At 45.5% G+C, this 288,358-nt stretch overlaps 1 protein-coding gene and 5 long non-coding RNA genes across 8 annotated transcripts; 3 read left to right on the plus strand and 3 right to left on the minus strand.

Annotated features, from left to right (window-relative positions):
• Nucleotides 1-18,022: 18,022 nt before the first annotated feature.
• On the minus strand, nucleotides 18,023-240,657 carry ETV6 (ETS variant transcription factor 6). Of its 3 annotated transcripts, XM_032473182.1 has the most exons (9): nucleotides 240,405-240,657; nucleotides 153,472-153,640; nucleotides 146,380-146,509; nucleotides 66,175-66,339; nucleotides 53,670-53,804; nucleotides 39,067-39,612; nucleotides 27,824-27,966; nucleotides 25,715-25,815; nucleotides 18,023-22,022 (listed from the first exon to the last, which is right to left on the minus strand). In XM_032473182.1, exons 3-9 carry the CDS (start codon nucleotides 146,414-146,416, stop codon nucleotides 21,917-21,919), a joined length of 1,233 nt encoding a protein of 410 aa, XP_032329073.1. In that variant the 5' UTR covers nucleotides 146,417-146,509; nucleotides 153,472-153,640; nucleotides 240,405-240,657; the 3' UTR covers nucleotides 18,023-21,916. The 3 variants fall into 3 exon arrangements, with proteins under 3 accessions (XP_032329073.1, XP_032329072.1, XP_032329070.1); XM_032473181.1 differs by lacking the exon at nucleotides 153,472-153,640 and having other exon boundaries at nucleotides 146,380-146,506; XM_032473179.1 differs by lacking the exon at nucleotides 153,472-153,640 and having other exon boundaries at nucleotides 18,031-22,022.
• Nucleotides 27,986-33,484, plus strand: LOC116661323. The gene is made up of 3 exons (XR_004317200.1): nucleotides 27,986-28,204; nucleotides 30,818-30,948; nucleotides 33,151-33,484. It is a non-coding gene; the product is annotated as an uncharacterized LOC116661323 (long non-coding RNA).
• On the plus strand, nucleotides 66,469-69,678 carry LOC116661324. Its single transcript, XR_004317201.1, has 3 exons — nucleotides 66,469-66,903; nucleotides 68,905-69,054; nucleotides 69,328-69,678. It is a non-coding gene; the product is annotated as an uncharacterized LOC116661324 (long non-coding RNA).
• LOC116661328 lies at nucleotides 123,793-132,352 on the minus strand. Its single transcript, XR_004317205.1, has 2 exons — nucleotides 132,342-132,352; nucleotides 123,793-124,527 (listed from the first exon to the last, which is right to left on the minus strand). It is a non-coding gene; the product is annotated as an uncharacterized LOC116661328 (long non-coding RNA).
• LOC116661327 lies at nucleotides 175,031-190,355 on the minus strand. Its single transcript, XR_004317204.1, has 4 exons — nucleotides 189,788-190,355; nucleotides 187,584-187,593; nucleotides 184,715-184,720; nucleotides 175,031-175,041 (listed from the first exon to the last, which is right to left on the minus strand). It is a non-coding gene; the product is annotated as an uncharacterized LOC116661327 (long non-coding RNA).
• Nucleotides 183,644-187,298, plus strand: LOC116661326. The gene is made up of 3 exons (XR_004317203.1): nucleotides 183,644-184,858; nucleotides 185,731-185,940; nucleotides 186,144-187,298. It is a non-coding gene; the product is annotated as an uncharacterized LOC116661326 (long non-coding RNA).
• Nucleotides 240,658-288,358: the final 47,701 nt, after the last annotated feature.

Here is a 288,358-nt window from a genome sequence, read left to right on the forward strand (position 1 = left end):
AGTGATTCATTGGTTCTTCAGTCCCATATTTAACCTCCATGTGTTTGGTTTTTTTCAGGGTTTTTTTCCTTGTAATTGATTTCTAGCCTCATAGTTTTATAATCAGGAAAGATGCTTGATATGACTTCAGTTTTCTTAAATTTACTGAGGCTTCTTTTATGGCCTAGCATGTCATCTATCCTGGAGAATGTTCCAAGTGAACTTGAAAAGAATGTATTTTGCTGCTTTTGGATGGAATGTTCTATATATATTAAGTCCATCTAGTCTAATGTGTCATTTAAGACCAGTGTTTCCTTACTGATTTTCTTTCTGGATGACCTAAGGGTGCCTCTTATGTGGGCTGCATGAGTCTTTCTGATGTGATGAGGTGACAACCCCATGGGCAGTCTGGTGGGCATGGGTTGCCCCCAGTCTAGTTGGTTGCCAGGCCCTGCCTTGTACAGAAGCCACTGGTTGGTGGGGCTGGGTCACGAGGTGGCTAGCTGTGGATCCCAGGGAAGTCCTGGGGCTAGTACTGCCCTGCTGGTGGGCAGAGCCAGGTTCTGGGGTGGATGGTTCATGATATGGCTGGCTGTGGGGTTCAAGATATCCTAAAGCTGATGCTGGCCTGCTGGTGAATGGGGCTGGATCCTAGGATGACTGGCTGGAGGGTTCTAAGGTGTCTAGGAGCTACTCTTGGCCTGCTTGTTGGCGGGGCCAGGGTCGTGGGGTTGCTGGTAGCCTGCCCATGGGCTGGGTCAGGGCATAGGTCCTCCCAGGGGTACTGCTTACTCACTGGTGGGCAGAGCTGTGTCCTGGCTGCAAGGCTCTGGGGGCCTTGGGACTGGTATCAGCCCTCTGGTGTGTAGGGCTTGTTTCTGACATGGCTAGATGTGGGATCTAGAGTGTCCTGAAGCTGGTGTTGGCCTGCTGATGGATAGGGCTTGGGCCCAGGAGATCCTGGGGCTGGTGCCAGTCTGCTGGTGGGTGGGGTGTGTCCTGACAAGGTAAGCTGTGGGACTATGGTGACCTGGGGCTGGTGCTTGCCCACTGCTGGGTGAAGCCAGGTTCTGGGGCCAGTGCTGGCCTACTAATGGGTAGAATCAGGTCTTGGGGGTCTCTGGCTGAAGAGCCTAAAGCTATGGGCTCAGGGAATCTCTAAGTAGCTGGCCTCCTGGTGGGTGTGGCTGTGTCTCCACTTGGCTAGTTTCTTGGCCTGAGGTGTTCCAGTACAGGTGCTAATGGGCTTTTGGCCAGGGCTAGGTCCAGCAGGACTCCAAATGGCGCTTGATGGAACCAGTGTCCCTGTGGTAGAATGAGCTCCCAGAAATGGTTGCTGCCAGCGTCTTTGTCCCCAAGGAGAGTTTCAGTTGCCTTCTGCCTCTCCAAGAGGCTCTCCAAGATCCGCATGTGTGTCTGACCCAGGCCTCTTTCAAATTGCTGCTTCTGCTCTGGGTTCCAGAGCATGTCAGATTTTTTGTGCACCCTCTAAGAGTTGAGTTTCTATTTCCTTCAGCCCTCTGGCTCTTATGAAAGTAAGCCTTGCTGGCCTTAAAGCCAAATATTCTGAGGTTCATCTTCCCCTTGTAGGATCCCAGGGCTAGGGAGCCAGATGTGGGGCGAGGACCCCTCCATCCTTGGAGAGAACCTCTGTAACTATCCTACTGTTTGTGGGTCGCCCACCCAGGGGTATGGGACTTGACTATCCCGTGGCTCCACCCCTTCTACCAGTCTCATTGCTGTTCCTTCTTTACATGTGTAGCTGTGGAAGAGCTTTCTGCCAGTCTTCCAGTCTTTCTCATCAACAGTTGATCTTTAAATAGTTGTAATTTTGTTGTGCCTGCAGCAGGAGGTGAGCTCAGGGCCTTCCTACTCCGCCATCTTGGCCATCTCCCTCTCAACTGCGGAGCTGGAAGACCCATGTCCGTAAGGCTGGCTGACAGTCTGGAAACTCACTCAGGACAGAATTCTTTTCCTATTATTAAATGTCTATTATATTATTATGATTGCAGTTGAAGATCTTTTCATATGATTAAGACCATCTGACCATCTGTATTCCTTTTTTTTTTTGATGAACACTGTTTCTGTCTCTTCTGCATTTTCTCACTGGATAAAGATCTTATTTTTTATTTGTTGACCTCTTGATACAGTAAATGTATTAACCCTTTGACTGTAATGTAAAGTTAAAATATCTCATCAGAATTTTTCCCTATTTTTTTTTGCAAAGAATTTTAAAATGTTAAATTGCTCAGACGTTTATGTTTCTGAGTTTCATGGACTTCTTAGCATGTCAGTTATGATTGCAAGTGTCACACAACTGCAAGGAACCAAAGTCTAAACAAAGTGGCTCTAGTAAGTAGGGTGTGTGTGTGTGTGTGTGTGTGTGTGTGTGTGTGTGTTTGTGTGAGATAGTGAGAAATCTAGGGATAGGTGCTTGCCAGCATTGGTTCAGCCATTCAACCATTTCAGGGCCAATGTCTTATTTTACTCTCTCCGTCTTTCCCTTCTGGTCCCACGATGATTTCTTCAGGGACATAGTTACCTGCATATTTGTCCATTTTTATTGTGAAAGTAAGAAATTTTCCCAACAGATTTCCACTTAAGGCTCGTTGACCAAAACCAAGTCACAACTACCATAGTTGTGAGGGAGGCTGGGAGAGTGGAGAACAAGACTGCCATCATGATCCATCTTTGGCGGTTGAGCCTATTACCACCCTGAAGAGAACTGGGGTTTTATTTACCTGGGAAGAAGTGGGGATGTGGGTAATGGAGTTGATGGATTGATGACTCACAGTGTTTGGCGCATTAGAAAAGGCTTTGCTTCAAGATTGTAAAATCAGTTTCCCTATGTTTTTCCCTAATACTTTTATGGCTTAATATTTTACATTTCAATCTTTGATTCACTTGGTTTTTATTTTATTAATTTTGGAATACAGATATAAATTTTTCCTGAGATTACAACTAAGTTGTCATAATGCATTTGAATGATCCATCCTGTTCTCACTGATTTACTATTCCCCCTTTATCTTATACAGAATTCCTGTGTGAATCTGAATCAGTGTCTTGATTTTCTAGTCTATTCTGCTGATGTATTTAGGAACCAGTTCCATAATACATTACTTAGCTAAAATTTGGTAGAATAGATTTCTTTCACTGTTTTTTTTCCCCTCAGTTATCCTGGTAATTTTTGCATTTATTCTCCAAACAAACTTTAGAATCACTCGTCTAGTTTAAAAAAAAATTGTTAGTATTTTATGAGAATGACATACATTTCAGACTAAATTAGAAAGAATTGACAACTTTATAATGTTAAGGTTTCCTGTTTAAGAACACATATTATTTTTACTTCTTTAAGATCTTGGGGGATTCCCTCAGTAGCATTTTTTATAATTTTCTAGCTGATTTTCCTGTTATTCCCAAGTGTTTTATCTTGTGCTCCTTTTGTATGTGGGCTCTTTTCTTTCATTATCAATTCTAAACAGATGTTGTTTATGTACATGAAGACGTTTTAAATTTTAATTTTGTATGAAGACAACTTTAATTTCTTATTTATAATAATTTTTAGTGACTTTTTGTGGGTTCTTCCAGAAAGTATCTTAGTATCACTGAAGGTTATGCGTGCCATTTTTTCTTCTTGTCTAGTTGATTTGAGTAACACTTACAGAGTGATGTTATACAGCAGTGGTGGTAGTTGACAGCCTTGTCTTATTGATGAATTTATCATAATATATATATGTAAAAACGTGTCTACGTGTAATATGTTTACACTTGTTCTATGTATATGTAATGTATGTGCATATATCTTCATATGGAACGTTGTCAGGGAAGGATCCATCTATTTCTGTGATAAGAGCTTTCCATAGATGCCTTTTTAGAAACCTTATTTTAGAAAATTAAGATACAAGTCCCTGAATTTTAGATTTATTGATCAGATAGGAGCTATCTAAGCAGCATGGGGGAAGGTTAGAAAAAAAAAATCTTATCCAGACAGTAGTATGATTATTAAGTTTCTAAGAGGGTCAGGGGAATGTTTTCAGACTGGAGCATGCTGCAGTAAAACATGTTTTATTTACTGGCAGACGGGACCCGTTTCTGTATCTCTCGGGTACTTAATCGTCAGACTGAACTGCTGCTCATAATTGAAGGTTAAACCCAACACGGTGTATTTTGAAATAGCTTGATATTCTTCCATGTACCTGCACTGTTCAGATCCTCCTGGAAAAGGATACGTACTGTTTTAAAAAAAAAAGTAGTGTTTGCATTCATGCTTGCTTTTTGTTGTTGTTGTTGTTAACATCCTTAAAATCTGTAGAAATTTTTGTAAAGCCCTCCTTTTTTTTCCCCGTTTTTGTTTTTGTTTTTTTTAAATGAGGGGGAGGTAATTTACTTATATTTGGAGGTGGTACCGGGAATTGAACCCAAGACCTCCTGCATGCTAAGCAGGCACTCTACTGCTTGAGCTATACCCTCCCCACTGTAAAGCCCCTTTTAGATGTAAAAAAAATAATAAAACTCCTGATTTGAGGTTAATGAAGGAAAAGAATGCAGAGAATCTGGAGGAAAAAAGCTAGTGTTTTCCTTCGGGGGAAGGTTAACATAGGCACAGTGATGCTGCCTGAAGACTGAGGCCTCTTGCTGGTGTTACGTTTGCAGAATCAATGTGTACTGTCGTTACTCTAGCATTTGCAAAGAGACTGAATTCAGGCTAACCACCCCCCGCCAGGCTGTGCTTTGACACTTGGGAGGCTGACACAGGTTTTTATGTGATTTTCCTACTTCCTGGAATGAGCTTTTAAATGGACTGAAACAAACAGTAGCAGCAAAGAATGAATGACTGAGCCACGTTAAGTGACTGTGCCCAAGTGACAAAGACGGGAGAGGAGGACCCAAGAGAGTGTTGATAAGGATCCCACGTGCTTTACTGTGGCTTCAGCTCTCCAGGGAGTTCAAAGGATGTTCCAGTGTGGTCTGATTACCTCTCCCAGAAACTCTGGGCCATAGGTAATAGGTAGAAAGGAAGCTCTCATCTTGGGTAGTTGAATGCTGGAAGTGGAACAATGAAAGTCCTGTTCCTCCTAGCATTCCCCAAACACTGCACAATGGAAACCCCAGTCTCCTCTGGATTCCCTCTCCAGGTGAGGCGGCCAGGACTCCTCTTGCCCGCCTCTTAGTTGAGTCAGCTTTGGTTTCCCTCTTGTGTTAGAGAAAGTGAATCCCACACTTCTTCTAATCACAATCAACAATACTGGCTTTGTGGACTCAGCTGTCCCCAGTGCAGACTCTTGATGAAGGGTGAAAAGTGATAACCTAGAAACTGGATGCAGTGAGCTGGCCTGGCTGCAGCTCAATGACCCCAGGCAAACAAGTCTTATCCCCTTTCATTAGATCAAGTCTAATCCCTGAACTGTGCAATTCTTCCCAAGCTGCAGTCCTTCCCGTATCTCTAGATGCAAAGAAACATTGAAAAGTAACCTGCGGGTGTCTGGATGGGGGATTTGGGGAGGGATGTATCACTGACACAGGTTTTGGTGACTGTTAACAGTGGCATCTATTATGTAGTTTTAAAGTTTCTGAGAGAGCTCAAGTTGCTTATTTTTGTAAAAGTGAAGTGAGGGAAAGGCGAAAGGATAAGGAAAAATTCCCAGAATTGAGTTTTTGAAAAAGAAAGATAAAGTTAGTATTTACCTGCTAATTCTAGTTGTCATTATTACAGTTGTACCAGAATAGTGCCTCACATCTTGAGACAAGGACTTTGGATGCTGTGACAGCCCAGATCAGTCTTCTGAATCTACAGCTTCTGCAGGTGAATAATTCACTCCACAGAAGACACACAAGTTCCTCTCAGCACCTCTTAGACCATTTGTCTTAAAATTGAGCGCAAAATGTAGTTCCTATGGAAACTTCCATTTGTTCCCGCATAATTAGATGGTATTGGATATGAAGGAGAAAGGCCAGATGGAAACTGAATGGATGAGAAAGAGAGTAGAGGTTATAGAAATAGCAGAATCATCAAAATATAATGTAATCTGGAGTCATCTTGTGTGTGGGCAAACAGTAACACACATGTTCCTGAGTCAGCAAAAAATTAAAATATATGAATGTTTCATAAGCCAAGGAACTATAATAATCGTAAAGCCTCTGTCCAAAAAAGATTTTAATAAATTTTAAAGTCGCTCAGCCAACACAATGTTGAAGAAGAAAGCTAGAGAGTTAGAAGACTGACATTACCCAACTTCCAGACTTACTATAAAGCAACAGTAATCAAGACAATGTAGTGCTGGCAAAAGAACAAAGAAACAGATCAATGGAACAGAACAGAGTGCCCCAAAATAGACCCACATTGTATAGTCAACTGTCTTTGCAAAGGAGCAAAGGCAATACAGTGGAGCAAAGATTGTCTTTCCAACAAATGGTGCTGAAACAACTGGACATCCACATGCAAAAAAAAAAAAAGCATTTAGACATAGACCTTACATGCTTTAAAAAATTAACTTAAAATGGGTCATAGGCGTAAATGTAGAATGCAAAACTGTAAAACTTGTAGAAGATGACCCAGGAGCAAATCTAACACGGGATGACCTTGGATTTGGTGAAGACTTTTTCAACACAACACCAAAAGGCATAATCTGTGAAGGAACTGACAAACTGGACTTCTTATAATTAAAAAATTCTGTTCTGTGAAAGACACTGTAAGCAGAACAAAAAGGCAATCCATAGACTAGGAGAAAATATTTGCAAAAGATATGACTGATAGAGGACTGTTCTCCAAAATATACAAAGAACTCAATTAAAAAATGAGCCATAGACTAAGAGACACCTCATGAAAGAAGATGCACAGATGACAAATCAGCACATAAAAAAGATGCTCCACAGCATATGAGGTTAGGGAAATGCAAGTTAAAGCACTAATGAAATATCACTACACATGCATTAGAATGGCCAAAATCTAGACCACTAACAGCACAAAATGCTGATGAGGATACGGAGCAATAGGAACTCTCATTCATTGCGGAGGCACGTGGGTATGCAAAACGGTGCAGTTACTTTGCATGACAGATTGGCAGTTTCTTACAAAACTAAAAGTAGACTTACAGGAGAAAAAAAGGACTTGCCAAAGGCAACTCAGACTGTTTGGAAATAAATAAAATTAGCCCTTAATTGATACATTCTCCTCAAGATATGCTTCATAATCTGGTTGACTTACTGCTCTATGTGTAACTCACTGAGATTTTATGTTAAGGGCAGTATTTCCCATCATTGTTCTCTGTGCTTCTGAAAGATCAGCATTCTACATTCTACATTCTACAAAAAGGAAAAAAAAAAAAAAAGAATTCCTGCGACTTTCCAAGTGCTATAGTAGACATCTACCATGCATTATTTCATCTAGCCACATCATAATAACTGAATGAACTGGCTATTACCGCTGTTTTATAGAGAGGTTACACAGCTGGTGGGTAGCCGACCCCAACCCCAAAGCCTTTCCCCAGAGGAAAAGGTAGGAGAACCATTCAAGGTGGGGTTGTGGGCTGAGGGGAAGGGAAAGGAGCAGACTAGTTTCCAAAGGAAAATTTACCAATTTACAAAGTTGCATAGGGCCAGTTCTCTCCTGCAGAGAGCTGGATGTCTCTAGGACCGTAAGTGCTGACCATTATAAATTTGCTCGCATCTGTCATGGACAGATTTTTCAGTATTACGAAAAGCAACAATGATTTGTTTTGGGTTATTTCATAATACCTCCTGGGGCCTATATAAGTGTTGTTATTATTACTCTTTGCAGGATTTGGGATTTTTAAAAATCTATTTGAATGAGGTTGTTCCATAATTTTCATTTTTTGCATCATCCTTATATGGTTTGGGTGTCAAGGTTTATACTAGTCTTTTGAGTTAGGAAGGTATTACTGCTTTTTCTGCTCTAAGGGCAATTTTATATAAGATTGCCCTTAAATGCCTGGTGGAACTCTCCCATGAGATTTAGTCCCTGTCTCCCTTATTCTGGGCTCCAGCCACTCTGACACGGTTTCTTAAAAACTCGGGAGCTCTTTCCTCCCTGAGTGCCTTTGCACATACTGTTCTCCGGGCCCCCCACCCCGCTATGCAGACTTTTCCTAAATGTCACCTCCTCTGAAGCCCTTCTGTGTTCATCCTGTTTCAGGAAGATTTCTGCTTTCACCTGTTACTCTCTAGATCAGCACCATGAGGACTTTCTTGACACCTGTCACAACTTACAGCTGGTTTAATGACTTGTTTGTTTATTTGTTTTATCAACATGAGGGCACGGACTGTGTTAACACGAGTCACCCGATGCTTAGCCCAGTGCCTGGCACATGGTGAGAACTTAATATGTATTTGTTAAACAAATGATTGGCTGGTTACCCCCCATTCATTTAAATTATACATAAAGCTGAGATTCTACTCAGCTCAGTGTTCCCAAGTTTCTCTTCTAGTTGAAGAGCCTTTTACTTTTCCTAATGAGAACTCAGGAAGTTCAGTGTGCTTGAACCAAATTGTCTTAAATTATTTTCAAGATAAACTAGAGGGAATTTGGGGAAATGTACATACTCTATCTTGTCCTCCCATTGACATTTTCTGACTCTTTAGGTTCTATAGTCAGCAAACTAATGACTATTTCCAGAGGTTTCCATTTTGCTTATCTCCAGTTATATCTTAGCCTTGAAGTCTACTTTGTCTAATATAAACATAGCCACTTCAGCCTGCTTATGCTTGCTGTTTCCATAGCAGAGTTTTCTATCCATTTATTTTTAACCTGTGTCCCTATATTTAAAGTCTGTTTTTTATAGACAGCATATACTTGGGTCTTGCTTTTTTATCCATTCTGACAATCTCTGTCTTTTATTTGGAGTGTTTAGTCCTTTTACACTTAGTGTGATTATCAATTTGATTGCCTTAAGGCCTACATTCTGTTCCTTGTTTTCTATTCTGTTCCTCCTTTCCTGGTTTCTTTTGGGTTAAATGAGTATTTTTAACAAGTCTATTTAAATTCATCTATTAGCCTATTTGCATTTTTAAAGTGATTGCTTAGACATTACATTATTTCTAACTTTTTAGAGTTTTAGAGTTAATATTGTATTGCTTCATGTAAAATGTAAGAACTTAGTAACCAGATAGATTTGTTTTCTACTTTCTCTGATGTCATTCATGCCTTAGTTGTCATATGTATTACATTTCTGTACGTCCTAAACCCTATGTGACGATGCTGTAACTTTTGCTCTTTTCTCAATTCATTCAAAGTTTTGTGATTTTAGACACTAGTCTGCCTAATAGTTTCTGGGACAAGAGTGAAAACCAAGGCCTAGTTCATAGCCTCAGTGGACTCCTTGTTCCTAAAACTGTCCATGTGTATTTATAAATCGCTGAGAAGCCTACAGGAAGCCACTTTATTGGAACACCCAGTTGCAAGCTTTCACCTAGTAAACTAGGTTTATTCGTCCTCTTTTTAAGTTTAAATTGCAGTGAGTTTCCAAGCCTCTTTCCTCCCACACAAACCAGTTCCTTGTATTTCTTCATGCAAAATCAAATATTTATGGCATGCACTTTATTATAACACTTTGGCATCAAGCAGTCCTTAAAATCAATATTTTTTGGTCTTTTTCTTTTGCATTTCTTTCTGAAACAATACATTATGCCTTTTCTACTTTCAGGAGCTTATTTTCCTGTGATTAAATTGTATTTTTCAAGTGTGGTACTTTTCATATCTGAATTTGTGCTTTCCAGAGCATACTCCTCTCTTGCTTTTGCCTTCATGTTTCTGCTGTAGGTTGGTAGCTTTTGAGGACTGTTTTTTTCATTCTTTGCCTCTGATTCCTTGCTGAGGTGTTTTCCTGACTTTTTGTGCCAAAGCCAGTGAACCATACAGAAGCATGCTAGCTATGCCGCGGAGTATCTGTGTGAGTTCAGGTTAGTCACCAATTCCTTGGAGCTCCATTTTATGTGAAATGATGTGAGATTCCTTCTGGCTCTAATATTCTATGTTCCTATGTCCCCAATTGTACTTTTAGTGACACACAAACACTGCCCAGCCGGGGGGGGGGGCATGGGGGGGCAGGGTTGGAGCTGCTACAGCGGTATTCTCACTTGTTTACACACACACACACACAAACTCTTCTCTCATTATCCTCTGGCATGTCTGGTTTTGATCGTCCTCACTTTTAGAACCTACTTCTGAGCATCTCCTGGTTCTCACCCCATATTCGGCTGCCTCTCCCTTGCTCTTCAAATACCCTCCGTGCTTATATTCTTGAATTGGACTTCTACCCCTTTCGCCTACCTGGTAATCCACACAGCTCTGCTCCCGGCCTTGCACTCCACCCCTGCCTGCTGAGTTCACCAGCATTTTTCTCCCTAATCCCTTCACTACACCCTTTCCTTCCTGAGAAAAGGCCATGGAAAAAATTGGAGAAGCTTGTGAAGTCAGTATAGTGCAAAAGAGACATGGGACTGGCTCAAGGTGAAATGCTGACTTAAGAGGAAGTTTACTTTTGTCATTTTCCCGTATCTCTTCTTCAGATACATTTCTTCTCTTGGTGCCCCACTCCCAGGGCTCTCATACTATTCTCATACTCTACTTACGGGACACCAGAGGCACCTTCACCTAGTTCTCAGGACTCCAAATTCTAGATCACAGCCACATCCAACCCTTTCCTCCAGCTAAACTTATGCATCCTGTCTGTGTTTGCTCCTTAAGAGCCCTGTTCTCTAGTAGCCAAATCAAGAAGGAGCCAAAGGCTAACAGTGGTTTAAAGGGTTTCCTTTCCTAGATAACATGATAGAACGTGGGAAAAAAAAAGGAATCGGTAGGTCTTGGTTTGAAACCAAGCTCTCTTGCTTCGATCTATGTGAATTTCACCAAGTAACTCACTCTCTTGAGTCACAGTTTCCTTTTCGTTAACGTGAGAGAGAAAAATACCTTTCATGGGGTTGCAGTAAGAATCTATACGTGTGTGCAAGCATTCCTTGTAAGTACTGTGTAATATAAAGATTTTTACTCGGGAATCAAAAATGCTTCTCAGCCTTGCCATATGCATTATTAATTGGGAAAGAGGGCAGTTCGTTTGGAAAATGATAGATCTAGAACAGCCTCTATACCGAAGTTGGTTCTTAAAATTTTTTCCTTGATTAATGCATAGAAAAAAGAATAAAAGATGAAGAGAGAAGCCAGGTAAGATTTGATGAGTGGAAGATAAGATTTTTGGACAGAAGATAGCATACCCATCTATCCATCCAGTTTCTGGAGAGAGGACCCACCCAGTTGAGTAATAATGTGTGTCATTTAGTGAACATATACAATGTGCCAGTCAAACTCTTCAGAACTGTAAAAAAGGAAATGGCTACTCAAAGCTAGTAAGTAAGTTTTATAATGTCACACTGCTGCAGGGGGTGGAGCCAGCTTCCAAACTCAGCTCTGTCTGATCCCAAAGCCTGTGCTCTTTTCAGCAGACCTCTCTGATCCTACTTTTTGGAAGATGCTTACTGATCCATCTCAGAAGCTACATACCACCTGGGGCACCCGAGCTACTTCAAAAAACAAAGAGCAGGAATGTTTCAAAATAATTTGGTGTTGACTGGCCTGAGGCCCTTGGGATGGACCTGTTAGAACTGTGCTCTGGCCCGAGCAGTCTCCTCAGAACAGAGTCCTCTCTGGAGCACCCAGCAGGGAATGTGCTTCTGCAAGTCCCAGCCCATCCAGAGGTTGGCACCCAAAATTATAAAGGGAGGGAGACTAAAGGAGCCATTACATCATGACACTATGTAATTATTTCACATTGGTGTAATTCCTGCTGGACTGCTGGTTAAGCCACCTTTCGTGTCTGGAATGGAAGAAGGCTTTGTGGGTCAGTGTAGAACTGGGTATTCTTCATGGCAAATGTCTCAGCCAAGTGGCTGGACAAGGTGCAGGGGTCCCTGAAGTCGCACCTCTTCCTACACTCATGGTGGCTGAGTCCGAGTCCAGCCCCACCGTGGGAGAGGACTCCGCGGTCCTCAAGGGTGGCTTTCCCTGGCACGTTGTCAGGTACCACGCCCTCATCGCGTTATCAAAGAGCAGGTTCTCGTTGCAGAAAGAATTCAGAAATGAGACATGGAGGTCAAGAAAGCAAAGCAAGGATTTATTAAGGGATAGAAAGTACACTCTCAAGCAAAGAGTGGGCAGACCCAGGTGGGTAGCTGCCCTGAGTTTCTCTGGTAAGCTGGTGATGTGGGGTGTAAAAATGAATGGGCAGAATATTCATTGGCAGGGAGGGGTCTGGGGTCGTCTTTCCTGGTCTTCATCCCAGCTCCACCTTCCCGAGGGAAGGAGGTTTTTTTTGCCTTTACTTAGTCTTGATTTGGAAGTTGGATAAGGGCATAGTGAGTGAAAGGTTACATCTGGATGGTGGAGATTCCTGTCTTGTCCCACCATTCTTTGTCAGCCTCCAGGACACTTGTCAACCCAAAATGTGTGGTTTCTTATCAGTCAGAGGTTCCTGCTTTTCTTGGTTTGCCCAAGGACCCCTGTTATTCATAGATATATGGTTTCCTGCCATTTGGCCCATGTCCCTCTTACTCTGCTCACATCGAGCCGCCTGCCTGCTCTAACAGTCGGCACTGGGACAATATTTGAAGATGACCATGGTGGTGATCGCTCGGAGCCAAGGGAGAGAATGAAGGAAGCTTTATCTGAGTGTCTAAAACCTTGATTACATCCAAGTAGGCTCAACCAAAGCCCAAACTTCCCCTTTCAATAGAAAGTCCTTCTATTTGTGAGGGATGGATTTGGGGAAGGCCATCACTGGAGTTTTCCGTGTTCTCTTCGGTTTTCCTCAGGCAGGGAACTGGATTGGGGATGGTAAGAGGAAGGAAAGGAAAGAGCTCCAATCCAAAGCAGATTTCAAATTCCTTGGAGAGTTTGCATTCATTTACTGATTTGACTAACCAGCTCCAAGCTGATGCAAATGGCCTATGCAGGCTTTTACTGGGTGAGGGGAGGAGCTTGCAGACTTCTGATCCAGGGGGAGGCTCCTCCTTTGGGAGGCTGGCAGAGGAAAGATGTCTGACTTCTCAGGTTGTGTTGCAAGGTACTCTACCTCATTTTGGTCAAGATCTTGACGAAGGGCCTTGCACATCTTGAGGAGGCAACTTGGCAATTCAGTTGATTAGAAATGAAAGGTCTAACATCCCTCAGCAGTTGTCATTGGGTGATTTTTTTCCCATTTGGAATTCTGTAGGATCAGAATTACATTTAGCGCTGGAAGGGACAGTGTGTATATGGATTGGCGGGGAGGGCTTGGCAGGCAGGAGAGAAGGAAGGGAGCTAACATGGATGTGCTAGGATCGTTAACACGTTTTCTTCGTTGAAATCAATTCAGTGGTGCTTTGAGGAAAATAATTCTCCAGGAAACCTGGGCCTTCAGTGAGATGCTGGCTGGAGCCCTGTGCAGCTGCTGCTTCTCTGTTCTGTACGTTTCTGGAGAGAGGAGATTCTCAGCTGGCCGTGTGCACGGTTCCCTTTCCTAACAGAAGAGCAGGAGTGCAGCCGTGAGCAAGGTGGTCAGGACGGCCTCACGGCCGGGCTTCCTGGTTCCCGACTGCTCGGACCCCCAGGGCTTTGTAACGTGGCTTCCTCCTGTTCGGGGCTCTCCTCGAGTATTGTTCAAATTTCCCAGTCCTCAGACTGAACCCAAATAGCGTTGTTTTGTGCCCATGTGGGCTGAGCCGGGACTTCCTTAACGAGAAAGAGAAAACAAAATCAAGCAACCTCACAAAGCCATTTTAAATAGAACAGAACCTACACATTTCCTCAAGGGACTGAGCTGGAACAAAACCAGATCAAAATCCTCTGAGTAAGCCTGGATGGAGTCAGAATTTCCCTGAAGTCGTGCCCATCGCCGCAGGTAAATGTCACCGAGGGCTCAGGTGCTCGGGAGGCTGAGAACGTGGTCCGCGGAGGGCGCGGGGCCGGGGCCCTGGCTCGGGGGGCCCCTCAGCTGGCTGGGCGCTGACCCCTCACCTGTGAAGTGATGGGGTTGTACTTACTTCACAGTGTCCAAACTAAACAAAATAAAACGGAAGCAGTGGGAACTTTCCCCAGAAGGTATCTTTTAGAGGAATCTCGATGAGTAGAGCTGATACAGGCAGAGCCGCTCCGGGTGAAGCAGCGGGGGGCAGGTAGCTCAGGAGACCCAGAGTAAAGCATAAAAATGATACCAGGTACTGTGTAACACGCCATGGGCTTTTCTAAGGCCTTTCCGTGGTAACTCATGGACCCCTCACAGCCATCCTTCTGAGGGAGGTGCTACTCTCATCATCAGCGTCCCCATTTTACAGTTGAGGACACTGAGGCATGGAGAGGTTAAGTCGATTGCCTGAGGTCAGACAGCTAGTGAGAGGAAGTGTAGGACTGGATGCAGGCGTTGTGACTTGGCCGTGTCGCCCTCTCCAGCCAGCTCTGTTGGGGACCACTCTGCGTAAGGGATGCAGAATCAGGATGGACTGCGTCAGAAACTTGGAACCCACGAACCCAGGTCTCTGATGTGACTGCCAAAATGAAGGCTGGATGTTGAAGCTCAAGTAGGCAGGACCCGCAGGTGGACAAAAACCAACATCCTGTCTCTGATGGGAGTTTTGCTCCTGAAACAGCAGATCGCTCTTTGATAGAGGAGGCTGTTCCTCCAGCCCCAAGGCCCACTGCCTAAAAATATTGCCCTGCCTAGAGTTGGAGTTGTTCTGAGACCCAGTGATTCAGTGTGTGATGCCGTTTTCCAGGAATGAAGGGTTTATTTTATTAACTTACTTAAAACCCTTTAATGTGCCTCCCAGGAGGCTGCCTACTTCAGAGATTCACGGAAGGCAAAAGGAACAGGGAATATGAACCTCAGAATTAGTGAAAAGTGTTTTGCCAACATGATGGAAGAAATAATTTTAAGACACATTTTGAAGATGGTTTCATTTCAGTAGACTTGTAATCTAGCTCTGTCTTGTATGTGTGAGTGACTAACACGATGCAGTTATGAATGGGAAGATAACTGTCTTTCAAGGTAGCTTTAGATAAAGTAAAAATGTCGATATGTTCAGTGCATGCATTGAGTTTCTTATTCTGTACATAAAAGAGTCACATTGCCTCCCCGTCTGTAGCTTGGTTTTTCATTTTCTTTTCATTGAAGTGTCTTTTGAAGAGCAAGTGTTAGTTGATGAAGTCCAATTTGTCCGAAATTTTTATCTTTTATGAATTGTGTTTTTGGTGTCATATCTAAGATATCTGTGTCGAACTCAAGTGAACTCTCATTTCACACTGTCGTTCGAAATGCTTATTCAGATACACGTGTGCCAGTCACCACGCGAGGGGCTGGACGTGTGAAAGTGCGTAGAATGCCCTTTAGCAGGGACGGGGCGATGAGTAGTCCGTGGCAGACGGGCATCTGGTTGCATTTACAGGAGGACCTGCAGCTGAGACCCCAGGGAGGGAGTGGGTGTGCTCCCAGGCTGTGGGGGGAAGCCAAGGTCAACTCAGGTGATCTGATGTGAGGTCTCAGGACCAGAATTCTGGTCTAGGGGAAAGGCGCTGGGATCCTTGGAGGACTCCAGAAGAGTGCAGCTTAGAGGGTTTGGGGAAAGACAGAATAGTCTTCTCTGCCTTGAAAAAGATTAGGCAGAATTTACAGTGGTTTTTACTCGCAGAGATCTACCATTTCAATCTAGCAGAAATGAGGTCCTTAAAAAAAAAAAAAAAAAAAAAAAAAGAGAGAGAGTGAATCTGTGAGTCCTGACAGTGAGGACACTGCCCCAGGTTGTATGTGCTTAAAGCCAACATCTTGGGCAGCTTGGCTGGAAGATCCGCTCATTGTCCTGTGGTCTTTTGGAACAAGAATGGCATTGGCAGCTGTCTGCTCACACTAATCAAGAGTGGTCTTTCTAGAGGCTCAAAGAGGGGCAGTGATGCCAGGAACTCCCCTCCCAGAAGGATGGTGACCATGAGGCATCTGGTTCCGAGCACCCGTGTTAAGGTCCAGTACCTGAATAGTTGTTCTTCCACTGGGCAAAGGGACTTTAGCTTGTGGTGTTTACCCTTGCAACTGCCCTAAAAGGAGGAGAAGTGGACTTCTTGCTGGGCGGGACTGGCCCTGGAGACTCTTCTAGTGGAGGAACTGGCAAAGGATTCACTAAAGAGAGAGGCTACCTCGGTGTTGCATTAGGGTCTGAATCTCGGGTCTTGAAGGGAGATCACTGGTCTCTTGCTACTCAAAGTGTGACCAGAGGACGGAGCATCAGCATCACTGGGGACCTTGGGTTAAAGACACCGTGTCTCCAGCCTTGCCCAGAGACTATGGTGGAAGAGCAGATATTCTGCCCCTGCTTCCCAAGATGGCGGTAATACTGGCAAAATCTGCTTTGTACCCAGGTCCCTAGTTGCTCTGAAGCATTTTCAGGTTTGAGAAGCACTGGTCTGGTTCAGGGGTTCTGGAATCTCTTGCAAAAACCTTGGCTAAGTGGTCATCTGGGCTCTGCTTGGAAGTCCAGGGACATGAGAATGACCCTTGTGTGTGTGTGTATGTGTGTGTTTTTTTTTTCTTCGATGAGGCTAGCCAGCCAGGTCAGTGGACAGAAGTGAATAAACCGCTGCGCTCTAGTTTGCAAGAGCAGGTCAGCTGTTAGAGTTCTCTTCTAAAAAGCTCATCTTCATTGCAAACAGATGGCTTAAAAGGTTTGGAGGGAGCAAGAGGAGGACTTTGGTATGTGATTCTCTGTGCATCCAGCCTCATTCCACGGTGTATCTAGTATCGGGGGAAATGCAGCATTATTGTGAGTATTATTAACGCAAATGGGTTGCCCTCAGTTACTCTGTATGCTTACTTTAAATGGCTTCACGCTGTTTTTCAGGTAAGATGAACAAACTGATGCTAGCAGTGGCTCCCAGACTCTTGCGGGCATCGGAATCACCCAGAGAGCTTGGTAGAAGAGATGACTAAGCCCCACTCCCAGAGGCTTTGGTTCTGTTTATGGGGTGGGAACTGATCACTTACATTTCCGGCAATTCCCAGAGGATGCTGATTCTGGCTGTAGAAACAGTAGCTTTGAGAAGCATGATTGGCAACTTAGGAAATACCTAGACCTTTACTATCTGGCATTGTGCTCTGACGATGCAGAATATAGGGCCAGATTTCAGCATTTCAGGGTCATGGGAGACAGAGTACCTGGGAGAACTTAAATACAGAGGTCATCTACAGCACTCTCTTGAGACCATTGATGCCAGACTACTGCTTCCCAAACCTGCATCCGAGTTGCTAACAAGCAATATAAAAGCTGCTTCATTTTCCATTCTTAGTTTCTACTCACCGCGGATGGCAGACAGATAGTTCTGGCCGTTCTGGTCGCCTGCCTGCAGGGTGGTTGATGTTGGTCTCCCAAGTGCCTCCTGGGGGGCAGGCAGGTGGCTCCCACCAGCCAGCATGGCTGAGACATTGTGAGCATGGGGCCCAGCTCTGAGCTGAGTGGTGGATGGCCTCCCAGGCCATCATAGTTCTGAGCGTAGTCACAGGCTCCACCCCACGTTTATGGTCTCAACCACGCACATCTGTGATTTCAGTAGAATTAAGGAGCAGTTCTACTGTGGGAGGACCTAGGGTCCTTTCACACTGGGAATCGCGTCAGTCCTCAGCCAACTGATGAATCTTTGGGACAGCACAGGACCCAAGCATCTCTGCTTGGGATTCCTTCTGGCACATTTCTCCACCTGTGGCAGCTGCTCAGCTTTGAATGATTTGCTCTGACCTTTCTGGTGCCACTCGTCTCAAGATTGCCTGCAGACTGCTCTGTGACAGGCTTCCTGCCAGTGACAAACCATGACTGTACTAGATCCCGTAATTGAGTGGAGACAGGATTTACCTCATTGGACCACCTTGCCTGGCTGACTCTATTTTGTATTATTAAAAACAGAGACTTGGACTTTTTTTTTGTATAAAAAATTTATTGAGATGATGCAATTATAGGCTTTTCTTTAAAAATTATTTGCAACTCACTGGCCCTGAGAAAAGGCATTTTTTTTGTTTTTTTTTTTTTTTCTTTTTTGTTACATTCATTTGATTCAGTCCCTTATAAACCCCACACCTCATAAACAACAAGAGATTAGAAATTAAAAAAAAGGAAATTCTAGATTCGTTCTGGTTTGCAGGTGGTTGCAGTCACAAAGAGAAATCTTCAAGAATGTTCACTTGGCATGTGTGAAAGATTCAGGGAGCTTGTGGTGGTTTAGTGTTGATGCAGATGGAGCCAAAAGAGTATCAGGTTAGGCTTCTGTGGTTTTCAGGCAGGCAGGGACTATTGTCACCCCCCCCTCCCCCCCTCCACGGCTTCTTGGATCACATCCTCCATTCTGGGTTTCAGCTCAGAAGGGGAACAGGTTGAGTGGGTGAAAACGAACTAGCACCGAATGCTTGGGCAAAAAAACTGCCCTTTGTTCTTTGTGTATTTCCCCAATCTTTTCAGCTTCCCGGGTGGGAATGGGTCAAATGTGGGTATGGCCAGGCTGGACCCCAATCCTAATTCTGTCCTTGGCATGCCGTCTGCTCCTGGGACAAGCCACATGATCTCTCTGATACTCAGGTTTCCCTACTGCAAAAGGGAGTTAATGTTTCAAAATTGTATTCAGAACTGGATCCTAGGCAGTCAGAGGTGATGATGGTTACTTACGCATTTTAGGTACATCTTGTCATAGCCATTTAAGTTTCAGCTAAATCTATATTCTCATTTGGATAAAGTATCAGTGTAAGAAGACAGTGGATCAGAGGGTTCCAGACATACTGTTGACAGGGGAAAATCCATCAGTCTGTTACTCTTTTCCTGTGGGGACCCCCCCCCCCCCATAAAAAAGGATTTGGGACATTGGTGCTGCTACCTTAGGCAAGACAGAGTTGCCTTGGTACAAAAACATCTTAGAGATCATGTTACTTCCACGGCCAATAAGCGGCCAATCACTTTCTTCAGATAGAGAGGAGGCATCCTGGCTATGTCAAGGTGCGGGGCAAAGAAGACGCTAGAGAATTTCAAGATACAATGAGAGTGTCCACCCCGGCCACAGCTGGAGGAAACTGCTCCCCCTGCCATGGCTTTCTGCGTTTTTGTTTCCCGACTCCTGCTTTTGTGGGTCAAGAACTCCCACGGTGGCAGCAGGGAAAGGCCAGCTACTCAGATCCTGGATGACCTTTTAATTTGGTCCCAGGTGAACTTTTCATCACCTCCAGTGCTTAGTGTTGCAGTGAGAAGTTTCATGCTGGGTAGATCCTCCAGGTAGAAGATAAGCTCTCGGAGGGCAAGGATGGCTCCTGATGCTTCTGAATTCCTCGGGGAGTCTAGCAGGTGATCCACCAAACTTTGCTAAACTGAATCTGAAATCTTGTGGGTCTGCAGTGTGTAAGCACTGGATCCCTGGGTCAGCATTGCCCAGGTATTCTCTCAAAGAACCAATGAGAAGAACTTTGGCCATTAAGGGAATCACCAGAAAACCAAAAGCGGTAACATCTAGTTGGGCGATAAAGACTGCGTTTGGAATTAGCACCTTCTGTTTCTTCTTCAAGTGGCTGAAGGTGTCATCTTAAGTCTTTTATAGTCTTACAGGATATTGCTTTAAATATAGAAATCCTGGGGAAAAAGGAGAATTTCTCCTTTATGGTTCAACTGTAAGATTCTTTGAACAATCAGAGCCCGAAGTCCGTAATACCTGGGTGGATGGAATGAGAAGTTCTAATCTCAGGGAGGAGCCCCATTATGCCTGGGTCTCTGATTTCATAGTCACACAAAGAGCCTCAGTAAAGACCCACTCTCTCTCTCCAGCCCTTGAACTCAATGGCTTTCACAACACATCAGGTATGTGGCTTAACCTCTGCATTGGAGAGCCAGTATCTGTCATCTTAGAGGCTGGAAAACTATCACCATGTGCTCTTGAAAGACATCTGGAGCGTGCTGGGACCCAGCTGGATTTCATCCCCATTCAAGTAGCTTGAGCCCAGACTCTTCCTAATGGGACCCTCCAGCCTCACAGCCAGTCCCCGAGCTCACCGCAAGCCCAACATTCTGGAAGGCAGAGTGAGGGGAGTGTGTGATAGTGGGCGGGGGGAGGGGGCTCCTTCCACACGTCTATCCATCTAAGAGGCAGGAAGCTTCCGGAGTCCTCGAATGGACAGCCAATCTGTTTGTCCCTCTCCCCCCACAGGCTGGTTTCCTTGCCAGTAAGGGAGGGGGGGATCCCTCCTGCCCGTGTGCCTGTAACCCCTGCCTGCCTGATTTAAATCAGAAACGGCCCGAGGGTGTGGCAGCTTCCTCTGGAAGTGCCGCTGACCATGTACCCACGGACCCTGGGGGACCACAAGATGCTCACTCAGCTGAGAAGAACCGGAGAGAAACGAGGAGGGGGTGCTTTGTAAGGCAGGTCTCATCTTTTCGAGTAAAAAAAGTCTGTACTCCTAATGCTGGACTCCGAGCCTGTGTTAGAAGAGTCAATTTAGGTGGCTAGAAAAGGGAAAAAAAACTACACTAGCTTTATGAAAATATGTTATCAAAAGTACTAAGAGGTGTCACTTTCCTGATTTTATAAGATATCATTGACCTTATTTTGAGGTGAAAAAGAGCCACAGACGGGTCCATTGTGAAACACAGCTATGAGAGAAGGAAAATGCAATGTATCTGAGGAATTTCCTGTCTGCCCAGGCTCGGCAAACACCTGATCCAACTAGGACTGCACACTCGAGGATCCTCCCCTCTCAAAGGCCCTGTGTCCTACGGGGACCAGGACACTTTGAAACAGGCTAGGAATTGAAATAAAAATTAGACGAGGGCATGAACCTGACGGCCAGGTGGCCTCGGGGATGGAGCAGAGAAGACCCCTCCTGGTGCCTGCTTTGGAATAGTAATACATCCCCACCGCAGGAGATTTTTCACCCAGTTTCCGGACCGCCAGGTCTGTGTGGTCTTTCTATATTTTCCACTTTGGAGCACTTTGCAAACTAATTTCTCCAAATAACCTGGACAGCCTTCCACACTTATCTTCTGCTCCGTGGAACCACCAAGCCCCGTGGTCCTCACAGCCATGTCAGGGGTGGCCTGCTGGACTAGCACTGCTCTTTCCAGAGGGCGGCGGCCTCTGTGATGGTTTTGGCTTCCCCGCGGTGGGTAGCCCAAGGCTGGGTTGTGGTTTTGATTTTCGTGGTGCCGGCTCTAAAGCACCCTGACCACTGATTCCGTTTAGGGGCCACCAATTCCCAAGACTCTCCAAGAGGCTGAACTCTTGCTGAAAGAACCTCTGAAGTTCAACAGCAGACGGGGAGGGATGGCAAAGGGGAGGCAGGGAAGGAAAGAGAGCCAGAGAGAGAAGAGAGAGCTCTCCTTTTCACTTTATCTTTTTTTAAAAGCATCTTTTTTTTTTTTTTTCCTTTTCCCCCCCCCAGCCAAGACCCAACAGCAACAGGAACAAAGCTGATCCATGTGGCAGGATCAAGAGGAACCTGAGTGCTTTAGCACATGTTCTCTCTCGTGACCAGCTGGGCTTCTGCACTTGGTGAGATTTGCAAAAAATATATATATATAATAGATACATATTTCCATAGGAAAACAACCTGGGGTGTCTTCCCCTGTATGAATGATGAAAAGTCAAACCGCATGGTCTTAAAAAACAAAAACACCATGAAACTAACAATGGGGGAGGGGGGAGGGAGAGGAATTACAGACAGAGATTCCAAACGAGAAAGAACCAGGACTCGAGTCCCAGGCTGGTGCCCTTGGCCAGAATTCCAGCGCCGCCTTTGCTGAGTGGTTTGTCTAAGGTGCTCCGGGGTCCCTCCTGGTGGGCGAGAGGAGTGTCACTGCTGTTTCCGGGTCTCTTCCCTTCCTCTCCTCAGTCATCCTGGCGGGCAGGGCGCCCTTGGCTGCCGGCCCGCTGAGACAGGGGCTGGCTCCTTCAGCACTCATCTTCTTGGTATATTTGTTCATCCAGCTCCTGGGACTCAAGGTGCTCCAGACGGTCTGTCCGGCCGCTCATGATTTCATCCGGGGTCTTCATAAACCTTTGGAAGAGGAAATGGGGGAGTAAAGAAAGAGGTTACCATTTGCTAAAGTTGTCTTTGCCTTGAACTTGAAACTAACAAGAGAAGCCCCATTACTCTCACGCAGCTGGACAGCTCCTGAACCTGGTCGGTAATGCTGACTTGGCACAGATCAATGATACTCCTTCCTCTGACTACCTGAAAAATCGTGAAATAACTATGAAAGGGTCTAGGATGACTGTGAGGAGGCAGCACTGTGGGAGCTGCGTCGTGCATTCCCGCGTGACCACACGGGGAACCCTAGGACGGCTCACTTCTCTGCGTTTCTGCTTTTCAGAGGGTTCCGTTTTACAAAGACCCATGAGAGCTGTGTATCCATTTCCATCCCACACTGTAAACCCAAGGGATGGTATTCAAAACTTGAATTTAACTCGAAGGATACAATTAAACACTGAATGGAACATCTGGCAAGACAGTGGTGCTTCTGGAAATTGGAAAGGCCAGGATAGGATCTTTCTCGAGGTTATCCCTGATCCACCCCAAATGCTAGCACTTCATGTCCTTTTCTCTGTCTTCCGTTGCAGCTTGGTGTGCACAGCAAGCCTCATTGTTGTCTTTGGGTTTATTTGGAAATGATGTCAGTGCCGTGTTTTGACGTGATTTACGTGGTTCAGGAAGGTACTCTGGGTGCAAACGTTCTATCCTTGTGGTGGGGAGGCCCTTCCCACAGCCTGCACACCGTCCCCTTCCTGTATACTATGCCTTCAACCTGATGACCTGTCTTAGAACATACATTTCCTCTCGTCCCTCCATGTTCAAAAGCCCACAATGACCACTTACGAAGTCAAGGATCCACTCTGTGGCCTGCCCATCAGGCCATCTCAACCCAGGAAATGCTTATTTTCCACTATTTACTAGCACGAACCCTCCACTCCAGTCTGGCCAGTCTTTTTTCTTACATACATCACAGCTCACGCCATCCTCCAAACCTTTAGCTTTGCCCTTATCTGGAACCCTCTTTATACTCTTTTCACCAGGTGAGCCCTACTCATCCTTTGAGCTCAGTCTCATCACTGAAGGGCCGAGGAACCGCACCTGTCCTCCCCCAATGCCTGTGTTATCTCGTCGAGTGTCCCTCCCATCAAACACGTCACTTGATGACACACTGGGTTTTACATCAAGAAGCCTTCATTTTGTGGCAAGCCTGACTTTCAACATTCATTTCCTCAAAAGTGACTAATCTTTCCTCAGGAATAGCACTATTCTTGCCTTTTATCTTGTTGAAAATCACTCTTGGAAGCCTAGGAACCTTCTGTCGACGGCTGCTTTTCTTTTCTGCCCGTTCCTGCCGGCCTTTCTGAGCAGTAGACGCCGCAGCATCCGCAGCTGGCCTTCTGCTTTTATCCTGTAGCTGGAACTTCGCCCTCAATATCTGAAGTCACTCACAGTTCGCTCTAGGCCGGGTCCATAGATGTGCTCTATTTGGCCCTCCAAACTAGCCGTCTCTTCTTTTGACTACTTTTCCATATTAAGCTGTTATTCCGTACCAGGCTTGTCAAGAAACAGGCACTGAAACCCCCTGAGATTTAACACAGAGTTACATAAAACACAATCCTCTACCTTCTAGGAGCTTGTGACCCACTTGTGGGGAGGATTTCGCATGTACAACTGTTGAAAATTAGTAAATCATGATGTGTTTTAGGGCCATGGGAACCCAAGAGAGGGTGGAAGAAGGTGTCCATGTGTGTTTGGGCAGTTGAAGAAGGCCTCATAAAGGACAGTAGACTTGAGTTAGACCTGGAGTGTGTATCTTAATAAAGCAAAGGGTAACGAGATACACCTTTCTGGCCTAGGGAATCACATTGGTGCTGCAGGGCAGCTGGAAGTGTGTGCTATGAATATGGGAGGCAGGAGAGGGGACCAGAGGCAGGGATTGCTGAACGCATCTAGGTGTCAACCATGAGGTCTAGACATCAGCCTCCCTTGCCGGGGAAGCGATAATAATTATGTTTCTGCGTTTCTTGCATCTTGCAAGTCTCACGAGAGTGCTTGCCATTGGTAGATTCCAACCTGGAAGCTGCTGGTAAGAAATCTTGGGAAATGTGGTTCCCCGGCTTCTAGCCCCTGCGATATAGAATGGTGCGAGAATGGTGCTGAGGAACCAGTGGACAGTCCAGCACAGTGATGACTTGGCTACAAGAAGAGCCAAACTGTGAGTGTCTAGGTTGGTTGCTTAAAACAAAGGTGACACCACTGACGAGGAACAGGAATTCTGGGGGTGGATATTTCTAGATGGGGAGAAGGCCTGTCTTGAACGTTTCATGTCTGAGATACTCATGTGATCTTTAAGTGGGTATGTCCTATAAGGAGTTCTTGGAAATGAAGATTTGGAGTTTCAGGGGGATTTCAGAGATGCATATAGAGATTTAAGAGCCCAACCATTGAGGGGGTAACTGAAGCCTTGTAATGGGATCAATTCATCCAGGGGAAAGGTGTAGCGTGGAAACAGTAGGAGCCCAGGACTGAGTTCAGGGTGAAGGATGAAGAGGAGGCATCAGCAGAGCAGCCAGAGAAAGGAGGGTCCCCCCACGTTTTTTTTTTTTTTTAACCTTATTCCATTCTGTCTCCATCTCTTGAACATTGTGTCTGTTTCTTTTGAAGATCTCAGTGGTTTTTACTGCTTCCTAAGTTACCTGACCTGAATGCTAAAGCCCAGTTCCCTGCTCTTTCCAATAATTACTTATTCCATGAGCTCATCTGCTCACACAATGACGTTTTGTCATTTTCAACCCAAATCCACATCTCCAGCCCCATGTGTAACTTTTCTGTCCCACCTGCCAAAACCCAGAACCTGAGGCTGGATTTGAAGGTTGGATTTGTCGATCCCACCTTCTCCCAAGCTTCACTTGGTCTCACCACATCAGTCACCACCAGCGTCAGAGGTCTAGGTCAACCTCTCCTGATCGTCCTTGAGCTCCCTTCTCCTTCCTCTTCTGTTTCTCCTCCCTTTCACAGAACTGGGAGCCACCGTCTATGTGGTGGGTTAAATGGCTGGAACTCATTAGCTGGGAGGAACTCTGGAAAGAGGAATGTCTAGTGCAGCAGCTTTCGGACTTACAACGCACTGTCATAAATATATTTTACATCATGACTCATCACACACGCAGACACACACACAGCCCTGAAACACAATTTGCATGAATCGACAGTCTTAATTCATGTGGTACAGTCTGATATTTTCAACTCTATCCTTTCCTATTCAATTCTGTTCTATTTCATTAAAAAAAAAAAACGCGACTCATTAAATCGATTTCATGATTCACTAACAGGTCCTGACTGCATCTGACAAACACTGGTCCAGGGTTGGCGACCTGGAAGTCTAGGCTGAGTTCCCTGCTTTGCCATTAGTTATTCTGACTGGTCCTTTAACTGCAGTGGATGTAAATGCCAGGTACTACTATTTGATCGTTGCATTATTTTAAAGGCGAGTCGGACAGTGTGTCGGCTTTGCTATAGGACAGACATAAGCGGGGAAGTATTATTTTTGTTTTACTTGAATTCTAACACACCAGCACCTGGTATCCAACGTGTAGCCATGATGGCTTTGGCAGTCGGATAGGCAGGTAGAGATCTCAGCAGTCCCCCTCCTCCCTCTTACTTAAAGGAAACAGTATCCTCTCAGAAGAAGGAAAGGAGAAAAAAGGAAGTGCTACCTGAACAGAAGCCTTTGTCCCGGCTCCTTCCTGATAATGTTTAGTTTGTAGTAGTGGCGCAGGGCTCTGGACATTTTCTCATAGGTCATGTTTGTTCTGTTCTGTTTGTTCAAAGGAGGAAGGGAGAGAGAAAAAAAAAAAAAAAGCACAAAGACACAATGAAATGAACCTTAGAAAAGGCGCTGGAGGAGCTATTTGAATACAGCAATCCAGCTGCCCCCGTGGCCCCTGGGGAGAGCTACCTGCTGGTCTGCTCCCTTCCAGGGCCACCCCTGTGCTTTGTGACACATGCTGTTGCCGAGATTTCTCCCAAGGGGAGTCCCCCCGGGTCAGAAATGCCGAGCTCCAGCTCACCCAGCTCGCCCCGCACCAGCCTCCCTCTCCCTGACTTCCTCTCCTGAGGCTGCGCCCTGCGGTGCCTGAGGGGTTTCCTGCAGCCCCCCACGCCCTGTCTGTCCACCCTACCCCTCCTGACCTGCAGAGAATGTCTTTTTCTTTACTTTTTTTTTTTCAGTGACCTTTCTCAAACTTGTGTTTCTGGTTTGTCATTTTAAGGAAGAGATTTTTTTTGTTTGTTTAAATTCCTGTTGTGGAAGCAAGGATCCAGTGGTTCCGAGCCCCGGGGGCAAGGGCACGCTGTGGGAGTCGCAGGGCGATTTTTCTCCGTGACTCACACGTCGGAGTGTCTGTCAGTGGGGCCTTGGCCATATTTGGTCATGGCCTCTGTTCGGTCCTCTGAGGCTGCAGCCAGGACAGGGCTCAGCCCCACCCTCCCATTCGGATCATCTGGGCCTTCAAGGTGCCTTCCCTGCTTTGCCCCACATCTACCTGTCTGCGGACAGGCCTGGATCCTGGTTACTCACTTTTTTCAGAAGGAGAAATACAGATTTATCTATTCAAAATTTTTTTTTGGCAGGGGAACTCTTTGCTCTATTTTATTTTACTGTGGTAGGAACACTGAACATGAGATCTACCCTCTTTAAAAAAAATTATTTAATTTTTTTTTGGGGGATGGAGATAATTAGGTTTATCTCTTTATTAATTTTTAGAGGAGGTCCTGGGGATTGAACCCAGGACCTTATGCATACTAAGCATGCATTCTACCACTTGAGCTATACCCTCCCCCTGAGATCTACTCTCGTAAACAAATTTTAAGTGCATAAAACAGCAGCATTAAGTACAGGGACAGGGCTGGACAGTAGATCTCCAGAACTTCCTCATCTTGTTTAATGGAAACTTCATGCCTGTTGAGTAGGAACTCCCCATTCCCCCTTCCCCAACCCCTGGCAACACCAGTCTACTCCTGGATTCAAGGAATTTGCCTGTTTTAGATCTAACCTCATGTAAGTGCAATCAGGCAGTGCTGGTCTTTTTGTGATGGGCCCATTTCACTTAGCATAACGTCCTCAAGGTTCATCCATGTGCCCGCGTATTGCAGAATCCCCTTCTTTTTCAAGGCTGAATAATATTCCATGGGTTGTGTGCAGCATGGTTTCTTTATCCATGCACCCACCAGTGGATGTTTAGGTTATTTTACCCACTTTTTACGTCTATGCACTTTAACAGTTTCCCTAACTATAAAAGGCTTTCTCTTTTAAAATCGATTCCCTCCTCCCAGTGTGGAAAATTGTGAGACAATCATACTTCTTTGCACTGTTTGCTTTTAAAGGAGATGTTTTAAAGTAACAAGTATTTTCTGTATAGAACGGGGCTGTTGCGACCATGGGAGGGTCTAACCGAGCAGAACAGAAGCGACACTTCGCAAGGCCCCCTTGTGGGTCAGAGGCCCACAGTGCTTCCCTCATACCCAGTTCTCGGCGTGGGCGGCAGGGCCAGGCCAAGGGTCCGGGACTGATGGTTGCTCATGATGAGGCCTAGCAGACGGGGCTGTTCTGAGCTAACTGGCACCTGGCACACAGAACAGATGGAAAGGGGCATCTTTACTTACTTCCTCCCCTTTGCAACTGTAATTGTTTGCCCAGCAAGGAATACACTAGATAATTATGGGCAGACTTAGGAAGCAGAAGACAAGACAATTATCCTCCAACCCAGGGAGGAAGACTGGACCCTGGCCCTAGTTTACAGAACAAACATCTGATGCCCTTTTACCTTATGGTTTCCCCACAGTCGAGCCAGTCCGTTGGGATCCACTATCCGGAATATTTTGGATTCTTTGTCCTCCCATCGGATGAAGTTTTCGTACCGGCTGTCAGAAAGCAACTGATAGACGTAATCCCACAGCAGCCTACAGTCTACAGGGGAAGAGGGGAGGAGAACACCGTTGACAAGGTTTCTTGTTCAGGCAGTAAGAGCAAGAATCGGGAAATAACCGAGTGGCTGCTTTGGCCTACTTAGGATCAACTCTTCAACTTCCTCGTTCCACAGCGAGGAGACCGAGGCCCAGAGGGGCCTGGGAGACGGTGCCGGAGGCGGCCGACCTCTCACTGTGGAGCCTTCGAGACCAGCCAGGCCCAGCACCTCCCTCCACAGGTGAGCACACAGCAAGCTGGAGGTGGGGAAGTGACTGGCCCATGGTCATGACCGTGACTTGAGCTTGAGCAGAGCCCACGTGGGGGGGCAGAGAGCAAGCTCTCACTGCCAATGAAGACGTTCTGAAAGAGGGCTGAGGACAGGTTGGCAGGCACGAGGGCAGAGAGAGTGTCCCTGTGTTCCAGAGAGAGCAGTGGAGTGTCAGTGGTGGGGCTAACAGTGACTTTGGTGCTGGAGTGAGACTGAAAGGTGTGAAGACTGGGTTCAGCTAAAAAATGGCAGAAAAAAGAAGTACGATGCATGAGAAGTTATGGGAAGAGACAAGCCCGTGTGGTTTGGTGATGAGGACCGCGGGCACTGTGGCTAACGTGGTTTTTAACAAGAATACAGATATGCTCATTGTAGCTACTTTGGAGGTTTTAAAAACTGCTTTATTGTAATGAAATTTGGGTAGAGAGGAGCTCAGGGCAAAAAACCCCTCCCCATTTGCAGAACTGATGGGGGATCCTTCGGTTGGGCAACACCTCTTTCTTGGTACAGGCCAGGCACCGTGTTGGGCCTTGGGCCTTGGCTCTTGGCTGTGGGTTGGCAAATTCAAAGAGAAGAGACATCCTGCACACCTTGCCCTGTTCTAGTGCTTTCTGGATTCATGCCAGAGCGGGATGTGGCTGGCCCTTCAGCATAGCCTTGACAGGTGGATGGGGACAGACGTGAACTTTCCAGGTCTGCTTGACGCACAACTGGCCTCCAGATTAGAGTAAGGGATGCCAGTTCCCAGGTATTCACGGTTGATCCTGGGAGATTAATGACTGAACACCGTGTGTGTGTTCTGTGCTTCACAAGCATTACCTCTAATCCTCACCTAACCCGCCGCATCCTTTCTAATTTTCTGATGCCCTGAGTTCACTGGGATTTGAACTCTGGGGCTCTCGCACCACAATATGCCACCATTCCTTCCTTCCTTAGGTTGGGTGAGGCCTGGCACACCTGGGAGGGGAATGTCCAGTCCCCATGTGGAATATCAGAGCCAAGACCTTCACCTCCCAGGCAGTGAAACACACCCTCCTTGGGCGTAGATTTATGGGGGAACTGAGTCAGGTCACCCTGGACAAGTTTCTTAAATCTCCTTGAGGTTCCGTTTCCTTGTTGATGAAAGGGGAATAACAACACTTATTCTTCACGGGATTATTGTGCGAGTGATGATGTGCGTGAAGAGAGTGATAAAAGTTTCTCGCGTGCGGTTTGTCTTCTCCCAGCCCAGCTGCATCTGCCCCACACGACACCCGAGGGGGCGGGTGCTGCTGTAATTCCTGTTTTATGGACGAGGAAGCTGCGGCTTGGAGGGTTGGGCCATTTACTCCAAGGGCACGGCTCCCGAGTGACATGTGTTGGACACCGAAGCCCGTGCTCTGCCACCCTTCCTGGTGACATTTCTAGTCTCAGGCAAGCTAGTTAACAGGTCCATACTTGTAAAAGTTTAGGACTTTCTAGAGCAAAGTTTAACCCTGTTTTGTGTGTCCTTTGTGAAATCCAGCTTTCTCTCTGAACAGCAGCAGGAACTGGTATAAAGTGTGTTTTCCAGGAGGCTCATTAGTCTTACAAGGAACTCCCATGAAACTAAACATGACCGTAAATCTTCAGCATCCCTTACTGTGTCTGTTCTCCCCACTCCATTATCTATATCTATAAATTAATGTGATGTATGATTTCTTGTATTTTGGAAAAGGACAAGTGGAATTCTCCCTAAACTGTCCTCCTGGGGTTTGAACCCCACTAATAGAAGCTGGCCGGCCACTTGTGTTACTGTCCCTACCTGGCCCTGCCAGAGGGGGCGCCGAGGAGCAGCGAGAGCCAGGGGACCAGTCCTCGAGCAGGGAAATACCTTGGGCAGTCAGGGCCACACTACTGCAGATGGAGAATCATCGAGCTTGGTTTTAAGGCACTTGTTAAAAGGATGACTCTGGGCAAAGCCATGGAGTAGGCGGTGTCTTTCTCCCTCTCCGCTGCCCAACTTCTGACATCGTTTTTACCACCAACGGAGAACAGAGAACTGAGCTGTGGTTGAATTGTCCGGTTTTGGTCCTACCATCAACTGTCCTTTGTGAAATCCAGCTTTCTCTCTGAACAGCAGCAGGAACTGGTATAAAGTGTGACGCATTTTAATTTCCCACAACCTCTTCCAAGTAGAGAACATCGGACAAAACCAAACAGTATCGACACAGAATGCCAGTCACCCAGGAGGAACAAAAGTGGCCCGTGAACAGCATCTCTGTGTTTCCCGACAGGGTGAGAATCATTCTTTCTGCAAAGAGGTCTGATGACACCTTTGGATGCGTCTGGACTCGGAATGAGATTCTCTAGAGGGTTCATTTTAACACAGTTTGATGACTGGAAAAAAAAAAACCTTACCTGGCTGTCTTTTGCAGTTTGATAGGAAGAAGTTTTGCCCAATGAAGGCGCGCACTCTAGGGTAGTTCTCGCACCTCTAGGACTTACTGGAGCTAAAACATAAAATGAACCTTCTCCCGTCCCCCTCTGCTCAAAGATGTTCACTTCCATGGTTTCTGTTGCATCTCTTTTACTGTCTCATATATTCTGTTTCTCCCAAAACAGCGAAACGCAAACCAGACCATTTCTCCAAGTAAGGCTTAACCAGCGCTGGGGTACCTACCAGGACTGGCTCTTCCAAGGCATCAAACTGAGACCTTGACATCATAAACCATTCACTGAAAAAGACCTAGAAGGTGAGCTGCTGTGTGCTGGTAAATGAAGGGCAGGGCGTGCCAGAGAACAGCCTTTACCTGTGAGTTGCAAGAACCTTTGTATCTTGCAGACTTTTCCCTTTCATTAAATGTGAAAATAACCCCCAATGAGCTGCAACTGATGATTTTAAATGACATTTCATCCAGCAAAGCCAACTGTAGCTGAGTAATAAAAATGGGTTGACGTTCACGACACACTGAATTACTCAGTCCCCAACAGAGGTAGCACCAGGAATTCTGTGGCAGAAAGCAGTTGTTTCAAGCTCAGAGGATAAGTGGCTTTTCTAACACTACTGATTGTTTTGTTTCTTTAGTTAAAAATTATGCCAGATGATAAAATAACTGCCTGACCACACAACTTTTTTTTTTTTAAAAAACAACTGAAGTTCAAGCCACGTGAGTTATTTTTTGTTTTTATGATTTTCGTTAAATAAAAGGCAGATCCTTTTTAGTTCCCCCAGATCTTCTGGAGGCTGTTCCCAGGGTCCACCAGCAGTTTTTAGCTTTGTCAGAATCCAGCCATCTCTGCATAGATATCATGTTCTTTGATCAAAAATAAAAATGCTTAATACTGTATAATAAAAACCACCAAACTCTGTAAACAAAAGTTCATCCCATTACAAAACACCTGGACATGCATGTGAAAAAAAATCTCTATCACAGTGTCTTCATTACTTTTAGGTGCATTTCTCTTACCCTAAAGGGTCTTCTCTATCAAGGCATGTGGGAATTTTAAACAAATGACCATGATTTGGATTGTCTCTTCCATGAGAGGAAGCTTATCAAAGGGTTTAGCCTGAGCGAAGTGCCATTTTCCAGTTGCACAAAGAAAGTTCTCTCTCTTTCCTGCTGTGTGAGGTACCTTGGGTATCCACAAGTAAAAGGCATTGTGAAAAATCCCTTCCTGTGGTTAGGGATAAATCTTCCCCCTCCCACGCCTGTCTCTTACCAGAGACTCATTGTACAAGCTTATTGAGCAGAGATTATAAAAAATGGGCAATTCACACATAACCAACATGGTTTCTAATGGGGAAAAAAAAACCATGCTAGACAAAACTACTGTTAAAAAAAAAACATGTGGGCAGGTCAGGTTATTGACATGGGAATGTTTAATGATGGTGGTTAATTTAAATTTCGGGAAAGCATGTCTAAGAAAGTAATTTTATGTTGTTTTAACTGCCCAAGTGGAATTTTAAATGAAGGTCTGTAAAACTGGAGTTCTGTGGATAGAATCACCAGCAAGGAGAGGGCTAGTGTCCCTGTTTCAGGGCTTTAAATTTATCTTGAAAAACTAGTAAGTTTATTTTAGGTTCAGCAACTAAACAGGTAAGTAATACACAAAGTAAGAAGTCGCTACTCTGCTTTATAGCAATGGTGCTACACTAGGGGCAGTCCTGCCCCCCAGAGGGTATCTGACACTGTTTGGAGACAGTTTTGATGGACACAACTCAGGTAGAGGATGCTATGAGCATCTTGTGGGTAAAGACCAGGGAGGTTGCTAAATACCTTACGAGGCAGAAAAGAACCCCCTACAACCAAGAATTACTGGCTTCAAATATCAAGAGCACCAAGCTTGAGAAACCCTGCTTATGGAAAAGCCCGAGGTTTACAACATGCAGGGGCCACCTACAGCTCAGTTTTCCTCCTCAATTCTGGACCAGCCGTAACCTAGAAGCAGGAAGCTGATAAACCTGTGTTGAGGCACAGAGGTGTGTTTACCGAGGGCAAGTGCCTGTGCTTGGCTGTGGCTCAGGGAACCAGGAGCCAGGTGTGCCCGGCAAGCTGGGAGATGGAGAAGCTAAGGCAGAGGAAATGGATCCATGCTTCCCGGCTTCACCGGGGCTGAGGGACCTGAGCTCCAAACACAGCTGGACCTTTTCACCTTGGGTGGCATGAAGTGTGGAGTGAGGCCAGGAGACACTGCAGTCACGCCTTCCAGCTGAGACCAAGCCCCCAGCTGAAACCCAGGAAGGCCCAGCCCCTTCCTGCTCAGGTGTGGAGGCTGCCTGGGAATTTGCTCCGGGGGCTGCTGGGAGGTAAGGATGCTGTAACCAAAATGCACATCCTTAAACAAACTGGAATTTCCAGCCTCCTCAAGCCCCTTCTGTTATTTTTCCACCAGCTACTGTGCTGGTACTGTTTTAGCTGTTAGAAAGTCTGTCCTGAAACTTCCTTCTCTTTCAGGGTCCTCTGATGTCTTGGCAGTTCACAGGGACTCGGCCAGAGTGCGAGAGGCCTGAGCTCCAGGGGACGCTCCGGCCGGTGTGAAGGACGCTGCCCTCGCCAAGGCTCCCGCCCACCTCCTCCGAGTGCTGACAGTGGCACAGCCTCCGAGGAGGTGAGAGAGGGTGAAGAAGTTCATCTCCAAGGAGATGAGGAAACTAGGGTACCTTGAGGGCAGGCCAACGTCACTTGAAACAAACACCCAGACACAGGCCTTCTGGGGCAACGCCCGCCCCAGCTCCGGTGCAGAGTGCTGCTAGCCCCGCCAAGACCCCCCCCCCCCGAGGGTAGCAGAGGAGGGGGAGTAACCCTTAGAGATTAACCTGCTTGTGCTGTTTACATATTTGCCCTTTCATGCTCAAAAGTGCCCAGAAGTAGGTACTAGCGTCCTCATTATTACAGACGAGGAAACCAGGGACACGAAGAACCTCTGGCTGGGAGACACGGGCTGGATTCCAGTCCTGGTGACCCCAGACTCCACGCTTTTCCCCAGGAACACTCCCCACCTGACTGCTGTTTAAGACCCAAGGCCGGGAGCTGTAGAGGGTTCTGGGCTCAGGGTCTGCAGAAGGTTATCTGCCTTAGGTCCTGCAGGAGGACACAGCCTTCCCACTGGTCCTAAAATCCCGAGCCCCCTGGCTTACGGAGACATCCCAAACCCTGTTCTTTTCTCCAAACAGTATTCACACAAAGGCGCGCACACGCGTGCACACCTCCACCCCTTACCGCCAAGGCCTAGCCCTGGTCACGTTCGTACAAGCCACTTAGCCTTCTCTTTTGTGATGCCTTGTTGCCTTCTGGGTGGCTCCTGAGGCTCATCTGTAAAAGGCAAGTCCACATGCCTCAATCTCGCCACCAAATACCACCGGGGGGGGGGGGGGAGGAGGGACGGCGGCGAGAGGGAAGGGGGCAGTGCGACGTCGCCTGGTCCTTGAAAGCCCTGAGGGTGCGCCTCCACCTGCTGGCCCCGGAGTCTCAGGCCTGTGTCCCGTCATCTGCGGTAAGATTAGAGGCTCCCAGGATGGAATTTCTGCACACACAGAACTCATCCGGACAAGTCAGTAAAACCAAGACAGCTCGCTGCTCTAGCCAGGTGAGGGGACTCAGTCTCCGTGATGAGAATCTTTTTGTTTCTGCTAAACGCGTCACCTTGGGAGATAATGCACATATTTAAAAAAGTCCCTTTAAGGCTCTGAAAGACTGCCAGGACCATCAGGGGGCTGGAAGGGCAGAACATGGAAGGGGGACGATGCTACGTCTTCTCTCCCAAGGGGTCAACTAACCGACAAGAGCCTCCCGCACCACGAAGAAGTTTGTGTTTGCAAAGAAAATCGAGACTTGAGCAGAAGTGGTGAGGTATGCAACAAGAAAAGAAATACTCTTTCTTTGGATGGATGGGTTTGAACAACCAAATCCGTACAGACCTCTAAAGTCCCCACTTTTGTGAGGCAGATAATGCAGGGGTTGCATGGATTCAAGCCACTTTGCCAATGAATCTTGCTTCTTTTGCAGATCTTTGGATTCAGGCCAAGAAAGGGACAGGCAAACAGGAAGTCTGGTAACTCAGGTTTTCATGGAATTGAAGAACTTTAAGAGAAAGCCGAAACAACAACAGTTTTTTTTCCTTTAAAACTTAGCTGTCAATAGCTGAAAACCGAAGCAAGGAGCTTAGTGTGTGCGGCGGCGTACACAAGAGGGCTACTGCCTTATGCCAGCAAAGACACACAATTTGACACTGAGAGATGCTGTACCCTGTCACCCAGAAAAATGCCCAGCACACAGAGATACGTGATAATTTTTGCATAAACGAGTGAATGATTTACCTACATAATTCAAGTCGGCAGAGCTACACTTTCTTTTCCTTAGCTGTATTTCATTTATGTTAATGATGCTAGTGTAACGCCTCTGGACTCGTCTGCAGACAGCCTGCAGCCTAGGACTTAGCTCCCTTACGTCACTTGCCATCGTCCATTCCACCGGCCCTAGGCATGCCTCATTCTCTCAAGTGCAAGCAATCCCTTGAGAGCGGGTACAGTGTTTTCTGCCTCTGCATCCTCCGTTATCGCCTATAAGTCTGAGCATCCGGCACATCCAAGGAGGCAGCGCTTGGGGAACAGTTTGCCGGAGACGGTTTTCTGTAAAAGGCCAAGCAGTAGGTATTTTAGGCTTTGCTGGCTGTCTGGTCTGTGCCGCAACTCCTCAGCTCCACCAGCACTGCGCCAAAGCAGCCACAGACAGTCCTAAGTGAACAGGGCAGGGGCCGCGCGCCTCCAACACTTGACTTACAAAAACAGGCGGTGGCTGATTTGGTTCACAGGCCAGCGTTTCCAGTCCCCAGTCAGGAGGAAACAAGTGTGTTGGAAAGAACCCTGGATGGATGCTTGAGACTGGACTCTTAATGTGTCTGAAGCTCAATTTCTTTGTCTGTCTTGAAATCACCGAGCTCGAAGGATGATTTTCAATATAGACAGAAAACACAGCATCACCCCCGCTACCCTTCTTCAAATTAGGGTGCCCAGTGCCAGTTAACACTCTTTGGCTGTGAAACACTGGCGACACAGGCCAGTGAAACTTTTACGGGCTGAGAAAATGTTAGAAAGTGAGAGATGCTGGGCACTGCCCACCCGGCAGCCAAGCACTAGAGGATAATGAATAGGAAAAAAGCACAGAAAGAAGCAACTTGCTCACTATTACACATACCATTAAAAAAAACCAAACAACAGAACCCAGGGATCTGGTCTCACTCTGTCCTATGTTAAACTCCCTCCCCAAAAAGCCAGCCACTCCAACTTGTTAAACTCAACATTCTTTCTTATTCTTTGGAAAATAAGCAACATGTTCTCTTTAAACAGATCTAATGTGTGGTTTGTATTTAAACTGTCACCTACCTCCTGAATTTCTTTTACTGACTACTTTTGTTTTTCCTAAGTAAACTATCAGAACTTTGCACGTAATTTGTTAATTGTATGATGCGCCCCAATTTCAGAGAGATTGAAAAAGTGAAGAAAAAAAAGAATTGATGAAATGTGATGGGTTTTTAAGGGACCCGGGTTCTTGAATTTACATTCCATCTGAAACAGAAGCAGCATACTGGCCCTTATCTTGCTCTGGAGTCTTCACCCTCTGGAATGACCGACCACTTTTTCTCTCGTCTCCACTTGTCTGTATTCTAAGCATTCGTCTAAGCCCAGCTAAAAGCCAGTGCCTCCATGAAGCCTTCCTGACACCCCTACTCCGACCTCCTGCAGGGCTTAACAGGAGTCCTTTGAAGACACCACAAAGTGCACTTGGAGCTAACTGTGTTCAGCTCTTCCAGGACACTGATGCTCTTACAAGTCCTCAAACAGTCCACCCCCAGGAGTGCAGGCTCGTGCTGGAAACGCAGGTGTCCAAATGCACAGGTCCAGGAGGACCTGAGCAGATTCTATCTGAATGGGTAAGAATCTGGCTTTACTTTTTGATCCACATTCATAAGTAACGTATTTATCCACATCCTCCGTCTGCGTGACACGCAGAGGCACCTTCAAGTACTTACTGTGCTGTGCTCATCTGAACAGCTTACAGAAGTACATTTTCCCATCTAAAAGCTGCTTTACAGAGACTGGAAGTACTCTTATGGCTGTTCAGTAATGAAAGAACTTTACATTTGTACATAAGAATCACCCAATGAATCCGACCTCCAAGAAATGAAGACTCAGTTCTCCAAGGATCCAAGTAGTCCAAAAAGGCACCGAAAGGAGACAGGACTCCCCAAAATGAAACAAACAAGCCTGGAGTCGTGCTGAGCTCTGTTCAGCGGGACACAGGATCATGTTCGATCCTGTTCCCACCCTCTCTCATTTCACCTTTGAGAAAACCAGTGCCTTTCGGTTACATTAGCTAATCCTGGATTTGGTTAAATTACTGAATACAGACGTATGATGATTATTAAAAGTTTAGAATATATCAGTAGGGTAGCACAATTTTTAAGAGACTCATATTAAAAAGTTTATAGACCTACTAAACAAGGGAAGAAAACAGCTCTAAGTCTAAACAACTTAACTTGATACCTGGGGCTTCTCTTCTCCTAAAAAGCCCGTGGCAAAGACAGCGTCATGAAGGAGGTGGACAAGACAAATCGTGCTGAGCAAGGTGGGGACTGTGTTGCAGTCCCACCACCCAGCCTCTGGGCGACCCTCTGCTTCTCCAGAGCTCAGCTTCCTCTGCGGTTTCCCCTGTAAGCGACCATCCCGTAACAAATGAAGACAGCAATGACAAGCTACCCGCAGGGCCGCCCTGAGAATTATAAACAAGTAGGAAGTATCTGCCAAATGTCCAGTTACTGCGTTGCAGACCGCGCACAGAACACGACAAGAAGGGCAAACGCGGACAAGAAAGCCCACGACGGGTCCTTGATGTTACTCACAGGGACCTACTGACCCCATCCTTTCTCAACTAGCTGGGGAAGCGCACATGTTCTGCCTCACAGGCTCTTTGAAAAGAAAGAACAGGGAATAAAGAAGCATAGTATCTTTTTCCTCATTATTTAAAAACTTGCATGTATGTGAAGGTAAAAACAATCATGTGAACCCCTGTGCTTTGGCTCATGGCTAACCTTATTTTAGGTGTACCCCACCCCTTCGGGATCATTTTGAATCCAACTGCAAACAGAACACTTCATAGTTTTTTTAAACACCTAAGTCACAGTTCTTTGTCCTGACGTCAATGATTTATAAAATGGAGGCAACACTGGAGGTGCCCTTGGGGCAAAAGGAAACTCTAGAAACAAGTGCCTTAAATAAAAAAGGGACCATGAGTCAAGGCAGAGGTAGTTAAGGCGGCTGGGAGGACCCATGTTGTCACGCTGTTATGAGCACTGCTCCGTCCTGGGGCATCGGCTCAAGGAGGAAGGGGTACTTCTCACCTGCCCCTGAACAGGTCTGACCTCTCTCCTGCCTCCGTGTATTGGACACATAATCACCTTCAGCACTGACCTGCCCCCTTCTTTAACGTAGTCTCTCTACGTTGCTTCTAGAGCACTGAAGCATCCTAGCACACAGGAAGTAATCAATAAATGCTCTTGCAATTGAATGATGGGACAGAGGACTTAGTTCCTTCTGTCTTCTATCTCAGTTAGTGGTTTTCACATCTGCCTCTCCCAGTAAATTCCTGGAGGAAATAACTGTGTTCAGTCAGCTCTGTGTCCCCTACCTCCTAATGCATTTATCTATGCACAGTAGGTGCTCAAAAAGTGTCTCGTGAATGGGGGGAGAAACTCTAGGAAAAGCACTAACTTGGCCATGAGGTTAGGGGATTAAGCTTCCGGAGCAGGACTTGATGTAAATGATGGGCAGACTAGTAAAAATGCACTGTGGTGATTTTTTCACTGGTTTCTTATCTTCGGGAAGCAAATTTGGGCTTGTCATCATGAAAGTAAAAATTCGGGAGTGGTTTCCTCCGTCTGGATGACCCAGCCACACCTGCCTCCGCTACCAGAATCCTGCTTTTCTCTCCTCCCCGCTCCCCAGGTGAAGGCTGCGTGGAGTTGCTGCCCACAGGATGGAGTTACAGGCCTGACTCCGACACAACGGTACTTTATGCTGTGCCTGCTCGTTAATTAGCTACTGGAAACTTCAGGACAGGGCCATTAACATGCCCATAAACCTATTTTAAATGTTTTCGCTTCGCCATGATTCTGCTGTGACTCTCCTTGTAAGCTGGACGTAGGACATTTGTTTCATAACATTTCTGAGGCTCATTAACAACTCCATCCCAGCGGCTCATTAACCAGCCCCCTAGGGATTTTGCCTCCTGCAGGCGCAAGCCTCCGTGGCCCTCGCAGAGCCTCGGAGGGCACCTAGTTGGGACCCACGCGGGGTGAGGGGCGCGCTCATGTACCTGCTATCCTCCCGATGGGCATGGCGTGCTCCTCGGGTGGGGAGACGGAGACCATGATGTGGTTCATGTAGGCCAGGTCTTCCCGATGGGAGAGGTTGATGGGTTTCCCTTCCCGGTGCAGCCCGTCCTCGGAGAGCCGGGACTGCTTGAAATCCACGGAGTGCCGGGGGTTCAGGATCAAAGGGTGCATGATGGGGCTGGGCATGAGCTGGATCACCCGCGTGCTCTCCTGCCGGGGGCTGGATGGCTTCTGGTGGGGCTCGGAGGACGGCGGACAGTGGTTATTCTCCATGGGAGACACGGACAGGGGGTAGGGCTCCTGGTGGTTGTTCTCCTGGTGGAGCCTCGGCCCCTGGGCCCTCTCGGCTGGGGAGAGGCGGCGGATCATGTTGTCCATGGGGGACCGGAGGGGCCGCTGCTCGGGGTCAGGAGAGGGCCGGTGATTTGTCGTGATGGGCGATCTGGAACGGTGCAACAGTTCAATGGTGGGTGGGTTGTGGTGGACGTTCTCCACCGACGGCCTCGGGGTCCTCTGGACACAGTTATCTGTGGAGCAGAGGGAAGGACAGTCAGAGACCCTGATGGCCTGGCAGAAGTGGGACCTCACTGTGGTCCTGAAGGTGCTCCCCGTGGAGCACGTGTGGGTGCAGGAGCACCCTTCCTGCCAGGCTGTAGAATGTCTTTTTCATCGTTTAAAAAAAAAAAAAACTGGAGTGCACATACTTGAAATTCTTTTCCTGCCGATGGACAAGCTAAGAATGTCTACAAACATTCCATTCATCACCTACTAGTGGCTTATAAATACAGGGAAGCCAAACGTTCACTCTGTCCTTTTGTTACTTGACTTTTCGATGTGGCTTTCAGGGTCCGTAAGGGTTTCTCTCTAGATGCTTCTGCTGCTTGACATTTTCATAACCAAATTTTTATATTCTTTACCTCCAGGAATTGTTGGTATTAATGATGATGATAATAAAGCAATGACTATATCCTACAGACTGGATTATATTATACAAAATTTACAACATTCCTATGTAGGAGATACTACCTACCATTACTCCCATTTTACAGGAGAGAAAATGGAGGCATAAAGAAGTTAAGCAAGTTACTCAAGGTCACCCAGCTACTCAGAGATTAGAACCAGACTCCACAGATTCTAGAACGTTCTGTACCAATTACAGTATCTGCTACTTTGCTGTGTAGAGACCGGGGCTGGGTTGGGGGAGGGAAGTCACAGCAAAACCTGCTCTAAGCAAGAACACTGGGTCGAATTTACAGAATGACCATCTTGTTGTACTTGAAAGGACATTTAGGATCATCTTGTTTCTGAGTGCACAGTCCCTACACATGGTCAGACAGGTAGAGTTAAGTAAGGAGAAAGACGGATGGACACCCCTACTAATGCCTCCACCCCAGCCCACTGAACTTTCAAGCTGGGGGCATTTGAACAAGGCTGACATCCGAAGTGGACACAGCTCGGCAGCAGAAGTAGCTCCACGGGCTGGTCTGAGGGAGGGACCAGCACACATGTGGTTGTGGGAGTCCTGCTAAGGGTCAGAAGGACAGAAATCTCCCTCCAGAAATGGAGATTTCTGCAGACCTCACACTCATCTTAATGAAGTGTCACTGGCCACATCTGTTCCCAGAGTTTCTCCCCAAAAGGATGTGCACGCTTGCAGGTGTCTGTTCTGGTCAAAGACTTGTCCATGATTCTAAATAAATTAAGTCAAAGATATCTCCTTTGTCCATTACAATACCTACATAAAGAACATACAAAAGGGATGTGGGAATCTGATAGGGCTGGTACACAGAGACAGAGGTGGTGGCTTCCTAAAGTTTCACACAGGGTTAACAGGAAAATGAGGACTCCACTAGATCTTACCATCATGAGACAGTGAACAAAAGAAATATTGTTCATGATCATTAAAACATCATCTGCTTCAAGGCAAAGGGTTTATTTTGTAACCACTGTGTAACATGCTGCCATGAATTTAAAAGTGCTTAATCATTGGAATAGCTATCACAGGAGACTGGTTTAATAAATTACAGTGTATCTCTAACCGATGGAGGACTACGCAGCTATAAAATGGAATGAGGATCTCAATATTCTGTTAAGGCCCGGGCTCCAGGCTCTGTGGTTAGATGAGCAAAGAAGGGTGAAGTATTTATGGACTTGCAACCACTTTTCTCATAAAGGGGAAGGGGATTCCAGTTTCAGTAATTGCAGAGTGGCCTGTATCAGACCAACTTTCCTACATACAGAAATTATAGAATCTGGATAAAATACATTTATAAAAGTTATTTGAGGGTCCCGGAGAAAACTGAAGGGGATTTGACTTGAAAGAAGGGAACTTCCCAGAGTGAGATCCAAATTTATACAGCTTCCACCTCGAGGGCCCTCCCCAGTCCATGTAGCGTAAGGCGGCTAGAAATGAACAGAAAGTTGCTTGAGATGTCAAGGAGTAGAGCGTGAAGCTGCCAGAGGTGGGGGGGGGGGGGAGAGAGAGAGATATTCTACAAAAGAGGGAGCCTCAGAGGAAGTAGTCACTAATCAGCACATAAAGTTCCCTCAAATCCTTAACATGTGCTCCTGAACAGCACACATGCAGAGGGAACTCCAAGGAGCTCAGTGAAAGGCAGCAGCTGGATGGTTCAAAGATACGAGCAGAAAGCTCAGCTGCTGGCTGTTGTATTGGAGACAGAGTTGACTTTGAATTCTATTAAGGAAGGCTCTGTAAACACTTTAGGCTATTTATTACCCTAGAACGGCCACACCTTAGGAGTAAGGACTATGCTCTGCGACAGAGCCTGAGGACTAGAAGCAAAACTGAAACAGATCTCCCCTAACCAAATATAAGACGAAGCCTCCAAAATTCAAAGTAACTAGTTAGTCATTTAACTGCCTCCTAGCATGAAAAGCAACACTCTTCAGAGGAATATAACATAATCCAGAGTCTCTACAATGTGTCATCCACAATATTCAGTGTCCAATAAAGATTTTCAAGACTTGTGAACAAACAGATAATGTGACCCATATTCAAGAGGTCAGTCAACAGAAATAGACTCAGAGATAATCTAGATGTTGGAATGAGCAAAACTTTAAAGTAGCTATTATAAATACATTCAAGCACTTAAAGAAAATAATGGTCATAATGAGTGATAACAGATGAAGACTATCAGGAGAGAAATGGAAACTATAAAAAAGACAGCACATGAAATAAAATATTGGACTGAATGGACTTAACAGCAGATTGGAGATAGAAGAAACAGTAAATTCAAAGATCAATGAAAATAATATAGTAAACAATAAAATAAAACAATAATAAAAACACACAAATCTTCAGTGACAACATTAAATGGTCTAAAAGAAGTGTAATTGGAGCTCAAGAAGGAGAAAACAGAATGGGGCAAAAAAAAAATTGAAGTAATAATAGCCCCATTGCTCCCAAATTTGTTAACAACAACAACAACAACAACAATAAACAAAAACTTAAAGACCCAAGAAGCTCAGCAAATCCCAAGCAGGATAAGGACAATGAAAGCCACATCCAGGCACATAGTCAAACTGCTGAAAACCAACGATAAAATCTTGAAAGCAATTGGAGGGGGAAAAAATTACACCATATACAGGGGAAAAGTTATACTAACTATATAGCTAACTTCCTTTTTCAACGCCTGGAAACAGTGTACAAGCATGTGCACTAGAAAGAGATGAATGGAGACCTCTAGACTGAAAGAGACTGAAGAGACACGTCAACCTTGCAATATACAGAGACCCTTGCTTAGACTGTGAGTCACACAAACTGTAAAAATACTAATGAGATATTTGGAAAAATGTGAACATTAACAGACAATCGGATGATACTGAGGAACTATTAGTTTTCAAGTGATGTGATGGCTCTGTGATTATGACTTTATAAAGGGACGTAAAGTGCTTAATCAGCCTTGCAAGGGTACAAGTTGGGATGACAATGACTAACTTCCTCAGTTTAACCCGAATGCAAATAAATGCTTACAGGGTACTGATTAGGTCCACAGAGTTAACGTTAATGGCTGAGATTATTAGTTTGATAGAAATGATCTGCAATCTTTTGGGAATGAGTTTTCTTTACATAGCTAATTTGGATCTCAATTCCGCCAGCCACAAAAATGAATTTATCTTTTGTCCACGGTTCACTTTTCATTTGTCACAGAATATGATCGTCATAAGCAATATTTAAGACAGTTGCATTTTGAAGTTTCATATATTTTCTTCTAAATGCCATTTACAGAATGTCTCCCTTTCCTTAAAAGCTTATTAAGGTTTAAAAATACTTAAGGATGATGAAGTCCGTGTACTGAGAAATCCTATTTCCTGAATCCATTTCCCGTTTTACAGATTTCAAAACGGACACAGGCGTTGGCCAGCAGTCTGGTTACCTGCGGGCTTTTTTTGATGTCCTGGGCGTCGAGGCTTAGGGGATGGGTGTGCACTCAGGGCAAGCCTTAGGAAGTCTGGGAGGACTATGAAAGGAAGAACTTTCATGCCAAGGGTAAAAGAGGAACTGATGTAATGTCCTGGAGAGATTTCACTCTCTGTTCCTGCCCGGATTTGGGGAACAATGAAGGAGGGAGACAGTGCTCTGGATAATCCAACTCAGATTTTACTTTTAACTCAGGATCTGGGCAGAAACAGGACTTGGAGGCGCTTGATTTATTTACTTCTCTGCAGACACCACTGAAAGAGGAAGTACTTGATGAAGCTGATAACATTAATGCTGGAGAACTGGATCCGAGGGCATTTAATTCCAGGCTCCTGGTGGTCTGGGCATAACCACTGTCAAGGCTGAAAGGCCTGCAACGAGCCCTTCCAAGCTTTGTTTCAGTTCGCAAAAGCACGCGCCCACGTATGGAATGGGCTCTGACGCTGCTACCCTGTTGCCTGCTGCCTCTGTTATTGTAAGTTGGCAGCAGGGTATGGAAACTTATGAGACCAGAGCCGGCAGGCAGAGAAGCTCCGGACACAGGAAATGCACTGAGCGGACAGTGGGTGCATTAAATCCCCCAGATGTAGGAGTCTTCTGTCTAAAACAAGAAGATTTTTTTTTAGTCTGGCCTTGATGTCTGGGTTTGTTCTTGGTGAATTGCCCAGCTGGAAAACTGGGAAATTATCCACATCGCCCTTGGTCTGAAGGTCTTGATAGCGGAGGGGAACACACAGGGAAGAGAGGACGAGCCACATGTAATTGGTCAGTGTGGGCCTGGAAGGAGGGGTGGGGAAGACGCTGGACCAGTAGGGACCTCATTCTGATTGAAAGTGTTTTCTGATCCCACACCTTTCTCTTGGTAGACCTCTTTTAAGACACAAATAATCCCTTCTAGCTACCAAACAGCCCCAAATAAATCACTATTTTAAATGTGATGATTACAAAGAAAGGTCTGATTTCTTTTCTCATCCTCTTCCCTTTCACTTATTAGAAAAGTCTCTCCACTTAAAATTCATCAAAATTTGATCCAATTTGATCATGTTATAAATAGTGGACAACTGATAAACCTAAAAAACAAAAACAAAATGCTGCCTTTGGTTAATTAAAGCCATGGGTTTTGACTAGGAAATTTCCAGGGTAGAGCAAAGGCTAAACATCGAGTTTCTGTCTCTCACACCAGGATCCCGTTTCCCCATCACATTTTCCCTGCGGTCATGGATGATGGTAAGGGAAGCTAGTCAGGGAGACGCAGAGCAACAGGTAACTCTCACTCATCACCCTCAGTGAACTGTGTTCCACACTTGTCCGGAAAAAGCCATTTCCCAGCACAATTCTGTAAAAGATTACTAGGAACCATGAATGATATAAAGACAAAAATGAAAGGTTCTAGGTCTTGAGACAGGAATCCAAAATAGATTCCATATACAAACTCAGGTTTTGTGACTCCTGGTTGTGAGCTGACTTGTGCCTCCCCACCTCACCCTAGCCTAAAATTCATAGTTTGAAGTCCTGACCCGAGCACCTCAGAATGTGACATTACTTGGAAAAAGGGTCACTGCAGATGTAATTAGGTCAGATGAGGTCATACTGGAGTAGCGCGGGCCCCCCCTCCCGTGTGGCTGGTGCCCTGATGAAAAGGGGAATTTGGACACACAGATGTGCACATGCTGCATGTCTGGAAGGGCGATGTTCTGCCACACAGTCATCGCAATGTGAATGGAAGCAAAGAACTTTCAGCGATGCCAACCATCTCTGAGGCAGTGTCTCAGATGCAGAATATGCAAAGAGTAAGGAAATATGGGCCGTGCTCTCAGGGACCTCATAGTCTCCTGGAGAAGACAGATACATCAAAAAGCAACAAAAGGCTACAGGTGCTGAATTGAGAGTCGGTGCACACGGTGGGTAAGCCACACAAAGATGAAAGCACAGCTCTCAAAGCCAAAGATCACCAAAGACTGGTGATCAAACCACAGGAAGCTGGCAGAGAGACACACGACAGATTTTCCCTTGCAGCCCTCAGAAGGAACCGGTCCTCCCATACCTTGATCTTGGACTTCCAGCCTCCAGAACTGTGAGATAATAAGTATCTGTTAAGCCCGGGGTCTGTGGCGGCCCTAGCAAAGCAACATGCCTCCTACCGCCTTTTCCAGAGGTTCAACCGAGACTTTCCACTGACCCTCTGCCCGCCCATCTCAGGGTTTCTGTTCTCACTGAATTCCCTCATCACACTCGGCTGTCGCTGAATTCCCTTGTAGGGTCTGAGAAGAACACTGCCCTAATCTGGAGTGTATGATTCACAGAAGTCCGAGGTCCTAAACAATAAATCCTCCGGAAGCTCCCAGAATTTTATAAACATTTGGTGAAAGAGGCTGAAAGAAACAAAACAGGTGACTCGCAGGACCCGGCGGCTTAACCTGCATCAAGGCGGGTGGGACGGGCTCCACGCGGGCCACCTCTGCCGGAGCTCAGAGCAGACGGCGTGGGCATGTCTACACCGGCTGCAGAGGAGGCTTCGTGCTCCTGGCTGGAAGCTGGCTCTGCTCTTTGTAGGCGGTCTAGAGGAGCCTCCCTCGGCCTCAAGAAAGGCCCTTCTAAGAAGTGAATGAAGAAATCAAGGGGTCAGGTTTCAGATGAGCCCTGGGGAGGTAAACCCTGTGAGCTGTTTCTAGGGAGGGGGCACAAAGATAAGGCCGAGGGATGTCAGGGAGGGGACAGAGCGGGATAAAGTCAGCTGAGAGCTTCCTTCTCTGGAGCTGAACCCTAACTGCCCTGCCCCCCTTATCTCAAAGGAATCAGATGGCATTTCCTGGGGGGTAAGAGGAAGTTTCTTGAAGGCTTCCTGGTTATCCTGGGAGAATTATTCCTGTGGATTAGGGATCTCTTGCCTCTAACACTTTTGACGCAACAGAGCAGGCTAGCCCCGGGGTAAGAGCTGCCCTGTACCCCTGGAGGAGGTCAGAGGAGGTGGGGAGCTGAACGGGTCCTCCTGGAAGTAGGTTCATGGTCCAGATGGATGGAAAGTGGCTCTATACACCATCAGTGCCCACCATGGCCCCCTCACAACCAAACGCTGCATGGGAATAGGGTCAGAGAGTAAAAGGTCATGACATCCAGGGGGCAAAGCAGGAAGAAGAGGCCTTGGAGAGGAGGATAAAGAAGAGGGAAATGAGGTCTAGTGTGGGGGCAGGGTTACCAGGCTCTGCCACCAGGGACAACAGGAAGTTCTGGTGGGACCTCATTACCTCCTGCCAGCGTCGAGAGTCACAGAGATGAAAGGGCCACCAAAAAGTTAATCTCAGAGTTGCTGAGTGTGAGAGGAGACAGTCAGGTTAACAGAAAGGTTCCAAAGGGTCACAGAGGACCTGCCCTGTGCCAGGCACCGCGGGTAACACAAAGTACAGGCACCACTCATTTTCAAAACAGGCTGCATCCTGCATTAAGGCTGGCACTTCAAATATATTCTCCCTTAGAAACAATGCCAGAGATTAACCACGTGCCCAATTAACCACGAAGAAGTCCTAGGACAATGGTGCGAGTAGGCAGGAGGCCTTCCCTATGTCCAGATATGCATAAGTCTGGTGTTTGCACAAAGTATGTGCCTTTGCAATAATGCGAATGGTTAAGAAAACTGAGTTGGAGGTAAGGAAAACAACTATTGCACAATGATGTGACTATACCTAACACTACTGAATCATGTACCTAAACATGGTTAAGATGGCAAATGTTATGTGTATTTTATCACAATTAAATTTTTTTTAAGTTTAAAGAAAAGAAGAAAAACTCCAATTAAATAGAGGTAAGAAATAGCAAATAATAATAACAGACAGCATTTATCGACAGATGCTGTCCTAAGGGCATTTCCCGTATTAACTTGATCCTTCCTTACATCGATCGTATTCGATAGGTCCTGCTATTTCCTTCTTGTACAGATGAAAACGGAGACACAAGGAAGTTAAGGAACTTGCCCAAAGTCACACGGCTGCTGAACTGGGGAGCTGGGATTTGAAGCCGGTGGTCTGGATCCAGAGTGCACACACGCCATTATGGTCTCCGGCTCCCGAGCATCACACCGTGTAACAAAGATGTCAAACCCGGGCCAATGGCCTTCTTGACGCTTCAGTCATCAACGTGATTCCAGCAAGACTAGAAAATCGGGGTGGTTTTTACAACCAGTAATAGGATGTGGCCTGAGCAGATGACAACCTCAACTACCCTGGTGTCTGCTTAGTCACTGTCCTGGGGGGTTGGCTCTCAAGGAGGGACCCACACAAGGAGCAGGTCCAGGGGCACGAAGCCAGCGCTTCTGCTCTCAGAAGCCAGTGCCTGACTCGGACCCACGTGTCTCAAAGGCTGGGAGACTGCTGTCCTGTTAAGTCCATTCATCCTGGGGCAGTCAAGGACCTACACGGGTTAACTCAGTCCAATTTAGTATGAGTTTTTAAATCATTAACTGAAGACACACCTTGAAGTCTCGAAAGTTATCTCTGACTTTTCTTTTTGGTTTAAACTTGGCAGTTTCCAGTACAGGTGGCCCCCAACTTATGATGGTTCGACTTGATTATCTTTCGACTTTACAATGGTGGGAAAGTAATATGCATTCGATAGAAACCACAGCTCAGATTTTGAATTTTGATCTTTTCCCAGGGTTAGCGATACACAGGACGACATGCCCTCGTGATGCTGGGCAGCGGGCAGAGCTGGCGGGCGGCCAGGCGATCACAGCCGTGAACAGTGGGTACTGTTCTGTACCCAGACAGCCATTCCGTTTTCCACTTTCAGTACAGTATGCCATAAATGGCACGAACTGCTCAACACTTTATTATAAAATAGGCTTCTTGTTAGATGACTGTGCCCAACCGTAGGCTAATGTAAGTGTTCTGTGCATGTTTAAGGCAGGCTAGGCTAAGCCATGCCATTCGGTAGGTTAGGGGTATTAAATGCATTTTTAATGTAGGATATTTTCAACTTATGATGGGTTTGCCGGGCATATCCCCATCGTAAGTCTAAGAAGATCTGTGCTATGAAGCAGAGAAATTATAAGCAGGAGTGCTGAGACCTACCCCAGTCAGGGGACCTGGTCTTGGCATCCTAATCTCCATAATTTCTCTGTCATTCTTCTACTCATCGTTTGCCCTATTTGCAGGGTGCCTGCACACACACAGAATTAAAAACCTTATTTTGTCCGGCTTGTTCATGGTGCAGTGGAGTGGACACAGGCAATGGAGCCAAGCAGACCTGGGGTTCAGTCTTAGCCTTGCTCTTTCGTAGCTGTGTGATTTAGAGGCGTGCTACTTTGCCACTAAAAGCCTCCATTCCCTCATCTACAAAGTGGAAATAATATTACCTGGTTTATAGAGTGGTTGTGAAGATTAAATGATTTAAACATGCAAAAGCTTAGAACAGGGCCTGGCACCCAGTGAGGACCCAATAAATGCTAGCTATTATTTTGTTATTAGGGAGGGGATTCATACACCTCATCTCCATTAATTATCTCATTAAAATTGCATACGATTTCCTTCCTCCAAAGCAGTCTTCGGGCGCTTGTATTTGGTGGGCGGTGGGGAGGACATGGGAGGGGGTGGATATTTCCCTCAAAAAAGCAATCATATAAATAAAAATTTTGTGGGCCATCCCAGAATACAGGCCACCCTCCCCACCCTCCACGAAGAAATGATTTCTCTCTGCTACCTGGGCCGTGACCTTGGGCTAGCTGTAAGGAGAACTGAGAACAGCAGTATTTCGACACTTGAAATCTCTCATCATTACTTCCAACGTCCATGTCCACCCAGTGACGAAGAGCTGCCCCAGAACAGAACTTTCACTGGGAACTGTGGGGTGAATGCCTTCAAATTCAAGTGATTAAAGATCACCTCCTAGTCTCTCGGATGGGGCACGGGAGAGGGTGGCACCGGAGAGCTGAAGCTACGGGAGGGTCCCCCCAAGAGGTCGTGAGATGAGAACATTTGAGAAATACAGATCTCGACTCTCTTCCCTAGAGATGTGTGCGGGTCCAGTCCGGCAGGGGTAATTGATCCCAGTCAGAGACCAGCCTGGACTGGAAACACATTTTAAGGAATCACTATTCAAGTAGTTCTAACACCAAAGGGCCAATGGCAACCGAATATATACTTTGGGACAAAAGCTTCTCTTTTAATTGTCCCATGGGAGCCAAAAGTAACTGATTTTGGAATCAAAAGACGTTGATATCACAACTGTGTGTGATCAAATCAGTTCATTTTTTTTTTTTTTCAAATCAGTTCATTTTATAACCATTGGCTGGTATGAAACTTCTCAAGCTCTTTTGTCTCCTGGTTTTGGTGAAAGCCAGCGGTCTCCTTCCTACCCAGCTATCTAACTAATGCATATCATGCAGATAAAATGGGTCCCCCACAATCCAAGAAGAAGAATCTATTTAAAGTGAGGTCTTCATTGTGAAACAAGTGAATGAACGACTCTAGGTTTGACTACTAAGAGGGGTAACATCATCAGCAGTTCCTGACAAGAGGAGATAAATGAGAAGAGATTTTCTGAGCATCACCAGACAGGACACTATGTTACGCTTTTCTGGATTTTAGCTGCCCACAACCCTAAAAGTAGAGAATGTGTCTCATTCATCTTCGTATCACCCAGGGAGACTCAGCTTTTGGACAGAATGTTAGGATTTGAGAGCGCTAAGATCTGAGACCATTTGGTCGAATCTTGTCTTATAACTTGGGAGTCTAAGGGCCAGAAAAATGAGAAACTGAGCCCTTATGACTCTTCTGGCAGAAGGGAAGGACAGACCTGGTTTCCTGACGTCTCGAGCTCAGTCTTTAAAAAAATTGATCTAAGCTGACCAGGTGTCCCAGTTTGTCATGGACGGTCCTGGTTTATGTCTATTGTCCTAATTCATTTACTGATCTCACTGTCATAAGTGTCTTGGTATGGATGAAAAAGTACAAGGTTATTGTTATTATATAATATTGCCTCCCCTTCCCATAACTAGGTAAGGGGAAAGAGTGGAAATGCTGATTTCCCCAGGACCGAGGTGGGAATCTGAGTATCACTTTGCTCAAGGCATGACTCAACTTCAGAACAGTGTACATCATAGAGATAATGAATGTTTACAAAATAAAGGGTTCGAATTAGTATAATAAAGGGTCATACGTCCCTCCTGCCAGAGCCCAGAAGGGAGCCTCTGACCTAACACCAACCTCCTAGCCGCTGACACTGCCACGTGGCTGCTAGTCTGAAAGGCGAGATTTCAGTGTAGCGTACTCATACAGGATATCTGCGGGGAGCGGTTGCTAGATTAAACAAGGTATGTTTGTACTGTGATATAAATCCCATTGTGAAATTATGAATGTCTGAACTGGTTAAGTCAGTGGCAGTGACGAGGTGAGGTCACAGGGCGGCTGAATGCAGCTTTGTGTGCACTCGCCTCCCCGTGCCAGCCTGCTGAGGGGCTGAGTGGGTCCTCTGGAACGTTCTCCTTCCACTCTGGGAGACTGGTCTCTGTGCCAAGTCAGCAGCAACATACTTTTCATACTGTATCCCCAATTATGTAAAATAAACCACTGGGGATGTAGTATTGGATGCTTATAATTTCCATTATAAACTGTTCTCCCTGCCTCCTTCCCAGGTCAGATCTTCCTGTACGTTAACACATGCCTGTATCAATGTTATATATCGACGATATAACAGGATCGATTCCAGAGACAATTTATGTGGAGCTGGGTCTTTTCTTTTTGATGGAGAAGACGGGAAAGAGGTGGGAGGTGGCCGAAGGTGGGGAACTCGTACTGACCCATTCGTCTCTCTCGTTGGTCCCTTGGTCACCAACGGCACCCATATATCTGGAGGTCTGGGGGCCGCCAGCCCCTTCCTGTCACCTCCTGGCCTGGTATAGCTCTTCTCACCTGATACCACCTGACAAAGAGCCACGCTTCCTTTCTGTGTCCACCTGCTCATGTGAGAGCAGGCGGAGGAGCAGCGGAGCCGGGCACGTACCGGAATCACGTTTCCTGGCTGACAGCTTCACAGAATGGTCTCTGAGAACACACTACTTTTAAGAGCAGGTCTGATGTGTATGTATATGCATGACTGGGACATTGTGCTGTACACCAGAAAGGGACACATTATAACTGATGGTACTTCAGCTAAAAAAAAAAAAGAGAAAGAGCAGGTCTGAAGCAGAGCTAACTGGTCCACAGGGCGATGCAGCCCTTGACCTTGCGCTCAATTGGCTCCGTCCTTTTACCTCCTGATCTCACCACCGCCAATGACAGAGCACTGGAGAGCACGGCTCATTAGGGCGCTGGCGGTGGCACGTCGTTATTTACTCAGTTGGCGAGGAGCTCTGAGAGGAGCCAGCGTTCTCTACTGACCAGCTCCTGCCAGTGAGAACCATAACAGACACACCTGCTCAGGAGTCAGATCAGGCCGAGGGGAGCGCAGGAAGGGCTTGTCCTGACCACAAGCCTCCAATCACATCAGAGAATCAAACGGGGAATAGAATTCCAAATGGGATTTTTTTTAACAATGAAGAGAGAGAGAGAGAGAGAGAGAGAGACCTGAGAGAGAGAAAACCCAACCCGTCACACACCTTTTGTACCTAAACATCTTCAGGCTGGGTAATCTGATTCCTGCCTTCATGTCCGGCTTCAGTAAACCCACTCCTCTCCTCGGGGGCAGCTGGTGGCTATTACGCAAGCTGGAAGTGCACAAGCCAGAAAGAGTAAAAGAACGGAGAGTGGAACTCGGGGAGGGAGGCGGCTGCTAAATTTAGAAAGGGTAAAGCTAGAGGAAGACAGGACAGAGGAGCAGGCGGGGAGCCTGCAAGGGACGCTCACTTCTTCTCCATCATGGAAGCGAGGGGGCCTGCTGAGAAACACAGGGCACACGGAACCCTAGGTCAGGTGGCCCGGAGTCATGCTCTGTTTTGTGAAGTGTTAATTAAGAAAACAAATAACTTCTCCCTTTTTAATTTGCTGATGGCAAAACAAAAAAGAGTCCTGCTCTGCGGGATGATCAATCAATTTATGGAAATATCCCTAAAAAACCCAGGTTTTAAGACCTCTTGTAATCTGGTCCTCAGAAAAAAGTACAAGTTTAAAAGAATTACTTCGGGTCCCTAGTCCGGGCAAGAAGATGTGGTCCAAATGCCCCTCAGAGGCACGACGCATCACTGTTCGGCAGAATAGGGAGTAAAAGAAGATTTTTATGCCCTATTTCTGTACCCAAACACCTGCTGTGGAACTCTGTCCAGGGCCACCATTCCATTCTGGTCTTTTGTTCTGTTTTCTACCAGATTTGATGCTGACCACTGTAACTCACAGGAAAAGAGCAGCGCCTGGCACGCCTGAACTAAGCACTCATAGTGGGTCCACTGCAGGTCACCACCTTTGGGGCATGAAGAGGAGACTTCTGGTCCACTGCAGAGTTCACAGGGTTGGGGTCTCTTTTCTCCCTCCAGCTTATGTTACCCCCTCTGCTCAAAAACCTTCAATGACTCCCTATTACTTTCCTCCATAGCCCACAAATCAGAATCCTCCCCATTCTGGTTCTAATCTTACCTCCTCAGACCCGTTCTGCAACAGCAAAATCTCGATCACTGTTGAAGTAGGGCGATGGTACACAGGGTTTTTTTTAGTTAATTCTCTCTATTTGGGGTCTGTTTGAAATTTTTCATAATCAAAGGTAGGGGGGAAAGAAAGAATCTCTACAACCCAAGTCAGCTGACAGATCTCTGTTCCAAGGACTTATTCCATCCTGGAATGTTCTCCACTTCATCCCAGCTTATCAGAATCTTTCAAGGAACTGGATCTTCAAGAAACCCTCCAGAGCCACCTCCTTCATGAAGCTGTACCTGGATATAACCCCACTTCCACCATCTCTTTATGGTGCCTTTACTCTTTGATACTTATGTGAATATCTAACCCTTTCCTTTCCCGAGGTTGTGAGTTGCAGAGAGCCAAGAACAGATCTGATTCATCTTGGCATTTCCCCCAGGGTCTCAAACATAGTCAGCCCTCAACAAATGTTTGTTGACTGAAAAATGAATCACATGAATAAGAACAACTTATCAAAGGAACAGCTGAACCTCTGGGATTTGTCTACAACTCAGGCAATGAGAGAGAAGCCTCCTCGGTACCTTCTTACCTTCTTCGTGGTTCTGGTGCAGGATGACTTCCGGCTGCGTGTGTATCGAGTTTCCGGGGTGGAAGAACGGTGAGAAAAGAATCCGAGGTTTCCTCTGCTTCAGAATATGCTGAAGGAGTTCATAGAGCACATCGCCTGGAAAGAGAAAGGAAAGAGGAATCAAGAAATGGGAACAGTTTGTTCAACAACCATCTGAACTTTGACACTGTGCCAGGGCACGGGGCACAATGGTGAGGAAGACAAGTCTGCCCCCTGCCCACGTGATCTTACAGGGGACAGCAGGTGGCACTGAGACTCAGAAGGTCAGAGCCATGCGGCTTCTTCTTTTGAACTTTTTTGATTATGAAAGTCATATCGAAGAAAAAGTATAAAAAAATGCAGGAAGCCACAAAGAAAACAAAAATCACCTATAATCCTACCGCTAAGAGACACAAGCCCTGCTTGTGTACTGTACAGTACTGCAGAGTTACATAGTCAAAACCAGGCTCATCATGCTTTATTATCTCTCCTTTTCCCTCCGCACGATGTAACTGTTTTAGTAGATGCATAATAACAACCCGTCACTGGGACGAGCCAGACTTTATTGCAAACTGCAACTGTCCCAATTTATTGCCACTATTTTTATAAAAAACATCCTTTGTTTGCATTTCAGATTATTCAAAGAAGAATTATAAAGTCAAGAAGGATGAAAAGTTTTACTGTTTCAATGACAACTCATGGAATCTTCACAGAAATCTCCTCAACAGAGAACAACGTGACTTTCTAATCCACATTAATCCCAGACAGGAAAAGAGTAAATAAGAGAAGTATTCACGAGTCCGAGGTACTCGCTACTGAGGATACCCTATAAGGAACTGGCATATTCTGGGATGCTTCCCACTAAAAATACACACAGGCAATGCTCCAAGGTCCCACGATCTCTAGAAAATCGTCTTTAGACGTCAGCTCCTCGCAGAGGATTGTAAGGGTTGGTCTGAACTGGGGGGCTTCTGTTCTGGTGTATTTGTATCTGAAGTGTCCGCTGAGTAGTTAATTAGCCAAAAAACCTGTCGTGGTCTTCTCCCTCCCCTTTGACTTAGCTCCAAGTTCAAAAATGCAGGTGGGCGCCTCAAAACCCCTTTGGGGGTGGGTGATTAATCTTTAAAATGCCACAGACTTTTCTGACTGTCCCCCCACGCCCTTCCACATACAGATATGCCATCAACAATTGTACCAAACAATGGGCTTTTGTCTCTAATTTTAGCCACTTTTAACAGATACTTTAATTAACAACTTAATTTAACTGCGTATTTTGGGCTACTGCTATATATATTTTTTTCTTTTCAGTTCAGCCTGAACCTGAGAAACACTCCACAGTAATTCCTTTCTCTCTGCAAACCTCTTGCGCTCTTCCCATTTGTACCAAATAAAGTTCCATGATACCCTGTCCAACCCATTCCTGAGGTACCTGGTGCTTCGCTTTGATTTTGGTCCTTTGGACCTTTGAATTTTGGGTGTTATTAATATAATTACTGCCACTATTTACTATGGGGATCAAATAAAGCCGAAGACCCCATGTCACTGAGGAATCTCCTAGTGAAACGGCGAGAAGCCGCAGGGGAGTCCTGAACCAGACTTCAGAACGTCCTGTGTGAGGCGCAGCCGTGGCTCGCGGCTGCGTTCCGGAGCCAGGACGGCCTCGGAGCTCAGCTAATTCAAACCCAGTAGTCATGGTGACGCTGTCTCTGATGAGGATATGGAGCCTGAAATACAGTCCTATTTTAATGATTCATATTTTAATCGCTTACAAAAATAAGTCCCTAATCAAAGCGTTGTTTCTTTTGGTTTAGTGTAACGTCTTCCTGAACTTCTCCGAATTTACACGGCCTCACGACGCTGGGTTCCACCCTGTGAGGTTGAGCAAAATTTGAACAACGTTATTTTGGTAGTAGCCGAAGAGAAAACGAAAACACTGAAAAAAGGTGTCCCTGATGATTACTAACAAAAACGGTCGGTAATTAGTGCGTGCATTTTGGAAAGGGAGGCCAGAAAGTATAGATTTAGTGGCTGTGAGGGTGCTGGACTGTTAATTTTGAGGGTGCTGGACTGTTAATTTTGAGGCACGCTGGGTGCGGGGAAGGCACGGGCTGCTGGGCTGGAGGGCTGGCTCCTCCACACCTGGTGACCTTGAGCAAGGCCCTGAACGTCTCTGCAAAATGCCAGCATCTCCTGCAGAGGTTTGCCGTGGGCACTGAATGAGGGGATGTCGAGAAGCAGGGTCTGGGCATATGTCACACCTGGCCCCTCCCTGGAGGTCACCCTCGCAGCTGGAGGAGATCTGGGTGTGGTGGCCAGAGAGCGGGACAAAGTGAGGTAACAAACAAATGCCCTTTAACTTCTCTAGGCCTCAGTTCCTTGTCCTGTAAAACGGCAATGTCAGTGGCATCCACCTCCCAGGATGACGGCGAGGACCCGGTGAGGTCATCACGTAACGGGCGCATCACAGCAGTGGGCAAACGGCGAGAACTCAGCAGACACCAGCTGTGCTGTGACCACCGCTGTCACCACTATTATGATCATTAACGTGATTTAGGACAGACCCGTAGACCCCCAAGGAGGTCTCAGAAGGAGAACAAGGGAGTGTCTTGGTCATGGTCAGTGTTCCCGCTTCACAAAGGGCAAAGGTTAACTGAGGCCATGCACCCATCCTGGCCTCTCTGGAAGCCACACCCTGGCCTGGTGGGCTGAGCCCTCCATGGGGCTGACATGGACTCTGTCCCATACGTTCCTTGGCCTCTGTGCTGCCTCTGCTTAGCCTCTCATCCCAGAGCTGGCCAAGGGAGCCTGGCAGAGCTTTGCCAACTCCTGACCTGAACCGGGAAGATCACAGTCATAAGTGCCACGTGTGACAGCTGGCTCATGGCTGGGAGCCCGGGCCCCAGGTCCCAGGCCAGGAAAAAGCTTGAATTCTATGGCTGTAATGCTAAGACTTAATTCTAAGAGCATGGTCATGGTTGCATCAGTCCATTCACAGACGTGTTTCCTCAGCAACCAGGAGCTCAGTTGGGGAACGAGGCTGGCTTAGCACAAACGCATCACTACTCTGGGGGGAAAATCAACCCACTGTGCATACTGTGTGTGTGTGTGTGTGTGTGTGTGTGTGGTGTGTGTGTGTGTGGTGTGTGTGTGATTGGCAGTCACAGTGTGTGCCTGGGAATCTTAGAGAGGATTCTATAGGTTTCTTACATGGACTCCAACTTGTGTTCAGTAAAAGCCCCCTGCCTCCCCTTCCCCTGCCAAGAAGTAGCTTCGGCTGAGTCCTACTGTGGTGGGCAGCCGGACACAAGATAAGCAAACCGTTTTTGGACAGCGCTAGTGGGTAGAAAGTTCTTCTGTGGAGTTGGAGTCTGGCTGCCTCTGCAATCTTGCGTACCTCGGTTCCTGGTTTTGGCTTTTGGGGCAGCACGGAGCGTGTGTCCCGTCTACAGCAGATTCCTAAATAAATAAAGATGCCCTCCCATCCTCTCCCGTCTCCACTGTCCCCCAACGCCTCCGACACCCGGTCTGTTCTATTGCTACATTCTGAAAACCTTCACATGCGCACTAGATCACGTCTCAAAAGTGATAGTAACAAAAAGACCTCTGGAATAAAGAAGATATTTAAAAATAAGTTGTATGTATTTGCCTGCTGTATAAAGAGCATGAGCAACAGCACTGGGCACCGAACTTGGCTCATGAACGACCACTGGCTTGAATTCAAAGGCACTGTTCAAAAAAAACCCAAAAACCTCTTGGCCTATTCGATTCCTGATAAATCTTCTCTGTCTTCCCAGAAAAGAAATAACCAGTACTAACCATAAAAGATGGTTCTATTGTGCTAAGCAGTGGAACCAAGGCTACTGTTTAAGGGACAACAGCTTCTGTTGGTTCCTGCTATATTTTCACGCACACATATGAGGTTCATGTACCCACAGGCCTGCATAGACATGGATCTGCCACAAAGCTAGTAAGTTTAGGGGGCCTTCATCTGCATAGTCCCATGGGAGGAACCTAGAACTATGAGTCCTCAAATGATAAACTTCAGATCTCATAAAACCTAGACCTACGCCTCGGCGCGTGCGCGCACACACACAGAAACCCACATACGGTTTTGTATCGGTGATGTGAAAAGCCAGGCATTGACTTCAAGAATCCTAAATTCTATTCTTTAATTTGCAGTTTGTTTCCAACCAACAGTCGAAAGAGTGACCAAAACTGCTACCAGTTGCCTTAGCAATCTTACTGCTGTCTGAAGAACGAGAACATAGATGCTCTTTAGGGGTTTAAACTTGTCTAAGTGTCTTTACTTTCAGAGGAAGGAGCTTGGGCTCTGGAGCACGGAAGTCCCAGGTTCGAATCCCGGTTCCTCTCTTCATCAGCTGCAGGCCCTGGGGCAAAGTATTATTTCTCTTGGAGACTTAGTTCAAGGCTGAGTTAAAGATTGTTTTGTCTCAAATGAGAATGATGCCCAGGCTTGGCAGGGCTGTTGTGAGGATTAAGTGAGATGATCTGAACACGCACCACCAGCCCCATGCCAGCTATCACACACGCTCAGTAGACGGCACCTCTTGTGGTCAGGATCATCATAAACCATCATTATAAACAGAAGTGTCTCCAAAAAAACCCTGGGAACCGTTTGCTTTGCTTTGATATTTTTGTATTTAAAGCACATGCGTAAGTTTCATAAAGTCACATTCATACGAATGGGATATATATTTTCCTGGCTGACATCATTTCAGACAGACATTTCTAGCTCATAGTCTCTCTCTCCTAATTCACAGCTGTACTTTCAATCTCTTTCTACGGGTTTCTTCCTTTTAGCATTGACACAGCTTCAAATTTTTCCCGTCTTACACACACACACACACACACACACCCCTTTGTCCTCATCTTCCCCTCCAGGTGCTGCCCTGTTTCTCTCCTCCCCTCGCAGCCACACCTCCGGGAAGAGCTGTCCAGCCCTGGGGCCACCCCTCCCCTCCTTCCTCTCCTCCGGGCCCTGCACTCTGCTCTCTGCTCCAGCCCTTCTCAAAGGTGCTCCTGCTGAAGTCACCTCTGCATTGTCAAACCCAAAGGGCACCGGTACCTGGGACCTGCCCACTTCTTAGCAACATCATCACCTGTGGCCACTGCCTCCCCCGGAGAGCAGCCCTGCGGCTTCAGGCATTCCCGTGTCCCCGGGTTTTCTTCCTGCCTCTCTGCTCTCTCTCCTTCTCCAACCACCAAGGCGCCCAGGCCTCTCACTGTCTCTCCTCCTGGTAATCTCATCCCTCCCAGGGCTGCAGTCAGCTCGTCAACGCTCAGTCTCCTCCAGCCAAGCCTTTCTCCTCAACTCCAGAAACTTCTGTACCTCCTACATCTCCCTCTTGCACGTCGCTCAGGACCCGCGCGGCTCATGTGTTTGACATAGAAGCCTTTACAACCCACGTGGTATTTTCTAGTTCAGGAGATGTGGTCAGAAATCTGGGACTCATCCTGAGCTTCTCTTGGCCAACATCTAATCCGTCACCAAGACTCACAGACTCTGCCTTCTAAACACTCCTTGAATCACCCCCACTTCCTGCTAGCCCATCCTGGTTCAAGTCACCGCCATCGCTCCTACGTGCCAGCCACACACCCTACTTCTGCCCCACACCCTACTTCTCACCTCTGTGCCTTGTCAGGCCCTCTCCGCTTCAGACCCTGAATGGCTTCTACCTGTCTTTAAAATAAAATTTTAAAGTCCTGAACTCTGTCCATCGACAGATGACTGGATAAAGCAGCTGTAGTACATTTATACAATGGAATACTACTCAGCCATAAAAAAGAATAAAAATGCCATTTGCAGCAACATGGATGGACCTGGAGATTGTCATTCTAAGTGAAGTAAGCCAGAAAGAAAGAAAAATATTATATGATATCACTTATATGTGGAATCTAAATAAAGGGAAAAAAAAGGTCAAATGAATTTATTTATAAAACAGAAACAGACTCAAGACAGAAAACAAACTTACAGTTACTGGGAGGGGGGAAGGGGATGGGAAAGGATAAATTGGGAGTTTGAGATTTGCAGATACTAACTAATGTGTATATAAAATAGATAAACAACAAGTTTATACTGTATAGTACAAACAATTATATTCAATATCTTACAGTAATTTATGGTGAAAAAGAATATGAAACAAATATATGTATGTTCATGTATGACTGAAGCATAGTGCTGTACACCAGAAATTAACACAACATTGTAAACTGACTGTACTTCAATCAAAATACACACACACACACACACACACACACACACACACACACACACACAGTCCTGAACGTGGTCTGCGAGCCCCTGTATGATCTGTTGATGAAATGGTAAGTGACTCAGTGAACAGCCACAAGGCGACAGGGTGTTTTCCTCTATATTTACGTTCTCCAGGTTTGCTTAGCAAGTCCCATAACGGGGGTGGCTGGGGCATTTCCAGTTTTTACAATTATAAACAGAATTGCTAAGAGCATCTCTGCTGTCCCCCATTGGATTGTTTCCTTGGGATGTTTTCCTAAAAAGTGATGTCATCAGTGAAAAGGCATGATTAGTTTTAAAGTTCTTACTAGACACTGCATGCTCTCAAGCAGGTTAGGACCAACGCTTAGCGTCATCCACAATGCTACCCAGAGTCTTTCCCCCGGGGTTTCACAGCATTTCAGTTCTTGAGTTCAGTGGGTTTAAAGCAGAATCTTATCATCATTAAAATTTGCATTTTTCAGGTGGTGATTTACTATGTACACATCCTCCTCTGAAGCTTATCTAAAGTAACACATTCTTAAATTTGCAAACTGTTCTCTCTTCTCTTTCTCTCTCCTCTGTTTTTATTCAGAGATTCTGGTTTCCTTCTGACCAATTCTTTAAAAAAAAAAAAAAAGCATGCATGGTGTGGGAAGGCTAATTTTCAGATTTTTCAGAAGACTCTCTCTGTTGGTCGTTCCTGCCCGTGATGGGTTCAAAATGAACTCTGAGGTCTCGGTCCTTCAGTTTCATCATAAATTCAACGGTGAAAACACCAATGCAGACCCAGGCCTGGGGGAGCCTGTCATGCGACTGCTTGGCTTCCTAACTCTGCTCCATCTTATTTTCCAAGCATTCCATTCAATTCATTTTTGTAGGATGATTGAATTACAAACCTTTTTATTTAACGCGAAATGCCGTCTGCGACCATAAAAATAAACTACTCTTTTACTTAGGAACAAATACTTGAAATTTAGTTGATATCTATGTCTTAGACACAGAGATCCCGAGAAGAAAGAGAGCAGGTTATGGGAACATTTGAATATTAGATTTCAGATGAGAAGGAATCAGTCAGAAAAGACAGTTAGGGTGACAACAGCCTTCAGCCGGATGCAGAGCACAAGGTCAGATCAGCCAAAGAACAAGCTTGTGAGAGAATAAAAATATCGTGACCTAAGAATGCACTTTGAATTAAGAGGAGTGCTGTGTGTTTTACGTGTTATAATGTCACTCTGCAGTTACTTCACCAATGGGACAAGTGAAGGGCTAAGAAATTCAGTGACTCTCTTGTAACTGACTTATCTAAGCACCTCTCTGATGTGTGACACACATATTTTTTGGTTTGTTTTTCTCAAAGACACAGCAAGAGGAGAAAGTGCCAACTCCAGGTATCTTCGGTCAAGGGTCATGTCTGCCAGAACTCCCACACTTCAGGGTTAAAATTCCCCTTCTGTGAACGGTACCTTCAGACCCTGTGACTTCATTGTAAAACAGCCGGTTGACACAGTCACTCAATCCAGCAAACCACCTACCATTGCTTAATAGAGATTAATAGGCAAGTTGGTTTCCAAGGAACTATGTATAGATAAAGACCAGTATTTTCAGTTTAACCTTCAAAGGAAATTTTACTGTATTTGAAAGTTACAGGCAAAACATATTTCTAAAGACATACGATCTGGTGGACTGAAGGAAGAAACATTTTGTTACATCGCTCTCTGATACACTAAAAACTGATTTACTTAGTAAAACCCCAATACCTTTTTTGCTGAATTGAATTGAAGGAACTTTGAAAATATGTTTTTTTTCTTTTTATTAGCATGGATAGAAAGTCTAACATGAATTAAATTAATAACATGGGGTTTTTTTTTGTTCATTCAAATAATGGATACATAAATACACTCCACCTGAATGTCTTGCAATGGACAACTCTAAATTGTAAGAGTTAATATCAACTCTAACTTGTCTGTTCCTTCTTAATGAAACTTCTCAGAGCCTTGAAGTGGTCATGTTATGCATTAGAGTTATCCATTGCAAGACATTCACTGAACTCATGAGATTCAATGAAATTCCTTCGAATTTAAATCATCCCGGACCATTTAATGTAATTATCCAGGAGCAAAAGGACTAGGTAAAATCATCCTGTCCAGGTGAGGTTTTATAAAATTGAGATTCCTCTCCATTTATCCATTAACTTTGCAAATGTTATGAATTTGTCATCTGGTTGTATCCTCTGATTGGGAGAATATTCCCAAGAAAATATCCCATTTATCTTCAAACTTGAACTCTTCTGTGTGGAGAGGATATTTGAAGCACATTCTGAATGTTCCTGCTTTATTCTAGGGGTTGAAAATGAAGGACCTGTGTCCTGGAAGTGGACAGGGTAAGTGTAATTTGTTAAATTGGTTGAAGAAGATACCTTAATCGTTCAAGTGCTTATAACTCATTGTGCCCCCGTTCTCTCCTCTCTACATTTGGGATGAGCTGTGTTAAGGGGTGTCGTTTCCACATACAGAGAGTGTAACTCTGGGTGAGGCCATGTAGGGAACTCGGCCAGGAGGAAACTTTAAATACCCACTCATGGTGACCGGCTACCAGGTACTTCATTTCATTCCCAGGACTAGCGAGAAGCTGCTGTTGATATTAATTAGCAAAAAAGATTCAAGGAAAAGACAAGAAAAAAATTGGGGGAAGTCTAGGTTTTACAAGGTATACAGGTCAAAGGAGATCAAAGTATTTCTTCCCTGCCTATAGGGTGGGAAGCTGTAATGTTTACTTGAAACTTAACATTTTCAGTGGCTGAAGTCGGGTTGAACTGTTAAGAGCTGAAGGGAGCTTAGGATCTACAGGTGGAAAATCCCATTTTATGGATGAGGAAGATAAAGGCAAATGAAGTAATGTGATCAGCCACAGGTGGAAGGAGGGCCTCTGGACATCTGCTGTACCAAATGCAAAAAAAAAAAAAAAAAAAGAAAAGAAAAGAAAGCCCATCACAGAAGAAGCAGGGCCAAGGTTACATCTGAGAGAGAAACAAGGTTTTCTATTTTGACCTTGTCTCCACCTAAGGTGAACGCGAGCAGGCCTAGCATGCCTTCGTCACCCTGCTAAGTGGCTACTTCATGAGAAGGGTCTTCTTAACTCCTTCTCGGTTCTGTCTTCCAATCGCTCTGACAACACTCCTCTGTCCCGTGGTCAGTTTTCTTATAGCCCCCACTGGCAGGTATCACTGTGAGACTCCGTCCCTAGCTTTCCGGTAGATGCCTTAATGAAATTACCTACAGCATAAATGTATCTTTATCCTCAGCTCAGTGTAATGGAGATAATACCCAAATCTATCATTCCCAGCTCTGGCCTGGCTCCTGTCTCAGATTTCTGCAGATCAGGACACATCTTCCCGGATGTCCTGCCATCGCTTGGCCAAAATGCCAAGCTAACCCTTTTGTGCCTGAAGTACTATTATTTTGGTGTCAGTGGTCCAGTTCTGGACTTGGATGTCTTGAACAGAGGACAGGAGCTGCAGCATTCTGCCTGCTTTGAGTGACCCAAAGGACCCACCCTATGCACGGATACCAAATGTCTCTTCCAAAGGGAGAGCTCCAATCATGCCATTCTTCTGATCAAAACCTCTCAGTGGTTTCCCGTTAACTGCGAAATAACAGCCAAACTTCTTAACCTCGGCTTTAAGGCACGCTCACGCTGGGTCATAATTCCACCAATATATATTGAGTGCCGACTGGATGGCATGCCCTGTGCTAGAGGCTTGAGACGTGGCAGCTTAACACGGCACAGTCCTGCCCAAAGTGAGCTTTCTAGTCTGGGAGAGGCTAGAAGAGAATTGCATACAACACAGAGAGTGTGTGTGTGTGTGTGTGTGTGTGTGTGTGTGTGTGTGTGTGTGTGTGTGTGTGTGTGTGTGTGTGTGTGTGTGTGTGTGTGTGTGTGTGTGTGTGTGTGTGTGTGTGTGTGTGTGTGTGTGTGTGTGTGTGTGTGTGTGTGTGTGTGTGTGTGTGTGTGTGTGTGTGTGTGTGTGTCCCCGCATGGAGCCTCACCTGACAATCCAGCTGGAGCTCACCTCTCCTCACCTCTCCTACGTCCCTCAACGCCCCTGGCCCGCACTCCTGTCCCTCTGGTGTGGAGCTGCTGGGGGACACGCACAGGATGAATCTCCACTGCCCTCTCCCACCCGTGGCTACGGCACCTCATGTCCGGACTAGCACACCAGCCTCAGCTGGCCTTCCTGCCTCCAGCCTCTGCCTCCCCAGGTGGGCTTCCTCACCGCCACCCAAACACACTCCGTTAATGCTGCCCCCATTACCCGGCATGTTCAACTCTCCCCTCCACCTACTCAGTTCCAGCCTTCCTGTCCCAGACCGACCCCACCCTTCTTCCCCGACACGCACCGACCGGGCGGACTGGGCTCTCCCTTCCCCAGCTCCCTCTGCCTTTACATTCAGGGCAGCCCTGCCTCCAACTGCACAGCACACGCCTGCCCATCTCCACCCGGCCAAGACTCCACCAAGTGGCAAGGCAGTGCTGACAGGTTTTGTGTATCTTTGCTCCCAGCTTTGAGCAGAGAGAACCTAGTTTCATAAGTAAAGCTGCGAGGTCGCGGGAGAGAAAAATAAATCAGCAACAAAAAGGAGCACCTGAGATGCGGGGAGCAGGGTGTGAATTTACAAAGTCTCTGGGAGGAAACCTTGCCCAAGGTCTACGTCAAATTGAGCTAAAACACACCACTGTGCTTTCCTTTGTTTGCTTTACATGAATAATCTTTCTGGAAAAAAAAAAAAGAGTTCTTTCCCTCCGGATGGGTAACTCTGCCTCTGTGAGTATAATCTTTGAGTTTCTACTGGGACAGAAACGGGAAGTATTTTTGCATTACATTAAAAGGAACTCGTTAGTTTCCTTTTAGGTGAGTTTTATTTATCCATATCATTGCCTTTACAATTTTCTTATTCTGAGACTACAGAAAGAATCAAAGATGGGAGATGAAATGTTTCAGGTCTGTTTGTGGCCCTTATGAAACCTTAACCAGGATCAGTTTTTTGGCAATGTTAAGTTTTGAAGTTTCAGTACCATCTGTACTTCTGGGGGAAACTTCCCCTTTATCATTTCCTCATATAAACGGTTCTGGTGCAATTGGGAAAAGCTGGGGAGATACTGTTCCATATTCTTATCTCACCCTCTGTGATGGGGATGTTTCCTCGTGACGGTTAGTGAGTTTATTAACTCCTGGCAGGGCTCCAGGAGCAAATAAGGGTGAACATAGTTGGGGACTCTGCCAAGGCCTTCTGTGGGATCTTTGCTCTTAGTCAAGGAAAAAAGGTCTCTGCCAGACAAGATCACAGCACAGTGAGGGGCCGCAATGAGGCCTGACAGGAAGGGTCCACTGGTATTCAAATAACTGGCCCCCAGGAGGCATAAACACGAGACCTTTGACAAGTGGAGTTCCCAACTCTCAGCTTCTAAACAGCCATACAGTTTGAGAAATGAAATTGGACAGCTATATTTGAACAGCATCAGCAATCCACTCTGCAGCTCCTTCCTGAAGGAAACCTGCCCAGGGGGTCTTAGGAGCCCTTACACCTCTCTCCAGTTAGACGAGCCTGCAGAAATTGCCACTTGTCTTTTCCAGGCTTTCTACAAGCTACAAGATGCGTTACATCACAAAATTCAGTACTTCCAAAAGGAATCACCCAAAGCCCTATGAATTTGTTTCTACACCTGCCGGGACCCCCAGGGTCCCCACCTTTCCCAGCCCTTCCCTCCTGCTCCCCCGTTTCTTCTTTCCTTCCTGCTCCTACCTCGGCAGGGCTCATTCCCTGTCCTCCCTGTCTTTGCTTTTCGCTGAGGCATTCATGACCCACACACACTCTCAAGCACCTCTCTGAAAAGTCTTCAGAATGAGAAACAAGGCAGAGAGAAAGGGCCAGGATGCATTTTCTTCCTTAGCTGGTGGTTCAGCTAGATACCTCAAGTTCCTGTGTCTATAGATCCAAACTGGCTACTTCTCTTAACCTTAAACGTTTCCCCTGGATCTGGAAATTCTTCCTCTTCTCCCCTCAAACTGGCCTATGTCAGCAGGACCTCCCCTCGACTGAGCTAGGTCATTGTCCTTGCATTCCTGGCGATCTGCTTGGGTGACCTCTCAGGCGGGAGGGGTGGTGCCTAAGGCCAGTGCGGGCCACCGGACTTGCCAGGCTGAGCACGTGCGTCCACAGTCCAGATTCTCACCTGAATGAGGAGACCGGTAGCGGAAGTCCTCTTTGGTCAGGAGCAGGAGGGCTTTGCCATTCATCTCGAACGTGTTGCTGTCGATCGGTCTTAAAGAAAACTCGCTTTCAGCCCACTTGAGCCACTGGGCTACGTCGTCCCTGCTCCAGTACATTGGCTGCAGGCCTGTCGGGGAGAGAGCGAGGCAGAGAGGAGAGAGAGAGAAAGGCCTTTTGAGTTAGGCAGTCAGAATAAAGGGAAAAGGTTTCTGAAGCGTTGACAAAACTGGGTCTCCATGTCTGAAGAGCCCTTTTGTCAACTCTGAATCCCAGTTACAACTCAGGCTTCACAAGCGCCAAAGGTGTGACATCCAATGAACTTTTTACTTAGAAGCAAAATGGGGGGAAATACACTTTTTCATGTCTGTAAGGAACTGTAGGTCTTACAGCTCTGTCCTTCAGGGCATCTGGAGTCCCGGTTTGCCCTGAAGGTGCAGCTCAGTGGTGGCCCGAGGTACCCTGGGGGGGCTCAGAGTCATGACCAATGTCAGTGTGCTTGGGAGGGGGCTTGAGAGTGAGAGCTGATCTGAGTAAAGCCCTGTGTCCTTTCGAAGGGAGAATGTTTCAGAGCTGAGCTCGACCTTCCAGAGTTGCCAAATAACGAAGTGTTCCCTGAACCTTCTTCCAGGAAGAGCGACTCACTCTGGCTCTGGGAAACTGTCAGGCTGGCCTCTGGGAATGAGAGGGCAAGGTGAGGATAAAAGGTCTTTTGCTCTTTTGTTGTACTTGCTGATGTTAGAGAACTTCCAGGTGGGGGTGGTACTTGAACTCTGAGTAGGACCGGAGGTGGGTTCGAGGGAGGGAGGCCACCGAGGCTGAGAGGGTGGCTCAGGCTGGGTCTCTGTCGAAGCTGACTGTGAGTCTATATTTTTATTTTGTTTTGTTCTTGTGGGAAACCTTTCACGTATCATTCAAGTGGTTTAGAACAGTGGTTCTCAAAGTGTGATCCAGGGACACCTCAGGGTTCCCAAGACCTTTCCAGGGTATCTGTGAAGTCAAAAGGTCATTTGCCTTTTCCTAGTCTCATTCTTTGGTGAGTATAGAGCAGAATTTTCTAGAGGCTTCACAGCATGTGAGATTGCAACAGTTATGAGAATTCAACCATATTCTATGAAGCCAGACATTAAAGAGCTGGGCAAAGATGTAAAACAATGCCACTCTTGTTACTAATTTTTTTTTTGAAAATACATTCGTAAATATTTATCTGTTAACATAGGTTTGGCTTATTTTTCAGTAAGTCAAATGTTTAGAAAATTTTCAGTTTTGTGGGGTAGAGCGCATGCTTAGCATTCATGAGGTCCTGGGTTCAATCCCCAGTACCTCCATTACAAAAACAAATAAATAAATCTAATTACACCCCCCAAATAAAAATTTTCAGATTTAATTTCCAATACGGTAAACAGAGAGAGATAAAAACCATATGAGTGAAGATCTTTGGGGTTTTCAACAATTTTAAAGAATCAAAAGAAATCCTAAAACCAAACTGTTTGAGAACAGATGTGTTAGAGGGAACTAGGCGCTCCGTGCTAAATAGTGCTTTAGTCTCTAAAATCATATTGTAGGAATTAATAGCTCAGGTGCAACAGAAGCAGTGTTTGCTAGGAGGAGCTTCAGTCTATTTGATTAAACTTGGGCAAGGAGACTCCACGAGTGTGCTCTAAAAGTGCCCTGCACTTTGACCCTGGACAGAAGCACCTTTCACCCTCACATCAGGCATGACAAAGAACTGCCTGGTCTACTGGGATGGGCTGCCCACCCCCATCCCCCCACACCAGGTGGACCAGGGAGTGGAAGGGCTCAGACGCCCTGGGGAAGGTCTGGGGCCTCTGGGGCATGACCGTTGGCTCTGTCTCCCAAGTAGCTCTTTTGCAAAGTCTAGTTTTAAAGAAAGGTGGCTGGCTTCCTTGAACCCCGTGGAAGTCCTTCTGAAATGGGTCCGTCACGTACAGCACAGGATAAAGACTATGGGCACTGCAATGATTAGAGATGGGCATTTAGAGATTTTTTTTCTTGACATTTTATGACTTTTTTCCCACATGGAGCATTGTAAAGTCATAATGTGGAGTATGTCACTGCTCTATGATCTTTAGAATAAACACGAGACCTTGTTTCGGACTCCTGACTGGGTCAAAGAAGCAATGCTTATTAAAGATGGGCCTTGGACGTGGATGGACTTGGAGGGCAGTATGCTAAGTGAAATAGTCAGACAGAGAAAGACAAGTCCTGTATGATATCACTTATATGTGGGATCTAAAAAATATAACAAACTAGTGAACATACTATAAAAGCAGCAGACTCACAGATACAGAGAACAAACTAGCGGTTGAGGAGGGGCGATGTGGGGTGGGTAGGGGAGTGGGAGGTACAAACTGCTGGGTGTAAGACAGGCTCAAGGATGTACCGTACAACGTGGGGAGTATGTTCTAGAATAACTGTAAATGGAAAGTAACCTTTAAAAAATTGCATAAAAGTTAAAAAAAATTTTAATTAAAAAAAAGGTCCTTAATTCTTTCCAACAACCTTGAAAATGCTGCAACAGGGGATCAAAGTGGGCGTGAAAATGGCTCAGCAAAATCTCAACCCTTGAACTGATGAAAAACCTTAAAGCTGACTCCCTGTTCTCAGAGGTGTCACTTCTGAATAGGAACGTCAGATAATTAGTTATTAGGGACTTTTCCCTTCTTCTCCTTAGCATGAGACGCAGAGAGCATCTCCAGCCAGGAGGGGACAAACAGGAGGCTCGGGCACACGTGGCCGAAGGAGGCGCCCGGCGGTGAGAGGGCCGGGGAGCAACGGTGCTCGGTCAGAAACAGGAAAAAGGACGGGGCGGCTTATCGGAAGTGTGAGTGCCAAAGCAAATGCAGAACCGAATCCCGCTCAGGAGGGGAAACGAGAGTCAAATGCTGAAGTTTCTGCAAAGGAGACACTGAAACGAGGGAGGCGGGTGAGAAGGGGGTGGGGGACGAGTAGTAATTTGAGGTTCTTTATATTCTATGGAAGAAAATACTCATGAGTAATCTTTTCCCTAAATACAAGAAGAGTCACACACTCGCAACAGCCCTGCTGGTTAAGAGCAACTGTTTCTCTTTTCACTTCCCATTAATCTCTCCCACAGTCCAGCCCCTGAAGCCGGCAGAGCCGCCCTGCGGAAACCCCCTCGCCGGGGATGGGGCTTTGTGCTCTGCGCTCATGTGCGGAGGGCACCGGCCAGTGACTGACAGCCCAGGGAGGACCACGGTGACCCTAGCAGCTTTACGAAAGTGACACTGACAGACCGGGCTACCTGTTGGAGGCCGTGCAAGATAGTGACCAGGAGAGAGAGTGTGGACACGTGCACTGAGCTGGAAAGAGGCCTCACAAACTCTGGTGTTCCGAGTCCAGCCCCACTGCTACTTCCTTTTGAATTCAACGGAATAAAAAGCTCTTGGTGTAGGATGTGCTCTGCAATTCTGATTGAGGAAAAAGAAGCCCCCTTTCCTCAAACCTAAGGGCCCTAGGGCCGGGGTGGTTCAGCTTGGACCCACTCTTGTCTAATCAGAACCATTTAATTCACTTAGTAGTCACTTGTTAAACACTTCTATCACCCAGAGCACTTTATGAATATTTATATATATTTATATGATATATAATATATATTATATATAATTTACAAATAGTTATAAATGTAACTATATATATTTTTCGGTTTGTTTTGCGGGGGGGGGGGAGTAGTTAGGTTTATTTATTTATTTGTTTTAATGGAGGTCCTGGGGATTGAACCCAGCACCTCATGCATGCTAAGCATGCACTCTACCACTGAGCTATACCCTCCCCTTGTAAATGTAACAGTAAATAGTTCATTTAATTGCATGCTCACAGCAACCCTGTGAGATAGGGTCGAGGAAACTAAGGCCCAGTGCGCTTAAGGGATTTGCCCGAAGTCACACAGCCGTAGTAACAAGAAGAGCTGAGACTTGAACCCAGGCCGCCTGTTTCAGAGTCCGTGCGCTCACCCACCACATTCTGATGACCCACGTCCTTCCCATCCAGATTCGGAATGCAGACTGATTTTCAACATCTATCAGGGATTCAGAAAAGACAGGGTGAACTGAATTCTCCCCATCTAAGACTTTGATCTTTGGAGGTTTCTCAAGTTATCAACAGATGAAAAATAGAGCAAAAAAAAAAAAAAAAAAAAAGAGATCTGCAGATCCCAGGAGGAATAGATTTATACATGGGAAGAGGAGGGAGGGGTAGGCGGGACTCTGCTTTTAACCCATCCAGGAATAAGGCGCTGCCGTCACAGGCTCCCTGCTCCCAGACACTCGCTGCGTAGACAACGAACCTGGGGCTCCCCGAGGCTCACAGCACGAGTGTAACAGAACACGGTGGGAGGAGGAATGCACAACGTGTAGCTGTTTTAAAGTTACCTCTTGCAGCATTAACTCAACCAAGTTGGAGAATACAGATAATCAATGATCATTAGTAAAAAGAAAAAAAGAGGGAGACCATGATTCCGCACCTATGTCAGGCTACATGCACAGCCTGTGAGAGGCACCCTCAGACCTGCATCTTTAATGCCAATGAATTTCAGAGCAGGGCTGAGAAAAATCCAGTACAGAAGAAATGAACTGCTATGATTAAGAAAATTACCAAGAATTCCAATGTACTTTTTTTCCCCAAGTGGGTCAAGTCAAGTTCACGGGGCTACACCCTTCAATGACATCCCAGGCCCTTAAACTTCCCCCTGCTAGCTCTTCAACCCTATGTTCAAAGGAGCAGCCACATTCACCCGTACACTCTCAGTCTCGTTTCAGACTTTCAAACTGAGTTTTATGTTTAAACAGATGATGATAAGCACGCGGGGAGGCAGGAGCCTGGATTTGACTCCCAGATCTGTCGTTAATTGACACGGGGTTCTGGGCAGGCCACTCACTTTCTCTCTGGTTCAGCATACAGTAGGTGATCTCTCTCCCCTTCTGGGTTTAGTACAGTCAGTATGCTCCCACTGAATTTGAATCCTAAAACCTAAAGAATCCAGGCCGCCAGCCGGGACCTTTTTTTCTCCAGAGCTCCTCCATGCTCACATCGATGACCCTGAGGTTTTGTAACTTCCTGAAGGCTCTTCTGAATCACGGAAAACAGATTAAGTTACTTTAAATAGAGGTTAGTGCTTAACAGTGTTTTGTTATCTTCTAATTCTTGGAAAAGTTAGAACCCGGTGATGACAATAATAAACATAACATTTTAAGTAGGTGCTTTCATGTGTACTACCTCATGTAATTCTCCAAAAAGCCCTGTAAAACCCACTGTCATTTCATTTCAGTTTAACAGATGAGGAAATGGGGGTGGGTGGGGTCAGAGTCATTAGATGATTTTGCTGGTCTGAATAATACTCAAGTCAAGCTCTTTTGCTATAGTATACATTGATCAAAAACACCCTGGAGCCTCAGCGTTCCGTACACACAGGAATTGGCTGTGGGTTCTGGGGCTCAGAGGATAGAATCATGAAACACAGAAGACCACCCCCACCCCATCTTATTCATTAGGAAACTGAAGCTGGGAAAAGTTAAGGGTTTGAACTAGAATCAAGCTGCCCCAGATTCCCTGACTCTTTCCAACCTCCCGTGTTGTCTCATAACTGGATTTGATGACACACAACAATTCCGTAACCCTTGACACAGTAAGGAAAGTTATCACTTCCTTGCTTAGTCATCTTGTCTTCAGATTAAACATCCTTCATTGGCCCAAACATAAGTTCTGTATTGTATTTTTTTTAAACTCTTGCCAGCCTGCCTGCCTCCTCCGGAGATCCTGTTTGGCTCTCGCTTCTAAACCTAGTACAGAAGCAGGACTAGAACTTTCTATCTCTGGACAGCATGTTTCTACTGATAGTAACGGTTAATAATTATTGTGCACTTACATGAGTGTTCACTACGATTATTCTGCTCATTTTGCCGAAGAGAAAACTGTAGCACAAGATAAGTGGAAATGGTCGTGCTGGGATTGAAAACCAGGTGGTCTGCTTACAGAGTCCCAACTCTTAACATCCCCACTGTATGGCTTCTTGAGTAAGCCCTTTGTATGGGGTTTCCACATCCGGGGGATTCAACCAACTCTGGATCAAAAATATTCAGAAAAGAATTCCAGAAAGATCCAAAAAGCAAACTTGAATTTGCTGTATGCTGGCAACTATTTACATAACGTTCACATTGTATTCACAACAAATTATACAGCATTTACATTGTGTTAGGCATTGTAAGTAATCTAGAGATGATATAAAAGTGTATGGGAGAATGTGTATAGGTCATATGCAAATTTTACATAAGGGACTTGAGCATCTGTGGATTTTGGTATCTGAGGGTGTCCTGGAACTGCTCCCCCACGCAGATACCTGGGGATTTCTGTAACAGCAAACACTTAGAAGCATTTACTCAGTGCCAGACACTGTTTGAAATGCTTTCTGAATGTTACTCATTTCATCCCCACAGCAATCCTGTACAATAGAAACATTCACTATCTTTATTTACAGAGGAGAAAACTGGAGCACTGAGAAGTAAGTGACTCGGCCAAAGTCACACACCCAATGGAAGAGCCAACATCTGAACCCAGTTCGTTTAGTACAAAGTCCATATTTATTAACTCGCTGCCTCTCTTTCTAAGCTTATTTGGTGTTTTGGCAGGACATCAAATTAAATTCAGGATTTAAAAAAAAGAGAAAAGTTTCAGCGGTTAAGCATGTAGGCACAGAGCACCAGCACGGAAACTATTTTCCAGCTGTGTGACCGTGGACAAGTTACTTAACCTCTCTGTGTCTCACCTGCCTCAACTGGGGAATGGGGACAACTTTCAACTTGTGAAGCAACTTGTGAATCATAGATGAAACGCTTGTCTAACATGCAGATGACATAAAGCTAGCAGAGAGTAAGATTATACAAATGATGATGTAAAATACAAAGCACAGTATTTGGCTTAGAGTAAGCACTTAATAGTTATTACCATTATCATTTTTACAATCTCCCAACCCTGCATATATATAGCTGCTGTTGGGAACCCAACTGTAAGAATGTATGCTAACTGGTGACAGATTTCATCTTGCTGTTTTGCACCATCGTTCTCGCCTGCTGCCGTCCTTCCAGACTTGCGTCTATCTGCAGTATCATCTCTACTGTGTAGCTTCATGTCATCTGCAGCTTTGATAAGCACCTGTCACCTCAACATGTTACTGACAAAGTGCTGATTCGGTGAGGCCTGAGACGAGAGCGCTATGGTGATGCACCAGCCACCTCCTTTCAGATGGATACTGATCAGGTTATTGGCTCCACTTGGGTACAAGTGTTTAATTATCAATCCATTTAAATACTCTGGTATTTGGACTACATCTTCCCAGCTCAGCCATAAAAAGAACCACCTGAAATTCTAAGGAAAATGCTTTCCTGATGTCCAGAAATATAATCACTACAAAATTTACAGCAACCTTATTGAAGAAGATGAAGAGGAGGCGGCTGGTTCCTAAGGGACAACTTTTTCCTAAGTACTCACAACATGTATGTTTGAAAATCTGCCCTGAATTTCATCTGTATCAGGTTAGTTGTTTTCAGTCTGTACATACCCTCTTTCCCCCTTCTCTGTTCTGAATATCAGGTAAACAATGGCTCATAGTCTTTATTTTAGTACCTCTTCCATTTCCCACAACCCTTAGGGATCACTGTCAGTGGCTTTTCATCCTTGTAAGTTCTCTACTTTGGGATGTCATCTGTCTGGGCCAAGAGTCTTGAATTTATCTAGAACCACTTAGATTCACTTTTACAATCAATTCACCCACCTTGGGCTTCAATTCCCTTATGTCAATGTTTGTACTGCCTGTTTCAGTCTGACAATCACCCTCCTTGATGGAAGAGGGGGAAGAAAGAGAGAAGTTGACCAGTTTTGTTTTTTCTTTGCCACCCAGTCTGCACGCTGACACTAGGCTTATTTTTAGCCTGCCCCCAGACGCACTGTTTCCTTAAGCATCTTCCATGGTTTCCAGCTCACTCAGTTTTAACATCCTAGATCTAAAAATCTCTCTTTTACATTTTTCTTTACGTTTTTTTCTTTCATCCACTATATGTATCTTTAAAAAATTTGAGCTCATTAGACTGGTAGACACAAAACATTGGGAAGATAAATTAGCATGACCTTTCTGGTAGATAACTGGGTGATAGTTTAATGTTAACTTCTGAGAATCTACCTTAAGGAAATAACTTAGGATCCAGAGAAATCGTTCACGCACAGTGGTGTTCACTGCAGTGCTGTTTTTAATAGTGAAAAACTGGGAGCACTGCTAAGGAAATAGTGAACTAAACTGTAAACAGTATCTCTGGTAGAAAATTATGCAGCCAATAACATTAAAAAAAAAAGAGTATTCATATGGAAAATCCACCAAATAGCATGTGTACGTATGTATTATAATCTCAAACAACTTACAGAAAAATATTAGAATGAAACATAATATTAACAGCAACTGTCACTCAACACAATTATAGGTGGTGTTTACTGTCTCTTTTTCGTTTTCTATTTCCCAATTCTCTCCATTAAGTGTGTGTTACTTTTACATTTAAAACCTGAGCTCATTGGATGCTTTAGCGGTCTTCCTCCCTTGGCATCATCCCCTGTGCAGCTGACACGTCAGAATTTCATTTTCGAGAGCACCCTGCTTCTCCTGACTTGTGTTTTAGCCTTTCAGGTCATGGGACCACAGGTACTTTTCCCCTCAATTTAAAACATTTGCCTTCTTCAAGTCAAGAAAACACACCTGCTCAAGCCTTTCCATTCCCTTCCCCAGAGCCAAGATGATGCTTTCAGCCTCACTGAAACTTCCCATCATTTCTACTCTGCCAACCAATTCCTCCTCACTTGTCAGACTTGAGTCCAAATTAGCAGTGCCCCTCATTGCTGCTTCTACATTCTGGGAGATAAAATTGCTAACTGGTGGGTGCATGCGTGAAGAGTTCAAACGCACATGCATGGCGCTGAAGGCACCTGCTCAGCGAGCCTCACGCCTCACCTAGCACATGATGGTCCTCCAGTGATGCCAGACTGTGTGGCCAAAGACCCCCCGACACTAGTAATCCACCTGTGGGCCAGCTCTGCAGCCTGTCACCGCCACCCTCTCCGACCAACACCATGCTTGCCAGGTCGGACACTTCAGATCTGTGCGTCATGCCATTACCAGATGCTTCCACATCCGTGTCATCCCAGCAACTACCCTGTGAAGGAGCGAAGGCTGGCACAACTGTATTTACAGATGGAACTGAGCTCAGAGAGGCTGAAGGTCGCAATGGGCCTCGGACCAGAACTCCAGCTCCTGGTCTGTATCTGCCCAGTGAACTTCTTCTGGGTCAAAGGAAATAAAGGATATAAAAGCCCTTCACACTCTAAAATGCACTGTCAAAGTGCAAGAGAATAAAGAATAATTAACCATAAACTCAACTCCTCATGGCAGGTCTGGTTTAGCTGCAGATCCAAAACTTGGAGCCCCTTTTGACCTCTGCAAAGCAGATGTAGTGGGGAGGGTTTCCACTGGGATAAAAAAACCCTCCAAAATAAAATAAAGTCTCATCAGAGCCCAGTAGGCTGGCTCCCCAGAGCACTTTCCAGGGGTCTTTTCTGACTCCTTCCCTCCCCCACGGGCCAAGGCCTGCTGGTCCCCATCCCTCCTGGCCCTCACCGGGCCCACGATGACCTCTGACAGGCTCTGGTGTCTTGTTCCTCTGGGTCTGCCTCTAACCTGGGATGTGCTGTTTGATCAAAACCGCTCTTGGCACACAAATTCTGTCCCTAGGGGATTAGAAGCTCCAAAACATTTCCTATTTCTGTCCTCAAGGTGACCATGTATCTCAGCCCTCAGTTTCCAAGCTGGGGTTGGAAGGTTACACTCACGCCTTTGGGCCAGACCCCCCAAGAGCAAGCATACTATATGTCATATGTAGATCCAAAGTCCTATTCAGCAACTTGGAGTAATTTTTTTCTTACAAACTTCATTTTGTGGGTTTTTCTGGCTTTCACTCAGTTTTACTGAGTTTTGCATCAGCAAACCTGTCAACAGCAGAACTGGCCCATGGTCTGCTACTCACTCTTACAAACACGACTTAGAAGATTCCTCCTCATTTCTGCCTTGGGGCGGCAAGCCCAATGTGCTGAGAGGCATGTAATAGTTTAGATAAAAACCTGGGTTTTGGAGTCAGATAGTCCTGAGTTCAAATACTGGTCCTGCCACCTGCTCCGCAGCCTCGGGTACGTTACATCTCTGAACCTCAGTTTCCCCAGCAGGAAGATGCGGCCATGAACAGTACTCACCTCCCAGGGCAAATTAAAGTACGGACTGAGATGACCGGTGTCAAGACTCTGCCCAGTGCATTTTGGGGGGTTGGGCAGGGCAGAGACTGGATGGTAGATCTGCTGTCCTTTGTCACATGTCCCTAGGAGACTGAAACAGTTCCTGCGGCTCACTGGAGCCTCAGAGGCTGGAGCAAGCGTTCTTGTAAGCCGTGTGAGGTCTCTGGCAGGAGCCACGAGACCAGCACAGGGCCGTAAGGAGGGTGCTGGCATCGTCAGTGTGCAGTCTGGGAAAATGGCTCAGGCTGGGATGTGGAGAAAGGCCCGGAGCAGGCGAGAGGCCGGAGGAAGGCAGGCCAGGTTAGATGCCCACTCAGGTCCAAGACCAGGGCGCGGCCAGTGCAGCACTCATCTCGGGTGTGACCCCAAACTCAGTAATCACAAAAAACAGTGACAGTTTAATGCATTATTTTAAAATCAAAATAAATGCAAAAACTCATGGTGACCAAAATACCCACATTTTAACTAAAGTCACACTAAAAAGAGAGATGACGGGAGGGTGCAGTGATAACAGAGGGGGACACATTAGAGCGGTACTCTTAAGCTCGGGAGGTGAAGGACCCCTCTGAAAATTCAGTGAGAGCTCCTGACCCTCTCTGAAAATGCACAGGAAACACGCACCAGTATCCACCTGCAATTTCAAAGCTTATGGACTAGCCCCAGTTTACCTACGGATGCTTGGAGAATCGGTTTAGAACTTTTTAGCCTTGGGTATGCACCTAGGTCTGACGATCTGTATTAGCAATACAATGCAAAAACCAAATTAGGTTTGAGAAGGGAAACACTCAGCTCTCCTGGTATTTTGGGGAGGAGAAGAGAGGAGAGAAGCAGGCAGGGTGCCCACCCCTCATTCCCAAATTGGGAACGGCAGGCGATGAAATGATGAAAGCCAACTTGGGTGTCGTTTCCTGGCACAGATGTGACCTTAAATACGGAATGTCCCTTCCTCAGGTATTTTAGAACTCATTGCTAATGTATTGCAAGTTTTTATTCGTACTGGTGAAGGTTAATCACTGCAAATGATCTTAATTTATGAACAGAGAGGCAACGGGGCTGCGCAAGGAGAGATACGAACGAAAGACGAATTTCTAAAGGAAGGAGGCAGTTAGGGCAGAATTCCTTATACCACGGGGCAGAAAGATATGTTTTATTTTCAACTTTACTGATATTTATGCACACAAAGAAGCCCAATTTTAAGAAGGAAAAAAAATGTAGGGAAATAGGTATGAAGAGAGAGGTGAAACGGTCTTCAAATCGATTTAGCAAGCAAATTGGAACTGCTTACGGAAAGCAAGAAGGTTTTTAATCCCAAGTGGAAATGGATGGGGTACAAGAACAGAGATCGTGCTGGATTTGCATGATCCACAGAACACAGATGATGGACAGCAGGTGTCTGAATAAAGACTGAATACCCTATCCTTCCCCTTTCGCTCTTGTAAACCACACAGGATCACCTCCTGCGCCCGCCGCGGTCAGCAGAACACTCCTTTGCAAAGTGTAGCAAGAGGACTCATTCTCATTCCCGATGGAGCTGCCCTGCCCAGTCACCGGCAGGGCAGACATTCTCCTGTGTGTGGTTCAGCTGCGCCTGGTCCCTTCCCTCCCAGGTCTTCTTTATTCCAAGGAAACGTAAGAGCAGGCTGCCTTTGCTCAGGCTGGAGCGGCCCTGTTATCACTGAGTCCTGTAAGGCGAGTAGGAGGCTGGGGAGTGCAGGGTGCATGTGTGGAGCGGAGACCCTAGGAAGCATTTAACTTCCACAGCACACACGCCACAGACCTCAGCAAACACGTCCAGGACCCAAAAGGCAGACTGGACCAGGGGTTCAAGCCGCCTAACACATTTGTAAAGCAATGCTTTTCTGGAAGAAGCTCTCTCTGAAGGAGAGTTCCATACCACCGCCCCCTTCCTTCTCCTCTTCCCTGACTCTTTGATGGGGGGAGGGGAGGGGGACTCCAGTGTTTTCAAAGGTCCCCACAGTGGCCTTTCGGTACTGAATCAACACTGCTTTGTGATGCTGCGTGAGGAGGGGTAGACTGTCAACGCAGGGCGAGTTGAACTCACTCTCACGGAGTTGCTGACGCCTCGTGAAACGAAAAACGTCAAACCTGGAGAAGGAACCTCTATGTAAAGACAACTGCGTTGCGTGTGTGTGCGTGTGTCCACGTGTGTGCACATGTATATGTGTGTGTCAAGATCTCCCTCTGTTCCTCATCCCCTGTTCCCCCTTTACCAAGGATATTCACAAGGAAATGGCTTTTGTAGATTCATCCACTTTAAAATAGTTGTAGTCTTTTTTTTTTTTCTCACCAGTCGTATTCCCCAGCATCAGAGCTGTGAAGGTTACTTATTCCCTGATTTCCGGGCTTAAGATGGTCACTTGGAACATCTAAAACAAAGCGAGACCGAGCCTGTGCCCCATAACGGAGCAGCAGACAGGCAGCACGCGTCTTCTGTTTCACTGCGGCCCTGGGCTGAATGCAACTCCAGATGCTGGGAGGCAGCTGCTGGCTGGTGGCTGGACCAGCTCAGGGGCCAAAGGGGCACTGAGGGACCCTCCTTGGCCGCAAAATATCTGTCTTTGGTTCTGTCATCCCATCTTTTTTTTTTTTTAACCACTTTGTTTTTTTAATGTGGGAGTTTTAAATTTTTAAAAACCTTTGCTCATTTTGTTTATTCATTTATTTTAACAGAGGTACTAGGGATTGAACCCAGGACCTTGTGCATGCTAAGCATGTGCTCTACTGCTGACTATACCCTCCCCTCTTCTGTCATGCCACCTTAAGTTGTCTATTACTCACTCCTTTGGATGAAGGCACGGAGACCCCTGTGGGAAGGGACGCTGGTAAAAAGAACACATAGAATTGGTAGGATCATTCACGCCTTAGCTTGGTCAGCCCTCAAGTGTTAAGGCTGACAGGGGTCCGCTGCAGCCCAGGGTGGGGGGAGCAGGATGGGAGAGGCACCGAAAGGTAGGAGACCTGCTCATTTTTGCCTGTGACTGGTTATGGCTCATGACCCTTCAAAGGAGCTTTTAGTTCTGCACTAGACGAGGTATGAGTGCTACGATACAGATGTGATGTGGATGTTCTGAGCTCCGGAGACAAGCCCCTGCCTCTCCTGTGAACAGCATGAGTGGCCCCTCACCCCTGGCACCAGGAACGCTCACTCGCAAGGTGCACACACACGCTGCCCGAGGCTGGGCACAGCGGGAGACAGGGCGCGGTCTCCGGGTGCTCCCAGGCTGACCTCCTCCTGTCCTGCTCTGTATCGAGCATGCTGTCCACTTTTTCGTTTCTTGGCAGGAACTGCTAATTTGCTGGGAATATTAAAACTTTCCTTTTGCTACCTTCTTGTAAAATAAGATTCCAATCCTGTTTCTGTCCCTGGCTAGCTCAGCCACTACAGAGGGTTGAAAGGTGGCCCCCAAAAGATGTGTATTGGTCTTAACCCCTGTGAGTGTGGTCTTGTTTGAAAAAAAAAAAAAAAAAGGATCTTTGCAGATGTAATTAAGGATCTCAAGATGAGATCATCCTGGATTTGGGGGGGCCCCAACCTAATGACAAGTGTCTTCATGAGAGAACCCGGAGGAGAGACACCAGAGAAGCCGCATGAGGACAGAGGCAGAGCCCAGGGTGCTGAGGACCTGGGCCTGTCTCGTTTCCACCCTCCCAGATTCCTGCCATCCTCATACTGAAACCCTTTCACCTCTCTTCAATCTTTGTCACTTTCTCTTGAATTTTTTAATCTCTTTTTTTTAAATTCTTAAAATGTCCCAGTGATTCACCTTTTGTTTCTCTTGCAAATTACATTTTGTATGTATTCATCTTCTATGTTTACTTGTCATAATCCTTATTTTTTTCATTTTTAATTCTTTCCTGAATTCTCTCATCTCATTTCTAAGTCTTCCCAATTCTGTTTTATTTGATATCCCCTCCCGATTTGTTATATCATTTTCTTAATGTCTTTCAGCTCAGCTGGACGTAGGTCACAGTTCTGAATTGTTCCATGCCACGTCTTTTGGGCACACTTTCTTTAGAAAAAGGCTATTCTGCTCCTTACCGTCTTTCATCTTACAGAAACCTTGGATGGGATTTGACCTTACTGCTTTTCTGTTGCTCGCTTCCACGTGAAATCAGTTTTCCTGAACTTTTAGAACGTGGTGTCGGTACGTTCATGTCGTGTTCAAATACATGGCAGCTTGATTTTTGAAATTTCCTTGTTCTGTTTCCTTTTGGGGAACCTTTTTTCCCTAAGTCTCTGTTGTTCCTACCCTGTTCATTTTGATTCCATTCCGAGCAGCTTCTCAGAGTCGGGTCACCGTGGAGGAGGACCTGGCTGGTGAGTCCCAGAGCCCAAAGCGGTGAGAAAGCTCTCAGTGCTTTGGATCTCCCTGCAGGCTGTGTGTACTCATCACCCTTGGAATGAATAAAAGGGCCCCTGCTTTCAGCTGTTCCTCTCAGTCCAACCCTCCAGGCTGTCCAGTGTTCACCATTTGGGGCTTTTCCTGTTCTAAAGTCCACCAAAATCCCTACTGTATCTTGGGGCTATCTTGTCACTTTTTGTCACTGCTCGTGCATTTGAAGTTTTGCTACTGAGTGGCTCTGCTCTTACCTGGGGGTTCTAAGACAAGAAAAACTATGCCAGTCTTCCCAGACTGTCCCAGAACGTTTCCTGTTTGCAAGGACAACATCCCCTTGGCAACCCATAAAAAAAGAGCACCAACCTCGTGTCTTTCTGTGAACTGTTGCTGGGTTTTGTGACAGTAAGCGAGAGAAGTGATAGTTAATGGGAGGGGTCTCTGACGCACCAAAGCGGGTTACAGCCCAGAGTGTAGAAAGAGGAGAGACGCCACCTGGCAGGGGAGACACATGATAAAATGACGTGAGCCTCGATGGGCATCAGGCGTCAAGGGAGGGAACACAAGACTCCTTTCATTGAAAGGACTAAGGAACATTCTAGTGAGGATAAAACCTCCAAATGGGAAGGCATTTCTAGTGGGAATTAAAACAATGGCAGTAAAGACAACTGACCTTTCATGGTCTCAACCTGTCCCCTATCACAAAGTCAAGGCTGTAAGATGTCAAAACTACAGAATTTTCAAAAATTCTCAAGAATGTGAGTGATGACTCAGCCTGCAAGCTAGATGCCTCAGAAACCCTAGACCACAGAGAAGACCTCCCCAAGCGCAGCTTTCCTGTGCTCAGTGACAAACTGCGGCTCAAAGAAGTATGGAGTTACGTGTCAGTTTCAGATTTCCCACACGAGCCTGAGGAGGAGCGAGTCAGTGGCTCACCCTGGAGAGAGCCCCACAGAGCAACGAGGGGTGCGCTGCCAGGGGCCCTGCAGGTGTGACCAGTTGGCTGTCAGCTCTCACTCAGCTCTCCTGCTTTTAAAAGCCTCCTTTCTCATTAGGGTTTTGTTGGTTTGGAAGACCCGACTCGACCCTGACATGCCAGTCTCATCAGAGGATGCTGCTACAGAACGATCATTTTTAAAAATGGCTTTTTTAATGCAGCCCTTGGAAACTTTGCAAGAAATGTATCGATTTGAGATACTCAAGCTGAATTACTGAGCTTTGGCAAAAGGGAATAAATCTTTCCCATGCTCCATGGCTGCTGCCAAGTGCAGCTTCCAGGAAGCAATGACTGTCCTTGCTGGAAATGAAACAAAGCTCAAACATTCCATCACCTTCCCTTTACTTCATCCCGCCCCCCTCTCTTCCCTCCACTTGCAATTCACCGACAAAAGCACTTTGCAGTCATTGCTCATTTGCCTGACTAGGCATCTGAGTTAGTGATGCCCAAATTACTAATGCCTGGCGGAGGCAGCTTCCTAAACAACGGGGCCTGATCTTTTTGGCAGAACTGATGGGGTGTGTGTGTTTCGGGGGTGAGTCCCGCGGGACGCAAGATCACAGCATGTCATTAGGTTAAACACTCTTCCAGTTTTATAACAGAATTTCCCCTGTGGACCTGGATGTGTCAAGTCGAGAGGAGATGTCCACGGAGGCTAGAGGTGAGCATGATCAGGAGCCAGAGGCAGGGTGGGAAGGTGGGGAGAGCCTGTGGAAAAGAGGGACCCATGCTGGAGGCTTCTAATGCAGACGGCAGGCTTAACACAAAACTTCCTGACATTCGCTGTTTCTTTCACTTCAGTCTGGGGCGATCGTGTCAGCTGGCAGTCTTCCAGGGGAATTCCCATCATTCCCATCAAAACACAGTGTGTCTGTCGGTGCTGAGGGCTCATTTATCTGTCCATCTAGTCCCCCACTCACCCAGCATCTGAAGCCATGAGGCACCCGCTCTGCACTGCATCCTGTATCACGTACAGGGTCCACCGAGATGGACGACACCTGGATGCTGACGGCTGGTAGGGGAGAGAGGAATGTAAAGAGACACGGACAAGTCCGTGCATCAGTGCAGGACCAGGGAAGACTCTCTGGGCGGAAGGATGGGGTGACTGACAGCTCTCCCGGCAGAGGGAGCGGCGGATACAAGGGCCTGAGCGTGTCAAAGAGCAAAACCAGTCTGGGAAACCTCGAGTAGTTTAGTGGGACAACACACAGCATATACGTGAGTGTGTTTCACTGAGGGGAGAGGGCTGTAAAGCAGCCCCATTGTGATGCTTAACAGACGTATTAGATGTAAAAACGCCTCAAACTGCCCTCCTGTTACCACCCGTCCAAATCGGCAGTCCCCAGTCTTCCCATCTCAGAAAACACCAATTCATTCTTCCAGTCACCAGTGCCCCGCAGTCATCCAGTCTGGTGACAACTGCAATTGGCTCTGCCTACAAAATGTATCCAGAATCTGGACAACCACTCTCGCCACCTCTGCTGCTCCCACTTTGGTCCCAGCCACCGCCCCCTGTCACTTGGATTGCTGTTACTGGTCCCCCACTGGGGCCCCCAGCTTCAGCCTTGTTACCCTTCAATCTAATGTCAACCTATCAGCCAGAAGCATCCACTTAAAACATGTCATTCTCCTACTCAAAATCCCCCAGCAGCCTCCCCCTCGCTCCGAGTTAAGGTCAAACTCCTTCAAATGACCTTTTGGGCCCCTGATGATCTGACCCCCTATCTGAACCCACTTCCTCCCAACCTCCCTTCCCTTCCTCATTCTGCTCTAGCCACCGGACCCCAGCCCCTTTGCTGTGCCTCACACATACCAGGCTCATTCCTACCTCAGGGCCTTTGCACTTGCTGTTCCTTTAGCTGGAGTATTCTTCTCACAGACATCCCTCTCTTCTTTCAAGTCTTCCCTAGGCATTCCATATAAATCTATAAATCTCTATTCTCTGACTCCTTTTTCTTGCTTTATTTTTTCCTTAGCATGTGTCATTATCTAATGTATATATATATATATATGTTACTATTTATCTTGTTTATTATTCATTTCATTCACTAGAATGAAAACGGACTTTTTTTTTTTTTACCTGCTTTGTTATTTATCTTTTCAGTGTTCACTGCATCAAAGAAGATGCACACTTAAAAATCTTTTAAATGCAATTGTATGCTCTGGAAAACTACATGAAGCAGATATTACTATCATTAAAATTACTTTATCTTGACACCCAACCCCTGAAGACTCTTGCAAAAAGCCACTGCTATGACTCCTGACAGGTGGACTCTTGATTAAACATATTTTGATCTTCACCGTCATTAGTCACAAGAATCTGAGAGCAGGGAAGGAACTGCTCTGATTATTGCCATATCCCTGATGCTTCAAGCAGTTTCTGGCACATTGTAGGCACCCAGTAAATAGTTTTAAATGAGTGAGAAGCTATGCCCTGTAAAGAAAAGATGGTGTGACACAGTGGTAGGAGTGTGACCTTCGAGCCAGGCTTCCTGGGTTTAAATATTGGCTCCCCAACTTACTAAGTGTGTGATCTTGGACAAGAGACTCATCTTTCTGTCTTTGTTTCCTCAACTATAAAACTGGGATGGTGACACGACCCATACTGGGGAGCAATGGGGATGCTGAGACGTGTGCAGGGCTCTTAGAACAGTGCCTGGCGTAGACCAAGTGCTTGATAAATGTTAGCCGTTATTAGAAAGAGCTTGTCTGTTGTACTGAAGAGTTTAGACTCTATCCTAAGGCTACTAGGAGGCACTGAAGGATTTTCAACAAGGGTGTAACATAATCAGATCTTGTGTTCCAGTGGTCACTCCGGCTGCAGAGCAGAGGATGAACGAGAACGGGGCCAGATTGGTACAAGGAGATCAGTCTGAAGGCTGCTGTAGAAATGGAGATGCCAGGTGTCGTTAGCCTGAACTAAAGCAGAAGGAATGGAGAAAGAACGGGTTCGAGATATTATGGAGCTAAAATTGGCAGGACCTGGAGACTAACTCAATCACCAGATAGTGTGTCCACCCATCCCAGCCTGCAGAGGACTGATGGGGGGAAGTATATTTTGTTCTGTTCACGTGAGGTGATTGTTGGCTAGCAAAGTGAGGATGTCCAGCAGGCAGCTGGATACGTGCATCTGGTGCTTCAGAGGAAAATCTGGGAGACAGATAAAAGCTACCTGGGCATCGCCACCATGCTGGTGATGGTTGAAGCTACTGGAGTAGAGATTTAAAAGGGTCAGCACTCTCCCGTCCCTGCCATCTATCCAATAAAACAAGCCCAGACCGTCTGACTCCAGTTCAGGTCCCCACACCCCCAAGTCACAGCACATCACCCGGTGGCTCTGAAGACTGGAGAGGACATCCCCTGAGGACGGTAATGCCGCATGCTTGGGACTTGGAACATCTGAATTCTGAGTGGGCTACGAGTCCAATGGAAGGATGGAAAGAAGCTGGTTCTGATTAAAGTTTCCATTTGCTCCAGAGAAATATCCAGAAGAAGCAGGAGATGGTTCCATGTGAATGACTTAATGCTAGCAAATTATCAACTGTGGTGTGGACCCTTGAGCCGACCCCCTCCTGCACTTTCTTACTAAGCTCCGGGCTCCCTGGCACCCCTCCATCCTTTGGTTTAGAAAGAGGGGTGGCTGACCGTGGGCTCCTGGAGGGAGGGGCCAGGAAGACTTGGAGTTCCCTGCCCACGAGTCTCTATATACCTTGAGATCTGCCCTCTATCCAATAAAGCTAAAAAGGTCAGGGAGCTGAGCACTGAGTTTGAGGCAGTGAACTTTTTAAAACATAAAGCTGCTAAAGTGTCATTAAGTGTGGCTGCTTTGCTTAAACGTTTTCAGGAGCTTCCCAGGGTCGCCTCAGCTCTTGCCTAACTGACCCTGCTGCCCTCTGGCTGACCCGGCTCCAGCCACATGGACATGCCTGCAATTCCCAGAGGCACTGCGTTCTCTGGCCTCTGCACAGGCCACCCCCGCTGCCCGGGATGGGCTACTTCTGTTCTCTGCCCAGTGAACCATGCACGCTTCAAAATATGCTAAGCCTTCTCAAGAGTCACCTTCTTTGTGAAGCCTTCTATAAACTCCCACTGCAGGAAGGACTGGACACGTCAAAGTTAGAGGCAGTAAATAGCAAAAAAAAAAAAAAAAAAAAAAGAGAGAGAGAGAGCAGAAACTGGGATGGGAATGCATTTTGCATCATTTTTGAGTTTCAAATCCTACAACGATTACAGGTTCTGGGCATTTTTTGGCAGAAACCCAGCACACTGTTCTCTGCCCCCCGTCAAATGAATTTGTTGGTCATGTCCTGTCCACAAATATCCTCACACCTAAGTCATCCACCTACCAAGCCTTTCCCCTGGGTGCCTTTCTCCTCTGAGCCAAATCAGGCAAATGGAGACATGAGCTTCTATCTGGCAACAAAGGGCTTTCAAAGACTTTTCCTCCTTTGGCCTTCACCACAGCCAGGTGGGTCAGTGGTTCAGACATTACTGTTCTTATTTCCAGCTGAGCACCCAGGAGGACAGGCGGCTGGCTTGCTCAAAGCTGTCCAACTAGTTGGAGGCAGGGGCAGGATCAGAACTGAGGTCTCCGTCTAATACACTGAACTCTGCATAGGTGGCCCCGTGGGTCAGTGTCCTCAAAGGTACCCTCCACACTCATCCACCTGTTCACAGCAGGCACTGGGGGACTGGTCGCCTTGAAGGGTGACCCTGTCCCAGCAGGGAATCACGGGTAGGGAATCAGAAGCCTTGCACTTGGCCTCGGCTCTGTTGCCTGCTTCGTTTGGCTACAGCGGAGCTATGGCATCACAGTCTTTGAGACTGTTTTCGCCTCTGTAACACGGGAGTGACTTTCTCTCATGCTCACCTCGCAGGGTTGTTGTGGGATCACTCGAGGCAATGGACCGGAAGGTCTTTCAATATTACAATACGGCATCATTCAACGATAAGGAGCTATTCTATCTGTGCTGTGCTCTGACTTCTCTGGCCGAGTGTGTGAACTGACCACAGGAGAGCAGGGCACACCCTTTTCTGTTGTTCTAGGTCCTCTGTTTCCTTCTCCTTCAGCTCTTGTTGGGTGCCAGCTCTTGGCTTTCTGAGTTGAACCTGCAGAAGCAGCACCGAGGTCCCTGCCGTGGTTCCAGGGCTAGTAGCTGGCATCACGCCTGACGCAAGGCAGAGGCAGTGGGGGAGGGGCGCTCTGCTCCCATCTTTCTCCCTGGGGTGCCTGCTGTTGTTATTAACCCCTTTTCTGGATGCTTGTAGAATTCTGATTTCCTGGTTAAGGTCTGCTCCTTGTTTATTGCATTTCTCTCTCTATCTAGGGATTCCTTCAAGGAAAATGATACAAACCACAGCCCATGGCAAAGCCTGAGAGGGAGGTGCAGGGCTCAAGGAGGAAGGCTGTGGATCTGAGCCATCGTGACGTGGATGCTTAATCACTGGTCCATCTCCGAACGTCGGCATCAAACCCTAACCCGACTCAGAACACCTGGAAGAGCTGGGCTGCAACCTCCGGGAGCAGCGGTGGGGAGGGCTGGCGTGATCTGCCCCACACCGGGGTGAACCACATTTATGAGATTTCATACCTGCCACACCTGCTCTGAAAAAGAACTCTGACTTCCCTGTCAGGTTTGAGATATAATTACCTGTAGTTTGGACCCTAAACACGGAAATCATATATATATGTATATATATATTTTTAACAAGGTTTAGTTTACAACACCGGGAAAGGATAAAATATTTTAAACTGGCACTATTCCAGAAAGTCATGGTGGACACACACTTGGACTCCCTTAAAGAGTATCTGAATATAATACAATAGACACAACATAACAAACTCTACTGAACAGAATTTAATCTTTCTTTGATTCCTGAGTGGGTAATCCAGGATCTCACAGAAGCGTGGTCTAAGTTACTATTATAAACATCAGCTGTCATTGGACGGCTGAAAAATATAATGTGCCAGTTAATAATAGCTTTACAAATTCACAGAAGATCAGATAATAGCGGTTTTACTGTAACTGGGATCATGATGGTTAAAAGTAATCAATGTGTATTCCAAAAGAGCCTAAATCATTTCTAGGAAATAACTTATGCTCTGTGAGAACAGGGGAGGATTTACAAGGAAGTGCTGGGTACTCCCTGGAAGAAAGGGGAAACCTAATTGTAAGGTGTTCTTCACCCTGTGCCCAAGGTGCTGTCCACTAAGCATACAGGCTGTCCTTAAATGGAGCGGAAGATTTCTCCAGCCTTTCCTAAATCCATTGAACAACATGCGACACCAGATGGGCATATCACAAGAAGAAATCTTTTCAAGGTCATGTTCGGAGGGACCTTTTGCTTAAAGGAATTTGGGCTGGAACTGCAGTTCTCAGCTCTGACTTGGAGAAAGACAGAGGGAGGAGGCAATGAGGAAGAGAGGGAGGGAGAGAGAGGGGCAGAGAGTCAGAGTCACACCACACACCACTCAGCCACCAAGGACAGAGTTTCTGCGCTGTTTCATTAGTACATGAAACCTATTCCGTTGACTATGAGTCCGCTGTGAGCCGAAAAGAAGTTAGTTCACTTCCTTAGCATCTGGGGGCCCATCATTCTGAGTCATGGCCACATTAAAAAAAAAAAAGCAAGAGCTTGGCAGCACAGCCAAGCCCCCGGTCACCGTGCCCAGCACGATCAGGCAGGGGAGCAGGTCTCCCTCCCAGGCAGGACAGCAGGACGGTGTGCCCTGGGGGTGGGGAGGAGGAAAGGGAAGGGGGCTATCCTTTCAATGCTTGCTACTTTCTCTATAGAATTCAGTTCTCCCCAAAGGAGGAGGATGGAAGTTTCTGATTTCCTGTATCTCTTCTAAAACAACGAATCCTCGCCATCCCAGGGGGCAGGGAGCTGTGGCTGCAGGTTCTGGCTGGAGAGAACCAGCCCAGGAAGACGGCCACTCCGCACAGGAAGGACATTCACACCCGGCTTCCTGGGGTCCCCTGAATGTCAGGGAGCCCGGCCGCTCAATCGCGTGGCAGGAAATCACTAAGCTATGAGGATAAAGACCAGTTGGGGTCCCTGTGCAGCTTTAGGGCCGATTTCTATGTCCCCTTGTGGTGAAGCAGCAAATTCTGAACTGCATTCAAACACAATAGAGTCTTCAGCAAGGAAGAAATGAAATCCTTTAAATCCTCAGCTCTTCGCATTGGACCCTCCCCTGCCGCTCTCAGGCTCACAGAAGCCTTTCGTTACAGTCCTAGGAATGTGTACTTAATAGAGAAAGCGTAGTTTCCGCAGCTGCTGTGAAAGAACACCGAGGTGGCTGGAATAGACCTGCCTGCCTTCCCCAAGATGCTCTCCAAAAGTCTGATGCTGGCCTGTGTCAGGGGAACGGGGCAAATTCACCAGGGATTGTGCACCCTCAAAGCTCTCCCCAAAGGGCCAAAGGGAGAGGCAGCAAATAATCTCAGACAAGCATTAACTGTACTTGAGTGAGTGAGTGCTGGGGAGAGGCGGGGAGTTAAAGGAGCTTTGCTGCACTGCTCGCTGTGACTAACGCGGGGGGGGGGGGTACCTGAGGATTATTCTCGTACCCTGCCCTGAGGGGAACTGCGCGGAAAATCAGCAGTCTGCTCTCTGTGATCCAGCCTACCAGCACAGCCAGAAGTGGAAGGGACCTCGGAGCTGACCGTCACCAGCCTTCTGGTAACAAGGCAAGATCTGTGCAAGAGTCACATGAACAGTGCGAATACAGTCCATTTCTTCAAAAGGGGGGAAGGGTTGCGATAAGGAAGGAGGAAGTGATCAAAACTATTCAGATCAAGTGGAGAAAGTTTCCTGATGAACAGATGCCTCATTTCACATAAGATATTCTACAGTGTTACGTAAATTTTAGATCAAGCCAAAGCTTAGAATTAGTTAGCATCAGGGCATTTTTACTGCCACGTGCATCTGATGTCCAAGTGATGCTTTGGGGCAGGGGCAGCCTTATGCAAAATTCTGAAGGAGGCAAATCCCATCTCAGCTCCCCAGGTCTCTGCTCTTTTCCCTTCGATGGTGGCACGAGGTATCCGGGAGTAAGCAGCAGCACAAGCTTGGCTCAGGCGGCTCTGGTGTAAGTCCCAGCCCTGTCCCCGACTGTCCTGTGACCCGGGGAGGGTACTTCATCTTTTGTCTTCACTTCCTCATCTGTAAAGAGTGGATCTCAGCTCACTGGGATTGCTGTGAAAACTACACGTGGGAAAGTGCTGGGTGCTCAGCAACACTCAGAAATCTTCCCTTTCTTTTCTTCTTTCCTGGCTGCCTCCCCCTCCCCCAAGCCTGTTCCTAGTGATCTACATCCCGTTTCCTCTCATCCCCTCCACTCCCCCATCCATTAAAACACGCTTCCAGGAAGAGATCTAAAAATGATAGATGCTCTAGTGAAATGACCACACAGAGCTTAAGGAGCCATCTCCCTGGTCTACGGGATTTTTTTTTTTTTTTTTAAACAAAAGTCCATGTTCAGGGGGTAAAATGCTAAGGGTAGAAATCCAGGCACTAAGAGAAGGACCAGGAAGTGTTAGCAAGTCTTTTCTGGAAACTCTGAAACCAGACAGATAAGGAGAGAGCTCCAGAGGCAGGGTCACCCTGGAGCCTTGCAAAAGACACTGCTTCTTGGGATCATCGCCAGCCTTTGCTAAACCGTCTTTCCTCTTTGTATCGACTGCCAAAGTGTTTTATTTATAGAAACAGAGGATTTCTCATTTTTAGTTAGATTCTAAATGAGTCCCATGATCTGCATATCACCAGAGTGTGAGGTAAAAGCAGAAAGATCAGTCAAGGTTGAGATTCTGTTATAAACAATATCCGGACGATGATCAGAATTGGAGAAGAAAAAAAAAAACAGAGAGGACCAATTGTTTGTTGTATCACTGCTCTGGTATGCGTCTAAGGGTTTAAAGAACTTTCTGACAATTGGCGGTACTTCAAAATGGCAAGACTGCCTGTGAGACATTGAGGTGCCACCCTTGGAAGTGTCCAGGCAGAAGGTGGATGGTCACCGTTCAGTGAAGCCACAGGTGGAACACCTGCATGGAGTAGGGGTAGACCAGATGACCTGGAGAATGTCCATCTAAGCCCAGGAGTCCTATTCTAAAGCGATAAAAGCAGCAGTGAAGAAAAGAGAAAACCCTAATTTTGAATCTTCCAGGTGTAGGTTATTATTAAAGATGGGCTCAATCCAGTGTTCCAGGTTAATCTTCATCATAAACAGAGTGAAATCTAACATGCGGATCCTTTAGATTAGATCTCGCCAACTAGAACCTCCAGACGCGACAGGTCGTTTTGCTTGAGTGTGGCCTTTCCTATACCAATTCATACTTCAATTTTTTTTTTTTAGAAACCATGGATCGTGGCACACACATGCTTGGTTCTGAGCCGTGGATCCTCTGACAGACACAGATACTCACAGGCGCTCCCTCTACACCAGTATCCTAGGTCTTTGAAAATGCACTTGAATGGTTAGTCTTCTTGCTCTTTCTGGAGTAAAGAAGTGTGTTTTTTTCATGGGTTTACATTCATGGGTTTTCTACTTAAAACGTGACGCTATAGCAGCACTCTCAGCCCCTCTGTGAATTCTTACTCTGGACACCAGAGTGCAGAAGGACTCAAGAGAAAAGGGGTTGGGGGTCACGATCCATGCTCAGGGTCAGCTCATGGACATCTTTAAGTAAAATGCTCTATTCCCTCCTCAGATTCCAAGTAATCCCCGAGACCAGGGTTCTGTGGAGGGTGGGTGGGGACGTGGCCTCGTTACAGACCAGGGGACACCTGCAGGCAGTGACCCCTCCTGGCCCACAGGAGGGTGCAGGAAGGAGCTAAACTGAAGATAAGGAGCTGGTGCTACTCAATCAACTATGTGTCTTGTGGTCTCTCTATTTTGTCAACACATTTTAAAACAACACACAAATAATACAGTTCAACGAAATTATAAAAAGGCACACTAAGTCAACACATAATGGTGGCTTGGAAATAATCTATTGTTTTGGATTATCCATATCATCCTCCTCTTCTTAGAGCAGCAAACCATTAGCTGGCCAGGTGCCTCTCCTACTCATTTTCATTCCTCCCCTCTTACATCTTCTTTCCTCCTCTCCCTCCACATCTCTTCAGCTTCTTTCCTGTATTCATTCTGTGTCTTTCCTTCTCATTTTACTGTACTTTTCCCCTCCTGCTCATCCTTTCCTTCCTCCTTGCTGACCATTACACATCTCAGCATCCCTTTACCTACAGCCTCTCTCCTACTTTCTATCAGTACAAACAGGTCGTCCAGGTAGCCACAATTCCCTGAAGTCGCATTTCTCTACTCATCCTTCCTCTTCCAAGCACTCCTTTATTTTTCCTAGGTACCCTTCTGGGTTCCCTGACCCAATTCCAATGTGCTTTTTTTGGGGGTGGGGGGCACTTCCCACACAACACCAAGCAATTCTCAGACACCACGCTGGTGTCCTGCGGTTCAGTTCTGACACTGTGTACCTGGAGAGAGCGTCAGAGTCCACAGGTTGAGGGATCAGTCCTACCAGACTGTCCCCCTGTGACTTGAGACGCCAGTCACAAGTCCAGATTGTCACCTGTGCTTCTAACCAACAAGCTATAAATGAGACATTTCCACAACCTCCTCCTCCTTTGGGTTTGATAGATTTGCTCTTGTGGCTCATGGAACTCAAGAAACATTTTACTTACTAGATCACAGGTTTATCATAAAAGAATAGAACTCGGGAACAGCCAGATGGAAGAGGTGCGTAGGGCAGGGTCTTGGGAAACAGAGTGGAGCTTCCGTGTTCCTTCCCCAACCCCCTGCCCACCACTCTCCCAGCACCTGCACCTGGTCACCAGCCCAGATGCTCTGATCCAAGTCCTTCTGGATTCTTACGGAGGCTCTATTACACAGGCACGACTGATTAACTCATTGGCCACTGGTGACTGATTCAACCTCCAGCCCCTCTCCCCTTCTCTGCAGGTCAAGAGGGTGGGACTGAAAGTTCCAACCCTCTAATCTTATGATTGGTTTCCCTGGCAACCAGCACACATCCTTAGGTGCTTCCAAAAGTCACCTTTTTAACATAAAAGATACCTGTATCACTCTCTTCTCACTTAGGACATTCCAAGGTTTTAGTTCTGGGCCAGAAATGGGGAAGACAACCAAATATATATTTCTCATTATAAATCACAATCTCACACCTACTCTTTTCCATGATCTGAGCACTTTACTGCCTACTATTTTTCTACTATAACTTGTCGGGTACTTTTTTCCTCTTACTGCATCCTACGGGGGAAATGGGTGGGGACGGGGGGAAGGTGGTGTGGCTGCAATGGTGGAGAACAGAAAATCCACATTAAAGCTGAAGTTGCTTGTATGACAACGGTGGTTGGTGGGGCCCAGTCCCATTCCCTCGCATCCGTCACACAGTTGAGATGTTGGGCTGAACTACATACACCACCCTTGCCATCAAAGGTTTGAGAACAACCAACTTTGCTGACAAAAAAAAAAAAAAAAAAAAAGGTTTATTCTGAAAATTCTAGGAATGCCTCACAGGTATTCTTTTTAAGTGAATTTTATGTTTCTCTCTCATGATCCTTTCATTGATTTGCAAATGGGGACACTGCTTGATGCTCATGGCAGGGGGAGAGGGGACTGCAGGGTGTAAGGAGAAATATATTCTCTTACTACTTTAGGAGAAGGTGCTAAGATACTAAAAATGTAGGTCAAATTACTGGTTCGAGAAGTGATTCCTATTTTTGCATAACTTCTTGGGGCAAGAGAAAAGGTGATTGGCTACCACCTACCGTTCTTTTGTTCCAAAAGGGAAATAAAATCTGTGGGTCCAATCAGACACCACTGCTCACCTCTGAACAGGTGCGTCCTGCTTCGCTGGGAAGGTGGTTCGTTTACATAGATACATGTAGGTAACGCCTCCCCTCTTTAAATACGTGTTCCTGTCTGGTAGTGAATAAAACCCAAAGTGGGTTATTTGGTTAGCCTTTTACATGTCATTTTATTATGAAACTTTTTTTTTTCTTTCTTATCCACCTTTCAACCAGCTCAGAAATGAAAAAGACTCACTTCTGAGGTTTCGCAGCACAGCCGTCAACCTAACAGCCTTGCGCCCCACCTGCTCATGACCAATAAGCCCTGAAAGCTTAGAGACCCCGCCCCAGAGTTTCCCACGCAGAAGCCTGGCCACGCGTGTGCTCGTTGAAAGCCCCTGTGAATCTGCACTTTACCAGTTTTCCCTACTACTGCACATTTCTGCATGTGCTTAATAAAAAGTGATGTCTGAAATATGCTATTGAAATCCACTGACCCTCTGGCGTGTATTTACCTTCTTTGAAGTTCTTTAAGACCAGAATTAAGTAGACGCTTGTTTCTATGACAGTTTACAACGGCAAGTAATTTCCACAGAGCTGTAGAGAGCAATGCGGTTACATCAGTTGCATGTGGACCAGACTGCCTGTTTACAGATGACTTTACAGCCTAAGTTTACCTGGAGATTTGAAACTGGTGGGCCTCAGACTCTGCCTGCCTCCTTAAAACCTGGAATGAATTCCAGAAAACCACGACTGTTTGCCGAAGCGACAATTCTGTTTGTGGACTTGATTGGGGGGAACACCTATCCGGTGACTATTAAAAGTCACTCCTTTCCTTTCAGAAATGTTCAGCATGTTCAGAAATGTCAGGTCTGGAGTGAAGGCTGATTCCCAGGCTCAAAGGCTGAGCGCCTGCAGTGCTGAGCTCAGTGCCCTCTCTGGGGCCAGCAGGATGGAGGAGATGTCAACGAGACACACAAGATGATTTTCCTGACAGAACATCCAAGAACCTCAGAAACTAGAGGTTCCGGTACCCCTGAGGCTGGGAGGGAGCAGGGAAAGCTCTGTGGTATTTGTGGGCTCCACCCCTACCCCAGCCTAGCAGCTGCTCCTCCTGGTAGATGACGGAACATCTGATGGCCGCAATCAGGGTGAGTCAGAGGGCATCAGGTCTAGAGGAGAGCAAGGGTGAGAACACAGGGGAATTCAGTGGAAATCTGCACAATGAGCGATAAAAGCTCAAGCTCCTTACAAGCAAGAGACCACAGGAGTACTTTGGGGGCAAGTTCACTTGCTCCAAAGGCTTCTGGAGTCTCCATGAGACAGCCAGATTCCCATCCAACTGGACCCCAAGCAGGATCCACCAGGCATCAAGCCCTTACCTATGCATGCAGAACTGCCCATTGCCTTTTTGAACAGACACCCAAGAATCATCATCCAGTTAAAAATAAATGACAAATGAAGTGGTGAGAAGTGCTATAAAGGAAAGCAGTGCACAGTAAAGGGGATGCCCTCCTGGATAAAGCTGTCTCTAAGGAAGCTTTTCTAAGGAGGTGATATTTGAGCAGAGGCTGTGCCACGGGAATAGCAGCCTTAAAGCAGAAAGACAGCAAGTGCAAAGGCCCTGAGGTGATAGCACAGTCAGAGTGTTCTGGGAATAGCAAGACGACCAGTATGGCTAAAGAGGAATGAGCAGGACAAAAGGTGATACAGAATGAGGTTGGAGAGGTTTATAGGGTTTACAGGGTCCAGATCCCACAGAGCCCGGACATTCATACTGAGGACTCGGAATGTTTCCAAATGTAACTGGAAGCAAGTGGCAGTTCTGCAGCAGTGAAACGACACAATTTGATTTCTATTTGAAAACAGATTACTCTGACTGCTGGGTGGGCAATGGACTACGTGGCGGGGGCTAATTCCTCGAGGAGCATCCATCTCCCCTACTGTGAGCAGCATGAAGGCAGGGGCCCTGTCTGACTTGGTCTTGATCTATACCTAGCACCTCACAGTCGTCCAGCAGTCACCCAACAAATTATCTGCTGAAAGAATGGATCGCAAAAGTTGAACTAAAATTAGCTCTGAGAATCCAAAGCCTATGGACCTTCTAACACACCAGTTAGACTTCCAGAAAAGAAAAGGCTGCTCAGCAGACAGTCCTGTGGTACTTAGTTACAAGTTTGATCAGGACTATGACATAATAATAATACCTTGGTAGCTCTTATGACATCACTGTGATCCATTTTAAAGTAAGAAAACATTGAAAATGGCAATTATTCTTTTATTCTTATGTAGACAAACGGCGCAAATTATTGTTTACAATGACAGTCTCCCCCTATTTATAACATAGACCAGTTAATCCCAGTTCATGATATGAAATCAAACATGAAACTAAGAGTAAGTTATATTGCAAACTGGCCCCAGTCGTCTTCTTTTTCCAAGTGCCCCCAGGCTAAGTTACCCTTTTAAATTTCCATATTTAAAGCCTATCCCAAGGCATTTTTACAAAGATAGTTTTCCTCGCCTTTGGAAGCACATGACATGTGCCATCACTCATCACTGATCATTCACCAGTTTGAAAATCAATACTCAACTTTTCAAAAGCACAGCTTATCCTTACAAGTAAGTTGAAAAAATTCACAACCTTTACACATTCTTAGAAACAAAGTCCAAAAACCTGCTCCCTTTTCACTTTTAGGATTCATTCATTCAGCAAACATGCACTTGAGACTATATGACAAAAAATTTAAAATATCGGGTATACAAAGATCAGCAGTGGTCTCTGTCTTCTACCCGTGTAATGCGCAGACTTCTTATCAGCCAACAAATTTCTTCCTGCTTAGTTGTAATTTCTTTCATGCTTCCCTAATTTGCAATGTGGACCAAGAACATAACCACAAAACCCCACCTATAAATAGTCCAGTTCATTGATTTATTCTGATGCTAAAATGATCATTTCCCATAAAAAAAGCAAGAAAGAACCCCAGCCTGTGGCAGAAGTTTAGGGAGGTGGGACTCACAGAAGCTTCCACTGAATCTAGGACACTTTAGAAAGGAAGGCCACATCACCCACTAAATAACAGGAAATAACACCTATTAAGAAACTTGTGGAGAAATGAACTTGGCTTGGGGCAAATCAAGTGATTAAGAGACATCCTTCCAGTAACTGTCTCACCATATGGAAATAGCTCAGAGGGTCAATTATTTTTAATCCTATGATAAGAGCAAGGCAAATAGTAATGGGTCTACAGGTCACCAGGGAAAATTCGGGCTAATTAGGGGACAAAATTTTTAAACTATGAGCTGGGCTATGAGGGTTGCTAAGAGAACCTACAGAATTCTCAACATTGGAGACACTCAAAGTGAAATTCAACCCCAAGGGATGAGTCAGGAACAATTAATTTTGCCCAAATGATAGCAAACAACAAAATAATCCACCAGAGGTCAAGAGCAGGTCCAATGAACGTAAAGCCTGCTGGAGAACTTGGTCCCACGGACCGAGATGGGTCGCCCAGTGCTATTTACCCTAGACGATTTACACCTGTGTTAAGTGAACGATGTCACATACAGAGTCAACTGTGTCTGCCAATGACAAGGATTAGTGAAAATTCCCAGTCCACATGGGATAACTGGAAATAAGGGTTTGCAGGACTCATGAGCCGGTAAAACTGAAGAGTCATAGGAATGTACTTTAAAATATAAAACGAATCAGAGTTCTCTCCTGAGCCTCTCAAGGCTTGCAGAAAGACCATCCCTCTTTAGCAGCCTGCGCCCTCCATTTAACTGTGAGGGCTGATCTTCTAGCAGGACTTGCTGACCACAGCTGCAGCTTTCAGCTTCTGGAAAATGCTGCCCAAGGGAAGCTCTGGAGGCTTCTGTAAACTTGATTTTCTCGCCCTCTCAGACTTTGAGAAAATGGGGATGGACTTTCCAGCCTCCTGGGCAGCCGAGGTTTGGAGGTTTAAGTGGGTGGTGTTATCAGCCCCCTGCAGCGTCCTCACCAACAGGAACTTTCCCCAGAGTTTCCATCACAGGAAATTTCCTGTGAGGAAGCCCTCACTGCACAAACAAAGAGTTCCTCAGCGCCCCCCTCCCAACACCCCCGAAACTGCAGAGGCGGCCCGGCAGGAGGGGACGGGTGTGGACAGGGCTGGAGGGCGGCAGGCGCTGAGGGGCAGAGAGCGTGGGAAGACATGGAGGGGAACAAAGAGGTTCTTTTACTTCCTTTGGCCTTGACTTTGCCAGAAAATTACTTACTAACTGGCACATGTTGGCCTTCACCTCCTGGCAACAACTTTGCCCCCGGCCAGACTGAACTTGGAGAGAGAAAGCCAAGAGAGCTTGCTGGTCTGCTGGTCGACCTCCACCCTGAGCCTCTCTGAGTCTATTTCCCCATCTGCACAACAAAGAACCTTGTGATGATTAAACAAGATCAGTACATACATTAATACTGGTAACCTGAAAGGTACCGTATACACAGAACACAGTACTAGCTTCACCCTAACAATACCATCACCACAGCAAATGCCTGGATGGATCTGTTACCGACAGAAGAGTGATGGGCGTGCTAGTCCCCAGTCTGTGTCAAGGCAACCTGGACTGAACACGGCTCCAGCTGTGGAGAGGGGCATCCTGATCACACACCTGAATGCTCTGGTCACATCCAGATTCATTAAGCAGGGGGTGGGGGGTGGTAATAGCTCAGTGGTAGAGCACATGCTTGGCGTGCACAAGGTCCTGGGTTCAATCCCCAGTGCCTCTGTTAAGGGGAAAATGTAAAGGAAAAAAAAAAAGAGTTTTTATTTTTCCAACTGTAAGGAACATTTGCAAAATGTAGGAAACTGACCTAAGTGCTCTCAGCCATCACCAGAGGGTGGCCTCTTGTACAGTTTACCAACATTAAATTAGGCAACTTTAAAAAAGTTTTTTTTGCCGTTTTCTTCCAAAGGCCAAAGTCAGAGTTTTAAAAAGAAAGGTCAGTTGAGAGGTCTGTTTTGCTCTCTTGCAGTTAATTCAGATTTCTCTGCTCACCTATTTACCATGCTGATGCAGGGAACTGCCTCAGAAACACATAAAACGAAATGCCTCGTCATGTGGGAAGAGTGAGGACAAGCTTTTCGATGGGCACAGCTCATGTTTTGTTTCATTTGTATCTCTGCTTTTATTTTTAAGACAATGACATGTTTGTACCACTTCAGGGGCAGACTCCACACTCAGACAATGTTCGCTGCACAAAACTCTTGCTTTTTTTAATTCTTTCTGAACATCTGATCACATTCTCTTGAAGAACATTTTAAATTTGAACCTCACATTTCTCTATCAAGGGTCAATATCATGGCCTTTTGTTTACAGACCTGTTGCAAAAACAGGCCTGCATTTCAAGCTTCTAGAGGACAAAAGAGGCGAGCCAAAAGAGAGAGAGAGAGGAGAAAAAGAAAACATAATTTCTGTGTAAATGGGAGCATGAAAATGGAAACTAAAAATGTGACAATGGAGCATGCAGGCCAAAGGACAAGAGAGGGCACATACACAGTCAGCAGAGCACACAGACACATATTTTTTTTTTAATAGTAACAAAGGCCATTCAGCCTGGGTGGCGTGGTATTGGATGACATACGACCATGACTGTCTTCTGTTTAAGTCCCATCGTAAGGCCTCCCTGGAGCCCTCCTCTACAATCGAGTGGATTCGATCTTACGAGCCTTTGTTAAGCACAAACCATGTGGCTGGCATGGCCCCTGTCCTGAAGGAGTTACCCTCTAGCAGGTGATACAGACATGCAACTAATCAGACTACACTAAAAATTCCTGCTCAGCGATCAGCCCTGGGTAAGGAATGGGGGCTGTGTACGTCAGGGCACAGTGAGCCAGATGGACAGAGAGATGGGGGACGCACAGAGGACAGACCCAGAAAACGGCGTGGGCTACTTTTCAGTCCTTAAGATGGTCACCCTGGCTGGAGTTCCCCGAGGACACAACCGGCCACCAGGCTGTGATGTTGATTCTAAAACTCGAACACAGCCCTGCCCTTCAGAGGCAGACTCCATACAGCGGTGAGTGGACGCTGTAAAGAAATAACAGGGGCTCGGAAGCAAAGCAGAAGCTCGAGGAAAAACTTCCTTAGACACACATCACAGGGTGAGAGGCCCCTCAAAGCCTTACTTCTGATTCGAGCCAGAACCATACCTGAGTAATTTCTGATTTGTACTGATGACAGACTTTAGGGAAAATCTAACACTCTCGGCATGTTTTGGGTGAGACATTTTACTATACATTATTTGATTTAATCCTTCACACCAGTTCCTGAGAGGGGAATATATATTTTATTCCCCAAGTTAGACAAAGAAGCTGAAATGCAGAGGGATAAAGTGCCTTGCCCTTTTCAGAGCTCGGGGTGAGGGAGCTGGCCCTTGAAGCTCCAAGGCCCACCATCCAACCTCCCTTCCCTGCCAGTGGGATTCAGCCCTGCCCTGCAGTCCACTCAGGGGGCTGAGAAGTCTGGCCACGAGGGGGCTGCGGAACGAGAACACAGGGTTCTCCTGTTGGTTTTGATTGAGCTTATAAACTGGATTTATTAGTCCTGTCTTTCATTCTAATTCCCTAACACCTCTTTTAATGGTTTCTGAGTTAAAGAGAGATAGCCAGAGAGTCAAGGTTCTCCTCTCTCTTCCATACTCAGGGTAGACAAAGATCACCAACCCCCAGGCTTGGGTACCAGTGGTCATGATGGGGCCCTGAGGCTGATCAGGGGATTCCAACCAGCTGATGGGGCTCACGAGGAGGGAGACGCTTCATGCAGGCTTAGCAGAAACTGGGGGACAGGAGGACACACAAGGGGCAGGGCTTATTTGGGGGAACCCTAAGGAAGCACCTGGGATGCTGCGAAAGATGGCTGGAGGTAAAGGAGTTCTCTTAGAAAGTTTTAAACCTGTATTAGCCCATTCTCTCCTCGGGCTACATGGATAAAAATGTCTGCGGGTAGCCGTCCCCTCTTCTTCCTCCCCCCGCCCTTGGTTAATTGCAGCTGTGGTCAAGGGCCTGCCGCCAAAAGCCCCACAATGCACTCCTCCACAGGAAGTTCCCAAGATCTCTTCCTGAACAGGAAATTTCCTGTGGTCCAACAGACATTCCTCTCAGCCTTTATCACTCACATACATTTGTTTTGGCAGATACCGGGTCTTGGGTAAGAACAACAAGAAACGGTTAAAGGGAAGGCTACCTCAGGGGGCCAAAAAAAAAAAAAAAAAAAAAAAAAGCTGTATTGTCAGGAGAAGAAAGTGTGACTGAATGAACTCCTATCTCAAAGGAAAACAAATACTGGCAAAATGGACTCAAGAGATCTGAAACGTGTCAGAATGTAAATACCACTCCCACGGTGATGCAACATTTGAATTTTAATTTCTAACGCAAAGCCAAGACAGGCAGGCTTTGCGGGGGACCCACATCAAAGCACTTTGCAAAATCTTACTCGGGTAAAATTTTGGTCCTTGTAAATATCGAAGCGATTTAGATTTTTGCAATTTCCTTACCTATGTGCCCTAATATAACTTATTTTCTCATTCCAGAATCATTCTAATCTCCCCCACGTCCAGGCACCGGTGTCCCCTTTTCTGAGTCGTTCCCAAGCCAGCATTTCACATTTGTCTTGCTTCTCTGTGGCTGAGTCCAGACTTCTGGAAGCTCCAGTAGGTATGAGAAGAATTTGAGTATTTGAGAATTACTGGCATCATTTTCCCTCCTCGCTGGCCTTTCTGATTCCTGTTTTCTCATCCACCCTTCACACAGTTCCCAAATTATGTTTTCTAAACACACACAAAAAAGGAACACAACATTTCCCTGCTTGAAATCCTTCAATGGCGGCCCACGGGTTTGGGGGTGAAATTTCATTCTTCCCGGAAGCAAGGCAGGCCCTTTTTAGGCCACTCTTTTGAATTTTATTTTTTATTTTTCTACCACTTTAATTTTTCCAGTTTTATTTTCTACCATTCGCCTTCCCTCCAGCCACCAGCTTCTGGTGGTTTCTAGGATCGATCGTGTATCTTCACTTCTTTGTCTTCCTCAGACCATCTGCACTTTTACGTTCTTTCGTGACCCACCTGAGACACCTTCTCCTTTCCTGAGTCTCTTGATTCCCCTCTGTGAGCCAAGGACATGAAACGCACCCCAAGTCACTCCATAGTCGAATTTGCTGGTTTGTTATCTGTCCTCCCCAGAGACAAGTTCCTTGAGAGCAAGAACTATCTTATTGTCTCTGGAATCACAGTAAAAGGACTGAGCCTGACACATCAGAAATCAGGAGTTGACAGGTATTTGTTGGAAAGACAGTCTTCTGAAATCTTACCATTGCACGGTAACAAAACTACAGGAATGTTCTTTTGTTTCTACTGTAAATAAACAGACCACACAAGACTACCCTGAGCTTGGTCCTAAGCATTCAAGCTACCTTGCATTTCGTCTACAAGACCCACAGAACTGAAATGCGTTCCTTCAAATCATGCAACCCTCAAATGGCCATTTTCTCCCATGCATAACAGTCCTATTTCTTCCACTTGGGTTTCATCTGTCGTGAGATACTTGGTTGTCTGCCTCGTGACACTATGACCTTTCTAGCTGGACTCTGGAAGTTCAGCTCCACCCGGACTCCAGCCCAATCCTGCCCTTTAACAAGGGGAAGCTTGGGGCCAGTGGTTCAAGGAACTGGCACCCCAACTGCTGGCTTTGTTGGGCCTCCCTCTGCCACCCAGAGAAAAAGTCTTTGCTGTAACGGGACCCCCTCTCTTGGTTTCCCACCCCGATTTATCTTCTAGTCCTTCTCCATAGCAGAGTCCTCTGACCAGATCGCAGCCTCCATGGCTGAGTTTCTGCCGCCTGCTCCTGGAGCTCCCGTTTCCAAAGTTAGACCCCAGGTCGCAACTAGCAACGGGGGGGCTGCCTGCCACACTCACCAACGACTGTCCGTCCTGTCCCTCCTCCCTCTGTCTCATACTGAAACTTCCCTAACTGCCCTGACTCTGTGGGCATAGCTGGGGTTTGGAAACTGAACTTCTGAAATAAAATAGCCTTTCGTTTCTATGTTCCCAGTGCCTGGACTAGAGCTAGGCACGTTATATGAATAAAAATACGCGTGTCTGAAAGTACTAATGGCCTCTCAAAAAACTAAGCTTTACCCCAAGGCATGAGCTGGATTTGCTGGGAACATCACAGTGGAGGGCAAATGATTTCTAGGTTCTTACAGGAGAGAGAGGATCTTTCATTGAAGAAAGGATGTCTAAATGCATCTCAAAAAGGACAGAAAGTTCTAATTCAAGAAATTATCCCTTAGTGCTACTCGATTCCTTAATACAAAAGAAAGAAAAAGAGGAAGTCTGTAGAGACAAAACTGTCAGTGCACAGCCTTGGTGTCTTTGATGGGTTCCAGGCACGGACAATACACAGCAAGAGCTCTGGTTTCAATGGTAAGTGATGTACAAGAATCAGTGCTGCTGTTAAGACGGGCGGGACCTTTAATGCCCGTGATCACCCTGGGAGGGCTGGACAGTTGTTTCCACTGTGCTATTCCAACCTCATCGGGCTGGGAATCAGAAAGGCTGGGCTCATAGCAGGTGAGTGTGAATCCTGGCCAAGGACCAGAAGGTGGTCTAGTCAACGTGCTTTTCTCCTTCCCTTTGTGCTATGTACACGAAAGCCTCAAACTCTGATCGCAGCTGTATTATAACCAGTCCTTTACGCAGGAGGTTCACTTGCCATGTACTTTCCTTCTTTACAGGACAGTAGCTGAACTGGAGGCTGAGGTATCTGCATTTTATCTGTGCAAAGAGGATTCTTCATTCAGAGGCAAAGGGAAAAACTGGAAGAATGTGGCCGAGATCTTTTGAGCATCACCAGTTGAAAGAACAGCTGTTCAGATGGAATTCACCATGATATTTTCCTAGGCTTTCAGAAGCTGAGCTAGCAGATAAGGGTGGGAGCCTCTCTGCATCTTAGCCAAGACTCATTTGGTCCTTACTACATGCCAGGCATTACACTAAATGAATGGTTTTTAGGACCCGTCTAACCTGCAGTGGCTCCCGACCATAATTCAGGATGTTCACCTTGGCTCTGTGAGGTCCCCATGTGGTGGCCTGATTTCCTTGGAGAGTGCTCCTCCTCCATGAGTCACGACCAAGGCCAGAACAGCTGGTCCTCTTCTACTAACAGGGCTCTGGTTCCAAGGACACGGAATCAGAGGCAAGATGCTTTTTAGGCGGGCCGTGCACCGGGGCACTGCGGCCACCAGCAGACAGACAGGCCCTACTCTTCAACTTCCAGAGCTTTCTCCAATTTATCCATGATTCAATTTATATTTCAAACATATTCTGCTTTAACTGCTCCTATTGTGTTTTTACAAATAGCACACCCTGAGGTTCAATTTCAAGAAAGCCACCTTAGGAATTTTTTAAAAAAGCATAGATGCAGCTTGTATCCAATGAAACAATTAAACACACACACATACACACACCGCTTTACCCCGAGACGACTTGTGAACACAGAGCCTTAAATAAGGGAACATTAGGTAAGTAACACTATCTATGCCATTTTCTAGAGGAGTGCCCTGACATCAAAGAAAGGTTGCTTTGGTCACTTCCATCGTCACAAAACACGTAAAGATGTGTAAGATTATTAAGTTTTGCGGGGAGTTACAATGAAGAGTAGAGGATGTGGTTCTTTTCTTTGAAGTATTTACTGCCCGATGGGAAAGAGAAAACAAATAAATGTACGCATCAATAGAAATATCACTGATGTCTGCGTGGGATGGGAATGAGGCACAGTTCGTTTCTGGGAACCACTGAGTAAAATGATGGCTCTCTCCTGCCCAAATCCAGACTCCTAATGATACTGATGCCCACAAATCTAAGGTGACTGTTTTATCTCACGGAGCCCGAACAAATGGGTGACGGCAGAGCACAAAACTAAGATAATCTTAGGAGGTTAAACACTCAGGTGCAATGAAACCCACAGGTCTGAGAGGCAGGTGCCTGGAGTAAGGCTGACCCCTCTGCTCACCGAATACTTTCTCCTTCAACTCCACAGCCAGCACGGGGAGGCTATTTTTAATCCCCAGGCTTTCGACAGCTGGGTCTGGTTAGAATAAGCTGTCTAAGTAATGAAGCAGCAGCGAGGCACCAAACGCCTGGAGCTCACACTGTAAAGCTTGCCTTGCACTCGAGCCCCTGAGAAACAATGTGCTCTCGAGATCCCCAGACCAGAATGGTCAAAGTTGTCCCAGGCTTGAGGGTCAGACGGAGGCTGGCTTCATAGGTAGCACCTCCCGTCTTTTGAGCTTAGCCAGCATCCAGATCCAAGATCTATTCTAAGTGTACCTCGGAGCTGCTTCTATCCTCACACCCACACTGAGGTCCAGGATGGAGAGAGAGAGGGAGGGAGGGAGGCTGGCTGATTGACTGGGCTTAACTGCTCCTTCCCCGACTTCCGTGGGTTCCCATTGTAATTCTAAGAAAGCAGGATTCGGCGGGCGTCAGTGCTGCCGGCTATATTTATCCCCAGCCAGCTGCCCAGTTGCTGAGCTTTTCACAATTACAAACAGCGGGAGAACAAGATGCCTTCCAGAGGGACCGTTTCCTCGTGGTATTTATTCTAGATTTCTCCGGGATGATCTCAGCACTCACATCTTTTTGACGAAGGCAGAAGGAAAAGGGGAGAAGGAGAGAACCGGAGTTGGTGGGCACGGTTCTCTGGCGCCCAAGCAAAAGAGTGTTATTTCTTCTGGACACAGAAAGAGGAAGGTGCCCTCCTCCCCGTGCTTTCTGCACCATGCAGCCAGGTTCACGCCTGCGAAACTGACTTAAGGGTCACGCAGCGCTGACACCAGGTAACTGTGAGCCGAGGGAGACACTCAGCCCTGGCTTTCTTTCCTGCCTCCAGAGAGGCAAACGGCAGCAGAAGGTATTAACAGAGGCAGGGGAGGCATTCCGCTGGCTTGGGAGTCCGACTCGGACTGAACCCTGGCTGCCACCGTCCATCTGTGTGACCTTGAGTAATTTCCTTGAGTTCTCTGAGGTCATCTGGCCTAAGTGTCCCCTGAGAGAGTTGCTGTTGGTTTTGAACGAGACGGCATGTGGAGGGAAGAGCAGGCAGGCACTGGCTTCCTTAGGCTGATACTGGAAACACCTTCTACAGCCCTGCCCAGCCCAGCCCGGAACATAATGTCCTCTGGGCCAGGCACCCAGGGTGAGCAACCCAAGGCCAGACAGCAAAGAGGAATCTCTGTCACTCACCAGCAAGTGAGCCTCCTGTGCCTCAGTTTCCTCATCTTCCCAGAACCCTCCCAAAGGGCCGTGGTGAGGATTTAACAAGTGAACATATGTGCAGCGCTCAGGACAGTGCCTGGCATGTGGCCAGCACAGATTAAGTGTTAGCTATTTTTCTTTTTTTACATTTTTTTAAATTGAATGATTCTTTAAATCCTGTAGTGCTATACAATTTTCCAAAGCGTTCACTACTATTATTTTACCCACCAGTAGGTCTAATATTATCTTCCACTGTTCCAACACTCAAATATAGAATTTAAAGATACATTTTTTATAAGTTATATAAGGAATATTCCTTAGAGTCAAGCATTAAAATTTTTAGTGTAAAAATCTTAATGGATGTGAATACGGTTATTCTACAATTTTGCATCTCTCACCGCTCCCCAGCCCGCCACTATGATGTCTATTAATTATTCTATAATCATATAATACAGAATTCTACAATTCTATGTATTATTCCATAAATTATTCTTCCAACACTGACTGTTTTAGTTAGACAAAGGGTTGCTATTAATTTCTCAAATAAAATAACCGTTTAGAGTTTTCTGAGTCACTCAGATGGAAATAAAACCTAATACTTTTTTCATTTCCTCCCTTCTCTCTCCCTTAGCCACAAATAAGGGTTATTTGGTTTTACAGTAGAGGAATGAAAACTGAACCCCATTAGCAGATGAGACCTGAATCTGAACAAGAATTAATTTAAATGAAATCCATCAGCTTCATGTGGGTCCCCCTGAGGAGTGTGGATTTTGTCTAAAGTAAATGCTTAGCTGACTCAGGCCAGCACTTCAAAAACGTCTGCCAAGGGGTGGGCAGGAACAAGTGCACAGCCATCCTCACGAATCTCCTCTTCGAATTCTCTCCAGGTAAAATCTGATTTAAACAAAGGGGTAAACTAGCATAAAAAAGGGAGGCAACACACTGAATGTTCAGCACAGAACGAAGGCCAGGCACAACGCTGCTTTCCAAGCTACGTGTGCAGTGTGTGTATTTACTGCGTAAACATATATATATGCGTTTGTGAGTTGCATACATTTATTTACTTGTTGTGTCTACATACTTTCTTTTCAGTCTCCACTCTCAGAACTGGCTCCTTAACTTCATCCTGCTGGCTTCTTAAACTACCCTCGACATGCTAAGTTCCACCAGTGATGGGATGACCTCCCCCTTTGCCCCAGAGTGGTTCTGGAAATGTCTCACTTGTCTCTTCCCCAGAAAGCTGGAGTTCTATTTTGTTATGTGCTTAGAACCCCCACCTGAAGATTCTGATTAAGGAGGTCTGAGGTGGGAAATGGAATCTCTTTTAAAAGATCATCAGGGGAATCTGTTGTGCAGCTAGATTGGAGGACCATTGGCTATAACTCTTGGAAAATTGAGAAGCAGTATAAAAAGAACAGTATATAACACTAACAGTAGCAATTAACACTTACATGGTGCCGTGTGCTAGTCATGGTTCTAAAAGCTTTACATATACTAACTAGTTTATCATTAATTCATATATTGAATTAAAGGGTGCTGATTATAAAAACAAAACAAAAACCTAACTAACGGGATTTGATCCAGATTATTCCTTTGATTTCTTATAACAAAGAAGACATAACTGTTTGTTTCCATCAACTGGACACAGGAATACAAAGATACAATTACTTGTTCCTTAAGCAGCACCTTACAAAAATTCTATACAAGCAACATCTGTGACGCAGGTTGTACTTGTCAAGGGTAAAAAAAAATATCAAGAGCAATAATACTTTCAATGAACACAGGACTTTCCTCTGAGAAGGTTTAGTGTGATTTGTGTAAGAACATACACATTCTAGACAATCTCCCTGCGGTAGAGAGGGTGTCAGAATGTATCAGCATTTGAGGAGGTTCATTTTAGCTATGCTCTCTTCCCCCGAACTCCTCTAAAATAGCAGCAAAGAGATTTTTAAGAAGGCACAAGGAAAAAGACACCTGGAAGAGGAGATAAGAACAAAAAGGGGAGAGAGGGGGGAGAATAAAACAGAAAAACAGCCAGAAACTTGAAAACTAAATTTACTTCATAGACCCAGGAAAGTGGAATTCTAAATTCATAGTAAGGAAAGCTATGAAATAACCAGATTGACAGGACAGAACCCCGGAACTGGTGGCACCGGTTACATCTGAAATCCTGGACCATCATGTCACTGCTGCTCCCCTACCACGGCAGAAGATTAGGAGTTCACGCAAAGTAAAATACTTTGATGTTAGAGCTGACACCAAAATGACTAAGTGGAATTAATGGAAAGTTGACATATGGAGGATCAAAAGAATGTGTGTATGTTGACCACTGAGACCTCCCCTCCCCCTTTCTCCAACTGCACTCCCACGACATTGGCCATTGGACTTCTAGGATGGCCACTGAAGCATCGTCCCTCTCTGGGGAATTGGAGCAGCCAAAGACAAAAGACCTGGAGATATATTCCCCACAAAGGCATCTCAAGGAAATGCCCGGGTTGGTCACTCTTGTGGACAAGCCCACTGACGGACATGGAACTTCCAGTGTGTGCTCCATCAACTCTGAACATGAGCAGACAAGCAGAGTTCACCAGAGGCTGGAGCATAACAGGCGGAGAGCAAACCCAAACAAACAGAAAAAGGCAGAGCAGAGCAAAGAGACAATGCAGGGGAGAGGGGAAAAAAAAAGTATAATAATTATTATGCTTCGACAAGAGAAGATATTGCAACTTCAAAACAAGAACAAGATGCTCTAACGAGGAACATGTTCAGAATCAAAAACCCCAGTTGTCTATTCAAAGTCTGATGTCAGGAATAAAAACTCACTAGAAACAGTGGGGAGTAAAGTGGAGGAATCTTCCAAGAGGAGCTCAAAATATAAGCAGGTGGTAAAAGAGGAAAGATTAGAAAATTACAGGACCAACATCCTAATATTGGGAGTTCCAGGGAAAGAGCTAAGAACAACAGAAGAGGAAATGTCCCAGAACTGAAGGAAATGAACATGCAGATTAAAATGGCATGAATGGAGCAACAAAGACCCACACCAAGGCACATGACAGGGACATTTTCCAACTCGGAGGATAAAAATGCTCCCAGGGGACAAATATGCAAACAAAAAAAAGTGACACACAAAGGACTAAGACTCAGAATGGCAAGCTCTTCTCAGTGGTAGCACCGAGACCAGACAAGGGAGCCATCCATGCCTTCAAAATTTTGGGTGAAAATTATTTCCTGCCTAGAACTGTACACTTAGCCAGATGATCAAGTTTTGGGAAAAAGTAAAGACATTTTCCATCAGGCAAGGTCTCAAAGAGTTTACTGGCCACCCTCCCCTTCCAGGAAGCTATTGGAAATGGTCCTCCATCAAAACAGGGAAGAAACTAAAACAGGAAAACGCATGGTATTCAGGAAAATGGAATCAAACTCAAAGAAGAGGTAAAGCGAGGGAAGGTCCAGGTGGCGGCTAGGCACCAAGCTAAGTCTAGACCCGAGCAGGTGGAAGGCGCTGAGAAACTCGGCTTCAGGATTTGTAACCGCCCCCTGCACCCGAGGTGCTGAGAGAAAGGTGGGACAGAGTCTGAATCAGTAACGAGCACATAAAAAGCTAAGTGGTACGTACGCGGAAACAGTAGGTACACGGTAAAAACACCATCGTTATTAACCCCCGGGTCAACTACAAGTTACAGGACAGGAAAAACCATCTTAATAGAGTACATGAGTCAAATGCGAATAGTACTTATAAAATCGTAAGATGTAAACACTAAATACCGATCTAGCCAAAATGAGGATTACTGGGATGCTTCCATGGTAGGGGCTGGGGTCAGGGACAGAAAGGATAAGCTGTCCTCTTCCACGATGGGATAACATTAGATAATGTCTAGAAGTGAAAAATGAAGTCGCAACATGAACATGTGATTTAAGAACTGGAGGCAAATGACAAGAAGCAGTTAAAACATTTGAAAGTGTTTTGCCTCTGATGAGCAGGAAATCAAGAGTGGGGAGCGTGGAAGGCTTTTTTTGTAACTAACCCTGTAGGACTGTTGGCTGTTTAAACTCCATCCACAACAATACTGATAACCATAAAGACCAAAAACAAAGGTGCCAGAGGAGAAACGGTGGCTCAGGGGAGAAGGGACCCAGGACCGAGCACACAAGATGCTGTTTCCTTTTCATCCAATAATTCCTCAAGTGCCCATGATATTACTGCACTTCACAGACCACCCTTCACAGTTATTTTTAAAGTAGAATTGTGGGGTTTGGTTACACACAGTGGAGAGGAAAACAAAGACCCCATTGTGGGCGAAATATTACTAAGAGGATTAGTCACATTAAAGTCTTATTAGCTCAATATTTTAAAGAAAGTATTTGAAAACGTTTTAGAGTAACACCATGTGGTAGTAACACAGTCCCATGCTAAACACATATTGTTGGGGGTCCCCAGTCCTGAGGAAAGGATGGCAAATGAACTGCCTGGGGGCCAAAACAATGTATTCTTGGTCAGCCTTCATCTGCTAATGGGTATTTGTTAAAGGGATTCTTGGTGTGTTGAAGGGAAAAGCATGATGAATTAGGTCTGGACTCTCTGTAAATGTTTTCTTACTGCGGTTTTCTTTAGCAATTAATGTTCCACGCCAGGGTGTTGGGGGTGAAAGAAATCTGCTCAAGGAGGAAAACGTATTCCTCACTGGGTCCTTTAAGGGAAGGCTTTTTTCCTCTCCTTTTCTGCCTTCTTCCTTTCTCTTTAATTCATTTCTGGTTAGATTTGATACTGGATGGGAACAATTTAAGGCTCATGCTGTGGAAAACTGATAATAATCTATAAAAAGCTTTGGCTTCTACTCAAAGCAGCATTTTACAGACCCCAGGTAGAACAAATCACTGTGATCCCTTAGGCTGTTTTCGGTCATGGAAAACATCCTGGCCTAGTCCTGGCTTATAGTTACTACAACTTGCTGTGTGATCCTGAACAAGTGGCCTAACCTCTCTGATCTCAGTTTGCACACGGGCAAAGTGAAGAACATGTCCTGGCCTTTTCACTACCCAGAAATCTCTCACTACAGACCAGTGGTTCTGATAGAAATACAATGTGAGCCACAAGATGTAATTTTCAATGCTTTCGTCCACTTGATAAAAAGAAGTCAAAATAAACAGTTGACATTACGTTCAACACAATATTCCATTAAATTTAATTCCCTTTAAGATACCCAGTATCCATGTAAAATATTATCAGCTAAACATACAACCAATATAAAAAATAATGAGGTGCTTCATGTTTCCACACTAGGTTTTGAAGTCTGGGGTGCGTTTTACACTGAGAGCACAGCTCAAGAAGGGTTAGCTGTATGTGCCCAGTGGCTAACTCTACTAGAGGGAGCGACAGTCACCAACTTTGAAAGATTTTGCTTTCCCAAGAGCAGCTACGAGGAATAACTGGTTTACTCTCACATTTATAGCTCCAGTCAAAAGCAGAAGCAATCTCATGCTTCCCTAGCTTGATTAACTTAACCATATTGTCCTCAAAATATAGACTTACCATGGGGCATTTGGAATATTCAGATTGGCTCATGGACCCACCCTCATTACTCTCTTCAGACCCTTAAGAGTCTGGGGGCCATAAGTAGACTAGATAGCACCTTAGGGTCTCCTCCAGCTCTACCAGTTGTTAATGTCAGCATTTGATCACTGGCAACAGTATTAAATTTGCAGGCGCTTATCAGTGATGTAAATATTCAGGGTTTTAAATAGGGAGTGGGTCACCTGCCTAGGGGGAGTATGGGAGGGGTCAGGCAACTGATCTCATGATAGAGCCCGTCCCCTCCAAGCTCACAGCACTCTTGACAGCTATCCTTAACCTCTGATGCTGCAAAATGACACAAGAGGCATGCATGTTGATTGCATAGAATCCATATGCTTTCACAGTGGAAGTCTTCAGAAATCACATAGTTCAGTACTCTGTGCATCTCTCTCCTCCAAGTGACCTGCCCGAGATCACGTATTTGGTTAGGGCCAGAACGACTGTCCCAACTCGATAAAATGCTCTTTTCACTTAACAACTTAAATTTCACGCATTAAAAACAAAACAATCATAAAAATCTCTCCGTTGGAAATGAATTGAGGATTCTTAAGATACCATCATATTTGTGCATTCAAAAACATCAGAGATGCCCATTTGAGGAAAGCATCCTAGGAACTCGTTTGGAAAATGGGGTTTTAGAAGAATGCACTGACCCCTCTGTCCCTAGTCTGAGTTGAGCGGCAACGTCCAGCTAGATTTCCAGCCTCCTGACAGCCCTACTCGCTTCCAACTGCCCCCCCCAACCCTAACTTGCATGAGCCATTTCCTGACATTGATCCTGATGCTGCTAGTTCCAACAAACAGGGGACTCAGGGGTTTCTGCACACCGACAGACCCCTTGGTTTGTCTCAAGTCTGAAGTCAAGGGGGAATTCTCTCAGCCACCAAAGACTCTCAGCTCAGTCCTGAAAGGGGTTTTTCCTCCAATTGTCTGTCGTGTCCCTACAGTTTCCTTGCGCCACCAAATGTGTAAGGGAATATAGAGTAACACCAGCCCCTAGACTGTCTAATCACTTAGCATATTGTACAGTGCTTAACACAGTGAGCCCTTACAGCTGTCCGTTTATCTTTATTTCACAAATCTGAACACAGGACCAGCATATACTCATGCTCAGTATGGTGAAATTTAAATGGAAGTAAAATAAATCATGAAAATAGTATTCCCTTTCCACAAAAAATATATCAGAAATCCTATTACTGACCCACAATGAGGGTTAAGGACCAAGTCTACACATTCTTTGCTTTATTTTGGAATGATCTCAATGACACGTGCTATTTCCAGTTATTTCATACTTCTCAGATGTTTGAAACAGCAGTCTATGTGGCCTGTCTCTAGTTAGGAAAAAGTGGGAAAACAAATTAAGTTGTACTTAATTGATACAGATTTTGCAGGAGAGAAAATATTGCAAAACATGGGATTCCAGCACAGAAAAAAAATATAATAAAAATGGAGACTTGGTACGCAAGGACCACGAACAATAGAACCACACCATATTCCCCGATGGCAGTGATGGTGGATGCATAAAATCTGGAATAATCCCAAGACTAATGGAAATGCAGGTACCTTTTCAAAAATAAGGACCCAAGCCCGTGCTCTGAATCCCTAGGACAGCTTCCATCTTGAGCTTCCAAATCCTCCTTCCCCCACCCTGGATGTGTGGTCACTTTCTGAAGCCAATGGCTGAATTATGCAATCGAACCTGCTAAAGCAAGTGCCAAAATTAGATGCCAAGCACATAAGGCATGCTATTGGCAGCATCCTTCATCTGGTTCTCAAGTTCCCAGCTAACTCCAATGTCCAGAGCTACTCAAGAGTTTCAGCTGGAGGATTCTAAAGAGTGTGAGCGACGGGACTAAAAAAAGATGTCAAGACTGGCACCAACCGAATGCAAGGCTGTTTGCGACACCAGGAGCCAAGAAACCAGCCCATGGCTCCGTGGCATTCTTCTACTCTGCAACGAAGATACGTGAAGCTTGATGCATCACGTCGTTCCAAAAACGGAGATGCAGGAAGGAAAAAGTAACATCAGTGATGCCATTATCCTTCCTCATTGTAACAGTGCAGGGGGAATTCGTTATAATGGACATAGAACTTTGTTCCCCGACTGATGCAACAAATATCTATTTGTTTGTTTGTTTACTGATGTATTTATTGAACACCTCTCCTCACACAAGCTTTGCTCTGGGTAGCAGGTATACTGCAGTGAACAAAACAGAGATTAATCCCTGTTCCTAAGGAGCATATATTCTAGTCAGGAAAAACAGAACAACAACAACAAAAAGCAAGAAAAGGCACACTGTGCCCAATGGTGGGAAGTGTTATGAAGAGCAAAAAAAAAAAAAAATGTGTTGGACAGGGTATGCGGGAGAGGGGCTGAGAACTGATATGAAGGCCTCACATTTAAGCAGGTATCTGAAGGAGGGGAGGGTATGGACCACGGAAATATGGGAGAAGAGAAGCCCAGACACAGAGGACAGAAGGTGCAAAGGCCCTGAGGTAGGAACATGCTTCATCCAACTTTCCATCATGTCTTGCCAGACTTACTGTTAACCAGCTCCTAACAGGCCTCTCTGCTTTCACACCTCTCCCTCCTTTTACTTTCCCTCCTATCTCTAGAGCAGCTAGAATGATCCTTTAAAAATCAAAGCCAGACTATGTCAGTCTTTTGCTTAAAAGTCTCACTGGCAAATTAAAATCCAAACCCTTTAAAATGGCCTACAGGGTCCTCCCAAACCTTCCTGCTTCCACCCCTCCTTCCCAACCCTCATACGCCACACACCACTTCAGATATGTGGCCTCCTCACAGTTCCTTTTAATACTCCAGACATCTTCCCTTCTCAAGGCCTTTACTGCTGTCTGATTGGAACACATTTAACCCAGAAGGCCACATGGCTTGCCCTCACTTCTCTATTTTGTTACCTGTTGCCTCTCCTGTCTCAGGTGCTTAAATATTTACTGAGAGAATGAGTCTCACCATCTCCTGCCTCCCTTCCGACACCACGGTGCTGACCAGCACAGGGGACCACCACACAGAGAGACAGACTGGTACCAGCGCAGACCACGGTCTCCCGCTGGGAGGCAAAGCCAGGACCCCAGTCTACCCAGCATCTTTCTCTGGCTCAATCCTCCACTCTCCCATTTCCTTCACCAACACCCCCTTCATCCATGTCCTCTCAGGAAAAAAAAAAAAAGGAATTTTTGTGGGGAATTCCCACAATTACTAAGCCTGCCCTCATACAATTATCCTATATTTATACACGCTTTGCTTCCCGTTTCAGCGGAATGAATACCCATCCGCCTATTGAACGCTCAAGAATACCTCCCGCCGTTTTTATCTTGTATCTTGTTTTTTCTTCCTACTTCAGCAAGACCCAGTTCCATAAATCACTCATCATTTCGCCTATATTTTCACCTCTCAGCTCTCACCAACAATTCTTCATGGCCGAATTACCTTCCACTAAACAAATCATCAAATGAAACACTCCCGTTACCCACGGTTGTCCCCTGGCTCCTCTCTCATCTATTCCGATCCACAGTCAACCAAAGAGACACCTACAATCACTTTCTTCCATATCTCCACCCGCAGCCATGGGGCTTCTGCCCGCCTCTCCCCACCTCAAACACTGTTCTGCCTGCGTCACTGGTGACTTCTCTGTTTGTGAAAGCTCAGGATGCCCTCAGTCCTCATTTTACCTGACTTCTCTGCAGCATGTGGTCACGTGGGGTCATCCCTTCCTGAAACTCTCTCTGGTCTCTCCGTGATTTCCCTCTGCCTTTCGGGGCGCTCCTTTTGACAGGGCTCCCTTCTCATCTTCCACCCTAGATAGTGGGCTCCACAGAGAGTCACATTCTCTCCTTCTTTCCCTCGCCTTCCTCATCCTCCCTGTCTCACCCTGACTCACTGAATCTACTTACGATCGTTTGAACAGTTCCTGTGCGTGCCATCCCCACCACGTTGTCTTAGTTTGCACTTGCATTTTTTTTTTCTCACCTGGGCCCCTGCAACAGCTTTGTACCTCATCCCATCCTCCGTGTTACTGCCTATGAAAGCTTTTAAACACAAATCTGATCATTCCTCTCTCTTGTTTTGATTCTCTGAATGGTAGACACCCTACGACTTTCAGGGTAAAATCTAAACTCCTCAGCATGGCATATCCTTAGCCCCTCAAACACTAGCTCCTATCTCCTTTTCCAGCCAGCCAACAGACTTGTAGCTCTTGTTTTACATACATGTACACCTCCTGTTTTTCTTACACGCGGAAATAATTTAACTACATTCTGTGCATCAACACACCTGAGGGTATCATACATAATCTTACACACAAACAAACCAAGGTGGCATAGCCTTTCGAGATTACAGTTCTAAGTTAATGTTTGGAGAATTTTCTGAAAAGATATTTAAAGCCAGCACATAAGAGGAAAAGCTGTCTCCTTCTGAACTTGTTACCATAAACATCTACGTAATGGACTGATTCCAAGCCTTTCCTGGTGATCCTCAAATCCCCGTCTTCGCATTACGTTAGTGAACACTCCACAGAGTCAACTTAAAAATGAGGAATAAAATATAAAACCCCATTATCATAAGTGTTCAATGGGAGAAAAGGCAAATAGACACATATACACATGGTCATGAGTTAAAGAATAAAAGACACTTTTTCTCACTCAGTAAGATTTCAGATATGTTTTAGCTGTTTTGCCAGTTTAAAAACTCCTCTCACAGCAAAATGACCAGTCTTCTTTTTCTCTCTTGAAAGCACTGAGAATATATAAATTGATTAACCGTCTGTTTACTACCACTGACCCAAGAAGATCTCTTTCATTCCATTCCTGAAGCCTAACTATAAAGTGTCAGGTTTACCATGAGTAGATTAGAAAAGTGAAATAAGGTACTTGGGGAAGATTTTTCAGGAGAGCCAAGGAGTACACCTTGTTTTCAGCAAATCATCTGATGGTCTGTCTTGATATTCTCACGGGTTAAATTGGAATGCAGTACCATCGTACATATTTGCAAAAATGATGGCGTGTCCTTTATGACATATATGGTACATGCCATATGTAACCACAACACACTTGCCAGTCATAAAGATCATCAGTGTCTGCCTGGAAGGCAGCCTCTAGCGGAATGCCACAGGGTTCTTTCACTGATCCAGTCCCATTCAATCTTTTCTTCTTCCAAATAATTAGCATAAAGACCTGGAGGGAACACTCATCTGAACTGGAGGACATAGAGTAGAAAAGAAGCAACTCTAGAGAGGAATGAAGACAAAATCAAAACTACCTCAGCCAATTTAAATGAAATTTAACAGGACTAAATGTAAAGACACACATGTAACTTAAAAAAAGAAGACCCACAAAAGCCTAAGGGAGGAGAACTCTGACTTCAGCCACAGTCCAGGTAAAAATGATCAACATGAGTATAACACAGATACTTAAAGTGCTAACATAACCTTACGTCACACTGATAAAGTAACTGCCTATTTACTCATTCAACAATGAGTTTGCACCTACTGGGAGAAAAACACCGAGAGATGAAGTCACAGTCCCATGCCCCTTAGCCCAGTCAGTGTGCAGACCACACTGTCATCATGAACGTTAATAAATTTAGAAGAACAGGGACAGAAAGGAGCTCAGGAGGAAGATGAGATGGTAGATTATTCAGGAGGGTTCATCTCCAGTGAGAAGAGGCTGAACACAGAAAACAGAAGCCTGAAGGGACAAGAGAAACATCTTCAAATGTATGACCAATAATAAAGGAGGATGGTTGGCATTTATTAAGGATTGGCGAAGGGCCAGGCACAAGGTACTCTATTATATTTTAATCCCTCCAAAATCGGTATTACTTTTCTCATTTTACCAACAAGGAAACAGCATTTTAAAAAGGTTATATAACCTGCCTGAAATGCCCCCAAAGGCAAAGGTGGGATATTGTATTCTAAAGTTTTATCTGCTTCTAGAATTAATGTAGAGGGAACATGTCCCATTTGGTCCCACATGATGAAACTAGCACCAAAGGGCAAAGGGACAGTGAGCAGAATTTCTGCAAAGCCTTATACTCTTATCTGGAGACATCCGAGAACAGGATGGAAGATGGGCAGAGGCACAAGCCTCGCTGAACGTTCCCCCATGGGAGGTGGACGTCCCTGCTCCATCTGGGACGCCGTGGAGACGTTTGTGACTTGGCGACAAGTTGGAAAAAGTCACCTCTGAGATCCTTTATGGCTCTTAGACTCATTGGTATGGGTCAGAAACTATTAAGTGCAATTTTTTAAAAAAGTAAATAAACACTTCCACGGAGTTGCCTGTCTTTAAAAACCAGGCCCATCTTTTTCTTGAAATAGGGCTTCAAGACGAAACCCATTGCTGTGCAGTAATCAACATTCTGCTGCTCGACTTCTGTCCTTCTGTCTGCTCGGTGTATCCACATACCCTTTCTGCTGTGGGGACTCCCACGACTGGCAGGGCTTTCTTACTTGTCCCCTGCAACACAACCTGGGCCCATCAGAGGCACCTGCCCCAGTTTTTGAATCTGAAAGGAGTGACCAGTTTCCCTGCAATGGTGACGGAGTATTCAAGGCAGCGCTGTCAGCCTCCTAAACTCACGCGTCCTCTGGCAGCCATGCCGTGGTAGCATTCGAACAGAACGGTCCCTGGGGCATGATCTTGACTGAGCTCCCAGGAGCTCAGCCTGCCTTGGTTTCTGCCACCTTTTTTTTTTTTTGCGCCCCCCCAGTAGAGCCAATGACTTACTTCATATCTTCCCAATAATTATTTTTCTTAGTGATAACATTTTTGTTGTTGTTTTTTGCTGGTAAGAACTGGTACATGTCTAACAGTATTCTATTCCAGAATAAGTCTGGCTAATTATGTGTGCTTGTCCCAGTGTAGTAAAAAAAAAAAATAAATAATATAATATATATATATATATATATATAGGCTACTCAAGCTAAAACCTACCTCTAACACAAACCAAGATGTTCCTTCTTCTAAAAAGCTGGCATCCAGGTGACAGAGAAAAATCCCAACTTAGAAAAAAAAAATCAGCTCTATCTATTAAGCTCTAGGAGATAACAATTACACTTCCATTAATCAACTGTGCAATAAATTATGACTCACTCTCTGGCTCATTCATTCAGCACATGGTTATTGAAAGCCTTCTCTGCACCAGGAAGGAAAGGAGCGTTTCCTAATGAACCCAAAAGGGTTTTGGCATCTATGTAAGCTAAAGCAGAGAAGGCTAAAGGTAGAATATTTGTAACGTTAAAGACACAGGGAAAAAAAAATACTATGGGCAAAACCTTTTAAAAAGTCATGCCATTTGTCTAGTACTGTGGAAAACTTAATCTTGTGCAGACTTTTATCCACTCATTTAATATCCAGCACACTGGGCCAACCCAGAAGAGGGTAACTGGTCACTCTCTGCAATTCTCTTTCCACATTTTACCTCCAGGAAGGATTCCCCTAAGCGTACTGAACTGCAACAGTGGGAAATGCAATGCAACTGGTTTTTGAGTAAAAACCTGGCTATCTGGAAAATTCTGGACACGACCCATTCTAAAGATCCAAGTTTTCAGGGTATCATACTAGTAAGCACCAAAGGTTATTTCAGTGATTGTTTAAAACAACTCTGGGGACATTCTTTAACATTATATATTTTCCTTCTGTCAGAAAAGAGAAAAACAGCAGGCGGCCAAATGGTGCCATCCCTTGAACTGCGCCATCTCCACCCTGGAAACATTTCTGTCTCGATTCCCAAGGTGGAAGAGAAAGGGGGCCTACGTGTGGAAGCTATTTTTAGCACCTAATTTCTTTTTTGAGAAACCCGTCCTTTTCTTGATGTGAATGATTACCAAGATGAGCTTTCCACTACAGTTTTAGATCAGAAATGAGCACATCATGGGGAAAAAAAAAATCACAGGAATTTTAAGGTTTTAAGATGGGAACTCAGCAAATTTGGTCCCGAGTTCTGGGGAAGGGCTTGTGGGCTAACTTTCTGCTTCAGTGATCCTCCAAAAAACCAGGAAAAGGACAAGCTGGAAAAGAGCAAGTCATTTTTCAAGTGATAAAAGGTTGAGTTTTGCAGGAGAGCTTACTCGGGAAAGCACGCGCATACACACGGAGATGCGTGTGTGCATAGACACAAAGGGAAGTCGACAGGCCCATTTCCATGTCTGAAGCCTAAATCTGTGAAAATACAGAGCAAAGTACCGGATCCAGTTCTGAGCTATTTGGGGCCCTGACACAGGAAGGACAGAAACCACACTAATATCTACGCCCGACATAAATCTGGTTTTGATTGTCTGGGAGATAAAATCAGCCCATGCCTGACAGTTTGACAACTGTTCAAGAAGCTCCAATGAGGGGCGGCCGTAGGGTTGTGTCTCTGGAACAATCAGTTTTATGAAAGAGGGAAGTGTCTGAGCCTCTAAGACCTTTTACCTGAAATCACCCACGCCTAGGGCTCCAACCTCAGAGGGAGAACTCAGCTTTCAGACCATGCAATTCAAGCCCAGAGTACACAACGGGGCTGGTTCAAAGGTGTCTGATGAAAGAACAGTGATTTTTAGAGGCGAAAAACAAGTGCCCTTTGGCCCACGAGGGGAGCCATCTTTCTTTTCTCCAAGCAGGCGTCAGGCAGTTTCAGGCTGAGCTCAGAGAGATTTGCATCCACGAGGCCAAGACAGCGGATGGACACACAGGTGTCACTCGGTGCCTCAGCTGGGTTGTCAGCTCAGCACACACACATGTCGTGTGTCAGGCACTGCGCTGCACCCCGAAACCTAACACTGCCTTAAGGTTCAGGGTGAGCACAGACCAGACTTCTGGGGAAACCTCTCAAGCGACTTACAGTAGACAAGTCATATCAAAACCAGGTGTGCGCCAGGCCTGCCGCCCAGGACGACCGCATCACTTCCTGAATGCCTGCCCCACGCCGGGCAGTGACTCAACTCAACACCTGCGTATGACAGGCATCGTGACCCTCCTTTCAGGGGGGAGGACGACGAGGCTCCGAGACACTCTGGGCCGCAGGGCTCCAAAGCCCTGTGCCCGTTTCCCTACTGCACGTGGCTCGCCCTGAGAACGCAAGTCCCAGTCCAGCCGGGAGATTCAGCCAGTTACCAGCACTCTGGGGGTGCCTGCGGGGAGCTGAACCCTTGCCGAGTTCTGGGGAGGGCATGCGGATCCAGGCGGCCCAGCGCCAGCCCTTACAGACCCTGCAGCTCAGGGGAGAGGACAGACTCGCACCTGTGTTCTAAGAAGGGCAGGGGAGGGCGTGCTGCAAGCACCGTGGGGGTGCCGGCGAGTCCCCAGGGAAGCACGGTGTGAGTGAGTGACGGAAGCTAAGGCCTAAAGGACTAGTTGGAATGATCCTGAATTTATCTTGATAAGGGAGGGGTAGGGGGGAGCGGGGAAGGGCTCAGCGCAGAGAAGAGGGCAGCGACCAGGAAGAAGATGAGCGCCAACGTGATCTGTACAGGAAACTGACAAAGGCGGGGGCAGGCTGGGGAGAAAGCCCTAGGGGTGAGGGTCCAAAAGAAAGCTGCTCGGGCGAGTGGGAGCCCAGAGCCTGCAGGGCCTTTCGGGCTGCTGCGTTCATCCTCTGTGCAGTGGGAAGACCCTGAGGGCCTTTAGGGTGAGAGGGGGCAGGACTGGGAAGAAAACAAGCCCAGAGTTGCATCTGAACACAATCAACCTAGGTGCAAAGTGGCCAGCTGGGGACAGAAGTGACCCTTATTTCATAGGCTCCCATGGACAAGAATCCTAGACAATGCTAGAAAAAAAAAAAATCCACAGTAAAGGAGAGAAAAATTCTTCCCACAATCCTTTCATCTAGAGAAAACCACAGTAATTATGTCCCTGCATTTCCCTCTGGTCTATCTTTACAGATTAAAAAAAGGGGGTGGCTATTCTTTTCAGGAGAAAGATCTGTATCCTGCCTTTTCAAATACATTAGATGAGCATTTCAAAAACATGATTTTTAATTGCTGTATAATATTCCAGCTCGATGACTGGCCCTGATTTACTGGAGCGGTTCCTTGCTGTTGGCACTTGCTGCTCTGCTCATCCAAGTGTAAGAACCTTTGTCAGCATCTGAGATTGTTTCCTACCTACGGATTTTTAGAGAATTACTGAGGCAATGGGTAAAACTGTTTAAAGGCTCTTTATTCATATGGTCAAAGGTTACGCTCACTGAATTATATTGTGGTCCTCATGTCACTGCTGCTGTTTCTTCATTTCAGCTGCTGAAAGTCTGGCGGAAGCAGCTGTGTCAGGTACACATAAATGTCTCCTCCCCCGACAACTCCATTTTAATTGAGAATTAACATATTAAAAAAAAACCCCTGCCAGCTTAAAGAAATTCATAAATTGGTACTTCATTATATCTAGTATACGTATTGGTGTTTATTTTTGGTGAGTTATTTAATCTTAGTGCTCAATTGCATGAAAAGATGCTCATCATCAGTAATCATCAGAGAAATGCAAATTAAACCCTCAATGAGATATCTCCTCGCAGCTGTCAGAATGGCCATCATCAAAAAGAACAAAAATAACACGTTGGCGAGGATGTGGAGAAAAGGGAACCCTTGTACACGGTAGGTGGAAATGTAAATTGGTGTAGCTGCTGTGGAAAACAGTACGGGGGTTTCTTAAAAAACTAAAAACAGAACTACCATATGACACAGCAATTCCACTCCTGGGTATATACCCCTAAAAAATGAAAACATTAATTCAAAAAGATACATACAAACCAATGTTCATAGCAGCATTATTTACAATTGCCAGGAAATGGAAGAAACCTAAGTGTCCAGCAACAGATGAAGGGATAAAGAAGATGTGTTGTGTGTATACACACACATATACACAATGGAATACTACTCACCCATAAAAAAGAATGAAAATTTGCCATTTGCAATGACATGGATGGACCTGAAGAGTACTGTGCTAAGTGAAATAAGTCAGAGAAAGACAAATACTGTATATCACTTATATGTGGAATCTAAAAAATAAAACAAGTTAGTGACTATAACAAAAAAGAAACAGACTCAAAGATACTGAGAACTAGTGGTTACCAGTGGGTTGAAGGAAGAGGCAAGATAGGGGTGGGGAATTAAGAGGTACAAACCACTATGTATAAAATAAATAAGCCACAAGGGCATATTGTACAGCACTGGGAACATAGCCAATATTTTATAACTATAAATGGATTATAACCCTTAAAAGTTGTGAATCACTATGCCTGTACACCTGAAACTTATATAATATTGTACATTAACTATACCTCAATAAAAATAAATAAATGGGCTTAAGCATTTTTTTTGCTCAATCTAAGGTACAAGACGGGTCCCCACACTGGGACTTTAATGCTGCTACGACGCAATGGCTTAGCTCGGCCATGCCCGTCTCCACCTCAGTGGAGATCCACTTTCATATAAGAAATCAATTTCCATCACCCCATAACTTCCTGGGTGTGGTCCTGAGCTCCCTCTTCTGCACGACTACGAGCTCCCACGCTGAGCCCTGACAACTCCATCACTGGTGAACTCGTTTTGTAAACCCAGTGCTGATAACAATCACCCCCTTCAGCACCACCACCAAGCATGGTTAGCGGGCTTGGTGCCTAGTGCTGCGGCAGATGTGGCAGAAAGTGAATTAAACCGTTCCCCAAACTCTAGAAATGTCTGTCAAAAACAGATCACACTAGCTTGGACAGACCTGATGAACTACAAGAAACAGAAACAGATCATCACCACCACATCGGTAACACACGCACATGGATGTGCTAAGAAAGCTGGGTGCAGGGAACTCCCGCCGCCCCACTAACAGCTCACAGACCACTTCTTGGATGTGACGCTTGTGTGATAGTTCATCAGGTTTCTCTGGCCCTTCAGTAGCTCCCACAACAGGAATGTTTATAAACGGAGAATGACTCAAACCCGGGAGTGACCAGTCAAGGACTCATAATCAGGGCAGTGACAGGGTCTTCTGTACAGATCCTGTGGGGTGAGCGTCTCCTCTCTGGGTTGTAAATTCCACGAATTAACAGGGACAAATGCCTGGTCTCGTTCACCATGGTTTCCGCAGTGCCTCGCATCTGCCTGCACACGAACAAGGTGCTCAGTTAACATCTGTGAACGCAAACTTTCGGAAGGACATTTTAAAAAGTAATAAAGAGAGGAGTGTCTGTGTTTTATTCATAGGATAACCCCAGCCCTCATCACAGGACCTGCCACAAAAGAAGTCTGGTAAATGTGTGCGATGAACAGCTAAGCTTTCTTCTACAATCACGTTTCGGGGATTAGAACCCGTAGGATGGAGACTGTTCCACACTATCAGCCTCCCTGATTCTGCTATCACTTCTGCTGCCTCCGTCCACTGGGACCGTTCACAGCCCTGGGAACATCGGCCCTATCCTTCCAGATCAACAGGTTCTTCTACTCTCAATCAGTATAGTCAAGCTTTCAAACCACAGTTTGGACCAGCGAAAACAAATTACCCTCAGGAGCAAGGCGACATGACTACACACAGGTAGAGAATGAGGTTCTGCATACAGTGGAGGCACCTTTCCGTGCCCACATCTGCAGAGGTCGTGGTCTTACAAGCTGAGTCACTGATCAGAGACACACAGACACACAGTAGAGACCCACATGTGGGAAGAGGGGGTCTAATTCCCTAGCCTGTCCCATGGGGCGGCTGCCCTCTCCTGCACCATCTCCAGTTCCTGGGGAGGGGGGGCTGTCTGAAGCAGCACTCTCGGTCATTCAGAGGCTAGTTAACAAGTTACTAATTGTTCACTTCCCCTCAAGTTCCTTCGAGAGGCAGAGCAGTGGTTATGATGTGGTCCTCGGCGTATGATGGTTGGAATCTGGGCATGTGTTTTGCCAAAAAAATTATGCTAGAAATGGTGGTTAGTTAAAACAGGTCTACTAGTGTTATATTTCAGATAGATTAGAGTCGTACGGGCTTTTGTGAGCTAAATGGACATCTGAACGCCATTTATCTATTTACACTTACGGATTTATCGTGGGGGTGGGGAGGTACTGACAAAGTTCTAGAACACACATTCTAAGATGCAGATCAACCCTGTGATCTTATATCCACGCGGGGACTGAAACAAGCAGGTGTGCAGGTCACTTTGATGAGATAAAGATAGACAATCCACAGTCTCTTTGTCCAAATCCAGCCCTTGACTTTCTGAGTTCTGTCTGCACGAGCCCCGGTGCTATGATTGTCAACTCTCTTGAGTGGTTACAATGCAAGATCTCCACGCGCCTCCCCAGGCGGTGGGCTGTACCTCCGGCCAGAATGAAGTCTAGGCAGTTGGCTGACTAAGAAGAACACCTCTCAACCCTGGACATGAGACGGCCCAGAACTTCCCAGCTCTGGTTCATCTAACCCTCCCTTTTTCGTTAAAAGCAAAACCAAAACCACCTAGCCAAACACCTCTCCTCCTCCTCCCCTCTGAGATCTGCCCATTCCTGCTCCCACCGGCCTTGTGGTGAGGTCCTGCTCCCACCCATCCTTCCCCTCCACCGAGGGGCTCCAGGCTAGCCTTCATTCCTGGGACAGTGGCCAGTCCCTCCCTCTTTCTTCGCATTCTTCCTTGGTGGCAGCTCTAGTAGATGGACAAGGACACACATGGACACAGCAGCAGGCCATACCCCCTCTCCCGACTTTCAGGTCAAATACACCTGTTGCACCCCCAGAAACAGTGATGTTTGCAACGTTAGCATGGGGGAGGCTGCCCCAGAGAAGCCTTACCTGTTGGGATTTCCTTCCCATACCCGGAATTTAGAGTCTAGGGTTTGTTTGTTTATTTATTTATTTATGTGTTGTGCTTTGAGGGAACGAAGAATGCTCTCCTTATAAACACAGGCTCTGTTCTCCTCAACTGCCCTCCTTTTCCTATTAGAACTTTCTTTTTCTGAAAGCCCTGGTAGCCAGAGTGTATGCAAAGTGCTCCCAATATCAGCTTAGCTGGACTGACTCATGCAGAAAGTCTCCTTCACAAGGGATCACGACTGTCAGTTCTCTCTTTGTCACAAGCAGAATAAAAAAATCTGAACTAGCAGGTATCAATACAATAATGTATATTCACATTTGAAGATGGACAGCTAATGTTCTGGAACAGGAACCATACAAGAAGGAAACCATGCTCTAAAATTCGAGTTCTCCAACTTGATCATTCTGGTACCACGTCAGGAGTTTTTCTATCTTCAGCAGATCAGACTCAGCACAGCTGATTCTCAGGCAAAAAGATCTTTACTAATATACATACATACACACATATATATTCATGCATGCACACACACACAGATATGCATGGCTCTCTAAGCCCTTGCTGAACTACACAATAATTCTTTTTAGGTGAACAAAGTAAACCTCAGACAAAGAAGTAACAAGGGAAATAAGATAAGATCAAGACTTTTCCTACTTAAATCCTGACCATGGACTTTCCTAAAATCAGTCTTGGAAGCAGCATTACAATGTGGGCAATCTAGAGATCTTCCAACATTATGACTCTAAAATAAACATTTTAGACTTCTGTTGGTTAAAGATAGACCAGAGAGACTCACAAGACAAGTTTAAACTGAGCACTATCATTATTAGTTGTACTTTTCAACCTTGCAAAGTACGGTCAAGAAATATTCTGACGTGGTGGAAGAGGGAGCTAGCGGTTGGCTTCAGTCCACATCAAGCTCATTCGCTGCCTTATGGAGGAAATATGTAGTTCCCTCCTTGACTCACAGTGGGTTGAATTCCCCCCACAGCCCGAGGAATACATTCCTTAGAAATTTCCCTTTGGGGGGGAAATTGGTTCCCTTTAAATGTATACAGCAGAAACCAGTCCCCATGTCACCCTTCACCCAACCACTGTGGTCTTGGCCGCAAAGAATTTCACTTCGGAGTGTACCTGAGCCTACTCACAGGCGCAGCCCTGACCACGGAAGACAACCTTCATTACTCTGACACCTCTGATCACTGAGTCATAAGATTCCCCAGGGAAGAGGCTCGTGAAATTAACAAATTACATAACTGTTCTTCCAAATTCACAAGGGGTGCCTTGTGGTTAAGATAAATGAGTGCTGATTTTTTCTTCAAACTAATAGCCTTTTGTAACCAAGGCTCTGGAAAAATAAACTCTTCTTGTGGCCGCCCAGCCTCCAGATTTCAGAGATGAATCTTTAATAGAGATGAACTCCGCCTTGTACTTTTCAGGTGCTAGAAGTTTCCACACAGGATCCCAACATTGTTACAGTTTTGACGGTGGTAGGGACGGCACACTGTATCATATTCAATCGGCTATCTTTTTTTGACCGCCAATGTATCATACTAGGGCCTTCCAGTGTTGTTGGATGATTGAGTATTAGAACCGGTGGGAATTTGAGAGTCTGGAAAGTAAGGGCCTGCAGGTAGAGTCAAAGGTGGGTCTGGAGGCCAGGCTTCCTGACTCCACGTTATATTCTTGTTCCACTGCAACATGGTTCTTCGCTGTAAAAGCCTGTTTAAACCTTCAGTGAGTTCAGCTGAAATTCAAGAGGACACCATGAGTTCTCTGAAGAGTCATGCTTTACTTAGAGGAACCCAAGTATTTAAGTGAGACATGTCACTGATTATACGAACTGAAACTTCATGATCAGAACTCTGCAAGGAAGGGGAGTGTGAGTCCACATTTCTTGATTTCTCCCCCTTTATTTGCTGTGTGGATCCACTTTCTCATGGGAACCCTAAGCTCTGAGTGTAGAGCTGTCACTGGCGCCATGTTGATCTGTTACCATGGAGATCACTCTGGTAACATACAAACCTGCCACCAGTCCAGACACACAAGCGTCTCATTCTGACTCCCAGAAGGATTACTCTACTCCCTACTCCCACCAGTTTAAAGTTCGTCTTTGGTAGGATTTAGCTCTAAAGTGTTTGGAGACTGACTTTTAAATGTCATTAAAAATATAAACACTTGGAGACAAGAGGCGAGGTAAGGAAAGGGTATCTCAAGATTTTTTTTAACACAACGAAGTTCAACAAAGAGCAATTGCTCCCAAAGTTGGACTTATGGACTCAGTTATTATATCACTTGACAAAGAACCAAAAGTGAAATGTGGAGGGGGGACACGATTGGAATTACTGCCTAACACTTACTGATCACTGGCAATGCACTGTTTATGCAGTATTTAGCTCATTCCTGTGAGCTGTGAAATGTTTAAGCATTACTGGGAGTTAATCCCTGCAAAGTTTCACTACGTTTTCAGAAACTGGAGTTCCTTCATTCCTTCCTATATGTGGCAGGTCGATGGCAACTCTGTCACAATCAGTCTCTAATGTAAAGACAAATAGACTTGATGCTGGTCATCAGGTAAAGCATGTCACAATCACTCTGGGTCTCACGCGAGTGCACCGGACCATCCAGGAGGGTGTAACAGAGTCATTCCTGATTCTTTATTCACAGAAGTCAAAAAGACTTTCTTTCTCTAGGGTCAAGAAAAGCTACATTTATGCCTGAGACCTTCATACCTTTCAAAAAGAAGGTCTATTTGAATTTCCCCTAAATCTTAAGGTTCTTAGCAGGCAGGCAGGGGGAGGAGAGGCTGTGGTCTATCAGGCTGACAGTGGTTAGATAGGACCCTCCCATTAGGAACTGCCAGGGGTCACAGAAGGGAGGCTGGAACTGCCATGTCTCTGTTCAGAAGCTCAGGCTCCAAGCTAGGCCTGGACCACATAGAGACATAGAGTCCTCCGGTTTCCTTTAAAATGGCTCAGAGGCAACTCCAGCTCCCAACAAGTGTGAGGTGAACAAAGGAGGCGGAGCTTCCTTGTTCCGCCCGCCCAGGGTTGAACCAGGGCCACTTGGGGTCTTGATGGTCAGTGAAACTGTTAAGCACGTGGGGAGACACTGTCCACTTCCAATATCCAAGGCCTGGTCCGCTGAGGGTGCCAAGGCCCAGCAGAATCTGCTGTTTCTCCCCATTCGGCTGATCTGAAGAGCAGGGAATATCAAACAGAAGACAGAACTCAAACTTACTAATTAGCAACTCCCTTTTAAAAAAATCTGAATGGAAAGGAGATTGCATTTCATCCACCTGTCAGTCATCTCGCTCCCGGGGGCACCTCTTCAGTTCCCACAACTCCTCCATTAATAGGATCTTCCCCTTAACACATTCTCCCCTTGTCACGCTGCCAGGTGAGAGAAACACCCCAGGAATCACAGGATTGGGAGGCAGGACCATGCACACCAGCTCTTATTCTAAACCCTGCCCGCCTCCCTTCTTCTCACGTCCAAATAAATCATCCATCAGTCAATCTCCTCCACATCCTCCCCACTTCCTCCCCAGAGGAGCAAAGGAGCATATTAAAATGTAGATTTGGTCACAGTATTTCAATGGGAGTTTCTTTTTTTTCCACTTTAAGCCCAAGTGGGGAATTTAGAGTAATGAAGAAAAGGAATTTTTTTTTTTTTAAAGACCCTACTGGCAGCTAGAGGCCAATGAAAGATTTAAATGAGAGACTGCATTTCTCTCCAGGAGAAATGACACCATTTCCCCCCTTACTATGAACTCAAAATGACACCTACATAATGTCTTGCTACATTTGCCAAAGAACAGCTTAGTGCTGGGAGCCTTTTATAACCACGGACCATCAGAGTTGCGCGTTTTTCTCACATTTTCTCCAGGATGTTATCTGTGTTTTAAATATAAGTGAATTTTAAAACTATTTTGGCTTTTATTGAAAAATAATTTTGAAAGTCTATATTCTTTGGGGAAGAAAAATGAGATTAACAATGAGAATGAGGAGGAAAAATTCCAGAGCTATTTTCACTATAGTCAAAAACCAAAAACCAAAAAAAAAACCCAAAAAACAAACAAAACCTTTGGGCTTAAACAATACGACACACACTAAAAGCTTATTTGTACAGAGTAAAGCTAATAAAAATCAAACAGAACCAAGGGGAAAAAAGTAGTTTCTGTAAGATTTAAAACATATCTTTGGAAGGAATTTTTTTGCTTATTTATTCACCTCTTGTAATTACCATTTACTGGCATGGTAGGGGCTCAGTAATGACTGGTTTTGTTGAAGGATTAAGGTTTTTGCTTTCTTAGACCGAGTTCCTACTTTACTCATCTCTGGACTCCTAGCACTGAGCACAGTGGCTCTTCAGATCAATGCTTACTGATTTGAAGAAGATTTGAATTTTCTTCTGAGCAAGCCCAGACAGCCACAAACAACATCTCCAAGGAATTTCACAAGGAAAAGGACGCAGTCTGGCCCCGGACACCTTGCTTACCCATCTGAAACGCGGCCAGCGGGTTTCTGCCCTATTTTGCAAGGTGTCACCAGAGCCGGCCAGTGAGGTTCTAGGCCAACTTGGCCTCAGGATGAACCCGAAAAGGCCCTCTTCCAGAAGCAAGAGGCGGGGCTGCATTTGCTCAGTTTATGTCCCGGTATGTTATTTTCCACAAGGGAACGCTGCAGGCTTTTCGGCCATGACAAGAGTATGTTGCCTATGAAGTTACTTTTGTTTCTTTTCGGGGACCCGGTATAGGTTTGACTTCACTCCCAGGCACTGAGGTTGACTTCATAACCATGGACAACACAGATGCACTAAAGAACACAGACCTGGGTTCAAATTCTGACTCTACCACCCACCAGTTCTGTGGCCTGGAACTAATTACTTAACGTTTCAAAGCCCTAGTTTGTGTCTGTAAAGCGAAGATAGTATCACCTACCTCTCAGACTTGTTGGGAGAATATGAATGAGCCAGTCCATTAAGGCACTGGTATCCCACAGCACATACACACCCGAGAAACGTCAGCTGTCGTCACCATTTTGCAGTTGTGATCTTACACGTGGTATCCAATTTTTCTAGCGCTTTGGTTTTGTCAAATCAAAAATGGGCGCTGAGAAGACTGTTTTGAGGCAAAATCGGTAACAGTCCTTCACTCATACAAACGGAAGATCAGAGGAAGAGTAATGTGGCAGTCCTAAAATTACCCACCGGCACGTAATAAAACCTTACTGGCAGGACTGGTCAACATCATGGCCTCGATCCTGGAAGTCTATTTGGACGAGGATATCCACAGTGGGAATGGCTTAAATACACAACCGTTTGCAAAGCAGCTGGGAGAAGGTAAACCAAAATCCCAAGACAAGTTTTCTTGAGGAAACTGCCAGGTTCAACCCATGACCCTAGTTACTTTCAAGTCAGCATCCACTCAGAAAGACCCCAAAACAAATTGCTATTGCTGACATATCTGGCAAGCACCAATTTTTTCCTGTTGTTACATCGAATGTATGAGTTAAAAATACCTAGCTTTTTGGTGCAAGTTTCTTCATCAGATAGGCTGTTTTACGGTGAATATTCCTAACTCTCCAGAATAAATCCTGCAAGCAACCGCAAAAGGCAGGGATCCTCTTAAAATTGATTATACAATGTCAGAGTTGAACAGAACTTATTAAAGTCATAGAGTTTGACTTCCTCCAATTTTACAGATGAGCAACTGAGGCTCATAAAGGTTAAACAGCTCGCCCCAAGCCACAGAGCTACTGAGTGACAGCCAGGATTGAACCCTGGCCTCCCAACCCCAAGTCCAAGATTCCTTCTGCTACACCATGTGGCCTCTCTAAACTTCACACTGTGTTTATTTTCCCCCACAGAGCTCAAGCATGCTGCGCACATAGAAAACCTGCAATAAACATCTGCCAGACTGATCCACAACTCTGCCATTTCAACCTAATGCTGTATTTCAGCCCCCAAGGATCCCAACAGTGATGAAATAACAAGTGCTCTTTGGCCTGGGCTTCAGAGGCGTGTCCAAAGTGTTTTAGAAATCATAATCTAATTTCCTTACAATAATGTTAGGAAGGCACTGCTGTACCCATTTGAGAGATAAGGAAACTGAGGCTGAGAAGTGACTCATCAATGGTAATACTACAAGTTGTATATTGTTAGAACTGGCATTTGAACATGTGAGTCCCAAACCTGTGCCTTTTCTACTGTGTTAGCTTAAGCCTACTTAGTACTGATCCCTAATGATACTGCCATCAATCCTTCTCTGGGTCTGCGCCACAAAAAAAGAAATCTAATTCACAAGGCATCTTCATGTTAGTTTTTAAAAATGCCAATTAAAATACACACACACACACACACACACACACACACACACACAGTGGAATACTACGCAGCCACAAAAAGAATGAAATAATGTCATTCGCATTAACATGGATGGACCTGAAGAATGCCATGCTAAATGAAATCAGACAAAGACAAATATCATATGATATCACTTACATGTGGAATCCAAAAAAATGGACACAAATGAACTTTTTTACAAAACAGAAACAGACTCACAGACATAGAAAACAAACTTATGGTTACCAAAGGGAGAAGGGTGGGAGGGATAAATTAGGAGTTTGGGATTAGCAGATACAAACTACTGTATATAAAATAGATAAACAAGGTCCTACTGTGTAGCACAGGGAACTATATTCAGTTGGTTGTCATAACCTACCATGAAAAACAATATGAAAAGGAATATATATTAAAAAAACTGAATCATTTTGCTATACATCTGAAACTAATACAACATTGTAAATCAACTATACTTCAATTAAAAAAAAATGGTACCAAAAAAAATGCAGGCTGAATGAACTGCTTAAAGTATGTTCAGGTGTAAGAACACTGTGGCCAACACACACCTTTATTTTCTCCAACAAATCAGACTTCAGACCTAGCTCCCAAGACCAGAAGAGCACTTATATTTACTGCCTACAAGATTTTAAAGGCCAGCCTGAGGAAATTGCTGCATTTTTTTTTAACCCCATGGTTGAAGACATCTTCAATCATTGCTTTGCGTCAAAGGGGGAAGGAAAGGGGTCACGTCTGGGAGTCTTGGTGGCATGGCGCTCTCACAGAGCCTACGAGGCCTCCGTGTGGCTCAGGGCTGGGCGAAGCCACGGAAGAGAAAAGATGCTCCCAGCCTCCTCGCTGGCTGCTCCAAGAGCTGGAGAGGGTGGCAGCTAATGGCGGGGGAGGGAGGGAGGGAGAGGAGCCGGCTGGGAGGAAGGTGCGGGGTGGGGACGGATATAATCCAGCATACAGAAACCTGTCAGGATGGGATTTATTTTTGCTCTGTGAGGGAGTATAATAGGGCTTTGCCTGCACTCTCAATAGCTGTTTTGAAGTGAACCCGGCTGGTATGTCTTTAATTTGTCATTTCATTATGAAACTGTTTCCCTTCCAAGAAGCCTTCAAGTCAGGAAGCTCTGTCTGCCCACACAGGAAATTCCTTTGCTGCAACTTCCCCAAAAAGGAAATTTCCCTCAGAAGTGAGCCCAGCATATGCCTTTGAGCAGAGCTGTTTCAAGAAACTTTGGCAGCTGAGGCCTGAGAACACCCCTGGCTGGCTTGCTGGTGCTGCTGCCGGGGTGCTGGGCTCCACAGCGCAGCCCCCTCCCTGCCGGTGGGGGGCCCCACTGGATCGGACCCTGGCCCCCTCTTCCTCCCTCTCCTGAGCCCTTGTGCCCCGCCCCCCGCCCCTCCCCCCCATCCTGTGTAACACCAAGAGCTTTAACTCTCCAAGAGGGACTCAGACCTGCAATTTCATCAAGAAATAGGCATTTCCCAAGACTTAACCTACATCACACACCGACCCGTCAACACAAAGCCCCCATTCTTGTCCACTTTGGTCTCCAACACACTTGACTTCTGGCCGAAACACTGTAGTATTTCAAACGAACAGGGTGCACCAAAATAAAACTACCCATTATGGTCCCGAAAGCACGCAGATTACCAAATTCCCTTTTTGCAAGGGTGGTGGATTTTTCCCCCAAACTTTCCCAGTGAGGATTTTAAGTAAAACATGGAGGTGGGGGGCGATATCCCAAACCACAGCCTTACGAAAATTCATCTCTCAGACAGACTGTGAATGACTAAGCAGGTGAGAGCCCCGAGCAGCTGTGCTGAAGGGAATAATAATATATATACTTTATGAAGCTTCTTGGGACAGAGGCATTAGCAGAAAACTGCCAGGCTCACAGTTAAGTTTTTAATTTTCCATTTCAAATCACTTTATTTAAAAAAAAAAAAGGTTGGTGAAACGACACGGAGAGACATAAGGTACAGAAAGAGGGACCGGTCCTGAACCTCAAAGTGTATGGCACGCAGTGGGACAAAGAGAGACAGACAGATGAGGAATGAAGGCAGCCTGGATTTTCACCCTGCACTTAAACTGCACCCAGAGGCTCCGATCTTATTACACGGCTCATGTGCCAGGACTCGGTAAGGGATATTATTTACCAGGAAACGCAGGGATATTTAAGGGACTAACAAGAACCCTATGGCCCCCTGAAATCCGAACCTGTCCACCCCGAGGTTCGGGGCTGCGGTGAATGTTTTCTGTGGAGTGGATTTACGATTTTATTTTAGTGAGTTATTCTGTTTTTCTAAAAATTTATGAGGTTTTAACCGCAGTTGGATCTCAGAGGGGGATCCAATACCATTTTTCACGTTCTTGAAGAAAATGGTCTAGGGAATGGGTCTTTGGCTCAGACTGGGAGGAGGGATGGAGAAATGAAGAGCCTGATGGGTCTCTCGGCCACCGGCCAGCTCTGTGACTCTGGCCAAGTTCCTTAACCTCTTTAAACCTGACCTTTCATCGGTAAAGTGAGGATAATAAAACTCAGTCCACTGGTCTGTTTTGAGGGTTAAATGATGTAATATATGTGAAAAGTGCCTACCAGGAGCACTCGAGCGCTCAATAAATGCAAGTTCTTGCTCTGTATGGAGAGCTCAGAAGACGTTTTCTCCCAAATCCACACGCCCACTCCTCCCAGAAGCCACCCACCCCGGCCAGCTCCTTCTGCTTCCACACAAGCCAAGATATTCCTGACCACTTCAACCTGAGACTTGGATGAACAGGTGCCTTCTCCACGTACAATCAAACACTTAGTCATCCCCGAGGTAGAGACATTTTGGTAAGAATGGTCGGAAGACTGAAGGATTCAGATTTACGGCCCCCAATTCACTCCTGCTCTCAAGAAAACACAGATGACTTACACATTCTCAAGCTGACAGTGTGCTGGAGAGGTCCAACTTGGTTCGGCCAATTCTGATCCTGGCAAAGTCTGGAGACCAACCGCCAGGCACGGTAAGCATCGGATTACTCATCTTGGTCTCCCGGGTCCAGGTCCGCAATGTTTTGTCTAAAACTAGGGGTCTGGATTTTCCATCTAATCTTGTGTCTGTCTCCTCCATGGAGAAGGCCAGCCCCAAGCAAAATCAGGGAGTTTATTTCCAACTCAGCCCCTTCTCTTGAACTTCCAGGCTGACCACAATTCTGCCATTTCAAGAGATTCATCAGGAATATTCTGATAAACTAATTTTCATTAAGATACAGGGACTTAAGGTATTCACGATCTCTTTCCAAGGTATCATCTGCAATTATAACCATTTACTTTAAAAAATGGAGCTAGGTGGAAACGCCTGACCCAAAAGGTATGTATCTTAGAAGACTTTCAGGCACCGTGGTAGTTCATTGTGGGAGATTTTCAAGTTCACGGTGCTCTTCTATCACTGCAGCTGGGTGACCACATGCCCTGCTGAAGCAGAACATGGGCTCTGTTCACAGACTACAGCCTCTCTGTCCTGTGTCCAGAGTAGTGCTGCCTGGACTAAATACAAGCCTAGAAGCCAGCCACTTTCTGAATCTCAATACCCCTTCAGCAAACAAAGATGCACCAGATGAGAGACTGCCACACAGCTGGCTGGGCAGTGCCGATGCTACAATACCCAGTTGTACTTCTTCAGCTTCGTTCCCGGCGTCACTTCGGGTGCTCGGAGTCATCACCGAAGCTCCACGAAGCAGATACCTGGGGTACTAGCTATGAGACAGCCGGAGCCCAGCTCCCCGCACCCGCCACACACACAGACACACATATGCACTCACTCGCATTTATCTCAAGTCACATTTTTCTTTGCCTAGGAATCAAAAGAAAAAAAGGTTTCTTTTATAAGGTCCAAACAACATTTCACATCCGTTTAGATTCCTGTGGGTCTCTGAAGTTCCTCTCAGCACAATCAGAAAACTAAGGGAGAGGTTAAAAGGACATTTATAACCCATGACTTTCGAGTGGGGACAATCTCTCTCAGGGAGTTTCTAGTTTTGTGTTCCTGAAAGACCTTTAAATAAAACCCCAAACATTTGGGTGGACAGTTGAACTGTGGCCCGACTGTAAGATCCGCGAGAGCCCCACACCAAACACTGGATGGACTGGAAACAAGGGAACAGGAACTGTCTGTCCAGGGTGGGGATTTTGGGAGGTGGCCTCGCCACCACATCGCAAGAGAAGTGAAAAGATAAGTGTGGGAGTTCAGTGCTGTGAGAACAACAGTGTGGAACGAAATCAGAATGAAAAGGGAAGGAAGGAGTGTTCTCTCCCACTTTGTTGACAGCTCATAGGAAAATATGCCCAAGATAGAGTCACCTGCCAACCTCTCCGAATAACAGGTCTGTGAGCCTGCCCTGCCCTCGGAGCCACTTCCTGGAGTCAGGCTCCGGAGGAGAGAGAGGAATTCTATTTCCTCAAGACGGCTGGCACCCAGTCATTTGCCCATATTTGTTTCTTCACAAAGAGCTCCTGGTGCTGGTGACCCATGAGCTACTTCAGGAGGCAAAATAAAACCCCTCGTCAGCTTTGTTCACGCCTCACGGCTGCTCTGGGCAATTCTTTTCTCCAGAATCCTCCACTCCCTTTTCACAGCCTGGGGCAACGAGCCGATGATTCGGGTAACTAGCTCAGGGCCTCTATTTAGAAACAGTTTCTTGGGCGTGAGCTTTCGTGCCCAGGGGATGATATACGTGTCACAGATTCTGTCTGCTGGCTGGGGCGGGTGGAAATGTGCTTTAAAGCTCAGCATCAAAGCTTTCACTTTAGAAGCTGAAAGCCTTCATTGCCTTGCCAAGTGGCCCCCCCCCTAATTAATTAATGTGGTATTAATTGTGCATGCGCTGGGGGCAGGCAGGAGGAGGAGGGCGTGGCTTATCCACAGATCTGCTGGCTCTGTAAAGCCTGAAACCCAGTGGACGCCATCTAGACAGGGAGCAAAAATGCAGAGCGTCGTGTTTACAGGTTCCAGGAAACGCAAACACGTCCCACGTTGCAGAGGGGGTTCCCACAAACCGTGCCGTTGGGGTCAAGGAGGCAATTACCAGAAGTTACACCTGTGTAACTGTGTCATGCACTGGGCAAAGGGCCAAACGCACAGGCGACTCTCAGGCTAGAAGCGGGGCTTCAAGAACCAGGGAGCGGGCCTCAGGTTCTGCTGTGAGGTCCTGGGAAGCAGGGGAAGAGGAGGATGGCTGAGGGGGCCTTCAGAAGACATGCAGGGCCAAGGAGTTGGCTCCGGTTCCCAGCCCACAAACACATGACCCATCTCCATCGTGGGGAATAGGAAGCATCCAACAGAGTCAAGGTGTAGAATTTCCCTACTTCCTTGCAGGAGGGCATCCTCACAAAACAATCGCAGCGAAAGGAGAGGACACTTTCCTGCGTCATTAAAATACCACCATCTGCACCAAAGGGGGATGCTGAGTGCTAGAAATCAGGTGAATAATCATGAGCCTTTGCATTTCTAGGTAAGGCTCCACTGCTGACACCCCTTGTACTCCCTGTACTCCTCTGCTGGAATTAGAGAAAAATACAACATCTGCGCTGGGAAGAGCCTGGGGTATCGGACACTCAGGCTGCTCCGCCTTACAGGTGAGGAAACTGCAACCTTGGGAGGAAGAACGAGGTCTGGGGGATGATCCCAGCCATGACTGACCACACTGGGCCAGCACTCCGAGGACCGATCCCAGACAGGGGCGTCTCCTGCTCTCCGGCCCTCTGATAGTTTCCTGGAACATAGGTCACGTGGGTAAACCAAGGCACCAACATGTCAGTGTTTCCGGAACATGTCAGATTAACAAAAAGTATCAGGAAGTAAAATGTTTTAATTTGTGAACCCAGTAATACCACCGCCATTCAAGCACACCATCTCTCCTACTGTTTAATCATCGTCTAGCAAGTAGGCTAGCATCTTTCAAAAAGATGCAATACTGTGGACAACAGGAAGCTCTTTTCACTTCATTTAATTTTGTTTCTAACTCTCCAGCATTTATACAGATACTCGAAGATAAGTTGCAGATATCAGTCTGCATAGAGGATTAGATTTGAAAGTTTATCTTCCTCTAAGTTCAAAAGATAGTATCTTTGATTTTATCCTTTTGGCCTTTCTTGTTTGTAGTTAATACACGTTTTGCTTAAATTAAAAAAAAAAGTCAATCTGTCAGCTTGGATTTTCTCCTTCTAACCAACAGCTAGAGGGAAATGACTTTTATCAGTTCCTAGTATTTTTAAGAAGCAACATGGTGAAGTGAAAAAAACAAAAAAGTCTGGGTTTTAGAATGAGGTCTGGATTCACATTGCAGCTTTCACTTTCTCTCCGGGTGACCTCTGGCAAGGGACTTACCACTCTGAGCCTCAGATATAAACCAGACAGACTATCTACCTTGCAGCGTCAGGGATTATTCAGAATAAGATACACAAAGTTCCTGGCATTGAGAAGGTGCTCAATAAACAGTCGTGACCATGATTTCTTGTTCCTCATGCTATTGCACTAGAAGCACCAGATTCTCTAGAGTGGCATCTTATACATAGTGGACCTCAGGACGGCCCACAAGGAGAAGCAAAGGTTCTCCGTAAACTGGCGGGTGGGTGCGATGACAAAAAAAAAAAAAAAAAAAAAACCCAAAAAACAAAAAACTGATCTGCACAGGTAAGCCACTCTTAGAAAACAAACGGATAATTAAACCCTAACACTGTTACTTCTAAGTGGAACTCCATACACGCCTGACAGCCCTGTAATAGTTCTTAAGACACCCCTCAACACTCCCCTAGGGACTTTTCTTAAAGAAAGTGATTGCTACCTATCTCCTTACAAACCTTCCTCCTCCTCTTTAAAGCGAGCCACTCGAGTGACTGCCCCCACCCCAGAGGAGAGAATTCAGCCCCAGCTGAGCCGGGGAAACAAAGGGCCTCTCGGGTTAGAATTTTCCTTCCAGGCACCCTATCTTCACCCACCACGCATCTCCGGCTCTTTATCCAGTATCTACATCTGCATGCTGCATTTCTGTTACTGAAATCTTAGCGCCCCATTTGAGGCTATTTCTGTCCATGATCCAGAGGAAACAGAAATAGAGACTAATTTCAGAAGAATGGGGTTTAGTCCACCTACCCAAGATGGAAGCAGTAAATACCATGGCGGGGTGACTAACTATGCTTGGGAATTTACAGTCAGCATGTAGCCAGAGACAGAGATGGGTTGAATGTCTCAAATCCTGCTCTACCTTGCTTCAGGAGAGACCAGTGGAAAGCAGCTCCCCCCAGAATACTCCACGATAGCTCAGGCAATAGGAATCAGGATCCACCAACGGCCACGGTGAAACCAGCAACACTCGAAGGTCCCTGGTGACACCTACCTCTGGAAACTCACAAAGAGTGAAGTGGGCAAAGTCATTCTCATCAGAAACTGCAAGAGTCTCAGCTACTTTGAACTCAGGCACCAAGCAAAAATGGGAGACATCTGTTACTTGAGAATGGGAACTTGATCATATTTGAATTGACTCAACCCAATCAATGTGCTCTGTGATTAACGAAGAGGTGGTGGGGAGGAACCGAGGAAAGTTCGAGCCAGCGTCGTATGAAAATCTTTATCACACTGGGCATCGAGCTGTGTAGATACGAGGGAGGCCAACCACAGAACTCACGGAGAGGGAGCCCTCAGTCTGCTGAGCCCTAATACGCCAAGGGGAAGACCACGGCGGTATGGATGGCTGAGAAAACCCTAGGGGAGACAGGAAAGAGGACACAGAAGAAATGAAAATACCACTTCTAATTTCCTGTTGTTCAAGACTATTCAGAGAACTGGCTGGTTCCTGTTGGCTTTTCTTTTTCAGTGGTGCTGTGGCTTAATCTGTCAAACTTTCAATATTGGGTATTGAAAGTATTGGAGCTGGGCATCTCAGGGCTCAAGGAAATAAGCCACAGCAGCAGGTTGGGACAAGCCCCAGGGCCAGTAGCTTCCAAAGGTCTACTTCAGAATCGCAAGGAAAGTCAGAGCCCCCCCACCCCGACTCCTCGCCGGATCAGAGCCTCTTGGTCAGAGCGTTTGCCAGAGGAACTGCCTTAAATGTACACAGAGCGCACAGCATGAAATGTGAAGTGAAAGAAAAGGTCAATAGACCTCTGGTTATATATTAAAAAAAAAAAAAAAGACATCTATAAATAGCTGCATTTATTGAAGCTGCTTCCTTATCAGGAAGCATGGAGCTAGGAATTAACGTCTGCCTGCATCGGAAATTCTTGCCGAGAGCAAACCCAAAAAGGAAATTTCCCTTCCAAAGCATCCTGGCTATTCTGCTGCGGCCTGTTTTTTCTCTTTGTGTTCTTTGAAGCTGCTACACAGGGCCCTGGTACAGCCGCCTAGGCGGCTGGAAAAGCAAAAAGCCTTCGAGCATTTGCAAGTAAAAAGCAGAGGCCCGCAAGGAAGGCTTGAGGGGAACAAAACAGCAAATGCTGGTGGCGGGCTGTCTTTGTTAGAAGTCATGCCTGCTTTGTCAAGATGCAGAGCATGAAATCTCCTGCCCCGTGTCCTTGCCTCAACTCTGCTGGTGATGTCACGACACGTCACAGGCAGCTGTTCGAGGAGAGGCCACTCTCAGGAGTTCTGACAAAGGCAGAGGACGGGGAGGATCTGCTAGGTCTGCAGGGGTGGGCGAGGAGGGTTGGAAAAAGAGGTGATGGATTCGGGCAAGGCTGGGGCGGAAAACAGTTCCGGGCCGAGGTACAGGTGTGGTGTGGGGGGTAGAGACCCTGGAGCAGAACCAAGTTCCCAGAAACCAGAGTCAGGAAATAGAGCTCATTTCTTTCCATTGTCACTTAGGGAAATCGGCTTCAATACATGTAGACAGAACTCCAGGCCTTTTCTTTAATAGAACCAGCAAGCACATCCATGCTGCCCCTGGCCCTTGGAAGGGAGGACGCACCCCCTGAACAGGTGACTTACCAGCTGTGGAAACTGAAACAGAGCCCTCGTGAGTAACTGGCCGCTGTTCGCCAGGCAGGGTGCCAGGTGCTCCACACACATCGGCTCTGATGCTTCTAAGAAACCCTCGTCAGTCGGTGTATCATGATATGTGCATCTGAGAAAGGCGAACTCATCTCGCAAGCAGAGGGAGGCAGCCCCGGCGTGCAGGCCTGAGCAGGCCTGTCCCACCCCAAGTCCTTTCTATCGCCTGCTTTCACATCTGGAAACTTGGGAAGAGTGGGGGGACCTGCTCCCAGGAGGTCACCTCTGGTGAAATGCCAGGGAATGTGGGGACAGGCTGGCCATCGCTGTCCTGGTTGCAGAGAGACCCTGACCTTCAACCCGGGCTCACAAGAGAGGAGTCAGGGAGGAGCGGTAGAAATGGGTATACAGAACTGGAATGATTATCCACAGCGACAGGCTCTGTTTCTGACAGAAGCCAGCCCGCTGGAGAGTCAGCACAGACGAATGGCCAAGGGCATTAGCAGGGCCACAGCGGTCCCCAGTCCCTGTACCCGTGACCGCCCGACTCCTGCAACAGTCAGCAGGTCCAGACTTTCAAGTCCGTGAGACTGCCATGACGTTTTCTCCTAAGAAGGCCAAATGGTGCCTCCTGAACTCGAAGTTACTTTCAGTTCTTCACGTGCCGTGTGAATGTGGACAACCCTCTGCAACTGTCTGAGCCACGGTCACCTCCTCAGTAAAACAGGATTAGCAGTACCTACTCTCAGGACTGCTGCAGGATTAAGTGAGACCCTATATGTGAACCCGTTTGGTTACTTATAATGATATAAAACACCCGCCATGATTACATTTAACCCCCATTTTGGCCTATTCTTTGGGAGCAGGAGGAACGTGAAAGTGTACGCAGCGGAGGGTGGCTCCGGCCCCTGCGCCTCCTTTCGCCACCCTGGCTCCGACACAGCTGTGCTCGTCACATGCCTGTCTTACACCCGCTCACTCTGCTGAGAGTGCAAAATCGCCAAGGGGGTGAGCAGCGAGGTAACGTTTCCAAAGGCGGGCATTACACTAAATTATCAAACACGCACGAGGAGAAGCAGTAATGTAAGAATTCTGAAAGATGCACCAGGAAGGGAAGTAGAGCCAAGGGACTATTTCTGGTGTCCGGACGCTAGAAAACTCCGAGCCACCACGACGGCTATATATTAACCTGCAACACCATAAACCGTAACCCTATTAAATGTGATGAATGAGTCCTAGGTTCCGAATTTAAATACCAATTTGCAGGAATTTTAGAAGGGCAAACTGGCACCACGAAATGGAAAGCTGTGGGCACAGTGTCACCCTGTGATTCAAAGCGATTAGGTCGAAGAAATGTGACATGATTACGTTAAAAGGCATTTCATAAAGACGAGGCACTCGGTGATCTACACTCTGCCCTGTACGTCTGAAGTATGCTCGCTGTGATCACGTGGGCAGCCCTGAACATCACAGTTGGAGGCGGAGTAATTCACAGGGCTGACGTCAGCTCGTGAGGTACCTGTGGCTGCCCCCTGGGCACCCACCACCCATGAATTTAGAAAAAGTGGCCCCTAGGCAGACAGACAAGAAGTCTCTCCTTCACACTCGGGGAGGCCTCCCACTGTTCAGAGAATCAAGAGTGACCTTGAAAAACGCAGTCTTGGGGTGGGGGTGGGGGTGCGGTCCATGGTTCTGTAAATATTTTCAAGGTACAGGATGAAAGGCTGATGTTCCCTTTAAAGAATGAACTTTCCGTTTTCACCTACCTGCTCTAATTGTCGCACTTCACCTCTTCTGCCCTCAAGCTTTAGGAAAAAAAAAAAAAAAAATTCAGTACCCTACATGGAAGAAGGGGGAGAAAAAAGAGATCTTTCTATCTTTTCAATAAACATATTGTGCTTGCTCTCCTGGTGGAACAGGGAAGTCTGCGGAAGCTGCCGCAGGACTCCGAGAGGCCACCGAGGAGGCCAGACCAGGTGGCATGGGGCAGGCCCTTCTCCCCAGGGCGCTCCTCCTCTCCTGGGCCCAGACTGCCCCTGGCCTGTCCCTTTCAAGTCCTCTAGAATCACCACTTATCACTTTGCCCCAATTATCACCTAGTGTTTTTTTTTTTTTTTTTCTCATCACAGTCAAGGAAGAGGAAAAGTCCTCACTTTCTCCTTCTCAATAGCTCACTAATTTGTCACACTGCGTCTTCAGTTTGGCTATAGCCCTGTGTTTGCAGAGCAAAATGGTGAGAACCCCACAGCACGAGAACCTTAAACATTATGCTCCCCACCTTCCATACCTCGTCCCTTGCAACCAAGAAAGGCTGTATTTTGATTTCAGAATAAAAGGAGAAAAAGAAAGAGTTAAGAGAGAGAGGGTTTATCTGGAGATCAATGAGGACAAAGGGTGAAAAGGAGCCACTCTGGGGCATACCAGTCTGGTGAGTATCTCTTTAAAGCAAGCAGCTAAAAATGCTTTCAACATAGCAATACCATAAATGTCCTGCGCTGTCTTGGCTTTCGGATTCTTCCCCGTACTTTCCATGAGCATTCCACTGGGAACTGTCTGGAATCCCAGATTAAAACAGCAATAACCCAATTCCCTGGTTAGAATATTTATTTTCTTTTAGGTTTGGAAACCCAGCTGGGATGCATCCTCAAGTGCACGGCACAGCCTCCACCACCCGAGGGGCTAAAAGAGCCGTTTCTCAAACAGCACGATGGGCAGGCGAGCCCTGGAACAGGAGAGGGAGGAGGGCGGCTCAGCCTCCCCTGGAAAGCCCCAGCTGAGGACAAGCAGCAGGAGCCTGGGAACCTCCACTTTCAGAGGATTCATTCCAGATGTGGGAACCAATGGTGTCACCACAGGGCTGATGCAGATTCCAAGGAGGTCTCTCCAGTCAGGCTGCCAGGGAGCAGCATTCAGGCAGAAGCACCATCACCACCCTGACCTGAATCCATAATCTAACAACTGATTATGTTCCAAGGTCCGCAGGAATGTGCTACAGTTCTGTATCTGATAATTCCCTATGTGGGTATCCATCTACTCATCCATCCACCCAAGAGAGATATGCAAACTATTCAACAACTGATCCACCAGTTAGAGCAGATTCTAGCCAGAAACCAGCGCAATGGCCACATCCATGAGCACAGGCTAAGTGTCAACCTGAATCCATCCATCCATCCATCCATCAATCCATCCATCCATCCATCCATCCATCCAAAAAGTACTCATTAAACACACATACACCGTGGCCTAACAGACAAGAGCCTAGGCTCCGGACTCAGACAAAACTCAGTTTGAATCCTAACGCTATCTCCCACCAACTGTGTGACCTTGGCAGGTTACTTAAATTCTCTAAGCCCTAAATTCCTTATGTGTGACATGGACAGAAGAAGAGTATCTACCTTCCAAGTCCTGCTGTGAGAATTAAATCAAATCATTCACATAAAGAACTTCATACGGCGCCTGGTACGGAGTCATCCCACAATAAATGCTCGTTATGACGGCTGTGCGCTCGGGACACGGCACGGCCTGGCAGGACAGCGGGGAAGTGGGACAGCTGTGACTCAATGAGGAAATTGTCTACTCCAGAAAAAAACGAAAGCACTGGGACAGAAGAAACAGTTCCAAGTAGGGAGAATGATGTCTTAGGTGAGATCACCATTTCTGCAAGTGCAGAGGGCTCTTAAACATCCTCTTGTCCAACCGCAGTTTACACGGTAGGAAGACGGAGGATTACGAGGACTGACTCACAGTGAAGCAGCTAGTCTATCAGCAGAACTACTTCAGAATCAAGATCTCCTGGCTGCTAGCTGGTTGTGTTTGTCAGCTTCACCATGATAACCGTTTATGGAGATGCAGTTCTATGGTAAAAGGGCTTACCTATGGACAGTCCTCCAAGATGAACCATGAGTCAGAGCCTTCCTGGGGTGGGGGGTATGTGTCAAAGTGCAGAAATAAAGAGACACGAAAGAGACCTCAGCCTAGTTGGGACAAGTGTTCATAATATTTTCCCCCTCTTTATGGAGACTTCAAGCTCCACAAGGGCAAGAGGTTGGGTCTGCTTTGTTCATTTCTGTACCCCCAGCATCCAGAAAAGCGCCTGGCACAGCATAGGTAATCAGTAACTTGTTTGTTGAATGAATAAATGAATGAGATTAGGTAGCAGGAGTGCTTGGCCTGAGTATGTTCCTTCCTGAAGTGAGCACACCGGTATAGGACAGCTTCTGGAGGAAAACAGGCTGTGCTCTGGCTGTGGTCTGTCTTCTAGTCTGGCTGCTCCAATGCGGCCACAACCCTCCAGTTTACTGAGGACAACTGTGCCCACAGTAGTGACCCGGGCATCTTTTCGGTCCTAATCTTTCTGTTAAAAGTTCATCGTGGAGGAGACGGTAGACTGAAGCTGGAATGTGCTGACCACAGTATGTACCAACTTTGTAAATACTGATGGACACAGCAAGCTGGGGGAGGGGGGAAGGATTCTCATGGTCCCCACCCAACTCCCTGCAGAAATCTCAGCCAGCATCTTCCCCATGGGGGCGAAGGGATTCACCACCCATATTCTCCCAGTACCTCCCAGCATCACAGTCATCTGATCCACTGAATTATCACACACAGAGAAAAGAGAAGCCTGCATCCTTGGTCTCCCACTATTCCTGGTTTCAGCAAAATTCTGGTTTCTGAGGAGGGGTGGACCAAGAGGAGCGGGATAGCCAGGGGAGTGTGATCACACCAGAGATGGCAAGTATAACCGTGCCCTGTGTAAGTCATGACGAATCAACGAGGGAAGGGCCACGGTGACCCGCAGTGTCCTCCATGACTGAGACTTGTGCCCTGAGGAGAACAGTCAAGCCAGAGAACCTGGTGTTTTTTGGACACTGTGACCAGGGTGGGAATCAGGTGATTCGTTCTCCCCGGCTGCACGCAGCACACTGGGTCATCTGGGCCGGGTGGCAGCACAGGAAAGAGAGACACAAAGGAAAGGACAGGTGTCGTGTGCTCTGGAGCCCGGCCCTGGCAGCACAAGCGCCTTCGCCCTGACGTCCGGCCAAGTCACAGCTGAGGATCAGCCAGGGGAGGTGGCAGAGGCGAGGGGCGGAGATGGCCCTGGGAGGGGGAGGGCAATGAGGGCACTGAGAGAGGGGGGCGCGGCAGAGGAGGGGGAGAGACAGGCCCTCCGTAGGGGTACGCTGGAGAGCAGCCGGCATGGAGGAAGCGGGAGGGGAAGGCCCTGTGCAGAAAGGACGGGCAGGCAGCAAAGGGCAGAGCGGGGAGAGAGTCTGACCCCAAACCTGAGCAAAACTGAGGGGCTCTGACGGGGAGTAAGTGTGAACTTAGGAGGACAAACTTCCCCCCCAATCCACCTCACCTCTTAGGCCATTCAGTGGACCTTAGATTGCCCATGTTCAGATATGGGGGTAGCAGGTCAAGGTCAGAGAGGAAATGAACACACAGAGAAACAAGGGTCAGGAATCTCATGCTTTTCAAAGCCATTCTGGGGTGCGTGGGGGCAAACAAGGCCAAAGCAGCTTCTGGAAGTCGCGTGAACACAATCTCGGAGCGTGCCCCTGCCCCGCCTCCCCAACCCGGCGCGGTTGATCGTTCCGTTCAGCTGTGCATCTGTCTGTCCGGCCAGGCCAGCCCGTCCACCCTGCCGTCCACCCCCAGACGCGCGAACACTCACGCAGGTGCGCGGGCAGGCGGATCGAGTCCTCCTCCATCCTGAGCGCTCGGGGCACTGGCACATGTAGCGGCGTCGAGGCAGCGTAGCTGGGCACCGGGCTCTCGGGGGGTGTGTATGAAATTCGTTCCTGCTGTTAAACATAAGGGCAGCAAGAGGGGAGGGGGGGAAAAGACAATGAAAGCTTGGAACTGAGGTGTGACATCCTCACCTACCACTATCTGGTGTTTGTGCCTTATTAAAGACAGTTTCGAAATCTGATCCAGATTGTTTTAACTAAGTTTCCAGATTACTGGAGATGAGGAAAATATACTGAGTTTTGAAAATTTTTGGTAAGCCTCTCTTAGACTTCTTATGTACTTTTAAACATACAAAATCCTAAAAAAATTCTAAACAGGAACTTAATGCCTAGTATAAGACACTTGGCTTCTGATTTTGATGCACTATTTCATAAACACTTAAGAAATTAACTTCAATTATAAGTAAACACCTGAGTTATCAAAAAGCCAGTTTATTAGACATTTTATATTTGAGTTTTCTGTAAGTTTTGAAAATTTTATAGATTAAATCACAACAGTTGTTGGTGGCTGTAGTTTCACAGTAGTCCTTTTCCCTCCTAACGAACTGAGAAAATTCAGCTTTCTTCTGACATTTACTACCACTCCTCCCCCTCCCATTTCCCCCACCTATTGATATATTTCACTGCCTAATCTTTGGACAGTAAATGATCAGTTTCAATACTGCTGATCAAACACCATGGTGACATCATTTCTTATTTCTGCCATGCATTTGTTGTGGCTTGTTTTCTGCTTTTAAACTACAACTGTAATAAAATCAATGTATTTCCAAAAAAAAGGGGGGGGGGATTGAGTGCCGGCTGAGCCAGGCTGCACAGGGCTGCCCCCTGTCTAGACACTCTATGCGGCTGTCTTTCAGATCACTGGCATTTGGGATTTATAACAAAGCTCTGGAAAGGTCTGGAATGGGGCTTTTCCTCTGGGCTTGGGTCGACAGGTGTCCATTTTTCTCCTCTCTGTACTAGTGATTTGCTCAAGTAAAACTGGGAGGCAAGACCAAGGGAATGAAACAATATGTCCAAAAGAATGGCTTTAAAGACTCCTCTCTCAAAAATTACTCTTCCCAGTCACATAATTAACGCCACCAATACATTAAAACCACGTTTCCTCTTCTCTGGCAATATCCCCAGCTTCTAAATCAAAGTAGGATTCCATACTCAGATCCAACCAGAGGTGAGCTCAAAGTGGTTTCTAAGTTCTAGGCTGAGTCAATAAATCTACACCAGCAAGAATGTTTCCATCATTCCACAACCACCACCACCAGAAATCTCCAGTGTTTCATTTTCCCGTTCATCGCAGGGAACTATCTGCAACATCAACAGGTATCTCCCTGTCCCTTCATGTTCCATCTCAGAGTCAGTACTCAAAGAAGGATCTGAGTTTAAGGAAGTACTGTTTAAGTGAAGATACTTATTTAGCTGACAAGGAGAGGCAGAGGAAGGAGTCAATACATTCCCGGCTTAGACTTAAACAGGCAGCATTTGTTAGACCAATGAAAACAACCGGATGGGATGGGAAGGCTTATTATTAGTTTTAAGTTAAAACACGGCAAATAATGGCAAAAACAACAACAACAAAAACCCCAGCTATTGTGCTCAGCAGCAATTTGCATCCTAGACCCACATATCAACTAGTTTGACTTGCAGTCCATACATAAACATAACTTGTTAGTTACTGTGGATTAACTGGGCAGAGTAAAGTGAGACGCACACGGTCCAAACATAAATTGGGGGGGGAGGGGGGAGATCAGTGAGATGCTATCATGAAAACAAAAATCATGAGCAAAAGAAAAATCACAGATTAAAATAAAGTGAAGAGGGTGTTTACATTTTGGAAAGAGCTCGCTAACATTTTATACTCCATCAAATATGCAAAGGGAAGCAGGGGGGTCCCCCAGCCCTGTCACCAAACTGAAGCTTGTCTTTTGCTCATAACCTGGAAAGTTTGGCGGTTGTGGTAGGAAGTTTCTATTTTAAATGTATGTATATGGATTTCTCTAATTTCCGAATGGAATTGCTATACCTTCCCTGAGGCATCCTCCCCAGCAAGTAGGGCAATTTGGGCTATTTCTCTTTAAACATACATCCTAAAGTTTCCTGGTGAGTTTCTTAACTAAGGGCAGATGCACACACCCTTCATTTTATTTCTGGATCCATCAAGATGCCCTGTGAAAGGTCACCCAGAGGCAAAACCTTCAACTTCACTTTTCTTGAACTTTACCAAACCTCACACATATTTTGAGCAACTTTAACTCAAGGATGAGTTACATTTTCGGTGTTTGGTTTGGGGTTTTTGAGGTGAAAAAGGCAAAGGCATAAACACACATATGGGAAATATACCAAATCTGTTTAGGGGGTTTTCAGGGTGAGAGAGGCTTTTTAAACATTTGAAACAGAGTCTGTTTTTTCTAGTTGAACAAATTCTCCATACACTTCAACCCTCAAATATAACCCTCCCCACTGCCCCTTCCCAATATATGTCTAGATATCTTATCTACCGTTAACTTTATTCCCAGAAATAGCTTTCTGTTTTGTTAGGGTTTTTGCAGAAGTGAAACTGTTGATGAAGAAAATATGGTGCAGCCAGAGAGTTTTCAAACGGCATGGCATGAGTGCAAGACAAAAAAAAAAAAAGGATGGCATTTCTTAAGATGGTGACTTTCTCTTAGAGCAAGGAGAAACTTCCGAGATCCTGTAACGAGTCCCTGGGAGGGAGCGGTCACCTGATCTCAGCTCCCTCACCTTCACCAACTCCATCAGGGACAAGCTGGGGGGAACCCAGCCCTCAAGGCGGACTGCACTTTATTTCTTGGGAAACAGACCCCCAGCCAGCTGATAAAGAGTCAAGCTAGGGATCACCTTTAAAACGTCTATATTCTGACTTGCTAAATTGTCACTGTGCTGTACCTTCATTCCACTGTAATTTCTTGGGAAGCAGCCTGCTGTGTGGCTGCTTTTGTGCGTGGTTCCCTGTCCTTACCCAGAAATAGCATACTTGGGTGCCTGCCCTCGGATTTTCTGCCACCCACCCCCCACGTCCAAACAATTCTAGATGAAGACAATACCGCTGTTTCATGATGAAACCTGTAAGAAGAAGGCGCAAGACTGAGCGATTGTGAGCCTTGAACGCTCTTGGTGATGGTTTCCACTCAGCAATATTGCGACGTCGCACGCTTGGGGTGGGAAGCTCTTCTCCAACATTCAGTGAAGAGCTTTGTCAGTAACAGAGGGGACCCTGACCAAGAGGGGGAAAAGCAAAAAGTGCTCCGAGGGCCTCAAGCAATTTGCTAGGGGCCATTTCATACCTACTGTGACCCTGATTCAGTGGTCAGCAGAGCACTCCGGGGACCCCAGAAAGGATGTGGCCCAGTGTGGGGGCTCCTTTCCGAGGGAATCCCACACCACAGGCTTGTCTCCTTTGTCTCTCTTTTTGTTAATCTCTAGGGCGATTCACGTGGTCCTCATTTTAAAATCTATTCTTCTAACCATGCATGTCCTTAACCTCCACCGTGACACAATCGGCAGACTCTCAGCAGTCAGAAGTATGATATGAACATATCACTACCTCCAATGGACACATCCAGACAAGGAGGCAGAAAGAGACTAACATCCAATTCCCCCGAGTAAAGGAAACGTCTTTATTCTCACAGATGCTCCTCTTGTCCAACCCCCGGAAAGGGAAGGGGGGTACCCTGTTTAAGCTCATTCACTTCTAGAGCAAACTGTCAGTCAGATGAAGACCAGAGGTGTTTTATTTTAACATTACAGAGAGGAATAACGATTTCTCCAAGAGGATTATAACCACTGCTCTAATTAAATTAAAATGCTGCAGACAGTGGTATTAATGCATTCAAGTGTTGTTCGGGGGGGGGGGTACACTGATGGCAGAGGTCAATGATGGGACTTAAAAATGCTGTGATGTAGTTCCATTATTGTTTAGATGCTGAAAAAGTAAAATACGCTGCTCTTAAATGTGCAGACACAACCTATCAAACCAACCAGTGGAACAAAAGGAGGCACGGACACTTCTAGGGCCAGCTGTAGTACCTCTGAGAAGGGGAGGGGGTGGTTGGAAGAGCAGCACCAAGCTCTGAAAAGAGAAAATATGCTAAAAATAGTTTTAGGCAAAGGATGAAATGTAAATGTTACTAACCAGTATAGAAAGCTTAAAAAAAAAAAATTAAATGGAATATGGAGGAGGGTTGCTGCAAGCACGCTGTGGAAATATTCCCTCTCCCTCACCGTTCCCTGACCGTGAAGGGATCAGAAGGTACCCATCCAATTCTGCTCGTTTTTAAACCGGCCGCTTAGAACCTGTGACTGTTGCGTGGACCAAGCTTGTACGTTTCACGTTCAGGAGGAGAGCAGTGTTTCCTCCCCCTAAGCCTCGCCCCATGGCTGCATCTTACGGACGAGAAGAGTTAAACACTGAACATTCCTATCCAAAAAATGTCTTTCCTTTTCCAAATTATTCAACTTGGCGCGTCTATAAATCATGGGTATCCCCCTAGCACATTTATGCATTTGTTTTTACGCCATTAATAACTGAAAAAGCTGAAGGGCTGAGACACTTAAGAGCTGATTGCTCATTACATATGAACCTTCTGGAAATCAAGATAAAGCATTTTGGGAATTGAGAAAAACAGAAATACAGTTTGGTTGCATAGTACACCCCCCATATCTGGGGATTCAACCAACCACAGGTTAAAAACATTGGGCAGGGGGAGGGAAAAAACAACTTAAGAAAGTTCCAAAAAGCAAAACTTGAATTTGCCACGTGCTGGCAACTATTTACATATCATTTACATTGTATTAGGTACTATAAGTAATCTTGAGGTGATTTAAAGTACATGGGAGGATGTGCATAAATTATATGCAAAAACGACAATATTTTATATAAGGGACTTAAGAATCCGTGGATTTGGGTATCCTCAGGGGTCCTGGAACCAATCCCCCACAGATACTGAGGGACAACTGTACTTGGAAAAAGAAAGAAGGTTTACGGGTAGCTTGAAAGATTCCTCATCTGTAAAGCTGAGATGCCTTTGATTCTGGACCTTTTTCCAGAAATAGCCCCCATCCCCACTATGAATGCCAAGATTACCCCAGTGGTGGTTTCTGAAGCCTGCATAGTCTTGAAGACAAAGAGCACCATTTCCAGCGGTGCCCGTGGACCATTTCCCAAGGCACTATGGGAAAAATGCTACAGGTGCCCCTTTCATTCTGCTGTACTTATGTGTCACTTCACCAAACCAGCAACTCAGACAAGACAGGAAACAGCAGGTACCAGAGATACAGCGGTTGTGCTGGTGATATTTGATATTTTGAGGGAAAGATCTCTTTTCCACCCTGCAGGTTTTTAGGAAAGCTGCCCGGGAAAGCTGCTGTGGGTACCACAGCCATCCTCTGTGGACTGAACAGAAGACATCTCTCAGATAGAAAGCTATTTAGCAAGACATACTAAACTGAAGTCTGAACACGCAATTATTTAAATACACTCTTCAAGCTGCAAAACAATTCAAGGTGGTGGCTTTGGCTCTCAGTAAATAAGCTTTCTTTAACAAGCGAAAGCAACGCACCCCCACAAGACTGAACAAGGCTGCGTTCTGAGCTGCACAGTTTTCTAGTTTTTGGTGTCATGGACCCAAGAACCTAAACTAACACACATCTCAGTGTCCATTTCTTTTGCTTGAAAAACTACATTGAAGAGATTTATGAACCCCAAATGCAGCAAGATCACCTTAAACTTTTCTAAACTGTACACACAGCCATGGTCCAGGACGATTCTGGCATCTCTCCAGAAAGAAACAGTGTCCTTTAGGATCTGGGGTGAGAACAGTGTCCCTCAGAGTCTGAGGAAATCAAATAAGAATTCTGAAGCAGAAAACCAGACCCACCAAATCACAGCAGTGAAGCTGTTACGCTATCCTTCCATCCTACAGAGGCTCCAGAAGACGTCTAAACCAGCAGCCCAAGCTGGCTTTCCTCTCAGTGTCCGGCTCCCCTCCGGGTGCTGAGTCATTAGAGTTTTATACCCCGACTGGTTTTTGGCCTTTAACACGCTTGCAGTAATTGGGGAGGGGGGGGGAGTACCGTGTGAAAGGTGGGATGGGTAGGAATTACACTCCTGGTCTCTAGAGCTCCCTCCCTTGGTTACCCAGATGCCCATCAGCCCTGGGGGGCTGGACCCCAAAGATGACACTCCCGCTGACATGGGCATCTTCCTAGGAGCCTGGCTTCACCTGTCCAAGGAGGACTCTCGCTTTGGACAGTGAAGAAGATGGGTTCAGGACCTGAACCGTGCAGGGTCCTACATACTTAGAACTGAAAGAGACAGTCCTTTCCTCCCCTTCCCAGCCTGCTATATCCTAGAATCAGAAGACAGCATACTGTGTCCGTCAAACAGATCAAAAAGATACATTTAAGTCAAAGCACCTTAAATCTTTCGCCCAGAACTAAGTTATCTATGCACAACTGGATGAATAGAAAGATGCATTAGCAACAGGCCCTGCAGTCAAGCGTTGCCATAAACGGTCATTACGGTTTTGCTCTTCCTGTAATGGTTATGAAATATTTCAGCACCACTAAGCGTCTCCCAGGAGCCGAGGCCTATACCAGTGTTGCCAATTCTGCCACCTGAAAGTCCTAGAATTTCCAAGAGGGCCCCCATATTCAAAACTCCGTCTCAGTTTACCCATAAACACATCTGGGTCCTCATACATAAACACAGTCCTCAGAACACATGCCCCAATCTTGGTTGACAAATACAGTCACTGCAAGAGGCAGGGAAGGAGGGCATTAAGGGAGCGCGTGGGATGCACTTCCCATGAAGACTTTTTTATTTCAGACTCACAACAAGCCTGCGAGAAAGGCATCATTACTCCCTATCCACAGGGGGACCCTGGGTCTGAAGATTACCAGGGTTAAGCCCAGGAGACGGCACAGGCTAGCAAAAAGAGGAGAAATAAGAAACTACATGCAAGTAGGGCCAGCCAGGCAACAGAGGATTCACAACTTACGGGGCATCCCACGAGGTCAGCTCAAACTTGTAAGAACAGTGGCAGCTTTGGAATATTTCATCGCTTTGCGCCCTCACCCCTCACAGAATTCCAGCAGGTTCCTGATCACTGGTCACTCAACAGAGGCCCCTAAGCCAGGGTGCCGACTTTAAGCCTGTTGCTTCTCCTACTGGGAACACAGAAGGAAGAAGTAAGCGCGTTTCGCTGAAGAAAGGGGACTAAATGCAATGTACGAGGGAAGTTCAGGCACGACCCTGAGCAGGGGGAGCCGCCAGAATCCAGCCGGGGGCCCAGCGGGCCCGCGGGGTGCAGTCAGCAGCACCGTCGGGGCATTTAGGGACCGCCTGTGCGTATGAGGACTTCACCTTGCACAGTAATCTCATCCGAGGGAATTTTGAGCAAAACTATGTTCTTTTTTGTCTCTAACATTTTCTTCAGCAACCACAGAAACCATTTCCCTTACTCAACGCCTTTCTGTTTATCCAAGAGCAGCAAATCTGCATGTACTGCCAAGACCCCGGGGGGCCGTGAGGAGGGAAGGCCCATCCACGGCTAGTCAGGTGTCTGTTGGTGTGCACACCTCTGTCCCCAGAAGGAGTGAGGCTGCCTCCAGAAGTCACAGTGGCCGCCATCCAACAAGGCTCCTCCGACTGTCTGAAGATGCACACTGCCCTTCTCCTAAGCGAGGAGTGGGTGATGGAGGCACCAAGGATGCACGTGGCCTGTGGGGGCAGGTGATTTAAAGGATTCTCAAAGATGTCTTCAAATACGGAAGGGCCAGTGTCAGGAAGTGTTAAGGCTTCTCGGCAGCACCTCGGAGGGCAGGACCGGCCCCAGACACCTGTGCACTAGGAATGTGTCTGGCTCATTGTGCCTCCTAAAGTCGATTTAAGGTGAGGCTGAAGGGGCTCCTGCGCCAGGAAGGAACTCACGGTGTCTTGTAACTAACTCCAAGATGCTGCTTCTACATGAGCTGGTATCTCCCTGCAAGTCAACGCTTATCAGTTACAGTCAGAGCAGAACAGAGCCGAACAAAAATGAAGACCACAGTCCTCTCCTCCATCAGTCAGTGCCCCGGGTCTGCCGACACGATCTGAGGGTTCCACCCAATACAATCTGAAAAAGCACAACTTGGAGCAACTCTTCTGAAGACAAGCAAGAAACTCAAATAGATTTCTTCATTGTTGTAATTTAAAAATATTTTAATTAAGATCCTTTCCAACCCAGAGAGGCTATGAATTTCTTTCTTTTTTTCTTCTGAATTTCTTAAATATTTCTGACATGAATAGTAAAGAGAATCCCAAGCTGTGATTCCTTTTCATACCAGGTTGTGGTTTCCATGGGGGGGGGGGGGGGGGTGGTCTGTGCTTGAAGGATGCTCAGCTCATCTGGCTGGGACCCAGTGCTGACATGGGCAAGGTCACAGGCTTTAGACCTGGGTGGGAAAATTAAATGCATGCACTCTGTGGCCTAGGTTACACCCTTAATCCCTGCATGGTGTAGATGACTGCTTTCCCTCAAGGTGGAGATCAGGTGAGCTTGGCAACACACACCACCACTCCTGGGAACCCCTCGAAAGCACACGTCCTACTGATATAGTGGGTCATATCAGTATAAGAAAGGAGGTGTGACTTTATACAGAAGCAGCTGGTGTCACCTCTGGGAAAAATACAGTCTTGCTCTCAGATTTATCCACAAATGCCTTGTAAGCTTTCCATCACCCTTCTGAAAGAAGGTCACTGAATCCCTTCTTCCTAACTAATTCTAACAGCAGAAGAAACAGGTACTTAAATGAAGAGCCGCTCGTGTCCTGGGCACAGCAAAGGGTGGGCAAGTTTGGATCTAATCAGCTGCTTTCTCCTCCATTAATGCTATTCCCTTTAATGATGTGGCTATTACAGTTAGCCAATCCGCAGTGTCCCTGCCTGGGGCTAACGAGGAATGAACTGAGAGAGTTACTATTCAGTTGTATCAAGGGCGCCATTAGAGCCATTAGAGAGCGCATCTCAATTTCTGCCCCCAAAGGAGAGATACCTTCCAGGCATGTTCTACCTGCCACGTGGCTGCTCTCCCACTGCAATCACGGTGCCTCTGGGTGCGAGATCCGAGGGACTCAGGGGACCATAAGATCTGGGCAGAGGGAAGGATGAGGGTCAGGCTTCTGCAGAGCCGGGAGGCAGAGGACGCCCCAAAGGGATGCTTCGCACCTGTACATTAACCATCTCTTCCTCCTCCCTCCCTTTCCACCTGCCTCCTGGTGCCTCGTAAACCTTCTCCCCACTCCCCAAGCAGCTTTCCTCTGTTACAGCCTCACTCTGGGCTTAGCTCGTCTTCATTTCTTTCTTGAATGACTATATCTGGAAGCCTTAGAAAAGGAAGAGAGAGAGAAAGAGAAGCTACGGCTTAAACTCACACCCTCAGCTGGTTGCCGGGGGTGGTTACTCAGACCTCCTTCAAAACGGAAAAGATTTTTTTGCCCTGTGATGTATCTTTATAAAGTGTCTACTGCTTAAATGGACCATATGCCTCCTAAGAAGCATGAAGTTTTAAAGACAGGAGACCAGAGCAAGATTTGCACTTGAGTTCAAATAGGGGTGATCCAGAGACATGCTGAAGCAAGTCACTAAAACGGCAGCCTCAGTGATGTTTGCATGTAGTCCCACAGGTCCTGAGAGAGCGCAGTCCATTTCCAATAAGCCAGGAGACACCACATCCCACACGCCTCTATCAGTAAGAAAGAAGGCCGGGTTACAACCACTCCCAGGGTCAAAATGAACAAATTCTCTTGTTCCACACATATCAGATAATTCCTAGGTTGCCTCAGGCTGAGAAAGAAACAGAAATAGAAAAAGCCCTGTAAACTAGACTGAGAGTAACAAGTGCCAATTAGGCCTGGAAAAGATTTCTCTCTCTGGAAAATGTTGACTACCAAAATAATTTTCAGCAAAACCCTGTACGAACACGACACTTAAAAGGCAACCTAAAAGAAGTCAACATCTCCTCAGAGTTTGCTGTCTGAGAAGCTGGCATTCCAATACCCAACCTTCAAGATCACATCGTGTGGTGTGAAAGATAAGTGAGGTGAAATTTATGACATAGTGTGCGTTTCTGGAAACAAAGGCTCTCTGTAAATGCAAGGCATGGTGATGATGAGAGATTTGAAAAGCCCCAAATAAAGCACTATGTTTTATGTATGCCTGAAGAATTAAACCTGTCTTTATGTTGTAGAAATGGATAATTAACATAATCAAACCCACAAGACAAGATGGACAAAGGCCTCACTCTGTGACCAACTGACTGAGGAACTAGGGCAGAATTTATCTTCTCTGCACCCCCTACCCCAACCCTGCAGCCTCTGTAACCCTAAGAAGTAACCTAGGAACAACCTTGAACATTAATTAAGAGTCACACACCTGCATCTCCTCTTTTAGAAGAACTTTTGCAGAAGGAATAACCATCTTGGCAAGTAATTTCGTTTACACTTCGTCAAAAACCATAGAAATTCCCTGATTCTTAGACACACAACTCCTTACAGGAACTCAGAAAAGGCATCTCCCCTTTCACTGTGGTCATGGTTAGAAAGACCAGGGAGGTTTTTTGTTTGTTTTTTTTTTTTTTTTTTTTTTTTAAAGGAGACAGCTGCAGCAGTGACTAAGAACAAGTTCTGCTGACAAGGTGAACAGTACTATGAAAAATGCCACCTGCGGACGAGTAGCATTCTGAAAACTTAATGACAGGAATAAGCGTGAAATTGACAAGCATGGCATGTGCGTTCATGACGACAACAGTGATTAACAGAATATTAAGCAGCTTGAAATAATAAAGAAACATGCGTGCACTCTGGTAGCCCTGTTAACACTACTTAATCGTTTATTTTAAGACCCTGTGCCTTCATTAGAACTACTGTGTTCAACAGTACACGAAAAGCACGTTTGATTTCCCGTATACTTCAGGGACTCAGGGTCAGCTAACGATCTGGGAAACACACATTTTCATTCAGATATTCTGAATCTTGGCTGCACATCAAAATCATCTAAAGAAGCTTTAAGGAAAAAAAAAAATCCCAGTATCCAAGTAAATCAGCCAGGTATCAATACTTTGAAAGCTCTTCAGGGATTCCAATACACTGAGAATCACTATCTTGAATCAAGACACAGGTTAAATGATCATCTTTTCCCTTAGTTTTTCAGAAACCTTATTAACCTATTTGCTAATGGGCCTTCCCTCCTGAGTAAACTGCTGTTGTTCTGCCTTTAACCCTAAAGCAGAGATTAGCGGTGTAATACGGGAAGTTCCTGAATGATGACTCCCTGACCCACATATGCACAACCGCCCCAGACAGGTGTGTCTGCGGTGGTTCCTCTTCCTTCCCAACTGCCTCTGGAGTTCCCCTCCTCTCCCCTCCATCCCCGGGAGGCCGCCCAGCCTCATTATCTGCAGCCCCACATGGAGGCTGCATTCTTAGCATTGGCTATACTTGAAGTGAGCAGTGGGAGCAATGCAAGGGTTATGATGGAGGAGCAAGGGGGGAGGAAAACCCGTTCTGCTTCCAGCCCGCCCTCCCTCCCACCCCCTGCCCCTCACCCCTAGAAGGGTCTCTCTGCCTTCATGTGCTCAGGCCCCAGACGACCCTTCTTCTGTGCAAGAATGAACCCACATCCAGTAGCTTGGAGTCTGGGGAGTCTCTTTTCCCAAGGTGGGGTGCACGTCCTCCACGATGGCTGTCAAAGTGGATGAGTGGGACACCTCTGTTCCCCAAAGCAACCTTGCTACTAGTAATGAGGTCTTTATAATCTGGAGAAATGTCTTGACCTCCAAGCAGGTGACTTCTTAATAAAATCTTGGAACCCTAAACTAGTGGAAACCTTGAGCCTGCTGAGGTCTTTACCAAGATCGTTGACAGCCCCGCCATTCCATGCTGCTGTGTCTTCCTAACACCCCTAGGAATCACGTCCCCAGAACCAGCACAAAACCCACTTGGCAGATGTAGGAAAGGAGGTGGAAGAGTTAACAAGACTCTTGAACGGATCCCGTAACTGCTCTGGAGGGAGCTACCGGTCCTAAACCCAAAGATGTCATCTTTCTCCCGAGTTGCCTTCTGCCACAGTGTTCTGTACACTCTTGGTCATCAGGATAAAGTCTGTGTCTAAAGTGGCCCTTAAGGGGAGGGGAGCTCACTTAAGAACCTGGCTGATCCATTTATTCATTCCTTGGTAAAAACATTCTCCAAAAAAGCCACTGGAAACCTAAGTCCTTCCAATAAAACAAAAATTTCAACAATTTCCAAGCATCTTGATATTATTAGTATTTTATCTCTTCTTCCTCTGAGCAAAATGCAATTCTAAAACAGGGATAGAACTGGGGCATGAAGCTTTATCCTCTGAAACTCACTCAGGTGTTGAAAGTGCTAGAGTGGGTAGTGAGTCTCTTTGCATCTTGAGGAAGCAACTTGCAAGCTAAGCTGTCAAGGCGCGCTGCAGCATCACCGGTCGAGCCCCACCAGTGGCATCAACAGTTCTAACGCGGAGCCGCCAACAACCGAAACCGACAGGAAGATCTGGAACGTTTAACCCAAAAGCTGAAATAGGGGCTCTGAAATTCACTTGGAGCTTGTAGGTTTGACACAGGCACTAGACGAGAGCTAGTGTTTCCTTTAATGCCATGCGATTCCTCTTTTGTTGTATTATTTTATATCCCTTGCCACAAGCTAATCAAGTTGATGCTGACAATCACCGGGATTTCTGCCTGAAGAAAGGATGAAGAACTGAGCAGACACAAGTGGACAAGGCACGGATGTCGTATATAATGCTTTGTTTTCATGAGAATCAGTGGTTTCTGAGTGGATGAAAAGGCATTTGAAAATCATTCTGATGAACACAGACAAAGCTATCTTCTCAATTTACTTACTCTTATTAAAACCTATTTTCCAAGCTTCAGTTGTCATAAACCCAAATATAAAATACCATAGTAACACAATTGGGAAAATGTGTCTCCAGCTTTTGAAGTCTAGCAACTTCCCCTAGAAAGTCCTAATTATATTTCCAGTGGATTCTACAAGGCATTATCTAGACTAGCACTGTTGGACAGAAATAGAATGCAAGCCACAGGTATAGTTTAACATTTTCTAGTTGCCATAGGAAAAAAGACAAAATGAATTTAAATAATATACTACATTTAACCCAACATATCCAAACTATTTTTTCAACGTATAATCAATATATAAAGTTGTTGAGATATATTACTTCTTTTTCATATTAAATTTACTGCATAATTTCCATTACAGTCTAAATCAGACACTAAATTTTCACTGTCTTTTTTTTTTGACTTTTAATTCAATTTTTTTATGGAGGTACTAGGGATTGAATCTAGGACCTTGTGCATGCTAAGCATGCGCTCTAACCACTGAGCTCTACCCTCATCTGTCTAATAGATTTCACAAAATTTACAGTTGAAAAGGTGAATGCCCATACCCAAGCTGTTCTGAACATATTTTAAAAGATTTTTAATAACTGAATCTAGTACATTTTCTAATTAAAATGAAATAGGTTAAGAATTCAGTTTCTCTACTGCCCTCACTCACTTCACGAGCCTCACATTAGCTGCAGGTGACCACACCACACCCCGCAGGTTAAATCCAGGGGCCGTGAGCACCACACAGGGATGAGTGGAGGCACGAGGTGGGATGTCATCCCACATCCTTCAGAAGTATCCTAAACTCTGGACAGACAATGGCTACAGATGACCCATGTTTCTTTTCCTTCATTTCTCCAAGTGCAACAGTCAGTCATGAGAGTCCTCCAGACTGAGAGCCATTTACAGAGAAGGACAACGGGGCTAGTGGTACCTCCTGCCCCTGTACTCAGAGACGACGGCACTCAGCAGGAAGAACACAGAGAAGCTTAGGCTCCATCATGTCAAATCTTTCACTTTCTTCTTCTCCATCAATATGTGTCTCTCTTCCTCCCTTTAACGACCTAACCAATTTCCCTGGGAGCTGAAAAACAAGTTCGTTCAGGACGCTACTCTGCAGAGTTTCAGCTCTCCTCCCCAATACGAATTATCACTGTGCACTGCAATCTTTTCTCATTTGGATCATTCCCAAGCTTGGCCACAGTCCTTAGGAGAGGCCCAGAAATACAATCCAACGGCAAGTCCTAAAGGTCTGGGGCACTTGGTTTAACACTAATTACTTCGACCATCCAGAATTTCAAACCATAAAACAGAGGTGTAGTCTTCTCAAAAGATACTGCACCCCCATCAGAGGAAAGATGCACCTAATTAGGAGAAAATTAAAGCAGAAGGAAAGCTCTACATGGAATAAAGACATGATTCAACATCCCTGGGGACTGAGGAGCCTGGGTCTGACCTGCCCTCACCTGTCTGACCCGACTCCACGCAGCAGGCGCAGCGGCTGTCGGAAAGGAACGAGGCTCCCTAGGCTGTGACTGACACTTCACCCGAAGGACCTTCTTCAACGGAAGAACGTTCCATAAGGACCTTTGATAAGACACATCCCCTCGCCCCATACACTCAGCCTCTTACCAAGACTAACCTTACAGGTTTTAAGCAACTCGTATTTATTCTTTGACCAAGGCTAGCCATCCTTACCTGCTTTCCCCTACTTCCAAGACTAGAAAAAAACCCAAGTACGACTCCGAAGAAACAATGCATATTTCCCCCGCACTGAGTCTTCCCTCTAAAACTACAAAAACTACCAAAAGAGGGGAGGGCAGACTGGAGTCTCAGTTTCCTAAGCTATAAAATGGAGACAACTGTGCTCACTGACTGATGAGGTTTTGTGTAGATCAATGGAATTAAAATAGGTTAAAAAAAAGGCCATGCAAACCACAACATTATTATTCTCACACAGTGGTTTCCATTTCTTTCAGACCAAGGTTCAAAGACTAATGCCGATTCCCACATCCACACCCTTCATCCAGAGCTAACAATGATGAATATGCGTTATAACCTTTTATACATGAACATTAGATGTTAGATGGTGGGAAACAGAAGAACGGGCAGTATTCTCCTTGATTCAGACTAGAAAAATACATCAGTCTGATTTCCAAGGCTGGTCCTGAGTGGGTTCCATCTAGATTATAGGACCAACACTGAGCAGGTCGGAACCTCCACACGGTCCTGAGAATCCTAAGACGTAAATAAAAATCCCACTCATTTCAAGCCACTGTCAACAAACACCTTTTAGTTCAATAAAGGTGTTTTGAAAACTTCTTATAATTGACTGTAGGTTTTTAACTCTCATCCCGGCCCAGTGCCTTCAGCAGCCCCTCCCCACCCAGGGACTCAGCTGCGGGGCCCCCAGGGGGGCTCCCTGTCCTGCGTCTGGTCGTTGTGGCCCAGGCCAAGTCTCCCAGCTCGTGCTCACTGCCGTCCTCAGCAGACCTTGCCCTTGACTTTGCATCTGCACCTCCCCTCTGCACAGTTCCTTGTTTCAAGGTTGATGGTTTGCTGGAGCTTGGACTTCCATCTTCCTGTGTCCACGTCCACGGCTGTGGGTCTCTCTCACCTTCACCTGCTTCTCAGACACCCCCAAATCACACTGGAGCCCCAGCCCCTCCCAATGACCCTGGAAGGGAAGGTTGTCATTAGCATAAACTTCGCTGGAGCGGGGGCTTTGGCTGTCCTTGCACCCAGAGCAGCGCCTGTGGGCTCACAGCCATGATCGGTACATATTTACCAAATGAATGAATGAGCCTCATTAGATAATCTCACCTAGCACCTTTCTCGATGCCAACACAAACTCATCTTTTGTCCTCTGTTTCCCCCGAGGGCCATCGAGTGACTTCTGGACAAAGCTTTAAGCCCAGCTGTCTACACAGAGATCTTGGACGTGTTGCTAGCACTGCCCTTCCCCTGCTCCTCCTTCAGGGGACGCGCTCCCTGTCCTCTTCCCAGTGAACGTGGCTTGTTTTCGACTGTATTCCAGGTCATTCCGAGTTCCTGGAACACCTTCCCCAGTCACCCCACCTCATCAGCTCCGCCGCCTCTCACACACATACTGTCTAATGCGCTTACAGTTACTCCAATGCTGCCATCATTCCTCAAAGACACTCTAGAGACACTCCTCTCAGGAATGCCAGAACCAACCACAGGTAACAGTTTACTGCTATCTCTTGTATCTGACCAAAAACAGTTTCAAGTATAGCTTGGAAACCTTACCCACTGGACTTGATACCAAGTGACTTCAGCTATTTCCCAAATTCAATTCCCACCTCAGGGACCAAAGTTGTTCATTACTCTAATTATCTGTGTCACGTTTCTCTCCCATCTAGATGACAAGAAACTGGGGACACAGATGACATTGGTGCTGTGGACTGTGTCACCCCAAGCACGGTGCCCAATGCACGGCAAATACACAACTAATAACTGGTGAGTGAATGAACAAATGGTCTGAAATGGACACACTGTAACTGACTATACGTCAATTAAAAAAACAAACGATCTGAAAACCTTTCTGAAAGGTTTTTCTTTGATTTAACAGATACATGTCTGGTACTGCTAGGTGCTAAAAATACGGAGATCAGTAAAAAAAAATCTTCTTTAAGGAGCTTAAAGTCTAGAGGGGAAAAAAATAAGGAGAAAGAAAAAGAAGGTATCATTTACTGTCAACCCTCATGTGACAGACATACACAACATTTCACTTAAATTTCCCCTCAATCAAATAAGTATGACATTTAAATCCCCATTTTAAAGACTCAAAAAGTTGGGTTCAGCAACGTTGCACAACTTGCATCATGTTAATAAGTCAGTCTCTGAACCCAGAGCCTATGGACAGTGAGACCTAGGTCCTTTCTTTCTTGACACCAAGCAAGAGCTGTACAAATCAAGTAAATGTTTTGTCTTTTAAGCGACTACTTTTGAAAGTCCAGAGGAGACCCATTTACATGGACATCTGGGCGCTGGTGAGGGTCTACCCCTTTCTACTCCACCCACACTACTCTAGAAATCACGTTAGGTGACACACCAAGCCTGATCTCACTACGAAGGACTCCAAAGACCACCTCCCCGAGCCCTCACTCACACGGGCCTCAAGGAGGCAGAGGCTTATCCAGTCAGTGACCCCCGCTCTGTGCCGATGCTGGGGGGATGGTACTTTCAGTAGAAGTTGCCAAATGTTGGGGGACCTACAAATGCCTACGGAGGGCTGGGTGGACCACGCAGCAAATAGACGCTGGTACACGTGGAGCTGGAAGGGAGGAGAAGGCTCAGAAGTGGGAACTAGTGTCACTAAAAGGGGCCACCTTTGGGACACGTGCCATCAACGACCACGACATCTTGCCCATTCTTCAGTAGAACGTGAGGAATGGGCCCTTTAAAGTCTCATCGCAACGGCATTTTAAAGAGACGGAAGGTTTTGTATTGTTATCATAAAAGATGTTAAAATCTAGGGACCAGGCTTCCCTTTCCCTGAGATTTCTTCATTCAGTTCTAAAAATATTTCTCAGCAGACAGGGTGGTGGTAAGAGCGATGGCTCGGAGACACTCAGGCATGTTTTGAATCTTGGCTCCTGCACATACTTCGTGACTCTGCAACGTTACTTCAACTCCCCACATCTCAGTTTCTTCACCTATATAGTGGGGGTAATGACAACGCTGGCTCGTTCTAGCTCAAAAGTCTGTGAAGGAGACAATACATGAGAACCCAGCACAGGGCCTGGCGCATAAAAAGCTTAATGAATATCCATCACCAGAACACCTGTGGTAAACCTTCAGGACGTACAGATGGATGTGCATACAGATATGGTGATTTCTGAGATGGCTTGGTGACTCCATCTCTGGGGGAGGCTCAAGATATCACATAATTACACGGAAGACTGTGTGATAAGACACAGTGGTCATGTAACACTACTGTCCATTAGAGAGTTTGTCACCTTCAAGTGCCTCTGCAAATCACCTGTTTTCTAGCAGGAAAAACAACAGTGGAAAATGGAAATCAAAAGATTCAGTTTCTATAAAGATGCTGCCACAGACTGAAGTGGCTGCTGGCAGGTCTGCACGTCCTGAGATGAGCAGATAATCCATCACTCTGGATTGGGCAGATACTCCAGGAGAGAGATTTCATGCTCTTTCTGCAACACTGTTACCCACTATTGCCCAAAGAGAAGACGTGCCTTTCTCCTTTTGATTAGCATGTGAGTAGCTACCGCGGGGGCACCATGTGGTCTGCTGAGCAGAGGTTTCTCTGCTGTCTCTACAAGTATCAGTGCAGGGGGCCATTGCCCAGTGTCAGCTGCCCCTGGGTTTACAGACTAAGTCTTCAGTACCATCGAGCACGGGGTGGGTGGTGTGGGAAGTGCCTGCCTTGCTCTAATCACGAGCACATGTCATTTCTTGCATTGAGGAAACTGACTGCTTCCCCAGTTGGTTCCATAACCACTCAGGGGCAGTGTAGCCTGATGTGAGTTGTCAGGAGGAGGGCCTGGTGTACTTGCACAATCAGGACCCACTCACTGTGCACTTCACTCTCCTCTACTTGTAACATACATCTTGTCTATAACCTCTGAAATTAAACAGAAGGGACAGGATGGAAACAAGGTGATGTGTCAGGCAGCACAGTGAAGGGGAAAGAGCTGAGGACAAAGAAGGAGGTAAATCAAATACATTCAGTGCCTTCTACGTGCCAGACACTTAAGATGGGGTACCTTTCTGTTCCATGAATGAAGAAACCGAGTGTCAGCAAACTTAGAGAAGTCACTTTTCCAATGTCACACAACAAATGGGGCTAGAGTTTGAATCAAGGTATGCCTGATTTCAAAGCCAAGACTCTATACATTTTCTCCCCCAAATGACGAGCAAAGATCTTTGGCAAAAGGAAAAGTGGCCCCATAGACTCAGGAAGAAGAGTAAAAAAAATATATATTAGACTATTTTAGAAAGTTCTGGTGTTTCACAAGGTGATTGCAAACCTGGAGTTGGGCAATTGAAATAGAAAAGAGCACATTCTGACATTCGAGGTAATGGATTTAGCCCCGTGTCAGGGCGTCCTAGTAGCGAGGGTCGTTCGAGGACCTCCAGGGGCAGAAAAAGGCAGGGATGTCTGTGTCGGGAGAACCAGGAGAGCCATCCACGTTCTCCCTGGCACCGACAAAAAGCGCATTCAAACAGCACCGTGTGAGATGGCAGAAGATGGGGTGGAATATGATGGATGGAAGTGCCCTAAGCATGTGGAAAGACTTGCACTTAAAGGACACTGTGCTCCTGCGAGCAGACTGTCCTGAAGGAGATGCAGTCCATTTTCTTCACCAGCCTCTCCTGCTTTCTGCTTCCTGCTTCTTTCCTCACAGTACACTTGAGCAGGGAGGGGCCCGAGAAATCGTGACCAGCGTCCTCATTTTTCAGATGAAAAATCTGAGGCCAACAGAAGGATCTGCAGTCACACTTCTTGTTTCAGAAATCAGGTAGTGACCAGTTCTTGTTTTCGTTCCTTACCACATACTGGCGTAAAGAGGAAAAGGGTAGACAGAGAGACAGAAAGAGAGAAACCAGAAATCTTACCTTGGAGACACACAAATATATCCCTACTCGATCTCACATTTCCCTCACTCCGCGGCTGTGTGCTTGGAATCTTCCTCTACTGAGTGGCATTCAAGGTGTGCACTGCATTGTTCGCATACCACCGTCAAGGTCATTTCTAAGACAGCTGGCTGGGTTGAAGGTTAGGACTTGGAGGAGGAAGGGTGACTCCTTATGCAGGGCCACCTGCCTGGTCACCTTGGATGACCATCCCGGTTGACCTGGGATTGAGTGGATGCCTGGGATATGGGATTTCAGGGTTAAAACCAGGAAAGTCCCAGAGAAACCGGAACAAATTGGTCCCCTACTGGCTTCAGTACAGCCACAGCCTCAGCTGCGCTAATGGACCCAGGCAGATAAAATGCATTAAGCTGGACGTTTTAGCTGGTATGACACCAACTAAATGGCAGTTAACATTTCAAGTTTTTTACAAAAAGAAGAAGAATGAAGATTAATGACTGCAAAGAGCTCTGAGCCCTTGGGGAGGAAGGTATTCTCAAAGTAGGAAGTGTTAAGTCCATAAAAGAAACAATATGAGAAGGCAACGGGGCTTTTTCATACCTAACAAGTATGACTAAACCCCTAAACACTTCCTGTTCCGTCCCATGTTTTTCTAAAGTTTGCTTTTCCTTATTGGTCAAGAAGGTAGAAAAAAAAAAATCATTCTCTCTTCTTAAGAATAACAGTGGGGAATTTCAAAACCCCCAAAGACCTCTAACGTGTAGCCAGCTCTTGCTGTCAGATAGAAATACTGTGGAGAAACAAAGAGCCCTCATTTTTCTCCATAAGCATCCTCAGTTCTCGCCACCTGTGATTTTGGGCAAGTAGAAAACCACCAGATTAGAAAGATAAATACTTGCACTTAAGCAGCACCCATTCATTCGTCCATCTAGTTGTGTTTTCCATTAAAAAAAAAAAATTCTGTTGTCATGAAACACTGTGACAGGTGCTGAGAATAGAGTACTGAATAAGGAGTATTCATCACGGTAGCCTCAAGACCAAAAACCGGTGTGGGGACTAATTCCTGGTTTCTCTGGAGAATGAGAGCCACTCTAACCTGAAACCTCATGTGAAAATCGCTTCTCCCAGGCAGGGCCTCCCAAACACAAAGAACAGGGCCACAAAGCCAACCTCACTTTCCCCTTTTCTGCGTCACCAAATGCACAGGAGGCGCTCGGCCTAGAAGGGGGCGGAGAGGAAGGGAGTCAAGGCGGGGTTCCACCGGGGAGCACGTCCGTGGGCCCCTGCTCACAAGAATGGCTTAAAGCTGCCTCTCCGCACACGCAGGAAAGGGGTTCTTCCACCGTCTCTAAACTCCTCGAAGCATGGCTTGAACAAGTCATTTTCTAGGGAAGGACGCATGGCAGCCCACTGAGGGCACCTCGTTCCTTCCATTTCCAGTCTAACGGGCTGACTGTCGCACCCTCCAAAGCAAAAGGGGGTAACCAAACCAAGCGCATGACTTCCCCCATGTTCTTGAGGGGAGACAGTTGCCGACACCACCGTCTGCACCTGCAGGATGGAGTCTGGAGAACCTGAAGTGACAGGGCCATTAGAAGCAGAGAAGGACACTGTCCAGTGTCCACCAGCAACCTGGCCAGCCCAGGTGACTGCCCCGTCTCACCGAAGAGTCCACAGTCATTGCACTCAGCTCTCCCCTAGGGCTGTGATGGACCCTCAGTCCCTAGGACTCTGGGTCCTGCCTCCACGCGGGCCTCCTGGGAGCTCTCGGGGGCCCGAGTGACTTAAGCTTTTGTACGCACTGTAATAGGCCTCTTCGAGTTCAGCAATTCCAGACCAGGAGCCGTACTGGACTTCCTCTGTTTGTACAAGTCTTGTCAGGCAGGTTACGCTGCTTTCCTGCCACTTTTGTTTCCAGACACCTCGCAAATGCCAAGGTATCAGGAAGGGAGAGAGGGACAGAATTTTCTCACCGCCATCCCAAAGGCACACGGAGGCCACAGGCTTTGCCAAAGGCCTGTTGCTGGATCCTTAAATGGTGGAGTGTGTTTTAAAGGATGGGAAGGGAAGAGCTGTCAAACATAAGGTCACAGTCAAGTGCTCTGTTTCTGTGATTACTGCTGGTCTCTCTCCAGAGGGAGTAAAACGCACCCCCAAAGCTGGTGGCAAGTCTTGTGGTTGCATCAGTATTCATTTTCACTTGCACGGGAAAATCCCCCACTAGCACATAAATGTGCAGGAACTCCCCTCTCTAGTTTGCAAATCTAGAAAAAGTAGGAGAGGGAAATTGAGTGCCTTTGTGAATCAGCAAAAACAAACAAACAAGAAAACAACAAACCCAAGGGAAAGAACCCAGGACAGCTAGTCTTCCCACCTTAACCCTCACATCCAGCACATCACAGGGAAAAATGATTATTTTTTTCACAACAAAGGAGATGACCTTCAACTTCAGGTGTGTGAGGTCCAAAAAAAAAAAAAAAAAAAAAAATCTTGAAAGACATCAGTTATTTTGTGGAGAGGAGAATCCTGATAAAACAGCAGCCCAGGGCACAGTTCTTTCCGAGGTCAAGATGGTATCTAATCAAGGTCAAGATTGTATGAACCAAGAGTTCAAAGGCCACTATCTAACCCACAGTGTGAGTCAGTCATGTTGAGACTGCCTCAAGGTTAAGGCCAGAAATCCTCCAACTACGAGCAATCTCACCAATAGGAAAGGAAACTAGCTATTCCTGTCACATGTCCTTTTTATTCATGGTCCAGGTTGCCACAGGGCACCCCTCTTAGACCCGGGGGGAGTCCGTTAGTAAGCATGAACCCATACCTACCAGTCTGCAACCCCACTCCCACCTGCTCCAAGATGACGGAAGGAGTCTTCAGTTAAAGGCACAAAGCCTTCGAACAGGTCTTTGATCCTGATGTGCCCACCCACAGGACTGCACTCATGAGCACACCCAGAGATCAGATAAAATCCGGAAAACACGGGCAAAGTTCAACCGACAACTGCCCCTTCTGGGCCACGAACTGGCACACCTGGCCATTTGGCAACTGCTCCTTCCTTCAGCCGCTCTTACCTGCCCGAGCGGGAAGCAGGGATAAGGCCAAAGCTAGTTCATGTCGACTGCAGCGGCTTCCCACACTTGAGCAGAACTCAGTTTAGAAACAGAACCTTAAACTGCTGCCGATCAGGTCCGTGGGATGTCACAGGGCCATCAAAAAGTAAGGGACAGCGTGTGCCAAGGTGTTCTGTCAACTCGAAAGCGCCGATGTACGGTACTACACATTCTTATTTCGATATTCAGCAATGCCAAAAGTAGAACATTAAATTGTAAGTAAGCATTGATAGCAACTGTGAAACCACTAGGTAAGCGTGGGGCTGAAGACGACGTCAGGAGCAGGTCGCTGGTTACTCTGTTAAAACACTCCATTTAAAAAACCTTTTAAAGTGGTTTAAATATTTAATAAGCAATCAATACGTTGACATGATTTCCTTTAATTAGAAATGTCTATGATCCAATTCAACAGTGAAACTAGAGTCATAATCTTAACTTTGAAGAGCATCTCCAAGTAGCCTCAAGACTAACCCCGTCTCCTCTTTTACCACAAAGTACGTGAACCCAATCTTGCAAGGCGCAGACTGTTCTCTTGTGAGACACACTAGCGCTTGCCAGGGTATCACCCGTCCTGAATTTGCTTCTCTGGGCTGAACGAACATCCAGCTTGAATAAAGAGTCAACGGGCAAGAGAAGCCTTTACAGAAGCCCCATTTACTGAGTCATGTCTCACCGAGCCTCATAACTGGGCAGAGAGGCACCTGCTTGTGGAGGGTCCGCTCCCACGGAGTGTCAGAGGGGCACCTGGTCGGAGCACCCTCCGCACTCCTGTGGACTGCGGGGCCCGCCGGCTTCACCCCCACGCGTGTGATGCTGCTGAGACAGACCATTTGCTACCCCGCTTCCTTCGCTTTTCCTAATGATGTAAATCAGGTTTATTCCCCGCACTTTTCATCAAGCTTGTTAACTGGAAAGCCAGCTCCAAGTAGGCTGGAGGCTGTATTTTCTTAGTCCTTCTTATTTCTGATTTATTCTCTGAGTTTTCAGGATTATTATTCCTCTTAAGTGACTTCAAGTGACATGGAGGAAAGGGAGGAGGAACTTGGACACCACAGACAGGGCAGGATGCCCCCAGCAACAGTGTCCTTTTGAGGAGAGGATCCTAAACGATGGATTTATGGAAAAGAAAAAGACAGGTTTGTGGGGAGGAGGGTACAGCTCAGTGCGAGCTTAGCATGCAGAGGTCCCGGGTTCAATCCCCAGTACCTCCACTAAACAAACAAAACTAATTATCTCTTCTACCAAAAAAAGATGGGTTTATGGGGTGCCCATGTCACAAAAGTACTTCTGAGAGCCATGCAGGGGGCTCGTGCGTGAGGACAAACAGCCCCCGTAGCCTGTGGGATGCGTGCAAGTCAGTGTCACGCCAGGTTCCTTCCATACCAGGCTCCCTGTTGGGAGTCAAACCCCACATTCAGCAGATTGTCCTGCAGGTGCTGTTTGTTTAGATGCACAGGCAGGCTGCCTCCGCAGGGCTCCTCGTAGACCTTCTCCTCCTGCCCATGCATAGCCTGCCTCCCACCCACCTCCACAACACGGAGTAACCTCTCTCCCCTGATCTGATCGCAAGCTTGAACCTTGGCACTGAAATTTACTAGCTGTGTGACTTGGCACAAGTGATCTGGCCCCTGAACCTCAGTTTCCTTGTCTGTGAAGTGGAGATAAAGACGCCTACTTTGGAAGGCTGGGCAGATTAAACGAAGTCATGGAGTGGGGGGCGGGGACTCCCACCCCGGTATTACACAACGCCGGGCACACAGCAGGAGTCTGTCTTCCTCTCTCTAGCCTGGGTGCTCACGGGCTTAATCTTGAACTGATTCGTACTTCTAAATTAGCATGTGTTTACCTACGATCTCCCCACTTTGTAAAGAATCACATTGCTTTTAATTGTTCCTATCCACCACGTGAGCTGTGTGCACGCTGAGTGCCCAATATGACCCTGTGGTCGGGGATCCTGAACACGTGGATCATTTCCCCCACATCCAGCAACACCCAGGCATGTTTCCTGAGGGAAATTACCGTGGGTTCCGGGTCCAGCCGCTCTCCCCTCTGCCCCTCCAGCTCTTCTCCCAAGCATACCCCTCTGCCACTTGGAATGCCCTTAAGAACCCTCAGGAGCCAAGTTATCCAACCATCTGATCACTTCTCGAGTGCATTTCTCTTGAGGCCACTTCTCAAGTCCATAAACATTTCCTGAGCACACACTACGTGCCGACGAGCGGCACTGTGGATCCTCTGCACACAAAAATGGGAAGACTCGACTCCTGCCTACCCTGGAGGCGGCTGAAGGGAGCCATCGGGAAGGCAATGAACACTCAAAACCACCCAGCATACCAGACGCTAAGAGACGAGAAGAAATGTGAGTCTTACGGGACAAAGAGGAAGAAGCCGTCATTCAGTCTTCAAATCCTCCTCTGAAATTTAAAAAAATATATATTGCCTTTGGGATGGAACTTTAAACGCACGTCACCTGGTTGAAATCGTAGGTAAAAGGGAAACCCCCATCCTGGACTGTTACAAAATAGGTCAACACTTACTAAGGCAAATGTCACTCCAGAGAAACTCTCAGGACTGCCAAGCCTTCCCGGTACCTTTTCTCATGTTAAGCAACGTACAAGGCAAAACAAAAGAACTTTCCTGCAGCTCAGACTTGGAACTCTGACCAATCCCTTCCACACCTATTCACAGCATGATATGTATTTAGCTCCAGACTAGGTGTTGAGTTTAAAAAAAAAAAAAAAAAAAAAAATATAAGTCTTAAAAGCTCTCTGCCGATTCCTGGAGAAAAGATGTGCTCTGATCAACGGTGAACCTGATGAGGAAAATGGGCAGAGAGGTGGGGGGTGGCCAGTTCAGGACAGAAGAAATGTGCGGTCATAAACGTCCAGTCTCCGCAGATGGAAAGGTGGGGAACCCAAGGGCAGGAGGACCAGGTTCACCTGAAACCTTGGTGACTTATGGTAAGGACGGTCTCCCCCACGCAGCTTCGCGCTGATGCAAAGCGCCCGGGCAAAAGCAGTTTGGGAAGGGCTGCCGAGGTCTCGTGCATGGACCACGCGGCCAGACAAGTCCCATATCTAGATACATGTCTACTACAAATACCTTCGTGAACTGTCTTAACCATTTTCCCAGCGAAGACTTTATTTCCACTTCTCCAAGCCATCATTCTTTCTCAGGTTCCCCTGCCCCAATCCTTCATTCCTGCACCAACTCAACCCTCTACTGATACACAGAGCAGAAATAAAGGCTTCCCAAAGGACAGGTCCGGTCCACCATGTGTCCCACTCCCCAGCCCCTCTTAGCAGGTACCAGGGTGCCCAGCACACAGCAGCCTCATCAGCAATGTCTATGGGACATCCAGCCACGGGTCAAGCAATGCGAAACAATGAGAAAACGGACCCTTGAAACATCACATAGGTTACAGATTCTCTCCCACCTGGGGATACATTCCCCCAATGCTGACCAGCCTCGATCCACTCCCTGCAATGGGCTCTGAATACCGAAGAGCCACGGACATGCGTGCGTGGAAGGAAACTTCCTTCCCGACCCTCAGAACACGCTCCCTCTCCAGGTGCTGCCGGCGAGGAAGGCTGTACACAGAAATCTTAAACCTCACCTAAGCCCTGGCCACATCAACTGTGCAAAACCAACCCGGATCAGGACCTGCCTGGGGGAAACTTGAGCTGTGAGAGTAACTGGAGACGCAGGCAGCTGACCGGCTTGTGAACAGGAGGCAGTCACAGTTTAGTTGCGAGTTTCAACCGACTGTAGCCGGGTGACCCCTGACAACCACCTTCCCCACCAGCCCAAGAGTTGGGCTGACTCGCAGCAAATGGGTGGAGGAAGGAGAGGGGGCTTCGCAGACCAACGCCAACTCTGCTGGGTCGGAGAGCACAGGGTGGCTTCCCATGGCCAGTTCTCACTCCCAGGACCCTCAGGGGTGTGGGTTCCACTCTTCCCAACCAGCTCCCCACATGCTTCCTGGAGGCTCTCCAGGACACCTGGCCTTGTCCCAGGGAGAACCTGTTTAATAGCTGTTGACAGGTAGTCCAGGTAGCGGCCAGGGAGATGGGAGCTTGGCAGACAGCTGGCGGGCTCACCTGGCCTGGGTGTGAGGGTGCCCGCCCTCGGAGGGGAGAAAGAACAGAGGGTAAACTCAGCAATGCGTCCGTCAAAGAGAAGCAGGACAGGATGAAGGACCAGAAGTGGACCCTGATGGATAAATCCAGTTTGAAGTGTCAGGATGACGAGATTCGTGTAATAAACGTTCACCAAACTCCGGCTGCGTGCCTGGTACCAGGCTGGGACGCCGAGCCGCGGAAGGGCTCAAAGAGCCACATTCTGGGAGGGCACGCTTTAGAACAACAAACGTGCACTTGCTTTTGTCTTTAGAATGTTATTAACATTGTTACCATATTGATCATGAAGAGCAAGAGGGGATGGGAGGCGGGTAGGACGGGAGGTATAATAGAAAAAGAGGCTTGTGGGTATCCAATGGGATAGTACTTGTGAACAGTTGGCCGGTCTCTGGCAGACAGTGAGTGCTCAGTCAATGTTGGCCATTCTCTTCATTGTTATTACAGGGACCTCTAACTGCATCATGCTGCTCTACACGGAACACTTCCCCTCCAGCAGGCAGTAATCTAAGGGCTTACCATGTGCTACTTCACTTGATGCTCCAACTCTACGAGGTAACAGTACCCCCACGGTACCAATGAGGAGACGTAGGTACCAAGAGAGGATGCCCGCTCTGTCCGCCCAGTCACACAGCCATCAGGTGAGGTGTTGGGGGTCAGACCGGGCGTCTGACTCCAGAGCTCAACCTCTTATCCGTGACTCAAGATGCGGTCCCTGGAACCTGGGAACTTTTTAGATTTGCAAATTCTTGGTCCCAACCAAGCCTCGTAAATTAGTAACTCTAGGGGAAGGGCCCCACAGATGGTTTTTCAAAGCCCTCTCAGTGACTGGGGTGACACCAACGTGCGAGCACCCAGGCATTCATTATATTACAGTGCTTCTCCACACAGTGGCTAAATTAAGGCAGATAATAAAATACCTCTCCCTCACCAGGACCAGCCTCGTCTGCACAAAGGTCGAAACACGGGTCATCCCTGTCGCTCAGTTTAGGGAGTAGCCCAAGGTTGGAGCTTGGACGAGCAATCTCCACAGTCATTATTTTCAGAGAAGTCGATTCGGCTTCTCTGATTCCCTCCTGCAACTTGAAGAGGCGAGGAGGGGGTGAGGATGGTTTAACTCCTTCACAGCACCCCAACGTCAGTGAGTAGTGTCCTGAAGTATCTACCACTGATTGAAAATGGAACCTGAAAAGGAAAGCTTTGCTTCTAACGTGTTAATGTAGCTTCTGACTTTGCAGGGGCTGTCGGTCCTTTCTCAGGAGTTAGTTCAATGATTCAAACCGACCATCCGGGGGGATGGAGGCGCCAAGCCTTCTGCCTCTCCTCCCTGAGCAGCTCACCTTTGTGGCCACTTCACTGTTCATTAGCACCTCCACGGAGGATAAGCAGGGGAGAATGAGAGGTGAAGAAACTCAAGCCAGTCAATTTTCCTCTCCTTGTTAGCAGTCCCGGTGAAGACTTGGTGGGAGAAGAATTGCTATTGGCTAAAATGAGACACGGGGATTATCTCCAGGCTCCCATCTTCCATGCCTTCTCTGCCCCTAATTATCACACACAGTCAAGCCAGCCTAACTTCACAGTGTTAACCCTGACTACAAGTAAACAGAAGCACAACGTAAAAATTCTAGAATTTCTACAGAGGTAGCCTATGGTCTCTTCTTACCCTAAATTACAGCCCTTAAAAATGGTCGTGGACAATTCTGATCACAGGTGAAAAACCTCAGGGACGTGGTCACATCTCTGGAGAGCCCATTTTCATTTTTAACAGCTAACTTTTCCCACCATTCTAACTTCCTATGACCTAACTGAATACACGCGTCTTCACTCTTCTGAGAAAAACAAGAAACCTAATTAGGCACCTGCTATATTCTAGGGTGCCAGACTCTCTGCTGTATGGTATCTTATACACATTGCCGCTTAGTTCTAAATCAACCTGGCAAGAAAATTTTATCCTGCTTTTGTAGGGAAAAACTGAGGCTGGGAATTTAAGCCCCAGAGTCAGTACATGCCAGAGCTAAGATCTGAACACAGAGCTGTCTTCCTGGCCCCCAAACCTGTGCTTTTCCCACTACACAAGTCAGCCTCTGCTAATCCCAAACACCTCCTGTCTAGCACAGGGAACTACATTCAGTATCTTGTAATAACCTATAATGGAAAAGAATCTGGAAAATAGATATACACATACGTACAACTGAATCACTTTGCTGTACACCTGAAACTAATACAACATTGTAAATCCACTCTACTTCAATCAAAAAAAAAAACAAAACAAAAACAAAATCCCCAAACAAAAAACCAAGTCAGCCTCGCTGATAGATTTTTTTTTTTTGCTTCCACACAGAACCGCGTCTGGGACAGTGCTCTCAAGGCTGATCTGGGGGATGATGGTGCTCATTGCTCTTTGCAACTTTTAAAGATAAAGGCTGTGCCTCAGTGTGCTAACAGCATCCTCTAAACCCCCTCATAATATCTTCGGATACCTACTCTCTCCCCTCCTATCAGCTCTAGTAAGTCAGCTTCCACCCTCTGCCGAATCCGTACAGACTGCCGCCAGTCTCATTCGTAGCTTCAGACTGGTGGGAGACCCGGCATTTCCTGCACCGCAGAAGCCTGAGGCCACGGTGGGAGATGAGGTCGGAAGAGACGCCTTCACTTCCTGGATGACTCAGGGCCAGCAAGTGTGCCGGGATGCCCACGCAGCAGCAGGAGCCAGGCCCTCGGTGTCACCACCCCATCGCTTCCTATTTCACTGAGGGAAGTAGCCAAGGGGCCCAGTATGAGGACAGAAGGGGGAAGAGGGGACATGCTCTGTTCACAGTCTCCATCCCTATATTCCATGCCCTGGTGTCTGCTCCCATCCCGTCCCAGCCCCACCCTTGCTGGATTTTAGTGCCTGAATATGCCTTTCTCCTTCCCCCAGCCTCGCAGGCCAGGCTGTTCCCTGTGACTTTGCCTCAGGATCCCCAAGAAAGCCACAGCACCTTGAGTCTCTCCCTGGGAGAAACACAGAGATAAATTCACCTTTATTCAGCATCCCATAAAAATCTCCAACGGGCTTGCTTCATTCAGCATTAGCGGGTCCTTCCTCGCTGCCCCTGGGGAGTGACTTACTCTCAGTGCAGCAAACACAGCAAAAGCTTGTCCTTCAGGAAAGAAAATCTCTTAATCCTGTCCCTCTGTATCCACAGCACTAATGGTTTCCCTCACAGTCTAGACCGGGAAGATCTGTAGCTCTCAGGGGTCTCAAGTTTGTTGGTATTTTTAATACGTATTACATCGCCCAAAGAGGCAGTAAAGTAATTTGAGGCGAGGACCCTATTTTCTTCACCAAAGAACATCTGAATGATGCTGGACGCCCAGCAGGGCCTCCCAGCCTGAGAAGCAAGCCTCCCGGCTGGAGCAAACAGATCCCAGACTCCAGGGACGTGGCCCCCTGGCCCCAGCCCCTTCTCCCCGTGGGTTCACGGGTGGGGCGGCAGCCTGGCCCACCCTGAGGACGCTTGCACCTCCTTGACTTCATCTGGTCTGTTTGCAGTCTGGAGATGCCAGAGAAACCACACTGGCTGCCCTAACAGACAGGATGCGACACTAAGCAAAGGCACTCGGCACGGCCTCAGCCAGCCTGGGAGAGAGGGGGGCCCAGACCCCAGGCTGCTGGGGTCAGAACGACTCCTCAATCACTGGGGCCGGCTCTGCCAAGGGCCCTCACAGTGACCGGGCTTGAGAGCCAGGGAGCCCTAAAAGCGACTCCCGATTATTCCAAAATACAACTTTGAGCACCAGGCTGGTTTCCCATGTGCAGGTCCCGGGGACCCGCGCTTGTCTGAGCCTGCTCACCCCGAGAGGGACGCTCTGCTGAGGCCATCCTGGAATTCTTCATGATTTTTGAATGAGGGACCTTGAATTTTCCTTTTGCCTCGGGCCCCACAAGTTACAGAGCCAGTCCCGCCAAGCACTTTAACTCGAGTCAAAGAGTCACTTTGAAACACCTAGGACGCCCGGGAGGTGGTGCCAAGGGAAGTCAAGCACAAGCAAGCGAGCTGTGAGGCTCTGGGCTGCCAGCGACGGGCGAGGGAAGGATGAGCCCCCGAGACAGAGGAGGGGCCGGCCCACCGGTGGGAGCACAGGGCGCCCCGTACGGGCCAACGTCACCAGCGACAGTGGCCCCAGGAAGAGCTCCACAAATACGCACGCCAGCACAGCTCACTCTGGAGCACTGTTTTTTGGAGACTCCCCCAGTCCATCTCGGATCTTTAATGATGGCCCTCATCTTCTCACTCTCTGATTCCTATAAGGCCCGACTTTGCCCCTGGGTTCTAGAGAAGCTCGTTTGGAGAGGTGGCATTCTGTCTGTTTATACCTTTCTCCTCAGCGCAAGAGAAATCTGTATGAGATGAGGGCTGCTGGCATCGAGGGAATGCCACTTCCAGGCTTCAAGTCCAGACTCCGGCAGCTACAGAACGGGTCACACGGTCAGGAGTCCGGGCTGGGACACCGCCAGGACCAGAGCGGCAGGCGGGGATATGAGGGCCACTCACAGTCTAGGGTCTGGGTGGGCACAAGCTTCCCAGAGACCATCAACAATGGCAGACCAGAGGAGCAGTGCCCCAGGGTGCATGCTCTAAGAAGTGGCCTAGGGAAAACTTCCCCAAATTTTTTCCAAAGGAGCCAGCAGACAAAGCCAGTGCTTCTTTGGATGCTTCAAGAGCTGTCTTGTGATCACCTGCAGGTATGTGAGGTTGAGCCTTCTAGTAACGCTCTTAGACACGACAGCTAGAGACAGATGGGTGTTCCTTACTCCACAACACACACACACACACACAATTACAGTATTATACCATGGAAGGAAGCAGCTTGATCCTTTCTAAAGGACAGTTACTCTCTTTAGCACAAGGGGACATTCCAGAGCACCCCTGCCTGTCACTCCAGTCTGCCTTCATCCTCGTGCACCGCCTCTCTTCCACAACCACGAGGTCAGCAGGAAGCAGGTATGTTTTATGGGCTGTGTGTCACTTAGCACTGCCTCTGCATCCTAACAGGTGATGCGATGAGGGAACCGAAGCAGCAGGAGACCTGGACCAGGAGACCACTGACATGCATGAGACAGGAAGAGCAGCGACCGGCAAAATGAAGGTTTTCCCTGAAGCCCAGGGGGAAGCCCTCACCTGTGTGCACCGAAGGCCGGAGGCGCCCGCACCGCCTTCTGAAATACCTGCTCAGGTGAGAGCTTGCTGCTAACCATGCTGGCCCTTTACCTTTGGAATGAAAATCCACATAATTACTCTAGATGGTAGAGATAAAAAGTGTGCGCCTACTTGTAAGAGGCTAAGAGGCTGGGCAGTTTCTGGACTGGGTACCACTGCTTTAAAGCCACCAAGGTCTTTCGGAACTGGACGACACGAACATGGCGCTGAATCACTCCATATGGGAAGAAATAAGCGAAACCTAACACAGCCACTCAGATGGCCACTTCCCTCACTGCATGGAAGAAAAATCATAAGAATTTAGAGCTGGAGGAGCAAAGAGTGACTCTCCTGCCGGGGTCCCTTACTCAGAGACCCAGGGAGAGGAAGGGGATGCCTAAGGGAGGCGAGCTGCTGGCCTGCACGGTCGGCCTTCCTGAGCCTTTTAAGAGCATTTCCAGGACAGAGCGCGAAAGAGAGGAACCAGAGCCACTCCTCGCATGTCCACCAATTTCAGCCCCAAATGGACCAGCCTCCACCAAACACTAAGACAAACGCCAGTGGTGCAGAAACTGAAGCCGTCTGGATGGAGCCCATTCGTTCAGGCCAACTCATGTGGTGGGGATAAATCAGCACCAGTCACCAGATCACAGCCCTGAGCTCCACCTAATTGGGTCCAAATGGTCTTAAATACAAGGGTAATAAGCAAGATGTTGCTTCCTTCAACTTCTCCGTATCAAACCCAGAGCACTCAGCCAACTCCCTTTTACCCAGATTGCAGGCTTGATACAGCTAGCTCAAAGGTCACCATTCTTCCCTGGCTCTCTATTTAGGTGAAGAAAGAACTGCTGAATATTTATTATTAGAAGAAACCCAATAAAGAAACCGGATAGATATTCTGATTTGGGTTCGTCCTCCCCTCTTACAGTTCAGATTTTTTTAAGGAACTCAAAAGCCCTAGGTACTTCCAAAGGTCACACTGGTTACCTGTGACCAGAGTCAGAGAATCAGCTGTCATAAACACTCAGTGATATCAGAGAAAACAAAACTTTGTCCAAAAAGAAGGAAAACGGTGTCTGACCTTCCTTTACAAGGTCAACTTATGGTCAGGAGTGGGAGACAGTGCTGGCTTAGCTGCCAGTGGGGCACGGAAGTAAAGAACACAACGTGGAGGGGACAGACCCACATCCAAATCCGGGCATGCCACCTATGAGCTGTGCGACCTTGGGTGAGTTACTTAACTTCAGAGTCTCGGTTTTCTTATCTTTAACGTGAAAATAACTAAGTGAAACAAGTTAGACAGAGAAAGACAAATATTGTACAGTCTCACTTATATGTGGGCTCTTAAAAAACCCTAACTCATAGGTACAAAGGACAAATTGGTGGTTGCCAGAGGCAGGGATGGTGGTGGGGGGTGTGTGTGTGAAGGTGGTAACAGGTACAAACTTCCAGTTATAAGATAAATAAGTAAGTCCTGGGGATGACGTACAGCATGATGACTGTAGTTAACAATACTGTGTTGTATATTTGAAAGCTGCTAAGAAAGTAGATCTTAAAGGTTCTTATCACAAGGAAAGAAGATAAGTCTATAATTGTGTGTGCTGATGGAGTTCATGAAACTTACGATGGCAACTGTTTTGCAATATACACATAGATCATATCATTATGTTTCACCCCTAAAACTAGAATGTCAATTACACCTCAATTAAAAATAAATGAAAACATAAATAAAATGAAAACAGCCATCACCTACTTCGTAGGATTGTTGTGAGGAAGGAGATACAGCAGACCACGTGTCTACAGACCGCCTGGCACTCAGTGAATGTCCAATAATGGCGAGCGTAAGCTCCAGTCCGGGCTCTGATGGTCATTTTGTATCTTGGTCTCATCCTCTTAATCTTCCAAACAAAACGCTTAAAATAAATAATGTCTAGGATCTATCTTGACTGGCAGCTCTAAGACAAGAAGGGTGTTCAACTCTATTTAATCCAGTCTATCTTGGCCAGTGAAAGAAATGACCTGTATAACACTGTAGAGTGTTCAAAGCACATGCTCATAAAATTATCCAATTTGTCACTCCAAGAATCCTTCCTGGCTTGCGTTACATAACAAAGACAGACGTCACCTTCCACATTAGAAGAGCCTCTCAAAACTATGTCTACATTTTACATCCTCCTGCCAGTGCCCAAGATCAGGGCCTTGGCGTATATAACTCGGAGAGGATTGTAATCATCTCTGAACTGGTTCTGAAGCTTCCATGGTCTCCTCCTTCCAATCCACGCCCACAGCCATCACTGCAGCACCTTCACTGCCTTCGAGCTGCCTTCGCTGTAGCCCAATCTCAGGAGCATGCCTCCCTTACCCTGTGGTTCCAGCCACTCACCTTCCCAACTCAAACATCCCGTCACCTCCACCAGGAAGTCTGCTCTGATCTCCCAATCGGAAATAATCACTCATGACCTTCTCCAGGATTCCGTCTATGTGTCTCTTCTAGCATTGACCATCGTTTGCCTCCAGTTACAGGCATTCCCTCAATGCCTATCTCTACTGCTGGACTGTAAGCTGCGTCTTTTCCATCTGTGGTTCTTAGCCTCCTAAGCCATGTTAAGCCATGCATATAGCAGGGAGTCCATAAAGTCTTCCGGAATTATTACTTAATTAGTTAATTGGTTTCAGCAGGCTCCTAATCAAATCTATGCTTGAAGAGAAGCAGCAGGGCTGGGTAGTTAGGCAATTCATTATCACAACATCTATGATTAGTCAGCGATCACCTTGGAGAGCCCAGCGAGCAGGAGGCAAGCCCATGAGATGTTAAGCAGGAGGCTGGTCAAGTCTTCCTTGGGAGCAGAGAGCAGGGAAGAGCAGCCCTGGCTACACCTGTGCCTGGGAACGAGGGCGGGGCGGGGCTGCTTCCCTCATCTTCCTTCTTTCTCCGTTTTCTCTCCCTTATCACCTCCTTCTTCCTCTTATCTCTACCTTTAATCCATCATTCACTCATTAGATATTTAAAGAGTGCTTACTATGTGTGAGGCACTGTTCTGGCACTGAGCATGTCCCAAAGTGAGGCCACTAGCTTACACTCTAGTGCAGTGCATCTCCAACTTCCAAGTCATCTGAGTTATGTGGGCATCTTGCCAAACAGCCATACTGGACTCAGGGGGTCTGGGGTGGGGCCAAACACCTACATTTCTTTCATTTTGGGGGGTGGGTGGTGATGGTGATGTGGGTAATTATGTTTATTTATTTAATGGAGGTACTGGGGATTGAATCCAGGACCTCGTGCATGCTAAGCATGCGCTCTACCACTGAGCTGTCTCCTCCCTCCAAGTATCTGCAGTTCTAACAAGCTTCCAAGCATTTTTTTTCTTTCCTAAAAACCACCAGCTTTTTTATTCAGTTCAGAGGTAGACAAATAAACATGGAAGGCTGGCCCATTTAACCTGCCCAAAATTAATATTCCACTTCCTTCATCCATCCCACACTGCCAGAAATCTTAAAGAAATACCCAAAACTGCCAGAAGGATTTTGCTTCCTACTTTTTCTTAGCAATAACGGTCAATGAATTGCTTGCAAAGAAGCTGCTATTACCTTTAATGCTCACTGTGTCCAAGGAACCTTGTCCCTATAAGAAGTTCTACCATGCTCCATAGTTAAAGTTCCAGGCTGGAGACCTGGTTCTCAACCTTGGCTGCATGCAGGAATCACCTGGAAAGTTTTATAAAATACTGATGCCTGGGCCTCTTCCCCAGAGCTTTTGATTTAATTGTTCTGGAGTACAGCATGGCATTAGGCTTGTAAAAAGCTCCCATGGTGATTATAATGAACATCCAAGGTTGAGAACCACTAGTGAAGTGCGGACAGAAAATAAGTATTTATTTCATCTATAATACTAAGAAGGGGAAAAAGCAACGTAAGTACAACCGAAAGTGAAAGAGTGTATTATTTTATATCAGGTGGTCAGGAGACACACTTCTGAGGAGGTGACATTTGAGCAGATACCTGAAAGACAGGCAAGAATAAACAGCTGTCTGAGGGAAGAGCTACAGGTAGCAGAAACAGCATGTGCAAAGGCCCTGAGGTCAGAGTGTGGCTGGCACGTTTGAGAAATAGCCAAGGAGACTAACCTATGAGAACATTCACAGGGAGACTTCATTGAAACAATGGCTTATAATCATTGTAAAATTAAAATGGTTACCCTTAGCTTAATGGGAAGTCTAGGCATACAAGGCTTGAAGGAATTCAAAATGAGTAATAATCTAAAAAACAAAAACAAAAAACCAAAACACTCTGAGATGGGCAAATAATTGAAAGCAAGGGAAATGCACATGGATCTGTTAGGTCATTTAACCATCACAAGAACTATACCCAATAAATATTATCCCCATTTTAGAAACAAGTGACCAAAGGCTCAGAGAGGCATAGTCACCAGCCCATGATCATCAAAGGGCGAGATTAACTCCAGTTTGACTTCACAATCTGTTCTTTTTAGTTCCACAATGAACTAATCACTCACTGGGCTGCTCTCCTTTTCTCTCCCTTCCCCTGTCCCCCAGCATGGGCAGGGTGGGTGGTAAAAGCAGGCATAATGTCAGAAGCAGGAGGAAAAAGGCACAAGTGAAGGGAGAGAAGAAAAATTAAGGAGGTAAAGGAAGCAGAGAGAAACACAGGAGGACGGTTGCCTCCTCCGTATGTGCCTTCAGCTTCTGACTGTTCACAACTGATGCTCATGTAAGCCCGGAGAGATGGCATGAGGGTTAATTTTCTGTGTCAACGTGGCTGGGCCATGGAACCCAGCTGGTTGGTCAAATACTGGTCTAGATGTTGCTAATGTTTTAGGTGAAATTAACACGTAAATCAGTGGACTTTGAGTAAAGCAGATTATCCCTATAATATGGGTGGGTCACATCCAATCAGTTGAAGCCCTTCATTAAAAACAGACAGAGGTCCTACAGGAAGAGGGAATTCTGCCTCCATGTTGCCTTCGGACTCAAGCTGCAGCATCAACTCTTATCTGGGTCTGACCCTAGAGATTTTGGACTTGCCAGGCTCTACCACTGCATGCGCCAATTCCTTAACACACACACACATGCACACTCTCTCTCTCTCCCCTCCCCATACTTACACACACATCCTACTGGAGAACCCTGACTGATACAGATGGCACAACCAGTAATACAATCCCCACCTGGATGAGGTGACCCAGCTCTGAGAAGTTTCCCGAGGTCACGTTTTCTAGGAAGCGATGGAACTGAGACTGGGGTCCAATCCTTTCCTCCGCACAGGCCACCTGGGTGGCATTTCACCTTCAGTCTCAGGCCAGGTTACAACGCTAAAACTCCCACCACACATGGAATGTTTTTAATAGCATTTTTATCCTTTAAAACAGATTGGGTAGATGCCCCGGGGAATAAGGCAAAGGCAAAAAAAAAAAAGAAAATGAATAAAAGAAAAAAGGCAAGCACTTCATTTAGCCTATGGTTGATAAGATCACTGTCCTTCTGGCTTCTGGGGTTGCTAAAAAGTGAGTCAGGAGAGTCTGTATTTACTGGGGCTCAAACTTCCATCTGAGGATTAAACAAAGTGCTTTGTTTTTATGAGGCTGCCTCGATGGGTTAGAAAATAATGATAGGAAATTAACATGATCACAGTAGCCACGTTAAAATTTCAGGGCTGAAAAACACCAAAAAAGGGCTGGAGTTTGCTGGAGCCTTGACAAAACAGGAGACAGAAAGCAGAAAAAAAATAGAGAAAAGTGATTCAGTGATGCAATTCCACCCACGGGGTGGGGGTTGGGGGGCGGGGAAGAGGGATGGTTGGGAAATACCACACAATTCTTCCTCAAAAAATGTTGATCAAAATACTGGTTCAAAAATAATGATGTTGAAGAAAACAAGGAAATGACATATAAATCACGACTTCGCTTGAGTATTCCTCTATTTTTTTTAAACTCATTTTTGAGTAATTAAGAACGTGCCCCTAAAAGGGCCCAGAAACCATTGTTACCTTGTATGACTGATGTTTCGAAAATGCTTTAGGAAGAAATGTTTGTAAAGTCGCAGGAGCTGCACGGATCTCCCGCGGAAAACAATGGCATGCAGGAACATTCTCTTTCCTTCCAGAAAGGAATTCGGAGGCAGAAACTGTATCTCTGCACACGGCTGTCTCTGAGAGTCCGGGAGGGAGAGAACCAGGATATATGAAGACAAAAGAAGGGAAATAGTTTTAAAAGGATATTTCTACACTTAAGTGAAGTAACTCCTGCTCTGTCTGCAACTGGATTGGAGAAAACTAACCTCACGGGGAGAGGCACTCCGAGGACTCCCTGCTTCTCTCAAGGCACTGCCGTCCCCCCAAAACTGCCGTCCGCCCAAAACAGAATTAGTCTCCATGAAAAGATGGAACTCACGCCCTGAGAAGCAGTTTTGGAAACTGAGTTGTATCAGACCTTTTTACTTCTTACCAGGTAGGAAAGAGAGTTAAAGACACTGAAGAAACAAGAATAACAGGTAGGGGGAGGGTACAGCTCAGTGGCAGAGCGCATGCTCAGCACGCATGAGGTCCTGGGTTCAACCCCCAGTCCATTTTTTTAAAAAAAGGTAAAGAATAAGAGGTGGAGTCATGGAGTCAGGGTGGAAAACCCGGGGGAACACAGGTGGGAAAAGAGAAAGGAGAGGCAAGATTGAGGCTGGGCTCCACTCTCTGGGGACACCCAGCTCTCCAGAAGAATGCACAAAACTTTCACACTACTTGGCCAACTCCGTCAGTTAGCGGTGGTCATCCTAAGAGTGCTGTGATTATTAGTGACATCGGCCGTGCTCCTGGGAGGGAGAGGAGATGCCAAGGATTTGCCACGCTTGGCCGAGGCCTCTGGCCTTCCAGGTGAGGGCATCCTCACCTGAGTCAGGTGTGGGTCACCTAGTCTCAACAGGCAGACCTGTAATCTTAGGACCTGTTTAAACACAAAGTAGGAGTGGCTTTCTTGGTGTGAACTGAGGGGAGGCTCAAGACCCCACCCGCCCCTAACCATCCTAAAAGCCCCAACAGAACTTCTCCTGGGGGCTCCGGAATTGTGGCCACCGGAAGGTTCCTGTCAAAGAACCAGGAAGGGCAATCCATGCTGACCACTGACCTCATCAGCCTGGATCAGCTCCTCAAAGGCCCAAGCCAGCAACTCGTAGAGCCCGGGCGCCTAGGCCGTCAGTGTATCTCGACAACAGCTGTCAGCCCACTTCGCAGTTGACATGTTTAGACAGTGTTAGGAGCGGGGCTGCTGAGGTCAGGCTGCTTGGATCCAAATCCCACTTCCAGGACTTTCTTGCCCCTTTCGAACTGCAGGGTGAGCATAAGAGCAGCCCCACCCGGGACTGCTGCTGGGAGCGTAACGGCCCAACAGGCAGACAGGCACCTCCATCAGTCTCCGCACGTGGCAACACATAATAAACACAGACTGACCACTGCCCCCAGGCCTGGGCCAGACGAGGAGATGGGCTCGGAGAACATAAATGCCTTCTCTGGTGACAAGCAGAACAAGGTTCCATACAGAAGGTACAGACGGGTGGTGTTACTGTGCAGGCATGCTGGGGACGGGTGGGGGAGGGGTGGAGGAGGGTAGGACAGGGTGGCTGAGCGAGCAGAGAAAGCCACTGGACTTTGGAAGCGGGCAGAGGATGAGAAAGGAGAAAAGTGTACTCCAAAGAGAGCTGGAGTACACTTTGCTTCTACTGAAAACCCGGGTTTCTCTTCTCCAGCCTCGGCCAGAATCGGCCAAATGCTTTCCCAGCATGTGACTAATACACTGCTGATCTCCTGACGTCAGAGGACTCGGCACATCCACTCTGTACGGCTACCTACGTGGCATGTGGGGAAGCGTGATGTGCTGTCTTAGGCCTTTGCAGAGAAACAAAAACCCATGGCATGTGCGTGTATACATAGGAAGACATTCATTTTCATGAACTGGTTCACACATTCACAGAGGTTGGCACAACCAAAAACTGCAGGGAGGGCTGCAGACCCAGGCAGGGGCTGATGCTAGAGTTCAAGTTCGAAGGCTGTCTGCTGCATTCCCTCTTGCTTGGGGGAGGTTGGTCTCTTTTGTTCTATTCAAGCCTTCAACTGATTGGAGGAGGCCCACCCACATTCTCAAGGACAATCTGCTTTACTCCAAGTCTACCGATTTCAATGTTAATCTCATCCCACCCTTACAGAAACATCCGGAATAATGTCTGACCACACATCTGGGCGCTGTGGCCCAGCCCAGCTGACACACAAAATTAACCATCACATAGGCCCTTGTTGCCTTCAGAGATTCCATTTTACAGGAAATTAAGAGCTCTCCAATGAAAACATGTGAATTTGACCAAGACTTAAAAAAAGGTTAAAAAAAAAAAAAAGGTTAGGGGACAAGGGAATAAAACCCACCAGATTCAAGATGGTGGCGAAGATGGTTCCCACTGGGGTGGGAAGGCAGGGAGTCATTCTATCATTATGCTTTGTAACTCACATATCTTCTCGTGTATGTATCAAGTACTACATATAAAATAAAGGAAGGAAAACCAAGCTCTCAGGCCATGTAGCGAGACCGCCGCCTCAGTCCAGCCTGCCAAGCCCTCCTGAACAGAACTCCCGCCTTCTGACTGTTCTGTCTCCTCCGTCCACAGGCTGATTCTCCAGATGACTTTTCATGTGCTTAGTAGCTCTTTCCTTCTCAAATGGCTTTTAAGTCCCTGAAGTTCTGGGGCAGTTTCTTACAACACCTTTCTATTCCCCCCAGAGTCTGGCTGAATGTCTGAGTAACTCCATAAAAACTCACTGAAGGCTGAAAAACAAGGTGGGCGGGGGCAAGAGTCACACAAATAAACCAGCGGAGCAGCAGTGCTGCCTGAGTGCCGCTGGGGCTTGGCAGAACGGGAGGCGTGAACGGCCCTGAGAGCTGGCTTGAGGATCAGAAGCCGGGCAGGGTCACATGTACGATTTTTACGTGCAGAGCATGAAACCACGCCCATCCCATTTTGGGGTGTACTACAGATGGTACCCGGGTGACTAAAGGTAGCAAAGCGAGGCTCATGGAAGGGGATGCACACGAGACAGGTGGGAGCCTGGATCATCTGAGATGTCCAGGTTGTGAGCACCCTTCCCAGGGAGGTGGCTCCTCAGCCCCAAGTGTCCTTAAGAAACCCACAGTGTGGCACCACGATGCTTCTGCCAAGTCCCCAAGCAAATTCCCAATCTTTCGGCAGGCTTCCTGCCTAGACCAGTCAGTAGCTAGGAAGACAACAAGGACCCCCCAGAGAGCCAACAGTGAGGAGTGCTTTCTGTCTTTTAGTTCCCTAGTCCACACGTGGTTCATTCTTCACATCAGGACCCCTCCCCCTTGAACTTAAGCTGCTCCCATCTGTCCCATGAATCCCAGCTCTGACTTCTTCCAGTTTTGGTTAAAGGAGACCAAGGCCATGTGTGGTGGTGAGCCGTCTCTCCCACTGGAACCAAAAATTAACCTGGAGTGGAAGCAGAGATTTTGGGGTTTGCTCACGACAGAGCTAGACGGAGCTGACTTCTCAACTTGCCAAACTCCAGGGGATCAGGCTGGGAGAGTCACAAATACAGCTGCTGAGAGGGGCGTGGACAGCCTTCAAAGAGCTCAGACGTGGATCCTGTTGCAGGGTCCCCTCATATACTGTAACACAGAAGGAGAGAAAGCGGAGAATAAAATTCCTATAGCCACGGCCCAGTCCGGCCTCAAGTAACAGGTGAATCTGGCCCTGTGAAGTGATGCAACCAGGCTGGTGACACATTGGGTCACTGGCAGGGTAAGCCCAGAACCAGGTCCCCCCACTCCACGGCCAGTGCTCCTTCCACACGACGTACTCTAGGAGAGATCGTTCTGGCTGCCTGCCACGTCTACGACTTAAAAGTTTGTATAAACTGGCACTGAACCCAGGACAGGTCCAGATTAGAATCCATCCATCCCCATGAAAGAAGCCAGAGGGCAGTCATTGAGGGGAAAAGAATTCTCTCCTTACATGAAGAGAAAGAGCACCCTTGGGGGCTAACCCAAGCTGAGACCACTTCCTGGACCCACCACGGGGAACCCACATCAGTTCCAAGAATCCCCCGGTTGCTCACAGTTAGAAGAAAATCCTCCTTTGAGATGACAAGATTCTCAACATTGCCTAGAACTAGAGGGGACAAGTCAAGGCGTGAAAATGGATCATTGCACAAACTAGAGTCAAAAAGTCTGTATCCGGCTCACGCGGGGACATCCTGCAGTTCAGAGAGGGTGTGATTCCCACAGGGACGCACCAGCTCTGACCCCAGGAGACTGCCTCAAAGAGCGCGAGGCCGCCCGCCATGGCCACCCTGAGAACACAGAAGAGGCCCACACCTCGGGATTTCTCTCTCAGGTTTCAGACCGCCCTCCTGAAAGCAGGGAGGGGGCACTTCTGTTCTCCTCGCCCGCACACTTGCCTCCATCTCAGGCCTCGCTGTCACTACTTCTCTTCTCCTGGAATCTGAAATGGAGCCTTTCTGTTTACTCTCCGATGAGCTCCCTGAGGTTTGATTGTTGATGTCTATGCAAGCCGCTGATTAGCATTCTGACTTCAGTTCCTTCTTCAGAGTCAGCCAAAGGAGCCGGAGAAGTTGGCCACCGGCACTCCCGGGGAACAATAGGCCCTTTCTACAAAATACAGGTTTGTCTTCCTTTTTAAATACACAGGAGTTGGGCCCTTGGCGGAGACTTCCACCTGACTGTACAAAACGTCCGTTGTAGAGCAGAGGGCTTCCCAAACAAGAGAAACCAACGTGCAGGTTCCCCGTCCAGCAGAGTCCAGATTGCACCCCCGATTCCACTGATAGAACTCGAAAGGTAACATGTGCACCGGGTCAGAAAGCAAACAGATCCAGCCCCGGGCGCAGCTGTCCCGGAACCAGCCGGGCCTCAGCGGCCTGGGCCTGGAAGGGCGGCTGGGATCCGGAAGCAAGCCTTGCAAGGGCCTCTCCCACACTCTCCACTCCCCGGGCTCAGTCCACCTGAGACTCACTCTCCTGCCTGGCCGGCTGGCACGCAGCTCCCCAGTTAGCCCCACTGTCTCTCCGGCACTTACATTTCAGGCCATCAGAGAGCAGTGCCCGTCCAGATGGGGCCGGGGCAGCCTAGAAGGTGAGGAGGCCCCCCTCCACCCACCAAGGCTCAGAGTACACTGATTCATTATTTCCCTAATGAGGAAAGATGAATATTCATGAGCCTCTAAAAGCTAACGTTCACTGCATCAGCACTCTTGCTTTATTCTTCCGCGGGACAGCTTCACAACAGACCATCTTGCCCGGCATCTGCTTTCACCGCGAAAAGGCTTAGAGTCCGGTCCCTGCTCTGCCCTGTCCCAAACCAGGCGACTTCACCTCCCAGTGCCTCAGCTTCTCCGCCTGGGGACAAGGACAGTAAGAACGCCACCCTGCTTTTCTCACACGACCATGATCAGGATGGAACGCAGTAACAAAAGCAAATATTTCAGAAGCTGCTTTACAAATGAAAGACGCTGTTATTACCAGCAGAAGGAACACTGCACCGCATCATCCCCGTCCCAGGATGGTCCTGCAGGGGCCTCCCAGCCACCGAAGCCCGAGGCCCTCCCACGATGCGTAAAACCTCAGGAGCTCAGGGATGGCTCCAAACAGTGGAAGCCCCACTGCCATAAGAAGTCCCTCGAAATGATTCTGGAGAAGCTCACAGGCTCAAGGCTCTCGTGGCCATTTCTCTGTGCCTCTGTGGATATTACAAGCAGTTAAACACAGGCAGCTGAAATGACTGCTGACCACACAGGGGGCAAGGGTATGGTGGGCTGACGGGGCTTAGAATTGTCTCTGTGACCCTCTAACTTTCCCCTCGGAAGACTCTTCTCATAGGGAACCCAGTGGTTCCAAAACACCTCCCTAAAAAGCCCCACCAGCACCGGGCGGCCTGTAAGGTGAATTACTTGAGCGTGGGTGGAACTATCTTGTTTGTTTTGGAAGAGGTGATTTTTTTCCCCTCTCTTTGTTTCATTTTATTTTGTTTTGTCCTTTTGTTAATACATAAATGTTTTAAGTGAAGCATCTTAAGGTCCAGGACTTCTTGTCCTTAAGTCAGACTACAACAGACCAGACCAGACTAAATCAAGATTTTTTTTTTTTGGCTACTGAGGACAATGAGAGCTGCACAGTCCAAAGCACAGAGGCAGTTTGCCGCAAAATTGCTCCACTTTCCCAAAGCAGATAATCTAATCTAGAGCCGTTCCGAAAACATCTGAAGGCCAGGGCAGAGAACATGAATACAGGAGTCAGATGCTACACCCCCCCGCACATGCACACACACAATTCCCAGATGACTTACACACCAGGAAGACGAGATTTTTAGAGAGCCCTTGGCTGTTTTAGAAAAAATTAAACTTTACCCAGTGGCTCGTCAGCATGAACTGCTTCCCAGAGCTAGTGTGTCTGGGCACCAGCCCATGTTGTCTCCTATTTTTATGACACTGTACATCTCCCATTTTTAGCACATTCTTACCTAACGCACCGGCCACAGCAGGAGAAAAGGCCTTGTGAATTCAGCCTCCTTCCCTCTTCCTCCCACTGTCAACCCCTCTCTAATTCTTTAACCCCAGGCGAGCATCCCTTCCAGGAGACCACTGTCCACTGACTGCAGCATCCTCTCCCCTTGGCACCCTCACTAGTTCACTCATTCAGCCACTACTCTGTGTCAACAATGCACCTGATGCTACAAAAACACTAAAGAACAAAAGAAACACAGCCCACGTCTTCCTGGTCTGCAAGTTGTAACTGTTATTAAGAAGGATGCAAGCAGGAGTTGAGAGAAAACCTCCAGGGGGATATTTTCATGTTCCCGTTGGCCATCCGGATGTCTTCTTTGGAGAAATGTCTATTTAGGTCTCCTGCCCATTTTTTGATTGGGTTGCTTGTTTGTTTTGTTTTGTTTTTTTATATTAAGCTGTATGAGTTGTTTGTATATTTTGGAAATTAGTCCCTTGTTGGTCCGTCGTTTGCAAATATTTTCTCCCATCCTGTACGTTGTCTTTTCGTTTTGTTGATGGTATCCTTAGCTGTGCACAATGCTTTTAAGTTTAACTAGATCCCACTTGTTGGGGTGGGAAGGGATAAATTAGGAAATTTGAAATCTGCACCTCTTGGGGAGTGACGGAAATGTTAGCTATCTTGTTTGTGGTGGTGGTTTCATGGGTGTGTACATCTATCAAAATTCATCAAATTGTACGTCTGAAATATGTGTAGTTTCCTGTAGAGGAAGCACACCATAATAAAGGTGTTTAAAAAACCAATATATGTATGTTCAAGAATGAATGAAGCATTATGCTGTACACTAGAAACTGACACATCGTAAACTGACTATATTTCAATAAAAAATATATATATACCAAAAAAAAACACACAAAAAACAAACAAAAAAACACCTACAGGAGGAGAACCTGAAAATACTTTGGGATGACCAAGACAGCTTTTCTTTTTTTAATGTTCAAAACCTTAGAAATATACATGTATTTGGGGTGTTGACCTTGAGACTCAGAGGGCAGTCCGTGTCCCATCTCTCCCTAAACTTTCCTTCCAGTCTCACATGGAAGGGAGTTACATAATTGAGATCATTCAGTCCAAATCCCTCAGGAAGCTCTCCAGCTCGGCCCTCTGAGCCTCCAGGAAGGAAACTCCTCATCTCCCGACGGGTGGTTCCAAGGCGTTCTGCTAGACTCTGTGGATCCTTCAAAATAACTCCCACCACTGAACATGCATTTCCTTTCACTCAGAGCTTCTTCGGAACTGAAAACAAAATTGATCGGTCAACTGGCCACTAGATTAAACCCTCACGAGGGTAGAGTGTGTGTTTTCAACTTCTTGGCATTATTTACGTCGCGCCAGCCCAGTCTGTTCTTTCTTTTTTTTAAACATTGCAAATAACTGAGTCAGCCTGCTTTAATCCCCAAATTTCTCTAAACTTTTCTTTGAGAAATCCAGGTCCTACACCTTAACTTATTTTAATCACACTCCTCCTGATCTTCTATATTTATACACACTTTTAAGGCAGTGACTAAAACAGGAAAAAATACGGTAATAAGGAACTGACTAATGCAAAGGTGAGCAAAAGGGTTATTTTCCTTGAAACTCATCTTACTTTGAGTATATCTGAGCACTTTTTCCTCAGTCAGCTTTTAGTCCACTAATGACTTCTGGATATTTTCTTTCAATAGTTGTACCAAGTGGTATTTTCCCTTTCTGCATGTGAATGTTTCAGCCCTCCTTTATTCTTTTCCTTTTCTTCTTTTTTCTTTAACAGAGAGAGGTACTGGGGATGGAACCCAGGACCTCATGCACGCTAAGCACGGGCTCTACCACTGAGCTATTTCCCTCTGCCGTATGACTCTTTAAGAGTACTGACTGAATTCCACTTTTCCTAGTTTCCCAGAGTACTTTCTGACATTTTACAACTTTTTAGAATATAAACTGCATACGGGAAGGGACTGTGTCTTTTCCTGTTCAGCTGACTAGCAAGGCATTCCGGGAAGAGCTGAGTTCTTGATGGACCATTAGAGAAGCTCTGATGGCCGTGCCAGTGATTTCTGAACTTTGATCTTCGAAGTTTAAGTTTATTCACTCATAAGAAAGTTAGTTTGAGTTCTTCTATTACCAAGGAATCACGAGGAGAGGGGAGTGCACTCCTGATGTAGCTTGCCTGATCTGTTCTATTACATATATAATATAATAGTTATATTCCAACTATTTTATACGCTTTACATACAATCTTAACAACCGTATCTGTGTAAGTGTTAGAGAGCACATCCCTTAGCATGTGGAAGACTATTAAAAACTACTGCAAAAAGTGCCTTATTGAGTGGAAAGCCTGAAGGTAGAAACCTGTCCAGTTGTTGTTTATAAATCAATCCCTTTTCTTATTCTTTTTTTAAAATTAAAAAAAATTTTTTATTCAAGTCTAATTGATTTACAATGTTGTGTTAGTTTCTGGTGTACAGCATAGTGATTCAGAGATATATATATATATATATATATATATATATATATATATTTATTCTTTTTCATTATAGGTTATTACAACATATAGGATGTAGTTCCCTTAAACCAATCTCTTCTTGACACTAAAGTTATCATAAGAAAGTTCTGAAAGAAATTTTACAAAAACAAAACTGTAAACTGGAGTTGGAATGATAAGCATTTCAGGATATTAACAAGGCTAGCTAGGTGGGGGTGGCCCAGCGAACTCTGACCAACAAACCCAATGCCACCGACCACAAGCAAACTCCCAGTTCAGGCCCTCGGCGTCTCCTGCCTGAGATACTGCAATCACATTGCCTGCCCACCCCAAATACACAGCTCTCCAATCCCCGTCTCTCCTCCTCTGATCCACCCACCACCCTGTCAACCCACAGGTGGAATCAGGTCAGTGTAACCACATAAGCCTCCAAGTAATCAGTCCCCTGAATGCCTCAGTACAGCGTTCAAGCACCTCTAAGCCCCCCACCATCCCCCTACCCCCCCTTCCTACATCCACAGCTCTAGCTAGTCTTCCAAAAGACCGCGTGTTTTCACTTGCCTTAGTTCAAGCTACCGTTGGAATCCCACTCCTTCTTTCTCTAGCTTGAACACCTATTCATCCTTCAAGGCCCTCTTCCTTGAACCTTTCTTAAATCTCGCTCACGGTCCTCAGCAGATGAGCAGATCCCTTCTGGTCCCTTTTCTAGCACTTAGCACATGATACTACAGTTAGCAGAGTATACAGTTGTCTCCTCCAAAAGACTGTGCCATCTCTAATCATAAGGAGAACCCCTGACACACAGCAGGTGCTCATTTGTTGCTCTGACACCAGTAGATCCAGTTTTGCTATTCAGATCCCCAAAAGAATACCACTCAGAACAGGGCATGCCTTTGGAAATCTCATTCCAGGCAAAGGCCAAGGACAGGTCTGGAAGAAAAATCTATCTCTGGCTACAAAAACTAAAAACACTGAAACTCTTGAGTCTTAAAAGACAACGGCTGACTTAAAGGAATGAAATTCTAATATCTGCTACCATATGGAGGAACCTGGAAACATGATGCTTAGTGAAAAGAGTTAGTCACAAAAGGACAAATATTTTATGACTCCACTTACGTGAGGGACCTAGAATAGTCAAATCCATACAGACAGAAAGTAGAATAGTGCACCAGGGCTGGAGGGAAGGAGTAAGGGGAAATTTTTGTTTAACTGGGTACAGAATTGCAGTTGGAGAAGATGAAACAAGTTCTGGAGATGGAGAGTGGAGAGCGTTGCATAACAATGTGAATGCAGCCAGTGACGCTGAATTGCGCACATAAAAATGGCTAAAAGGGTACATTTTATGTTATTTATAGTCTACAATATTTTTAAGGGGAAGGGGAGACATTGGCTGAAAGCTGAAAAAAATTAAAATAAAATTTAAAAAGATATATGAAGGACAGTGATACAGTAGGTTTGAATTTGTTCACGAATGCTCAGATTTCGGGCATGCGGGATTCGCCTCAGAGCCTTAAAATGGAAGTTTTAGAACTAACACTGGAAACCCTGACTTCCACAGTTGAGCATACAGAGTGTATGCGATTATCTTCTATTCAAGTCAATCAATCTATGCTGCGCGCCTCCAATGTTCCAGGCCTCACGCGAGGTAGGCGCTAAAAGACAATAACGTTGATTAAAAAGAGCCTGGGGCAACCTGGGAAGAATGAGACATCTACCCAAATAACTAGAGCACTGGGCTGACTGGGATTGAGGTTTATAAAAAGAAATACGATTGGAAATTCTCTAGGAGAAAGGACAACAGTCAGTTCAGAAAGGTTTCCAACAAGGGTTCAAGGAAGGCAACTTACAAGCACTGAATGAAGAAGTTGGATGTTGCCCTTGGTCCACTTACAGCTTTGCATCCCCAGCAGCAAGAGAAGAGGGGGTGCTTGATACGCTCCAAGTGCTTCCAGCTGGAGGACTCGGTCATCCCCCATGCCATATAATATAAATTTTAAAAAAAATTATATATGTTATATAATGCATGCTATATGACCTGGGGAATGTTTGGCTGGTTCTGACCCAGTGCAACATTTTTGTCTCCTCTCAACCTCTATCTACAGCAGCTCCATTCTGCTACTCATAAAAAATTTTTTTCAGTACTCAACAAGACTTCTCTGTATTTTTTTTTTAAATTTGGGGGGGGATAACTAGGTTTTTTAATTAATTTGTTTGTTTATTTATTTATATGGAGGTACTAGGGATTGAACCCAGGATCTCGTGCATGCTAAACACGTGCTCTGCCACTGAGCTCTACCCTCCCCCGCTTTCTCTATTTTTCATTTCTCCTCAGTATTTATAGATATTACAATATCCTGCAAGATAACTCTATAGGTTTCCAGAAATACAGAAGAAATACACACACACAACTAGATGTTTTTACTCTAAAATTTCAGTTTCGAATACTCAAATCAAAACTTGCCCATCTCCCAACCAGATCCATTGACATACATGGTTTTACAGGGTGAGAAAATAGACCAATTCTGCATTTTCCAGATTACTGGTGTTTTATGGAATAATAAAATGCAAAATGCTGAATGAAAAGAAATGTTTTAAATGAATTAATAGGAACAGGCTGTATTCTATGAAGTTCGAAGGGTTTTGTAAGTTTGGTTTCTGGATATGCATTCAGCAAAAATGTTATTAATACATGCAAATCCCACTAAATTCTGGTTTCCTTCAATTTGTCCCATATGTCTTCAGGAAAATAAGCCAGCCTGGTTCAAGTGGAAAAGAAAGAACGTTGTCCCTCCATTTTATTACTGCATTTTTAAAGAAATGACCTATTGCAAGTATCCCTTTATAATCCTGCAGTGATTTAAGTATCTGATAAAAGAGAGGAAGGATTCTGAACACGGGTAACATCATGTGCTAAAGGAAAGATCTCCAGGAAGGTAGTGGCTTCTGGAATCTGCCTGCCTGTGTTCACACCTGGGCACTTCTGTCTGCAATCCTTGGGCAGGTTATATAACCCCTAACCCTCAATTTCCCCACCTGTTAAGTAATTTAGTAATAGTAATACCTAACTCAGAAGTTTGTGCTGAGAAGAAACGGGCAGGCAGTGGGGTAACGTTCTTCACACACACCTAGTGTGCAGTAATTGTGTAGTAAATGTTAGTTTTGTTATTCATCAAATGTTGGTATTATTCCAATATAACCATTGGTGGCTTTGCTACTTCTTGGAGCTTCTGGGTTCTCCCTACTTCTGTCTTCCCTGACAAGGATAATAGGTGGAAAACTGAGGTAACATTTACAAAGAAACTGAAACTATGGGAAAACACTAACTTCCTTGCTAGTTTTAAAGGCACAATTTGTCAAGTGTGGGGTGCCTGTGTTGGGAGGCCCATGTGGTCAGAAGCCAAGGGTGACCTCCAGCCAACAGCTAACAAGAAGCTGACACCCTCTGTCCTATAACCACAAGGTACTAATCTGCCAACAAAGGCAGACTCTTCCCTGGCCAAACCTCAGATGAGACCACAGCCCAGGATGACACATGAATTGCAGCCTTGTGAGACCCTAGGCAGATGACCCAGATAAGCTGTGTCCAGATTCTGGACCCAGAGAAACTGTGAGATCGTAAATATGTGCTGTTTTAAACCACTAAGTTTGTGGTAATAAGTTATGAAACAATAGAAAACTGATATTAACGTGGAGATTGGGAATGCCAGCAGATATACACAGAGCAAAACACACAGACACACACAAACACAGGGGATCCCTGTGATTAAATATCATTGCTGTAGTGACTTAGCTGACTGGAACACTATGGCAGGAAAGGACAGTAAACCAAGATATTTAGGAGCCAAATGGTAATGATTTTCTCCAGAGATGTGGTATGGAAAAAAAAAAATCACAGTTTTCTGCGGCATTTCACCAAGCAAGTCACAACCAAAGGTTTTGTTTTCAACTTATTTTCGAATTAGGTAAGTCAGCCTTTCTGGAAACCAAATTGGGCAAGAGATTTTGTCAAGGTCCAAATCCTCCTGCCAGATTGCATTACCTTATGGGCATGATTGCAATCTCTGGGGACTGAGTTATGGGAAAGGCCGACAAATCAGATGCCCAGATTGGACAGCCAACACGCAACTCGGTTCACACTGAATAAACGGACCCAAACCGGAGATCAGAAAAGCCTTCTGTTAAGATGAGGGTTCTGAGCTCCTTTCCTAGCTAAATACTGTAATTTCCCTGTTCCTCCGGCCAATGGACACCACATACCATTCAGCCCCCTGCCTGATGCTTCTACAGTAATATCCCCCTCCATTTTATCAGCATCTCCACTTAAATCTCTGCCCTTAAATTCTTAACCAAGCTGGTACCTTTTTAAACATTCTGCACAGAATTGAGGAATTGAAAAAGTTAATTTTACTGGGAAAACCATGAGGCCCACAGCATTCAAATGACTGGCTCAGGTTTAAGAGCAGAATCTTTTCACAAACTTTCAACTGTTTTCCTGAGAACAGAGAGAGGAAGTATGTTTCTCTCCTAACCCTCCCTTTCTTCTTTTCTTGCATCTGTCTGTCCAGATGCCTGCAGCCTCTGCTAAGCAACCCCCTTGCCAGGGAAGCATTTCTCTGAAGTGCCAATTATAAATGGACGAGATCTCAAGTAACCGTTGTGGATCTTACAGGCTGGGGTGACTTGCACCACCCACCAAGTTTCTGCCATTGCTGTCAATCCCCAGGAAATTGCGGCCAAGTCATGGCAACAAAAATAAATGATTGGCTCCACTGTGTCAGCAATGAGCTAAGGCAGAACATAATCAGACTCTTCCACGCAGACTCACCAACTGTAGCTCCGGGGGAAAGAGCAAGGAAACCTGGTCACTCCGATGGGACAAATATTTACAGAGGCATTGCCTCTACTTTCTCTATATTATTCATTCATCCGACAAACACTGAATAGCCACCACGAGTCCACCACATCACTACCAGGAATTAACAGATGACGTAAGAAATCATCTCTGCCCTCGGGGAGTTTGCAGTCTCCCGAAAAAGTCAAATATTTAGCAACTATTAGAATAAGAGACTCTTTATTGAGCACATGCTACGTGCCAGGCTGGTTCTCAGTGCTTTACGTGGATGACCTCCCTTAAATCTCACTGCAACTCAGTGCGGAAGCCTTTATTTTTTAATCCCTGATTTACTCACAAAATGAAGGCACGGGAGGTTGAGTTCGTCGCCCAAAGTTCACACATTCACTGTTTCAACAAGTATTTGCCTGCTGTGTTCTAGGCACTGCTCTGAGTGCAGAGGATACAGCAGTGAACAAAAGAGATGAAAAGCCCTGTTCCTGTGAGTTTACCTATTAGCGGAAGGAGAAAAATATTAAGTGTAAAAAACAAACAAACAAACAAACAACCTAGAATCAATGTCTGAGAGTGACAGTTGCTAAACAGAAAAACAAGGCAGGGAAGGGGAACTGAAGGGTTGTTTGGAGGGGGTCACTTAGGTGCTCTTTCTAAAAGGTGGCCTAGAGGGGTTTCAGCAGAGACCTGACAGGTCCCCAAAGCAGCAGAGCAAGGACTCGGGCAGGCCACGTGGGACCCCCAACTTCCCACCCCCGCCAACCACAGGCAGTGTAAGAAGGGCTAGTGAGAAAAGCTTTATTTCCTTCTATTAACCCCCTTAAAAGAGCTTTTTTGCTCTTTCTTTTGATTATAAAAGCAATGTGCTCTAACTGGGGGAAAAAACATGGATTTAAAACTGGGTTTTTTCCACAAAAAATTCTATTCTTACAGAGGTCTGAGGTTCATCGGCTGAAATCCTCAGGAGGGTTCTCCAAGTCTGCCAATGCAAAGCAGAAGGGAGAGAGGGCATCCTTTAATGGAAAAAGCCCAGAGCAAGGCTTTCAGAAGCCCCAGGTCTGGTCCTAGCTCTATCTCCAGCCAAAACGTGCCCCTGAAAGGTGGGAGAACCGGGGCAGCTCCAGAATTCTAACGTCCAGTTAAAAAGACCCGATCGCTTGAAAGCAACGGCCCCTGTGGCTGCTGCTCCCTCCCCCACCTCATTACTGTTCCTCTCGCCAACATTCACCACTGTCCCTGTCCATCCATATCCTCCACTTCAATATTTAACTCCTATAAGATGGAGAAATTCCTATTTCCATTTATTAGAATCTGTTTGAATCGTAAAAATTTCCTCTGAATCGGGGCTAGATGTGGTCACATCCTGAAAAGGAAGGAACGTGTACATTCAGTTCATAACAGACCAGTTTGACATGTAGGAGGAGGCCAGAACACTCAACGGGCCTGTCTTTAGTATCTTTCGACAGACTGCCGTGAGATCCACTGTATTGAAGCTACAGACGGCGTGCACTTAAGGGCCACACACCATCGTCACCTGACCATTTCCCCACTTCATTTTTGTAATCACGGTGATCTAAGGGAAAAAAGCAATGATACATGGACCCAAAATGAATATTGAGCGGAACTGCCCCCCCCCCCGCGTCTTGAGGAGAAGGAAGAAAGCATTTCCGTGGGAAAGGAAAAGAACATCTTATTCCGTGGACCAGCAGGAATCTATCTTCTAAAGAGAGAGATGGGACAAACACACACCAAAGTACATGTGGATAAATGATTACAACTTTGCAGAGCTAAATATACGAGAGCAGAGAGAAGCCTGTAGCAAACACAGAGACAATAACCAGGTGGAAAAAGAGTTCGCACTGGGAACGCTCCTTAGCGGAGGCGATCTTTAAAGCACTGCTTTGAAAGTGAGAGAGAAACCACATTTAGGCAGACGGTGCCCACTCTGTCTGTATGTGGTCACCCTCCCATTTAACCTCGGCACTGAATGATATTAAAAACCAATGAAACATTACAGAAAACGGTCCATTTGGTTTCAAGATGGCCATCTGACTAACAGCTTATGGAATGAACTGAATCTTCTTATAAAAGCCAACATATGGCTCCAAATTTCAGATCACTCCATAAAAAACAGCACTGACATATCCTCTGTGCGCACTACATCTCACACAACCCTCACGATAGCCCGGCGTAGGAGCTAAGTATTAGTGGCCCATTTTTCAGTAAGGAAACTGAGCCTCAGTGGGGAAATAATACACCAAAATCACAGAGCCAAAAGGTGGCAGAGGTAGAGTTCAGACACAGGCAGGTCCATCAAGTTTTAAAGTCTGTGTTCTTTTTTTTATTATTATTATTTTATTTAATTAATTAATTTTATATGGAGGTACTGGGGAATCGAACTCAGGACCTCACACACATGCTAAGCATGTGCTCTACCACTAAGCTATATACCCTCCCCGCTATAATCTGTGTTCTTAACCATGTGCTAGGTAGGCACAAGAATACAAAGAAATTAGATCTGTAACAAGGCAAACTATAAAATAGTCTCCCAAATCACCCAAGAATATAACACTATGTTACACCATGGCATAATAAAAGGTGTTTCTCTACCACCATCCATTCGAATAAAAACTGTATTTGATACAGTTCCACCCGCTCTGCCCCGGTGCGTGTGTCTGTGTGTGCTGTGGCCGGATACCCTCTCTAGCTGCAGGGAGAACTGGTCCTAGAGGACTAGCTGTCTTCTCTGAGAGGAGAGACCCCTGCCGCCCATCAGCTCCCTCAGGTTCCCTCCCCCAGTGGCCGCTCCCTCTGCTACCCAGTCTCTAGAACAGACGGGCAGGGATGGGTGCATGTAACCCCAGTGCTTCCTCACTACAAAGCAAGTAGGTGAAAGCAGCTGGGGGCGGAGCCAAGGCAGAGGAAGAGTCCTGGGGCTAAAAGACACCACAAGCAGGAGGCTGACTCTCCAGCATATGCTTTTGTTACCCCCACAATGGAGTTATCTTGGTCTGGTCCCTGGAGAGGAAAGTACTACTCGGTGACCACAGGCTGGCCCTGAAGCCCAACTTGGGTGAACTGTACGGTCTAAGCACACAGGCTGACCAGCACCAGAGGGAACTGGATCCTCCCCCTCCTCCAGGCGCGTGGTCAGGTCTACTCTCTTAGCCCCCCCCCGATGAGCCATGAGGGGAACGGGGGGGTGTCACTTAGTGCCGACCACCTGATGACCAGTGCGGTGGAGGCTGGGAGGGAGTGAGACTGACTTTGGTCCATCTGCAATCCTTGGAACTCAAGAGACTCCCAAAACACAAGCACATTTGGTCTCTAATCTGCCTCCCCTTAACTGCACACAGCACGTGTTCTGGTTGAAGCCCACCTCCCACCGGGGTCTGCGCGTACCCCATCCTCCCCCTAATCTGTCTTGTGAACTTCCTCACTCTCCAAGTACCAGATCCAACGTGCTCGCCTCCTACCGCCTCTGGAAGTCTCCCCTCCCAGGCAGAGGTAAGCCCCCTTTCTCCGTGACCTGAGTGTTACAGCACATACCGTACCACATTAGAATTCTCAGTTTGGACACAACCTCTTCCCACTGGAGAAGAAGTTCTTCAAGGGCAGGAACCCTGCCTTATTAGGACGCCACCTGCCTGGTTCGTGCAGGTACTAAATAAAATAATGCAAAGGACCAACTCAATCAGACAAATGGAAGCACCAGAAAGGACTGGTCTCAGAGGGACATAGTTTTACCTTCAAAGAGTTTAAAACAAGATGAGCTCAGCGAGCACCAGCTGCATGGAAGCCATGCAGAGAGGAAGTGCTTGCTGGGCGGTCAGAATCGTTCTGAGCACTGGGTGGGACTGGGAAGACGGCAGGAGGGACAACGTAAACGTGAGGCGCTGTCTCATCTCATACAAAGTTTATGGGCTACTTCTTTACACCAAGCTGAAAGAAAAAGCACCGAAGGCTTCTCTTCACGGAGCTCCCCACGAAGGTCCCTCCAGCTCACAGGACTGCTGGTTTCAAAAAGGAAGTCGCATACACTAAGTCATCCCTTGCACAAGGACAAATAATTATACGTACGAGAATGTTTATAGCAAACATGTTCACGGTAGCCAAAATCCTAACACTAACCCGAGTGCCCATCAATGGGAGAATGAATGACGAAACGGAGTAAAATCATGCAGACAAGAAAAATGAACACAGGGACAGGCAGAAATGGAGGTGAGAGACAGCAGTAAAAATATTAAGTAAAAAAGTCCCCCCGAATTATACACAGTCTGATACCCTTGTGATCAAGTTAAAAGACAACTAAAATTAACACATCTGTAGTGATGCATACTTTTGATGTGTATATGTTTTATACGTTTGATGTAATCCGTTCTAGGACTCACAGAGGTGAAAGGAGACTTCCAGGAAGGACAGTAAGGGAGTGATACACACAAGATTCAGGTGATGGGTTACCTTGGGGAGGGGAAGAGAGAAGAAGGGAGGACCATCATTTGGTCACATGGAGGTTATTTTCAAGATCCCAGATTTTGTTTCGGGGGATGGGTTTATGGTTGCTGATTATATTACTTTAAATAAGTCAACAAATGAAGATAATGTGTCATGAAGGAAGGATGATGACTAATCCATTTCTTTGCATATGAAGTCCATTATCAAAACAAAAAGCGAAGGTGCAGGAGTATCACAATGTGGTGTCTGGATCTATGCAAAAGGCACAGGTGTGCTGTAAGGGAGCAGGGAGGGCATGGAGAGGGCAGCTCCTGCCACGTTCTGCACTAACTGATTTCCATCCGCCAGCCTGTGTCTAGATCACCAATAGGAAAGAGGCGAGAAACCTGCATCCACATGTCTCGGTGTCAATCCACAGAGTCCTCTGTCACCTCTGGGCATTTGCTGGAGGAACTCAAGCTCTGGAGAACACCGATACACTTCAATACCACCCAACACTCATGGACCAGCATTAATCTCCTCTTTGAATCCTCTCACCCTTTTCAAATTGCATCATAAATTCATGCCTGTGACACTGAGTATGTGGGGCTTCTGGCAAGAACATCACTGTATCTGTGCGTGAAAATCAATCAGTTCTATCTCCTTCCGTAAGTTTATACTCAGCAGACAAAGCTCTCTCAGGATGGCTGGGACCCTATGCCCTGCAGAAAGGGTGCAGCAGATGTCTGACAAATAGAGGAGGGAGGGAATGGTCACCCCATGGGACACAAATGATTCTGGAGAGAACGTGCCCCAGGGAGAAAGGTGGGCACAGCCAGGACACTGAAATGCATCCAGTGTCCACAAAAAACATGGCAAAGAGCTCCTGCTTCCCCCAAACACCCTCCAACCAAGCCCCTAACCCAACATTTCAGCTGCTGGCCATTTATTTAGTTATTCTCTTTTATAAAAAGCTAGTCAGTGAAACACTGGAACCAGAAAGGCAAATTTTCTCTGTTCACTTAAGTCTGCCCATTAGCATAGCTGTGGATATTTTTCTGCCAGGATGACTGCAAACAATCAAGTTTTTTTTCCTGGAGGAGAAGAGCTAGCCATGGTTCAAAATAAAACAGCAAAGTCAATGTACTGCACTATGTCTTTAAATATTCAAAGCCTGACTAATGAGCACAGTCAGTGTTGGAGACCACAGCCCTCTGGTCTCTAAATTTCAAGCAAGCCCCTTCCTCCATTTATTTTGGCTTTGGGGAGCATTCCTGAACAGCACAAAACCACATTATGGTGCTCCTCGCCCTGCAGACCCAGGCGTTCATGCCACTTCCAGGCTTTAGAATTTTCTTCCACCCTCTCAGCAAACACCCCACGTCTTCCCGCCTAGCTAAGTCCCGGGCCTCCTTCCCAGTAAGTAATCTTGGTGAGATCTTGCCAACACATTTCTTAACCACATATTTTCTTTGTCTAAAAAGTTAGAGAGGGAGTAAGTAACCTTTGTTCTCAGTCCTTCTCACACTTCCAGGAGCCCCGTGTAATTTCATGTTAAGCCTGGTTGGCTTCTCTGAGCTGCCCTCACTCATAGGTTACTCTGGCCTGCGTTTAAATCCTGGATCAATCAGCATGGAGCAGAAAATTGTGGCTACCCCACCCCACCCCCAATCTTTCTCTCTCAACAGACGTAGTTCTGACCAGGTAATCACCAAGAATTCTTCTAATAAGCCCCTGGGGACCCAGAGCCAGGCCTGGAGGGGCAGCTGGGGCTACAGTTATTCTGGAAGGTTCTCCCTGTGCCACCAACGCTCCTGAGTTTCCAAGGTTGCTCTGATATGCAGTTTTGCATTCTTTGGCCCCAAATCCAGAGAGAAGTAAAGGGGCCCCCAAGGGGGAGGGACATTACCTGGCTTTTCCTTCTGCCAAGTAGAAGGCAGGTGACCCTCGGCACCTTGCTCTTGTGAGAGTTGTTGGGAGTCTGAGTGGGACTGTGAGCTCAGATGGCCTGATGATCGAGATCTGGTAGCTACTGATCCCTGAGGCCAGGGATAAAGGGCCTAATGGAAAGTCAAACAAATCACTGGGCGGCCACAGACTGAAGCAGAAATGATCAGAAAGCCAGACTCAAGCCACAGCAGTTGCCCTGCGACACACCCAGCATTCACCGTGGGTGAACGTGAGCTCATCCAGGGTGCCGGATGACTGTGTTATTTTTTTGGTAAGTTCATTCATTGGTTCCCCAATTCCTTTTCTGATCAAGTCCAGATGCCTTTAACTTGCACTGAAGGCCTTTTCAATACGTCTCTGGAACCTCACCTTTCACTCTTTCCCTGTACACGCCGGCTGCTTCCAGGAGGCGGTCTGCTTCCTTTGCCCAAAAGATGCCCCCTTCACTCAAGTATCCCTGGACCTCCCTGGAATGGGTAAGACTGTGGTTCTGGAGTCAGGCAGCCCAGAATCCAACGAGGGGCTCCACCATTTCCTTGGTCTGTGACCCTGGGCCAGTTAGCAAACCCTGCCCCAGTTTCCTGATCTGTAAATCACGAATCATAACAGAAATGCCTATGTCACACAGCCGACATGAAGACTGAGTTGAGTGAATACCTGTAAAATATTCCAACAGTACCGCGTACACGGAAAGCCCTCAATAAAAGTCGCCTGTTGTCATCTGTTACCATTATCATCATGCTTCTGTTCTGCAACGGCCTCTCTCCCTCCCCTTAGCGCACATTTGCAACCGGCGTTGATTTTTGTGCTACTTATCCTCTTATACATACATCTCATCTCAATGAGGCTACAAGTTCCTTGAAGGGAAAGACTCCTGCTCATGTGCTTTTCTTTCCCTACGATCCTTGAAAGTGTCTTAAACGCAGGAACACAACAAATGCTTGCTATGTAACAACACACTGACACTTACCAAGCCCTACTTCGGTGACAACCGTGCTAAATCCTTCACCTATGTTAGCGCATGAATTTGTTGATTTCTCCTACTTCGTGAACTTGACTAAATGAGTGCTGAACTCCCAGGGATGTGTCTATTCAACTTCTTTAAAAAAAAAAAAATTGCCAGAGCTTTGAGAGTCACAGCCGACGAAGGTGCTGACATGCAGGCTCAGCACTGCTCCAGGGGGACCCCAGCCCCACCCCCCAACAATCAAGGTGTGCAGAACGAGCCCTGCGTGGCACGAAAGCTCGTAAAAGAGAGAACGGTGAACTGACAGATGCAAACAATTATTTCCTGTTTTGCTGTTGACAACTCCAGGCCCTGGAAGAGCGGGTTGAGTCAACAAAGACAAACTGAATCCACCATCAATTCTCTAGCCCACCTCCCGGGAAGGAAAATCCAATAGTGAGTCCCCGGGGAACACACTGCTGATGGAAGAGCAACAATTTCACAAACTGCAAAGCGGTCCACAGACTTCAATGTGGGTGATGGTGAAACCTAAAATACCAGACCCTTTGTCAGGAGGGACGGTGCCAGAGTGTTCGGGGTTAAGTCAAAGATAACATTTTAAGCTGTTTTACAGCACAATGGAATTTTACTTTGGGTCAAATTCAGTGATGAATACTAACCTTGAAGCTTTTCTTGTAGAAAGAAAGTATGTGAATCCACAAATAACTCCTCTGTGGACTAACTGAAATGTCTACCAATGTTTAGTCTGACTGCGGCTGGCTGTGTTTGAAGAGAGGCTGACAAACTCTTGGTATGTATAAGTGAAGAATGTTTCTTTCAAACTCTTTTAATGTCCGAGAAGAAAAACACTGGGATCATCCACTTCTGTTCAATCATGTGAACGTAATACCCCATTTTGCCTTTATTACAGAAGAGATTAAGACAAGAGGTACTGGTGCTCTAATCTGCTGCTACATTTAAATCAGATTTGATAGAGATGATCTTCCCCTTGTATCCTTTCCCTGCTTCCTATTCACATGTACATGAAAATACACTTTCGTGTGTGCGTGTTGTGTACTGCTGGTTTCTATCCATTCATTTCCCACTTCCTGGTTTTTACCCAGAGAAGAAGGAGCAGTATTAAATAGTCACAAGAAAAAAAAAAGTTGTCCCTTCTTTTTTTTTAACCCAGAATCAGGAAGTGCCTAAAATCTCAAGAAAGAACCTGTCCTACAGAAATCAGAGCTCTATTGTCACAGAGAGATAAAGACTCAAGCCCGTAGGAGCCTGTGTATTTAAAAGGGTCTTTAAGTAGCCTGAATTTTCAGTTTTATTTTTTCTGCTACATCCAGGTGCCACTAAACATAGCTGACAAATAAATCTGCCAAAAATTATCACAAAGTTCAAGATCAGTGCAGTCTAGATGGTCCTTTCTATTTACCTTGCTGAGGAGTGAGACACTGAAAAGGCACACGTTACAGAGGATGAGAACTGAAGCCAACATTAGTGGGGAAACAAGTCTGCTAAGTTGGGGGACACGTCACGGGCCCGTCGAACTCCTAGAACGCTACTGAACCCCTCCTCCCTGGAGGCTGTTCCCAGCTCCAGCTCCCCGTCAGTCTCAGCTCCCAGGATGCCTCCCCAGGACTTCCTGGACCACTTACCTGGAACAGCCCCACCCTCCACATGGACCATTCTCTACCCATCGTGTTTGCTTCCAAGCACTCAGCATTTGCAGAAAAAGTTTATTTATTTTGTATGTCTCCCCACACTAGGATATTGGTTCACAGACATTAAAACCTCCAGGGCTTCCTTTTATAGCTTCTCTTCTGTGTCTAAAACACTAGGCATCGTATTTGAACGCTAGATATTAATTAGGTAACAGGAAAGAACTACCGTTAGCTTTGTTAGGGGTCATAATGACATTTTATTTATTAAAAAAAAATCTATGTTAAAGACACATACTGAAGTATTTATAGATGACATCATGGGAGGATTTATACTTCAAAATAATAGGGTGGGAAAGAAGTGAAAAGAGGGACTTCAAGTTATAGAAAGAACAAGATGAGTCATATACTGGCCAGTGTTGAACCTGAGTGATGAGTCCATACGGCTCATTATCCTGATCGCTCTACTTTGGAATATGTGTGAAATTCTCTAATAAAATCTTAAACCTAAATTGAAAAATTAAACAGGTGCTATTCCATGCATTTAAATGAATATTTATTTGATCTTAGGGTAGAGAAAGGCTTTCTAGGTAAAATATCAAAGGGAAAAAAAAAAAACACAAAGATTTTTTTTAAAGCTAAATACAATTAGATCCAATTAGCAATGAGTCAAAGCATGCCACAGATGAGGATCCATCTATGACGCACTACTTTATCTATCACTCAGGGGGAAAAAAACATTTTATCACTTTACAATTATTTTGTACTTACTGAAAGAACTTCAAGATGTGCACAAGATGGTTACACTCATCTTGGGCAAATAGTAAAAGGAAAAGAAGTAAAATTAATTGGTCATGCTGTTCCTAAAACTTCTTACATGCAGGGCCAACTCCCTTGAATCATTTTGACTCAGTTGTCAACGTCTGTGACAAATGACCACCCTTATCGTCCATCCATGTGGCAATATGCATCTGTGGAATTAGTTATCAATTAAATTTGTCGCACAGTGTTTAGAAAGGTCAGGCTTTCAGCTTTTCACACACGTTGGCACAGTAATTAATGAAACGTCTCTTCCGAAAGAGGAACCCAGCACAGAAGTTTGGGAGGCAACTTGAAGTGCCTTCTTATTCCATGGAATCCCACAAGAAAACCGGTAACATCAGGGGGGAAAAAAAAGGAACAACCATCCCTGAGGGAATTTTTCTTTGGACAGTCTGTTTCTGAGTTTGCATGCTGATGGCATTTCTAGGAAAACCAAATTTAAACTCAGGCTCAGTTTTCCCTCAGTTCTTTGAGACGTGAGAGTCACAGAGAGCAATGGCTAGACTTAAAAAGAAATCCGAAGGGAAGGCTGATGCCCCCTTTCCTCTTCCAATTCCTCATATTCTAAGCCTATATATAAATCGGGAAGTAAGACAGTTGAGTGGTATACACATCCTGGCTAAAAATGGGTCAATAAATGAATTTCTCAAGAAAGTTATGAACAAATTCACTTATGGGAGGTCCTGTACTTTTTTAGTTTACTTTAGTTGCATTATGATTTAAATATTTATAATGGAGGCATCCTTATGAAGAGAGTGGCTAAGTCTACATGTCATCTGTGAAACGTGAAATTAAAACGGTCTGGTAGAAATTCCAACAAATTTCCTGAGTTTCTGTCTAGTCCAGATTACTGAACCTAATCAGGGCAGAATCTTTAAAAGCGCTAGTCTTGACAATCGATGTGTTAAAAACAAAAAACATGCCACATAGATCTGCTCACTGAACTGTGGTCCGAAGCCTTTAAGCCAGTGGTAAGAATGAACATCATACTTACAGTCAGGAACTTCATTCCTAACCTCTGGCTTACCTCTTGATTTTCTGCATCATCCCATGCAAGTCAGTGAACTTTTTGGTTTACGATGTGTGAAAATTAAAAAAAAACAAAAAACAAAACAAAAACCAGAAACCCACCAGAAAGGGACACAAAATTGGCTAAAAAGTGTTAATAGCTAACTTTAATGACACAAATGACTATCTAAGGGCACACAACCCAAATCTGCAGCACAGTGTAATAGAAAAAAAAAGGGGGGGGGGAGACTGTGTCTGCTACTCAATACATGAGCCAAACCAAAATTATCCTGAAAAACAAAGAAACTCAATGGACCTGATGGTACTTCAGCTGCTATGGAACCCAGAGGTACGTGGCTTACAGCTGCCTTGGCATGACCAAAATCACCCTTCTCCATCCCTGTGGCAAAGACGCCAGCCATATTACCAGGAAATGAAGTCTAGACTCAGTGAGTGGGATGCGCAGCTCGTTCCTGTGCCACCCGGAAACGTGGACCAGACCTGGAGGACCTTGGAGTCTCCTAACTACCCACTTATGATGTAAAACACGATGCGCACTTTCCCTGTCCACCCCGGGATCCGAGAGAAAAGGTTCTGAAAAGCAGAAAGTCAGGAGCATCACAGAAGAGTGAAAAACCGTCTCAGACAACAAGCCTGAAACGCGAGGTCTGAGAGTCACCTGAAGGCACGGGCCACTCCCCGCCTTCTACTTGAGGACGCCAGGCTAGAAAGACGGAGAGGCGGGCGGCTGCTTGAAGGCCAGGCCCCGACACAGGGCTCAAGTATGTCAGAGACCCCGGGAGCGCTGGAATTACAGCAGAGGGAGAAGCAGATCACCAGCGCCATCGGGGAAATGCTCTAATTAGCTTCCAAGCGGATCATTTTGCTGCCGGAAGGCTAAGTAAGGACAGTCCGACGTCTTAACAGACACTTTGCTATCTGCTCTTCCCCACACACGAGTCTTCAACGGAGGGGCTTAGTCCCTGGCTGCAGGAACATCAGTGTGTTCAGCTGAGTCAGAGCAGAGGCGCGGTGCTTGCCCCGACGCGGTCCCTGTCCGAGCTGGACGTGGTCTAGGGACCTTTGGGGATGGCGCAGCCTCACGTCATCACTAAGGGGCAGGAGGGTTTGCAATCAAAAAAACAAAGGAAGCAAAATACTCCACCGTCGGCGGTAGTTTAGAAATAAGAAAAGTGGAAACATTGCTGATGTCAAATGGCATGGGTCAACTCTGCAACTTGGTTTCTAGCTTCCTATCAATAGAGCTGAAATACGCTGATTGCCCCAACAACAGTCGGGCTTTTATTTCTAGCAGCTACCATCTGACACAGCCAGTGTCGTTCCCTGTGTTTCTCATGGGAACACAGGATTTTTTGATCCACTCCCACAGCCGAGCAAAATGCTCCTAGAAAACAGAAGGTATGAAAGCTTGAAATCCCACCTGCATCCTTTCAGTGTTGAAAGGTCAAAACACCCTTTGAGCCAGAGAACCATCAAGCTGGATGTCTCAGCTGCTACAGAGGAGAAAACTCCCAACCAGAAACGCTGAGAGTCTACCCAGAGACACAGCTCGTCCTAATTCGCAGCCGAGCACTAGTCCCACTGCACCGTGATGTCAAACGAAAATGAAATCAATGGAAAGAGATTTGTACACTTGGGAAGGGTAGTATGATGAGAAGCTGTGGGGGACCCAGAGGATGTCACGATGATGGGTGCCAGCGGGAGTGAGTCCCTCCCCTGGATCGCTCTCTGACCCTAGAACAAGCTTTGGGAAAGGAACTGTCCATTCCTCTAGCTCTGATACCCAGAGAGAGACATGGTCAATGAAGACACACAAACCACTGAATGTTACTAACGAGGGACGTTCTTCTTAAATGTGCCAGTTTCCTGAGAGAGGAGAACAAGAGAGTGACAAAAATAAAATCCATGATGGCCCCATTTTAAAAAGGACTCATTTATAGACTGGAGAGACCTCAAGATCATTGAACACGTCCTAAGTGAACTTTGTGGCAGCCCCGCAAGGAGGGTGGGGAGGTCACCTAGGGCCCCAGACTACAGAAACCAGGGAAGGGATGGAAGGAGGCTCTGGGGAGAACTACCAGGCTTTACTCAAGGAGGAATGTTCTTTTTCAAAAAGGCAACCACCCACCCACCCATCCATCCAGCACTAAGAACTTAGTCTACCTAGAACACTGTCACACTGCTGATCGGCTGTTATTTTCAAACAAACATTGACCTTGTTTTGATTTCAATACTGAGAACCACAGAGGTGAGTAGAGAGAAAAAAATAAACCCTCACGACATGATCTGTTCCCCAAAGTGCTTACCCTTAGGTTCTGTCCATTCAGACTATGTTGAAGATTTTATACACACACACCACAATGGACAAGAACATTCTCTTTTCAACTCAAATGTTATCAATAAGTCAGATCAATTCTTTAGCTTATATGGACAACAAATATGGTCAGAGCAAAAAAAAAAAAAAAAAAAGGTGACTCCAAGAAGAGAAGAAACTCACTTTTTTCTGTGAGATAAGTGGAAACCAGGGGGAAGCGAGGGCCGGCATGTGAGTTGCGGACAACGTGGCATAAAAATTTTAGATCAAAATGAGCCTCTCCTTGCCAATCACCTAGATCTGTGAGTTTCATTAGTTCACAAAACCACGTGCTAACCTCCCGATTAAACTCACGAAACACTTCCTCTTTGACCTCAAGAGGTTTCTTTACCCCGATGTCTGATCAAGCATCAGCATCCATGGTAACAAGCGTCACACGTCTACACCCTGACAGCTGGGCACGCCTGGTGCCCCTGCACTCTCCAGGGCCTCCCAGCACTCTCCCTTTTTCTTCTCTTTTCTTGCCCAAACTTCTTATAATAATAGCGTGACGTGTGCAGTACTTGGTCATTCATAAGCCTTGTTCTTTCCTTTTTTCAGCAGCAAACACACATCAAGGGCCGTGCAATGGACACCCTGGGGCACCCGGTTACAGAGATGGACACAACGCGGCTCTTCATCCGGGAGAGTCCGGCCCACGTGCAGGCACCAAAGCAAAGGCTGCCACGGTGAGGGGCACCCATCTCGGCCAGTGCGGGTTGCAGGGACTGGGAGACCATGAGGATGAGCAGCTGTTTGTTGGGTGGGACGTGACAACATGGAACACAGCAGGTGCTCTTAGCGGCCCTATAAAGCAGGTGTCACTCTCCTCACAGCACCCTTGGTAGGTGCTACTGTCCTCACTTCACGGTGAAGAAATGGGAAGTTTCAAGAGGATAAATGATGTGTCCCCTAAAGTTACAGAGTGAGTGGCACTAACCTGACCCTGTGACATAGCCAAGCCTCTGATTCAGAGGCATCACCATGGTCCTTCCAGCAGCACCCAGAACATCACAGGTGCTCAGTCAGTACTTATGCAGTTAATTCAAGTCATCGGACCCCATTTCTTGTTATTTTAGGTGCATCCCAATAAACCAACCAAGAAAGATTCAGAAAAACATAACATAGCTGTCCAACTGCTTAGGAAACAAGAAACAGGTCTTCACATAGGGTCATCACTTCAGGCCAAAGGCAGAGAGGGCTGTGTGTGCATGCATGTACGTATGCGTGCACATATGCTGTCTGTGGGGACACATGTATATTTCCAAAGAGTCTGGGTGTGGGTCCTATCTATTTCCTTTTATTCAGAGCCAGGAAAGAACTTGGATTCTCAGCAGGAGTTTGGTTCAGCTTTGTAATTACTGGCAGAGAGAGAGAGGAGGAGGAGGAAGAGAGAAAAGGTTCCTCAAAAGCCAGACCCATCCATCTTCCTCTCCTTTTCCAGAGGCAGCAACTAGAATTGATCTGTGATGCCTTTTTCTGTCTCACAGAAACATCCAGAGAACCACAGTGTCTTTGCAGGAAGGAGCAAGACAAAAAGGGAGACCGTCCTTTAGTTGGATTTAATAGTGAGCAGAAAGTCAATTTAAAAACCAGACCACTGCCTCTCCTGTATAACTTAAGATTTGGAATTCACAACTAAAGATTTTAAAAACTCCATGTTGTTCTCTGCATATGCCAACTTGCAGCAACCTGACAACCCTGCAGACCCGCTCAGAGAACAGTCCCATAGAGTCTGACGGACACGAAGGATCAGGACCCACAGAGCATCAGACACTGAGCCACGTACAGAATTAATCAAAGACCCTATTCTGTTTTCTGCACATCCCTTCAGTCAACAAATATTTATGGGGCACACCAACTCTATGCCCCACACTGTGGTCACAGACACAAAACCAAGGTGGGCCCTGACTAAATGGGCGTATTGTCAAGTGATGGATGTCACCAGGCAATGGCAAGAGCAGGTGGTGGAAGTTTCAGAACAGGTGCCCTGAGAGTACCTGAGGGGACATCTCATCCAGATTCGAGGGGTGGGGGGAGTCTCCTGGGGGTAAGGCCTGGGGATGAGTAGTCAGTCGAGAGAAGGAAGTTGGAAGGAGTATTTCTGGAAGAGGGATGGCACGTGCAAAGCCCAGGAGAGGAGCCGGTGGTACCTACACAGAATCCCGAGGAGCAGGTGTGGGTAAAAGGAGTCAGGCATAGACTAAACTTATGGTTACCAGCGGGGAAAACGCACTCTCCCAGACTTCACGATACAGCCCTCTAAAGTTAAAGGGGTGGGAAGAGAGAAATTGGGAGCTCGAGATTTGCAGATGCTAACTACTATATATGAAATAGATAAACAACAGGTTTCTTCTGTGTAGCACAAGGAACTATATTCAATATCTTGTAGTAACCTATAAAGAAAAAGAGCATGAAAAGGAATATATGTATGTATATGTATGACTGAAACATGATGCTGTACACCAGAAGTTGACACAATGTTGTAAACTGACTATACTTCAATTTTTTTTTTAAGGAGGTATTGCGGATTGAACCTAGGACCTCGTGCACACTAAGCACGCGCTCTGCCACTGAGCTGTCCCCTCCCCCCTAAACTGACTATACTTCAATTTAAAAAAAATTAAAAATAGTCAGGAAAGAGACAAGGGGTGGGGCCAGATCAGGTGGGCGTGGCCTTGTCAGAGTAGGCTGGACTCTCACCTGAGGGCAGCTGGGATTACTGAAAGGAGGAGTTTGGGAAACCAGGGCCACATGGGAGTCACATGGGGAGAGAGAGGCCAGCTGAGCAGTGCCACCTGCATTTCCAAGCTGAGAGTAGACCAAGAAAAAGGCATAAAGCCTGCTGCTCCACCTCATCACCTCGCTTGGCAGCTCCCAGCCCCAGCGACTGTTTTGTGGTTGTCTCCAAAGCCGTCACCCAGCCCGGGCCCCTTCTGCGCTAACAAGGAAAGGGAGTGACATGAACCGACCAAGTGGTGGCCAGAGGCTGCGGCCAGAAACACAGGGCAAGGAACGAGACAGGAACTTCAACTTGCCTTCAGTGGCTTTTCCTTTACAGTATTATTTCATTGAACGATTTCCAGGGACACACAGCGCCTCCTTAACTATTTTTTTCTCAGGGAAGAAAAAAAAGCCCCATGTCAGTTTCCAGTTAACATCTCCTCTGAACGGACAGTACGTCCTAACTTTAGGGGGCTACGTCACGAAGTCTGGGAGAGTGCATTGTTCGAAGGACTGAACTGTATAGATGCTCCTACTCGGTGACACATAATAGTTTTCAAATCTCTATTTCTACGACTAAAGAACTCCAAGGGCTTTTTTGGTTTGTTCGCTTGTTTTAGTTTTGCCCTTCGGAGCAGAAGTACAAACGACGATCTCTATGAGGTCCTTTCTGAACGCTGTCTGGGTAATTCTGAGATCAAGGCAAGAACACGCTGAAGCTACAGGTGCTTCCGGGGCAACAGAACACCTGGAAAAAAAAACCTTCCCGCACTCTTGCTCCTTGTAGTAAGAAATTTGTGCCGGTTGGAGAACGAGGCTCAGCTCTGTGGCTCCTGTCAGGTCTGTAACTATAAATAAGAAGGTGCAGGCAGAGAGGCAAGGCCTGGCCCCGGGAGCTGAAGGGGGGCCTGGCTGTGCTGACACAGCCCGGAATGGACATAGTTCCTTCAGTGAGTGTTGACTGAGGGGCTGCAGCTTCCGTCCAACATTAGGAGGGCTGTGCCCCTGATGAGATCACCACCAGGTTCCCTACCACCCTCAGCAAGGCGAGGACTCAGCCACAGGCCTTCTGAGCCCCACGGCCTCAGGTCCTGGCTTCTGGAACACACAAGAGCAGTGAGAGTGGAGGCCAAGCCTCTCCGCCTCCCCCCCAGCCCCCTCCTCGCCCTCATCACTCGGGAGAAGGCCATTCACGCTCTCCTGGAAAAGATGAGCAGGAAGCAGCTGGCTTCCAAATGCAGGGTTGCACAACTGGACCAGCGTGGGGAAAACACCAAGAGCAAACCCCCCAAAACCCTCTAAGCCCTGAGCCACGGGTCACATCTCAGCAGGGCCACAGATGGTGCCGAACCAATGGTGTCTGCATTTTCTCTGTCTGTTTTCCTGTCCATCTTCATGATGCGAAAAACATGGTCACCTCTTTGGATTGTAAACCTGAGGACAAGCACTCCATGACCGACCGCCTCGGAACCCTCCAGTGTGGGGCTCTGGTGCTGCTTAATGAAAAACACTCATGAAGGAAAAAAGGACTTTTTTTTTTTTCACTTTAAACCCTGAGTTTCCCTTCCTAGGTCACCGGCCGGCCATCTGCTCTCTGGCCATGAATTCCTGTCTATCCTCTCCTTCCACCCGCCCCAGGAACATCCTCTGGCATTTTATACCACTCTGTCCTAGGGCCTGCGGAACACGCAAGCAAGGATTCCCAAAAATCCAGGCGAAAAAGGAAGGAAGTTAATGATCTGGCCACGCGAGCTCGGGCCCTTTATTGTTTGCTGGATTCCGCACATTGTCCTGGCTGGGGTGGTCGGCTGTCCCCAAGATGAATGCCAGCCAACGCGTCACACGGGTGTCACCGTCACCTTGCACCTTTGAGAGGAAGGAGGTACGGAGGCCATTTGTTCCAGATAAAGAAAAATTCTCTGGGATACATGTGCATGGGCAGAGGAATAAAAATGACACCTGCTCCAACCAAATTCCACGATGCGGCCATTCCATTCCAGAGTTTTATGACCGAACTGCACAACAATCAGGAACCACGGCCAAATCCCAGTTTGGAGACCACAGGCCAGAGTCAAACTGGGCGGGCGGGGGAAGGAAAGATCGTTCTAACCATGGTCACTGGCAATTTCTGGCCAGGATCAAACATGGGGCCATTAGGCACGAAAACAACTGAAAATGGAATCCAGCAGTAAGATGAGACAAGCTCTCATATGTAAGAAATAAACCAATATATTTGGAACCATGACAACTGTAAAACGTGGAGGGCTTGGGAAAGCAAAATAGCGATTCGTGAAGGAATGAACTCATTTATGCAACATCCTCTTCCTCCCATCACTGCTTCTCAGATACCTCCTAGGTGAACACCGAATGACTACAAAGTTCAAGGTTTACATCCGGTTTTCCTGCCTTTTCACACTCAGAACTCTTCTGAGCCGTCCCTCAGTTACTCAGGCAGCAGAAGGCTTAATGTCCTGACAGTGGTTTCCTTTGGATGCTGAGAGCCTTTCTTTTATTCTGCTTGACAGTATGACCGCCCCCTCCTCCATCGCCCGCTCTCAAGAGCCATCTAGTTTTCCCCCTCACAGACATCCCCAGATGGAAGCTCCTCTTATATCCTGCCCCACCGTACCCCATCCTCACTCAGCCCTCCCACCTGCCCAGAGAGCCGCCCCTGGGGGGCCTGGACCACCCCTGTCACTCCCATGCCCTCAGATTCCTCCAGCCCGGGCATCACCAGGGCCACAAACATCTTGCAGGAAGAGCAGCTCACAAGTCCCCAGCTCCGGCAGCTGAAACATTCTCCCCTCCCTTCTGTCACTGAATGTTCAAGTTCAAGGTTAGTGAGCAGTGCCAGGTTTGAGAATCTGGAACGTCCTCCAGTCAGTAAAAAGGCCAAGGGGACGCAAAGGGCTTTCTGATCATCACACAGCCTTCCCAGGCAGCAAGATGGCAAGAACATTCATCTCGGGCCAATCCCCACAAAGCCACTGCCCCGGGGGCTTCAGACATTCTCAGCGATTGTGCTCAGCACCCTCCTTCCCTCACCCCAAGGGTTTCTCACTTCCAGTATGATGCTCAGCATGACTGGGTTGGTCCCTTTCCTGAAGATCTGGCAACTCTAAACAGCAAATATTTCATACCAGTGACCCCAGTGACACGTGGTGAGGGCCAGTGAGGTTTCAGTACGGTGGCGTCTGCTGTGGGTGGCATGGTTTACGGGCTCTTCCATTGATTCCCTCTTAAATTCTCCTTTAGCTCTGCCTTTTGGTGAACAGCACTGTGGATGATATGCAAGCTTTGTTTCACCCCATTAACGGAGGACAATTGTATTAGCCGTGTGAGTCTGAGTTCCCTTGTTACTTAATTGCTAGACTGCTGTGCTAACGAAGTGAGGAGGGGGTTTGGCAGGAGCGTAGATCACCTTCCTGTACAGATATTTGTGGTTTTATTTTTCCTTTTGCCAGCTTGCCTCTCTGTTTCAATTGCCTACCATCTGCCTTTGAACAATCTAAGTGCGAGCAGATAGATTTTATTTGGAGGATGAAATGCTTTGAGCTCATCCTAGAAAAGCATTTTCATATACTGGTGTTCAGGGCATTTGCTGTTTAATAGGATCTCAGAGGTGATTCACTTTGGGCTGGGAGTTGGTTCCTTTTCATTGTCAAATACATTGTAAAATAAAAAACTCATGATCACATTTTTTTATCACATTTTTTTTTTAACAGAAGGAAACGGGGGGCCAGAACCAACCTATCGCCTTAAAACGAGCCCTGAAACACCCAGCGGGAATGCAGGTAGCCGGACAGGGGAGCAGATGGTGTGTTGCATATAAAGTCTATGTCCCGCTCCACCATCCTTTTTTTTTTTAATTAATTAATTTGTTTAACTTTTTTTTATTGAGTTATAGTCATTTTACAATGTTGTGTCAAATTCCAGTGTAGAGCACAATTTTTCAGTTATACATGAACATACACATACTGTCACATTTTTTTTTTTGCTGTGAGCTACCACAAGATCTTGTATATATTTCCCTGTGCTATACAGTATAATCTTGTTTATCTATTCTATATATGCCTGTCAGTATCTACAAATTTTGAAATTCCAGTCTGTCCCTTCCCACCCCTACTCCACCATCCTTAATCATTTTGAGTTAAAAAACAAACAAACAAACAAACAAAAAAAAACACAAACATGAAGACCTTCTGAGTTCATGGTTTTCTTCTTATGACCAAAAACACCCAGCTGAGAAATAGCCACTCAGTTCTCCTGGTTGATTTAGAATTTTTTTTTCCCACTAAGTAGAGTGATTCCACTTGAACTGATCAGTTATTCAGAAAATAAACCTGAAATAAAACCAACTACAGGAAGGAGAAATCAGGAAGGTGGCAGGGAGTCAGAAGACCTGGGTTCGAGTTTGAGCCTTGGCTGGAAACACCTCAAAACCACAGCTCTAAGCGTCTAAACTCTAGGTCTGCTGACTCGCTTCTGAATGATGCTCGGCAGTCAGAACTGACGGGGTCCATGTGATGCTGCTGCTTCTTCCTACCCCTTATCACCGTGACAGCAGACCCAAGCTCTGAACAGCAAACCTAGGTTTGACCAAAGAGTCAAAACAACCAGGTAGCCGAATGGCGTGCTCTTAACTCACCCCCAGGCTCCAGCCTCAGTCCTGAGCTAGAATCCCAATTTTCTTCCCATCCACTAAACGCCACTGGGCTCCCAAGTTTCAGTTGGTGAGTCTTCATTGTTTTGGAGCTGTAGCAGGGGCTAAAACCCAATTCCAAAATAATCATCAGCTTTCTCCTTGCCCCCTTTTCAGGACCCCTGAGATGCAAGTTTGCGGGGGGGTGGGGGTGGGCAGAGAGAGAAATCCACTATAACCTTTAGATTTTGGTTATTCCAGTCCCATCACTTCTTAGAAACAAGACACATAAGGAAAAGTTAAAACAACCCACAAGCCCTACTCTCTCACCTCTGCCCCTCAAGAAGTCTACATGGTTTTAATTAAAATGCCAGTGGCTGTATCAGAAATGATTAAACTCCTAAAGAGAACATGTTTAAAACCTCCAAGTCAAGTTTCAAAGTCAGTGACCGGCAGTGTCACGCTTTAGGTGGAATAAAATTTCACCTACTCACCAAACTATATTCAAGTTTTACTCCACATTTACAGAGAGGAAATTAGTATATATTTTATCTGGCCTGGTCTTAAAACTGATCTTATCCACTGCCTCCCTAAATCTTCTCCCTGTTGTTTTTTTTTAATAAAAAAAAAATGAACTCATTCATTTATTAATTTTAAAAAGACTTTTACTGATTATTTCTTTTTAGGGGTTAATTAGGTTTTATTTATTCATTCATTTAGTGGAGGTGCTGGGGATTGAACCCAGGACCTCGTGCGTGCTAAGCATGCGCTCTACCACTGAGCTGTACCCTCCCCACCCCCATAACCATTTTTAGAAGAGTGAGAACTTTTCTGCTTTCATTTCTAAAATGATGTTGTTCTTCGGTGAGGTATGACTCAAACAGAATTCCCTTAACTCTTTCCATCCATTCCTAGAACAGGGTATGTTGAAACTACCCTTATACCAAAAAATCTCACCGACGGGCAGGAATAAGCAAAAACTACAGCTACCTCAGTAAAAGCCTAACCAGGAAGGCTATTTAAAGAAATTCAGTTTCACTACTTATATGCGGTACATCACACCCCATAAACTCTACTATGAAGTGAGAAAATTATAATTCCCAATGGGCTAATACCACACAGGAACATATCACCAACATTAAAACCCTTAACATACAGAAATTAATTATTAGTTGCTGAAATTAAAGCAATGATTATAATTTCTAAGGCTGATATTTGAAAAAACTCATATGTTTCAACTGGATTTGTTACCCAAACTACGCAAGGCTCACATAAATTACAAAAAGAGTAACTCTTAAGCTTTTACTCCACAAGAATCACATGAACTATTTCTCAATTATTATAAATTTGAAATTACCACTATATTGAAAGCTGCCAAAAACCTACTTTTCTTCCCCTATTTCTGAAGGCATGCTTGATATATGTACTCAACACTATTATATCCATTTAGCAAATTTATGTAATGAAAACTGGTATAATTGTTTCTGATTAGCAGGAACGAATACCAGCGTACCCAAAAGAACAAGAAAAACTTAAAGGGAAAAGAAACAATAAACTACAGAAAGAACAAACCAAAGGCGAACAAAAAGGTGCTAAAACAAAAAGGTGCTAAATTTGGGACAATAAGATATCACCTCATACCTGTCAGAATGACAATCATCAAAAAGAACACAAATAACACATGTTGGTGAGGATGTGGAGAAAAGGGAGCCCTTGTACATTGTTGGTGGGAATGTAAATTGGTGCAGCCACTGTGGACAATGCTATGGTGGTTTCTCAAAAAACTAAAGCTAGAACTATCATATGACCCAGCAATTCCACTCCTGGGTATTCATCATCTGAAGAAAACAAAAACAGTAACTCGAAAAGACTCACGCACCCCAATGTTCACAGCAGCATTGTTATAATTGCCAAGATACAGAAGCAACCTAAGTGTCCATCAACAGATGACTGGATAAAGAAGATGTGGTGTGTGTGTGTGTGTGTGTGTGTGTGTGTGTGTGTGTGTGTGTGTGGAATACAACTCTGCCTTTAAAAAGAACAAAATTTTGTCATTTGCAGCAACATGGTTGGACTTGAATGCTAAGTGAAAGAAGTCAGAGGAAGACAAACACTGTATAATATCACTTACACGTGGAATCCTAAAAATACAACTAGTGAATATAACATAAAAGAAGCAGACTCACAGATACAGAGAACAAACTAGTGGTATGGGGGGGAGGGGAAAGGGGAGGGCAAGTAAGAGGTGAAAACTATTAGGTATCAAGTAAGCTACAAGGATGTACTGTACAACACCGGGAACACAGCCAGTATTTTATAACTATAAATGGAATATAACCTTTAAAAACTGAACCACTATACTGTACACCTGTAACATATAATACTGCACAGCCACTATACCTCAATTTAAAAAAATAATAAAATAAATAAAGCAGTACTTGGGGTAAGGAGCATGATCAGGGCAGAATGATCAAAGAGCAACAAGAAAATCAAGAGACGGGTCAAAACGAACCGGTGAGCACCAGGGTATTGCGCCCACAGTCCTCGTTTGGAGCAAACCTGTTTTGGGGGGACTCACCTCGGCACATCCTGTTTTAAAGGTTCACAAGCCAGACACAATGTGCTGGAGGTGGGAGGGTTTCTCTTTGGTGAATATAAATGAGTGAGTGCCTGACGAAATGACTGAGAAATAAATGTATTTTAATAGAGAGAAAAAAGGTTCACATCTGAATAGAACCCAGGTGCCCCAAAATAGCTCTACAGGGGTGAAGGGTAAAGAAGGACTGGAGGAAGACGAGGAGGGAACGGGAACTGAATGGGAAGGCGAAGTCGGCTAATAATAGAGACAGAAGGAAGCACTGCGCCGCAGCAGATAGACGCGTTGGAAGAGAAACGCAGGCGGAGGAGCCGGAATCGCTGGTAATTATCCTGCTGCGGAGAGGCCGCACCGCTGGCCCGACCCAAAGACATAAAAAGTCCATCTCTCCACCCGCGCCCCAACTTCTTTAGGTCAGACTTGGAAGTCCCTTACAACACAAGCTTGAGATGGGCACCTGCTATTGGGAACAGCATTTTGATGCTCTGGGAATGCATTCGGGTTTCAAGTGGTGTCAGTGCCAAAGTAAAGCTGGGAAAGGGGAAGCGAATCTACGCAAAGCTCTTTAAAGACAAATATGCGTGTGCGCGGGTGGCTGTGTGTATACTTAGACCCAATTTCAGATCTCCAGAAAAGTGAGAGTTGCAGGGGTCGGAAGACATGGCCCTGAGGTCAGTACAGCACAGTTGGAGGAAAGTCAAGTGCAAAAGCACCTGGGGCAGCTGCCTGCCATCTTAGAGCGCAGGACGTGCCAAAGGAATCCGGCTGCGGGCCAAGGAGTCCAACATCCTGCTCTGAAGATGGCCAGTAAGGAGGCGTGTGCTTGTGTGTGTGTGTGTGCGTGCCTGCGTTTAAACAGGGGTAGCACACCTGGCCTGGTACCTGTGCAATCTGACACCATAGGGGGAAAATTTCTTCCTGATCTCGGTGTCTGATCGGATTCTGCCCTGGAGCAGAAGGCTTAAGTGTCCTTGCAACTTTCATCCAGAAGAAAGACAAACAGACTCACCAGTCCTTCTCAACACCAGCCAAGGGCCATAAACATGGAGGAAGTGCACAGGAGACCCAAGGCGTGGTGTTTTTGATCACTGGGTGTCACCTTGGCCATCCCGGAAGAATGGCTGGATGTAAGGCTATTATTCCTAAAGGGGCCTGATCTCACACGATTTTATTTCTGACAAATCCAATTTGTTAAAGGATAACAAGGGACCCTTTTCTAAGACTTGCCACATGAAGGAAAACCAGTACAAAGTCCTTTATCAGCTCACACGTTACAATTTGGGGTTTGTAAAATATAACTCCAGCTTGGTGGGGGAGGACGGTGCCCCCACCCACACAACTGTGTGGACATTTGTTATTTCATTCCTATTTCTATTTCCACAGCTCATGCAGGGACGTGTCCATCCTGAAATGTTCCTCCTAGACGTTGTCAATTTTTAAGCAACTTCAAGTGGAAACAATGACTGACGGTTCTAATAGAATCATGGAGGTTCAAAAGTTTGCCCTTAAGCAGGTTGTTGGGACCAGGACCGTACTTTCTCGCAGAACTAAAAGAGGGTTTAGATTGTGACGCACTAATTATCAGGAACCCCAGATGCCACTAGTGCTAAGCCCCTTACAGGTTCCATGTTCCCTGAAGAGTAAGCTTACCACTGGGTCTGGTGAGGCTGGAAGGGAGAGAGAGGAAGTGGACAAGAAGGAAACGGCCTCTTCATCCACAGCCTTGGCGGCGGAGCTGCCGGGCATGGGGTGGAACAGTGGGAGGAGACTTGCCGGCACCAGTCGCCCCAGTGTGAGGTGTGTGAGCTGAGTGCTGTGAAGAGGGCACACCCTTCATGGCCACGCCCAGCTCAGCAGCTTCATAAATGTGGCTTTTCACTGGGCACACACGCACCTACACTTTGCTGCTCCCCGACCCGGCTTAGGTGAGTGTTCCTGTAACAGCTCCTGACTCACCACACAGCCCCTTGTGGAGACTGTCTGGGAGGCAAGGGGAACCTTGGATGCCCCGTGGGTACAGAAAGCCTTGGGTAAAAGAGTGTGGAGATGGCCCCCGTCCCCAGCCGAAAGGATACCCAGGAGAGCAGGGCTGGCGGGCAGCGGCAGGGTGGGTCTGGGAAGGAGAGCCGCTGGCAGGTGACAGTCTCGGGAGAATTGGAGAAGAACCCTTGCTGGGGTCTGGCTGGGTTCAGGAAGTGCAAAGTTTTCAGCCACCCTCGTGCCTGAATCCCAGCTGTATGTCAGTGGCAACAAGAGTGGAGAGAAATGAGCCAGCTGGGCTCAGAGTGGGGCCCAGAGGTGTCTGCTTGTGTCTGAAAACACCTGGCTTCCCCAGACTGGCCCAACTCACACTCGTCAGATTGTTCCTAACTCTAAAACACTGTCTCCTCTTTCAGCAAACAGCATCGAGTTGACCACTGTAGACAGAAACGTGGAGGCTCCCCTACCACCCCGAGACAGGACCAGCGGCTGTTTCCGAGGCCTGAGGTGCACTCCGTTTTCTCACTGGTCGAGTCCCAGGGCAACGCACAGCAGGTTGAACAGCTCCAGAGAGAGGATCCATTCAGATCAGTGTGGAAAAGAACGTGGGATCTGGAGGAGGAGGAGGGTGAGGAGCTGACCAAGGGAAGGTCAAAGCCCTCCCCTTTCCTGGAAAGGCAATCCCGGTCCTCGAAGAATGTTCAGAGAGCTGCCGGGCTCTCAGGTCATCTCCACCAGCCAGCGAGGACGCAAGTGAGGAGGGGGACAACTGGCAGCCCCACCCCGTGGTGACAGACCTGTCGATCCCAGAGGACCGGCCGGCGATGTCAGCACGCGGCTACGACAGACAGCCGCCAGCTCTCTCTCCCTGACCCCGGAGGCTTTGTGAGCCAAGAAAAGAGGCTGGATCTGTGAACGTGCTCTCACCTGGGGCTGTCGCACTTCTTCCCGCACGTTCAGCCTATACGTTCTCAAGCCTGGTCTCCAGCTGCCCGTGCTCCCCTCTGGAAGATGGGCAATCAAGAGGGAAAGAGTGTGTGTTGTGTGCAGGTGTCCCCTCAGGGCTCCGGCCTCATGGAGGGATCTGCCACGCGATCCTGACACTGAAATCGAAATAAGGCCTCTGCCTTACTTCCTCCCTCCACCGTTCGGGGGTGTTTGCTCAGAATTTCAGCCATGTGAGGTTTCCATCTTCCCCTTCTCTTATGCAGCACAGAAACCACCCAGCCCAGAACACAAGCTGAATCAACAGTTGCTGACTTAAAAAATTCTGTTCAGCTATCACACATACAGCTTCCCCGCGCCAAGCACTGTGCTGCCGGACCCCGGCAACAGAAAACGAATCCACCTGTCCCTCTCTCGCTCTCAGTGCGTGTTCACTCTAGCTGGAGGATGATACCCTAACTGTGGCAGGATCACTGCCAGCAACAGAGGCGTGTTCGATGAGTCTGTAGGACGCTGTGCCCAACAGCACCAGGGTCAGCTTAAGAAACAGGCTTCAGATGACAAGTTGGCAACCAAGCAGAAAAAGGGCTGGGGCAGGATTCCAGGCATAAAAGTTCATTACAAGGTCTGGGAGAAGAGCAGGCCTTGGTTGGAATACAATGTGGAGTGGGAGGGTGGAGATGATTCTAAAAAGGCCCCGATGCCATGATCAAGAGCTGGGTTTCCCCCTGAACCAAAGCGTCAGAAAGGGCCTGGGGTGATCAACTTCCTGTCTGCAAAGAATCACTCTGGGCTGCACTGGAAGGAGAAGGGAGTGGTGGAAGACCAGACGGGGGCAACGGAAGAGTCAGAGGCCAGAGGAGGGACAGTGCTGGACAGAATGGAGAAGGACAGACAGTGGGAGAGACATGGGGTCTGGACTCTGCACTGGATCCAGAAGCCTGAAGAAGCAACAGTGGGTGAGTCCAGTGGTGTGCTGTGGACCAGAGAAGTGTCATCACTCACTCCCCTAGTCTTGGACAGCCACCGTGGCCTTTGCAGAATGAGACAGAGGTGATTTAGCAGAACTATGCATGACTACCCTCCTTTGGCTGTTCTCCTCTGTGAGTCGTAGCCTGAACAGTTTTATTTAGCTCTCTCTTTATGCTCTCAGACTCTTAGCTGGAGTCTTTTAACAGAAACCTCCACCAAGAAAAGCCACCATCTTCTTCCCCATTAGTCCTGCCCACCAACACCTCGTGCAGTTAACTGACCTGCGTGGGGCAAAAATAAATAAATAAATAACAGTAAGTACAAGGCCTTGCCAGGCTAGCAAACCGATCCAGTCGGGGATTATAAGAGACACCTGTTTTTCAGCACAGCAGCTGCGAACCCAGGAGAAGTGTGGCATCCTAGTCACAGGAAAGAGTACTCACTAAACTCCAGCAGGAGCAGAAGCTGGCCTGGACCCATTTTCAGCTGTGTCACTTGAATGTGAAAAGTTCAAATATGATTAGACACATAAGAGGAACACTGCTTTGCTGAACCTGGGAACCTGAATGCTAGTTTGCTGATGGGGAGGTGATTTACCTATTCATCCAAGTATTTTAAATCCTTCAAGCAGCTCTTACAGACTGAGGTTATGATCACAAACATGCTGAAGCTTTTTGAAGTTTGGTTGACTCATACCATGTGGCTGACTGAATGCCTCTTCATTTAAGCCAGCTTTAAAAAAAAAAAAACACCAGAACATAGCCCAGTGGAGAATGTGGACACTGATAAAGGAGCAAATAAACATTTAAAATTATCTTTTCAAGACATGTGCACCCCAATGTTCACAGTGGCAGTTTTTATAATAGACAAGACATGGAAGCAATCCAAGTGTCTGCTGACTGATGAGTGACTAAAGGACATGTCATATATATACACATACATACATACACAATGGAATACTACTTAGCCATAAAAAATAAAATGCCATTTTCAGCAACATGGATGGACCCAGGGATGATCATACTAAATGAAGGCAGACAGAGAAAGACAATTATATGGTATCATTTATATGTGGAATCTAAAAAGTGAAACAAATGAACTCATTTACAAAACAGAAACAGGCTCATAGACATAGAAAACAAAATTACGGTTACTGAAGGGGAAGCGGGGAGGGAGGAGGGATAAATTGGGAGTATGGGATTAACAGATAAACACAACTGTATATAAAGTAGATAAACAACAAGGATTTACTGTATATATATCACAGGGAATTGTATTCAGTATCTTGTAAGAAACTATAATGGAAAAGAATTGAAAAAAAGAATATAGATATATATATACATATACATGTATAACCAAATCACTTTGCTGTACACCTGAAGCCAACACAACACTTCAATTGTGTAAATCAATTATACTTCAATTTAAAAAACAATTATCTTCTCAGTTCATTCGCCGTTGAAAATAAACACACAAACATACACACACAATCTACCAACATATACACACACATGGGCAGACTGTTTCGTAGCTGCAATACGTACACATTACCTTCTAGGACCAGACCAGGGAGATGCTCTTAGAAACAGCTTGTTAACAGGCCCTCACACCGCTGTTTAAAGCCCATCAGAAAGCCAGCTCTCCAAGAAGATATATTTTACAACTATATGTAAAGTTTCTTTGCCACCAGGCTGGGTTTCATGCAGTCTTTCACTCTACAAGCTGGAAAGCTGATTATACCATGATTTCTGTGACACATGACCCTCTGAGCATGCAATACAGGTGCCCATATGCAGAGTCACAAGAACAAACCGCTCGGAATAGAAGCAGAATGAGGCCCAGGAAAGCACAATCACACCACACAGTCCCGATCAGAACTAACACTAGTGCAGAGAGGCCTGGTATCAGCTACCCTCACCCTGTGCCCTCCAGCACAAGTGGATTCTAACTCCCAATGTTGGTTCTGAGGCTTGAGCCTTGAGTAACTTTACCTAGGAACCTTTCTCTGAACCAAAGAAGCTACTTTCTAGGCAGTGGGCTATGCAGCAATATTTCAACGCACTTCAATTCTGAGGCCATGAATGCACACAGATGCAAGCAAAGAGTGACTCTGAAATTGTGAATTTTCCCCCAAAGCCTAAAACACTTGTGCCCTGGGGACACAAGGACCAGCTTAGAGATGGCCTGTCTGGAAAATGGGGTAACAGAAACCCCTCCAGTGCTAAGTACCGTCAACTTCCCAGCCCAGCTGACTCTTGCCTCAGCCTGGACTGCGTGTGCACCCAGGACATCCCCACAGCAGCACAATCCTGTCACCACAGCCCCATACGGAGTCCCAGAGGATTAAAAGAAGAGCACCCCAAGAAGACAAGGCCCCAGGAAGAATCACAGATACCGATTCGGGGGCCAGAGCGGTAAAGTCAGTTCTGTCCAGTAACCCCTTTGGCACTCAGCCTGACAGCCCAGACATGTGCAACAAGTGAGGGTAATGAGATCGGCCCAAACCAGGCCCGGCAGGTCGTCCTAAAACACACCCGATTAAGAAATACGAGGTATCGTGGGGGGCGGGGAGGGAGAGATCAGGAGTCTGGGATTAACAGATACACATGACCATATATAAAACAGATAAACAACAAGGACCTGTTATAGCACAGGGAGCTATATTCAATTTCTTGTAATGAGCTGTAATGGAAAAGAATCTGAAAAAAAAACACGTATGTGTATGTATAACTGGACTGCTTTGCTGTACACCTGAAACTAACACTGTAAATCAACTATACTTCAACAAAAAAAAGAATGAAAAAAAAAAAAAAAAACAAAACAAAACAGGAGGTGTTGTGACGTCACCTTCTCCATAACCTAGAGAAAATGAACCAAGAGGGGAGAGGACTAGGCGTTCATCCTCCCACACCTCCTCCACGGTAGACCTTTAACCACCACAGCTAAAATGGAAGCGTGCGCAGAACCATCTTTCCCTTCGATCCGGCTGTTCAGCACCAGGGCTGACCACGACAGCACAAGCAGGTGTTCCCCCTACCTTGTGGAAGCTCCATCCAGCCACTTTACCGAATCTTTCAAGATAGACAAGTTCTCAGGAGAGCCAGCTAAGGTTAACAGTGACTTGCGCCCCAGGGCCCATCTCCTCCTTTTGGCAGGGTCTGCGAAGCTTTCTGCCTTTTTCCCTTCTTGCATTTTTAAGGTTCTCTTCCCAGCTCTGAGGCCTTGTCCCACATATCTCCAAGCAGAGCCACTGCCGTGCACCCAGGAAATGAGAAATCAATCTCCTGCTGTTGCTGTCAGCAGGTCTTCACTCATTTTCTAGGGTGGGCAGCTTAGAAAAAAGCAAGGTGCTAGGGAAGGTGGAAGCTTTTGAGACGGGTATTCTAATAGGTGCCCTACTTGAGATGTAACCAAAACCCTAGGTCCCTGTGCCCATCTCCCTCCTGCCTGGTGAATGTTAAAGATCCCCTTACAGCGTGCTGAAAACGATGCAGGGATCATCACTCCAGCCTCCCTGCTGCTTGCCAGCATTCCCCCGGAATCCCACCGTGTTCAGAAACTGCATCTGACCCGCAGCTGACTTCTGCCGCCGAGAAGTGCCCCCGCACCACTCACTCACGGCCCCGCCAAGAGCACAGAGCCTCAGAGACGCAAAAAAGCAGAATGCCAACTTCAGGAAGCAAGCCTTTCTTCCTCTGCTTCTCTGAGGGCAAAGACTCTTACCTTTCCAGCAGGGACGGTCTCTCCTTCCACCTCACCCTCAGGTATTTGAGCGGGTAGACGAAAGGAAGGACTTGGGGACACGGGGTCAAATCAGAAGCTGGCAGCTTTCCAGGGGATCAGAGATGTAGGCAGTCAAATCGGGACATTTGAGTCTCCACGTCAAGAGGAGTTCACCTCACTTCGAAGACAGAGCAGATCAAAAGGTGCGAAGTGACCTGATGTCCCCACCCATCGCCCCACAGCCACGACTGTCACGACCATTAGGAGAGCCTCAGTCTCCACAATCCAAAGCACCAGTCACGTGAACTCATGACACAGACTGTTTAAATCTCCCAGATCTCACGTCAAAAGGAGGACATGGCAGCTACAAAGTACACCTGGGGTCCAATCCTTCAGACTGCCTGTCTCCCAAAACCAAGTGTGCCAACTGTGGGGCCGGAACTTAGACACAAGAGCACACACAGAGGCCGGAATGAAAAAGAACTCACTTCCGCCCCTCTGGGTGCCCCGCCAGTGACTGCAAGTCTGTACATGAAAAGACATCGCTGGACCAGACAGCTGGGTCAGGAGATGCTACCATGTGGTTTGCTCTGGCAGGAGGCTGATGAGATGGTCAAGGATAGTGTCTGGGAAAAATACATGGTCTAAAAGCAACCGTGAGTAAAGGACATAACATGGAGAAAACTCTCCTTCCCTTGTCTGAGCCCCCGAAAGCAGCCCAGAAAAGAGCTCAGGAAACTCCCGCTCCTTATTAGGAAGTGTGACTGTTCCCCTTGCCCGCACCAGTGCGGATCCATTTACCCAAGTACTAATTATTAGGCTTCAGACAATACTGATTCCACGTTGTCAGGGACCCCAGTGCTGTTCTGGCCACATCACAGCCAGGTAGACACCACGGCACATCCAGACCCACCCCTTCCCCAGGGACTCAAGGGAAGTATTAGGGAAATGGGTGACTTCAGAGACAAACCGGCTGTTCTCTGGGGTTTGTTTTTTGTTTTTTTTTTAAATGACAACGCTGATTTCTACCTGTAGCTCATCTCTTCTGGGAAATATGTGAGAGTCAGCATCTCATCTTTGGTTACTGCTTCTTCACGTATAGGGGGTGTGATGGAAGCAGGGTTGACTGACCTCGTAACACAGACATGGCTTCAGAAAGATAAAGTGACATGACCCCATCAAAACCCACAAGACAGCTGAGAAGAAAATCACCAATTTTCGCTTGTGTTTTCCAGGGCAAGGACAGAGGGAAGGTTTCTCTCCAAGCCTAAGCTCTTTCCTCAATGGCCCGAAAGTGCCCACACCTGCTTCCTGGGGTCGGCGGAGGAGGCAGCGACCACTTCTGTCCACTATTCCTCAAGAAAGGCCATTTTCGGGGATTTGGAGGGGTACACCTCAGGGAGAGGGCGCATGCTTAGCATACATGAGGTCCTGGGTTCAATTCCCAGTACCTCCACTAAGAAAAAGGAGAGGGGGACATTTTCCAGGCTCCATCTCCTCATTTAACATGTGTATGGAAAACTCAGGAACGTGCTTTAAGTCCACAGTGAAGTGAAGGCTAGCTGCTGAAAAAAGACACTTGAGTCCCTTAACAAATCTGCTAAAAACCAAAGTTCCCTCATGCCCTGAAGTAGCAAATTTGGCTTTTTTAAACTCTTGCATATAAAATCCCACGAAGAGCCGCCTACTCGCCACTCCTGCAACTGGAAATTCACCAGCCCGCAGCCAACAGCATCTGCCCTGTGGTCAGACACGGAGCTGCCGGTCACACAAAAGCAGACTCAAGAATGGATGTCTTCCTCTCAAGCCTCGCCGGGGTCGCCAATAATCAGCAACTGTATGAACAAGCGGATCCCTGAATAGGTTCAAATACTTGAGGGCTGAGTAATAATGCTCATCAGAGTCACTGCACAGCCCTGACGGGCTTAAGGGTTCTTTCTTTCTTTCTTTCTTTTTTTTTTTTCCACTGTTCTTTCATCTCTGAAAACTTATTCAGAACCCCACTAGCTGTTCCCTCCCAACTTTAAGATGCAAACGGCATCTGTTCCTACCATGTAATTGCAGTTGGCTCAGCTCTCTTGTTGAGGCTTGTATTCAATCAAGGTCAAAATCAGGGCTTTGCAGAGCGCTGACTGAGTGACCCTCGCCCTGGGAGAAACTCAAGGGGACGGTGACAGTGCTGGCTGGGGGTCTGCCAGCTCAGGAGACCTAGAGTTTGGTTCAGGCGGTGCCACGATCCAGCCACAGGAGCTCCAGCAAGACCGTAACACCTCTAGTCTCCAACTTCTCAACTGGATAGTGTAGGCATAGGACTGGAAAATCTCTAGCCCCTTCTAGATTTCTATGATGGGAGGATATAGAGAGAGAACCAAGTTTTTTTTTTGTACAACGTAAGGTATTGCACTAGGCAATTAACATATCCCAACAGTCTCAAGAGATAAGTATTTTTATTACCAGTTCAGATGAGTTAACAGGTTCAAGCTTAAAGTGAACAAGTTCAAGTTCAAGAAGCAGGGTTCACACTCAGGTCTGTCTACTCTGGGATCCGTCCCTCCCCCAGAAGCACTCCACGCAGTCTGACAATGACTGGTCCCCTCTTCTCAGGAACTTACCATCCCCTGAAGAGAAATCAACTTGACAGATAAGAACCAAAGAATGGCATCAGGCAGATTAAAATGCAAATCAAAAGCTGAAGCTGCGTGATTGGAGCTCTGTGGTGGCAACACTCACATCACGGAGCACACGCACCCACGGCGCTCCCACCAGCAGGGCTGCCCGACCTTTTCAGGCCATTCAGGAAATGAGATCGTTTTCCGTGTGTCTGACTCCCACGTACAAAGGGAAAATAGGCCCGAGGAACCCACGAGGGCTGGTGAGCATGCGGACCTACTGGGCAGCTCTTCCCTGTCTTCACTAGGGAGTAAAGGATTACTTTCGTAGGTCCTTCACAGGATAACTGAAGCATAGCCTTTTAAAAACTTAGTTATTTCTGTGCCAGCCATTTTTGTTGGATAGCTTTCCAAAATGCATTACATTATTTCCTCACTTCCTAAATCCCATCATTTAAAGTTGGGCTTTCCCTTAGAGATCATAATTACGATCATTAATATCGTCAGTTATTGTGTGGTGCCGGAAAAGGGGGTTTCACTGTTTGTATACGAGTCCTCGCGATGAGCCAATGCTTTGAGAACTTGTCTGCTTTTTGTCAGTCGCCCTGGGCCGCAGCGTTAGTGGGACTCGGCCCTGGGACAGAACACCTGACTGTGATGCTGGCTCAGCTACGCAGAGCACTGTGCTCTCAGACTTGCTGTTAAGTGCCTTGGGACTCAGTTTCCTCATCTGTTTCATGAGAATCTGGGGTGATGCTCTGAGTCCTCTTTTGCTACGTCCTCACCACATCTCTGCTCCCTTCCCCACATCTGCTCTGAAGATGTGCTTCATTAATGCCGTTCAAATCCATAAATGCGTGACGTCAGAGCGCCCAATTCTCTCTTCATTCAGAGAAATTAGAACAAGGCCAGTAGGATCAGGCTATCAGGACACAGGAAAGAAAAAAGATTATTCTTTTGGTGGTGGGGGACAATCAGGGAATACCTGAAAAGACTTCAAATCGATTCCGAGAAATCACATGGTGTTAAAGATGTGCACGAGGGATGGTTTTTTTTTAAAGCATCACATTTGTGGACTGTGTAAAAAGTTTTAAAGGGAAAACAAACAAAAAACCTGTGGAAGGAAGGCCAAGAGCCTGACCCAGGTGTGACGAAGGTGTCTCACTCTGAGGGTGGGCAGGATGAGAGGACACCATCAGGCCTGTCACCCACCTGGTGACGTCGTAAGCAGGTAAGCAGGCACAGGGGGAAAGAAGGGAGAGGCAGAGACGGAAGAGGAGGGATCTAAGAAAAGCATGAATAGGGCTCAAACGAAACCCACCGAAAGGCCAAGTATCACTAGACAGCATCAGGGATTGGTGTGAAGATGGAAGATCTGGACAGCCATTCAGGGTTGGGGGAGGGGTGCAGTGTGACCATCTGGCTCTCTCCCCATCACCAAAGGGACGGTTAGGAACAACCCGGCTGCGGGGCAGGCCAGAGAGGGAAGGAGCGAAGGACCTTGGTGAACATCTCTGCCAGCTCTCTTCTGGCCTCTCCTCATTGCCCTGTGGCTCTTGGTTTCCTAACTTTCTTCATAAAGGTGGCAGGACTTGAGACGAGGGTCAGGGAAAGTCCCGCGATCCCGAGATGTAGACTCTGGTCCAAGCTTGGCCGAGGACAGCCTATGAGATCTTGGGCCAGGACACCACTTAACTACCCTGGGCTTCAGGCTCCTTGCTGGTAAAAACAAAAACAAAACCAAAAACCAAACCAAAACCAAAACCAAAACCAAAACCAAAACCAAACAAACAAAAAGCCTGGGGAGAAAACCTGAATCCCTGCGGGAGGTGAGAAGAGCAAATGAGATCAAGCAGATACAACGTGTAGCCCAAGGACCAGCACACACAGAGCAGTAAATAAATGACCGTAGTGGTGATGGAAGAGGAGGAGGAAGAGGAAGGAACGCGGAGCAACGACCACCAGAACAGCACACAAACCCCTTTCCTTACATAGACTTTAAAAAGCTCCCAAAACGCAGGTGTTTCCCTAAGCTTAGTCCGTAGGACGGAGTGAGCAGTTGGCTCATGGGGGGTCCACACTTAACAAACACAGGCTAACGCCTTCCTTAGTCACCCCCCATACTCCCAAATTCCAGGTCATTTAGACAAAAACCAGGCTGAACTGTATACTTTCACCATCTAAGAAGAGACGGTTGTGGAGCAAATCAACAGTGCAAAACAGTATATTTGCGGTACTATTTCGATGCGGAAGAACACTTCCCAACCCAAAGGAGCCGTCATTTCTAACCAACAGCTGACGCGGACACAGGCCACTTCTGCCCACGTGCTGGGCTGAGCCTGGGACGCCACCCTTTATTATTAGTCTGGTTCCTGTCTGTTTAGGAATCAATGAAAATGGGTTTGCTTTTTAACAGGCTCTCATTCTAACGTCTCACGCATCTGGTCTAGTCTTTCTTCCCCCAAATACCAGGTCTGGCAGCCAACGCTCTTTAAGCTGGGCCCCTCTTGCCGTGGGAACCCTGTGTTGACTGACTCGCACTCACTCTGTTCAACAAATACACACAGAGATTGGTTTTTTATACACGTCCAACAACAAACACAGCCGCGACGACTCTGCCAGAACACGATCGCCGGTGCCTCTCAAGGAGCCTTCAGAGACAAACACATCATGTGCACACCCCACACCCTAGGGGGCTTCATCTGACACGGATCCACTTGGCTGGGGGAGCCACACCGACCACAGGGCAAACTTTCCCAAATCCATACCAGGATGCAGCCGCTCTTCAGTTTCATCCCAGCATCCCCTTCCCCCTCCACCCACCCTGCCCCCGACCATCCTCAGTGTGAGTAAATGCAGCTCAGTTCAGGTGCACAGGATCTGTTTCAGCTCTCCCTTCATCTGGTGCCCACCGTGGGAGTTTCTTTTCCTTCAATTTACCTGTGCTAAAGAGGTGAGCTACCTCTCCAGGACCAGCTGCCATGTATTCAGCTCAGGAAGCTGACTACATGTAATTTAAGGTGTATGTCTGAGCCTAGCCAGCACCCCCACCCAAGGATTCCTCAGAAAGGCCCTAATAACAGGTCCAGTGCCCTCAGCCCCAAGCAGAAGTATCCAGTGCTTCACATGCTATAAAAAAGTACTATTATATTAACTACCATATATATAAAAACAGATTTTAAAAAACCAAATTTCTTCTGTATAGTACAGGGAACTATGTTCAGTATTATGCAATAACCTATAATGAAAGACTATGAAAATGAATATATGTACGTACATGTATGACTGAGACATTAATGCTGTACACCAAAGACAGACACACTGTAACTGACTATACTTCGAATTTAAAAAAACTTTTTAAAGTATTGCTGTATCCTGCCACCCCATCTTGTTTTTAATGTATTTATTTTGGGGGGAGGTGAAGTTTATTCTAGGAAAAGCAACTCACTGAGAGCAAAAGCCATTTTAAAATTAACTGTTCACTGTTTCTAAGAACAGTTTAGAGCTTTAGCTTTTTAAACTTACATAGTAATCAAAGGAATAAAGCCAACCGCAAAATAAGAACCAACAGAATGCAGTAATCCAATCATAAAGGACAGTCAAATCCCATCATTCCATCTTTGGGTACATGTCCAAAGAATTCAAAGCAGGATCTCAAAGAGACATTTGCACACCCATGTTCACCTCAGTATTATTCACAAAAGCTATGAGATGGAAGCATGCCCAGACATCCCTCAACAGAGGAATGGATAAAGAAAATGTGGCATATTCAGGAAATGGAATATTATGCAGGCTTTAAAAAGGAAGGAAATTCTGTCACATGCCACAACATGAACCAGGCCATTATGCTAAGTGAAGTAAAGATAATATGACTGCAACAACAAAGTCCCACTGTATAGCACAGGGAACTATATTCAATAGCTTGTAATAACGTATAGTGAAAAAGAATATATAAATCTATGACCGAATCGGTATGTTATACACCAGAAACTAACACAACATTGTAAATCAAATATACTTCAATAATGACAAAAAAGATAATGATTCCACTCATATGAACTATTTAAAGTAGTCAAAATCATAGAAACAGAAAATAGAAAGGTGGTTCCCGAGGGCTGGGAGGAGGGCAGAGGGGAAATCAGTGCTTAGTAGGTACAGTTTCTGTGTTGCGAGATGAAAAAGTTCTAGAGCTCAGTTGCACAACAGTGTGGATACACTTACTGAACTGCACACGCAAAAATGGTTAAGCTGGTGAATTTAACGTTACCTGCTTTTGACCATAATAATAATAATAAAAAAAGATTGCTGTAGATAGTGGTGCAAATGCAAGCCCATCAAGCCCGTCTTCCCTCATCTCCTGACTCCTACTACTTCCTCTTCTCACATCTAACAATATATCGTCTCCACCCAGGGCTCCCCACACACACCCTCTCCCCGGGCACATGCCCCGTGCCCTCATACCAGCTGGCTCGAGATTAAAATGGACCACGCTAGGAAGTGCCAGAGAGAGCACAGCCTATTGTATCGAATTTCCTCAGCCTTTTATAGGGATGCACTGGGAACCCAGCAAGTGTGGGGCAGTAGCCTGGGAACCAGGAGCCTGTGTTGCCCTAAACCCAGCTCGGTCACTGATCAGCTGGAGCAAACTCTCCAGTGGTCTGGACCTCCTCTCTATAAAAATCAGATGTGGGCCCAAGTGATCTCTCAGGTCCCTCAGCTCAGAAAATCTCAAAGTTCCCTGATTCAACTGCTAAAGAAAAGGGGAGAGGACTTAGAAGCCTGTTAATCTGAACCTTCTCCAGTGACTCCTCAAGCCCCTTTCTTATACTATACTCAATTCTTCATTTATTTATTTTTTTTTGGTTAGATACAAAAAGCAGTTCCTAAAAATTTTTATCAAAATAATAAAACTTTTTTTGTTTTTAACATCACTTTACTTTAATTTATTATTACTATTATTATCTTTTGGTGAGAGAGTTAATTAGGTTTACTTATTTATTTAATGGAGGTACCGGGGATTGAACCCAGGACCTCGTGCATGCTAGGTATGCACTCTACCACTGAGCTATACCCTCCCCACTAATAATAAAACATTATAGGGCAAACTCTACTGATGATAATTTTTGGACACCAAGGAGTGCTGTAGGCCTCCCTGAAGACAGTTGAGTGGCCCTGTTAACTACTTCACGCAAGCCCGTGAATGAAGGTGTTAAGTCACTCTGAGTACACAGGATGGAGAGGGAAGGCCACTGACCTCCTCAATGCCTCGCTGCAAACCAACGAACATGACTGAGACTCATTTATGAGCCAGGTGCCAAGGTGGGTACTAGGAGTCAGAGATAATCACCGCTAAACCCAAGGAGCTCAGAGTGCAGGAGGGGAAACCCAGAGCCTTCCAGTTGGCAGCAAAATAAAGAGATTTCATTCTCTAAGAAAACCAACCAGTGCGGAGGGCAGAGAAAGGGGGACCAGGGAAGTGATTCGACTCGTTTCTGGAGTAGTCTGGATAGCCCTTGCCGCCCAAGCCTTACAAAGGACCGTGTCTGCGGGGCAGTAACTACTTGCAGCTGTGACTTGGCTGAACTTAAACCTGAACAGGTGACTTGAAGGTGAAGGCTGATGATGGAAAAGACAGCCTCTTCCTTCCTCCCATAACCAGCACAGTCAGCCATGCAATCCGCCGGAAAAAAAAAATAATTTGACTTTCTACATAGTTCGGTGCCCCTGTCCTTGCATTTAAACAACCCCAAATAGTCAGGAATGGAAGTGTTTAATTTCTCATGATGAGAGTGCCCGGTGCAGACAAGCAGTGGGGCTCAGTCACAGTTTGGGTCACTCTGGGATAGTCAACCTGTCTTCTGCTGTAAACATGTGTCTGATATTAACTTCCCTATGGTGACAGGAACATGCTTATAACGTGCAAAAGAAAGATAAAAGCCCGTATCAGGCATTCATCATCACCACCACCACGCAAGCAACACATACAAAGGTGTCACTGCCTGACTGATTCAGAAACTTTCACCCTGGAAATTCCACCTAAATCGCACACTACTCTTCTAGCAGGACTGACGCTGCTCAGAAGTAAACAAAGTACTTCCCTCTGGGGCTGCCTCTGGTCAGGTTCCTCTGTGCTCCATCACACCAGCTGCTGAGGAATTTACTGCCTGCTGACCAGCTGCTTGTAAGGAAAGAGCGCAAGGGAGGAAGGTTTCGGGAGTGGACAGGAGGAGTGAGGGACATCTCCCCATACTGAGAGCCTCCAGTGTCCCACGTCCTCTGGACATGAGATCCATCAGCTCATCCTTGCAAGCTCCTGACACTCATTCTCTGCTCCACAGAAAAGTTTATTGTTTACTGGCAATCCCAGTACTTGCTCGTGGACTCCCAGCAAACATTTTTTATTATGCAGTCACCAGACCTACATCCCAAGGAAGAAGGGAAACCCTGCACACATCACCAGAACATTTTCAGACGACCTGCAATAATCCCTGGTCCTTGATTTCCAGTGCTTCTTATTGGAAAACTGCCAATTGAAAAAGAAACTCTGTGGAAAAATGCCCTTCATATACATGCATTCAAACATACACATGGTTCATGCAGTCATAGCCTGATTCCATAAAAAAAAATTCCAAAATAAAAGTGATACTTTCATTACTAGTGAAGAGCATTAAATCTATTCTAATTACAGAAAAATACAGTCAGGAAAAGCGGCTCCTGAAAAGAACTGAAGAGGGTAAATGACAGAAAAAAATGATACGCCAACTATGATGCAATTTTTATGTCACATTTAAGAAAGTGTGCTATCTGGGTTTGGGACTGTTTCCATCTGTGTGTGTGTGTGTGTGTGTGTGTGTGTGTAAGGAAAGGGTTGCTGTCCTCTTCTCCCCACAGGGCACAATGAGACAAGCTGGCCCACAGCACTTCTGCCTGCCACACACAGACACAAGCCCCCCAGAATAGCATACACGGTCTCTTTAGAAAAGGTATCAAGAAAGTCATAGGAAGGCTTGCTTTTTGTTGTTTTTGCCCTAAAATTTCTGTCTCCTAGTTGGTCCAGGTTCTCCTGAGGTCAGATTTCTTGCCATTAAGCTAAATACGACTGATTTTGTACCCTATTATTTAGTTACCTCTGTGTTATGAAGTGTCAGATGAATTACATTAGCCACACCATAGGATTTTTCTGAGCTCATAGAATAAAATTCATACAGCAAAAGAAACTGGTTTTGGAGTATCAAACTATCGAAGTTCTTTACTCCGACACCCCCTCCACCACGGATGTCCTGCCACCCCAGGATAGGTACAAACACAGAAACCCGAAAGTTCCACTGGGCATTTTTGGGAGGCAAAAAACAAACCCAACCCACCTTTTCAGTTCACATTAGCCCTATTTCAAACCCAGCAGAATCTTCCCTGATGAGAAACGGTAAAACCTGAGTATAACTGTGAAAACCTAATAAGCAAATGATAAAACACTGTGTCTCCCCTAAACAGATCCTATGGAAAAGCAGTGTTAAAACAGAAAAGATTTCTCGAACTTCCCACAGATGAAGAAAACCGGTTATCTGTTCATTTTTTTCTGCAGTGTCCACTCCATGAACGCGTATTAATGGGCCAAGCCACAAACAAGCTTCAGCCTCTCACAGAAGCAGCAGGCTTTTTTCCATCTGGGTACTGATGGAACAGCAAAATCAAAGTGTACAACAAATAACAGGGGGAGATGGACAAATCATTCTGCCTCCTCACGGTGGCAAACTTTACAACAACTTTTCAGAAGCAACAAACCGCAGCACCACTAGCCTTTATAGACACACATACATAATATAAATGCACACACACAACTACTTGGAAGCTAAGTACTGTGTTTGCAAACATCCTCCACCTGCATTGACAATCCTGCAAAACACGGCCAGAAAGCCTGGAGATTTCTACTCTTCCATGTCCTCTCTGCACTGTCAAACTGGGAAGGTCATTTTGCCTGGTCACTTAGATAATTCTCTTTCTCCCTGTATCACAGTAGTTTTCTACTTTGGGAATGTTCAACTTTCATATGCATCAGAGTAAAATAAGCATTCAGCAACTTTATTCACCTTGGTTTAAAAAAAAGAAAAGAAAAGAAAGAAATTCATTGTGCAATGCCCAGGAAAAGCTGACACCAACACCACGACTGTCTCTCCAACAAGCGCTTGCAATTACAATGGGAGGGGGGTGGGGGGGTGGGGGAATCTGTCTGGTCAGACTCCGGGAGCCCTTAAAAAAAGAAGAAACGATTCCAACCCCAAAGGGGCTGGAGAACTTTTTTTTTTTAAGGAGACCACCCCTCGGGAACAAAAGTTACATTTCAGTCACATGTTGGGAGTGGGAGTAGGGAGCAGGTATTTTAAAAAGCGCACTAATTACGGGGGTGTTTTACAGTCCTGGGGACCACTCGGGTTCCTCCTGACCGACTGTGACGGGCATTTCATTGTCAAAAAGAAAGGGGGTGGGCTGGGGGCGCGGGAGCCGACAGAGGGCTCGGCGGGAGGGTGGAGGGGGGAGTAGCAAGGTTACACTAAAGGGTACGGCAGCCGCCGCGAGCTGCATCTCCTTCCCCGGCGCCCCAAACCATTTCCAGCGAACGGAGCGGCTGCAACAGCCCCCTCGGAACTGAAGAAGCCCAGCACGACTGGCCGGGCCGGTGCAGCTCAAGGTTTTCGACCCGGGAGAGGGGTGGGGGGTAGATCTTTACCTTAATGCTACACTGAGCAGGAGTCTCAGACATGTCTCACAGCGAGAGAGATCAGGAAGTTCTCAGTTTTTTTTCCACTTTCCTTTCCTCTCCCCAACCCAGAAACGCTCCACGGCCAGCCGGACGCGGTCATTTAAGAAGTTTCTTGCAGCATCTCTCGAGGCGGCCGCCCCGGGGGGCCGCGAGCGCGCGGGGCGGGGCGGGGCGCCGGCGGAGGCGCTGCGCGGGGCGGCGGGGGCGTGGGAGCCGGGCGGCGCGGCGGCGGGGTCTGCAGGTCGCGGCGCGGCGCGGCGACCCGGCGCGCAGCCCGGCCGGCCTCCCGCTCTCTCCTCCCACCCGCGGCCGGCGCCCCCGCCCCCCGCCCTCCCGCCGCTCTCCCTCGCTCGCTCTCTCGAATGTTTTCCTTCCTGGAAGAGAGAAACTGAAAGGCAGAACTGAGAAAGCTCTCTGCTCATTGATCTTGAGAGTTTCAGTGCAGAAACTGACGTGAATTCCCAGCACTGAGCTCTGCCTCTTAAAGGAGCCACCAGGAAATAAAAGCTCGGGTTACAGCCCGGCATCGGGGAAATAAAAGCCGCGCGGGGGGAGGGGCGGAGGGGCGGGGGCGCGGGGCCGCGCGAGGCCGCGGCTGCTGACGAGGCGGGCAGCGCAGCCCCCCGGCCGGGCCCTCGCGCGGCTCGCGGAAGACAAGCGGAGGGACGTTCCGCCGGGGCTCCAGAAGCCCCAGAGCAGGGTTTATTCGGCGCCTCCCCGCCCCTCGCTCCGTCTCTCGGAGACATTGAAAGGCACAAGGTGTTTGTGTTTACTTAGTTTTTTTTTTTTTTAAACCCTCCGGCCAAGCTCAGACGCAATGAAAATAATTATATAGGAAGGGACATTCCGGTAAGGACGCGGAATCTGAAGGAGGAAATAAAACAATAGCCTTTGTTCTGCTTCTCGGCCGCGGCCTCTTTAAGAGAATCCACCAGGAAATGGGAGATCGGGTTACAGCCCGCACCGGGGCGAAGGGGCGAGCGAGCGCCGGAGCGCGACGCCGCAGACAAAGCCGCGCGGACGCCCGCGGACGCCGGGGCCCGGCCGGCGGGGGCTTCCCCGCGAAGGTGGGCGCCGCGGAAAGAGGGGGCGCACCCGCCCCACCGGGGATGCGGCGCTGCCCGGCCGAGCGCGCGTCCGGGAGAAGGGAAGGCGCTGGCTGGGCAGCTCTCAAAGGCAGTTGGGTTCCTTTTCCTGACCCCCCTTCCTCCCTGTTTCGAAATCCGCTGTCTTTTTAAAGAAATAGCGGCCGCTACCCACCGAAATAGGTGACTCGACTACAAAGTTGACAGGACGTGTTCCTGAAGATAATACCCCATCCGCAGGACCGCTTCCCTGAAGCCGTCATTGGCCGAGGGGATGACCCCCGGGATCCTGCCGGGGAAGGAGTATTTGGTTGGAAAAACAACTGAAGGAGGGTACAGCTGGTCTGGCTGAAGGTTCTAGCCTTGAGTACGCGTAATCTTCTCAATTATTTTTGTTATTTATAGCCTCTTAAAATGCTCTGAAGTGTTCACTGCAGGAGGTTGAGAACATTATAATTATGTTTAAATTCTAAACCCTGCTAATACGTATGGGTTACTGTCTAGACGTGTATTAAATTACAAATATGTAAATACATATGTATAAATATAATGTATGTGCATAGTATATACAAATAGACCGGGACAGATTTCCCAGATCCTCTGCGTCCTACGGATCTTTCCTATCCACTTCCCTTCACCTCTCCACATAACAAATTGTGTTCAGACTTTCTCACAGGCTCATTCGAAGAACACTCTAAACCAGACTTTATTTAAGGGATTGGAATGGGAAAGAGTCCTGTTGTTGGGAGGGTAGGAGTAAAGGAGTTTTGTGAACCTCCGAGGACCTCAGCGGTTCTCACCACCTGACAGTCCTATCCTCCTCTAGAGAACTCGTGACCACACCAACTCATCTGCCTTGGACCACCTGAAGCCCCTCAACCCACCCCCTCTCACACATTTAAGCTGCCTCAGCTGATGTTGACTTTGGTTCTGATTACCCATTGCTGGGTTAAATCCTAGAAACCTCTATATCCCGTATCAAAATGATCTTTGGCAACTCTCAGCTTTGGAAAAGGGGTGATGGTGGGAATAGTATGTATCTCATAAGATTCCTGTATTAAATAAGCCGATATATACAGAGTTTAATTATCTGAGTGCTTGCCACATATAATGTGCTCAATTAACATTAGCTACAATTATTTAACCTTAGGACCCAATGGACTGTCAGCTTCCATTCTATCTCCTCTTACCTTCTCCAAATGACTCACAGAAGTGGTCGTTTAAATTAGAATGTATGTGGTTCCAAAGCAAAAGATGATCTCAGCTGTGGCAAAGGTTGCATTTAGCCAGGAGTTGGTGAGCTCTCTCTTAAAAGGGCCAGGTAGTAAATATTTTAGGCTTGGAGCACCAAGAGGCAAAATTGAGAACAAGGTGTAGATACTTAGATAACAAGAGAGAAAACAAATATCTCCAATTATTTAATTGACAAAAAATGTGAAGTGTAATAATAACAGTTGTAATACAGGTCTAATAATGAGAAGAATGGAACTCTTTTTTTAGGGGACAGCATTTCACTTAGTTAAACCCCCGGTGACAGTAAATGTTCTCTATCATCAGAATTGATTGCAAATGTTTATCTGTTGATGCTTATCTGTCATGAGATTTTATATATTTCATTTGGAAATATCTTTGTACCCAGATAGGATACTGCCAAATGTATCAGTCCATGAGCATATGGTTTTACTTGAACTTATTTCTTCCCTGTATGGCATTTATACAATTTTATTAGAATTCTATAAATTCTCTTGATATTTCCACTTTAGAATGCCATCACGTTGTAGATTAATCACTTCCAATTGAAAGTTAGATGGAATTGTCTCAGTTGCACAGTGAAGTAGATTTTAAATATGAAAATATCCTTTTCATCTGCATCAAAATCCAAAAAAACACCGTTGGAACTGCAGTTTGAGTTCAGAAAACTAACTGCTGCAAAGTTGTGTTAAAATGGAGATCTTGCTTCTTGTTTTAACTTTTGACAGTGTGGGAAGTGTAGAAAGCAGCTTGATATTATTTGTGATTCAAAGAATGTTAATTGTGTTGAAATTATTTAACTGCAGTATAAGCTTCACATATAGTTATATTTTGCCTTGTAGTTTTAGGTTAAATTCATGAAAAACATTAGCAAGTCTGCAGCAAAACTAATTTCTAAAACTCAGTAATAGTGATTGAGGAATATTACTCAGCCATAAAAAGAATGAAATAATGCCATTTGCAGCAACATGGATGGACCTAGAGATTATTATACTAAGTGAAGTAAGTCAGATGGAAAAAGACAAAGATTATATGATATCACTTATATGTGGAATCTAAAAAAATGACACAAATGAAATTATTTACAAAACAGAGACTCACAGACATAGAACAAACCTATGGTCACCAAAGGAAGAAGGGGTGGGGAAGGGGGGATAAATTGGGAGTTTGGGACTAATGTATACACACTACTATATATAAAATAGATAAACCACAAGGACCTATTGTATAGCACAGGGAAATATATTCAATATCTTGTAAAAACCTATAATGAAAAGAATCTGAAAAAGAATGGATATATATGTATATGTATAACTGAATCACTTTGCTATACATCTGAAACTAATACAACATTGCAAATCAACTACAGTTCAATAAAAAATTAAAAAATATGTATCAACAATGAATGAAGTGAAAAATTAAAGACATTGCCCTTAAAAGAAAAAAAAAATAATGATTGAGAAAAGTTCTTTTCACTCTTTCATTCCTATTCATTTGTTGTTTCTCTATTCCTTATTTTCTGACTTCTTTAGGGTAATAGGGTTTTTTTTTTTTCATATTCCATTTAAATTCCTAGATGGCCTTTCTAGTGTTTCTTTTTTATGTTAAATATAGTGGTTGCTCTAGAAATTACAATTTGTGTCTTTAATTATCACAGTCTATCTTCAAATAATACTATTCTATTTTATGACTATATAAGAAACTTACAGGAGTATAATTTCATGTGTCCCTCACACATCCTTTATGATATTGTCCTGTATTTTATTTCTACATATGTTATAAAACCCACCATACGTTATGGAGGTTTTTGATATTTAAAACATTGTAAATATTTGTGTATTATAAAGGTACTAAAATATATATCTCTTTTTAATCTCTTCTGCTGTTTATCCTTTCTGGTCCTTTTTACTCCTTCTTGCAGATCTTGCATCATTTCTCTTTGGCCTCAAGAACTTCTTTGGCATTTCTTGTTGAAGGTAGTCTGTCAGCTTTTTCTGTGTCAGAGTGTCTTTGTTTCACATTCATTTTTGTAGGATAATTTTCACTGTATATAAAATTTTTGGTTGGCAGATTTTTTTCCTTCCTTTTTGGAACTTTAAGCATATCATTCCATCTCTGTCTCCATTATTTTTGATTAAAAGTCATTTATAGTTCATAATCTAGCTCCCTGTGTGTAATGTCTTTTTTCCTCTGGCTGCCTTTAAGATCTGCTCTCTAAATTTGGTTTTCAAAATGTTCACTAGGATGTGCCTACATGTAGGGTTTATTTATTTGTTTTTGTATATATTCCTCTTAATGTTGCTGACAGTTCTTGGAATTGTAAGTTGGTATCTTTCATCAGTTTTAGAAAATTCTCGTCTATTATCTCTTTGAATATTGTTTCTGCCCATCCTCTCTCTCCTCTCCTTTTATTACTCCAATGCTACAAGTGATAGACCATGTGACATTGTTCCATAGATGCCCAGTACTCTGTTCTATTTCTTTTTTTCTCTTTGACTTTCAATTTGGATACTTTCTATTTATCTCTTTTCCAATTTTATTTTTCCTCTGTATTGTCCAACTTACTGTTAAGCCTATCTAGTTCTTTACTTCTGATACTGTATATTTTATTTTTAGCATTTCCATATTTTATACTGTCCATCACTTTTCTGAAGTTCCCATGTCTTCATACATGGGCTCCACCTTTTAAGCCCTTTAGCATTTATACTGTGATAATTCTACAATACAGGTTTTTTTCTTGGTTAACTTCAGTTGGTTTCCTTTCTTGACCATGGGTTACATTTTCTTGCTCTTTTGTGTGTGTGTTGATATTTTTTACTGTATGCTGGACATTTTATGTAAAAATACAGTAGACAATGAATTAAGTGATATTTTCTGCCCAGAAGGGCCATATACCTTCTATAAGGCCACTAGAATTAGAGCAGAGTTGATGTAATCTATAGGTAAACTAGATTTGGGCTGTGTTGTAATTCTTTCATTTGATTCAATAAACCATGGGCTTCAAATATTTTGAAGGCAGGATCAGAACTCTTCCTACAAGCAAGTATTGTCTTAGTGCTGTTACCCCAGCTGTTCTACCTTGCTCCGTGTCTTCTAGCTTCAAGCCTCGGGGGAGGGTTTCACTTCTTTCCTGCCACGACCCTCAGTCTTTTTTAGCTGAAGGCCTGGAGAGTCATGGGTATCTCTCAGCTCTCCCACCCTCTACAAGTCTTTCTGAGCTTCTTACCATCATCTATGGTGGAAATCTACATGTACACTTCAGTCAGGGGTGAGAACCACTGTGGATCTTTGCTTTGATTTGAAGGATTGTTGTTTTCTGAAATTTAGTTCACTTGGGTATCTTTGTACTCTCATCTCTCTGATGGTTTTTTAAAGTTATAATCATGTAGATTATCTGGTTTGTTTTGGGTGTTAGGGAATGAATTATGATCTCTTATGACTTTCTGCATACAAACTGGAAGAGAAACCTGAATGTCTAGTCTTTATCCTTCAAGAGTGATGAGAAGGGGCACAGAGTAGGGAAGAATGATCAGTTAAGGATACGTGGAAGTGAACGTGCTTAATTAAAAAACATACAGCCATTATCGTAGTATAAAGTTAGGTTTTTACAACGAGAATAATAACATTAAAAAATACACAAACTGCAGAAAGAAACACCATCCATGTTTCTCTGCCAGTCCAGAATTCCTTAACCTATTGAGCATGCTTCTTTGAAAAAGGGTCTGTCATAACTAGTAGGGTGAGAAAGAAGAGGAGAAATGTTTGTGCTTATCCAAATTAGACACTGATTTTTAAATCTTAAGAATCACTGCCTTAAACTATATATTTGCTTTATTATATCAGTCAGGGTGCAATCAGAAAAGCAGAATCCCCTCTGTGTGTGTGTAGTGTTTATAGTATATACATATACAGTGATTCTGTATCTCTGATTGCACACTGACCGATACGGCAAAGGGAATACATGTGGCAGGCAGTCGGGAAAAGCAGATGAATGTAAAGTGGGTGAAACCAAGAACAGGCTAGAACTCAAAAGCATGAGCTGGAGCCCATGAGGTTGGACTGAAACGCATGTCAATTCTCATTGCCTCTGACCTTGACAGCCTGGGTGTCCCGTACAAGCTGGGGCCCTTTGTCGTGGAACTAAACACACACCCCAGGCTCAGGAGCTGCAGAGGCTGAAGGAGAATCTTGGCGGAGGTGGAGCAGTCACCCTGCCACACACACTGAGATGAGGCAACAGATACATGACAACGTGTGTGAGCTACAAAATGCTGCTTCATTTCTACCTTCCACATCACACCAGACCCTCTCCCGTGGCCACACAACTGAAAACGTACAGAGAAGGGAACTCTGGGGACGTAGTTCAACTGAGCCAACCTGTCACGTTACAAAGTCACTGATCAGCTTCCCACAGTCACCTCTAGCTGTTACATTTTTAGAATTTTTCAGTTCTCTTTTTCATCTTTTCCCATCTAACCTTCAAATTGTTGTATTCCATATGCCTTCTCCCTATGGCTTCCCAATCTCTCTTACTAATGGAACTATACTATCAACCTCCAAGTTAATGAACCTCAAAATAATTTTTGACATGCCACACTCTCTCCTGCCATATATAGTTCCTCTTTCCCAGTCTTTCTGTTCCGTTCATAGATTCTCCTCTGTGTTTCCAGAAGTAGCAACTCTCCAGTTTAGATTATTGCACTCCTTTTCCACCATCAAACGTCTCTAGTTCATCTGCAAGCACTACTGAATCTTTTATCTCTGCTCAAATCTCTGACTTCATTACTCCCATTTCTATCCTTAGGTCTTGTTCCATATTACTCAAAACTCCACCTACACACACAAACTGTGAAACTGTTTTCTGTCAAGTAGTACCTGAAAATCACCTCTTTCATAAATCCATCTCACGTGATATAAATGGAAGTTATCCAAAAGATAAGGCGTTGGAATGCTGGAGTAGATTTCTTATGTAAGAACTGTGTGGCTGTCCCCTAATTATGATTTGGGAGGGTACAGAAGACACTCCCTTCAACAAGGCTTTAAGAAATGCATTGTTGTATATTAAGGAAATTAACAATGATTGAAAGAAATGGAAAGATATCCCATGCTCTTGGATTAGAAGAATTAACATTGTTAAAATGGCCATACTACCCAAAGCAATCTACAGACTTAATGCGATCCCTATCAAATTACCCAGGACATTTTTCACAGAACTAGAACAAATAATTCTAAAATTTATAGGGAATCACAAAGACCCAGAATGACAAAGCAATACTGCAGAAAATAACCCTCCCAGACTTCAGACAATACTACAATACTATAGCAATAAAGCAGCATGGTATTGGCACAAAAATAGACATATGGATTAATGAAACAGAATAGAGAGCCCAGAAATAAACCCACAAACCTATGGTCTAGAGCTGAACCAACCAGCAAAAAAAAAAAAAAAAAAAAAGGTGGCTCGATATATTAGCTAGTGTGACTAGTCCTGATGCTCAAAGGGAAATTGGGTTCCTACTACGCAACAGGAGCAGGGTGGAGGAATTCAACTGATCCTCTGCGGACACCTCTTTCTATTCCCACATACTATGAAAAAGGCTGATGGAAAACTAGGACAACCCAATACAGCAGAGCTGCCAATGCTACAGATCCTTCGGGAACGAAGCTTTGGGTTACCCTCCAGGAAGGCTGAGGTGCTTCCGGAGAGCAGAGAATACCGACTGGATAATGAGAAAAGGAGGTTAATAAACGCTGAGGATGACCAGGTGACCAACTGCAGAAATGAGGACAGTAGTAGTTCTGAGTATATTTTCTCTTTGATATGAATATATTCATATGTGAAGTGGGGAGCAGGGGGGAAAGATGTTGCCTTTGTGAGCAAAATACACACACACCCCATTCTTTTCTTTTTTCCTCTCCCGTTCCTCTATCTAACATAAAATATTAACTTTATACGTTAGTCTTTAACTTACAGGCTATTACAGGATGAGTGAGATCCAGCTGTAAGATAAATGGACATCATCGAAAGATGGATCTTGTGTGGATTCTTTAGGGGAGATGATCAGTGTCTTTGCGGTTGTAGGAGGGGTAGCTACATCTTAAGTGGAAACCTGATTTTGCTATTATCTGTATTTGGAAATGGTTAAAAAAAGATGTATAGCTGGCAAATTGAAAAACTGTGGACCACACTAAATTGTGCTGCTGTTTTCCAGAATTCCCTTTCCCTTATGGTTCTGCGTTAGAGTGGGCTGTAAGAAGAGCCTGCACGGAATCTGGAAGGCCGAAGTGAAGTAGTGGCCACTGCTTTCAGAAGTTTGTTGCAGTCAGGTGGGGTGATAGTTGGACACAGAGGTCATCACTGGATCCCAGCTTGTCCTTGCTCGTCTTAAATTCCATCATCAGCCCACGGAGGCAAGAGCTTCCCCTAGACGTCTCCCAGAGCTCCCTTTTAAAGGCCTCGTTTGGGCATCTGGATACGATTGGCCTCTTGGGCTTCTCTGCAAGCTTCAACTCGTCCACCTATACCAGTAATTCCAGTTGATTGATTATTGCCTGCTCACTGGTATAGTCCACGTAGGCAAGGCGTGATAAACGTTTGACTTTTCTATTTACCAGTTCTCAACATAATGAATGGTTCTCTGTCTCCTCCCAAGGTGACCTACTAGCTTTTCCCCCAAGTAGCTAAACTCATGGATTTAAACAAATTTGGCCTGTTTAATGCATTGCAATTAGTGCCCTCAGGGATGCCCTATTTGTTCATCCTGCCATCTATCCAGTTCTAATACATAATGTTTCATTATCATTTACTACATTTATTGTAAAATTTCCATTATCATTTCTCCTTTCACACATGCATTATTTAAAAGTGTGGTTTCCTTTTAAATTTTCAAGAGCATGGACTTTTTAAAAGTTATTTTAATTTCTTTTTTATTGGTGTCTTAATTTCATTCCAGTTCAAAGATAACTGTCACTTGATACCAATATTTTGAAATTGGTTGAGATGCTTTATGTCCAGTGGACTATGAACTTTTTCTATAAAAAGCCAGATAGTAAATACTTTAAGCTTTGTAAGCCATAATCTCTCTTCACCTTATCAATTTTTACTTTATATAATTTGATGCTACTTTATTAGGTGCACATAAGTTTAGAATTTTTATGATTTGAAGTTTTAAAAAGACATTATGAATGTCCCCCTTTATACTTAATTTTTTAATCTTAATATCTATTATTCTAATAAAAATATAGCCCTGTCAGCTTTCTTTTGGTTAACAGTTGCCTGTTTTATACATTTTTGTCTTTTTATTTTCAAGCTATATTTGTTCTAACATTTTTGATAGATCTCTTCTGACCATCATATGAGTAAACTGAAAAAAATCCATTCTGACTTTACCTGATTTTTTGGTTATGAGTATATGAGTTATCATAAACTCCACTTCTGTATTTAATTGTAGATTTTTCTGGACTATTTTATATCATGTCCTTTTAAATTTCTATTTGTCCCCTTTTTCCATGTTTCCTTTTTCCCTTTTTATGGCAGAAATGGTCATGATTGGCAAACATTCCTTATGATGCCCCACATGAATACTTGAGTTAAGGGAGGTGACATGAGCAGCAGAAATGAAAGGGACATGTCACTCTTGGTCCAGAGCTGGAAAGGGTCAGTTGGGGTTTTCCGTGTGTTCTTTTGTCCTGTTACAACCACTCACAACATGCCAGATGGCAAAGCCTTCATCAGTCAAGCCCTTCAGTAACTATGCAGACAGAGCAGGGGCTCCTACCAACCTGCGTTGGTGTGCGGTGAGAGTGAGAAGTCAATCCTGTTTGTGTTATGTCAGTGAGATAACTGAAGTTGATTTATCATCACAGTGCAAAGTAGCCTATGGTGACTAACGTGTTATCTTAAAATCTTTGCAATAATTGTGTTTAATTTTTTCCCTTTTCCCATTTTTTTCCCCTTGGTTTGGAAAGTATTTGGTCTCCTATTTATTTTGTATTAGTGTGGGTGTGTTGGAGGGAATGCGATGTTGGAGATTTCCATTACTGCTTGGGAGCCCAGGATGGCATTAAAAGTGTGTTTGATTCAGGATCTAATTGTTTTTCTTTGTGTTGCTGGATCCTTCAGAATGTCTGGAGCACCACACTACTGCGAGTGGAATCACTTCCTTCTTCTTGCAAATAAACAGACGCCACCACCAATCTCCTGTCACATGCGATGGGTTTGTAGCCCCTAAACCAAAATTCTTTGGCCAGATGTGTTTCTGAATTCAGATATTTTGGATTGAAAAAGGGAATATAGTGTACCTCTGAATCAAATATTTGAATCATTCATCAGCGGAAACAGGTGAATATTCAGAATAAATAAGATAAATACAGATAATCAAACAGCCTCCAAGGGTTCACATCAGATTCCAGCACCGAATTAACTACGAAAAAAAAAAAACAACTGTTTTTCACAGTTTTCTGGAATTACGAATAAGAGATTCTTGACCCAAATTTCTTTAAATAGGCTACAAAGTAGTAGAGTAACTTATTGTTTTGTTAGTGACATTCTAGTTCTAAGGATAAATTCTGGCCACTTTAGCTGGAATTGGTGTTTTCCAAGGCTCTTTAGCAACAATGAATCTCATGTTGGTTCTTAATAGCAATGTCAAGGTCACCAATGGAGGCCATTTCCTGATGACCCTATTTCAACATCATGTATGCCAACTATAAATTTTAATTTTGGATACAAAATTTCAAGGATATTTATTATACCAACCTTCTTTCATAGGAGGTCGACTTAAAACAATGTAAAGATCTGGAAGCTATAGCATATGAGGGATATTTGAAGAAACCAAGTATGCAAAGGAGTAGAAAGTTACGGACAATGTCAAGTGTATTAAAGACTTTTAGAATTTTAGAAGGAATGTTAGAGGCCTCTTATCTTGACCTTCTATCCTATATAAGAATCCCGTCCTGAAGACTTCTCAGTACATAATGACTGTTCTCTTCCGGAACAAATGAATTTACTGCTTTTTAAGACAAGTTTCCACATTGCTTAATTGCTAAACTAACACATATGTAGTTTTTCCTCTATACTGAGAAGCTTATTAATCTTACCCACAATCTATCTAGGACACACATGCACAATGCATACACACACTTACACAAGTTTTGTTTTCTCCAGGATAAATATACTCAGTTCCCTCAACATATGCAAGGATGAAAATGTTCAAATTACAACTTCGAGAACTAATATCCCAAAGTGGAGGTGATAAAACGAGAGTAAAACTCACAATTAGAAAAAACTTTCTAAAATTCTAAATTTTCAGTTATGAAGCATGCACCTTTTCAGTGTGGGGAATGTCTCATTTTTGATGGTAATAAAACAGGGTGGGGACCATTTGATCTGAAGGAATTTCTGCCATGAGATAAAAGTGTAACCTTCTGACCTCTGAGTTTCTCCCTAATTCCAAACTGCATGATTCTTTGATTTCAAATGGTTGGGAAATGATGAAACGAAACTTCCTTTCCAGTCTTCTTCCTTTCTCCTTTAATGAATAATTAACCTCACATAAAGTCACCCTTCCTAAGAAGAGCTCTGAGTTTGTAATACCCAGCTGTCCTTTAGTTTGAATTTAAAGGGCAATTTTTACAAAATTCCCAGTACAGGTGCCAAATATTAATTTGTGGTTTCCAGACAGAACATGTGTCCTGTTCTAATCTGTAGTAAGGTATATTTCATAAAGTCAAATTGGATTCAAAAGGAAGCTTTTTATATTCTGACTTGGTATAGATATGACAGTATGTTTTATTAGGATGACTTCCTCATGTGATATACATTATTGTTGTGTTGTCAAAAACACTGTCAGCAATTTAAAAATAAAAAAGATTTTAAAATACTGTTAGCAAAGACAGATATAGTACAGGATAATTAAAGTAACACGGAAAGGCATCTCAAAGGGTGAACAACTACGTATGTACATCTCATTAAACACTAAATAAAATTCTACAAAAGCCTTCTTATGTGACATGATCTGGATTGGGTATTGGTTGATTTTTTTGATGAATGGGAAAAACTGATTAAAATAGCACACAGATTTCTTAAGCTTGTGTTTTTCCTTAAAACACACTAAACAGGAGGTTCAGATCAAGATGGCAGAGTAGGAAAACGTGGAGCATAGCTCTTCCCATGAACACATCAAAAATACATCTCTAGGTGGAACAATTCTCACTGAAAACTGACTGGAAACTGGCAGAAGGACTCCTGTACAACCAAGGTGATAAGAAAGATACATACATAATTGGTAGAAGAGGAAGAAATGCAATCAGGTTGGGACCTGTGCCTCTGGGAGGAGACTCAGAGGAAAAGGGAGATTACACTCGAGGACACCCACCCTGGGGAGCAAGTGATCTGAGCCACGGATTAGATGCCACAGTCCTGGGCTCCTACATGGGGAAGACAAGCCCCCTAGTCTGATGGGAGGACCACTGAGACTCACAAAAGGCTGTAAGAAACCTGGAATTCACTTGCAAGGAGTGTGCTCACACTCAGTTGCCCCCAAGGCAGGGTGGAGAGAAGTCCACTCTACTGGCCGCTGGATTCCCATGACTGCCTCCCTGCATGCCCCAGCCCTAGCTGAGTGAATGCTCTGTCCTCACTCACTCCATGTCACAGCACAGCACTGGCCCTGGGGCACTGGGAAGAGGACTCAACTGTGGGACACGGAGGCAACCGGTCCTGGGGAGGAACCTGGGCCGGTCAGTGGTACCCATTGTTGGTGCCTACTCAAGCAGGGCCTCAGAAGCATTCTGGATCTCTGACGGCAGCCACTTCACCACAGCTAACCTCCTAATACACGTCAAGATCCAGGCTGGCCCCGCCAGCTCTGCAGAGCAATTCCGCATGTGGGCAGGGATGGCAGAAGCTGGGGGCAATGCTCAACAAGTGACCAGGGACAAAGGAGACTTGCACCTGAGGCTGCATTTGAGCAGAGCCATGGGCACCTGTATAGGCAGCTCACTGGACCTCTGCCTGCAGCTGACGCGAGCTGAGAGCCCACACAGGCCCCACTGGCTTCAGCACTCCTCCACCCTGAGGCAAGGGTCTGGGTGTGGGGAGGGAAAAACACAGACTTACAGGGACCAGAGCCATCTGGGCCCAAACATCAGGTTTCTGCTCCAGCAACTTGGGATCACGCCTCACCCTCAATAGGGCAGTGACGGCCGCTGAGCAGAGGGGAAGTCTCACCTCACACATGGCACCAGCTATAGCCCCCCTCCACCTCCAGCTCCATCTCCTACTAAGCAAATCGCTGTCAGCACACCCTGCAGAAAGATGTGACTGGTGTCCCTGTTAGACCCAGCTCCCCCACCAAAGGCGATGGGCACTTGCAGCCTGAACAGGGACGCTCCCACATAAGATCACCCTGTCAAGGCCACAATAGGTAAGTTTCACCCAAGTTCATAGCGGCAGGGAAATTGGGAAAAAGGAAAAGACAGAGAAACTACTATCAACTGAAGGAGCGAAAGAAAAACCCCTGAAAAAATAATGAAACAAATAATTTACCAGATAAAGAATTCAAACACACATTATTATATATAAAATAGATTTAAAAGATAAGGACCTATTGTATAGCGCAGGGAGCTATATTCAGTTTCTTGTAATGAGCTATAATGGAAAAAAAATTGAAAAAAAATAAGTACGTATATGTATAATTGAATTGCTGTGCTGTACACATTAAACTGACATTGTAAAGTGATTACACTTCAATAAAAAATACGAATAAGAAAAAACAAAAAAACTCAAGGCACATATGTATAAAATATACCATAGATGATTGTACTAGAGTGACTGACCATCCTACTTTGCTTGGTACTTTCTAAATTTTATTATTAAAATAAAAACTTAAAAAAAAGACAAATTATAAATCTATTGTAAATTCCTCTTTCCTGCACTCCATTAACAGCTTCTTAGTGAATAATGTATTCAATCTACTCCTTATCACAATCATTTATTTTTTTAAATATAACACTATTGTAAAAATAAAAAAATTCAAAACATTCATAATATGAATGTTAAATCAATTAAAGAAAAGAATTGATGCACACAGTGAACACTTTAAAAAGGAACCAGAAAATATAAAAAAAGACCCAATCAGAAATGAAGAATGCAATAGTTGAAATAGAAAACACATTAGAAGGAACGGACAGCAGATCAAGTGACACAGAAGAGCACAAAATAAATGATCTGGAAAACAGAATAATGGAAATCACCCAATCAGAAAAAAGAAACACAAACATTAAAAAATGAAAACAATTTAAGAGATCTCTGAAAAACATTAAGCATATCAATATTTGCATTACAGGAATCCCAGAAGTAGAAGAGAGAGAGAAGGAGATCAAAAATGCATTTGAGGAAATTATGGCTGAAAACTTCCCAAACCTGAAAAAAGAAACATATATTCAGGTCCAGGGAGCACAGAGGCTACTAAACAAGATGAACCCAAACAGATCCACACCATGGCAAAATTTAAAGGTAAAGAGAGAATTCTAAAAGAGGAAAACAAAAAGTCATATAGAAGGGAATCCCCAAAAGGCTATCAGCAAACTTCTCTGCAGAAACACTGCCAGCCGGAAGGGAGTGGCATGATATGTTCAAAATGCCAAAAGGTAAAAACTTGCAACCTAAGATACTCTACCCAACAAGGTTATCATTTAGCATAGGAGAGACAAAGAAGTTCTTTGACAAGCAAAAACTAAGAGTTCATCGATACTGAACCTATCCTAAAAGAAATGTTAAAGGGTCTTCTCTAAATGGAAAAAAAGTAAGAATCTATAAGAAAAGGGAAATCCCACTAGAAAAGGGAAATATATAGTAAGGACTGAGGATCAATCATTTAAATAAGCCAGTACAAAGATTAAAAGACAAAAATTGTAAAAGCAACTAAACTACAACAAATAGTTAAGGGATAAGCATGAAGGTGTAAAATACGATATCAAAAACACAAAATGGGGTGCAGGAGAGTAAAAAAAGTGTAGATCCTTTAGAATGTGTTTGAACTTAAATGATTACCAGTTTAAAACAAGTAGATATAGTTATAGGTCAACATATATGAACCACAAAGTAACCACAAATAAAAACCTACAGTTGATACACAAAAACTAAAAAGAAAGGAACACAAGCATACTACTAAAGCCAATCATCAAACTACAAGAGAAGCAACAAAATGAAGAAATAAGCAGAGAAGAACTACATAAATAACCGGAAAACAAGCAATAAAATGGTAATAAGTACATGTCTATCAATAATTACTGTAAATGTCAATGGACTAAATGTTCTGATGAAAAAAACCTAGAGTGGCTCATTGGATTAAAAAAACAAAATCATTCTATATGCTGGCTACAAGAAACTCACTTCAGAACTAAAGACACACACAAAGTGACAGCAAGGGAATGGAAAAAGATATTTCATGCAAACAGAAATGACAAGAAAGCTGGGGCAGCAATATTCATATTAGACAAAACAGACCTTAAAACAAAGACTTCAATGAAAGACAAAGAAAGGCATTATATAATGATAAAGGGATCAATACAAGAAGAGTATATTATACTTGTCAACATATATGCACCCAACATAGGGGCACCTAAATATATAAAGCAAATACTAACAGAAGTAAAAGAAGAAATTGACAACAATATAGCAGTAGTTTAACATCCCACTTACATCAATGGACGAATCATCCAGACAGAAAATTAGGAAGGCAACGATGGTTTTCAGTGACACAATAGACCAGCTGGACTTAATAGATGTCTACAGGACATTAAATCCCCAAACGGCAAAAAACATTCTTTTCAAGTTCACATAGAACGTTCTCCAGGGTAGATCACATGCTAGGCCACAAAGGAAGTCTCAACAAATTTAAGAGGCTAAAAATTATACCAAGCATTTTTTCTGACCACAATAGTATGAAACTGGAAATTAGTTACAGAAAGAAAAATGAGAAAAGCACAAAGACATGCAGACTAAACACCATGCTACTGAAAAATCAATGGGTGAATGAAGAAGTCAAAGAGGAAATCAGAAAATACCTTGTGACAAATGAAAATGGAAACACAACACTCCAAAATTTATGGGATGCAAAAAAAGAGGGAGATTTAGAGCAATACAAATCTTCCTCAAGAAACAAGAAAAATCTCAAATAAACAACCTAATCTACCATCTAAATGAATCAGAAAAAGAAGAACAAACAAAGCCTGAAGTCAGCAGAAGGAAGGAAACAATAAAGATCAGAGAGGAAATATATAAAATAGAGACCAAAAAAAGAAAAATAGACAAGATCAATGAAACCAAGATCTGGTTTTTTGAAAAGATGATAAACTTTTAGCCATGCTCACAAAGAAGATTAAAGAGCCAAATAAACAAAATAAGAAATGAAAGAGGAGAAATAACAACCAATATCACAGAGATATGAAAAAAAAATCATAAGAGAATACTGTGAACACTTATATGCCAACAAATTGGACAACCTAGAGGAAAGGGACCAAATTCTAGAAATGTACAATCTGCCAGGGGTGAATCAAGAAGAAACAGACAATTTGAACAATCTGATCACTAGTAGTGAAATTGAAATTGTAGTTAAAACAAAAGAAAAGAAAACAAAACAAACAAAAACTCCCAGCAAACAAAAGTCCAGGAACAGACAGCTTCACAGTCGAATTCTACCAAACATATAAAGAAGAACTAACACTTATCCTACTAAAAATCTTCTGAAAAATTGAAGAGCATGGAACATTCTCAAATTCATTTCATGAGGCCACCATTACCCTAATACTAAAACCAGACAGAGACACTATAAAAAAAATTACAGGCCAACATCTTTTATAAGTATAGATGCAAAACCGCTCAACAAAATATTAGCAAACCAAATCCAACAATATATAAAAAGGATCATATATCATGATCAAGTTTGATTTATTCCAGGGACCCAAGGATGGCTCAATATTTTTAAATCAATCAATGTGATACACCACACTAATAAAAGGAAGCATAAAAATCACATGATATTCTCAAAAGAGAAACAGCATTAGACAAAATTCAACATCCATTCATGATAAAAACTTTCATCAATGTGGGCATAGAAGGGAACATATCTCAACAAAATAAAGTCTATTTGCAAATAGACAAACCCACAGTTATATTCAATGGTGAAAAGCTAAAAGTCTTTCTTTTAAATCCAAAGAACAAGACAAGGATGCCCACTCTCCCCACTTCTATTTATCATAATATTGGGAGTCCAAGCCACAGCAATCAGACAAGAAAAAGAAATAAAAGGCATCTAAATTGGAAAGTAAGAAGTAAAGATGTCACTGTTTGCAGATGACATGATACTTTATATAGAAAACCCTAACACTCAATCCCAAAATTATTAGAACTAACACATGAATTCAGCAAAGTTCCAGGATAAAAGATTAATACACAGAAATCTGTTGCTTTCCTATACACTAATAATGAACTATCAGAAAGAGAATTAAAACTACAACCTCATTTAAAATTGCATCAAAAAGGACAAAATACCTAGAAATAAACTTAACCAAAGAGATGAAAGACCTATACTCTGAAAACTATAAAACACTGATGAAGGAAAATGAAGACTATACAAAGAAGTGGAAAGATATCTTGTGTTTTTGGACTGGAATAATTAATATTGTTAAAATGGCCATACTGCCCCAAGTAACCTACAGATTTAATGCAATACATATCAAAGTCCCATGACCTTTTTTTCCCCCCACAGAACTAGAACAAATAATCCTAAAATTTTTATGGAACCACAAAAGACCCTGTAATGCCAAAGCAATCTTGAGAAGAAAGAACAAACCAATGTATCACCCTCCTAGTCTTCAGACTACACTACAAAGCTACAGTAATCAAAACAGTATGGTACTGGCACAAAAATAATGAGACACAGATCAATGGAACAGAATAGGGAGCCCAGAAATAAACCCACACACATATGGTCAATTAATCTATGACAAAGGAGGCAAGACTATACAATAGGGAAAAGACAGTCTCTTCAATTAGTGGTACTGGGAAAACTGGACCATCACAGGTAGAAGAATGAAATTAGAACATTCTCTAACACCATTTTCAAAAATAAACTCAAAATGTCTTAAAGACCTAAGTGTAAGACCTGAAACGGTAAAACTCCTAGAAGAGAACATAGGCAGAACATCCTTTGATGTAAATTGTAGCAATATTTTTGGGGATCTGTCTCCTAAAGCAAAAATAAACAAATTGGACCTAATTTAACTTAGAAGCTTTTGCACAGCAAAGGAAACCATTGACGAAAGGAAAAGACAACCCACAGAATGGGAGAAAATATTTGTAAATGATGTGAGGAACAAGGGATCAATATCCAAAATACATAAACATTTCTATAACTCAATATTAAAAAAACAGACAACCACATCAAGAAATGGGCAGAAGACCTGAACAGACATTCTCAAAGAAGATATACAGATGGCTAACAGGCACAGGAAAAGATGCTCAACACTGCTAATTATTAGAGAAATGCAAATCAAAACAACAAGATGTCATCTCACACCTGTCAGAACGGCTATCATCAATAAGAACACGATTAACAAATGTTGGCGAGGATGTGGAGAAAAGGGAACCCTTGTGCACTGTTGGTGGGAATGTAAATTGGTGCAGTCACTATGGAAAATAGTATAAAGACTCCTCAAAAAACTAAAAACAGAACTATCACATGATCCAGGAATTCCACTTCTGGGTATATATCTGGAAAAAAAAACCCCACTAATTTGAAAAGATATGTGCACCCCAATATTCATAACAGCACTATTTACAATAGCCAAGATATGAAAGCACACTGAATGTCCATCAATAGACAGAGGGATAAAGAAGAAGTGGTATATATATACACAATGGAATATTACTCAGCCACTAAAAGAATGAATTTCTGCCATTTATAGCAACATGCTTGAACCTAGATAATACTATGCTTAGTGAAATAATTCAGACAAACACTGTATGATATCACTTGTATGTGGAGTCTAAAAAATAATACAAATGAAAATATATAGCAAAACAAGAACAGGCTCACAAATAAGGAAAACAAACTAGAGGTCACTAGTGGAGAGCAGGAAGAGGGGGTGCACGTTAGGGGTATGGGATTAAGAGATACAAATTCCTGTGTCTGAAATAGATAAGCAACAAATATATATTATCTATCACAGGGAATTATAGTCATTCTCTTATAATAACTTTTAATGGCATATAAACTGTAAAAATACTGAATCACTATGTTGTACACCTGAAACTAATATAATATTGTAAATCAACTATACTTCAATTAAAAACATGTAAATATATATTTTTGGATATAGTAAAAAAAATTTATTATTTTTTGTTGTTAACATGGGTCTGAGAATTACAGTCACATCTTTCTTTCATAAACTATACCCATAATTCATAGTCTATGATTTCTTGCTTGAGTTTCTTTAAAGTGAATCAAGGACTTCAAATCACATTTAAAGTATTTCCAATGCAGAACGTTAGACTTGGCACTTTTCTTTTGCAGCCTTTTACAGCTGCCCCCCTACAGCTAAATCAACGGCTATTTCTAACACTCATCCCTTTCCAGTCTTTGCCAAATATTGAGCTTAGTTTTCATCAAAACCACACTTCTCTCTTTTTTCGCAGTCATCAGGGTTTTTTTTTTCTTCTTTATTTAAGTAATTTAGGTAATTAAAACAACAAGTACTACTGGTAAAAACCAGTCTGGGAACAAACAGGGATGCATGATAGACATACAACGTAACTGGAGGGAGTGGATGTGTCCAGAGCAAACTGTAGAGCATCTACCAGCTGCTGGCGTGGGTGTGCCAAGGGCATTGTCAGTATGCTTTACAGAGGGAGGAGAGGGGTGCTTAATCCAGGGAGAAGGTGAAAAGGACTGTCTTTAAGAATACTGTGGTGTCAGATGTGCCCAGAAGCACACTGCAGGGGTTACTGGCATGGTTGTGCTAGCTCACAGGGTACCTTTGTGTGAGGCAGAAAAAGGCACCCCACTCCTACAAAGGGTTTGGTGAGGGAAGCACAGACTAGATTTCAGCCTCTGTCCATCCCCTCTGCGTGGTGTCACTTAAGTGAACACTTTCGTGTAGGGTACAGCCTACACAACCAACACAGCAGCCCCCACTCCTGGGACAGAAAATGGATTGTGATGAGAGGGTTGGAAAGGAGCTGATCTCTACTTATGCACAAAATAATGAGGCTGAGAAGCAGGAAGGGCAGAGAAGCTCTCACCTGCACAGCAGGCAGTCTTCAGTTCCAGAAGGGACTCCATGCAGATTTCAGGACTAGGGATACAGGCTGTCTTGCCCAGCCAGCCTGCAGATTTTCCTTCCTGTGGGAGAACGTTCTTTAGCAAAGAGGCCAGTATGGTCTCTTCATTTTACTGCAGGCTCTTGGACTGCTCCCCACTCAACCTCCCCTGCTCCTCGACTCCCCCTGCTCCTCCAACTTGCCTGCTATTCCACCACCCCTGCTACTCCACTTCCCTGGCTACTCCACCTCCCCTACTACCGCTGCTCCCAATGACACAAAGATTATCACGAAGTCAGATCAACTTTCAGAGCTCTCCTTGCTGACTTTGGGAACTTTTCTGCTCCATTCAAAAATTTCCCTACCTATTAGGGGACACCCGTAGTGCCTTTCATAGATGACAGAATCTTGGACTCCAGCATCCATTATGAAAAACAAAATGAAAATGCTTGAGTAACATAGCACATTATGAAGTTTTTTCATATTTAAGTGTTTCATACTTAAGAGTCAATGAATTAACAAACATCAGTGACCTGATAAGGAAAAGAAATGATAGAGCAGGACCCTGAAAGCAAAGAGGGGAGACCAGAAGGGGAATGCTGCGGGAAGCGAACCCACCTCTCTCAGCTTTGCGGTCCTGTTCATCCCCAACTGTGCTGGACAGAGAAAGGTTGCTTGTGGAATTGGTTTTTCTTGTTTATTTGGCTTCTTTGCTTGTATGTTTTGTTTTATTTTGCTTTTTGGTATAATAGCTCAAAACCTTTGAGCCCTATGACACCACTAAAACTTCCCAGGAGCCTTGAAGATTTTATGTTTGTAAACATGAGCATCGTTAACATAAAGTAGCTAATTGTAAGGTAGTTCAGGAAGTGTATTTTTTTAATGTAGAACTTCAACACTGAAAGGCCGCAATCCTTTCTCCTTTGTTGCCTGCACACTGAGCCAGTGTACGTACACGCACGTCTTCTCTCGGGGAGACTACTGCTGATGCCCATGTGGCTGTCCTTGTCTTGCCCTCTGTGGTCTCTCACGTTGCTTCAACTCACTTCATTTCAGTGTTGGAAAGCTCCACGCCTGGGCGTGGTGTTCTCACATCTCATAAAATGGAATGGTTAACCAAACACTTGCAGTCATTTGAAACAAGTAATCATGTCCTGTCCTACTGAATTCCATCTTAGAAAAAAAAATCTTTTATGGCAGCCACTAGGGTAATCCAGCTCTCTTTCCTCTTTCGCTTACAATTAAAGTGTTTACAGCTCTCAGGAACGTAGCGATCATCTGGGCGGTGCTTTCTTGGTGGTTCTCACTCAGACTTTACAGGTTTCTCTGTCAGAGAGCTCATTGTAACACAGATGGCAGAGCCTCGCTAAGTCTGGGATGAGACCTGAGAATTTGTATTTCTAACGAGTTCTCCCCTGATGCTGATATTGCTGAGCTGGGGTAACACTTGGAGGATCAGCCCAAGCCCCTCACTTCACAGCAGGGGAAATTAAGCCTCAGACAACGGAAATGTCGGACCCAAATGACCCAGCCCATCAGTGGCAGAGCCAGGACCAGCACCAAAGCCCTCTGACTTTCCTGTGCTACTTACACACATAACCTATTGGTTCCTTAAGGTTTACCAGCTGTCTACGTGACTCCCTCCCTTTGGCTTTGGCACTGGTCAGCATCTCAAATATCATTCTACCACTTCTCTCGCTTAACCTTGTCAGTGAATTCACACAAAACTTTTTGGTGAGAACTCTGGAGTACTGCAGCAGTCTCAGTCCAGAGAGCCTTCACCCTTCTAAGAAAAAGAGCCCTGGGCCACAGCCTTACTTCATTTTTCTTCCAGGAAAACCTTTTGCTGAATGCTTCAACATCAGATTCTCTTTTTACCCCTTGTGCAGCTTTATTCTTTCAGATCTTTGTTTTGATCTCCTGTTAAGAATTTCTCCACAAACTTGAGACGACTCCTCTGTTTACTTCACACTTTTTTTTTTTTCAAATAAATAGATCTGAAGCAGAAATCTCTTTCTAATTTCTAATTATTTTTCCGATCAGTCTTGATCTTGCAGTCTGTCTTTGGGAGCCTCCTCCAGGCTGCCGACCGCTGCTTTCTGTGAATGGGAACGTGTCTCGCGGACCAGGTCAGTATGTTGCCTGCTTCGTTCCTTCTCCTCGCGTTACCTTACCTCTCCAGGTGCTTCTCGTGCTCGTTCCTGTTCCACATGTAGTCTCTCTCTTCCTTCACTTCCTCCCGTTAATCACCTCCTTTTGATGTCTCTTGAGTTTTAGTTAGGGAGTCTTGTTTGGCATCATTTTTTTTCTCTTCCTCACACTGTACGCTTACTTTCTAAGTCTCTGGGAAAAGCCACAGGGATGGAGAAAGGAGTTTATGGAAAAAGCATCCACATATGTGTTATATTAGAAAAAGTGGAGTGGATAGAAGGAGTCACTTGGCTTCTCCTGGCCTCACTTCCTCAGCTGCAAAAAAAATGAGCAGGTTGGTTTAGCCAGGGTCGCAAACTCAAAACTGCCAGCAGAGTCCAGGCAGGATGTGTAGACGGCCTGGAGCGGGGCTGCGGGGAGCTGGGTAGCCCACGCAAGTCCAAGGGCATAATTACTGTGAGCTCTAGTCATTCCTGCGGGGAAGCTGTGGCCACTCGGGGTTGCGAGATCTTCTGATTTTTCAAGGGTGATTAGGAATCTAGACTTCTTTTTTTTTTTTTTTTAATGTGAACTCTCCACGTTTCAAATGTTCACAACAAATTCAAATTATGAACCAAATAAAACACATTCCATCCGGGAGCCAGATTTGGCCCCAGGCTGTCAGTTTGTGACCTTTTGATGAGATGGGATCTTTAAGTTCCTTGCAAGTCTAAAATGTCATGACTCTTCAGTAGGTAGGTTTTAAAACTGACTAGATCTCCCTGGGAGATCCCTAAGTTGTTTCCTTGCCATTTGTGTTTGTTTACATGGCTGTTAGTCTCTGAAGTGAACACTCTGGAGTTGTAAAAGGAAGATGTTTTAAGGATTAAAGAAATTATTATATGTAAAGCTCTTGGAAGAGTGTCTGGCATATAATAAACACTAAATGGATATTAACTGTTATTATTATTAACTGTTAATATTATTATTATTAACTGTTTATAATGCTCTTTAAAAATGCAAATAGACTTGAGAGGGTGGTCTTCAAGTTTAATCTTCGGAAGTTAGAAAGTTATACTAGAAAACAACCTAAGAGTCAATTAATCCAAGCTCTGTCACTTTAGAGATAAGTAAATGAAGTCACTGAGGGCATGAATGGCTTGCTCTAAAGTCCCTTTAGCAGTCATAAGTACTTTAGTATGAATTCGTTGTATTTCAGCCAGGAAAGAGCAGGCTGAAACAGGAATGAGACTGTGGATAGGGAGAAGGAGTGCAGATGCTTTTGGAATTGGGTTATTACCTGTGACGGACAGCCTAGGACTGGGGCTCTTGGCAGCCAAAGCAAGGAACAGTGGGATACTTGGTGACTAGGCAGGAAGAAGCAAGGAAAAATTACATAGTAACATTTTCATCCTATTACTAAATATAATGATTCTTCCAAAGTTGGTTAGTAAAAGGTAATAAACATATTTTGCATGCGTGTTAGCACAAAGTCCCTTTCTTTGGAAACGACCCCCAGAAAGGCCTCTGTGGAAGAGGTGAGCCTGGTGGCCACATTGATACAGGTGTCCTGGTTCCTGTGCCATGGCAGACTGGAACAGGGGTGTGGTACACCTCACCCAGGCTGAGACAGCAGCTGCTCTTGGAACCAATGCGGATCTGCTCTCTGAGAGTTTATGTTAGTTGAGGGGAGCGTATCTGTTACGTAGCATCGTGTTTGGGGTCAGTTTTATGACCTACCAAGCCAAAATCACAGAAAGCCAGAAATATTGAATAAGGGAAAGGATTTGGTGTACAAAGATAAGAATGGAGCAGATATTCACAAAAGAGCAAATAAGAGAGGCCATGGGGCTCCAGGACTTGTGGACCACGACCCCCAGCCTGACAGCTTACCAGCGCCCATCCTCAGCTCCCATGAGCTGGACTGAACGGTGTTTTTATGACTTCTCTCTGTCCTTAAAGATAAACCTACTTTAAAATAAGGGCTCACAGTCTTTAAGGCATTAGCCCGCTGTGACTCCCTTTGCCTGGCAAAGCAATAGAGCTGTTCTTTTCTATCCCCCCCACCAAAGAAGTAAATAAATAAAATAAACCTACTTTAAAAAAGAAGCTGAGCTGAGTTAGTGTCTGTTCTTTTAATCAAGGAAATTGGCAACAACATAGTCAATGACTAAAACAATTAAAATAAAACTCTGTACTTGATCACGTATTGTCAAGTAACAACAATAAAAGCGTACCTCTGCCCAGAAGGAAGGTTTATAAAAGCCACAGTGACTCCTGGAACTGTGTTCTCCGAGTTCTAGTTCTAAACGTCTGGAATTGTTGCTCTTCTGAATAGTCTAGTTTCCTAGAGATCATCTTAGGTTTGAATTGATGGAATCAAAATTTTCCTATTTCTTCCACAATAGATCAAATAAACCATCTTTTTAGATGTTATCCTATTCAGATTTTTGGAGGGGCAGGGAATTTTTCTTCATTATAATAGTAGTGCATTTTCATTGTAGAAGCTTTGGGTAATATAAATAGGTTAAAAATTTCTAAAAAAAAAAAAATCACAGTTTTACCATTAATAGTCAACCCATCAGTGATTTTTAGGATAAAATCACAACAAAAATGAAAATGTAATCATATCCGTATCTTGAATTATCCTCAAGAATTCATGTCATTTTACTGGTTATATTTCTTCATGTGCTCATAGACTTTTTTTCCCCCAAAAAGTTCCTCAAGGACCAGGATTTGAATCACTGAGAAATAACTTCAGAATCAGACTTCTTCATTTTTTCTGGTGAACAAGAGTGCATTTACTTTACTCAGTTCCTCTGTTCTTTAGGAAATGAAAAGGTCATTATTTAATTGAGATGTCCTGTGTGTCACAGAGACGAGGAGATTTAAACCATGTACTTAGCTTTTTTCTATTCTCTCACCTGCTTTTTATCATCAATTTAATGGAAGTATATTCTTGACTTCCTAGTTGTCCACTTGTGTTTCCTGTCAAAACACCAAATCCAAAAAGACTCCAGTTCCAGAAGGGTCTGCGTGGCCACTCTAGAATCGTGGTCTGTTTTCTCTCTTTCTTATTTTGGACTTTCCTTGGGCTCACCTCTGTTTATTTCCTAAGCTCAGATGGTTTATTCTTTTCCCTCTCGGGGCTAACATTCATTATCTTTCTTCCTTTTGTTTTCCCTTGCTAGATTTAATTGATCCTATCTTGTTTTATTAACCATATTTAAAAATGCATTATCCTGATTCCATGTTACTTACTTCTTCCACCACTAATGTATCATCTTAGTAAAATCCTAACAGGATTTTAATAATCAAAACAGGAATATAGCTAAGAGCTTTAGAGGTGTTTTGCTTTCTTTCACACATATGAGTCTTGCCATTGGCCATTATTTATCTGTTTTCCACTAATAAAGGGAAGACAGTTGAAATACTAAATTTGCTAGAATCTACTAACTCTCCATCGTGGTTTTCTGAGTTCTTCCCATTTTTAATTCCAAACTTTTTTGGAGGGGCCATCTTAGGAGGTGCCAGTCTCTTGACTGGCCACCAGGGGCTTGTGTTCCCTTTCTGCTTAATTATTATCATCTTTCTTAACCAGAGAACACTCACACTTTACTTGCTATGTGAAGCTTTCGCTAAAGTTATTTTGAGAGCCTGGAGGATTTTCTTCTTCATCTGATTACACTTGACTGGCAAGCATCAGAACTGAATTTCAGAACTTTCAGTACTCTCAGTATCTGGAACAGGTGCAATACAAGACAGTCCTTCAATATTCATATTCACTACGTTAACAAGTATTTGTGGAATTTCTACTATGTGCTGGGTACCATTCACCCATGAGGAGGATGCACATGACCCCTGCTCTCCAGAAAGTCATGGTCTAGGGGAAAGATGAACAAATATGGGTGGTAATACATGGCATTGGCATCTGTGATTGGGGAAGCAGTGTCAGAGAAGAACAGACCAGGTGGACACCGACAAGAGAAAGCATATGTGAGCTGAGACTTGAAGGACCTGAAGAGGTAAACAGAGGGAAGGGTATTCTAGAAAGAGAAAAGAGCTGGCAAAAAAAATTAGAGGTGTGAGAAGGGACACTGGGGCCCTGCAAGGAGCTGATGTAGCTGGTGATGGTGTGTGTGTGTGTTGGGGGTGTGGACGGTATTGAGTGGGAAAAAGCGGTGAAGATATGATCTGATTAGGAATGGTTTATGGGCCATGCTGAAGAGTGCATTTTATCCTGGAGAAGCTGAGTCCCTGAAGAATTTTAAGAAGATATATAATGATCGGATTTGTAATTTAAAAGGAGTGTTCTAGCAGTGGGGGGCCGCTGCCATGGCTCAGAAGGTCCTCTTCCACGCCTACAGAGGGTGCTTCTCACTTGAGCCGAGCCTAGCCCTGTGACGGTAAGAGGGGTCAGGACCATTCACCAACACCAGAACCTTTACCCTTTTTTTCCCCCTTTTCCTCTTTTTCTTCCTTTTTCATCTCCTTCTTCCTAACCCCCCCAGCCTCCTCCATCTCTCAAACATTCTCTTAAAATCCTCTTAAAACTTAAACAGTTCATGAGTAGTCTTAAAAAAAAAATCCGTGAAAATTTCCCAATTAGTTGTAAACGTCTTCTGTCTTTTTCTCTGTGGTCAATGTTAAATTATTTACCGGCTGAATTTCCTTTCCTGGATGCTCAAAGCTCCTACTTTCTCATTGCTACCTGCAATTCTTTATCACTATCCACTATCACCTGCAAGATGCTGGGGGATAAGGGGCATAGATACTCAAGTAAGTTGATTTTACTATTGACTTCTGGTTCTTTCGAGAGTTTATTAGTAGAATATGAAAGCTTCTAGTGACCTTGATGTTTTTCATAATGTTTTTTAAACTGTAGGTAGTGGCCCATGTGCATGTAGTTCATGAAATCAATTTAATGGGTCATAATCTGCATTTAAAAGAAAATGAAAGAAAGAAAGAGGACCCGATCTAATAGAATAGAAAATATCAGAGTGCCTTGAATATACTAAGGGTCAATAGTATTTTATGAAACTTTTGTTTCAGTTATAGACATTTATGTTTATTCCTATATATTCATAAAATAAAATATGTCTTACTATGAATGATAATCAAAAAGATTAAGTTTTTAAAAGTAAAAATCAATCAAAAAGAAGTTTGAAAAATAAAAAATTGAGAATCTGACAGTTTGAGTTTCCAAGTCTATGAATTAGTGGCAAACGCAAGATTTGAACTCAGGTCTCTGAACAATCTGATGTTCTCTGAACAAAAGCTGATTAATTGCTTAACATGAGGACTGGAGGGCATGGATTTCATTTACTTAATTCGTACTCAAGACCACACTGTGAAAGATAATCAGATGTTCGTAATGCTTTTTTATCTTAGTATTTATGAGAAAACACACCATGTGTTTCTTTCACTTTGCATCACAGATAAGCACTAGACTTTGACAGACTGTCTGTCTACACCTTTATTATTCTTAAAAATATTTTTTTTTCTGGACAACTTTGATATATATTCATACATATGTTTTGAATAAAGATAATCTAGTTCTTTTTGTTTCTCAGCTGAATGGCAGAATGATTATTTTGGTCCTTTCCTTCATATTCCTTAACCATCTTGAAAAAACAAATATTCCAGAATATTTATAAGTGTTTCTCCTGAAATCAGGGAAACGTTAGGTGCGACCTCGGTGATCCTCCTGCCTTTGGGTTCTATTGCTTTTAACCTTTGTGACCAGTCTTTTCATATTTCTTTTCCTTTTTTTCAAGAAATTAATCTTTTCTTTTTCTTTGCACAGTGTTCTATGACTTAATTTTAGGAAGGCATTGAGGCACAGCAAAGAACAGTGGGTTAGGAATTGAGAGATCTGAATCCTGGTCCCTCTTTTCACCTGATTAATTGTTTGAATTTCAGCAGGTCCCATCACATCCTGGGCCTTGATTTCTTCATTTGAAAACTGAGCAAGTGTGTCTAGATTATCTATAGTTGAATCAGTGTTTCCTAACCATGTGGAGGTTATGGATTCATTTCCAAATATGAGGGAAACCACTGCCTAGATATTTGCACATGAATATAAAGATTTTGTGTAAAAGTGCGTGAGATCCCTGGATTTTTGTAACCCATTTATAGATTCACAGTTTCAAAAACCTGCTTTACTTAACTTCCTGTGTGTCCTACCACGTGCTAGATTCTCTGCCTTTCCTTTCTCCAGCTTCCTAAGAAATTCCTGATTTTGCTTCCTTCCTGTTTTCTTAATGATATCCTCCATAGTTCAAAGACTCCTGGAGTTGGAAACAAGTTTGGCACCTAGATCATCCACTTCATTTCCTTCCTGTCTGTTACCTTTACTTATTGGTACTTCTTATCAATTTGTCTGTTTTGTAACTTGATGGTGTTTTTCCTTTGAACGATGACATGGAGAGTATCACCTTGAGATCCGTTTCTCATTTTGGGACTCTTCATTCATTCATTCTACAGCATTTACTGAGCATCTCCTTGGGTCCTGCGTTGTGTTCCAAGTTGAAGATATAATGGTGGATAAGACAGACGTTGCCCTTTCCTCAAGAGGCTTACTGGAGAAATTGATGAAAAGGAAGTTATCAAAGAATCTAATAAAATGACTTCAAGGTCAAAGAAACGGATGGGCTTGGAGGCCAGGCTGCCAGAACTTGAATCCCAGCTTTATTACTTACTATCTGTTTGCATCGGCCACTTCTGGTGAACTACTTCAGACCGCCTGACCACACTCATCTCCAGTGTCTTTTTCTCCCCTCTCTACCTTTTCTAGTTGGGCTGGGCCCTCCAATTAAAATAAGAAGAAACAGATTAAAAACAGAAAAAACAAAAAACAAAAAAACAGACTCAGTTTCATACATAGACATGGAGAATTACAACGAAATGAAAACTCAAGGAGGCAGCCAGGTGGGTGTGGGTTATATACCATCTTATGCTAAAGGAAAGAAAATAGGTTGGGCTTCTGGGTGGAGGAGGCAAGTTGTGGAAAGAAAAAGGGAAGAACTATAGGTAAATAAGGGTTGTCTTGTTATAAAGATAAGAGTCTCTCAGTGGTAAGTGTTGTCTCTGGGTGTAGCTCTCTGTCTGGTGAGAAACATCTTTACAACTGGAAATTTCCTTTACAAAAGGGGAAATTTATACTCTATTTTTAGGCAGCTAGTAGGAAGTAAAGAGCTTTTCCTGCATCTGCTGGTTCTCAATTGCCAAAGGGGCAAATTTTGGGGTGGCATGTTCTGGTGCCCTTCATTCTGCCCTTTGTAAACTTTTTTTTTTTTTTTTTCTTCCAGGAAAAGGCATTTCTATGAAAACAAAAAGGAGAACACAGGTTAATGGGTGGAGCAAATTATAAACCCAGTTTTGGGGACCAGAGGAAAGACAGTCAAAAACATTTCCAGATTTTGGGCTCAAAGCATCTTTAGGTGATGGAGAGAAGCTGGCTGTGACAGTCTAACTTCCAGTTTCCTGCCTTGCAGTCTGAATGTCCTTGGTGATGGCTTACATGTCAGTGTCATGGTGATGGTTTTGTATCAGAGCAGAGCCTGGAGGCACCTGGGATTAGCTGATAGAGCCCTTTTAGATCGTCCTAATGAGGATCTGGGCAGTCAGGTTTTAGTTCTCAGTGGTGCCAAGTCAGGAAGGTGAGAGAAAAACTGGAAATGTTAATTACTAATGAAACATACAAAACAGCGGGGTCCAATTTACTAAGAGGTGAAAACGCAGGCAGAGATCAGACATGGCTAGAATTCAACAACACACAAGGATGTGCTATATTTTTTCATATTTTTCCATTGTTTCATTCTGAAACAGAATTTTTCTCTCTAGAACCACTTCACTTTCTGTCAAAGATCATCAAAATAAGACTAATTTGCAAATTAAGTCAAGTCTCATTAAACTCGGCCTGATGGTTTTCTTAAGGGCAGCAAGAATAAGTAACTGACCATTTAGGCTCTTTAAAGTCTGCTTTGCTGGAACTTTAAATAAGGGAACTCAGATTAGATTTTCAGAAGCCTCTTGTGGCTAGAAAGCCAAGCCAAGAACTTACCATCAGTCTTCATCTGCAATACCTGTAGATTTGGGTAATTCCTCCTTCCTCGAGGTTCCCAATATATTGAGAAGTTCCTGGACCTGTCAGGAAGAGATTTTTCTTACTCAACTATAAGGCCAGGAATCGTGTCAAAAATATCAAAAGATTTGGACACCTGACTAAATAGGATCACAGGTCACGTAAAACAATACTTTGTTATCTATTTAACCAAAGTGACAATAAAAGATTTCCAAGGCAAATACAGACAGTCACATGACTGTAAAAAAAACTTACCACTTTCAATATTGAGAAGTTTCACTTTTCTTAAGTAAACGAAAACATAATAGAGACAACACAAAGCACAGGAAATTATTTTGATAAGACACAGAATCTTTGTTTTCTAGGCAGACTATTCAACAGGTAAAGAAAAACTTTTTACAACATCTTATTACCAGTAATCCAAACTCCAGTTTCGTATCAGTACGCTATTGACATTACATTAAAATTCACTTTTAAACCTGATGATGAATATCTTTCATTTGAGCCAGCTTGACCACGTGAGGAAAGATTTGCTCTCTCTTTTTCCTTTTACAACTTCCTATATCTATCTAGATTTTTGTCTTTAGTTTCTTCTTTCTCATCTGAAACAACCTTTAAATAACCTTGAACTGAAACTGAGCAGGACCCTGTGGGGCCCTCCCAGGTACAAATACTTTCCTTGGCCCCTGTGTCTCGCTTGTAGGAAACAGGCTTCATTCAGCCTCCTTGACCCTCCCTGAGTTCCAAAGGGCAGATTCAAACAGTTGCTAATCAGGGAAGTAAAGGAAGGCAGAAACAAAGGCGGAGCAGTCCGGAAACCACAGTGCAGCCCTTAAAGCTGGGTCCTGGTTCCTCCTAAAGGGATGTGCATAACACTGTCTTTGAGTTCTCCTCTAGGAACTAAGGCCCCACCCAGGTGGAAGATGGTAACTTCAGGCTGAGCACAAGTCCTGGAACACCACCCTGTTACCTCACCACCAACCAGTCAGAGGAAAGTCACATGTCCTGCAGCCCTCACCCAAGACTTGACCTATAAATACTTCTCCCCTGGCCTCACTGCGTGTCCAGTAACAGAAGTGCTTTAGGACAAAACTACTCTCCTTTTTCTTAGCAAAAAGGCTTCCCACCTCACCCAAATTAAAATCCAGCATCTTTCCCAGCCCCCAAGATGGGGCCCAACTCCCTCTGATCCCACCTTTTACTTGGCTTTCCCCTCCCCACACTCACTCAGATAAAACCTCACGGACCACCTTGCTCTCTCTCCAGCACACCAGGTGTGCTCCCAACTCCCATCTTCCATTCACTGTTACTTCTGGTGGGCATGTGACCCCCCAGGTCTCCACGTGGATGGGTCCGTCACCGCCGTCAGGTCTTTGCTCAGACGCTGCCTTTTCAGAGAGTCTTCCCCACCACCCCCCATTCCCATCAACTGCGGCTTCCCTAGTTCCCACCCCTGTGTCACTTCTCTAAGATACATGCTATCGTATCATGTACATTAACCCCAGATATAAAGCACCTGGCTTCCCGCCTCCGTTCTCAGTTCTTAACCAGCTACAGTTCTTGTGGGCAGGGGCAGAGCAGAGGTGGGGAGGAGTTGGCAAGTGACCTCCTCCTGATAATTTGGGATTTTCTCAGTTCATTGTCTCCTGATTGTGTATAGAGGTTGTTTCATTATCTTTATACGATCGACTGAAAACTATTATTCTCCATTAACCTCGGAGTCATGTAACCCCAAATTTTATACAAGTGAATTTTTACTGCACTCCCTGGTTTTCCCTACTTGTTTATTATCTGTCCTGCCCACGAGGAGAGGAATTTTTGTCTGTTCTTTTTACAGCTGTATCTCCAGCACCTGAAACACTCTTGGCACATAGTCATTTATAAACATTTGAATTAGTGTTGAATTAGTGACGGGCTCATTCTACCTACACATATACAGGCATGACTTACCTGCTTTCAGAAATGAACAGAAACCATTGCTTAATCATAAGGTTCATTAGTTCGTACCCTAAAATTCACAACCCCTTGTGGCAATTTGCAGACAATAAAATACTTTCATGTACATGATCTCATTTAATCTTCACGACAACTTTATATTCTAATTTTTCACAGGAAGCTGAATCTGAGAGTAATAGTGTTTGGTTCAAGGTCACAGGAAACTGAATCATAGCGAAATTGAGTGATTTGCTCAAAGTCCATACTAGAGAATGGACATTCAGACTCACATTGTCTGGACCACAAATCCGATGCAATTTCCACCCCAATATCCCTGCTCTTTGATTCTGTGCTGGGTCAGATGTCTACATACTCTTCAACTCTGCATCAGCAACATCTGCCTACTCCCCTCGGCCAAGCAGGCTCAGGACTCAATCCAGTCGATCAGGTTTGCTTCAGTTCTTACTAACTGTGCTAACCTAGCAGAATCGGGGCTGACTGAGCGGCTCTGCCTGGTTGAAAAAGGTACCAGGATCAGGCAGTCTGAAAACGAATGTTCTCAATACAGCTCACCTGCAAAAGTGTAGCTAAAAGATTCAGGCTGTGAACCTGGAAACAAAGACTCTGTGAAACTCGGTTTATATAGAATTGTATGCAGATAGGGACTTAGCCAATCTCTGGTCAAACCATTTACCTATGTCATTCCACAGCTTCAAAATGACCATGGCCCTTTGAAAAGAACAATTTTCCTATTTCTTCTCAACTCAAAGAAAGCCGTCTTTTAATTGCTGTGCAGATCCTCATACAAAGGACTTTTGAGTCCCTACTACATGAGAGGAACGAGGCTCTTTCATTCCTGTTCATCCAGAAGCAAATATTTAGCTTTCTTTATAAACTTTCTTTGCTTTCAGGTATCCATCCTCATTCTTCCTCTCTCTCCCGTCTCTCGTAGCTCACTCCCACTCACAGAAAATTCATTACTCTTAGGGGGTCCACTCTTCCTCCCTCCCTGCGGCGTCCCCACTTCAACCAGAGACTGCTCAGAGTTCAAAATCCATTTCTTTGTCCTATCACAGGTTGTAAATATTCAAAAGCCAGAGACCAAGGGAAGGGAGAGGAGCCCCATTCATGACGTGAACCAGAGAAAGGGAGCAGATGCTATCAGATGCCCCATTTTAACAGCATGCAAATAGCGTGACTCAGACGGGCTCGGTGCAGTCTGCACACATCAGGGAGGAGGTGATGGACTGCTGACTTGGCGAAGGAGTTGTCAATAAAAGCTGACTTTGGTTTGGCACCTATAATTACACCCAAGCCGGAGCTTGCATTTTGATTGTCTCTTAGAAAGAAAGAAGAGAAAAAGACAGAAAGGAAAGAGGAAGGAGACAGGAAGATGAAATTTTGTTTTTTCTTACCAGGATAGACTTAGACATACAATTTCCCTGTGGAATTTATTTTCAACTGGGACTTCTCTTGCTGAGGACAGCCATGAGAATAGTAGAACAGAAAACAGTGTGATTATCTAGACTCTCCTAATAGTTGTCCCACAGATTGCATCGGAAACATTCATTCCAACACTGAATTAAAATCTGAAATGATTAGAGGAGAAGCAAGCCTTCTAGCCAACTCTACCAGATGTCATATCTAGGGCATCGCAGGTATTTGGTGAAAACACACTAAGATACAAAAGACTATGCTGAGTGATGCAAGGGAGGAAAACCTTTTTTTTTTTTTTTCTCTCCTCTCCTAGGTTCACTGGCTGTCCATGCCTTCAATCAAATGGATAAGAAACAGAATTCCCAAGAGGGAAAAAGCCCCAGATTTCCTTATGTATGTATGCACAGGACTTTCCATAGGAATAAAGGCTCAAGGAGACCAGATGGCCGAGGCTTATATATCATCTTAGGCTCAAGAAAGGAGCTCTGAATGGAGGAGGCCAGTTGTGGAAAGGGGAGGGGGGAAATGTCTGGTGAATATATCTTGTTCAGCAGGTAAGAGTCTCAGGTGATGAGCTGTCTCTGGGAGGAGCCCTCTTCTAGGTACAAGACACTTTGGCAAGTGGAAATTTCCTTTATAAATGGAAATTTCCTTTACACCAGGGGAAAACTGCACTCTATTTCTAGGCAGTGAGGGAAAGTAAAGCACTTTTTCCTGCATCTGCTGATTTTCAGTCGCCTTTAGCTCAAAATAATCCGTGTACCAAAGAGGCACATTTGGGGATGGCATGTTCTGGAACACTTCAGTACTAATGGTTAACACAGAAGAGTTCCTGTCCTCAAGGAACTTTACAGCCTACAGAGGAAAATAATGTGCTTGGAAATACTCTAGCCCAAAGCAAACGTGCACTGCATCTCTGATAAATGGAGGGACAATGACATAGACAGAGAAAATATTTAGCAAAAGGTGAGTGGCCACGTTTGGCTGGAGGATGTCTTACGAGAGAGGAAGCAGAAGAGAGAGTAAGTGCTGAATCACAGGGTGTCTGAGGCTATCCGAGCTGTTTCTTTTTTATTCTGTGAGTCCTCCGGAGCCACTGAAGGTTATGGAAGAGAAGGCTGACACATTCAGGATGAGCTTTCTCCAAGAAGGAACCTTTTTCTAGAAAGTTCTTTGACAGCAATTGGAGGATATGTAGAGGAGGTGAGACTAGAGTAAAGGAGCCATGATGAAACCTAGGGCCTGAGCCAGGTGAAGGAAGTGGGATACTTCTCAAGGATGGTTAAGAGGCAGAGCCTACATGATGTGACAACTGATTAAATGCTTTCTTGTGTGTGTTCAGGGGATGGGGAAGCACGTGGTGAAGAGAAAAGATTTAAGGGAGGATTTTGTAAGTGACAAAAAGCCCAACTCGATTCATCTAAAAACGTAAAAAAGGGGGAATTTATTTGTAAAATTAGGATACTGACCTAACTTTAGGAAGGACAGAGAGGGAGCCCGGTAGGGGCCACCTGCAGGTGTCATTCTTCCTCCATATCCTCCCTTTGAAGACTGCCTTTATTCTTTTCTACTAGTCTTCCATGAGGACATGAGGATCACCACCATAGCTGGTTCTTCTAGCGAAGGGACCAAAGAACGAGGTCTCTCCCTGGGCCAGTTTGAACTTGTCCAGAGATGAACACAGATGGATGAACTTGGTCCATCTCTTGGACCAGTCACGACCTGACACCTGAGGTGCTGTTTTTCACAGGTCCCACTAGAAAATCATGTTTGGGGATCAGGGAAGGTATTACAGGCATGGCCAGGCAGACCCTCTTGTAAGTTACAGCTTTCCCAACGCAGGACATAGGAAAGAGGACAGAGGAATATAAATTGTGACTGGGGTTCTGGGCCACTATATTTGAGGGGACAGTGATGCCCTTAACAGACAGACAAACGGATTTGGGTAAAGTGATGAATATTACTTTAGACATCTTATTTTTAAGGCCTTTCAGACTATCTGTGTGGCATTGTATAGGAGGCCCTAAGAAATCAGGGTCTTCAGTTCTTAGAAGTTGGTTTTAAAACTAGATTTGGGAGTCATTAGTGTACAGGTCGTGATGAAACTAAGTGGGCGAGATTTGCTCAGGGAGGATGTATCCAGAGAGGAGGACAGAGGGCAGAATCTGGGAAATTTACATCCTTTGACTGGAGACCAAAAGGACCAAACAAAGTAGATGGAGAACGGGTTACCAAGTAACAGAGAAGAAAGGGAAATGGGCAAGAAAGTGTAAACAAGTCTTCATCAAACTCTTCTTTATCAAATCAATAATTCTCTCTGGAGTATGTATTGGGATGGTTGCACTTTGACAGGGCACTGAGGGAGACAACAGAAGTAGAAGACAGGTGTTTCCCAGAAGCAAAGAAAACTTGCAAACTCTTAAGAATGGGGTGAGGTCATGGAGGGCTATTTGAGTGTGTGCTCAGGTAGGGACCAGCGGGGCTCTGGCTGGCCAGCACGCGGATCACATTGGGCCCATCTGCCACCTTTGGCATATGCATCAGGCATTATAGGAAGAGAATTATGGGAAGAACTGAACCTGATAACCTGTCGAAGCATTTGCTTGTTAGTTGGTTGTAACAGAAATTTATATATGAGACACAGTGCCTAGTGACTAAATGGGTGATTTCAAAGGGTGATGACCTCCTGGCTCAAACAAGGCTAGGCCTAAAAATACTATCTAATAATTGTTATGATTTTAAAGGAAGTAATCCTTTTAGTTTGGGCCATAGTTTTTCTGTTTATATTTTCTTTTTTTCCAGTTGAATTTCTTTAGGAAATGATAATAGATTAGTAAGAGGTATCATCACGTGGTGGAAGAATCACAGCACAAGAAGGTGGAAACCAGAATTTTCACCATGACCACCACTCTCTCCCCTCCTTGCTGTTACTCCATCACACACACAAACCTGTAACCTTAACTAAGTCACTCAGTCTCTGTGTTTCAGTTGCCTCAACTAATACAATGAAAATGACCATATCTCCTTGATCCCAAGGATGGGGACTATTTGGATGACTTCTTGAGTTTCCTTCTACTGTGAGGATGATCATTTATCCATGTGATCCACGTGCAAGGGTTAACAAGGCTAAAAGGATTGGTTCCTGCCTCCCAAGAGACTACCATCTGATCTGGGGAAACAGGAAACATACAATTTCAATTTAACACAGAACTGCTGCAGTGGAGGCAGATGAGACACACACATGACACTGAAAGACTAGGATCCCCACGTCAGTCCAGGGAAGTTAGGGAACTTCCTTAGGGGAAGTAACACTTGAGCTGAGCCTGAAGGGAGTTCCCATGCCAGTAAAGGGCACAGGGCTTCCAGGAGGGGAGAAAAGCATGTGTTTTAAAAAGGAGACATGTTTTGAGGAAGAATTAAAAGCAAGTTCATATGCGTGGGAGAGAGCGAACAAAGTATGAAGTAGCAAAAACTGGGGGCTGGTCAGATATTATTCAAATAATTATCGAGCGCTGGCTGGTGGAAGGGCAGCATGCTAGATGCTGGCTGACAGGAAGTCCGAGATCTTGGAGAATTCTAGAGTTAGCAAGAACAGTCATAAAGCTATTGAGAGAATCCAGGGAAGACGTGCTGAAAGTCCATTAAAGATAATGGCTGTGGGGAAAGAGCTTTTGAGGCGACAGAAGCAACTCTCAGTTTATTGAATGAGGCTTAAAGGGACGTGAAGAATAAAGGATCGCTTTCAACTTCCTGGCTTTGGGAAACTGGGTGGATGATGGTGGCGTTCTCCGAGGCAGGAGGTATAGGAACAGAAGCAGGTTGGTGGAGAATTGTGAAACTCTGGCATTCGTATCTTTCATCCTGCTTTTGTTTTATGGGTGCTGAATCGTTCCCTCAATTTCTGAAGATACTGATGTACATTTGTTGGTTTGCTGCTTGTTTCTCATTCTCTCGCCCCCTGTAGAGTTTGGAGTCTGGGATTTGAGAGCGTTTCCGGATTTATTCCAGGCAGGTGCATCGACTCCTTCGTTGGCTGTGGTCCGCTCCTCAGGCTCAGGTGTTCTAGGCCACAGCTTCCTTTGCTCTGACCACCACTCACCCCTCTTCATCCATCGACTGACTTCTAGAATGTTCTCGGAGCCTCCACTCCTCTACTTTTCTCCCATTCTCTTTGTTGGGTGGGGCTGGGGGGATCCATACCTTTTTATTTCTTTACTATGATTTTAATGTAGTTTTTTGGGGGGAAGATAAATGGATGTGCTCAATCTACCATCTCAAACCAAAAGCACCTGAATTGGATCTTTGGTCTGATGTTTAAGGCAGCTATGGTATGTCTAGGTAGAGATTTATAGTAGTCAATTAGCTGTAGTATGAACTTGGAATTCAGGAGACAAACCTAAATTACAGGTAAAGATCTGGAGTGACTGGTATAGAAATGATGGGTGGGGATGCGGCTGCCCAGGGAGAGCAGGCAAGATGGGGAGAGAACAGGGATTAAACTCAACCCTGGGACAATTCTATTTAAGAAAATTGCTTTTACGATACAATATTCCTCTAGAGTCTGGGAGGCTAATGAGCACTTAGGACTTTCCCTTATGGACAGAAAGGACTTAAATGGGCTCTTGGAGTTCAGGAAAGTTGCATTTAACACACAATGAAGGTGTGAAAGCAATGGTAAGATGACGAGGTGTAACAGAGCTGAGCAGGGTGAGGACAGGAGCTCCTGAGATGAAAGATAAGTGAGGGCGTCACCATTTCCAGTTGACACTATCTCCATCTTTTTGGTTCTGGGCCCCATCTTGTGAATCTGGTGGATGATGGCTCCCATGATCCATGAGCTCTCCTATATTTTTCCTTCTACTGAGAACATGGCTCTGATTCAAGCACCATTGTTCAGTGAGATATGGCCTGATAGTCTCTACACCTTCAGTAAATATTTATTGAGGCCTTAATCTATGCCAGACTCTGGGTGAGGTGCCGGGGATGTGAGAACATATAACAACATTCCTGCCCTCAAAGAACTCATGTATCTGCATAAACCGTCCCTCATGCTCCAACCCACTAACTGCCGTGATTTTATTAGCAAAGACCGTGACAACAGCTGTTAGGGAAAGTTTGGCTCCCCCACATTCTGACAGGGAGATGCAGAAGTCTTATTTTGGTGCCCAGTGTGGCCATTCTGTGTACCTGGTTAGGCAAAGGGTAAGGATTTTTTTTTTCACTTTATCTCAGGAGAGACAGACAGTCATCACCTTAACTCAATAAAGCACTGTGCTTGTGCACAGTGAGTTCTCACTACCTAGTAGGTTCTTTAATCCTAATTTTTATTACTTCAAGTCATTATTATTAAGCATGGATTCCATAAAAGCACCAGCCACACAGCACAATAGTGTATTTTGGAGAGGGACAATGGAAAAAAGTTTTCTTTTAAGAGTAAAACTTGAAGGATGAATAGATGGAGCACAAGGGATTTTTAGGGCAATGAAATTATTCTGTGTGGTACTATAGTGGTGGCTACATGTCATTATGCGTTTGTCAAAACCCATGGAATGTACAACATCAAGAGTGAACCCTAATGTAAACTAGGGACTTTGGTTGATAGTAATGTGTCCGTGTTGGTTCATCGATTGTACCAAATACGCCACACTGATGAGGGGTGTTGAGGGTAGGAGAGTATGTATGTGTGGGTGGGGAGGGCTATGTGGGAACTCTGTGTTTTCTGCTCAATTCTGCTGTAAACCTGAAATTGCTCTAAAAATATAAAGTCTATTAAAAAACTCAATTATTAAAAAAAAGAGGCTAAAACTTAAAGTAAGCACAGTTGGCAAACAAGTCTATGGTTAAAAAAAATACAACAATCAAAGAACTGTGGTCTATTGCCTTTCTTACAAACATCAACATCCAAACATAGATGAATTCCTTTAAACCTGGAAATTTAGCTGTTCTGTCTCTAATGTCAGGATTTTTCAAAACCCTGTGATTTTTTTTAAAGTCTCCAAAAGAGATAGAAAATTTTTAATTAAGTAGAGGATAAGGTTGATGCAAGGGTGAGTCGAGAATTCGTCTAGCACGGTGCTTTATTATTATTACTAAAACTAATTACATTTGTAGTTAACATGACAATAGTAGTGATGGGATAAAAAGGGAACAGGACCACTTCAAATGATGACTTTTTTCTAGGTTACGGGAATTTAAAGTTTTTCTTTCTTCGTTCTTCCATTCATTAATTGATCCTCTCAACAGAGACACCGAGCGAGTTCCGGGCAGGGTGCTAGCTGCCGGGAACACAAAGACGAACTCAGTGCTCTTCCTTTTAGGGAGATGTCTTCGGATAGCTGAAGGACATCCCACCGAAAAAGTCACAGTGCAGGGTGTGCCCAGGAACTGCCGGCAGTGCGCTGCCGCTTTCACTCCGGTTGGCTGGTGCTGCCACCTGCTGGGCATTTGCTTTTTAACAGCGTTTAACCGGAGGCACCGACCGAGAAACCAGAATTTCCTCGGTAGGAAAGGCGCCCATTTTCATCTTTGCATGGTGGGTGGACCGTGCTCTTTTTCTTGAAGAGTAAACCTTCCCTCTTCCTCTCCACCAGCGCCCTGGTAGCACCAACCCTAACCCTTCCAGAACTGCAAGCTCCTCCCTCGCAGGTGTGCTGAGTCACCCGGGCAAGCCCAGGGCAATTGCCTCATTTCTCTCCCTCTCACAGAGTTTTGCTCCTGAGCTTCTGTTGGAAGGTTTTGGCCTTCTTTGGGCTTCTTCCCTCTCTTGGGAGAGAATTTCTTGCCGGCACACTGGTAATGTGTGCCTGACTTGCTTAACAAGGCAGGAAGAGGCCAAAGGCCTTTGCAGCCAACGCTTCCACCCAACTCTGAACTCACTCTCACTTCTGTCTAGGGAGCAGTGTCGTGGGTGGCGGTAGTTTACTTACTTCCTCACGGGTTGTCCGGTTCAGGTCCTCTGGGCTGCTTCAGAATGCTGAGCAGAAGTCCGGGTTCCGAGGATTAAGCATTAAATAGGTCGTTTGCTTTGCATCATCAGTTCTTGAAGGGAGTGGAGCACCTTCAGGGATGGTTTCATCATGAAAAAGGAGCGCAGTCATCGTACTGAGTCCACCACCGATTGCACGGCCTCCTGCTTCATCTGGCCCTGCTTCAAGCCAGGGGCTTCCAAGGAATTGCCAATGTTTTGCCCAGAAAACATTTCCTTATTTGGTTATTAGGCTACTCGGTTGGGCACAAAATCATGGAGTCCCCCTCCTTCCATAGCTTGTCATCTCATCAAAAATTATTCTGGATTTAAGTAGGTAAGAATGACTGATGGAATATGAAATACACTTTTCTAAGAAATACAATGCTTTTGCAAATATTAACTACTAAAATGTAAAACATAAAAACAAATTTCTTCTGTATAGCACAGGGAACTATATTCAGTATCTTGTAGTAACCTATAATGAAAAAGAATATGAAAACGAATATATGTATGTATATGTATGACTGAAACACTATGCTGCACACCAGAAATTGACACATTGTAACTGACTATATACTTCAATTAAAAAAAATACAAAAAAAACCCCCAAAATAAATGCAATGCTTACTTTATGCCTTTAATCCTAAATTAAATCATGAAGTGGAAAATATATTCATTTCTATCTAGTGGCCCCCTTCTCAAAAGCTTTCATTTAGGAATCTGGGTTTGTTCTTCATGACTCTGACTCTTTAGGAACATATCCTGAGTTCAGGGATGTGCACTGCACTACGAGAAAGACAGAGGCGGGTACAGTACTGGACAAATTAATCATCAAATCTCCCTTCTGATACTCTGTTTCTTGGTTCTTTTCCTTTTTCATTTTAGCTTGACAGACCTTCCCATCAACTCTTTCAGCTCTCTCCCCATTCTGATCGTTTCTCAGGCTCTAGTCCACGTTCTCCCTTCCTCTCCCTCCTTGCTAAGCATTTAAGGACCACCTTCAACACAGCCTGGAACACTCCATACCTGAACTATGCTTGGACTCCGCCCAGCGAGCCAGCCCTGCCCCCTCCCTTCATCCCACTTCTGAGGATGCAGGGATTTTAGTGAAAAAGTCAGTGTGGAATTTGGTATGGATTCCAGGTGCCCCCACTGGAGCTCCATTCCACAGACCAGTGCTTCTCCCAGGCGAAGTGATGATGTCTAATGTGTCCAGTTGAGACGGGGTGAGACCTGGGACCCAGGACCCTGTGCTGCAGTGCTGGCACCTGGACAAACGTCTCCTCCAGCAACAGAATACAAAGAAACTACAAGGGACTAAAAACAATTGCACATCTGCGCAGTCTGGGCAATTATGAACAGTAAGATACAAAAAGGCCAAACCCAACTGCTGGGAGCAAAACAGGGGACTGCACGTGATCCCTGCACATAGCACCACCAAGGGGGTGGGCAAACCACCTAAGCCACCTCTCCGGCCTGTCCCACCCATCAGCCCCCACTCTCACCCCATTGAAGGAACCAGCTACCCCTCCTCGTTTCCTGGAGTGAGCAAGGAAGGGCACCCGTTTCTTGTTCTCGCTCCGTGGTGCTGCGGCACAAGTCCCAGCAAAGCCTTGCCTGGATTTCTCAGTCTGGCTTCTTACCAGTTTCTATTGATTAAAGAGTCCAAGAACCCAGGCTGGTAACACAGGGAGTCAGCCTGGAGGGGCAGGAGGTCCGGGGATGGAAGGTGGGTCACGTGGGAATGAGGAAGACATGGCGCACAGGGCGTGAAGCGAAGGGAGGGAGGAGAGGATCTCGCAGGTGAATGGTTGTCAGCAGGGAAAGGGGGACTTAACTCCCCAAACCAACAGCAGTCCTTGAAAGTTAGGACTCTGAAGCGGTCAAGATCAAACCTCAATTTTTTAGTAAATTCCACAATGGGAGTGATTTAAGACCCCCCCCCCCCCCACCTCCCATTTCACCATACTTCATTACAGAGTTAAGAGAAGGCAGGCAAGAGGGGAGTGGAAATCTAATCTTTCAAAATCATATGCATTTTTTTAAATAGATATTTTTGAGAGGATCATTTGAAATATCGCTGAACTGAGGGATTTCTGTTTTCCCTCTCACATCCATCTTTTTCTCTGCACATCTTTCTTTTATTGCTTGAAATATATTACCAAATTAGACCATGCTCTTTGTTTCAAGTCAAAGGATACTGAAGTACATAAAAAAACAAGAGCTCCGTTCCTCCTGCTTCCAACACCACCCATTAAAGAGCTAATAGTAACATTAGCTTGATGTATTTTCTACATTTCTATAATAACATATAAGGATCTCTTTCTCTTTTTTTGTTACAAAAATAATATATACACTTACACTTGCTTTTTCATCTAATAATATTTTGTCAACATATTAATATTGTAACATATATTTCAATATTTCCACATCATATTTCAGGCCATGGGTATACAGTTCTTTCTTCACCCCTTCCTCTCCTGATAGTCAAACTATTTCCAGTGTTTTGGCACCACAAATATTGTCAAAATAAAAATCTTTATACACATCACTTTGTATCCTGCCTCTTACTTTCAAAGGATAGATTCTTAAAATTGGGATGGCTGCATCAAGGGGTCTGTGCATTTTTAGTTTTAGTGGCTCCTGCCCGGTCACTTCCCCAAATAACATGGAAGTGCCAACCTGGCATTATCACAAGATGGCTCATATTAAAAATTTAATGATTTCTCTGTAACTGAACCCACCTTTGCCTCTAATGTCACTTGGATCCAGATAACTTACTCTAAGTTTAAAACTCAGTCTCTCATGAGTAACTCATACGAACCCTCCAACCCATTCCAGTTCCTTTGTTCCCAGGTGGTCTCTGAGTGTGGGGGATGCTCGTGTGAGATTGTGGCAGCAGGGGTGGGTGTGGGAATTTGGACCGTGGGTGTCTCTGTCTGTGCTGGTGTCTATAACTCACTCCTTTGGGCCTTAAGCATTGCTCTCCGTTCCTGCTGAGCCCCGCCACAGTCCCCAGCTGTCACGTCTAAGTCCTGTACCTTCCTTGCGCTAATCATAAAGACACACTTGGAGCACTCAGCTGGTCCTGGCGCCTTCTCAGGGAGCCTGGCGATTCCAGCTCCTGCCCCTGCACCAGGCCGGGGGTTCCAGACTCTGGGAGGACCCTTTGATCACAGCTGCCCCTTCTCCTGCTCAGGAAAGCTCAGGGCTGCTCACTGAGGTTTAGTCACTGAGGTTGTCTGTGAAGCCAGGCAGTGTTCTGTTTGCTCTGGAATGCCTCAAACTTATCTACGCTTATTTTGCTTGTCTGCGGAGACTTGACCTCGGAGGAGGGAGGAGCAGCCCTGGGCCCCACGGGCAAATGAGCCGTCAGTGCATCCCCCACAATCCTTGCTCTCCTGCCTTCTGGTCAAGCTCTTATCTCCTTCTGGCTCTTCTGACATCACACACTCCTCTCTGTGCTAATGGTGTCAACATTGTGTGCTTGGTCCTCCAGGCCTTGGCTCTGGATATTTAAGGCCAGACTTTGAGAATCATTAAAAACAAAACAAAAAAACTCCACTTCTTTCTCAGTTACAGCTCCTGTGGTTGAAAGCATGGCCTTTAAGAATTTTTTCTCTGCTACAGACGTTACAAAATTATTTTCAAGAGCTTAAATGTTTAAGGATTGAATTGTTCTGTCTGTAGTATCTCTGTATCTGTAGCTTTAAAAATCCTAGCACTCCTTAAATGATGGGGGGAAAAAAAGATAAGTAAAAGGAATTTAAAAAAAAAACATAGTTAAGTCTCAAAATATTACCCCATTACAAGAGCAAACATATTCTTTGCACAATTAATTATGTGAGCTAATGAAAAAACTTTAATTGATAAGAATCCCATTTGTGGGGAGGAATTTTATTGGAAGAAAACACTTGAATTGCCCCAGGGTGAGGACTGAGATCCTAGGGGCCTGTTATAGCAAAAACTGGTGTCCAGACTACTGCACATAAGACAAAGGGAGGAATCTGTTTGTACCAGTGAAGGAGCAGAGAGGTTAATGAGAAGCAGAGAAAAAGCAAGAAAGATGGCAAGATGTGTGCACGGCAAAATCTGACTGCTAAACCTCTGGTACGATTCCACTAAGCTGTAAGAAAAATGTTCTTACAGTGGATGCCAGTGAACAGCGGAACTTTGCACCCAGAGTGGTGCGGGGCTAACAGAACCGAGACAAATAGTGTCCAGTTACTGGCAAAAGGAAAGCCTGGTCGGCAGGGAGGATATAGCTCAGTGGTAGAGCACGTGCTTAGCATGCATGAGGTCCTGGGTTCGATCCCAGTGCCTGCGTTAGAAAAGAAAATAAATAAATAAAAGAAAAAAGAAATAAATAAACCTAATTACCACTGCACCTCCCTGACCCCACAAAAAAAGGAAGGCCTGGTGCTCACAAAGTCCTGTTACTCGGCAGCTTACTGGCTCTCCCCCATCATTCAGCATCTTCGCCTCCCCTCTGACCTGCTTCGCCTGTAGTGGTGCTGTTTTCATGTCTTTACAGACGAGAACTGCCTTTCCTCCCTGGCATCAAATGAGCATCAGAGAGCCACACACGTCCACAAACCTGATTCCAGGATGGCTTAAAGAAATACAAAACTCCCTTAATTTACTTCCGAGAGTCATTTTTTCCCGCTTTCACTGCTAGCCTCACCAAGCAACGAGGGACTGTACGTGTGTTTGACCTGCCTTCTGTGTGATGCTCTCATGCACGCCCATGCACACACACGTGTGTTTGATAAATATAATATGATATAATACATGTCACAAGTCTCAAATGATACCTGATCAATGCCTTTCCAGATATTGTGTATTGTGTGTGCATGTGTATGTGGTGTTTTAAGTATTATATATTATATTAAACATATGAAAATCTTACAAATAATTATATTTATGTTTATACTTATAAATCTTATGTAGAAATAGACACACAAGACATGAACTGGCTCTCCTTAAGGCCATCCTCAGCGTGGTGTCACACTGAAAAGAAATAGAAATTTCACTCCAAAATGCCTTTCAAAAATAGTGTTTTTAGCCAGGGAGGGGATCGCTCAGTGGTGGAGCGTGTGCTTGGCATGCATGAGGTCCTGGGTTCAATCCCCAGTGCTGCCCCCATTTAAAAAAATAACCTAATTACCTCTCCCCACCCCCACCCCCCAAAAAACAGTGTTTTTATTTACGTGTTTCTCAGGGAGGGGAACTGGAGATGCGCACACATAACATGTGTCCAAACTTCTAAAAATCCTCTTCAAGCACCTCTTTTCCCCAAAGCTCTATTCATCCTGTGAGCAACTCGAATTTCTTGGTCTGCTGCCCCCAGAAACGCTAGCATCCTACTTGCTTTACTCTGCAGACCTCCTTCTTCTCAACTGCCTCCAAGACCTTCCGGACCAGCACCAGCCCTGCAAGTAGCTCCTATTTTATGTAGATCGACCCCACTCCTCCTCAAAGCGTCTTTAGTTCTCTGCCTACACCCCGTACACCTACCTCTCCTCTCAAATTAGGTCAGCAAGTTCCCCTAGCCAACAGCCAGTCAGCCTCTTAGAGGCAGGAAAGGGGAAATATTCAAAATGTTTATATTAGAAAAAAAGACGTTTTGGCCCTGCATACACCCATCTTTGCAGCCAAGCTTGATCTGCCGCTGGTATCACTGACCTTCCAGAGAGTCCTGATGGGTGAGTGCCCTAGCACAGGTGGCTGTCACATGACCTGCCACAGACAGAGAGCGAAACGTTTTTAATTGAAGAGCTTTGGAAACAATTCTGACTAGGACAGAGAACTGTCTTTGTGAAGCATTTTGGTTGGGAAAAGTTAGCCCACAAGGCACGGCCCTGCTGAACTAGCAGCGGGACAAAGAAAAGCAAATTCCGCTGCAGAAGAAAGGCAGAATTTTGAGTTTTGGAAGGCAATCCAAGAAGAAGTAGGGAGCGGAGTCAATTTTTATTACATCTTAAAGATGACTTTACGCAACGGGAGGACTTGGGTCCATCTAAGGGCTGGCACCTGGGGGAGGGACAGAGAAATAGACCAATACATAGGTGACAGGCAGATAACAAATAGAAACAGAAGGAAGAAAGGGTGGGAGGGAGGGAGGGAATTCACTCCCAGGCTTTCACAGAGCTAGCAGCTCTAATGGTAACCACAAGCTAGAGGGAGCCATCCTCAACTCCACTTTACAGAGGAGGACTTTAAGGCTCAGGGAGGAAACTTGCCCAACGCCACTCAGAAACTGTTGAACTCAGAAATCTAACCAGCCCTTCTAACTCTAAAATTCAGATTCTTTCCGTTCTTCCTAAAAAGTTTCATCAGAACACGGCTCTTCTCTGTCACCTCTTATACAAGACGTCCCAACCTCTGGGTAAAAGAACGATGTACCCTCTCGGGTTACCTAGTCAATGGAAGTCAGAGTAATACTGTGTTTCATCAGATCCAAAGTGAAACAAGATGGTTTGAAATTTTACCACATGCACACTTTACTTTTTCAGAACCATATAAAAATAAGTATTGGATAAACCATATTGCTATTGATGGCAACTCAAATAAGGACTCAATTTTTGTTTTGTTTTGGGGGAGGTAATTAGGTATTTATTTATTTTAATGGAGGTAAGGGGGTTGGACCCAGGACCTTGTGCATACTAGGTGCCTGCTCTACCACTCAGCTATACCCACCCCCGC

This window comes from Camelus ferus, chromosome 34 (assembly GCF_009834535.1).
Source record: "Camelus ferus isolate YT-003-E chromosome 34, BCGSAC_Cfer_1.0, whole genome shotgun sequence".
Taxonomy (NCBI): domain Eukaryota; kingdom Metazoa; phylum Chordata; class Mammalia; order Artiodactyla; family Camelidae; genus Camelus; species Camelus ferus.

Bases quoted from the DNA above. Each gene is read 5' to 3' on its own strand.
- ETV6 (XM_032473179.1), bottom strand. From the start codon at position 240,437: ATGTCTGAGACTCCTGCTCAGTGTAGCATTAAG. The intron at 66,340-146,379 runs GTGAGTGTTCGC...TCTCCCCGACAG, and splicing joins CCGCCTGCCCGCGCACCTGC to GCCTGCAGCCAATGTACTGG. The intron at 53,805-66,174 runs GTGAGAATCTGG...TTCTCTTTCCAG, and splicing joins CTACCGGTCTCCTCATTCAG to GCGATGTGCTCTATGAACTC.